This window comes from Budorcas taxicolor, chromosome 11 (genome assembly GCF_023091745.1).
Source record: "Budorcas taxicolor isolate Tak-1 chromosome 11, Takin1.1, whole genome shotgun sequence".
In the NCBI taxonomy this organism is placed as follows: domain Eukaryota; kingdom Metazoa; phylum Chordata; class Mammalia; order Artiodactyla; family Bovidae; genus Budorcas; species Budorcas taxicolor.
In genome coordinates, this window is record NC_068920.1 from 163716833 (window position 1) to 163996920 (window position 280088).

The following is a 280088-nucleotide window of genomic DNA, read 5'->3' on the forward strand; positions in this document are numbered from 1 at the left end:
GGGCTATGGCACCGGGGATGCAGACGGCATCTAGAAGCTGGAAAGGCAAGGAGATGGACTCTCCCCTAGGACCTCCGGACAAGAACACTCCCGGCAGCACCTTGCTGTCAGCCCAGGGAGATCCATGCGGGCTTCAACAGCCCACAGAACTGGAAGACGACGGCACGTGTGTCCCGAGTCCCCATGTTTATGGTAACTTGCGGCAGCAACAGAAAGCCACCCACACACACACCTCTGGAAAGGACACCGAGCCTGTTCTCAGGCAGGGCCCATCGTCTCTCTCCCATGGGCCCCGACTGTGCCACTGTCCCTTCCCCAGCCTTCCTCTCACCCCCGTCCAGTGTCCGCCCATCATCCTTCTCTCGCAGAGCTCATCCTCGTGCTATTAAACGTGCTTACGCCTCTCTTCCCCTCCAGGTTTCCACGCTGGGTCTTGACTTTACCCGGAAAAGAGACTAGCACCTGTGCTGCCTCCCACCGCCTGCCTTAGTCTCCCCCCAGCTCTCTTTGCTGAAGTCGTTTTGACATGCGTTATTTCTGGTGACTGGGTTGAGAATCACTGGATTAGGTTCAGTAACCAAATCTTCCCTTTGTCTGATGTGTTCCTGCAGACAGAGGTTCAACATCCTCCCCACCCCTACTCCTGGGGTGACCTTTCCCACTCATCGGGCACCGGCTGGCCCCTGGACACTGGTCCAGGCAGTGGCCCCACACAGGACCGTCCCCGAGGTGAGTGGAGGGTTGGAAACAGTCTGCTTGCTGCCTTATGCCTGGAAGACTTGGCAAACACGAAGCCCTGGGCACAGTGACCGACGGAAGTCCAGGGCAAACCCAAGCTGTTCTCCGTCAGGCACTTCACCTTCTGCTTGCTACCCAGGGGGGGTTTATTTTTGAAGCCCAGGGTTAACCATTCTGGGTTCATGCATCCTTTTGCTTCCAGAAAGTTTAAAAAGCACATGGAAATATTCATCCTAGTCTGCAATCTTGTTTCTATCCATGCGCATTAGTTTCCTTTTCACGACGGGGGACTTATCTGAGATCTCGGCTTTATGCCGGGGTCCACCTCCGGCTCCTGGCCTGTAGGACCTGTGGCTGATGTCACAAGGTCCCAACCCCAGACGGCCGGAGAGCCGAGAGGCTGCCCCGGCGCTGGCTCCCAGCGGCCACTCTGCTCCAGGCTCCTTTCCGGGATGGGCCCCTTCTTTCAAGCTCAGCCTCCCGCTGTCTTCTGTGGGCTCCTGTGCTGGGGGTGGCAGAACAGGGGTGGCGGGCATCCGCCTCGCCTCAGAAATGGGCTGTTTCCATCTCTCGCTCAGCAGGTGTTTCTCCAACTGTGGACACAGGGGGCTCCAGAGTGGCCCTGCCCGAGGGGAGTCCGCGGTTGTCGGGATAACCACGGGCGGCCCCCCCTCGACGACTGGGAACGCACTGCTCCTGGCTGCTTCTGGGGTGACCTTGGGCAGGCAGGTCCTGCTCCTTGCTGGCCTCCACCCTGTCCACACACAGCCCCTCCAGCAGGGCGGGGGCTTCCCCTTGGCAGGACCCCTTGGCAGACGCTGCTGGTGCCCTCCCCAAGGCCCCTCAGCCTCGGTGCCCAGGTTCACCCACAGCTGCCCTCGGGCGGCCAGGAGCTTTCCCCAGGGCTCTCCAAGCTTGCTTGGCCCCTGCTCGGGACCACTGAGTGCTGGCCCAGGGGCTGGTCAGTGAGGGTCCTGGCCGTTCCTTCACCATGTGTGGACATGAGAACTCAGAACTAGAGGCTGCAGTCGGGAGACAGTGTGGGAACCGCTGGGCCTCTTGGGGGACTCAGTTCAGTTCAGTTCAGTTCAGTCGCTGAGTCATATCCGACTCTTTGTGACCCCACAAACCGCAGCACGCCAGGCCTCCCTGTCCATCACCAACTGCCGCAGTTCACCCAAACTCATGTCCATCGAGTTGGTGATGCCATCCAGCCATCTCATCCTCTGCCGTCCCCTTCTCCTCCTGCCCTCAATCTTTCCCAGCATCAGGGTCTTTTCAAATGAGTCAGATCTTCGCCATCAGGTGGCCAAAGTATCGGAGTTTCAGCTGCAACATCAGTCCTTCCAATGAATACCCAGGACTGATCTCCTTTAGGATGGACTGCTTGGATCTCCTTGCAGTCCAAGGGACTCTCAAGACCTGAGAGATTCTCAGAGAGGGGCTGGCCCCCAGTCAGACTGTCAGGGTACCAGCCTGAGCCAGGCCCTGGAGACCAGAGACGGGGGCCACCTCCCGTCCTCTCCAGCTGTGCCACCTCAAACACCTGCGCTCGCCTCCTCGGTTTATAACAACACGTGACACCTGCTGAGCACCCAACGTGCTCTGGACTCCGCGTGACCCTTACCACTCCGAGGTGGGGCTGACTAGTCACATCTCTGCAGCAGCAGAACCCAACACTGTCCAGGCTGTACACCCAGCCCAGGACCTGCATCAGCAGCCTCCAGTGCAGCCAGGGGTGGCCACATGCCCAGGCATGTGAGCAGGATAAGGGGAAGTGCTGGGCGATCTTCCGTGTCGGCTCAAGGCCTTGATGGCAGGAGCTCTAGCAGCCGCCTTGGACCATGAGGTAACTATGAAGAGGGAAGTACATGCTGAAGATGAGAGGAGTCTGGGGTTGGGGGGCTGGGGGCACCAAGCCCCTCTGCATCACTGCCTCGAGACCCCATCCCCGTAAGGGAAGAGTAAGTCTAGGCTGTACTATTCTGACTTTCTCTGGTCACAGGCCACAGTTACTCTCCGGAGAAACTGTCTTTTATCTCCAACATGTATATATAAAGAAACAGGCTCAGGAGGTGAAGGACACGCCCAAGTAGCAGGGCCAGGGTTTGGATCCCATCCAGAGGAAGAGACGGCCGCCTCTGAGAGCTGCTGGAGGGGTCACAGGACGCTGCACAGGAAACCTGTGGCCTGGGCCAGCATGGAGACAGCTGGTTGGTGGCCTGGCATCATTATCCCTCCAGACCCCCAGCCTGTGCCAGAGGCCGTCACCCCAAGGCCTGCATCTGACCCAGGCCAGCACCCCTGGGCTGACAGTATCCAGATGGGTAGAACCTTCTGGACACAGACAGAGGAATCCAGCCACGCCCTCCTCCCCAGCACAAAAGGCCAACCACTCCTGCAGAAAAGAACTCAGGTTTATTTGCAGTAGAAACCGTGGTCTGAAAAATCCTATTGGCAAATGCACAGTCTGTGTTCTGTTTGGGGTCACCGCCAGCTGCAGGGCCCTCAGACCCCTGACCTGCATGCATCGAGCGCCTAAGGGTCCACAGCCAATCTCAGGCCCCAGCTCCGAAGCCCCCCGAGGCTGTTCGTGTCGTGCCGAAACCGCCCGCATCCCAGCCTGCAGCCAGTCCTCTCCCTTCCTGCCGCCAGCAGTGCGAAAACTAACCCAACTGCGACGAGTCTCCAGACAAACAAAAACAAAGCAGGACAGTCACAAGAACCAGGCTTTCACACAGGTTTTCTCAGTGTCCTTCGTTACCACCATGCCTTGTTTCACGATGACCTCCAAATATACATTATTTTCTGCTATTATAAAATCTCTTCCGTATTATTCACAGATATATAATGGGAGCTTTGGAGGAAATAATTGCAAACTTTTTTTTTTTTGCCCTCTTTAAAAGCAAACAAGCCAAACCAAAAAAAGAAAAAAACGAAACGAAACAAAACAAAACCCCAACAACAACAATAACGAAAACCAAAACCTTCCTGACAACTGTAAACACGACAAGGGCAGCTGGTCTCCTCCCCTCCCGTCGCGGCTGGCGGCCAGGCCAGCTGAGCAGAGGCCACAGGCAAACTGCTGGGTGCGCCCTGGTGACAAGGGTGGTCTGCTTTCTCCGTGGAAAATTCTTCCTCCCCACCCCTCCCTTGCCCACCGCCCCAAACACAATCCTGTCACCCTCAGTCCCCAAGCCTCTGCTGGCTGCCTTCTGCCTCCTGCTTGCTACACACCCTCTGAGACCCCTCCCCACCTCCTCCCCAAGCCAGAAGGCTGCTGCTGTGCTAGCCGAGCCTGGAGATTACGAGGCTGACCTCTGAGGAACCCCAGGGTGCAGCGTGGCCAGCAGCACCCACCCCAGCAGGGCCCAGCCTCGGCAACAGCCGACCTTGTGCAGCTGAGCCCTGGGAAAGGGGGACCCACAAAGCCCAGGTTGCAGCAGCAACTTTGGCACAGAGCTGGGAAGAGACAGTGTTGCTGGGACTCATGCAATATCCAGGTTGAGAGAATGGGGACTGGCCAAGTCAGCCAGAGGTCAAGGGCCAGGAGGAGTGAGGAGGGGGAAGTCCAGAGGGTGGAGTCACCCCCAAGAGCACTTATTCAGGGCTGGCCACAGGCCCCGTTTCACCGGCTGCAGGAGTCTTGGAAGACTTGCCAAGGGCTAGAACCAACATCTGTGCAAAGGCTGGGCAGACTCTCAGTGGCCACCTGGCAGAATGTGGGAGACGCAGCGGACCCCCACCCGCTCGGGAGCAGTGGGGGGCAGGGTGGGGGCATCCTTCTGGAGAGGAGTGTGAGCAGCAGAGACCGAGCGAGCGGCAAAGCCCGTTTGCTTGCCGCCCTCATCAGCGTTTATAAACCATGTACCCACCGGGCAGCAGGACAGGACAGACACACAGCAAGGGCTCCGGGCAGAGACAGTACCTGTGACTGGGGAGCAGGGCTGGCAGCTCCATCGTTCCTATGGCTTCCGCCTGAGACGGGGGGCCTCCCTGGGGGTCTCTGCACACCCCCGGTGCAGAGGGACAGGGCAGCCCGAGGGGCTGCACAGGCCCTGGCGCTGCCCTCTTCTGTCCCCAGGCACAGTGGCCTGCTCTGGCCCCTTCTGCCTCTCAAGGCCTGAAGCCTCCCCCTGGGAGCAGCAGGATGCAGGAGGGCTGAGGCTGAAAGGAAGGGGCCAGCGGAGGGTCCCCTGCGCGGAGCCCAGCCCTCCCTGGACAGCACCTGCTTTCCAAACCCAGGCTCCTGAAGGCCATCTTGACAGGACAGGGGCAAGGTGAGCTCTGGCCTCAGCTGTTACCCAGAGCCTGGCTCAGGATGCCACCCATGGGCACTCCCTCTCCTTGGCACCCAGGGCTGGCCCAGATTTCCTCTATGTACAAGCAGCGTACCCAGGACAGGCCACCAAGGGCAGGCTGATGGCAGCACAGACCACATGTAGGCTCTGAACCCCTCCCCACCCCCACGGGCTGCTGAAGACTGGAAGGCTGGCGGGCATTTCCCCTCTGAGTTGCAGAGCTGGAGACAGACTTCATCGCTGGAGCAACTCGTCCAAGAAAACCCGCAAGTCCTGTCCGTGATCTTGCTGTCACTGGACGCCCTCCTCTTCTACATACGTCGAAGGAAACCAGCCCACCTGAAAGCAGTGTCAGACGCATATAAGTGTTTGTGTGAAAAAAGTGAAGGTCTCTCAGTCGTGTCCGAGTCTTTGTGACCCCATGGACTATACAGTTCATGGAATTCTCCAGGTCAGAATACTGGAATGGGTGGCCTATTCCCTTCTCCAGGGGATCTTCCCAAGCCAGGGATTGAACCCAGGTCTCCTGCATTGCAGGCAGATTCTTTACCAGCTGAGCCACAAGGGAAGCCCAAGAGTACTGAAGTGGGTTTCCTATCCCTTCCCCAGCGGATCTTCCTGACCCAGGAACTGAACAGCGGTCTCCTGAATCGCAGGTGGATTCTTTATCAACTGAGCAATCAGAGAAGCTATCGGGAAGTGTGTGTGAAGGATGAGGGTGAGTGGAGGCTCGTGGAGGTGGGGGATTCTTTAAAAGGCTGTTGTTCTGAGGCAGGCCTGTCCCGAGACAGGCCCTGGAGAACAGGCAGAAACCTAGCGCAGCCAAGGCCCAGGGGTAGGGATGACCCTGAACTGCACCAGCCCCGAGCAGCTCCAGACAACCTGCCCACCAGCTAACTGCCAGCAACAACAAAAAGTTAAACCCTCTCCAGAGAAAAACAGCATGCATCCAGAGCCTCTGCAGTGTTTTATGCACGAGCTTGGCATTTAATTAGGCCCAAGTGACAGAAACTACGAGAAAACGCAGACAGGAAAAGCAGACCTACAGGGGATCCAGACGCTGGGGCCATCCGCCAGGACACGCAAGCAGCCCCCACTCGTCTGCTTCAGAACCCTGACGGAAAGCAGAAAATCTGCCCGGAGAACTGAAATCAGAAATCAAACAGAAATCCTAGAACTGAAAAACATAACGACTGAAATTAAGAGCAGAAGAGAAAAAAACAGAAGGCGCCGGAAGATCAGTCAACAGAAAGCAGCGGCACGGAAAACCAGGGAAAATGGATGAAAACCACACGGGACTGCGCGAGGAACACACGGGCCCCGGGGGCTGGCGTGCTGCAGGCCACGGGGTCGCAGAGGGTCAGACGCGGCTCAGTGAGCGAACAACAGGGCCCCAGAGAGAAGAGAGAAGACGGAGCAGACCCAGTATCTGAAGAGATTTCCATAACAGATAAAGACCGTAAAGCCACACATTCAGAAAGCTCCTCAAATCTCAAACAGAGTAAATACAGGGGAAAAACACACCCATAGGCACATTCTGGTAAAACTGATGAAAAACAGATTTTTTTTTCACACAGAGCCCCCGTTTCTTGCAAAGGAACCACCGTAAGAATGTTGACAGACTTTTATACAGAAATGATGGCAGACTGGGGACGATGGAAAGACATCCTCAAAGTGCAGAAATAAAAGAGCTGCCAGCCTAGAATTCTAGTTCCAGTAAAAATACTCTGCAAAAATGAACTCAATACAGTGGCTCACAGAAAGGAAGCAGGTCTTGGTGGACAGATGACTGATTCGTGGGGCAGGGGGGGGGAATGACCATGCAGACAAGTGAAAGCCTTTTCTTTCAGTACAATGCCCACCGAGAAGTATAAAAGAAAAGATAGAAAAATCACTATTTTCTACCATGATAGAAATAACTGAATAGGTAAAATTAATCAACAAATGATAAAACTAGTAGGGGAAAGCTTGATGAGGACAAGCTATTTATCCGATTTCAAAGTATTACACTGCACATTACTTATTAATTACAGCACATTTATAGTGCAGAAACTCAGCAGATATCACCTGAACCAAGTACTCAAGTGAAGGCCCAGGTGCGTGCTTATGAAGCTCCAGGCGCCTCTCAACACTTTGCGAGCTAGTGGTCCCAGCCCTCTAGGTCAACTGTCTAGGACTCAGTGTCCTCATACTTCTGAAGGGCTGTCAGATGGAAACAAGGTCAGACCCAGGGATCTCCAAGGGCAGACAACATGCCACATGAAAGCAGGCCAGTTTCCACCACCTGGCAATGGTACGGTGAGTGACGGGAGCCAAGTCTGGCCACGTCCATGGACAGCTGCAGCCCCCCAAAAGCTGGACGTTTCCTAATCAGTGGTTTGTGGAGCTCAGGTACCCTGTTGGGTGAATGCCAATGGAACTGGTCAAAGCCAGGGAGGCCAGACATGGTACCGGGATAAGGAGCCATGGGTCTTAGAGTTGCAGGCTGGGTGGGGATACTATGTGTCCCTTCCCATATCAAGGTGTAAACGGGGTCTTAAGGAATGGCAGGACCCCAGCGAGGGCACCCAGGCTCTGCTCTCAGTCCCGAGGCAACCTGCCTGCAAAGAGGGTCGGGCACAAGCAAGTGACTTGAAGACTGCACTCAACATCTGTCTCTGCCTTCGCCGCAATGGACCCCAGAATAGGACTGAGAGCAGACACAGGGTCAGACCGGCCGGGGGCCCAGATCCGAGCCAGGAAGTCGCTTCCTCACAACGTGGCCCCAGCTCGTGGAGCCTGTGGACACTAAGTCTTCCGGCCAAGGTCAGAGAGTACAGGGCTGGGGCACGGTGGGGCTTGGTGTCGGCCGGAGCCCCGCCTCCCCAAGCCCCAGGGTGAGCTGGGGTCTCCGACTGGGGCCGGGGCCAGGCCGACCCACTCACCCGGCCGTTGGTCTCGCCCTTCCACCAGCCCTGGTCCCCACCGATGCGGCTGTATATCTTCACCACGTCACCTTCCCGCAGCGAGAGCTCCCGCAGGTCACGGGCAGCGAAGTTGTACCTGGCCACAGCCGTGCCGATGACACGGGGTGTAAACACTGCTGGGGGAGACGGGTGGCGTCACACGGTGACGTCAGGGCCTCCAGGGTGGGGGTCCTCAGACTGAGCTGGGTCTCTCCCCTGGGGCCCGGCCTTGTGCCCACAGAGGAGGCTGTCAAGCACAAAGATTCCAGAGGGACAGACCAGGCTCCAACCCCAGGACCCCTCCATGCTCTGTGGGTGCCCCAGGCTGCAGGCATGTGGGCCATGTGAGTTCCACCGGGCTGCAGCCAGAGCTTCACCACCCGCACTGGGGGCCATCACAGCTCCCTGAGGGCCTTCCCACATGCCCAGCATCTGGGCAACTCACAAGTGGACTGCAGGGTGACTGCTGCCCAGCCCCCAGCCGTCACCCTGACAAGGGCCTGGAAGCGGACCCCAGGGCACTGGTGTCCGACCTCCCTCGTGTCCCTGGTTCCAAACCAAACTGTAAAGTGGGCTGGACCAGCGTGGCCCGGGACCCAGGAGTCCTGATGGACCGGTGGCAAGGGACACGATGGTGGGGGGGGGGGGGGTGCATAAACAGCTGCTGGGTGGGCTCTGACTCTGGCAGCAGCTGGCCGAGCAGTCAGGGCTGGTTGAGACTGTCCCCCTGCACCCAGTCCCACAAGTCCTCCTTACTGTTGCTGAGCGGGGCCCACCTCCCTCAAGGGGGGCCGCCGGGCCGTTTGCTGCTACCAGAGGCCAAGCCCCCAGGAAGCAGTAGGGGGCATGGCTGATGAGCTGGGGAGGGGTTACGGGGGTGAGTGATTCAAAGGCGAGGGCAGGGCTGAGCCCGACGGTGTCCACAGGAGCTGCAGCGGCCCCCACCCACCCCCGCCAGCGTCCAGCTTCCCCGCCCCACCCCCGCTGCAGTGGCGGTGGACACGGTCAGGCTGGGGCTGTGGGTTGGCTGGTGGCAGCCCGGGCCCCCCACGCCCCCGAGCAGCAGCGGTACCTGACCAGAAGGGCGTGGAGGAGCCCTGAGAAGCAAGGCCGAGGCCCTGAGGACTGAGAAAAGAAAAGTTGTAGGAAGCGCAGGAAGCTGCAAAGAGGCGAGAGAGAAGGTGAAAGGCGGGGCTGGGGGCATCCGCACGCAGACACAGGCAGCAGGGATGGGGGCGCTGCCCAGTGCACCAGGAGGGCAGGAGGGCAGGAGGCGCCCGAGCCCTGAGGCCCACCTGGGCATGGACACAGCTGCCCTCGGCCCCGCCCCCAGCACCTGCGTCCTGGACCAGCTCCTCCCAGCAGGTGGGCTAGAGCAGGGACGCAGGAAAGGACACGTGCAGAGCCCAGCCCCGCGCCTGCACTCAGGAGGTGCTCACTAAAGGCCTGGCTTCCTCTCTGGCCTGCTCTGCCCGGGACTGGGGCCTGTCGTTCTATGGGCCCCTGCAGTGGGACGAAGCAGGGTAGCTCCAAGACCTGGCCCCAGCCCCACCTTGCCCGTCTCTCCAGCTGGGCCCCGTCTGTGCCAGGCAGCCCCGTCCCCAAGTCAAGGTCCCAGCTCTGGCTCCCTGGCAGCCAGGGTCCCTGGGATGGGGCGGGGGAGGGGGCTGGGGCACAGGGATGGATCTGGGGACAGAAGGGACCTGCCCGGCTCCTTCCCCACGCTGGCCTCCAATTCAGAGCTGGCACCCCCGACTGGTCACATGGGGCTGCCCGGGCACCCTGGCTAGGCACGGTACTGGCGAAGAGCTGGGGGACCTGAGCCACCACTCCTAGGGGCGGGAACCGGGAAGGGGCTCGGGCCTCGGTGAGGTCCGCTGGAAGCCTTCCTGGAAGGGGTGTTACCTGGGGAGCGGCTGGAGGCCCTGGAGGCTGTGCGTTCCCGGGCCTTGTACGGGTACTTGAGTGTGGTGTCCAGCTGCTTGAAGCTCTCCTTGAGCGAGTGGCACTGGTAGTACTCCACCAGCTCCTGCGGGATGTACACGGGCACTGCTGCCTCTGCCTCCAGGCAGTCCTCCCAGGCACCCTGCCCCGCGTCCGCCCCGGCCTCAGGTTCTCACAGAGGACTCGTCTCCTCAACTCGGGAACTGCCCCTCCTCCTAGCTGCCCCCCACCCCAGCTCCCAGACAGGGGGCGGGCACAGTCAGTATGGCAAAAGCTTTTGATCCTGCAATTTCTCTCCCAAACATTTCTAAAGGAAGAGCCAAGGGAAGCAGGCCAGGACTGAGGGCCACAGACACACCCTGCAACACTTCACAACAGGGAAAAATCGGAGACCTTCACCCACCCAGCAGCAGGGAAGTGCTTCTAGAACCCACAGCGTATCCATGTGACTGAATGCCACGTGGCTACAGCGGGGTTGGAAGAGAGAGGGCCGTCCCCCTGGTGAGTGTTCACCGTGCCCAGAGGTGAACTAAGGTTGGGGCCCATGTGAACAGTGGCATCGTCTGAAAGAGGAACCCAAAAAGCACGCCTGGGCTTCAGGGGGGGACTCACCCTGAAACAAGAACGTCAGGGTTGGGGGCACGTTGCGGGCACTTTGCCTTTTACCGTGGGCTTTTCTGCGGCCACAGTGGGACGTCTGAGAGCCCACGAGCTCTGGTTAGACAGTCTCCACACACACAACATGTGTGACTGAGCAAAGAAACACTGGGTCTAACTTTAAATCATCTTAAGGAGGACCGTTCATGTACTCATGGCTTTCTGGCTGGGCCGGGACAGTTCTGAGCGAGGCAGGAGCAGGCACCGGAAGCCCCATGTGCGTGAGTCCAGCCGGCAGCCAGACCTGGATGCAGCCTCCCTGGGCCTTGGTCTCTGGCTCCCGCAGAGGCTCGGCATGAATGGGCTGTGGGAGGCCAGTGACCCTGCTGTCCACCTCAGGGTTTGGGGGACAGAGGTCCTGACCTGGGAGCTGCCTTACCTGTCCCAAGGTGCCTTACAGACCAGCTTTCCTGGATCTTTCTCTCAGTGGGAGCACCCCCCACCCCATCGCAGAAGAGCGGCCCCTGGCCCAGCAGTGGGGGACGCTTGCTGGGCCCTCTCCACCGGGAGCCTGGCCTGCAGGAGGGACTGCAGGGGGCCGCTCCTCCCCAGAGTGGCCTCAGTGGGAGACCTGGGCCCTCCCCCAGCCTTCGGGGCCGGGCCGGTGGAAGCCCCCCAGGACCACGTACCAAGAGGCTCTCGAATTTCTTGGCTTCTGTGATGTGGACCCAGCTGTCTTTCTCCACCACCTTAATGTGCTTCACCTCGTCGTTGAACCTAGGCCAAGCACACGGGCGCAGCGGTCACTGTGCAGGCTGTGCGGCCCCGCCCCGCAGGGCTCCGGGCTTACTGCATGCATGCTGGAGCAAAGACCCGGGCCCTCGGTCCACATGCCTGCTCTTCACTGCTCCCTCTCGGCCCTCTCCCCCCGCCCCAGCCTGGGCCTGCCTCCGACTGTCTGTCCATCCATCCACCAGGCCACCTAGTCTGTCTGAAGCCCAAACTCCTGGGTCAGCCAAGGCCTCGGGCCCCAGAGCCCCACACCCGTGCTCCCCGCAGCCCCATGGAGACGTCCATCCAGGATGCTGCTTGCTGTCTGCACTGGGGATGTCCCCCTCCCGGCCTCCCCCCGCCCCCACCCTGAGGCTTCAGCAGCACCGTTTGCAAGTCAGAGGCCCGAGGGGCGCAGCCTCACCCCAGCTATGCAACTGCCTCCTAAGACTCTCCTCCTCCACACCCTCGCGCCAGGAGGGGCTCTTCCTCAGCCACGCCGAGCACAGGCCCTCCAGGCCCCAGCTCCGGCTGTGCCCTCAGCCCGGAATGCTCAGCCTCCTGCCACCCTCAGGACTCTGCCTGTGTCCCAGATCTCAACTCAAATGTGGCCTCAAAGGAAAGCTCATACCCCTTCCCTTCCAAACACCACCCCACCCCTTGCCAGCTGACTCCAAAGCCAAAGACATCATGAGTACAGAAAACCACACACCACATCCCCTAGGATGACAGAGGCACAAATCCTCAACAGACCATCATTACAGTGACTCTCTCTCCACACGCACACCTGTACACACTGGCATGTAAGAGGGACTTTACACCACGGTTAAATGGAACATTCCAGGAAGGCAAGGTTGGTTTACCTTCTGGAAACCAGTGAACGGAATAAAGAGCTGTTAAGCACGCATACACCCAGCTGGCCAGCCTCCTCTCCAGTGGGGCCTTGTGGTGCAGCCACCACCCTGCTTCTCCTGGATTCAGAGTGAGTGAGCGTGCTCGCCTCTCCCCTACCAAGCTCCCTGGACAAGGCCCTCTGAGCCCCACTCCAGAGCACTGCGGGCCCGGCACCCAGAAGGTGCTCCGTGAATTCCCACCAGGTGAGGGGCGCCTCGGCCGCGGACCTGCCACCACGCCTCATGCTCCTCTGCTGCCTGGGGCCCTGCCAAGACTGCTGCTGCGGGAGGCCCCACCCACACTGGGCCACACACCTCACGAAGCCCCATCACCCACAGCAGGTACAGCTGACCTCTGCTCGAGAGCAGTGCTGTGTGCCAGGTGGCCCAGGCCATGTCCAGCTGGCGGTCACTGGACAGCTGTTGCTTCCAGTGAACACTTTCAGGCGTCCTCTGGTGGTTTTTGCATTTTAGAAAAACCAGTGCGTTGTTTTCAGGCCCAAACATTTGTGGGGCCTCTTAGAAAGGCCGTGGGGACCGAGGCAGGCTGTCCACTTGGGTGAAGGGTCTCATCTTCAGTCTCAACTCCTCCTGGTTCCCCAGGTCCTCCCCTGCGGCACTCCCACCTAGGTCCTCCGGCAGCCATTCTGTACAGTGGGACCCTGCCCTGGATGACCAGGGAACGACCATCTGCAGACCCCTCAGTAATGTGGGGTGGGGAAGGGGGAGGTCCACACACGTGCACACAGTCACACATGTACACACGTCTGCACAGTCTCACATGACACACGTGCACATACATTCACACGTGTGCACACACGTGCACATGCGTGCTGGCCAGTGGCAAGTGCTCAGGTCAGCACTGGCCCCCACTGCTGGGGCACCCATGCCCTCAGCCCCCACTGGGCCCAGATGTAGAGGAGGCTGGTGTAGAGACAGGGGAGACAAAAAGCTGAAACGGAAGAACGGGCTGTGTGTTCAGGACCTGGGTGTGGCCCCGCTGAGCTCGGTTCTCATCTGCCCCTAACAGCCAGAGGCACTCCTGCCTCCTACAGAAAGGGCCTCCCTGCTCCCTCATGTCGACGTCTGATACCAGACTTCTGTTACTCACTCGAAGCACCCAGCGGCCCTGCCATGGACCTCCCCCCAGCCCCAGCACCCACCCAGCAGACCTGAGGAGGGCTTCCCTGAACACAGACCACCCTGCTCAGGGCTCCTGACCCCGCTGAGGTCACAGCAAACCGGAGCCCTCTATTCACTGGCCCGAGACGCGGGTCCAGGGTGTGTCCTGTGCCAGGGGCGACCAGCCACCAGTCAGATCCCATCCTTTGAGGAGGAGACAGAAGACCCAGGAGGGGGCAGCTTCGGGGCAGGAGGAGCCCAGCGCCAAGGCCTTGGGCTGAAGCCTTTCACGCCTAAAGTGCCCAGTGTCGGCGGCACGTCCCAAGGCCACACCCAGCAAGCCCAGGATCTGGAAGGGATGTGGACGCCCTGATGCAGAACGGCACCGGGGCAGAGGTCTCCCTGACCCCCAGCTTCCACATACTTGATACTTATGGCAAAGCGCTCGGCCTCCGCTGGCCGCTCCCTGATTAGGTAGGTCCCGCTGGGGTGGGATTTGAGCAGGTTGTCGGTCTGCTGCCTCTCCATATTTCCGGCAAACCTGGAGCAGAGGAGGAGAGGGAGCCTCGTGTTCACACGACCTGAAGGACAACCAGCGGGGCTCTAACCTGCTTAAGAGCCTACTGGGAAGCGAGGCCACGCCCCTGAGAGGCGGGGCAAAGGGTGGGCGGGGCCCAGAGGCCACAGAGGCGGGGCATCTGCGGGCCAGCGCGCAGGGTCGAGATAAGGACCCAGACCCAGCCAGTCTACCTGGGTCTCACCCTCCAGAACCCAGGATCTGCAAGAGGCATTCAGGGAAAAGGCGTTAGATCAAAATGTCCTTTCCAAATTCTTACTGTTTAGGAAGAAGGAAAAAACACAAACTGCTCACGTAGGTTCTTGTTTTGTGTCCTAACCCTTTGTGTCTGGAAGCTTTTCTCTCTCTCTCTAAGAAAATGAAGCCCACCCCCAGCCCGTCTCTTCTCCAGGCTTTGTTAAGCCTGACCCCATTCGCACCTCCCTGTATGGCTGAGTTGGGACTTCTGTAAATGGATTCATTAGAAAAGTGAAGTTCTTGTGCGTCAAGTGAAAAATCAAAGCCAAGTCCTCCACCCTCCATATCCAAATGCAGTGAACAGTGACCTAGAGGTAACAGACCCTGGGGCCTCAGACACACGGGTGTGGCAGCTGAGCCCCGGTCCCAGGCAACCGGTGAGCCAGCAGGCGGAGTGATAAACGCTGGACCCCAGATCGACCTGCGTTTGAGACTCATGTCTCCCACATCCACGCTCACATTTTATTTATCAAACAGCCCCACCTCTCTCATCAAGCACTGTATGAGCAAATACAGTTATAACTTTTGGCCTTAAATATATGCCTCAGATGGTAAAGAATCTGCCTGCAATGCAGGAGACTTGGGTTTGATCCCTGGGTCAGGAAGATCCCCTGGAGAGGGAAATGGCAACCCACTCCAGTCTTCTTGCCTGGAGAGTCCATGGACGGAGGACCCTGGCGGGCCACAGTTCATGAGGTCACTAAGAGTCGGACACGACTGTGCGACTAACACTTTCCCACCTCCTTTTCTATATTTTACACTCACGTAAGATCTCGTTTAAAAAAGATTTCATTCTCCTAAATGTTCTAACCTGATGATCTGTTTGTTGACAGGGAAACAGCTACCTGGGGTAGAGAATATTTTCCCTGTTTCCCAGCGACTCACAGCTGAGAAGGGGAGAAGGGGCCGCGTGCAACTGGACTCAGCCACCCTGGAGACACGGGGGGCAGCCAGGGACCCCACGTCCCCAGCACGAAGGGGCCCCGCTGACCCACTCACCAGGGGTACGCCGTGTAGTCCATCTCCCGGGACAGTGGCCGGCTGATGGGTGGCTGGCAGGAGAGAACGCTGGGGTCAGTGTCTTCCCGGGGACTGTCCACAGCGTGGGGACCAGCGGTTTCCTATCAATCATCGGCGAGCTGGGGGGCCCAGCCCTGGCTCCCAGCACGTCTGTGGACTCTCGCCCAGAGCCCCTGGCCTGGGAGGTGCCGGGACGCACCGTCTCTAGGCGGGTGCTCAGTGGGTTTGACTAAATGAATGATTGACTGAATGAATGAACGTATAGTGCTCAACGACCGGCACACTGTCAGCAGGAGGAGAGCAACCCAAAGGCTGCTGGGGCTTCTCTGCGGTGGACAGGAGCACCCCCTACCCTCCCGCTCCCTGGTGCAGACAGCCGCGGCCCCGAGGGCGGGCACGGGCCAGCAGTAGTGTCTGCAGGCGGGGGGCTGCACCTGCAGGTGACCCGGGCCGCTCTGCAGACCCCATGCTGTGCCCTTGCTGGCCAGAGCCCTCCCCTGGGCGCCCTCACCGGACCACAGGATGGGTAAAAACGCCAGACTACCTGTCCCCACCCCACCCCAGTCACCATGCAGGTGGGGAAACTGAGGCCCAGGGCCAGGAAGTGCCTCCCGCAACACACACAGGCTGCTCAGTGAGCCGGCGACATCTTCTTCCTCTGCTCTCTGGCCCCTTGCCCTGTCAGCAAGGCATGTCCAAAAATGCTTTCTCCTTGACCGGGGCAATGGCCTGAGCTGAAGCAGCAGGCTGGGCAGTGGGGCCAGAGGCCGGGCAGGGCCCCATGGGTGGACCAGGGTTCCAGGAGTCTTGCACCTGCCTCCTGCCGCTTTGAGAGAAGGTTCATTCTCTCAGTTTTAGCTCTTTTCCCAGGGGCATGGGGGTGACGCCGTTCATTCAAGGCTGACAGTGAGATGCCTTTTGAAACAGAGCAGGGTCTGCTCCACAGCACTCAGATGAAAGAAACGCCACATTCGCCTCTTTTCTAAATAACACAGTCCCTAGCTCTGCAGCTTTATGTTTGAGGGAGAAGACCTATGAAGGCCCGAAAAGCTGGAGACAGGCAGCTGGTCTCTGGCCCGTGATGCCTGCTACAGAGATGCCCATTTTGGTGTTTTTAAAGCCAGCCATGTCTTCCCCCAGGAGGGCACCCCTGTCCCAGCTCTGAGGCCAGCTCGCGATGGCCTGAACAAGCCCAGGGTGTCTGAGTGAGAAGGATGTTCTCGGCACCCATGGCACCCTGGCCCCACAATCCAGAAGCTTCCGTGAAAAGTACTTACCCTTCCATCCACAGGACAGGGCTTCACAGACGAGCTGGGGAAGTAGCCTGACTTCCTGGTCTGCACCAGCCGACCCTGGGAGTGGACAGAGGGTCAGGGTGTGCGGGGCCTGGCCTGGCTAGTTTTGGGGGGAGGCAGGGGGTTATCCCAAGGAGGACGAGGGGAGTCCCTGAGAAGCCTGTTATAGCATCACTTCTCTGTTGTCACCTCAGCTGAACTCAGAGCCATTCTGGGCAGAAAGGTGAAGGGGGAGCACCCCGCTTCCCAGACAAGGACACTGAGGTCCCAGAGAAGGGATAAAACTCGCTTGGCACTGAGACCAGAGCCCGTCTCCTGGAAGCCATCTCCTCTTATCCACACCGGCCCTTCCCGAGCTGTCAGGGGAACATGGACCTGGGGTCGGGGGCTCACTCTCCCCGTTCCCTCCCAAGGTCCCCCCAGCAATCCCCACCTTCCCATCAGCCAAGTCTCTGCAGGACCACTCAGACCTCACGGCCCCGGGGACACTGGGGAAAGGAGGGGCAGGGGGTGACTGGGTCAGCGTGGGGGAGACTGGACTGCAGCCACCGACTCAGCCCGCGATCTGCAGTTACGTGAGGCGCGGCCTAGCACTGTGAGCCGTGAGCAAGGACTCAGTGAGGGGGACCACACGCAGCGACGAGGCTGCCAGTGACAGGACTCGGCGCTGACAGACATGTGCGCTGGCGTCAGTTCTGAGCAGGTCACCGTGGTCCCCGGGCTGGGTGAGTGCCCCGGGTTCCTGAGGCGCCATGTGGACCCCCGGGGGCGGGGCTCAGGAGAGGAGCAGCGCTGGCCACCCCCCCGCCTTCTCAGGCCCCCTAACCGGAACAGCAGGATTCTCGGCCCGGAACCACAGACCATCACGGGGACCTGTGTCTCCTGGGGGACGGCTGTGCAGGGCCTCGGACATGCTGTCCCCCCAGCGCTGGGCACGTGGTGCTGGCCTGGACTGGGGCGGGCTGGGAAGCAGGGTGGGAGAGGTGTACAGGACACAGCCCAGGCAGGAGGCCGCGGGGAGAGGGCTCGGACGACGGTCTCTCTGGCGAGGGGACGCTGCTCCCCCTGCCATGTCAAAGCAGACACCCTGGCACCCAGGCCCTGCGAACAGCCATCTTCTCTCTGATGGTCTAGCACCGCAGACCCACCCCTGCCTGGAAACGCAGCACTCTCCACTTCTGCCCTGGGGAGTGAAGAGGGGGCAGATGGGGGTGAGATCCTCCCAGGACCCACCTCCCACCACTGAGACTCGGGGTCGCCTCTCAGCAGCTCAATCACATCGCCCGTCTGGAAGGTCAGCACCGGCTTCCCGGGGGGAGCAGGGTTGCCAAGGTAATTCTGCACGGCCACCATCTTGGGACCTGCGGAGGACAGGGCCAGAGAGGCCTGGCTTGGTGACTTCGTCCCAAGGTGCCCTTGGCCTCCTCGGCTTTCTCGGACCTCTTGGGGCTCTTGGAAGTGGACGAGGCCCTGTAGCGTCCCTCCTTGAAATCTTCCCCTAAGACTCCCATGTCTCTTCATTAAATATCGTAAGTATCAATAAACTATTCATGTGATGAACAGATTCAGGGTGTCATTTCCGTAACCCTAACCTGTTTATAAAGAGCACTTTATGTATCTTCCTGCAGACACCTTGGGATCGGTGGCGGGAGACTGCACATTCGTCCCGTTAGAGAAGGGGGCGGGGTCAGCGGCCTACCGAGCCACCCGGCTGCTCCGGGCTGACACGGGGGCCCGGCTGCGCCCCCGAGAGCTTGTGGGCCTCTCGAGCCCTGCTCTGACCGGCCCAGCCTTGCATGGGCCGCGTCTGCCAGGTCTGGTTCTGACTCTGGTGCCCCGGAGGCGGGAGCGTGGCTTCTCATGACTGGCTTGGGCTTTGCCTGCAGCTCGGGCTGCGTCGCTCCTGATGCTTTCAGTTCTCCTTTCGTCCAGTTCAGAGCAACCGGGACACGCGGGATGGGAGAAACTGGGAGCACAGGTATCTGCTCCGCTTGGGGTCTTCAGGCCGCAGCTCAGAGTCTCTCCTGGGCTGAAAGGACCCTGGGCAGGCTGGGCCCTGTCCCCACCCCGGCACTGTGACACAAACTAAGATGGCTCCCAGGGGAGCTGGCCATGGAGGCAGGAGGGAGACGGGGCTAGAGGACGCACAGACCCTGGGGGCCCAGAGCTGAGAACTTGGGGCAAAGCCGGCAGCCGCCATGGCCAGGCCCAGGCTCCCAGGGTGACCGCCGACAAGGATGACAGCAGAGAAGGCCCAAGTCCCAGACTCACCTGGCCCCGCTCCAGAGGCTTCCTGTGAGGGCAAGGACAGACAACAGTGAGGACGGAAGGCTGCCCAAGCGAGACACCCCCCACCCCCTAAACCCAACGAGAGAGGTCAAGGTCCTGGACACCCGCAGGGACTTGTGACAGCTCCCCCATGGGACCTTCACCCTCCATCTCCGCGCCCCTCCGCAGCCCCGGGACATCTGTCCTCTTCCCCCTCCCATCCCTGACCATTAACTCCCACCTCCTCCAGGAAGCCTGCCCTGACCACCCTGCCCGGGCCATCCCTGCTCGGAGCCTGGGGCTTGTCCTCTCTGTCTGGGACGGGTCCTGCTGCACACAATAAATGTGGGGCACATCTCTGCACCCCATGTAAGAGCCTATTAAGTGCTGGACCGCACGGCCGGGGAAAGACGTGACGTCCACGGCCCGTAAGTGAACTCAGCGACTTCATCTCTGATTAGTTCAAGACAGGGCGCTACATCAAATCGGGACGGGAGGGAGGTGGGTGGATGCCTGCCACGGAGCTGAGCACCCACAGCCACCAGCAGGACACGGGCAGGCGGCAGCTGGGCTGGGGGACAAGCTGTCGGCCAGGAGGCCGCGCCCAGGGGCCCGTTTCTGTGTGGTGACCACAACAGAAAACAAAGGGCCCTCGTGAGCAGCGGGGGCTCTGCGAGCCAGCCTGGCCCCACGAGCCTGAGGGCTGGAATGCTTGGGTCTTTCTGGCTCCGGGCACAGCGTGGCGTGTGGTGCAGGGCAGCGGGAAGGGCACGGTTTGGCGGACTCACCGGGTCTGCAGGAGAACCTGAAACGAAAGCACACGGGGGTCAGAGGGCAAGGGGCCAGCACTGTGGACCGGGGGCTGTTGCCTCACGACAAGAGCCGCTGGGGGCGCCCAAGTGCGCCAAGAGGGGCACATCAAGGCCCGTGGGCTCAGACAAGGATTATGGACACGCACGGCTGGTGACCGTGAAAATCCCTGTTACTTCTAACGACAAACCCTGAGCTCTGGTTACAGGGGGCCCAAGGGAGAAGCCCCCATGGCCAACAGGTTTCCTGCACGAACCAAGGCTGCTCCCAGGCGGCAGCTCCCCAGCCACTGGGCAGAACCCCGGCCCAGAGGGGAGAGAGCCCCAGCTGACCAGTGACGCCTGCCACGGGCCAGGGACAGGAGGCGGAGGAGGCGAGCTACTCTGTCAGCCCACCCGCCCTCGCAAACGGGGCACGCCAGCTTGTCAGATGGAAGGCGAACATTCTAGAGATTCTTTCCACCTGCCCTGGGGTGACCCTAGGGGAGGACACAGCACTGGGCTGGGCCCCAGCCATCCAACCAGCCAGGCGGCCAACTCCACCGCGGGACAAAGCAAGCGCCACAGCGGCTGACGTGTGGCTGAAGGGCCTTCAACACCACCTCACACTCACGATCGCAGCCTGCCTTGGGCAGATGCAGGAATCCGACCCTGAAGAGCAGAGATTAGGGGCGTCAGGCACCGGGCGGCCAGGCAGCTGGTGCCCCCAGGGGAGGCTTCCTGGGGAGAGGTGCCCTGGGAGGGGCCAGCATCTCCCTGGGACATCCTGGCCCCGGGGGCAGCAGAAGGTAAACCTGCCTGGCCCGGGGAGGAATGATAAACACGTGGGAGGAAAGGAAGCAGCTTGGACTGTGCCGAGGAGAAAAAGCCAGGCGGGGCTGCGGCAGGGCAGAGAGACAAGAGAGGGGGTCATGCACCTGCCCCTGGAGGGACCACGACCTCTTAAAACAAAGCCCGGTGCCCACCGGGGCTCTCAGAGTCACGGAGAGGATGCTGACAACGTCAGCTTGCGGAAGACACACCATGGCCTCTCCGGTGAGGCCTCAGCTGGACGTGTGTGTGCTAAGTCACTTCGGTCGTGTCCGACTCTGTGCAACCCCGTGGACTAGCCCGCCAGGCTCCTCTGTCCATGGGGTTTTCCAGGCAACAATACTGGAGTAGGTTGCCTTGTCCTCCTCCTCCAGGGGATCCTCTCAACCCAGGGATCAAACCCGTGTCTCTTACGTCTCCCGCACTGGCAGGCGGATTCTTTACACTAGCGCCACCCGGGAAGTCCCCAGCTGTACATATGAAAAACACACAAACCTAAAAAGGATGGGAATGGGGGACTGCAAAAAAAGGAAGAAGGCGTGTGATGGCCATCAGCGGCTGGTTTTGCCTGGTGTGATCACGAGCTGCTTATATCCCCTTTACTTTCCTCCTCATTTTGTATGGAAAGTGGGTATTTGACAATCAGAGGGCAAGGAGAAACAGAAAGATTATTTAGAACTTAGAAAACGAGTCAGGGAATACGGCAAATACCACCTTTGATTATTTCTTAACACGCTCATAAGAGATAATTATTTTCTTCTTTATTCCATTTCTTTTTCTTTTTTTGCCCCGCTATTATTTCTGACAAATAAATACGTTACTTTCAAGACCAGGAAAAAAAAAAAGAAAAGTCCAGAGAAATGAACCGTCCAGTCTCTTGACATGAAGGACACGCGGCCACCAGAGGGCGGTATCCACAGGCAAAAATGAAAAGCCTCCTTCTCTGGGGCCAGGGGGCCGGCGGCTTCCTCCAGCTGGGAGCAGAGCAGCAGGGCTGCGGGACCTCCGCTGGGCCACAGTGGGCGGCAGCGGGCTCAGCTGGGACGAGGGGGTCCAGGCTGCCCTGTCGGACCCTCCTCCCGGGTCAGGGCACTGGGCCAGCAGCCGCAGGAAGTGAAGAACTGACAGAAACTCTCCAGCTCTGGGTGCTGGTATTTTGGGTGATCAGCAGGCCTGGCAAGTCCTCCCATCTACCTGGAGCGTGTCAGGCCTCTCTGAGCACAGGTCCCCCAGGCGTGGATGGCAGCGTAGCCGCCCCATCTCACAGGGCCGCGGGGTCGGCTGGGCCCACGTGAAGCACGGCGTGCGGTGCTGACACTCAGCACAGGCCCATGCCTGTGCTGTGCCACGGGCAGCCAGCCCTGACCGCGGCGGCTGCAATCTTTCAGAACCGTCTGAGGCTTCCGGCTGCCATCCAGCAGCTCTAGGCTGGGCACTTCCCCAGCTCATCCCCCACACCAAGATGATTCAGAGGAGCCTCAGCCTTCCCATCTGAAAAATGGGCTCGGGGCCAAGGGGAGCCTTGTGTAATAAATGCTGGGCATGCAGGGGACCCAGGGGCCGAGGTGTTCCTCTGTGAAGGGAAACCTCCACGAACTGCCAAGGATGTTCTGTGCCTTGGGCTGGGTAGGGGTCTAGGGTCTTAACTGCTGCGCAGCAGAGAAAAGGCAGAAGGCGTTGCAGGCATTGAAGAGGCAGAGAAAAGCCAGCGAGAGGGCGGTTAGGAGGAGGGCTTGGCTGTGGTGCCCCCGCCCGCTCTCAGGCTGGGTCTGTGTGCCCAGCGGCAGATGCCCCGGCCCTGAGCCTCAGCTTGCTCATCCGGTCCCTGTCTTGAGGGGCCGCCACCGCAGGAAAGGAGAAGAGGGGCGGCTGTGAGGAATGGGCCGGCCCCCGGGGCTCGCGCCCCACAGGCGGGGCGGGGTCGGTACTCACTGATCTTGCAGGGAGGGGTCACTTCCAGACACTCCTTGTGCGCCCCGACGCCACACTTGGTGCAGACGTACCCCTGGTAGAAAGTTCCCCTGTGCCGGGGGAGGCCGGGGCGAGGTGAGCTCCCGCCCGCCTGGCCTTCCGCGCCTCGCGAGCAGCCAGCCCAGCCCCAGAGCCCCCAGGGCCCCCTCCCGAACGCACAGCCTGGTGCCGGCCCTCCCCTTGGACGATCGGCCTGGCTCTGCAGCTCCTGTGACGGGCCCCCTGGGACAACCGCCTCCCCTCCCCGCTGGATCCCAAGCACCGAGGGCCGGCCGGGCCCACATAGACGGGCCGCTCCCCTGGCTCTTTGGGGCCCAGCGCCGCGCTGGCCTAGGGGCGCTCGGCTCTGAGAATGCAGGACGGGGCAGCCCCAGGCGCCCCCAGGGGCCGGGAGTGGGCAGGGCAGGGCCCTCACCTGAGGAACATACGGCAGGCTTTGCAGTTGGTGGTCTTGTCGAACGTGTACATCTGGAAGCTGTGGTGGTTGGCGTTGGCCTTGTCGGGCTTGATGTTTGACCTGGCGGGAGGGAGAGCGAGCCCCACTGATGCGGGAGCCCCGGAATCGGCCGGGCTCAGGACGCAGCCAGGGGTCAGGGGGCCAGGATGCAGAGCCGGCGCTGCCAGAACTCCCGGGCCAAGCCGGGGACCCTGACGCCCCGGGGAGAGTGGGGATCCAAGCGGAGGCTTTCGAGAAGTTTCTGAGGGTGACAGTGAAGGGCTGTCTCTGGACAGGGCTTGGGTGTGGGCCGGGGCAACCCCTCGTCACAACTCAGCAAACCCGCTAAGGATGTCCCTGAGTGCGAGCCCGAGATGGAAAAATATATATGAATCTCGAGCTCACAGTGGGTCCCCTCAAATGTTGCAGGGGCTGCACCTATGTCTGCGATTCACCAGAGCGAGTCCACCAGCAGATGCTCCAGGACAGGGTGGGGGGGTGGGACAGGGGGCTCCAGGACAGGGTGGGGGGGCGGGGCAGGGGGCTCCAGGACAGGGTGGGGGGGCAGGGCAGGGGGGCTCCAGGACAGGGTGGGGGGTGGGCAGGGGGCTCCAGGACAGGGCGGGGGTAGGGGCAGAGGGCTCCAGGACAGGGTGGAGGGTGGGCAGGGGGCTCCAGGACAGGGTGGGGGTGGGGGCAGAGGGCTCCAGGACAGGGCAGCGGGGGTGGGGGACAGGGGGCTCCAGGACAGGGTGGAGGGTGGGCAGGGGGCTCCAGGACAGGGCGGTGAGGGGGAGGGGGAGCACGGGGCTCCAGGACAGGGCAGGGGGGGTGGGGGACAGGGGGCTCCAGGACAGGGTGGAGGGTGAGCAGGAGGCTCCAGGACAGGGTGGAGGGTGGGCAGGGGGCTCCTGGACAGGGCAGTGAGGGGGAGGGGGAGCACGGGGCTCCAGGACAGGGCAGCGGGGGTGGGGGGCAGGGGGCTCCAGGACAGGGTGGAGGGTGAGCAGGGGGCTCCAGGACAGGGTGGGGGTGGGGGCAGAGGGCTCCAGGACAGGGTGGAGGGTGAGCAGGGGGGCTCCAGGACAGGGTGGGGGGCGGGGCAGGGGGCTCCAGGACAGGGCAGGGGTAGGGGCAGAGGGCTCCAGGACAGGGTGGAGGGTGAGCAGGGGGCTCCAGGACAGGGTGGGGGTGGGGGCAGAGGGCTCCAGGACAGGGTGGCGGGTGGGCAGGGGGCTCCTGGACAGGGCAGTGAGGGGGAGGGGGAGCACGGGGCTCCAGGACAGGGCAGCGGGGGTGGGGGACAGGGGGCTCCAGGACAGGGTGGAGGGTGGGCAGGGGGCTCCAGGACAGGGCGGGGAGGAAGGCGGCTCCAGGACAGTGTGCAGGGGGGGAGGCAACTCCAGGACAGGGCGGAGAGGGGGCAGGGGGACAGCATGTGAGAGAGCAGCTCAAGGTGTGAGCGCAGGAGCCAGAGCATTTACCACGACGTTTTTGGATAAACACTTGAAGTTTTTCACAATAGAATACGGGTAGAAAATTACAGCCCCTGGAAGCCGCGGGGCTCACCGCCCGGCTGCCACCTCCTCTGACATGCCCCACGTGGGACCCTGTTTGAGCCTCCCAATAACCCCAGAACCAGCATCGCCCTTCCACCAGGAGGGGAGGCAAGTGCACCTGCCCGGAGGCCTCAGGCCCGGCCCCCCAGGGCTCAAGGTCTGATGTGGCTGGGGACCCCCGTGACCAGCTTTCTCTGTGGTACAATTGGTGCTCCTCCCGGATTTCACAGACAGATGGTTCTGGGGCTTTCCTCAAAGGTGACCATCCGCAGCCTGGAAGGCCCCAGGGACCCAGGTCACCACGAGTCCTTCTGGCATCACGGCCGTTCCTGGCCACTCGCTGCCCAGCCAGACAGGTGTGGGAGGCTCGGCTCCGGGGGACGGGCCCTCTGGCTGCTGGTAGATTAAGGATCAAGAATGCCACCTGGGGGAGGGGACTGGCTTCACCCAGGGCGACGGACACAGGCTGAGCCTCCGGTCGCTTGAAGGACCTCTCGTCTGAGAAGCCCACGCGGGGCCGGCCTCCCGCACACCCTGCCGTGGCACACTCACATGGCCATCTCAAACTGCTCCATCCACTTCCTCTTCATGTCCTCTGTCTTGCAGAAAAACTGGAAGCCTTGCTTGCCTTGCAGGTGAATGAGATAGAAGCCATAGGACCACTGCGGGGAGACGGAAGCACGCTCGAAACAGGCGCGGGCATGCAGGCACGCTCGCGCCGGGCTGCGCACGCGCACGCGCTGGCATGCGCACGCTGACGTGTACATGCCCTCTAACGAGACGTCCCGGGGCCCTCCAGGATGGCGGCCCACCCACCTCACTCCCTGAGTGTGATGCCAGAGAAGCTCACTGGTCGGAAGCAGAACAGAAAACAAACTGAAAACGGCAGAGGCGGCCACGGGCCACGGGAGCAAAGCCCGCCCAGCCCGCGGCCACCACCGGGCCGGCCCAGCACTCGGGGCCTCCGGAGGGAGCCAGGAAGAAGCGTTTGGAAAATATGAGCCCGTTTGTGTCAGAAAAGCTAGAGGGGGAGATGAAAAGAGGGCACGACGGACAGAAGAAAGAGAAGATGGCAGAGAGGAGACAAAACCCCCCAGCTCTGAAAGCACCCCGTCCTCAACCTCCAGGGACCGGATTGCGGGGGGCGGGGGGGCGTCAGTTCACATCCTCAACTGCAGATAGATCTCTGATCACCAACACGCGTCGTCTCATAAGCCAGAGGCCGAGGAGAATGCCATGAGCTTGCCTGGCTCAGGCCCACCCGGAGCCCCCAGATCCACCCAGAGTCCTCAGACCCCACCCCTGGAGCCCCCAGGCCCCACTCCTGGCTCAGGGAAGAACTGTCAGCACCAGGCCCAGAGGCACGAAGGCGGTGAGCAGCAGGGCGCCGGGGGCTTACCATCTTCCCGTGAGACTAGGCAGCATGAGGAAAGGAAAGGAAAAGGGGAGATGAGGTCATCGAGGAGCCTGGCCCAGCCCCGCGTCAGTGACCACAGCTCAGAACACAGCCCACACCAAGTGCCCCGGGACGGGACAGCCAGGGCAAGGCCCTCCTCCCAGAGGGGAAGGTGACGGGCTGCACTCAGGGCGGGTAGTGGGCTGCAGCCTCAGCCCTGAGCCTGGGAGGAGCTACTGCTTTCTACCTGTAAGCTCGAGAGCCCAGGCTCTTCAGCACTTTGGTTCCCTGCACCCCCCCCCCCCCAACCCCCCCCCCGCCCAACCCAGCCCAGGGCTGCACCTGCTAGGTGCTCAGCAGAAGCTTCGGCAGAGCAGCCCAGACAGGAGTCATGGCCCCATCCCCAGCAGTCACAGCCCCTCTCCCTCAGTCATGGCCCCGCCTTCATCAGTCATGGCCTCTCCCCCAGCGGTCATGGCCCCTCCCTCATCAGTCATGGCCCCGCCTTAACAAGTCATGGCCCCTCCCCCAGCGGTCATGGCCCCGCCTTCATCCCTTATGGTCCCTCCCCCAGCAGTCATGGCCCCTCCCTTATCAGTCATGGCCCCACCTTCAACCCTCATGGCCCCGCCTTCATCCCTTATGGTCCCTCCCCCAGCAGTCATGGCCCCTCCCTTATCAGTCATGGCCCCACCTTCAACCCTCATGGCCCCGCCTTCATCCCTTATGGCCCCTCCCTCACCAGTCATGGCCCCTCCCCCAGCGGTCATGGCCCCTCCTTCATCAGTCATGGTCTCTGTTCATCAGTCATGCCCCCCTTCTTCAGTCAAGGCCCCGCCTCCATCAGTCATGGCCCCTCCCCCAGCAGTCGTGGCCCCTCCCTCATCAGTCATGGCTCCTCCCTCATCAGTCACGGCCCCGCCTTCATCCCTTATGGCCTCTACCCCAGCGGTCATGGCCCCGCCTTCATCAGTCATGGTCTCTGTTCATCAGTCAAGTCCCCCTTCTTCAGTCATGGCCCCTCCCTCATCAGTCATGGCCCCTCCTTCACCCGTCATGGTCCCGCCTTCATCAGTCATGGCCCCTCCCCCAGCAGTCATGGCCCCGCCTCCATCAGTCATGGCCCCTCCCCCAGCAGTCATGGCCCCGCCTCCATCAGTCATGGCCCTTCCCGTACCAGCCCACAGCCCCGTCTGGACATCAGAGTCTGACAAGCCACCGGAAGACCCATCCGGCGCTTTCGTCCAAAGTGGGAGGGATGGGGAGGGGCAGCAGTGTCTCTTGCTGCAAGGGCACAGGGGCTGGAGCCAGGCTGCCAATGTTTAAGGCTGGACTCTACCAGAGGCCTCAAGCAGGGCCCCCACTCAGCATCCTCACTGGGGAGCTGGGATGTGGATTTGGGGCCCCCGCCCCAACCCCAGGAAAAGACTCAGACGAGAGACCAGGGAGGTGCTGGAACTGACAGAGCGGCTAGAGGCCGGCCCGCCCACCAACCACCCTTTGTCTGGCCACCCCACGACGCCTCCCTCAGTGGGGTCAGCGCCTGCCCCGGGCCCAGCCCCAGCGGGGCCCACCTTCTTGACGTCCTTGTTGTTCATGGGGTCGTCGGTCATCTTGTGGAAGAGCAGCTCTATAATCTCCTTCAGCTCGTAGCTGTAGCCCCTCCTCTTGCAGACGATGACCACCTTGTCAAACAGGAACAAGTACCTGTCCGGCAGCATGGCCCGGGGCCCGTCAGCTCAGCCAGCTGGGCTCTGAGGCCACGCGACAGCCACGGGCGCCTGGGTGGGCGGCGGGAGGGCTGTTCCCTCCCCGAGCCTGAGCCCACCCCCCTGGCTAACTCTGACCCCTCAGCCAGGCCGCAGCTGCCCAGATACACCTCCTCCAGGAAGCGCACCTAGGCTCCTGCCCGGAGGCCCGAGGTGCTTATGGGCTCCTCTGCCCTTTGAGCTGGCCTTCCTCGCAGCACTGGCCTCCGACGGTCACTCCCACTGACATGTGCATTGCCCACCGGACTTGGGAGCCCTGAGCGGGCAGGGCTCATATCTGCTGTGACCTCGGCCACGGTCCCAGGCCTGGGACATGACAGGTGTGAGCGGAAGGCTGAACACACTAGGGCTGCGCCAGCTCACCGGGGGCTTTCCTGTGTCCCGCCCGGCACTCCTGACCGTCCGTTTGGCAGAGAACTCACACAGCCACCCCTAGGAGCCTCCGGCTGGCCCCCAACCCCATGCAATGCCAGCCACGGGCAGGGCAGCCACTGGCTGTCTCTCTCAGAGAAGGAAGGAAGCAACCCGAAGCTGAATTCACAGGAAAAGCTGTTTCCCCACCTGCGAGGGTGTGGGGTGCCCCTGGAGCGGGGCGTCTGACTCGGGGTGCGCCGGCCCGGGGCCCGCTCTGCTCACCTGTCTTGCTTGGTGTGGTTGACTATGGACCGGACCTTCAGCTCCCCATCGATCTTCGGTCTCCCGAATTCCTCCAGTTTCACTTGCTGGGAAAGAAAGGAGAAGGCCGTGAGCCCGGGAGCCAGAGCGTGTTCCCTACGTGGAGAGAAACGCAGGTGGGCATGTGCTCGGGGCGGCCGCTTCCCATGGAAACCGAAGGCGGGGGCCGTGGGAGACCAGCCCTGCAGTTCCCGGCTGCTGCTGAGGACGGAGCAGGGAGGGGAGGGTGGGGAGGAACCGGGCCTGAAGCCCCTACTCTGGACTCCCCCCAGTTCTGCACAACAAAGGGCGATTGATGGGGGGGCTCATGGTAACAGGCCACTGTTGTGTGGTGCCCGGGTGGAAACCTAATGGGGAAAGCCAGGCGCCCGACCCGGAGAAACCAGATCAAAAAGAGAACAAACAGTGCTTATCAGAAGGAGGGCGGGCGGGGCGCGCGGGTCCTGCTGTGGCTCATTTGCCACAGGAAGAGCCTCCGAGTCAAAACCCTCTCTCTGGTTTGCAGGGATTTCAGTTTCGTTTTCCGCCTGGTTTGTACCTCTGGCTCTGCTTTGATTCACAAGAGACCGCTCTGGACAGGTTGCCCTGTGCCCATCTACGCCGACAGATAAAGGAGAGATGTTGCAAAGTTCTCTGGGGCCAGCTCGCCCAGAGTTATGATGGAGGCTTTCAGGATCTTCTTTCAGAGTTTTCTGTTTTCCAGAAGCTTCCAGAGCACGACTGAGCGTGCATCATGGGGGCTTTCCTGGTGGCTCAGTGGTAAAGAATCCACCTGCTCATGCAGGAGACAAGGGTTCGATCCCTGGTCCGGGAAGATCCCACATGCTTCGGAGCCACTAAGCCCGTGTTCCACAACTACTGAGGCTGTGCTCAGAGCCCAGGAATTGCAGCTTCTGCAGTCCTCAGGCCCCAGGGCCCGCGCTCCAAAGCAGGAGAAGCCACCCCAAAGAGAAAGCCCTGCGCCTGAACTAGAGAGCAGCCCCCACTCGCCACAGCCAGAGAAAGCCTGTGCAGCAAACCAAGAGCCAGCACAGCCAAAAACAAAACATAAATAAAATTTTGAAAGAAGAAAAAAGTGCAGCATCGGTGTCACACAGAGTGGGACCAACACCCTGATCAGTGACGCAGAGACCTCAGGTCTCATCTCCAAAGTGCGGGAAGACAGGTACTAACTAGTTCTACCTGCTCGGACGAGGTCCAAAGAAAACCACACACCTGCTCGCCCGCTGTTTAATTTTTGCTATTTAATGAGCAAGAACTGCTCATACGTGAAAACTTAAAAGTCGTTGCATGACGAATGTAGTGCCCATCCATCCACCGAAAACATCTGACACTCAGAGGGGATGACGGACAGGCCAGGCCCCACCAGGCACTGGCACCACCGCCAACAGCCTGGCACGGTTGCCCTTAACCTGCTCTGCCCTCTGACAGGAGAGAAAAATCGGTCGAGTCATAACGCTGTCTGGCAACTTCTGTTTTCTTTGCAGGATGACACATCGTGGTTTTCACACCCCGTGTCCGCACGGGCAGTCCCGTCTGGGCTCTTCTGACTCTGGTGGGGTAGCCCGGGGATCTGCCCTAGACAGCGACTCCCCCAGACCCTGTAAGTTCAGGGACCAGGAGGTAAAAATGTGTGCAAACCAGTGGTTTGTGGCCAGGGTGATTCTGCACCCAGGGGCATCTGGCAACGTCTGGAGGTGTGTGTGGTGGTCATCACTTGGGTCCCCAAAGCACAGGGTGCTACCGGCATCGAGTGGACAGAGACCAGGGGTGCAGCCCACCATCTCATGATACACAGGACAGACGCCCCCACCACGAGCAGCCGGCTCTAGGCGTCAGCAGTGCCGAGAGGAGAAACCCTGGCTAAACGTCCTGTAGGCTGCACGAGGCCGGCGCTTGCAGACACAGTGGGGGTGGGGGGGGGAACACCGGCCTGCTTGCTGGGATGGCCCGTCTCCCCTCCCTGCAGGACAGCGTGCTTCACCCAGCGCCCGAAGCTGAGCCTCTGACGGACCCGGGGATCAGGTCCCGCGAGGCGTCACCCTGCTAGAGGCCAAGGTGGAGAGGTGAATCCAGAGCAGCTCCCAGACAGGGTGACTAAACCCTCTCCACTGTCCCTCCCAGGGACCGCAGACGGGGGTGGCCAGGGGGCCCGGACCAAGAGGAGCCACGGCACCCCGGAAGCCGCATCCCCCTCTTGGACCCGAGAGAGTCCTGGTCCAGGCCAGGGAGGGAGGGGCAGCATCCTTCCCCTCAGGCCCCGCCCCTCAGCCAGCGGCCACCTTCGCCACAGGGCACCCGGGCCAGCCAGGGTGCACAGCCCGGCAGTTAAAGGTCAGACTCAGCTCCAGAAGCTGCTCCCCTCTCTCGGCAGGCAGCACAGGGCAGGGCTGCACCTGCCTCCACGACCCCGACGGGCAGTGTGTGGTCACCCTTGCGCTTATTCAATGTCAAGATTGTGAGAGGAATGTTTAGAAATTATATCGACATCTACAGAGAGAGAGAGACGGTTGCGATTATCTCCACGCTTTGGGCAGTCAGCTCACTCACCAAGTTTTCTATAGAGCTCTGAAATTCGCTGATTTTCTTCAGGGTCTCTTTGTCCCGTTTAACTTCGTTTATGTACATGGCCAAGTCCTGGGGCACAACAGAGGTGGGGAGGGGGTTAGCAGGCCCGTGCCGGGTGCCGTCCCAGGGCCGGAGGTTCGGAGCACTGTCCTGTTTCCAGAGGAGACTGGGCCTCGAAGTGAGGCGGCGTGAGAAGCGTCACCCACGTGACAAGTGAGCGTGGAAAGGCGCAGCCCGTCGGCGGACCGGGAAACCCCCCGTAGACCAGAGTGACTCCTTTCTACCGTCACTCGGCCCCCTTCTCGGTCCGAGAGGAAGAGAGCAGCCAAGGAGACTTGGGCCGGCCCGCTCCTTGTGGAGCAAGGGCAGCCCTGGGCCCGGCCGTCTGCGCGCTGCAGCCTCCCAGCGGTCCCCAGGGGACACTGCCTGCCGCGCTCCAGCAGGCCGAGGGGGCAGGCACCTAGAGCCTGGGGCGGGCGGTGGGAGGGTGGGGGGCAAGAGTCGGCTTCGGGCTCCCCTCCAGTGCCCCCTGCCCGTCCTCACGAGGAAGCCCACCAGCAGGGCAGGTTCCGAGACCTGAAGGCAGGACAGTGAACCGTCCAGCCCCCGTGGCCCACGGCCTGGAGCAAGGCTCTTCAGGAGGACAGGCCGCTCAGAGGACCTCTTGACACAGACCACCCAGCTGCGGGGCGCGGAAGCCAGTGAAGGGCGGGGCCTCCCAGGAACACGGCTTTGTAAAGACGGAGAAGGCACAAGGCATGGCCCGGTGACCGGGGCCAAGTTCAGCCCAAGCCAACGCACAGGTGATAAAGGACGGAGCCCCCGCGGGAGCCTGCCCAGAAGGGGGTCCATCGGGGCCAGGCTCCGCGGGCGGCGGGAGCCACGGCCGGCTCTGAGTGGGGAGAGACAGAGCCGGGCTCTCCTTTCAGGGCGGAGCGGCTCAGCGGCTTCCGTGGACGGAGCGGGCAGGGGAGGGGCAGCGTGGCTGGGGCTGGGGGGGAATTTCAGAAGCCGCTGCCACGGGGCTGGACAGAGGGAACCATGGGGCCAGGCAGCCCAGAACCAGTCCGCTGCCTGGGTTCTGCTGACGGCAGCAGACAGTCAGAGAGGCAGGAGAGGAGGAGCGGAGCCCCGGGGGAGCCGCTGCGGGCCGGCGGGGAGGCTAGGGAAGAGAAGAGAACCCCCTACACACACACACACACGGCCCCTCTGCCCTTGGGTCTCATCCACCATCCTGCCCCCTCCTGCGTCTCCTGCCACCCCAGGAAAATCTACGTCTCCGGTCACAGAGGGCAGGGTGTTGGTTAGCCCAGGTCCGGTCCAAGTCGGCAGCCCGGCCCGGAAAGCCCTGTCTGCCCAGCCTCTCCCCTGCCTCGGTGACCCACCTGCATGGCCTCCAGCGCTTCTTTGAGCTGCTGCCTCTCCGGCCGGTCAGTGGAATGGCTCAGAAGTTCCTGGAGGGGCAGAGGGCACCGGTCACCACCCAGGGCTGGGCCTGCCCCCCACCCAGCACCAGGTGTGCACAGGGAGCCAGCCCCCCGCCCCTGGACAAGGCCCCCGCGCAGGCTCTGGTCTGACTGCCCAACTCCAGACCGATGGCAAGGCCACCCCCAGGGGACACATGGCTTTGAGGTGAGCTGTCCCCAACTCTCATGGATAAAGACAGGGACGTTAAGACAGCACAAAGCCAGGAGCTGAGCAGAAGGGGAGACCTGTGGACTCACTGAGGAGCCTCGCCCACACCTCGCGGAGACTGCCGTCCCCCCAGCAGCCTGTCTGTCCTGAAGGGCTTCCTGTTCTCATGACTACAGGAAGGTCATGGACTGGGTTAAGAGTCCAGCCCCCGGAGCTCTTATTTCTGGCCTAAGGATGCTTTTCTGTCTCCCATTTCATTTTCTCTTATTGATCCGAATCATAATGTTCCTGGTGTATTAACTGGCAAATACTCGTGATACGTATAAAATACTGCAGAGCTCCTGATACTTATTTTACAGTTTTTTTTTTTTTTTTTGGCTTGCTCCTCTCGGCATGTGGGCTCTTAGTTCCCCGACCAGGGATCAAACCCCCAGGCCCCCTGCACTGGGAGTGAACAGTCTCAACCACCGGCCACCAGGGAAGTCCCTGTTGTACAGCTTCTGGGCAGCAGGCGTGGGCGGTTTCCTCTGCTTGTTCATCTGTCAGCCTGGCCCGTCTGTGGGCCCCACTGCACACCCTGGGCTCTGTGGGCCCTGACCCGCCCCGGCCCGTCTCACCTTGAGGAGCAGGTGGTATTTGAGTACCCTCTGCATGGGGACCACCAGCAGGTCCTGCAGCTTGAACTTCCCGTCCTGGACCTTCAGGGTGCATTCCTGGGCGTCGGGGGAGCAGCAAGTGGGTTTCAAGCATCCTTGCTCAGGGACGCCAGACCCCAGCACCCCCATCCCCCAGGCTGGGGAGGAGGGCAGACCCGAGCCCTGAACTACAGCCCGGGTGTCCAGTGTGTCTCTGGTCAGGCTCTCAGACACCCTCCCCACCCGGTATGTGCAGAAGGCAAAGAGCCTGCCGCGCCTCGCAGCCTCAGGGGTCTGCAGTGGCCACCTGGAGGTGGATTCTGAGCGACCCCTGGCCTGGGGTCTACCCGAGATGCTCAGGGGAGCCAGCTCACACTAAGGGGGACCACCTCAGGAATGAGGGCTCCAAGAGGCTGCCTGGATACACAGGGGCAGCCGGCCTCACCAAGGGGCATGTCACCTCCCAACACTGCGGGAGAAAGGGGACATGCCACCAGGATTCACCCTGGAAACCATCCGAGCAGCCAGATACAACCCGGGAAGCCCCGTCTCTGTGAACTGCCTGCTGCCCAAAGGTGGCAGGAGTCTGGAGAGGAGCTCAGGTCGGGGGCTCGAGGGGGTGAGACTCGCAGGGCTGGGGGACTCCGTGGCTCCCAGCAAACGTCCATCACCTGGGGCCCCTCAGGGTCCAAACAGACCAGGGGTCAGTCGTGGCCCCCCACTAAGCCAGATCTGGTCCTGGGGCCCCGCCACAGCTGCACCCAGGGGACCCAGGCTGGCCCGGGCCTGGGTCAGTGCCCTCCCCTGAGCACTCTCAACCCCCAACAAAAGGCAAAGGAAAGACACTCATCGGCCAAAAGCATCTACAAACATGCCACATCACTGCCCCGTCCCCACCTTTCCAGGAAACGGGCAAGAGGCCAGGGATGGGCGGGCCCGGGCGGGAAGCCCCCAGTACCTCGACTTTCTGTCTGAAGTCCTCCTTGCTGGCCAGGAGCTGGTTCAGTGTGTTCTGGGCATGCTCCATGTGACTGCAGTACTCCCCGTAGATCAGGAGCCTGGGCGGTGGGCACACACACAGACACACAGAGAGACACAGACACACACACACACAGAGACACACACAGAGAGACACAGAGACACAGACACACACACAGAGACACAGAGACACACACACAGAGACACAGAGACACACACAGACACAGAGACACAGAGACATACACAGAGACACAGAGACACACACACACACAGAGACACACAGAGACACACACACACACACAGAGACACAGAGACACACACACACACAGAGACACAGAGACATACACAGAGACACAGACACACACACACACAGAGACACACACAGAGAGACACAGAGACACAGACACACAGAGACACACACACACACAGACACACACACACAGAGACACACACAGAGAGACACAGAGACACACACACACAGAGATACAGAGACATACACAGAGAGACACACAGAGACACAGAGACACACACACACACAGACACAAAGACACACAGAGTCACAGACACACAGAGAGACACAGAGACACACACACACAGAGACACAGAGACACACACACACACAGACACACACAAAGACACACAGAGTCACAGACACACAGAGATACACACACAGACACACAGAGAGACACAGAGACACACACAGACACAGAGAGACACAGAGATACACAGAGACACAGAGACAAACACACACACAGACACAGAGACACAGAGACACACACAGAAAGACACACACAGAGAGACGTACAGAGACACATGGAGAGACAGACACAGAGACACACACAGAGACACACACACAGAGACACAGAGAGACACACACACAGACACACAGACACACACAGTGAGACACACACAGAGACACACAGACACAGAGACACGCACGGAGACACACACACACACACACACACACACACACATATACTTGGTGTGAGTCTGTTCTGCTTTCATGACAAGCCACAGGTCTCTCCCCCCGACAGCTCCTAGCGAGTTCTCTCCGTGAGGCTGTGTTCCCTCCTTTCCTTGACCCGGAGGAAGGCTGCCAACCATGGGGGAAACGGGCACCCGCCTTCCCCAAACCTTTCTACTCCAATGATTTGCTATTAAACTGAGAGTTCTCACTTGAAAGTTGATTGAGACCCATCATCTCTGGAAGTGATCAGGGGCTGGAGACCCAGAGGTCTCTGTGCAAAGCTGTGCTGGTCCGTAAGGCGGGGCCACCCCACATCGAGGGAAGGCTACGTGGGCAGCAAATGCCCTGCCCACAGGCCAGCAGGCACTGCCCACGCTGCCAGGCACAGAGGCCCCCCTGCTCCTCAGCAGCCCCGACTCCCTCCCCGGCCCTGCAGACCTGCTCCTGAGCACCTGGAGCCCAGAGCCCCCAAGCGGCCAGCCTTGGGGCGCCCCCTTGCCTTCCGCCCTCCCCCGGCTCACTCAGCCCGAGGTTCTGGCGGTCAAAGTGTGTGGGCAGCAGGTCCTAGCCCTGCTCTCCTCACCGCACGCCCCTCACATCAGCCAGTACAGCTGCAGACTTCCTGGCCAGAAAACGTCTATTCATCCATCAACACCCTGCCCCACCACTTCCTGCTCTGTGTCCCCGCCCCTCCCCAGCCCTGTCTTCCAGCCTGGTGGGGTCCACAAAGGTGACTGGGCCCCCTGCCCGCCACCAGCTCTGAGCTCCAGGGGCGGGTCTCACTCCTCCCCGCGTGCCAGCATGCAGCCTGGAGCCCCGGCTGGCACGGCCCTTACACACTCGGCTATGAGTAGCCATATTCATCGGTAAACAGGTGACAAGTGGAATCTGAGCACGGCCACTTACAGCAAAGACCAAGGGACGTACCCACGCCTGCTCTCAGGCACGCCTGCTCTCAGGCTCACTTACACACGCATTCAGGCCCTGGGAGGTGATCAGACTCCCAAGGTCACCAGCAAGGGAGTGGCCGGGCCGGATCCCACAGCAAACCCAGAACCCACGCGGCTCCCAAGCCCAGTCTCCCCAGCCCGTGGGGAGGCCTCTTCTGAGTCCAACAGCCAGCACTCCAGGGCCACCCCCCCCTCCCCGACCCAACTGCAGAGCAGAGCTGTGGCTGCACACACCCCCCGCCTCCGACAGCAGCTGGCCCCACTGAGGCGGGAGGGGGTCTGCTCAGGGACTCAGCTGACCGGCCAAGATGCTCTGTCCTGGGTGGGACAGCGGTCCCCAAAGGCATGTCCACCAGGGCCTCAGGATGTGACCCTGGAAACAGGGCCTTTGCAGAGGTAATCATAGCCCACAGGGTCGTGGTCAGATCACACCGGACTACGGTGGGCCCCGCATCCGAGGACAAGGTCCTTATAAGAGACAAAAGGACCCGGAGACACAGAAAGAAGCCGAGTGAGCATGGAGAACAGACTGGGGGCTGCGGCCACAAGCCAGCAACATCTGGGGCCCCCGGGCGCTGGGAGCAGCAGGGAGGCCCCTCCCCGCAGCCTCCAGAGAGGCAGGGCCCAGCGAGACCAGTTTTGGACACTGGCCTCCAGGCCTGAGAGAGAATTAGATTTCTGATGTGTTAAGCCTCCGAGTTTGCGGGAATTTGTAGCAACAGCCCCCGGGACACTCATGCTGACCCCTTGGCCGTCCGTCCACACCACAATGACGTCTGATCACCAGCCCCAGGCCAGGTTCCCTGGGCTGTGGAGTCTGGGGGCCGTTTGACTCTTCCTTGAAAATCCAGAGACACTGACAGGATGTTCTGAGTCTGTTGGAGGAAGTCGGTGAAGGAAGTGAAGTTCATGGGCCTTCATTCAATCCATAAAAATCTACTGCTGTTGAGTAAAAGTCTCCGAAACGGAGAAGCAGAGCAACGCGGGCAGGGAGGGCTTCACGGCTCACGGTCTCTCGGGAGTGCCCGGGACACCCCGGGAAGGCGGCCTTCTCTGACCCGGCCTGACGCACCCTCACCGGACACTGCTCAGGACATGACGTCCGTCACAGTGCAGAAGCGACCCGGAGGACGAGGCGCTCTTGTCAGGGAGGAAACGGACTGGTTTGTCTCTAACGTGGCCTCCTCCTCCCTAACATCTGTCCCCACTGACCGCGGCCAGAGCGCCAGGCCATCCTCTGAGCCAGCGCCGTCATCTTTCCGGCCTCCGTTTCCTGAGCCGGTTGATGTTCATCAGCAGCTCCATGTGGCTCTGCACCAGGGCTGTGTTATCTAGCCCGGAATGTTCGGTTGCAACCCCATAAAGGGAAGCACGCAGGCGTCTCCCAGAAGCACTGATGGCCCAGTTCCTTGCTGCATCACTTCTGCCTCAGCACACACGACCCCAAACGCTCAGGGTGCTGGGGCCAGGCCCTGGGGTGTAGGACACGCTGAACCCCCACACGCCCAAGCCCCACCCCTCTCCCACCCTCAGCTCCCCCATCTGGGAAGGAGATGTGGAGAGTCTCAGAAGTCTGGCCTTTCCAGCTGAGGGTCCAGGGCAGCCCTCCAGACAGGGCGGCCACGTGAACCCTGTGGGGGCTCTAGGTGGGTAGGAGAGGGCCGTCCCCACGCAGGACCACCCAACCTTGGGCTTTGAGACGAGAGGTCCCCAGAGACCCTGCCCCCATGAATGGAGATCACAGTCAGGGCGCAGCACCATCCACGTGACACTGGAGCCTGCAGAAGCCACAGGGCACAGAGGCCCTCAGCCGCCCAGGACCCCTCTCCAGACGCTCACGGAAACCCCTGGGGTCCTGGGTAGGGGGGGCCTGCCTTTCTGAATGACACCTTCCTAGCAGCACTTGTGCAAAGCCCCACAGGGAGTCCCTTCTAGAAGCCAGGACTCCTGCCCTCCCACCGGGCCACCAGCTCAGAAGTCGGGCTCTGGGCCACCTCGGTCAGCCCCAGCAATAAATACAAACAGGTTGACTTTAATGTAAACCTCTCCTGAGAGCCTGTCCCTCTGGGTGGGACACGTCTCTTTAGGCCCAGGTGGTTAACAGGAGTATCTGCCTTGTCTGAGGAGCAACACCACATTAATGGGAGTATAACCTCCAGAAAGAGGGAGGTGATTGTCCTCTGCCACTTTGCACAACACACTCGGATGCCAGCCCATTCTTCATCCGTGATGAGCTGCCAGGATCTTGTCCCTTGAGTTGCTCAGTGGCTTTTCCTGCCCTCAGCTAAAAAATTCTGCATCCCTCTCTCAGCCTACCAGAACCTGGGATTTCTCCTGAGAGAGGTGCCTCTATACCCGCTTCATTCCTGCTCCCCTGGCCGCTCCCAATTTCCAGAACAGAGCTCCCAGCTCCCACCAGGGCCTTCCCTTCAGTTTCTGCTGCCCACACGGCCTCAGGGTTGATCCTCTCTCACCCAGGTCCTCGGGGGCCCCCACCGTCGGCTCCAAGTCCCTTCCCCATGTCCCCCTCCCCCTGCTCTCGTGCAGCCCATAATAAGTCTTATCTGTGGACTCATTCCCAGGGAGAGCTGAGCCAGCTCTGTTCACCACGATGTCCTTGGCCCAGAGTCTGAATGCCACGCACAGTGGGCACTCCATAAATGCTCAGGTGCTGCACACACTAGGCACTCCATTAATGCTCAGGGGCTGCACACAGCAGGCACTCCATAAATGCTCAGGGGCTGCACACAGCAGGCACTCCATAAATGCTCGGGTGCTGCACAAAAATGTCTGTGGAGTCGGTAAGTCAGCAAACATCAGTGAACATCAGGGTCATCGCTGACTCAGAAATTGAAGGGAAGTGCCAGAAAAGGCGGACGCTGGGTGGGCGCAGCGATTTGGCCAATACACTCTGATGACACACAGCCAGCTCCTCCCACAAAGGGGCCCCAACAAAAGGATCCAGGTCCCCGAGGCCTTGCAGGGGGTGATGGTCCGCAGAGCCCTTGGTACCAGGATACGCTCAGCTCACTGCCTTTCTCCAAGGTGGAAACATCCATCATGTCCTGAGGAAAGGAGGCCTGGGAGCGGGTCAGCCCGAGGTCGTGCGTGGATGTGGGTGCTGGGTCTTGCTCATGGGCCAACTGGACCCTGGGGGCCAGGCAGCTACGGCCTGGCACGGAGGATGAGGAGGGTCTCCGGGAGGGCACACCATTCATCTAGGGCACACACCTGCCCTTGAGCTGGGTTAACGGGCCCAGAGTCCCGCTTCATCCATAGCCACCCCCACTCAGCCGAGGCACGGCACAAATGAGGCGCTGCGCCCGCCATCTGGGCGAGGGTCAGGTCTGAAGCTCAAGTGCGCCAGCGGGGCACCATGACGTGGGCTCATCTGGTACAGTGGGTTGCAGCCAGGTGAGAGGAGAACCTTGCTGGGGGCAGAGGGTGGGCTACAGAGCTGGCCTGACCCCCAGCCTCCATCTGCGCATCCTCGCCCGGGCCAGCCAGCGGGCCCACACCCTCTGGTCCCTGGAGGAACCCTGTCCACTCCCCTCCCCTTGCACGCGCGTTTACACAGGCACTGGGGCTCTCTCGCGGCTCCCGGGAGCCCCCAACTCTTGGCCCCTGAGAGAGCAGGTTCGAGGACCCTTGCCCGCCTCAGGGGGGCACAGCGCCTTGCCCAGAGCTGGATGCGCCTGGGGAGGCACCTTCAGGAGGTCCCAGGTGAAGGCGCCCTGCGGTGGCCATCTGGGCAGGAGGGTTACGAGGGAGCTGAGAGTCACCTGGCGGACGACGCAGGGGAGCCTCCTGCAGATGAGGGTGACAAGAACCCAGGGTCCCCACCAGCCCCTGGGGGGCCTCCTACAGCTCTCAGGACCCCTCCTCAGACCCCGGGAATCGGCATTTTTAACAAGCTCCCATGGCTTCAACGAGCAGCCAGGTCTAAGCACCATGAAGACAGAACTCTGTGGGCTCCTCCTCCAAAGATTCCATGATGGACAGAAAGCAAGGCCCCGTCCCCTGGTGGATCTCCTGGGGTTTCAGTGGCTAAAACCGCTGTCTCCTGGGCCCCCCATAGGGCCGGCCTCTCGTGAGCCCCTTCACATCACCACATCACCTGGCTTCGTCCTCATCAGCATCTCGCCCTCGAGAGCTGGCGGCCGAGGTGTGAGGGAGGGAAGCAGAGGCCCAGATCTCTGCTGGGATGGCAGAGCCATCCTGACAGCTGCCCTCCGCACTCAGCTAGAAGCTTCCAGAATCCCAATTCCATGCCACCCCCCAGCTACCCGCCACCACCAGGCTCCAGCAGGCCGTTCTCAAGAAGAGAAGGCCACCTCTGCACCCCCTCCGTCAGCTGGGGTGACAAAACAGAGGCTTAAAGCCAAGAATGAAACAGATTCAGAGGCCACACGATAGCAGTGTAAAGACCAGGCGCTGCACTGATTCCTGAAGCTGTCGCTCTCCCCCGACAGCCTGGATCCCGGACCACGGCCGTCACATCAGGCACATAAGGGGCACAGGACTGCAGGTGACGCTGCTGGGCTGGAGGCCGGGGCCCTCTCTGCATCCAAACCCCGTCCAACCGCCTGGGTGGGACCCGGAGGAGAGAAGCCGCCTGGTGTCCTGACGAGGGCATCTACACCCCCTCAGCCCCGTGGACACTTGCCCCAAGGCTGCGGACGCTCAGACGGAAGCCGGGCGCCACATGAAGGCCCAGTGCTCCGTGCTCTTGGACCCAGAACAACGGTCTCCCCAAATTCAGGGCTGAAGCTGGTTTACGCCAGGATGGCCACGCATCTGCGCCCACAGCTGCTGCCTGCACCCCGCCCAGCCTCCTGGGCTCGGCCCCTCCACACAGCCGGCTGCCGCTGCCTTCAGTGGCTGGGGTCCAGGTCCGGCCTCTGGTCACCCGCACGGCACCGAGGGGCACAAACGCCATCCTTGCCCCTGAGCAACCGATAAAGAAGTCCAGGTGTGGCGTTCTGGCAAGGAAGCAGGCGTGTGTCCTCCGCCCAGGGCACCCGGAGCCCCTGAAGCCCCTCCCTCAGGCCTGCAGGGGGGCTGGTTCCTACAGCAGCAGCTTCCAAGGCCACGCCCACCAGGCTCAGGGCCTGAATCCCCTGGCACCGGATCCCCGAGGGCCCACAGCACAGCAGGAAACCTGACAGCAAGAGGGTCCCTGTCCCCCCAGACCCCCAGGAACAGAGGTGAAGGGGCTGCTAGGGCCCCCGTGAGGCCCCTCCCGTCCAGGCTGGGAGGGCAGGGAGGGCAGTTTCCTCAGTTTACAAGTGAGGACAGGGCAGAACCGGAGGCGCCCCGAGGCCCTGTCCGCTCACCTCTCCTTGAAGTCCAGGAAGACCTTGGCCAGCGAGCCGCCGCCCGCCATCATGGACACGTCGATGGCCCTCAGGAAGCTGTGATGCACCTTGATCAGCTCCTGGGACGAAAAGCGACTCCGTGTGAGCAGGCTCGGAGGGCGGGGCTGGGGGTGCAGAGGCTCCGGTCAAGCCTCTCGGGGCTGCTGCTGGAAGGACGTCTACACGCGGGCCGGGCGCTGGGTGTGCCCCCCCAGGTGTGATCCACTGCAAGGCTCTACAGCTGGCCACAGCCGCACCAGCCTGTCCAGACACACCGTGGCCAACCCCAGGCAAGCCCTGGAGCTAGACCCCACCAGCACGCTCGAGATCCACCCGCTGGGTGAGGCAGCGAAGGGGCTCACAGGCTCTGAGGGTCAAGTCTCTGCTCCGTGGAAGCGGGGCCCAGACCCGGAGAAGTGTGTCCACTCCAGAGCAGAGGGACGGCCGCCACCCCCTGCGTCCGTGTTCAGACCCCACAGGGCAGTGAAGCGGCTCAGTGTGCTCAGAGAGAGGGAGGGTACCACTCCCCTCCACTGCTAAGAAAACCTCGTGGGCCCTTGAGGACCTCTAGGGTCCAGCCCTCCAAGACCCCTCAAGTTGGAGCCCGCCCGACGTCGCAGCGGGTTAGGGCGGTGGCCCCCACACAGCGAGCCGGGGCGGGACCCTCACCTCCAGGTTGATGAAGATGGCTGCCATGTCTGTCGGGCTGAGCACCAGCCTCAGGGGCGCCATGTAGTTCTGCAAGAGAGAAGCCTTCATTGCACCCCGGCCTGGAGCTGGCAGGGAGGCGGGGGTGCTAACGGCCTCACAGGGTCAGGTGTCCACAGACGGGCTCTCCACGGGGCGACCACTCAGCCCGGCACACAGCAGGCTCCGTGCCTCCCGGAGAGCATGGGCTTTCTGGGGAGACCCGAGAGCCACTCTGCGGGGCAAGCCCAGTGTGGGCTGGGCGGGGTCCAGCCTGGCAATCAGTGTGAGCACTGGACCCCCACCCCGCCAAGGTGGGCACAGCTCCGCGGGGGACCCCCTGCATGTGGGGCTGGACTTCAACCCCAAGGCAACCAGGGTGGGCTTTGCTGTCACTGTCTGAGACATTTGGGGAAAATGAGGCTCCCCCGGGAGGTGAGGGCATCACGCAAGGGCGCATGTGAGGACAGAGACACTGCGTGAGTCTCTCCAGGCATCAGGTCCTGGGCCTCTGCTCCGAGTGTCCCCCCAGGCCTGTCGTCAGAAAGGCGCACTCCAGCCCCACTCGCCACAGGAGCAGCCTTTAGACAAGGTGCCCACATGTGGAACCGGCCCCAGAGGCCCCCCAGGGAACGGCCGGCCACCCTCCCTGCCCACCGCAGGGTCCCAGCCGCCTGGCCCTCTCCGTGGCCGCTGCATGAGCAGAAGCCTCTCCTCCTGCGCTTGTGGTTGCGGGATGCACCTGAACAGTACTCCCCTTCTGGGCGGCGCCCTGCTCTGGGACTGCTTCCTCCCCTGAGACCCAGCTGGGGGGCTGGGAAGGGTTACAAACACCATCGTCCCCGGGGGCATCTCAGGACTCCTGGCTGGAGGCTCCTGTGTGCCCCAAACAGTGGGGACCCACCTAGGGATCCCCAGGACGGCTACACTTGGTCCTGCTCTGCAAAGAAAGCTGGCATGGTCTCTCCTGAAAGCAACGTCGGTTCTTTCACGCCTCTAAGCACTGCCGTGAGGACGCCAAGTGACAGGGAACTGGCTCGGAGCCAGTGGTCACAGGAAGCGGGGAGAAAGCCCACCTGTGTCCTCCAGGAACCGGGTAGGCCGGTGGGGAGACAGCACTGATCACACCATCTGCCAGCGGGGCTGCAGAGACCGCCAGCATCGGGCCCAGCAGAGCCCCAGGTACGGGGCTCTCACAGCCACCTACAGGCCGGCCCTGCTGCGCACCCGGCTGACGGGGGCTGGCTGAGTGCAGACAGCGCTCAGTGAGGCGGTGCTCACAAAGAGCTCACTCAGTGCCCGGCCTGGGTGACGGCGTATGCAGAAGGCATTTAGCTCTGGGCTAGGATGCACCCATAAAGAGCCTAGCTCAGCACATTTCAGGAGCAGAAGCGGCAACGATGCCCAGTGTCAGGCTGGAAGGAGCGGCAGAAACAAGCTCAGGATGGTCTCGGATCCGAGCTGAGGCCGAGGGGTGGGAGGCAGGGCCCAGGACTCCCAGGAAACTGGCCTGGGCAAAGCCCACAGCTTGTGTGGGGCCACAGCCTGCGTGGAGCCAGAGGCCAGAGGACAGGTGAGGGTGCTCTCCGGATGGGTGGGGCAGGGGTACAAAGCTGAGAGGCCCCGTGTCCCCCTCCCTCTGCCACCACTGCCCTGAGTCCCTGCCTGGGGATACGCTCCCGGGAGGCAGGGGTACAAAGCTGAGAGGCCCTGTGCCCGCCTGCCACCACTGCCCTGAGCCCCTGCCTGGGGAGAGGCCCCAGCGGCCACGCCCACCTTCTCGATGTCCTCCAGTGTCCGGTAGTACTTGGCCTCCGTCTCCTGGATCTCCACCAGGCAGCAGTTCCTCTTGTCATCCTCTGTCATGCCCATTTTCTAGGGGAGGACACAGGACGTCAGCCAGGACCCTGCCGTGCCCCATGCTCGGCTGGGGGGTCGCCAAGTGCGGAGCGGGTGCGATGGGGGACGGCACGCTCTTCCCCTCCTTCCTGGGCACGGGGACCCTGAGGCCAGCGCAGGGGGCGTGGCATGACCCTGAGGACGGTGACAGCAGGTCCCCACCAGGCTGGCCACCCCCTCCAGCACACGCAGCAGGCGGCGCATGCTTAAAGCACCCACTGTGCGCACGGGGAGAGGCTCTGACCAGCTCCCTGGGGACCCACGTCCACCGACCCACCGTCCCAGACTGTCAGTGCCTTGGAGAAAGGGGCCAATCCCTGGCAGAGCCAGATGTTCCAAATACCCAGCAGTCTCCGACTCTGCAGAGCTCAGAGCCCATCGGCAGAGGTCCCTGGGACAGGCCCCTGTGGGGGGCCCTCTAGGGCAGGACTGAGCAAGATAATGCGGCCACAGGGGCCGGGGAAGGAGCCACGGGGGGGATGACTGTCAGGGGTGACTGTGGATGGTCCAGGCCTTCTCCTTAGGTTTTTGGCTGAGAGAATATTGGACAGGCGACACACCGGCCATTTGGACTCAAACCCGCCTTGACGTCATCCTTCTTTTCCAAGAAACGCCCCCAGGGCCTCGAGTGGGCTGGCTGGGGCCACAGCACTCCAAAGCAGCCTGTCAAGTGGGCACATGACCCAGGCTCCTTCCCAAAGCCCGAAGCCCTGCTCAGCCTGGGAACTTGGTGTTCAGGGTCCACGACCCCCTAAAACTGCATCTAAGAATGTGGAGACCGATAGTGTCTCCCTGGGGAGGGGTCCCGGGTTGTTGCAAAGAGGACTGAGGCTTCCTGAAGGTGCAGGAAGACGGAGCTGGCAGACCTGAGCCGGGGCCTCCCCTCTGCAGGCCACTTACCTGCATGTATCTAATCTGAAAGCATGCGGAAGAAACAGAAAGGATAGTTAGCAGTGCTTGCTCTTACTCAAGCCGAGCTTGGGGAGGCCAGGGAGCTCACTGACACAGACACCAGACCCAGGGATCACGCCACACCCGCCACCCGCCGAACGCCAGCCCGGTGAGATGGGAGGACGGCATTGGGATGGGGAGAGACTGGGATGGGGAGAGACCGGGACGGGGTCAGACTGGGACGGGGTCAGACTGGGATGGGGACAGACAGGATAGGGGACAGAGTGGGATGGGGTCAGGCTGGGATGGGGTTAGACTGGGACGGGGTCAGGCTGGGACAGGGGACAGACTGGGACTGAGCGGGTGACACCTTCCCCCATCCTGGGCCAGGCTCTGCATGGCACCTGCCATGCCCTGGCTTTATCTTCCTTTAGAGACATCACTATCCCCTGTACCTTCCACTCAGACTATTCAGATATCTCCAGACATGATGGGGAAGGAAATAAAGCCAGCTTTTGTCTCTGGGGACCTGCCATATGGCAGGAGGCCCACCCTGCCTGGTGGACCAGTGTGAGCCCAGTGCCAAGCCTGGGGAAGCTAAGCATCACTGGGCAGGTGGGACGCCAGCCTGTCCCCAGGACACAGGCAGGCATCCCCCCAGCCCCGCAGATGCCCGGGGTTCTGTATGTCCCTTCAGGACCAGAGGCAGCAGTGGGTCCTGGGGCTTCTGTGGGCGAGGGGCGGATGCGGTCTCTCAAGAGCCAGCTGGGACCAGCTCCAGGGAGGTGAAGTGGAGACCTCCCGCCCCCCAAGCCCACTTCCCTGGAAGGTTCAGGAGCAGGACTGCCTGGGTGGAGGGGCAGACCTGGGGTCACAGACACACCCCTGACTCTCTAGAGCGAGATTCCTGGTGATCGTGGAGAAGGAAATCCACCTTCAGACCCTCGAGGGGCCAAACAAGAAACCTCTTCTGTAGTCGGGGCTGTGAGCTGGCTGCCAGCGTCTCGACGCCTCCCGGCAGAGGGCAAGGCCTCTGAAAGTCCTGTTTCTGCATCACCAATGCTCAACCCCACACTGAGGGAAAACACCGAAACTTGCTTCCCTGCATTTCTTTGGTGAAAGCAAATGGCAGCAAGAGCCTCTAGGGTTGTCAAGAGGCATCTCGCCCACCCCCAGGAGTCTGGGGGTGCAAGGCGGCTGGAATCCACCCCACTGGGTCCCCGTCTCCCATCCTGGCCCAGCAGGACCCCCCTCTCCAGCTGAGCAGCTGCACACACAGCCGTCGAGGGGTGACTGCTGACGGCTGGAAATGAACACCCCTGTGCGCGAAGGTGCCTGGCGGGCTGACTGAGCGCACAGCGCCTCGTGCTTCTGCACAGCGGGGCAGGGGTCCAGCTGCCTGAGGTCACCACTGAGTCTCCTCCCCAGGCTCCCCGGGCAGGAGGGACTCGGGGTCCTGCACGCCTTCTGGGGGAGAATTCCACAGCAACATGCCCGGGGCGGTGGGGTGGCGGAGGTGGCACCTCCGTCTCCCAGGAACATTTCACGGGAAAGAAGGGGCGCCGGGGCGCTGGGAAGGACCGGGCCCCTCTCGGGGGCTCTGCCGTGGGGTCGGCGCAGAGGCTGCGCGGCGCGGCGGGCCGGGCTCACCATGGGCTGCTGCACCTCCACCCTGATGATGTCCTCGTAGATGTCGTCGCCGTCATCCTCGCACGGGACGCAGTCATAGATGTCCTCGCCCACGCCGTGCTCACTGTGGGGAGGCAGAGGGGGTCAGAGGCGGGCGCTGAAGCCACAGCCACCGGGGGCGCCAGCCCGCGGGGGCCTCCTGGAGAGGAGAGGCCGTCGGGGCCACCGAGAGCCTCTCCCTCTCAGCCTCCGTCTCCCAGTCCAGTGACAAGGTGTAGCACCTGCCTTCCGAGGCTTCTGGGATCTCACTTTCAGGCAGCCTCGGGCTCTGCTTGCTGCCCTTCTGGAAGGTCTCCCACCACGATAAAGCGCACCCATCCCAGTCGTTTAGTAAATGCTGGGGATGCCCGACGGGAGGCTGAGGGCAAGATGCTGCCTTAACAGGTGGTGCCCAGCTCTGGGGACCAAAAATGCCCTTCCCACACCCACACCTGGGACCTGGAGCCCCGCAAGCTCTTGGCTCAGCCCAGAGTCTCCCCAGCCCCTGCAGTCCAAGTGTGAAGGTCAAAGTGCAGAAGTCGCAGACACATGGACATCTTCCCTGCCAAGAGGTCAGGGAGCCGAGCAGAGAGGGACGCAAAGCTTGCAATGTGCCTTTCCAAATGAGCAAGGAAGTTACCGGCCTTCCCCAGTGGCTTAGCGGTAAAGAATCGCCTGCAGTACAGGAAATCCAGGTTTGATCCCGGGGTTGGGAAGATCCCCTGGAGGGCATGGCAACCCACTCCAGAATTCTTGCCTGGAGAATACCATGGACAGAGGAGCCCAGTGGGCTACAGTGTATGGGGTCGCAAAGAGTTGGAGGTGACTGAAGTTGCCTGAGCGTGCACACAAGGCGGTTACTGCTCGATTCATAATTCAATAGGTATTTGTTTCCGCTCATGAGCTCGACCAACAAGTCATCTCCTCTGACCTGCAGAATCAAGTCATGAGACACCTCCTCCAAGAGGCCTTCTGGGACCTCCGCCCAGTCTGCCATCCCAGACTCTCCCCAGCGCTCTCCTCTCATGGCACCTCCAGTTATTCCATACATGCCGGTGGGTGAGCCTATCTCACCTCCAGACAAAACCCAACTTCGTAATCCCTTCTGATCTCCACACCTGATACAAGGCAGGTGCTCAATAAACTTGCACTGAATCAGCAGATGAGCCGATGGGACTGTTCAACAGCTCCCGCAAGCCTGGCGCACAGCCCACTCCTGACCCCAGGGGTCGCTCTGGCCTGGGGCACCACTGGGCCCGGGGTGGCCAGCTCTTCAGCCTGCCGTGGGGTCTGTCCTTGGAGGCCTCAGCAGGCCAGCTCACCACGGAGGCCCACACCAGGGCCCTGTGCCCCTCTCTGCGGGGTACAGCTCACCCAGCCGGGCTGAAGGCGGGCTGGCCAAGTTCTCCTCCGAAAGGCATCAGGATGAGGTGGACCACTGCCCGAGTCAGCGGAAGGGGGCGAGGAGAGAGGAGAAATGACACCAGCCGCTCTTATGAATGAGTTTCTAGCCACGTCCCAAACCGAGCACTTGAATGTTAGCTGCCGTTCTACAGGCGAGGGCAGGCGGGGGCCTCCGGGGTCAGGGAGAGAGCTCTCTGCAAACCTACCAGAGAGGAGGCCGTGCCGTTCTAGCGAAGACCTAGGCAGCCAGAGGGGCCTGGTCTCCCTGGAGCCCTGGACGCCAGCCCAGCTCACTGCGATGGGGCAGTGAGCAGAAGCATCGGACGTGCCTCTTCGGGGACGGGGGCAGCCAGTGCCCATCCTGGTGAGACCCCTGCAGCTGATGGACGGGGGGCGGGACGGGATGCGGCTGCTCTGGGAGACCTCCCCTGGTGTTTCACAACCTCTCCAGGTGTGGGGAAGAAGAAGATGGGCAGAGAACACAGCCGGACCACACGGTGCTGCGCCAGCTAACGGACCCCCCCCAGTGCTTACGTGAGCAGCCACCCACCCACGGAGGGGCGGGCAGGATGTCAGAGCACATGGGGGCCTCGAAAAACACGCGTCTGCTTTTCAATTCAACGCCGCCTGGGAGGTGGGAGCGCTGGCACCATTTCACAGATTAGGGTCACACACTGAGGCTCCGCGGCGGCTACGGGGAGGGGCGGGGGGCGAACTCGGCCAGCCCCGTCCTTCCCGCCCTCTCCCACCCACCCTCCACCCTCCACAGCAAGCTGCGTGTCTGGACGTCAGCAGTCCCAAGAACTGGGGTGCAAATCAGCACCCAGACGGTGACAGAGCCCCCAGCTCCTGTCAGAACCTACGAGAAGGCAGAGGACGGTGTCTGTCCCCCCAAGGTGGGCCTTGGGAATGGTAACTTGCATTCACATGAATCACCCCCTGCCCCTCCAGGTGTTGCCCCCAAAGGAAGTGGGGCTCCTGCAGTCCCAGCCTCCCGGGTCCTGGGTTCAGGCAGGGACCTGCATGGGTTCTTCCCTAAGGGTGCCAGACATCCTGGGGTTTCCGTCATCAGCCGAGCGAGGCTGGTGACAAAGGCTCTGTCTGGAATCCTGACAGCGTGGAACAGAGGGGAGGCAGGCACGCTCTCAATCCCACCATCTGCAGACAGACATCCGCTCTGCTCCGACGGGCCGGTGGAAGGCAGTCAAGTGGGTGAGGGGATCGTGATGGTTAAATATTCCAAAAGCCGATTAAATGAATCAAAATCGTCAGCCTTGAAAGGGTCTGTGGGGTCATCAGGTGCAGGGGCAGCAATCTGCCAGCCCAAGAAGAGCCCCCTTTATCATCCCACATTTGGGGGAACATTCTCACTGACCCCAGGACTCTACCCCAACTCGCTCGGAATCATTTTCAGCAAAGACCCCCGCCCTGGGGAAGCGCCCACCACCAGTCAACCTGAATCAGGGCTCAAGATGCACCTGAGCCCAAAGCTGTCCATCAGGCAGATGGGAAAGCCAAGCGGACGGGCAGGGAACTGGCCGTATGTCATACGAACGCCATATTCCTGTTCTGTGGCCTCCCGGTCAGCTGGGCTGGTCGGCATGCTTTTGCTGGATGAGGCCCTGATGACGTGGCGCAGAGGGTAGTGAGAGAAACGGGACAGGAGGTCTCTCCATCTAAGGGCGAGGCAGACACCTGCCCTGCTGGGATCCCCAGCCAGAGCCGCGGCATCATCCGGAGGGAGAGGAAAGCGAAGGCTGGAGGCTCCAAAGCTTCCAGGACAGGCGGGACTTGAAAGACGCCTGGATGCCCGTGTGGACTGTGGGGTCCTAGAAAAGGTGTTGAGGGACAAGCCCCTCCTCTGCCACCCTCTTCTCTGGCGCCACCCGCCTAACTAGGCATGCGCCGGTCTCTACAGGGCACCGCTGCTTGCTGAGCGCAGCGTGGAATGCCGCAACGCAGGCTTTCCACCATTTTCAGGGTTTGTGCAGACTGAGATGGGGCTTCCCGGGTGCCTCAGTGGGAAAGAATCTGCCTGCCACTGCAGGAGACGCAGGTTCGACCCCTGTGTCGGGAAGGTCCCCTGGAGAAGGAGGTGGCAACCCACTCCGGTGTTCTTGCCTGGAGAATCCCATGGACAGAGGAGCCTGGCGGGCTGCAGTCCACGGGGTTGCAGAGTCAGACACGCCTGGGCAGCTGAGCAGGATTGCGCGTAGACTGAGGCATACCTGAGTTGCACCATTTTGACAAGGGCACCCACACCCCGTGACACTGAAGAACACTCTCGTCTCCCCTACGAGCTCCTCCCCTTCCTGATTATCCCCTCCCCTAGTCACGCCTCTGACTGTTCTTCACCATAGACTTTCTCTTCAGCTGTTCTAAATGTCACATCAACAGCAGCGTGTGCCAGGCCCATTTCTGGCCCTGGCTTCCTTTCCTCAACATCATGCCTCTAGATCCAGGCTGCTGCCCCCATCAGCAATTCATCCCTTTTTTATAGCTGAGTCTCAATCCACGGCATGAATGTGCCACAATCTGACATCCATTCTCCTTTTGATGAACATTTGGGTGGCTTCCAAGTTCTGGTTATCGTAAATAAAAGCTGCTATGAGCATTTGCCTTTTTCTTGGTGGACATATGCTCTCATTTCCTTTGGAAATGAAATTCCACAAGGCGTGGAATTGTTGGACCAAAGGGGAGGTGGGCACATTTAACTTCATCAGTAGCTGCCAAGCATTTTCCCAAAGCGAGCAGCTGCAGCATTCATGTCACCAGCAGCAGTGTGCATGAGTGACAGTTACTCCAGTTCTTTCCAGCTCTGGCAACTTCCAGTCTTTTCAATTTTAGCCACTAGAGTGTGCAAGTAGTGAGATAGAATTGTGGCTTTATTTTGCATTCCTGCAATGATTAACGATGTTGACAACTTTTCCGTGTACTTACGGACATTTGTGTATCTTTCTATGTAAAAGGCTTGCTCAAGACTTCTGTCCATTTCTAAAAGTTAGTTGCCATCTTCTTATTGAATTCTAGGAGTTCTTTATATATGATGGATACAAGTCCTTGGTCAGGTATATTAAAAAAAATTCCCCCCCCAACCCAGTCTCCAGCAAGGTGAAGGTGAAGTCGCTCAGTCGTGTCCGACTCTTTGCGACCCCATGGATTGTAACCTACTAAGCTTCTCTGTCCATGGGATTCTCCAGGCAAGAATACTGGAGTGGATTGCCATTTCCTTCTCCAGGGGATCTTCCTGACCCAGGGATCGAACCCGGGTCTCCCGCATTGGAGGCAGATGCTTTAACCTCTGAGCCACCAGGGAAGTTCTCCATGGTGTCTTTCGATAAGGATCCATTTTTCATTTTAATGAAACTTAATTTATTGAGTTTTTCTTCTATGGTGTCCTGACTCTATCCTGTATCACATCTAAGAAACCTTTGTGCCTCATGTAAGAATCTCTGCTTTCCTTCAGGTTGCAAAGGGTTTTCTCCTGTATCTTCTCCTAAGATCTATACAGTGTTTATGTTTAGGCCTCTGGTCCACCTCAACTGGAAATCTATGTACGGTGTGAGGTAGGGCTCGAAGTTCATTTTCCCATCCCTGTGTGGATATCCAGATGCTTCAGAACAATCTGTTGAAAACTTTCTTTTCCTCACTGGATTGCTTGGATCCCTTTGACAAAAACCAGTTGACCACGTGTGTGTGGGTCTGTTCTAGAATGCTCTATTCTAGCCCATCAATATATTCAATTATCATTACGCCAGTACCACTCTGCCTTAATGTAAGCTTTACAGAAAGGCTTGAAATCAGGTCGTGTAAACTCTCTAGCTTTGTTCTCTCCTTAACCATTTGGCAGATAATTTTATTTGGTTATTTTTGGTTGCACTGGGTCTTTGCTGCTGCACGGGCTGTTTCCGGGTGCAGTGAGCAGGGGCCGCCCTTCATGGTGGACTGTGGGCTTCTCACTGGGGGGGCTTCTCCTGCTGCAGGGCACCGGCCTTGGGGCAGCAGGCTTCAGGAGCGGTGGCACGTGGGCTCAGCAGTGGTGGCACACGGGCTGAGTCGCTCTGCGGCACGTGGGATCTTCCTGGATCAGGGTCAAACCCACATCCCCTGCGTTGGCAGGTGGCTTCCTTAACCGCCGAGCCACCAGGGAAGGCCTAGCTTTGTTCTTTGATCGGACTGTTTAGGCCATCCTGAAGTCCTCTATGTTTCTGTATCAACTTTACAATAACTTTGTCAATTAAAAAAAGGGAATCTGCTGGAATTATAATAAGAACTGTGGTAAATCTACAGTCTAACTTGGGAAAAACTGACATCTTAACAAGATCATCTTCCAATCTATGAACAGAGTGTATACTTTCATGTATTTAGGTCTTTGATTGTCTCTCAGCAACATTTTGTAGTTTACCATAGAGATTTTGAATTTAGGAAGCTCAAGGCTACTGTTTTTTCAGTTTTTTTTCCTGCCTTACTTGTTTTTTCTTCTCCTTCTGGGATTCCAATTATGCCTATTAGACACTTGATATTGTCCCACATGTTGAGACTCTGCTCATATTTTTAAATCTTCTTTTTTTTCTGCTACTTAAGAGTGTATCCCTTCCACTGAACTATCTTCAAGTCCAATGATTCTTTCCTCTGCCATCTGCAGTCTTCTGCTAAACTGATCCAGTGACTATTCGTTTAAGTTGCCATGCTTTGCGGTTCTAGAATTTCCATTTGGTCCTTTTTTATAATTTCTATTTCTCTACCGAGGCTCCCCATCTGTTCACTCACCTGACACTCATTTTCCTCGAAGCCCTGATCAAAATAATAAAAGCTGCTAATTGTGACATCTAAGTCATCTCAACAGTGATTCCCCTGGACATTGGTTTTCTTCTCAGTAGGACTCATTTACACCCGTTTCTTTCTTGGTTTGATGATTTTTTATCGCACACTGGACACTACAAATGACTCATTACGGAGATCCTGGATCCACTATTTCTTTCGAAGAGTAATATTTGTTCTGACAGTTTACTTGGTTGGCTGGACTCAAACTTCAAACTCTATGTTCCCTGTGGGCAGCAGCTGAAATGACAGCTAAATTCAGTTTCCAGCCGCTGCATTTTTTGCCGGAAATCTTAGGGCCTCTCCTGTGTTTGAGAGGTTTAATGGTCAACCCAGGACTCAGGTGGATTCTGCAGCAGATCTGCGTCTGTGGGCTCCTCCCTTCCAGCATTCTCCACCGAACTTTCTAACTGTCCTATCACCCTCAGTTTCTTGCTCTGACACCTCACGCCAGTGGACTGGGGGTTCCCTCAGGTAAAGGACTACAAGCTCTCGATCCCAACCACAGTGAGCAGCTCCAGAAGAAACAGCGGGCTCCTCCAGGTACGGGTGAGATGATGCTGTCCCTTGCCCCCTCCTCTGCACTCACGGAAGGAACAGAACCGCGAGGCCGAGGCAGCGGGAACACACCGCCTGCGGTCCCCCCAACACACGTCCATCACGAGCTCAGCTGCTCCTCCTCCTCAGAATCAGCACGGGCAAGGAGCAGTCATTCAGGCAGGATCGACTTTCAGGCCCCACATTCATCTCTTCTAATTCACTCAGGGCAGCGAGGTTAAAAATAGGCTGCCAGAGACACCAGACGGAGAGCTGTGTTCCGGCATCTGAACTCGGGACAGAAAAATCTCAAAAATGCAGACACAGTCACTTCTCTCCATTCTGCAAAATGTCTGTTATCCAGAACCTGTTGAAAACTTGTGGGAGGGATGGATAAATCAGGCGTTTGGGATTAAGAGATACACACACTATATATAAAGCGGACGACTAAGGCCTACTGTGCAGCGCAGGGAACTATGCTCAGTATTGCAGTGACCTGGAAGGGCAGAGCCTGGGAAACACAGAGGCACGTGTGCATGACTGGAGCACAGTGCTTTGTACCTGAAACAACACAACTCTGTAAGTCAGCCCAACTTCAGTTAAAAACAGACAGACAAGCTTGAGTGGTGAATGATCAGCTTCACGCCTTTGATGTCCCAGCTTTACCCCCGTTGACAGGGCCTCATTATCTAGCCATGAGGACACTCATAAGCCTGCTCTCTACATTTATAGGCCTTTTCGATTATGAAGACTCTCCACAGCCATTATTTAATTCAGGTCGATGAGCACTAAGAAATACAGGTTCGTGCATATCACACGAAACTGTAAAATAGTAGCACTGAAATTTCATTTCGCGCATGTTCCACGTTCCAGGAGAGGGGGAAATACAAGAAACGGCAAAGTGAGTTTTTTTTTTTTTAAGAAGTGAGTTTTTTTAAAAAGCGAAAGCAAAGTCATAAAGGTAAAACTACATATGTTTGCTCAACTTGGCGATTAAGATGAAAAGATGATCAGATTTGACTGTTTTAATCTACACTTATCCTAAGACCGAGTCTGCACTGGTAGGTGACTCCCAGAATCCGAGGGACACAGAGGCACCAACTAACTGTCTGTCTGTCCATGGGCCTCACAGTCCGGGTGGGGAGACCAACGGGGTGGCAGTTACCTCTGAGATGCAGACCCATCTGACCTGGAGGAGTGTCACTTGCGTGGGGTGACAAGCTCTGGTCTCCAACAGCTCTGTCCCTTTGGCCAACACTGCATGGAAATTCCACCACTGCCCCGCTGATTCTTAGCTGAGGCATTGCCTCCGAGTGTGAGTCTCCTGAGCAGGCAGAGGGCAGATACATTACAAGCCTTGGGCATCTGCTAACACAGATGAGTTACTGCTGGGCCTGACGGGCCCAGTGCATCTGACGGCCACAGGGGCTGAACGGAGAAAAAGGCAATGACAGGTGTGGGGTCAGCAGTGGGGAAGGGTGCAACACGAGGCCCCGGAAGGTCTGAAAGGCCCTGGGGTGCAGGGCTGTGACCTGGAGGTGTATCCAACGAGGCGCGGATCCCTGTGACCTGGAGGTTCATCCAACGAGGCGCGGACCCTGGCCTCTGTTTCTCCTGCGACAGGAGCTGGGTCCACCCAGTGTGCCCTGGCCCTCGGAGCTCAGTGGGACCCCACGGCCCCTACAAACCATCCCACGGGGCAGAGGCCAGGATCAGAGCCCAGTGCACTGGACCTAACTCCAGTCCCACCTCCTATGGTCCTAGAAAAGGAACTCAAGGCCCTGGAAAAAACCCAAAAGGGACTCTCAATCACCCAGGCCGAGTTCTATCACGCCAGGCCATCTCAGTCCCAGCCTGAGTCTTTTCTCAGCATCACGCAGACCCACAGAGCCTTGTCGTGAAGTTCCCAGCTATCAGAGGCTGGGCTTCACAGATAAACTGCGTGTCCCCACCACGCTAAAGCGGTCTGTGCACACGACCACGCTCAGGCAACGCCGGACCACAGGGCTGGCGCATCCCCTTCTCCTTCAGTTCAAGCTCTCGTTGTGGGATCCTGACTCTCCTGAATGCGGCCCCCTCAGGGGGAAGCAGTCAGTCGAGTCTGGGATGGACTCTCAGCCCTGGGCAGGGCTCTGCAGCTCTGGGGAAGAGAACCTAACTGGGGATGAGGTAGCGTCGCTGGAAGGATCAGCCTCAGTGGAGCTGAGGAGCACGGGCCCAGCATACAGCAGGTGCTCACTAATGGCCATGGCCCAGCACCCCACGAGGGGGAGAAGGTGCACCAGACAGTACTTAGCATGGTGGTCCACGCTCAATAAACAGACACCGGCAGCGTCAAAGACATCGGATGTCCTGAAACACATCCGACCAGACAGCCGGGAGGCGAGTGTCAGCACGGATCTGTCCTTGGCGGGCTTCAGCAATCGCCCTTCTCTGTCCAATTGTCCAGGAGAGCACAGAGGACAGTGTGAGCAGAGGAGGCCCCCACCCCTCCGGATCGTGCCCAGGCCACCGTGAGACCCCAGAGCCCCCTTCAGCGGGACACCACGTGAGAGGCTGCCCAGGCCTCCGCAGCCCCCAGCCCACGTCCCAGGGCAGCCCCCTCCCCTCTCCCCCTTCACACTGGCAGCAGCTGTACTGGCAGATGCTAAATCCTGACAATTACTCTGGCCCTCACAATGGCCCGATGCCCTCCGGGAGGCCCCGATCCTGGCCTGCTGCCTCCCTGAGACAGCAGAAACCTCCCCTCCCGCTGAGACCCCGGGCCCGCGCCCCGCTGCCCCAGGAGCCTCACCCGCCAACCTCGATTTCGGTACAGAAAGTCAGCTGCTTAGAAGAGCTTCCCCCACGCCCCCCGCTACGCGCGGAAAATCACAGAAGAGCGAACAGACTCTGCTTTCTGCCGCCTGCGAGCCTGTGTGTGTACGGTGGACATAAACCGTCATGACTGACGACGCGATGTGCCTTTGGGCCCTGGGCCGTCTCACGCTGAACAGCAAGATCCCTGACCACCACTAAACTGTGACTAGGAAACCAAAGCTGGCATCTCCTGACCTCCGTCCACCCCAGTCGGGGGGGGCGGGGTGGCAAGGAGAGTGGGCTGTGGAGGGCCTGGGGAAGCCGGCTGTGGGCTGGACGGGCTGCACGTGGGAACAGAGACAGACAAGGCGCTGCTTACTAGGGGGCAGGCCTCACCTGCCCTCAGCTGACCCTCTTCCTAACACCCAGGCTCCCTACAGGAGCAGAGAGCAGGGCCCAGAAAGGGCAAGACAGTCCCTGAGGTCGCAAAGCCGTTCGGGGGCGTCACCACTGTGGCTGCGAGATTCCCAGGGCGAGCCAGGCTCGCCCGGCTGTGTGCTTCCTGCCAGAAGCCCCTCTTTCTCAGGGATTCTTCCGAAGCAGCAGGAGAATCTCCCCACCATTCAGACTTAGTCACAAGGATGAAGCCCAGGCGCCTGACCGGGCCAGGCAGCAGATGGCTCCGGGTTTCAGTCCCTCCTTGGTCGGGTAAAGGGTGCTGTGCGACCTCAGGCAAATCACTTACCCACTCTGAGCCGTAACTTCCCCAACTACAAAATGACCCGATTGGCCGTGAGTTTGAGCAAGCTCGGGGAGTTGGTGATGGACACGGAAACCTGGCTTGCTGCAGTCCATGGGGTCGCAAAGAGCAGACAGGACCGAGCGACTGAACCGAGCTGAGCTGGACTAGAAACCAGGGAGGAGGCCAGTGGCCCTGCGATGTCCTGAGGGCTGAGATGGCGCATGGGGCTCAGGACTGGGCCTGGCACTCAGGGGCCCCTGAACTGCCTGGAACTGCTGCGAGGCTCCTGGACATAACAGTCGCAGATGTCAGGGCCCCGGCCCCTGGGCGCGTCCTCGGTGCCTCGGTGTGCAGGGCCCAGCTCAAGCAGCTGCCTTTTCTCTGCGCTGCTCCCCTCAGGGTAGCCCTCATGAGGTGCTCACCTCGGGGGTCTGGGGGACCCCAAGTGCAATAAGACGATGACAACGCCGTGACAAAGCTGACCCTGCGGGACTTCTCCTCTTCTGGGGAGGGCGCCTCTTTCAGTCTTCTGGGGACGGCTTCTTGGAGGAGGTGACCTCCGGGCTGGGTTTTATAGGATGAGTTAGAGTTTGGTGACCGATACAGCAGATACTGTGTACACGACAGGGTTTTTTTTAGAATTAAGTCCAACATGTTAGGCTTATTGCGATTTTGAGCACTATTTTTTAAGGGCCACTGTGTGTCGAGTCTGTGCTACGCACGGGGGAAGTAACGTACAAGGGCCTCGTCTCTATCCTCAGGGGGGTCTGGAAGTCAGCATCCGGAAAGCGATTTGCAGAGGCCTTCATTAGACAGACTGCAAACATCTCCTCCTGGCCACCGCCCAGCTGGCCCCGCTTTCTTCTTGAAAACAGCACAATGAATGCCTGCCTCCTCCTCATCGGCCTCCCCACCCTGTGGAGATCGTTCAATCAGACCACAGAATCGCTGCAACAGCCCTGGTCCTGAAAGGACTCGTGCTTAACTAGGTATTAAAAATAAAAGCCATCCAGGTCTGTCTCGTCTCGTGTCCGCTGGCCTGTGTGATTCGACTCTCTAGCCAGGGTGGAGTGGCACGGGGCATCCGCTCTGCGGGCACTAGGGAGGCCCCTCAGACTCACTCTAGTACAGAGAATGAACACACTTCCTTCCTGGAGTGCTGGGCTTCAAGGTCACTGACGCCCTGGGCCCCCAGGGCAGGCGGGGCCTGTGAAACAGCTGGGCCCAGGTGCCAAGAGATCAAGACATCCCTGGAGGGCAGGACAGGAAGCCGCGCAGAGCAGAGCTCAGGGCTGTCAGTCCGCCGGCCACCTCCGTAGCCAGGAGGTGGGGGAGCTACGACCCTGTTCACTGGGAAGGGTGTGGACGGGCTGCCCCTGCCTGGCCATCCAGCAGCTGGTTCTGGGAGGGCAGGGAGTGTCGGGCAGCTTGTCTAGACCACAGGGGCAGGAGGGCCGCTGGGCTGCACACACACACGGTGACTTGGGGGCCCAGACAGCCAGCCCTCGGGTCCCGAGTAACAGACATAGCCAACCCCCAGCGTCTCCAGGACCCCAGCCCCAAATAAGGCAGCGGCCGGCCTGGTGGGGGTGGGGCAGGCTTCCTAAGTCACATCTCAGGTCACATGGGACTCTACCTAGCCGCCCTAGGGGACGGCCAGGACTTCTAAGGACCCACTTCAGAGCCACTCTGCCCCTTAGCTGCTGGGCTCAGCACGGGGACAGACCCCCATGTGCCCTGTGGACACTGGCTTCAGCTCCTCTATCCTGGCACTCCCACAGCCCAGGCTGGGCTTCCAGATTCACAAGTGGGTGCAGAGTCCCCCGACAGGGCTGCAGGGACCACACGCTGCCAAGGAGACGCCAGCCCAGGACCGCACCTGCCCCGCATACAGTCGGCGCTCCCTAAGTGCTTACTGTACAGAGGAAAATCTGAACACCCAGAGGTGCAGGCCGCTGGACCAGCAGACGGGGTGGCCCCGCCCAGCAAGGACCATGGGAGAGACGAGGCCTTCCTATGCCTGGCCGTCACCCCCCGAGCAGCCTGGAGCCAGTGTCCCCGGCTCCAGGAGGCAGGCGGCAGGGCAGGGCGAGGCCTCCCCAGCATCCAGGGCTCGGGGGACCCTGCCTGTCCCCGTCCTGCGGGAGGAGGGCAGCCGCGGACACCCCCACTTTGGGGGGCTTCACGGTCAGCCCACTTTGGGCTGTGGTGGGGTCGGCATCCTGCAGGGAGTGGTCTGTTTTTGCAAAGTCAGATTTGTCCCCTCAGAGAAGCAATTCTTTCAGAGAAACATGAGGTGCCCCCAAACCCAGGGACACATCCAGGCCTCGCACCTGGAGGGTCCCCCACAAGTGCAGGTCCCCTGCTCGACGCCAACCTTTCATACAAGGAGGCCTGAACATGAGGGAATTCTCGTCGCAGCTGGGAGAGCTGGGCGGGCCAGCCAGGTTGCCCTCGTGTGAGGGTCACAGTCAGGCAGAGCAACAGGTCCGAGTCCCCTGCAGGGACGGGCCGGCCAGAGGAGCGTGGCCTCTGCCCTCCCAGCAGGTGGCCCCCGCCTCGCTCCCCAGGGACGAGGAAGACCAGCTCCCAGAGCATGCCCAAAGCCCTCGAGGTGCCTCGACTCAGAAACTCCCACCTTTTATGCATCTTCAAACAATCACCCCAAGAGGCTAACACGGCACATTTAAACTGTGAAGTCATTTTATGATGCGGTAAAACGTGCAGCTCTACGTCTGAGGATAAATTACGTTCCCTGCCACATCCGATCACATTTATTCAAGCCTGAGAATCACTTCAATCCTGAGGAAAGCGAACCTGCCCGGCGGCCGGGAGCGGGCTCCTTCAAGCTCGAGGGTCCACGGATGACCTGGGCCAACTCTTTCACCCCAGGGAGGGAGGAAGGGAGCCCCGAGAAGGAGCTACCGTGCCCGGAGAGACAGGAGGCCGCCACAAGAGCCGCACACAGCCAAGGTGGACACTTGGGCCGCACGGCGCTCTGCCGCCAGCCCGCCAGGACGACCTCCGGGCCCCTCTCCTCGCAGGGCACCGCCAGCACTGCAGCACACCCGGCTGGGGGTCTCTACAGGCCTTCCGACGTGGGCCATGCCTTCCCAGGCGTGAGGGGTGGTCCTCCCAGTGAGCCCCAGGGAGCTTCTATAATTCTGATTTCTTGCTAACACCTTGCAGCGTCTCAGACCTGACGTGCCTCCACCGGGCGATACCAGGCCACGCCTCTGAGATGGGAGCCCAGGGTCCTGGGCAGGCGGATCCTGTCTTGCTCTACCTTACCACGCCCCACCTCCCACTCTTGGGGGCCACCCGCCCTGCCAGGCCTTAGCAAGGCTGCTCCTTCCGCTGGGACGCCAGCCCTGCCTTTGGCCACTTCCCACTTGGACTGTAAGACTCAGGTGTCACCTCCTTCCAGAAGCCTCCCCTGATTTCGAGGCTGGCATCCACCCGGCCCTACTCTGAGCTCCTGTGGTCAACCACCTCATACGTGTTTTTCTCCTGTATGCAAGTCTGGCTCCCAGCCCTGCAGGGGGCAGGGGGCTCCTCCACGGCAGATACTTCACTGCAAGCCCACCCAGGAGCTGGGCAGCTCTGAGAAGCTGTGGCAGGCAGCTCCAGGCCCCTGGGAGCACCTGGAAAGAAGCAGGGGGCAGCGGGAAGGACGAGCCATCAGGCAAATGTAAGGAACTGATCATCAGGGCAGTTTAAAAGCAGGCCTCTCATCTGAGGCTCAGTTTGCTTGACAGAGTGTTCTTTAAGTGGCAATACTGTGTGCTCATTTTTCCAGCCAGCTGCTCTATTATTTGATGACACGCTCTTCAAGGATCTCAGAAGTGAGCTCTGAGTGCTTGAGAACATAATCTCAGCTCAGTGTCGTCCACTCACTGAGCGCTGTTGTGGCCCCGAGACTGGGGCTGCCCACATGGGGTCCCCGAGCCACACGTGGCTGTGAGCTCACAAACGTGGCCAGCGGGCTGACCGGATCACATCAACCACTTCTTACATCAACAAGCGGATATTCTGGATACACTGGGCCCAGTAAAAGTACTCTTAAAATGCATTTGTGTGTGCTGAGTTGCTCTGTTGTGGCTGACTCTGTGACCCCGTGGACTGTGGCCCGCCAGGCTCCTCTGTCCATGGGATTTCCCAGGCAAGAGTACTGGAATGGGTTGTCCTTTTCTCCTCCAGGGGATCTTCCCGACCCAGGGATCAAACTCACGTCTCCTGCGCTGGCAGGCAGATTCTTTACCACTGAGTCACCCGTTTCTTTTTCTCTTTCTGATGCAGCTACTAGAAAATCTTAACGATCACCAGGCAACTCGTGTTTGATTTCTCCTGGACAGTGCGGCTACGGCCGTCGCAGGGGTGTCTCTCCTTTCCCTCTACAGTTCCCGAAAGTGCACAGTAACTGGCTGGTGGCTGAACGCACACACGACTCACTGACAGAATGGAAGCATTCTTGGGGCCACGCACACCTGGCGGTCCCTCCCTGGGGCCCCAGACCTTTCACGGGGCTCTGGCCGCCCGTGGAGCCAGAGCTGGACTTTCTCCAAACAGCTGTGAAGCGTCCGAGGTCTGGCAGAGCAGCAGGGCCCTTAGAGACACAAGGTAACCATCGTTTCTGACACCTGGTCAGAGCCCAGAGGAAAGAATGGGCCAGTTCTGCTGGAAACGTCACGCCCTCGCTCCCCGTCACCACTGGGCATCAGATCCAGGCCACCGCCCGGCCCCCGCCCCCAGGAGAGGCCAGGTAAGAAATGACGTTTCTGTTTATGTCATGTAAATTGCCATAATGGATAAATATGAGTCCCAAGTCCGCAGAGACAAGACGCTAGGAAATCTTGATTTTCAGTGAAAGGAGAAGGGGAGGCGGGGAAAGCATGAAAAATTTATTAACCTAGAGCCTCTGGGACCAAACCACAAGTTAAAGACTCAAATCCATCCCCCTTCCCTATAACGTATGATTTACGTTTGCAATAACGGGCGCCATACGGAACTCATTGGATTAAGGAGGCTCACTCTTAATGTCACGGAATAATATTATTGAACCGTGCAAAGGCTCCCGTCCCCCGGCCTGGCTTCTCCGTGCGGGAGTTCCATCCTGTGTGTCGGTCTGAGGGGTCAGGCAGCAGCGGAACTGGGGGAGGAGGGGGAGACGGCTGCGCGCCCAGCACACCGCCCAGGAATCCTCAAGCCTGGGCAGGCCCCCGGGACCAGGCAGGGACCCCCGGGGGCGGCAGCGGAGCAGGGGGCCTGGCGGGTACTCAGGAGGCTGCACAAGGCGGGCCCCGCTGTCCCGGGACCCGCAGCCTCTGCTGACCCCTGAGGCATGTTTCCAGAGGACACAGACCCCCGACTTTGGCTTGAGGGTGACTCCGGAGAAATGGCCTGACACTCAGCGCTGGGCAGGGGCCTCCCCCGGTGTCCCCGGGCCCCACATCCACAGAGCCAGCCCCGGATGGAGTCAAGGGGCATCAAACTGGGGACTCGACACAGCAAGAGCACAAGGCGTCCCGCTCTTGCTGTGATCACAACTCTCACTCTGAGTCTAAGCAGTACGATGCAGGAGAGAGAGAGGCCGTGAGGTTCCCCAGAAGCAGCAGCCAGTTATCAGGGAACAAGGGAATGTCTGCCGACAAACGGAGACCAGTCCCCTCAGCAGGTCGTCGCCTGGCCTGAGGGCCGTGGGCCCGCCACCTCGGGAGACATGTGGGCCCCCCACTACGGTCCAGCCAAACCTGTGATCTCTCCGCCTCAGTCCCCCGCCAGCCGCGTGGAGCAGGCCACGCAGCCCCACACCAGGCCACCGCCGACGTCGCAGGAGCCAACCTTCTCTTCCGGAAGAGCCCCCACCCAGGGATTCCCGCCAGTCCCCTGGGGAGGGCTCCAGACCCCTCAGGTGAAACAGCCGCCAGGGGTGGCCGGGCCAGGCGGCCCGTGACGGCCCAGGCAGACCTCGGAGGGGGAAAGGCGGGGACAGAGGCAGGCCAGACCAAGGCTTCGGGAAGCGGGGGACACCCCGGCGGCTCCAGGAGGCCCCGGCCTGGAGCCTCAGTCCAGCTGCAGCCCGCGTCAGGCCAGGAGACAATGCTGAATCACCAGCCGCCCCTGCCCGTGGCCTGTGCTCCTGGGGGCCCACCTTCTGGAAAAGCGCCTTCCTTCCCCGGAGTGGCCTCGCCAGCCCAGGGAGGCGCGGGCCCAGCCCCGCCCCGACGGCAGCACGGAAAGCCCAGCCCTCCTCGCGCCCAGCCTTGGGGAGGAAGCCGCAGGCGCGCCACCATGGGAACGTGGGTGAAGCACTGCTGACCCTCCGGCGGGGGGAGCGCGCGCCCCCCAGCCCCGCGCAGACGGCTGAGGCGGGCTCCCTCCCCGGCCCCCTCCCCTCCCGTCCCCCCGCCGGCCCCTTACTCTGCCAGCTCCTCCAGGCTGCGGTACACGTCCTCGTCATTCTCCGCGGTCTCCTCCGAGGGGAAGGGCCTGCGGAGACAGACAGGGGGCGGTGAGCGGGTCATGGAAGGAAACAGGTGCGTGTGACACGGTGTGTGAGACAGGGACCCCCCAAGCGGAGGTGCCAAGCGGGAGGACCCCAGGCCCAGCCCGGCCCCAGGCACCGTGGAGCTCGGTCCTTCCGTCCAGGCCCCAGAGCGCCTGCTGGCGAACGAGGGAACTAGGTCAGGGGCGCAGGAAGCTTCCATCCGAGTCACAGTCCTGCCTTCACACGTCAGGGTGCCCCCCTGCATGCCTCGTGGTGGAGTGTGAGAGCCTGTCTTTAGGGGATGGGGGTCAGGGTGCAAACCCAGACTTTTCTGGACTTGAGACCCTTTATTTCTTCCCTGAAGACCTCCCAGCTCTGTATTTGGGGGATGTCCAGGGTCCTTGCAAACTCTGTGACCCTACAATGCACCTGGGAGGATTGGGAGACGGGGCCAGGCGTCAGAAAGCTTCCTAGCGTGGCGGGGCGGCCAGGGTCCTCATCAGCAGAGAGGGGGCCCCCTGGGCCATTTGGAATCTGTGGGAGGAGAACTCCCAGGGAGGAAAAGGGGGTTCACAGGGAAAGCGGGGGCTCAGGCACACCTGTCACCATCGCAGAATGAACCTGGGCCTGACTCCCAGGAAAGGGGCAGAGCCAGCCCCGTGGCCCAGGGCCTGAGACGGGGGTGACGCGCAGCCCTGGGCCCGGCCGGGCTCACGGGAAGGGACACAGGCGCCGCACCACCTGCAGGATGTCCTCTCGGGGAGGCTGGGTGAACCCCGTCTCTGTCACCCCCCTACCGCCATCCAGAGACTGATAGGAGGCGACCCCAGCTCCCAAACTGGAGGAAACGAGACAGGTCTGCAAACGGGACAGCGTGATCCGGGTGAAGAACCAACGGATGGAGGTGGGGGCCACACCCACACCCGGCCCCCCACGAATCCCCCAGCACAGGGAGCCACTGAGCCGAGAGCTGGAGACCTGGGTTCCGCCCAGCTCCGTCACAGACCTGCACAGCGCCGCGTCTGAGGCCCCGAGGCAGACCTGCCAGGCCAGGGGTCCCCATCGCCTGCGGCCTCCTGGCAACAGCCTGTGACGGGCCCAGCCCGCCCTCTCTGTACATGGGCTCCCCTCCGCCCTCCCATCACCATGACAACAGCACCCCCCACCGGGCATCACGTGCCAAGAAGGAAGGAGGACAGATGTGTGTCTTCAGGTCATGGGGAGAGGCGCAGGCCATCAGACGCCTGTGCCCCCAGCAGGACCAGGACCCTCACTGACCCAGCCAGGCTTCCAGCCAGGAAATCCCTCCACAACACAGCGGAACTGGAAGCTGATCCAGACCCCACGGGGTGCCGGAACCGAGCTCTGGTTTCCTAACTGACCCCCGACGGCCGACGGTTCTGGCCCCCACCCTACTGATCACAGAAAATTCCAGGCCAGGCTGAGATGTGGCTGCAGGACCCAGAGATGGAGCTCCAGCCCACCCCCACCAGCAGGACACCCTGCTGCCATGACCAGCCTTGCACGGACCCTGTCAGCTGGGTGCACTCCACTCTCTGGCAGAAGAGCTCGTCTGCTCACCCCTGGGGGTGGCTGGCGAGGACGCTTCCCGGAGCAGGGGAATGTCAGGGTCAGGGGCCCAAGCTGGACGAGGCAAAGTGGGCAGGGCCGTGTCTTTCCACTACACCGGGGCTGTGCTCACAACCCAAGTAACTTTACTCCACGAGCTCCACGTGGATTTTCTAACAGTGGGGACGCAGCTGTGCTCTGCACCGTGAAGCTTTCCACTTTCCAGCTCAGGGAGGCAGCAAACCCACGGCGCACAGGTCACCTCTCACCCTGAGGGTGCCCAGACAGACATCACTAATCGACCGCCACACTCCTGTGCTATGCTCTCTTAACACAGGGCTCTACTCTCAAGCAGATGAGACGTTCAGGTGAAACCCACCTGCCCTGCCAGGTAAGCTGAGACACAGGCAGGTTAGGAGAGGAAAAGCATTTTTTTTATTTTTCATTTTTCACTAAAAAAAAAAAAAATTGCTCTTGGCCATGCTCCACGGAGTGTGGGACCTTAGCTCAGGCCACTGCGGTCAAAGTGTCGAGTGCTAAGCACTGGATTGCCGCAGAAATCTCTTGGACAGGAAAGGATTTGGAGTAAGGCACACCCAGGAGACCGGAACCCTAGGCCCACCGCCGGCTTGCTGTGTGACCTTGGACCAGCTACCTACCCTCTCTGGGTCTCAGTTCTCTTCCCCTGGAACGTGGAGGCAGAAGTAACCCCTTTACGGACCTGTACACACTGCTGTATTTAAAACGGTTGACCAACAAGGACCTATTTTATAGCGCAGGAACCCTGCTCAATGTTATGCGGCAGCCTGGATGGGAGGGGGCTTTGGGGGAGAATGGTTACATGTGTATGTCTGGCTGAGTCCCTTCGCTGCTCACCTGGAACTGTCAGAACACTGCTAGTCCGCTATACCTACTCCAGTACAAAATAAAAAGTTTTTCAAAGAAATAACCCCTTATTGCATTGTCCTGAAGGCTGGCTGTAAGATGGGGGCCTGTTCTGCACTTAGTAGGGCCCCAACACTGGCAGCTGCTATCCCTTATTTCTGCTCACCCTCATCCTCTCAGCCAGGCCAGTTAATGCCACCCCAGAAAAGTAACTTCTGACGCCTCCTTAAGGCTTAGGAGCCCCAGAATATTTAAGCATCTTGTTTCCTTCCAGACAAACGGGAAGTCAGTGCTCACTAAAAGAAGATAGAGGAGTAATTTCAAAACGTTTAGTCTCAAAAAAAAAATCCATCGTGAGTGTGTGATTTTCTTGTAAGTTCTCTTCTGCATGCCTCTGTCGCTGTCCAGGTTTACACTCCTTTTCATCTCCTTCGTCTGTCTCACACAGCAGAGATGAAACAAGAACGTTAAAGGCAAACGAACTACCCTGCTGTCTGCAAAACGCTTCCTGCTTCTGTTCCAGCACCCCTGTTGGGGGCCGCAAACCCCCTTGAGAATGAGGCTGCAAATCCAATGAATTTCTGCCGCAGCCAAACAAAGCCAGGCTGCAGCCAGGGTGGGGCAGAGAGAACGGGGTGGGCAGCCCACCGGGGAAGACGTGGGGCCACGCACCTGGCCACTGAGGCCAGCCCCGGGATGGGACAGGAAGGTAGGGGTAGGGGACGCCTTGCCGACCCCCTGGCCTTCAACCCCACTCTCCCCACTGCCCCCACGTGCTCACTTCCTCCAGCCTCTGATGCCAGCCCCGACTACCCCATTCACCCAGGTCCTGGTAGCGTGTACCTCGGGTGAGCAAACTTGACTGCTGTCTCAGCCTGGGCCCACTTCTGCCTAGCACAGCGCCTGACACTATAGTGGCACGGATGATAGATGGATAAATGGGCGAATGAAAAGACAAATGGATGGATGGATGGACAGATGGATGTGTGGGTGGATGTCTAGAACAAGTGGGTGGGAGGGGATGGCAGTGGTTGATGGATAGATGAATGAGCTGAGTAAGCAGGGGGGTAAGGGCGGAAGGATGGATGGGTGGGCAGAGGGGCAGATGTCAGACATCATCAAGCTAGGGTTCTCCAGTCAGGGCTATGGTTTTCCGGTGGTCATGTATGGATGTGAGAATTGGACCATAAAGAAAGCTGAGCGCTGAAGAATGGATGCTTTTGAAGTGTGGTGCTGGAGAAGACTCCTGAGAGTCCCTTCGACTGCAAGGAGATCCAACCAGCCCATCCTAAAGGAGATCAGTCCTGAATATTCATTGGAAGGACCGATACTGAAGCTGAAACTCCAATACTTTGGCCACCTGATGCGAAGAGCTGAGTCACTGGAAAACAGACTGATGCTGGGAAAGACTGAAGGCAGGAGGAGAAGGGGGTGACAGAGGATGAGAAGGCTGGACGGCATCACCGACTCTAGGGACGTGAGTTTGAGCAAGCTCTGGGAGTTGGTGATGGATAGGGAGGCCTGGCGTGCTGCGGTTCATGGGATCGCAAAGAGTCAGACACGACTGAGCGACTGAACTGAACTGACTCTCAAGCTGCCCTTCCCCCCCAGAAAACAGCAAATGGCAGCCCTGAACTAGAGGCTAGGGAGCATCTTCAAGAAGCGCTTCTGAGAAGCCGGGCAGAGCTGCCTCAGTCAGCCCTGAGCTGTGACTTTTCAGCGCTGACCCCGACTCCACACCCGGGGCCACATCTGCACAGAGGGCGTCTCTGGGGCCACATTCCAGCCGGAACGTCAAGCCTGCGAGGGGCTGGGGCAGGGCTGACCCTGGGGTCACCTGCAAGAAGCCCCACCTGCTGTCTCAGAGCCCCCGCCCGGCCCGCTCCTCTGGGCCAGACAGCCAGACGCTCATGGCGTGCTCATTTGTTCTTGAAAAGGAGGGGGTGAGAAGCAGGAATGGCAGAAGCACACAGACATGGCCGGCCACACAGTGTGGTCATCCGGGTCGGCGGGGTGGGGGCTGGGTCCTCAGACGCCCTCAGACCTTCCTCGGGACGTGTTTCCTGGTGCCCGGCTCCTGGGCAGCCGAGTCTCCACTCACACCCCCGAGGGGGTTAAGGGGATGCCAAGCCGGAAGCCGGAAAGCTGCCAGGGGCCCAGAAGACCCCTCCAGGCCCGCGTGTCGGGCAGCATCGAGTCTACCCAGCACCCCGCCCTCCCGGGGGAATAAGAGGCTAGGCCACTGCTTCAAGGTCCCCCAAATCACGCCTCCACCCCGAGGCCAAGGTTCACAACCTCGGCTGTGGCCAGCCTGGCCATGGTGGGCAGCCCCACTGCCGGACGCTGACAGATCGCCCACTGGAGGGATAAGGTCCCAAAACAGCATCCTCAGGAGTGTGGGGCACCGGGTCCCCGCTCCGGGTGCGCCACCCCCTCCAGCCTTCATCCGTCGAGCCGTTTCCGGGCACCTGCTCTGAGCCCGGCTTGGGGGCTGCCCTTGTCCCTGCCTCAGGGAGAAGGCGCAGCGTGACCGTGGCTCCAGGACCAGTAAACCAGGCTCTGGTCCTTGCCCGTGGGACTTCCCTGAGAATCTGCTGGAAAACGGGGGCCTCTGGGAAGTGCCCCCGTATGCGGCCGTGTCTGCGGCTGCACGGGGAGGGATGTGCGGTCAGGCTGGGGGCGGACCTGCTGCTCTGGGGTCCCAGCCTGAAGGCGGCGAACACAGGCGCACACCAGCTGGGACCCCAGGGCCACGTGGGGTGCGGACACGGAAGACCTGCGCGGCTGGGACCCTGGGGCCCCGCGGAGTGTGGACTCTGAAGACCCTGTGTGGCTGGGACCCTGGGGCCCCGCGGGGTGTGGACCCGGAAGACCTGTGCAGCGGGCAGCAGGGCTGGGTAACAGGACGACAAACGGCCCAGGAGCCAACAAGAGGCCCTCCAAGCCCAGAGGCCCCCTTGCTGTGTGACCCTGAACAGGGCCCTCTCCCTCTCTGAGCCTCAGTTTTCCCAGCTGTAGAATGGGGTGGTTGTCACTGTCAAGATTAAATGAGACAACACACAGCAGCCCCTCAGCCCCAGCCCTCATGCCCAGTGAGTGACCTGAGTACAATGCCTGTGTCACCTTCCCTCCCCTTCTGGGGGCTCATCCCAGTCAAACTCCAGGGCCCCAGACTCAGGCAGACCGCACCCCCCATCCTAGGCTTCTGTTACAACTGGAAAGCGCGCCTTGCCCGGGAGCCTCCAACCCTGTCCCAGGTCCCCGGGGTCAGCACCACCAGGGGGTCTTCCGTCGCCCCCGCCGAGCTCTGGAGGAAGACGGCCACCTCGACAGGCCAGCGTCCCTATCCAGTAGGTGAGGCTACGCTCCAGGGCGGCGCTGGGCTCCGACTGTCAGCGCCGTTCAGAGAACCTAGCACACGGGGCTTATTTTCCATTTTTCAGGAGAAAGTGATCCGGGCTAAGACGGCTCTTCCCCCTCGGTCCCTTGATTGGCACGTGCAGGTAGGAACGTGGAGACGTGACTCAGAAAAGTGCTCCCTGCAAAGTGACCTCCAAGGTGAGTGTTCACTGGCAGCATCACAGAACGGCACCGTCCACAGACGCCCCTGGTCCTCCCAGGCCGGCTGGGGGCGTGCAAGAGAGGGGCTGGGGCCCCGGCTTCTCAGCACACGGCCTGAGGCCTGGGGGTGCCCGGGTGTCCTGCAGGGCTGACCGTTGCACAGCTTGCCCCGGACGAGGGAGTCTCTGAGGATGCGGGGATTCCAGGGCTAAAACCGGAATGAGCCGGCTGCCCGCTCCTGCCCGTGTGGACAGCGCTGCCTGTTTCCAGCACTGGCATCACCTCGGAGCCCTTGGAGCTCACCCCACGGCCCAGGCAGGTGGCGGGGGAGCAGAGGGCTGGGGGAGGGAACTCATGGCCACAGGGCACTGGGCCACACCCCCCGTGGCAGCCATTCGCCGAGGAAACAGCATCAGACAGACTTTAAAGGCACATCAAACTGCAGCCGGAAGGCCCTGACAGGCCCGTTTAATTATTCAAAGAGTCACCTGGGTGCTGCCTGCTAATTGGCTGGGAGGTCTTGAAGCACCAGGATTCTTATTAAAAAACAGCTCTCCGGCTAAACAGCCCGGCTGTCCAAACAAGCACAAAATCCGGCTTCTCCCCCCGGCCAGCCAGGCACCCACACCAACAGGCCCTGGCACCGGGGCTGCATGAGGCCCTCCCCACCCACACCCACTGCCAAGGCCACCTGGGGCTGCCAGGCTGGGGGCCATGAAGGCCCAGAAGCGGGAGGAGGAAGGGGGATGGGGGAGGCTTCCGGTGGGGAGCTGACCCAGGGAGCAGAGCCTACCCTGGGTTCAGAGTCCGGCCTCGCATCAGACAGACAGGGGCTAGAATCGGCTGCACCTTAAGCTTCCAGGCCCGAGTTTGCCCAGGGACCTCAGTGAACATGCCTGTAAAATGGGGGTGCACCGCCTGCCTCACACACAGAGACACGCAGTCTGGATGTGCCCCCACAGGGCCTGGCACACAAGGAAGAGGAACCGGGGGTGATGGTGCATGTGGTCAAGATTCAGGGGCCGGAGGAGGCACCCCACACAGCGCGGCAGACCACTCATGCCGTGCACACTCGGGGGCGGAGGCTCGGGGCAGCTGGGCAGAGCTGGGAGTAGCCGAAGGGTCACTGGGGCAGGACCAGAGCAGGGCAAGGGGACACAGTGACCGATGGGCCGGCCCAGGGGCCATGACCAGGACCTTAAGCCAAAGTGACCTCAGTGGAGGCAGGTCCAGCAAAGGTGCGGGTTGGGGAGGAGGTGCAGCCGGCTCCAGGCGACCAGCAGAGACCCAAGGGCACCTCCGGATCCCGGTCAGGCTGTTCTGGCCCTTGTTTCCAGAACCCTAGCAAGGCAGAGGAGGCTGACCTCGCGGCAGGACGGCACAGTGGTCCATAGCCCACTGTCTGGGGCCAGGGGTGGGGAGGGGCTTGGGGCTGCTGCTGAGAAGGAGGACGCAGTTTCTCAGCAGCCGTGAGGCTGAACAGAGGTCTGACTTTCTGGCCTGCTTCTCAGAATGGCAGTCTTTGGCAGCAGAAAGGCCGGAGGGTCCGAGGGCCGACTCCCCCTGCAAGCAGAGCCCAGCCCCTGCGGCCACTTGGCTGTTTTCCTTTCATGACCTCTTGACTTCTTCCAAGAGGATACCTGCTTGGCCTAGGCAGGAAATCCTGGCGACCTGCCAGGGCCCTACCTGGATGGAATGCCCTGAAAACGCCCATCAGGGAACGGGAGGCCACAGGGCCAGCAGGGGAGGGTTCTCAGAGCCACATCCCGCATGGCCCGCCCCCAGACAGCCTGCGGCCCAAGGCCTCGGGCAGCCCTGTTCTCACCAGCAGAATCTGCACAGAAAGCTCTCACACTGGTCACTCAGGGAGCCCCCTCGGCTGGGGGACCGCACCCAGGCACAGCCTCGCTGGGCAGGGAGAGGTGGTGGGGTTCAGAGACAGGAGCTGTGGCTCAGGGGTGGATGAACAGGCCCGGCTCCGAGGAGGAAGCAGTCCGGGCCAGTGGTCCTACCCAAGACCCCTGAGCCCCCCACCCTGCCCACTGCTCCCCACAGGACCTTCCTCCCCGCCCCGCCCCTCTCGAGCGCACAGGGACACCCAGCCCCCTCCCTGCCTCCCTAGAGTATCTGCCGGGGCCTCCACCACCCAGACCCGTCCATCCTGGCTCTGCTCACTCTTCCCGGTCAGCCGCTTCAAATGCCTCCTCCTCGTGAAGGGGCGCGGGCCTCTGCCTGCGAGGGCCTCCATCCCTGCCCTGTTCGCCCACCTGCAGGACTGTTCCCCTGGAGCCCAGCCTCGAGAGGGTGGCACACAGTAGGTGTGCACGCCCAGGCCACTCTGGGCTCCCATGGGAACAACAGCAGGACCGCTGCCCACCTCACCCTGGGCAAGGGGCCCTGGGGGTCCAGCTTGGCCACTTGGAAGCACAGAGCTGGACTGTAGCCCTTCTGCACGGCGCCAGCGCTGGGTCTGGAGGTGGCCCCGGGCAGGGAGGACTGGGCTCGGGCCAGCCGTCCAGCCCTGCGGTTGGTTGTTCACCTAGGAGTCGGCAGGGCTGAGGGCCGGGCCAAGCCTCAGGGCCGGGCTCCAGCCCTCGGCTTTCATCGGAATCACCGGGGCCTCAGGGCTGCGCTCCTGGACACCACCCCACGCAAACGCCACTCCCAGACCGCTGCTCAGAATCCTGAGCTGGAGAGACAGGTGGGGCCTGTGAGTGCTCAACAGCAGCGCCCCCAGCCTCCCGCAGCCACCAACCCCGCCTGGGGCAGGGCCGACGGCAGGACGGCGCCGCGAGCAGCCCGCATCATGGCGTGGAGGCCAGACTTCCAGGGCTAGGCCGGGGACAGGCCGGCCGGCCTCAGTCTCCCTGCCGGTGACCTCACTGCGAAAACGGAGCCCCAGCTGCCCCCAGGGTCAGCAGTGAGGCCTGAGGCTGGTCCCCAGCCCCTAGAGGCCAGCTCTGCTGGGAACTGAAGATGGAAGGGCCTGGAGACACACCGGGCCCAGGCCCCAGAACCCTGACCCCCAGCTGACTCCTGCGGGAGGAACGGAGGGTGGGGTCCCAGTTTTACCCCAACAGCAAGAGACCCTGGGCCAGAGAGGCCCTCTCGAGGCCTCAGTCTCCTCTCAATGTGGGGCTGAATCCCTATTTCCGGGGTTCAGGTGAGCTGACCCGTGGGGGTGGGGCTGAATCCCGATTCTCGGGGTCCAGGTGAGCACTCAGTGAGATGAGCCCTGGGGAGGGCTTGGCCCCACGCATGTCGCTGTTGCCAGGATGGCGGGGGCGGGGCAGGAAGAGGGGCAGCTCCAGAAAAGCCACAGTGCAGCACGGAACTGCACGCCGTGCTGACTGCACGGCGGCCGTGAGGCCAGGGGCGCCCAGGAGTCAGCCCACAGCTGGCGACGCTGCCTTCAGGGTCTGCCACTGCAGAGACTGAACGAAGGTACACGCGAAAGACAGTAAAACCAAGAGCCTCCTGATGAAGGTGAAAGAGGAGAGAGAAAAAGCTGGCTTAAAACTCAACATCCAGAAAACGAAGATCATGGCAGCCGGTCCCATCATTTCATGGCAGATAGATGGGGAAACAGTGGCAGACTTTATTTTCTTGGGCTCCAAAATCACTGCAGATGGTGACATGAATTAAAAAACACTTGCTCCTTGGAAGAAAAGCTATTACAAACCTAGACAGCGTATTAAAAAGCAGAGACATCACTTTACCGATAAAGGTCCGTCCAGTCCAAGCTATGGGTTTTCCAGTGGTCATGTATGGATGTGAGAGTTGGACTGTGAAGAAAGCTGAGCGCCAAAGAACTGATGCTTTTGAACTGTGGTGTTGGAGAAGACTCTTGAGAGTGCCTTGGACTGCAAGGAGATCCAACCAGTCCATTCTGAAGGAGATCAGTCCTGAATATTCATTGGAAGGACTGATGCTGAAGCTGAAGCTCCAATACTTTGGCCATGTGATGTGAAGAGCTGACTCATTTGAAAAGACCCTGATGCTGGGAGAGATTGAAGGCAGGAGAAGGGGACGACAGAGGATGAGATGGCTGGATGGCATCACTGACTCAATGGACATGAGTTTGTGCAAACTCCGGGAGTTGGTGATGGACAGGGAGGCCTGGGGTGCTGCAGTCCATGGGGTCACAAAGAGTCCGACGTGACTGAGCGACTGAACAACAACAAGTTTACAAGACCCAGGAGAAGGAAGATGGGAAGTGGAGGCAGTGGCTTCCTCCTGCCAGGACCACGGGGGCAGGATGGAGGAGAACAGCGAGTGGTCACAGGCTTCCTTGCACTCCACGAGCTAGAAGGGTCTAGCTTGGGCGCCAAATATCAAGCTTGTGAGAATTAAAGACAATTTAAAGCTAAGTGAGTGAATCCATAAAAATAAAAGACCAACAGGGCATAAGTGAGGAACGATAAGGGAAGCCAGATGGTTAATTTCAAGAGTCCTCTCTCTCCCATCAAAATACTGCTACAAGTTGCCTGAAAACACACGGCAAGGGTGGTGGGCACCCCGGACCCATGCATGGAGCCAGAGGTGAGGTAGACAGGCAGGCGGCGGGCAGGCCTGGGCCGCACAGGCTCACGGGCCAAAGGCTGGACAGGGTGGCGGGCCCTCGGAGGCAGCCTGGCGGGGCAGTATGTTGGTTCCCTCCGCCTCTCCCTCAGCACCTGACCTCAGGCCAGCGCTTCAGCCTCTCAGCCTCAGTCTCCCCATCTCTAAAATGGGACACAGCAGCACCCACTCAGCAGTGTCACACTGGGGGGCAGGGTGAACTCTGGTGGCCGGACATCCTGGCTTCACCGACAGGGCAGAGGCTGCAGGAGCCCGTGGGTTACCTGCTGGGTCTCCTTCCCCGGCCACAGCTGCCCCTCTGCTCCAGCCGGACTCCATCCATCAGCCTGGCTCTGGGGCAAGTGGCACGGAGGGGGGCACCGCCCACCCGCACATTCCCTGCGGCAGCTCAGCGAGCCTCAGGGGCTGCTCGCTGGCACTGACCATCCTGGCCCGTGCTGACCACGGCAGCAGCTGGCACAGCGGAGGGACTCGACAGAAGAGCCCCACGGTGAGAAGGACGGCCCGGTGCCCCGAGGGGGGCTGTCCCTGTGTTACCAAAGCCCTTCTTCAGATGTAGCTTCCCTGGGGGCTCAGTGGGTAAAGAATCCGCCTGCAGTGCAGGAGGCCCTGGTTCGATTCCTGGGTCGGGAAGAGCCGCTGGAGAAGGGATAGGCCACCGACTACAGTGTTCCTGGGCTTCCCTTGTGGCTCAGCTGGCAAAGAATCTGCCTGCAATGTGGGAGACCTGGGTTCGATCCCTGGGTTGGGAGGATCGCCTGGAGAAGGGAAAGGCCACCCACTCCAGTATTCTGGCCTGGAGAACTCCATGGACAGTCCACGAGGCCGCAGAGTCGGACCCGACTGAGCAGCTTGCACTTTCACTCTTCCGATGATGAGATGAACGGGCCTCAGACTTGTCCAGGTGCCGCCTTCACGCTCCATAACTGGAGGTACCCAAAGCCCCAGAAAACCTTTTGTTGATGATGCTGTATCTCAAGGCAGCGTCTCTGATTGGTTGGCCTGGGCAGCCCCCCTGCTGTGGAGGGGGAGACTCGGGCTGTTCCCTCCCACGGCCACAGCTGGGAGCAGAGAGCAGGACTGGCCTGGCCCCAGAGCTGGGCGGGGGGTCACATCCCCCACACCACCAGCCACACTGGGACCGTTCCAGGGCATTTTTCAATACACTCACATGTCTTCCGCACACGGATAAATCCCAGTACAAAACATGACATGCTCTCCTTCCCTGTCTCTGAAAACGAGCCGATAGCGTTACACGGCTGCCCGATAAATGTTTCATGGAGGCACTTGCTGAGAAGGCAGCCTTTGATTGTTTTCCTTGTTACACAGTGAAGCGATCTTCGCTCCCTCGAGGGGAGGACAGGCCTGAGGGTGGGGGGAGCTGGGGCTCCAGGGCACGTGGACGTTTTTACAGCCCCACCACTGAACGCAGTTGGGGACATGGAACCCACCAGTGAGGATGCCCCTGTCCACCTACCACCCCTGATAACCGGGGGGCAGGTCCCTGAACCCCAAGCTCCCTGCCAGCCACTGGCCTCCGCCTCGGCCTTCAGGCCTTGACCCGCAGGGGCTGTGTCAGGGTGGGGTGGGGTGTGGCCCGCCTTTAGGAGGGGCAGCTTTGCGCCCCCACACAGAGGGGGCCCGCGTATCTCAGAGCTCACTCCTCGGCAAAACCCACACCCTGGGCTTGAAACAACAGGCATTCATTCTCCCGGGGCGGGAGGCCAGAAATCCTATATCAAGATGCAGGCAGGGCCAGCGAGGTCTTAGAGGAGGAGCGCCCCGGACTCACTCAGCTCCTGGTGGACCAGGCAGCGCCGCGCTGCACGGCGTCAGGCTAGTCTCTGCCTCACCTCCCCGTCCCTGCCTCACCTCCCCGTCCCTGCCCCGTCCCCCCTCCCTCCCCTGTCCCCCATCCCACCCCATCCCTGCGGCCCCCCACCCGGTCCCCACGTCCTCTGACCCCTGAGGGGGTGAGACAGGCCAGACAGAGCCCCGCCCCCGCCTGCTCCCTTGCAGGGTGGGGCAGGGCGGGGCGGGGGGCAACCTCACAACGTGCAGCCCCTCTGAGGCACAAGGCGCCCCTCACCCACCCGGTGACAGCCGGTCACCAGCCTCAGATGCCACTTCAGCCCTGAGAGCCTTGAAACAAAACTGACCAGGCCTGACGGTGCCTCCTCCCCCGCCCTCACCTCACCTCCTCCAAGGCCTTCCAGACAGGAGCGCCCTCCCTGCCACTCCTCCCTTCTAGAACCTTCTGTGGATCTCCTCCCCCAGGAACGGTGGGGAACCCTACAGGCACCACTGCCCCGGGAGGTGGGATCCCACATTCCGGTGTGACATGCTCGGGAACGAGGTTCAGGGCGGTGGGGAGGGAAGCGGGGTGACTGCAAACACCAAGCCACAGAGACACACCCCAAAGGGACGGGACGGGTGTCCTGCGAACGTCACTGCAATCCAGTAAGAAGCCAGAGAGCAGGAGGCCGGGCCGGCTGAGGACCAGGGAGCCAAAGACGGAGGCTGGTCCCGGCTCACAGGAGCGCTCGGGTCCCCTGAGGACCCAGAGCCGAGCCCACCACGCGGGCCCCTCGGGGCGGGTGCAGAGGCCCACGCCCGGGGCCCCACGACGGCCCCGCACCGGATCCTCAGGCCCACGTCCACCGGCCTGCCCAGCGCTAGCGCTGCTCTCACGAAAGCGCCTCAAACAGCTCGGGTTTACTACCCTGCGGATCCGGACATCAGGAGCCTACGGCGGGTCTCACGGATGCAGATCAAGGGGGCGGCAGGGCCGGCTCCTTCCGGGGGCGCGAGGGGAGAGCCTGGCCCTTTCACAGCTTCTAAGATGACCCGCATTCCCTGGCCTGTGGCCACACCCCTCCAACCTCCTTCCTGACTCTGACCCTCCTGCCTCCTCCTTACGCTTACAGGTAAAATTCCATCTATAAAACTTGACCTGCAGAGAAGCTTTTCCCAGTCTAGACACAGGGTCTAGGGGCTAGGAGGAGGGTGTATCTTTTGGGGGCCACCTTTCAGCCCTCCACAAGGCCGGCAGCCCTTGGGTGTTCACAAGGTGTCCAGGGCGGCTAAAAGCACGCTGCACAGGGCACAGGCTCACAGCAACTTGGGCGGCAGGGGGACCCTTCCCAGCCACAGACGAAGAGACAGAGGGCCCATGAATACCCTTGCCTAAGACCCCTCAGCAAGCAGGCGGCTGAGAGATGAGACCTCCTAAGGCTGAGGGCGCCCTGGTCTCACTGTTCAATTTCAGGCCCAGAGAGGGTCCGCCCTTTGCCGTCTCCTCCTTCCCAGGCACTCAGAGCTGTGATGACCCCCAAACAGGACATCCTGCAATGTGGAGGGCCAGCTCCGGCTGTGACGAGGGCTGGATGACGCCCCATGGACTTCCCCACCATCACTGCTGGCCCCTCAGCCGGCACCGGGGTGGCGCTCTTAGATTAAGTTTCCTATTCATCGGCCCCTGAGAAGCACAACTGGGGCTTCTGTGGAAGACCAGCTCACGGCACACGGAGCAAGGGTGGTGAAAAGGGTCTTTTTTAAAGGAGCGCGTCGGGCTCCTCTCCAGCCACGAGAGACGCGCGGGAGAGATTCGTTAGGGCTGTGGGCTCCATCTGCGGGTTTTCAAAACAGCAGAGTCTAGCCAGCGGAAGCCCTTTTGCTGATTACCGACACCAGGAAATGCTCTCAAGCGAACAGCACAGTCAGGGTCCTGTGTGAGCGCTGGTGGCTCCCAGCCGTCACATCGCCTGTGAAACCCTCGGCCTGCGCGGAGCTGCTCAGATGCGTCCCGCTCGGGAGCGGCCAGAGCCCACCTCCCAGGCCCAGGGCGGGGGAGCTGCGGGGCGTGCCGGAGGGCCTGTCCCCGGGCGCTGCGAAGGGAAAGGACCCCGGGAAAGTTCTGGACTGGGGCTCAGACAGGGAGGGAGAAACACTGGGTGAGACAGGGCCCAGGGCACGTTCAGTGATCAGGGCGAGGGGGAGACACGGGCGAGCTCTTCCTGTGAAGGTGCTGTTCTGGTCAGCAGGCCCCGTCCCCGCCTTTGGTCCACAAACACCTTCCCTGCCCCCTCACCTCCCTCCCCCATGTGCAATAAGGGTTAATGCCACACCCTGTGTGTCCAGGGAAGGTCAGGCTCTGGCCTGGCTCCCGAGACGGACCTCTGAGCCCTTGGGACAGCCTGCTGATTAAAGAATCTCTGTCTACCTGGGTGGGGGTGGGGCGGAGCGCCCAGGCCAGGCCAGAGGTCTGTGAAGTCATGGGGTTTATGGGGGACCTCAGGCCCACAGAATCAGCTAGACCTCTCCAGGGGCTGGAAGCTAAGGTCACCCCCACGGGGGCAGGCCAATGCCGACCTCGGGGTTCAGCCTCACCTCAATGAACCCTGAGACACCCCCCGGGTTTACCCCACTCCCACCAGCTCCACGAGGAGCTGCCCACACGAGGCGTGTAGCCCACCAGACTGGAGCGGCTCTCAGCTGCTCCGCAGGCTAGACCGCCTCTCTCTGCTCACTGTCGCCCTAGGGGCTGGGGTCTTCATTCCCCATCCAGGGGGCCACTGTGCCCACATGCTGCCCGGAAGAAAGAGGGAAGAAGGCGCGTTTCCAAGTCCACGGGCCAGCCTCGGAGAGCTGGCCTCTGCCCACCCAGCGCAGGAGCGGCCGGGGAGACACCTGCGCCGTGGGGCCGGGGCCCTGGGACTGCGGGGGCGGAGGGGTCAGGGGAGACGGGGAGACGGAGCTGAGAAGGCCAGGGCGCCGCCCGGCCCCTCAGGGACCATCCACACTGATCAGAGGCCACCTGGTCGCTCTCCGGCCCCTCACCACTTTCTAAGCCACCAGCAGACTCCCTGGCCAGCTGTCACCCCGGGGAAACCGAGGCTCCGGGAGCCAACAGAGAGGGCAGTCATGGCCTTGGCCACGGGCCTCTTGCCCCAGGGCAGGGTATGGGGAGCCTGACACTGCACTCAGCCCACCGCAGGGCCTCGTGCACCCCAGGGCAGGGCATGGGGAGCCTGACACTGCGCAGCCCACCAAGGGCCTCGTGCGCCCCAGGAGCACCCCTGCGCTCCCCGACACCAGGCCCCCGACCAGGAGGATGGTTATGAGATGGGAAGAAAAGATCGCACTCTCGCTTTACACGACAAAGCCAATAGAATGACTGACTTCCGCGGCATGAACTCCATTCCCGCCTACATGCACGCGCAGACACGCACACAGGTGGAGGACATGCTGGAACAGGGAGGAAGCACCCAGAACACCTGTCATCCGGGCTAGTGGGGCAAAGAACGGACGACCGTTTCTGGGAAAAACACAAACAAGAAAACACACAAACTGTCTGTGTATCCAGCAATGACTCACTTTTTAAAACTACACGTTTTCAAACAGTCCCGGTTACAGACAAAAGCTACACTGAAAACCAACCCGCGCAGCTGGGGGCCTCACAGGCAGAGCGACGTTCTAGAACATGGGCCAGGAGGTGGTGCAGGGACTTCACCCTAACGTTATGCTTTACACCCTAAACGTGCTACAAATATTCTCGAATATGTGTTTAATAGCAGTGCAACGACATTTTTAAACAGCCTGTCCTTCATCTGACATTTTTAAAAAATCCTCAATTCAGTGAAACTTCTGAGTCTTTGGAGAACCCAACAGGAAAAGAGGTTCTGGGTGGGTTCCCTGATATTTGCATCTGTTCCCATGATTCTCTGGACCTGGGCGAACAGCCACACCAAGGGGCCCGTTGCAGTGGGCATCCTGGTTTTGGGACCCCCAGCCCACAAGTGTGCAGGGACCCCCATGACAACACCAGGGGGGAGCCCCCTCCAGAGCTGAACCACTCTCACAAGGTCGCCGGTACCCACCCAGGCGAGACCCCCAGGCCCTGCATCCTCAGGAGGAGTCACCTCTGCCCCTGAAACCTCTCTCTCCCACCCCGCTGGCCCACGACCCAGGGATACCGGGGGAGGCAGGCCCTAGGCTTGAACCCCATTGGGTGTGGAAGCTGGTCTCCCTGACCCCAATCTGAGGGTCGGAATCTGCAACAACCAGATCTCACCAGGGGCTGCCCTCCCCTGTCCCACGTGGCTGGCATGCCCCCATCCCCCCAGACGCCTCCGCCCCCTCAGTCCCAGGGTCCCCCACTCCCCAACATCCATGTGTCAGAGATCAGACCCCAGCACCACGGAATTCTCTGCACATCCAAGCAGAGTTAAAGCCGAGAGTGGGGAGATTCCTGCGGGGGCTGGGGGGTGGGGGGCGGCCACAGCCGCAGGCAGGCAGGGCCCCTGGCTCAGCCCCATCTCCACAAACACCGCTACTTCACTGGAGGCAAAACCCAGGTCTGACATGTGGAGAGGGCATTTAGGTAGGCGATGATCTGTGAAAGGATTAATTTGCTGATCTTATTACCTAAATCGAAAGAGATTTTGCAGCCATCAGTAACAGGCTTGCAAGATTTCCCGGGTGTGAGCTAAAGCCTCGCCCCTCCTCCCCACCCCTTCCAGCCGCCACCAACGGGCAACCCTACACACTGAAAATTCATGAGAAAGACCCGGGCCGAGGGTATCTGTTCAAGACTCCAGGATCTGTGACAGGGCACATGGGAGGCAAACGAAGACGAAGCGGTGGGTGCCCTGCCGCGCGCTCCGCAAAGCTCACCTGATCCCTTTGTTCTGAGCCAAGTTGTGCAAGGAGAGTCTTGACACGGCGGAGATGACCTGCGAGGGGAGACGAAAAGACACTTCTGTAATTTTATGAGAAAGCCGGGAGTCATCACGAAACAGTAATGAAGTGCTCTGTGGATGTCGAGAACTGTTACTAAAGCGCTTTTCACCTCAGGGAAAAAAATAACGAAAAGGCAGAGCATAAGATCTTTTTTAGGCAGGACACCTGTTTCGCATCTGCTGTGCAGGATGCGTCGTTTCGGGGCACTGATATCTGCTGAGGGCCACGTGTGCCCGGTGCATGCCCCGGAGCCCAGGCCTGGGCTCACAGCCCCTCTGCCATCTCCTGCCCATCGGCCACTCACTGAGTCCCGCCCTCCTCTCCCAGGAGAGGGTCTGCCCCGTCAAGGCCACCGCAGGTGTGCACACACACCACGACCACACAGGGCGCCCCCCAGGCTCCTGCTCTGGAAGGCATCGTGTGACTTAATAATAACTCCTGTCATGGTGGGGGCTGACCCATTTCACAGGTGGGGAGACGGAGACCCAGAGATGCCAAGTGACTGCCCAAAGTCACACAGCAGCCCGGAGTGCAGCGCAGGTGCACACATCCCAGGAGAGAGCTCCCTTCCCTTCCAGCCCCTCCAATCTTTCCATATGGACCATTTAACCAGATGCCCAGCTAGCTAGGGGTCAGGGTATAGAGGGAAAACAAAGAGCCCCAGGTTCCGATCACACAAGGGGATCCCAGGAGGCTCTCCCCGGATGAACAGATGTGTCAAAGTTCTGGGGTCCCTGCCCCAGCCCAGTCCTGCCCTGTAACCAGCCCCCTCCAGACACACAAGACCCACCCGGCTCCCAGCCTCAGAGGCCTCAACACAGCCAGTCCACAGACCTTCAGATGACCGGGGCAAGCAAGGACGAGGCTCCACAGACGGTCACGGTGAACGGGGGCCAGGCGAGAGCATGGCTGACCCTGAACACAGAGCGTTACACGCTCGAGCGTGACCCGCGGGTCACACAAGCTGCTCACGGTTCCCAGCAGGACTCACGGGGAACCTGCTGTGAGAGACCACGCACCGCGGAGGCAGAGGGACAGGCCTCGACTCCAAGAGCCCCCTGCGTGTGCACAGGTGTGTGCGTGCACGTGTGTGACCACTGGCCACACTCACAGACACCCTCAGAAACTGAGCCCAGTGAGCCTTTTATGTGCGTCATCCCGGCGAATCCTCACACCCCTACGAGGCCGGCTGTGTACACGAGGGACTCGGGAAGCCCGAGGCCAGCTCACCTCCCCAAAGCCCCCCACCTGGGACACATGCCTCAGACCTCCTGTGAGGTGGCTCTCCGTCCAGCGGCAATTTTCTAGAAGTGGGGAGAGAACCCCACACTGTACACAAGGGCCCTTTCTCAGCTGGCGAGACGGCGGATCCGGCCAACAAGCCGCGTGCTGTACGCTGACTTCCGGGAGGGGCTCTGTTTCAGGGGCCGGTTCGCATGGAAGTCATGAATTCGAGGTGCGACAGGGCTCCTCTGTGTCTTCTCAGACAAGACTCAATGGGCCGATTGTGCATCTGGCCCAACCGGGGCCCCCACACTTGTGTGTGCCAAGAGGCCTTTCACATATAACGAGCGACTTGGCTTCTGCTGTTATTCTTGGCTTTTAAGGGCTCTAAATATTTAGGAAGAACAAAAATTAAAGCAATATTGCTCGATGTCCTTACAGTCACTAGACAGAATGCTGAAAGTATCGGGGCCCAAGGGTTTGGCAACTGGAGGGCACACGTGCCGCCCCCCTCCTACGCCTACCGTGGCAGATATCACCAGTCAACTGACGCACTCCTCCACCCTGAGCCAGACACAACTCAGGATCCTCCGTGCCGAGTCCAAACAAGACACCAGCAACAGGCCAGCATCGGCTCAGAAAACGAAGCCTGTCTGCTGACCTGAGGTCGGGGCCGCGTCTCGTGTGGGTAGAGCCCAGGACAGGGGGAGCTGCCACAGGTGAGCGAGCCGAGGCCAGGAGACGGGCCCGTGTGCCCATGGGTCCTCAGTCTCGGGGGACAAAGCGGCTTCTGCAGCTGCCGTGACCACAGCAGGGCTCGGCCCTGAGCTCTCGGCCGCTCTGCTCCAGGCTGGAGCCTGTCATAGTGGTTAGTGAAGGGCTCTGGATTCCGGTCGCCAGACGGGGCCAGCTCCTTAAACGAGGTTAACCGTCCCAGCTCTGCCCAAGGCGCCCTGTCCCTTGCTGGTCCGTCCTGCACGTCTGTACAGAAAGGGAAATCTCAGGTCTCACCTGTGGGGGACCTGGCTCGGTGACCCAGGGCCCAGGGCAGGGGCTCCAGGGAGCAGACCCCTGAGAACGGTGGGGTCAGATGAGGGGAGGGGCCCCCATGAAAGTTAAGGGAGCAGGTGTCACGAAGCACCCTAGTGGCTCCCGGAGGCACCTCTGGCCGGTGCCTTCCCCACCCTCGGGTGAGAGCTGAGCTTCCCCAGAGGCATCCCTCTCCCATAATGATCAAAAACTTCCCGGCTCAGAGTCCCTGCCAGCTCCTCTGAAAACATACATGTCAAAGGATGACATTTCCCCAACTTCCATCCCCCCTTCTCGTCTGCATCCCTGATAACGAGTGAAAAGACGCACAGCTGCTCATCTTGCCCCCTCCCTCCCTCCACACAAAAGGCTCAGACTCCTGGCCTCAGCGAGCCAGCAGCAGCTCCCGCGGGGCCCACGGAGCCTCAGCCCCGGGCAAGCAGAGGAACGTGTGTGCAGAGGCCGGGCAGGGACCCGCGGGAGGAGGGTGTGTGCCCACGGGGAGCAGTCGTGCCGGGAGCGGACGGCTGCATGCCAGCTCCCCAAAGCCACAGGTGTCTGCTGTCCTCTCGCATCTGCCTCCCGCTCGCCCGTCACCTGCAGGGTTTCAGCCCCTTTACTTGGTGAAGGAAGAAGGATGCTGGTGACAGCGTAGAGCCTGGGGCCCGAGGCCTGGACCCTGGACGGCAGTCTCACTGGGCCCCACCGGGCGTGGACTGCTCAGACCCCGAGGCGGCGCCCCACCAGCCTGCATCCGGGCAAACAGACTGCCAGATACTGGCCAGTCGGCTTCCTCGCGTTCATGGGAGGAGCTTTAGAATGGAGGCTCCCAGGCTCTGCCCGGAGGGGGTCGCTCCTCAGAAGGTGCCCCCTACGGAGCAGGCGTGGGGCGAGGTGGGGGCGGGGACCGGAGTGGTCTGGGACGCAGTCAGATGGCCTGCTGGTGGGAAACAGCCTGCACCGTCCTGAGTTCACATCCGGCCACCGGCCTCAGTCTGCCCGCCTGTGAAATGGGAACGGGCGCACCCCTCCCGTGAGACTGCTGGTCTCGCTGGAACGTGTGCCAGGCGTCTGGCCTGCAACAGCGCGTTTGCACGGCCAGGGGTTGAGGAGGTCCAGGCGCTGGTTTAGGGTTGACTCACCCCTCCTACTTGGGCTTCCCGGGTGGCTCAGCAGTAACGAGTCTGCAGTGCAGGAGACACAGGCTCGGCCGCTGGGTGGGGAAGGTCCCCTGGAGGAGGGCACGGCACCCCACTCCAGTATTCTTGCCTGGAGAATCCCATGGACAGAGGAGCCTGGCGGGCTACAGCCCATGGGGTCGCAAAGAGTCGGATGTGACTGAGTGACTTAGCACCCACACAAGAACCTTGCCCTCACTCGGACGAAAACATGGGAAGAGGGGAAAGGTCTGGTTCCAGGCTCGGGGCTTACAACTTTGTTGTGACTTCGAAAGAGAAGTTCAGGATGAGGGCTGAAAAGGCAGAGACCAAAGGCCAAGGCAGGGACAGACAGACAGAGGGGGTGGGGACTCTGCCTTTCAAAGGCAGCATCACTCAGAGGCCTCCAGGGGAGACGGGGTGGACACTCAGAGGCCTCCAGGCAGGCCTGGACTCCGCAGCCCCTTGCCAAAGCCTCTGTTGAAACCTGGGGAAAAGCAGTCAGAGACCAGCCTGGCAGCTGGGCCCTGAGAGGCAGAGTCAGCTGCAGGCTGCCCAGCTTGCCAGCCCTCCTCTGCTCGGCTCCCTGGGCTGCAGCAGTCAGCTTCCCGGTGGGGCAAGGGCTCTAGCTCCGGGAAGGACTCGCCTCCGACCTCTCCAGGGCAGGGTCTGCAAACTGCAGGCGCTGACCTGCTGGTGAGGCATAAACTCAGACAGGTCCTAAGGGCCTTTTTTTTCACTGAAGTAGGATGACACAGGAACAGACAAGACAAGACAGACAATATCGGAAAAGAGAAGTCAGGGACTCTATTTTCAGTCTGGAGGAGTCGAGTGACTTAGCTTCCCTGACTTGTTCACTCATCAAACATTCAACGTGCCCTGCGAAGTGCCAGCCGCGGGCCTTCTGGCCAGGCCATAACAGAGGATGGGTCGGGTTCAGGGACGTTTTCGGAGCTCCAAGAGCCCCAGGAGGCTCCCTCCCAGCAGATGGAGTGGGCCAACACTGTGCCCCCATTTTACAGACAGGAATCGAGGCCCAGGGACCCACAAACTCACTCAAGGCCACACTGCAGCAGCTATCACATCTGACCTTCAAAACAGGCTCCGAGCCGCCTCTTTACAGACGAGAAAGGCTGCCGCCCACCGAGTTCATACGATGGCCTGAGGACAGTGACTGCAAGGATGCTCAGAGAATGGGGATATGGATGAGCGGATAAGCAGAGAGGTGGGCGGGCGGGTGGATGGTGTGTGGTTGGAGGGAAGGACGGATGGACAGATGGGTGGAAGGATGGATGGACGGATGGGTAGATGGACAGACAGGATCAACAGCAAAGGTTCCGATGAGAACCTGCCTCCCAATCCTACATCTTAACTATAGGAACACGAACTATCATTTATCAAGCCCTTACTAAGTGCCAAGCAATACAATGATGAACACGACGCAAACATGTTCCTGCATATAATCTCTCTCCCCACTCTCCACGCATCAGACGCAGACACTGGGGACTCGAGAGAACGAGGGCCCTGCGCCAGGTCTGTGCTGGCCGCTGCCGTGCTCCCATCACGGGAGCCAGCAGTGGGCAACGAAACCCCGAGCTCCTCTTCCAGGCCCCCTGCACGTCTCCCAGCCTCCCCCGCAGTTACTGAGGTCCACCCGATGGGAGCAGACCTCCCAGGGGCTACTCTCAGGCACGGCTCATGAAGCTTCCCTGCTTCTGGGGCGACTTCGAAAGCCTCAGGTTAGAGGTGGCAAAGCCACCGTCACACTGGGTCCCAGAAGGTCTGAGTGGCACAAGGGGCCACGCACGCACACACGCACGCGCGCACGCACTGCACCCCGGGCCCTCCCTGAACGGTCCTGCCATCTCCGGTGGAAGCCAGCCCAGGCCAGGTGCCGCCTGCCCCAACACTGCTCTCACCAGGCCGCGCGCCACTCTGCCCTGGGCTCCACAGCGCCGGGCTCTCGAGTTGTGGGATCTCAGTTCCCAACCAGGGACTGAGCCCACAGCCCTGAACTGCAAGGTGGATTCTCAAGCACTGGGCCACCGAGTCCCTGCCCTGCAACTCAGGACCTGAGCCGAGGACCCCACAGAGATGATCCAGAGGATGGCCAGGGACACACCTCGGCCTTTAAAAGGGCCAGCTGCCCAGTCTCTGGTCAGCTGGCAAGTGGGCAGGTCTGTCAGCCCCGCGTGGTCAGGGGGGCGCCCCGCCGTTCTGAGGAATCACTAAGTGGGAACGGCACAGACCAGGGAAGACCCCCTTATCAGCCAGGACCAGGCATCGCAAACACGCAGCAGCACCTCGGAGCCAACCAGGCGAGATGATCAAGCTCATTTAAATACGTTGCCCCGGAAACTCCCTATCTGTGGGGGAAATCTACAGCCAACACAGCTGCATATTCAGAAGCAAATCATTATAAATGGCGTTCTCCAGCTCAGCCAGCGGCGACCTGCTTTTTCTCTTTTCACGTTGGAAGCAAGGTCAGAGACATGGGTGCCTCTGCCTTCAGATGACGACCGGCAGCGAGGAGGGACTGCGGGCACCCACGCTCGTGTTCAAACGCCGCCTCCAACAGGCCAGGAAACAAAAGCAGGTGGGACCCGGTCATCTCAGCCACCACCTGCGGCACATCAGCACCCGGGGGCCCTACAGATGCGGTCTTCCTTCAAGGGAGCCAGAAGGAGGCTGGGAGATGGGAGGGGGCCGGGCTCCAGGCCCCAAGACAGCGAACAGCAAAATGAAGCCCACTAGTGGGGCCAGGTGACCAGTGGCAAGGGAGGGCGGTCTGCTCGTCCTTAGGGGGTCGGAGCTTCAGAGTGACTTAGGAGCAACAAAAAAGGCTAACAAGAAAGAAAAGTCTATCAACGTCTCGGAACTGGACACTGCTTTGTCCTGCTCTTGAACTGGGCTTCCAGCGAGACTTGAAACCACTCCCCACATCTAGCTTCCTCATTTGGTGGGTCCAGATCAAGAAAAGATGCTCAAATGCAGGGAGAAGACACCACCCTAAGCCTCGGGACCAGCGGCAAGAGTCTCTACGCCTCAGGCTCTGCAGGTGCTGACATCTGTAACAGGGACAGAGGGCTGAATGCCGACGTGCGGGACCCCTGAGCCGGGCGCCCTGCAGGGTCTGAGCCGGCGGCCTCGCAGGCCCCTGCCCGCGGCGCACCTCCAGGGCAGTCAGCGTCTGCATGCCTTGGTCTCTCCGTGCGTGGACCTGGCCGTCTCCACAGCCACCCGCCAGAGGGGCTGCTCGTCTCTGCAAGGTGAGAAAACTGAAGCCCAGAGGGTACGGCGACGTGACCAAGTTCTCACCGCTGGGGTCAGGGACCACGCCGGAGTCGCGCTGTGAAACACACAGGAGGCCCCGCAAAAGCAGGGACACCAAGCGTCTGTCCTCACCGCCTCCCCCGGGCCAGGAGAAAGCCCAAACCCCCGCTCACCCCGGGCGGGTGGTCACGGGGGACAGACTGGGTCTGCTGCCAGCTCCGTCCCTCCCCCAACCATCCGCCCCACTCCTCGGGCCCCAGTTTCCTGCTGGGAATGAGGGGCTGCAACCTGGTTACCCTGAGGGCTCGGATCATGTCTACGAGTCCTCAGCACAGCCAAAGGAGGGGCCGAGCAGGAGCCCCCAGGGACGCCACAGCTGTGAGCAGCCCTGGGCCAGGAGTGTGGAGAGCGAACGGCCCGGGGCTTTGGAGACCAGCTGACCGCCACACTGAGCCCAGGAAGGGCGAGGCGCAGGGGGCAGGGGCCACAGCATTCCACCCCGTGTCCTCGGCCCCCAGCACCCACCCCTTCTTTGTGTCTCTGAGGCCACACGGGGTGGGGGGCTGAGGTTTACCATCCCCTCCGTCCTGACACCCTAGGAAGAGCTGCAAGAGGAGGACTGAGCGGCAGACCCCGCTCCCTGGCGCCACCCCCTCCTGGCTGCAACCAGCTAAGGTGCCGGCTTAGCCAGTGTGCAGGGGTGCCAGCCCCGCCCCCGGCACCTCGAGGAGGAGCAGTCCTAGGACCAGTCGAGGCAGGAGAGGCCAGGAGCAGCGCCCTGTATGCCTGGGAGCCAGGAGAGAAGAGGCTGGGAGGGAGCTGGATCCAGGTGTCCTCAGGGGGCACAGTGAGGGGCAAGGAGAGGGTGGAGCGCCCAGAGCCCCCACTGCGGGATCCCTGCCACAGACAGTGTCCGTCCAAGGGCTCCGGGCACTGGCCGTCTGTGGTCCGTGATCCGCAACGTCCGGGCACAGGACTGGGAGGACCGCGGCGGAACCCGAACTAGAGCTCTTCCCAACCAGGAAGGTTTGCAGGAATCAGCCAGGAAAACGCAAGTCTGTAACAGAAGGAGCTCAGCAACCATCTGGTCCAAAGTCTTCACTCTGCAGACAGGAAACCTAAACCCCAGCTTGGGAGACAGAAGCAATTGGCAAAGGCCACCCAGGACCTCCAGGCAGACACAGCACGGGAAGCAGGATTCCGTCTGGAGCGCAAGGCCCTGCTCTGACTGGCCTCGTGACAGTCACTGTGGACGTGTGTCCAGCCCTGCCCCGGCCAAGTCTTTATGAGGCTCATTCCTATTCGACGATTCAAACTTCCCCCTCCTCCTCCTCAAAGGCAATGGCAGCCCACTCCAGTACTCTTGCCTGGAGAATCCGGGGACAGGGGAGCCTGGCAGGCTGCAGTTCGTGGGGTTGCTAAGAGTCGTACACAACTGAGCGTCTCCACTTTCATGCACTGGAGAAGGAAATGGCAAACCACTCCAGTGTTCTTGCCTGGAGAATCCCGGGGACAGGGGAGCCTCGTAGGCTGCCGTCTATGGGGTCGCAGAGTCGGACGCGACAAGCGACTTAGCAGCAGCAGCAGCTCCTCCTCCTCGCTACTTCCACCAGGAGACATTTCTGCAATCTTCCCATTTCACGGAGGAACAATTGAGGCTCAGGATTCACGGCTGAAAGGGGCTGAGCAGAGGTGGACCCAGCTCATCCATCTGCCTGCGGGGCCCCAGATCTTCAGCCCGGCCCCGCCCTGAAACCCAGGCTCATCCAGCCCTGATCACAGGCCAACAGACGGCAGCCTCGCCTCCAGGCATGAGGGCAGGGTTGCTAAGTGAGGCCCTGAGGCTCCTGAAGCTGAAGCTCCAATCCTCTGGCCACCTGATGCGGAAAAGTGACTCATTGGAAAAGACCCTGATGCTGGGAAAGATTGAGGACAGGAGGAGAAGGGGGCGACAGAGGATGAGATGGTTGGATGGCATCACCGATGCGATGGATAAGAGTCTGAGTGAACTCCGGGAGGTGGTGATGGACAGGGAGGCCTGGAGTGCTGCAGTCCACGGGGTCGCAAAGAGTCGGACGTGACTGAGCAACTGAACCGAACTGAGGTTCCTGGGGGCCAGGAAGCGCGTCAGACCACAAGGAGGCTTAGGGAGCTGGAGGAGTGGGTCGCTCTGGCCACTCACCGTCTGCGAATGCGCTTCCCCTCCCCCTCGACACCCCTCCCCGCTATCACAGCTGCAATGACTGATGGTGCAGCAGGAAGAGGAGCGGGCTGGGCCTGCCCTGCCCCATCTGGCAGGTAAGAGGTGAGCCGAAGGCATGTCAAAACGTAGGCGGCATCTCAGACCCAGCCGCAGACAGGCAGCAGCACGGCTCCCCGCTGATCCGAGGCGAGGCCGCCCAGCGGTGTGAGTCACTGCCCAGAAGGCACCAGAATCCCAGGGGCAGGACCAGACGCCCCGCCCAGGCCTGGGACGCCGCACGCTTTCCAGAACAGCACGGGGAGGCGGAAGGACGCCCAGCCCCAGGCGAGGGCCTCCCCCTCCCCAAAGGCCCCCACTGCACTTTCCCTTCTCTCATCCTGGGGAGCCCAGGGGCCAGGCGGCAGGCATCTACACAGCCTGCTCCGGGGTCCCCGTGGCCCCGCCCAGCTGCGACTGCCTGCTGTGACATGGATTCCTGCCTTCGGGTGGTTTGTCTCCAGCACAATCCCACAGGGTCAGGACCATCGCCCCGCCTTTCCAGATGAGGAAACCGCAGCCCCAACGGGCGCCCCTACTTGCCAGGGACCACCTGGAAGAGGTGGCCCAGGCTGGCTACGCCCAGGCCCCTCTGAGAGGCGGAACCTGCACCTGCGTCTGCCCTCCATCCTCACACTTGGGAGAGCTGCTGAGAAACAGGGAGTGGACCCTGTCTTCCTCCATCCCCTCCCAGAACCGCAGCTGGGGGCACCGGGTGCTGGGGCAGTGGCTGAACCCAGCACAAAGACCCACGGGTGCCAGGCCACAGTCCCTGAGGCTGGGGACCCATACCCCCAGGCAGCCTGGCCCTGCCGCTGAGGGTCAGCCCACGAGCAGCGCGCAGAGTCACACCAGCCTCACAGGGCCTTCCTGAAGGAGCCAGCACGGAAGTGGGCCCGAGCCCTGACCCCCAGCTTGAGCCCTGACCCCCAGCTTGAGCCCTGACCCCCGGCCCGAGCCCTGGCCCCCGGCCTGATCCCTGACCCCGGGCCCGAGACCTGACCCCCGGCCCGAGCCCTGACCCCCGGCCCGAGCCCTGACCCCCAGCTTGAGCTCTGACCCCCGGCCCGAGCCCTGGCCCCCGGCCTGATCCCTGACCCCGGGCCCGAGACCTGACCCCCGGCCCGAGCCCTGACCCCTGGCCCGAGCCCTGAGCCCCAGCTTGAGCCCTGACCCCCGGCCCGAGCCCTGAGCCCCAGCCCGATCCCTCACCATGAGTATGGTGCTGGGCTGCAAAGTTACCCGCCTGGCTCACTGAATCCTCAGCCACATGAGAAGGTGATACTGTGCCCCGTGTCAGATAGAGACCGAGGGTCAGAGTGGTCAGCTTCACACTAACAGAGACAGCCGTGAGCCTGCCTGGTGAGAGCCCCAGCCCCCAGTCTAGGCCTGACCCAGGAATGCCCCGCCCCCGCCGTGGCACTTCTGGCTCGCGGGCTCTGGGCTCTGGGCCCCATCCATCAAACCCCTGGCCGCTAATGGGGACGCGGTGATAGCAGCCATTACCTGGAGAGGGCCGGTGCGTTTCAGAGCTGCTTCACTGCCCTCCCTGATTAATGGCCATTTTAATGGAAAGGGGAACAAAAATTGTATCTTTCACACCATGGCAATAATTTTTCAATATACACACTTATCTCTGAAGTGATGGCTTAGTAACTCCGTTATTAACTGCTAGCATAACCCCAGTGCCCCGAGCAGCATGGATCTCTCCAGCCTCGCCCGCTCCTTGCTTCTGACGCCAGTGCCTGAAGAGCCTTGGGAGCTCTGGCCACCCTGCAGTGTTTTCCCTACTTTCTCCCGGGGCTTTCTGACAGCAAAGGAGGGCGCGGCCCTGCCCCCAGCTCCTGGAGCAGGGCAGAGCTCTGCCTGAGCTGTGTTCACACCCCCAGTTCTGCTGATATCCAGCAGGAGGGGAAGCAGGGATGTCGGGGGTGACCGCTGGCACCTCAGCAGCCGTGGAGCTGTGTGAGGATGGTCCTGAGCAGCTATACAAGTTAGGGGACAAAGTGCAAGCCCAAATGTGTTCGTGGCTAGGTGGGTGTTTCTGGAACAATCTGATACACTGAGCATTCAGAAAGGTCATGCTGAGGCTGACAAATGACAGTCCCTGTCCATTCCCAGTGGAGAAGCGAATGCTGAGTGTAGCTGAGTCCCAAGCTCCTCACCTGAGGAACAGGGGCAACACACACCCTCATGGCTGAGGAGGCCCCCTGCGCTTCGGGTACACTGTCACAGCCACAATCATCACTTCTGCCCCTCCGGGGGTGGCCCCCCGCTTCCACACCCCCAAGTCCACTGTGGCAGTCTGTCACTGGACAACAGTTAGCCTTCACTATGGGCTGAATCTCTGCATCCCCCCAGAATTCATGTATAGAAGCCCTCCTCCCCGACGCATTTGTTGCTGGAGGTGATTAGCTCATGAGGGTGGAGAAGAAGAGAGTGGAGAGAGACGTTCTCTGCTTCTCGCCAACACCTGGGGACACAGAGACAGTGTTCACAGCATCCTGAGCTGATGAGACGACCCCAAGGAGACGGTCCTGCGGACTGTGCCCACAGCCAGCCTGTCCCCAGGAGGGTAGGGAGGGGTTTTCCAAACGGGTCCACAGAGCCGCAGGCAGGGGTGGGCAGGAGCTGAGGGCAGCCACTGACCATGGGCTGTGGGGTGCCCACTTCCCTTGCTCATGTGTCCTACAAGAGGGAGCTGGGCTCGGGGCCTCTGCCCAAGGTCTCCCCGCTGCCCTGGCCAGGCGCACACCACCCCCATCCCAGGGTTCCTGTGGCAAAGCCTCCCACGGGAGCAGAGGGCTAGGCTTGGCGCCACTAAACCCGGCTTCATATCCAGCTGCAGAGAGTCCCCGCAATCCCGGCGATGCCCTCAGCTCTCGAGGGTCCCAGGTCCTCGTCTGTAACGTGGCAACGATGACACAGCAGGGGTTCTCCCTCCTCACCCACACGGTCAACAGGGCTCAGCGAGCAGCAGGACATGCCAAGCCCTGTGGAGGGACGAGAGGTCATGGGGAGCTTCTGGAGCTCACAGGACCCAGCGCGTGCTCAGTGTTGCAAGGACAGGCACACCAGCAGGAGACTAACCGAGCTGGGGGGCAGGGGGCACCAGGGAAGGCTTCCTGGAGGAGGTGCCACTCAACCTCAGACCTGAGGGGCGAACAGGACGTGGCTGGGTGACAGGCTAGCGTGTGTCACAGTGAATGAGGGCGCCCTGCCCACAGGACAGCCTGGTGCCTGACACTGCGGCGTGCAGCCAGCTCACCCCAACCATGAGGAACCAGAGTCAGCACAAGACCCCTGCAGCCCGGCATCTTTGTGCAAAGGAAACCCTTGGAGGGAAAGAAGCATACGGTGACTCTCCCTCCCTTGCATGTGCTGATGGAGGAAGCAGCTGGAAAACGAGCCGAGCTCCAGACTGCGCCCCCCAGTGTGGTCTCCTCTCGACTCCTGCTTACTCCTGGCCCATTGGGGCCTTCCTGCACCAGCCAATGCACGGATTCTCTTCCCATTAATACTTGCGAGTAGGCTTCAAAGATGCTTTTTTTCCCCAGAATGGATTCTCCGTGACCACAAGAGAGGAGCTGGCCTGGAGTGGAGGAGACAGAGCTGCTGCCTCGGCGGGGGAGGTGAGCAAGGACTCGCCGGTGCCCCAGTGCCCCAGCTCAGCCTCCACAGCCGGCCTCACGAGGGCCTTACGAGGGATGCTGGCCCCAGCAGGAATCCGGTCTTTAAAATGCCTGTCTCCCCCCAGGGGAGTCCACGGGCATGTGAAAACCAGATGCCACGAGGGGCCCTATGGGGCCCTGGCACAGAGGACACGCGGGAGTGCCAGGAAGCGTAACAGAGCCGGGCCTTGATCGATGGCCGCCAACATCCTGAGCTGGAGGAGGAGGAGGACGCCAAGGGGACACCCTGGCTGCGGGGGATGGGAAGTCCATCCTCTCAGTTTTCTGTGACTCTAAAACTGTCCTGACAGCAGCATCTGTTTGAGGGGAGCTGCCCTTTGGCTGGGGTGCAGCGGGCAGCCCACTTGGCCCCCTTCCCTGGCGGCTCTCCAAGACTCTGGTTGTGGAAATGGGGTTGGGAGGCAGATGAGAACTCGGGGCCTGGATCCCTGAGGGTCCCTCCACGCAGGTGTCGGTCCCCAGATGCTCCTGTGATAGAAGCCGCAGCCCCACGCCCAGAGGGGCCGCGGTTCAGGCACATCACCGAGCTGCCTGGGGTGGCCAGGCCAGGCCCTGAACCCAGTCCAGTGGGCTCTTTCCACCAACAGCGTGGCTGGAAGAATTACACGCCCATCAAACTGCCTCCAAGACAGCGGGCTCCAGACACCAAAGGGCACAGCCCTCCGCAGGCCGGAACCCTTGTCTGCAAGTGGATGACCCGCGACAAGGCCTGTCTACACCTGTTCTGGGTTGTTCCGTATCCACGAGCTTCCTCCCCAGAAGAAGGATGCTTGCCAGCAGCACGGAGGGAAAGGAGCTGCCCAGGTCAAGAAATCCAGGAACCCAGCCCCCATTAGGGGGCACCACTGACAGTCTGGGGGTAGGGGCGGGACAGAGAAGGACCCACCGCCGGATGAGCCCACCAGCAGCCCAGCAGAACCCGCCGGGGTCCCAGTGGCCCGTGAGGGCGGCCTGGAAGCCACACAGGACTTCCAGCCGCCACCCCCCACCCCCCGCCACAGTGCATCTAACACCTAAGTGTATAATTCAACATTCGATGTTTCCATCCCAGATCGGAATTAATTATTTATCATCCTATCAAAAGCAATTCTATCTTCTGTACTGATTCAGATGTGGCAGCCCCTCCCCCGCCCTGGCTGGCATCCCAGCAGAGCCGGGGAAGGCGGGTCAGGCCCCCAGCAGGCACTCGAAGAACACCTGTGATGTGCCCGACAGGCCCTGCTCCCTGGGGTGGAGCCAGGGCCAGGGTCACCACGTGGCGTCTGGTGCCCAGCAGGTGCCCAGATTGCATCGGGGGTTCCAGGCAAGGACGTGAGGATTTCAACCTATCCCAGCCCCTTAGCTGCTCCCTCCCGGGATGATGCATCGTGAGAGACACGGAGCAAGAAGGAGCCGGTGGAGGTGGGGGCCACTGGCGCAGATGGAGGGTAAGGCCTCTCACAGATTTTACTTGCGGCCGACAGAGCCCGCAGCCCTCTCCTCCCGGGATCAGCTGGGCCCTCCCCTCTCCTGGGCACAAGCCAGCCTTTGCCAGAATCCCCACCGCTCCCCCCGCTGGCCACCCCTCCCGCACACCTCCCGGGTGTCTTCACACCGCCCCTCCAGGTGCAAGGGGCTGGAGTAGACACGGCCGGGCCTGGCAACTGCGCAGGGCCAGCTAAGGGGCTGGGACTTCCTAAGAGGTCCTGGCAAGGCCCCCAGGGAGAAGGAGGGCAGGGCAGAGAAGAAAGACCCAGAGCAGGGAGGCCTCAGGCCCCTGCCAAGGGGAGGCCCTCCCCAGCCCATCCGTGCCCCTCACACCCTGACTCGGGCTTCTGGCATCCAGAACTCCAGACAGTTCTCTGGAGTTGTGAGCGCCTGGAGAATGGTCCCCGGCACAGCAGCCACAGGACACGGTGAAGGTCGCAAGGACAAAGCCCTGCCATCGCAGCCCGCAGGGTGGCCTTGCCAGTGCTTGGCACAGAGGATGGGTCACCTGAACCTGCGGCCGTTACAGCCAAGCCTGAGGGTCCCTCCAGAACCCACGTCCTTCCCAAGACCTCAAAGCGTGACTTTGCCTGGAAAAGGGGCCGCTGCAGTGTAATTAGTTACAACGCAGTCATTCTGGGACGCGGCGGGCCCTTCACTTGAAGTGACTGGTGTCTCCATGGGGACGACAGAGGCCCAGGCAGGAGGGACGCAACCACAAGACAGAAGCCCCTGGAATTGCCAGGAGCCCGAGGGACCCTCCCCCAGCGCCTGCGGAGGGAGACCACCCAGGGAGACCCCGCCCCCAGAGCCTGAGGGTGGAGTTGACCCCGCCAACACCTGGATTCGGGCTTCTGGCATCCAGAACCGGGACAGACAGCTTTCTGGAGTTGTGAGCATCCAGTGAATGGCCCTTGGCACGGCAGCCACAGGACACCGCACAGAGCTGAAGGTTGCAAACGCTAGTCCAGGGTTGAGAGTGCTGACTGCTTGGGGGTTAGAGCGCCACACCCGAGCTGCTCCAGGGGCCCCTGCAGCAGAGGAAGCCGGCGGCCCAGGAGGACAGCACGGCTCCACCTGGGGAGGAGACGGGCTGGTGCATCCGAGTGACCCAGCACGTGTCGTCCAGCTGCGTGCAGCGGCTGAAGGGCGTGTCCCAGCCAGTCAGGGCCTGACCAAACGTGGTCTGCAGGAGAAGGGAACGGCAAACCACTTCAGTATTCTTGCCTTGAGAGCCTCATGAACACAATGAAAAGGCAGAAAGATAGGACACTGGAAGATGAGCCTCCCAACCCCAGGTAGGTAGGTCTCCAGTGCTACGGGGAAAGAGCAGAGAAATAGCTCCCGAAGGAATGAAGCAGCTGGGCTAAGGCAGAAATGATGCTCAGCTGTGGACGTGACTGGTGGTGAAAGTAAAGTCCAACGCTGTAAAGAGCAACATCGCACAGGAACCTGGAATGTTAGGTCCATGAATCAAGGCAAATTAGATGTGGTCAAACAGGAGATGGCAAGAATGAACATCGACCTTTTAGGAATCAGTGAACTAAAATGGACTGGAATGGGTGAATTTAACTCAGATGACCATTATATCTACTACTGGAGCAGGAATCCCTTAGAAGAAATGGAGCAGCCCTCATAGTCAACAAGAGCCTGAAATGCAGTACTTGGGGGCAAGCTCAAAAACGACAGAATGATCTCTGTTCGTTTCCAAGGCAAACCCGTCCATGTCACAGTAATCCAAGTCTGTGCCCCGATCAGTAATGCTGAAGAAGCTGAAGTTGAACAGTTCTATGAAGACCTATAAGACCTTCTAGAACTAACACCAAAAAAGACCCAGAGCACAGATTCAACTTTTCCCGGAGGCCCCTGCCTGGCACTCTGGGTCCCAGAGTCCCTGCATCCACCAAGCTGGGGCTGGTCCCACAGGGACCTCCTTCCACAAGAACGACCTCCCGCGGCTCGACCTCTGGGCCCCTACCGCTCAATCCTTCCATCTTAAGTCACTGGGAGGGGCGTCCCTGGGGCTGCAGGAGGCTTCCTGCCCCGCTCGCTCCTCAAGGACATGGACCCTGCATTGCTGCCCCCATCACTAATCTAGAGCCAGACATCTTGGAAAGTGAAGTCAAGTGGGCCTTAGAAAGCATCACTACGGACAAAGCTAGTGGAGGTGATGGAATTCCAGATGAGCTGTTTCAAATCCTGAAAGATGATGCTGTGAAAGTGCTGCACTCAATATGCCAGCAAATCTGGAAAACTCAGCAGTGGCCACAGGACTGGAAAAGGTCAGTGTTCATTCCAATCCCAAAGAAAGGCAATGCCAAAGAATGCTCAAACTACCCCACAATTGCACTCATCTCACATGCTAGTAAAGTAATGCTCAAAATTCTCCAAGCCAGGCTTCAGCAATACATGAACCGTGAACTTCCTGATGTTCAAGCTGGTTTTAGAAAAGGCAGAGGAACCAGAGATCAAATTGCCAACATCCGCAGGATCATGGAAAAAGCAAGAGAGTTCCAGAAAAACATCTATTTCTGCTTTATTGACTATGGCAAAGCCTTTGACTGTGTGGATCACAATAAACTGTGGAAAATTGTGAAAGAGATGGGCATACCAGACCACCTGACCTGCCTCTTGAGAAATCTGTATGCAGGTCAGGAAGAAACAGTTAGAACTGGACATGGAACAACAGACTGGTTCCAAATAGGAAAAGGAGTACGTCAAGGCTGTATATTGTCACCCTGCTTATTTAACTTCTATGCACAGTACATCATGAGAAACGCTGGACTGGAAGAAACACAAGCTGGAATCAAGACTGCCGGGAGAAATATCAATAACCTCAGATATGCAGATGACACCACCCTTATGGCAAAAAAGGAAGAGGACCTCAAAAGCCTCTTGATGAAAGTGAAAGAGGAGAGTGAAAAAGTTGGCTTAAAGCTCAACATTCAGAAAACGAAGATCATGGCATCTGGTCCCATCACTTCATGGGAAATAGATGGGGAAACAGTGTCAGACTTTATTCTTTGGGGTTCCAAAATCACTGCAGATGGTGACTGCAGCCATGAAATTAAAAGATGCTTACTCCTTGGAAGAAAAGTTATGACCAACCTAGATAGTATATTCAAAAGCAGAGACATCACTTTGCCGACTAAGATCCGTCTAGTCAAGGCTACGGTTTTTCCTGTGGTCATGTATGGATGTGAGAGTTGGACTGTGAAGAAGGCTGAGCGCCGAACAATTGATGCTTTTGAACTATGGTGTTGGAGAAGACTCTTGAGGGCCCCTTGGACTGCAAGGAGATCCAACCAGTCCATTCTGAAGGAGATCAGCCCTGGGATTTCTTTGGAAGGACTGATGCTGAAGCTGAAGCTCCAGTACTTTGGCCACCTCATGCGAAGAGTTGACTCATTGGAAAAGACTCTGATGCTGGGAGGGATTGGGGGCAGGAGGAGAAGGGGACGACCGAGGATGAGATGGCTGGATGGCACTCACTCGATGGATGTGAGTCTGAGTGAACTCTGGGAGATGGTGATGAACAGGGAGGCCTGGCGTGCTGGGATTCATGGGGTCACAAAGAGTCGGACACGACTGAGCGACTGAACAGAACTGAACTGGACAATGATTCGTGGAGGGTCCTGGCTCTGCATGAAGTCCAGCCTGGGGCTGGTGAGATGACTGCAGGGGCCACACAGCAGGAAGTTGGGGGAGGCAGCGGAGCCAGCAGGGGTCCGTGAACACTACCAGGAACCTGCTTAAAAACCCACTGTGCTGACCCCTCACTGCCCCACCACGGCAGGCCTGGGCTCCGTGGGAGCAGCCCCCAGGGAGAAACAAGGGCTGCCACCTAGGGCAGTGAGCACCCCGCCTCGGGAGGCAGGCAAGAAGCTGGTGCTGCCACCACACGGGTGATCAGACCGGTAGGCTTCCCAGATCCAGGGCCACTCTGGAGGTCAAGGGCACCGCAAAAGCTTCACCTGAGGCCCAAAGGCGCGAGCTGGACCATAAAGAAGGCTGAGCACCGAAGAATGGATGCTTTTGAACTGTGGTGTTGGAGAAGACTCTTGAGAGTCCCTTGGACTACAAGGAGATCCAACTAGTCCATTCTAAAGGAGATCAACCCTGGGATTTCTTTGGAAGGAATGATGCTGAAGCTGAAGCTCCAGTACTTTGGCCACCTCATGTGAAGAGTTGACTCATTGGAAAAGACTCTGATGCTGGGAGGGATTGGGGGCAGGAGAAGGGGACGGCAGAGGATGAGATGGCTGGATCACTGACTCAATGGACATGAGTTTGAGTAAACTCTGGGAGTTGGTGATGGACAGAGAGGCCTGGCGTGCTGCAGTCCGTGGGGTCGCAGAGTGGGACGTGACTGAGCGACTGAACTGAACTGAACTGAGGCCCGCAGACAACTGGTAGCTTGGCTTACACGGGTTCCAGCAGCTCTTGTGGCTGTGAAGAGGGCATCCAAAATGAACGGCGAGCATCCAGGACACTGAAACTGAGGCAAAATAAAACGAACAGCGACACGCGGTCCTGCACACACCTGCCAGGCCCCGGGGGAGGCCCCGGTGAGCGAGGGCAGTGAGCGTGCGTGCCACCTCTTCCTGCCGTGACTCACGCTCCACCGCACCCTGCTGCCCCCTCCACTGGGAGCACCTGCCCCTCCTGCCTGACCCCAGCCTCCTCCAGGCGCCCCTCGAAGGTCACTCATCCAAGATGACTTTCTTCCGTCCCTCAGGCCTCACTGCAGTCAGCCGACTGCCCTCTCGAGTCCCTCCATACGCTTCGGGCCAATGGGGTGGCCCTCCCGCCCATGGGTTGTGGCGGGAACCCCCAGGTGTTCCTGTCTCTTAACCCTGGTTGCCTGGCTACCTGAGAACTCACCAAACTGTCCCTGTATAACAGATGCTTTTTTTGCAAGTGCAGGATACCTTGAGAAGTTATGTTTCAGAAAACCGCTACCTTTAAATCTAGAGAGTTCAAAGACATTTAATCAGATCTATACATTCAAAGACACGCAGCTCAAGGCCTTCTGATGGGATGGACACGGTGAGAAGCCGAAACGTACAGGAAGGAGACGCCCGCAGACAGGCAGGGGTCGCCCAGGCACGCTGCTGCCTGGCCCCAGGTCTGCACGCAGCTTCCCCCACTGCAGCCCAGCCAGACAGGGCACGAAGGAGGCTACATAGGAGGGGAAGGCTCAGGGCTGCCCCTGGCTCATCCTTGTCCCTGTAACCCCAGAGACTTCACTCCAGCCACGGCGGGTCCAGCAGCTCTGGCCGCACAGGCGGGGTGGCAGGGGGCAGGGCTGACTCGGTCCCTGCAGAGGCCTCTCTGCACACTGGGAAGACAGGAGCCACATACTCAAAACCTGTGAATCTTTTCCGAAGCAGTGGCTCCAGCTGCCCCAGAGTGAACCTCCTCCCAGAGCAGGGGCCAAGGGGGACACATGCGGCCAGAAGGCCACCTGCCTGGCCCTGATCCAGTCACCCTGGAGGCGGCCCCTGCTGCCCACCCTGCCTTCTCAGGCGACTTCAAGGTCTGTGTGTTCAGGCGTCCCTGTCACACGGATGAGTGGCCGTGGCCCAGCGCTCCAGGCTGTTCACAGCTCTTTAATCCCCAGAGGAGAGCAGATCTGAAAACACCAACTCGCCCGCGGGCGGCAGAGCAGCCGCCTGAGCTTCTGCGAGCCCACTGTGCGCTCAGGAGGAGGCCCTTACGTGGTCAGGCAGCACAAGGGGTGGACGACCCCCGTCCGTCTGCCCACCGGCTGTGCATGAGCCCGGGGCAGACCTCCTCCCGAGGCGCAGCCCCAAGTGACAGGTGATAGCCAATGTCCCCCGGCCCAGCCTGTGTGGGCAGCTCTGAGATGAAGGCCTTGCACCAGCCCACCACCCCAGCGTGGTCCACCAGGAGGCAAGCTCGCACTCTGCGCTGCCCCCAGCTGCCCCCAAGCGGTTCCCACTTCTCTCTGGGCTGGAGGGAGCCAGGACTCTTCATCCAGTTCCCCCCAAGGCGCCAGTCGGTGACCACCCAGCTCAGGTGCTCAAAGCCCAGACCACAGCCCCCTGCTGCCCTGGGGACCCACCGCTGCAATGACCACGCTGGACGACAGGACGAAACCTCGGGTAGCAAATCTCAGATGAGCTCGCGCGGAGGCTGCTCCCCTCTGGGGCTGGGGTGGGGAGGCCTGATGCGGCCCAGAGCAGAGCCAGTTGCCTGAGGAGGACTTAAGAGCCAGCAAGGGCCCCAGGGAGGCCGGGATAGGGGGCACACCCCCCCCCCCCAACACACACAAAGCCAGCAGAGGGGACCTCAGTGACTCTGTGCCAAACCCACGGGCTGCTTTCTGTTTTGCCCTGGGCGACTCTCCTGGGCCCCAATGTGTCTGTTTAGCTTCTGGGCCTGCCTGCCCCCCAGGACCAAGGAGTCTCCCCCATCCCGGGGGACACCGCAAGGGCCTCGCAGGGTGGCGGGGCAGCCTCTGGGCACAGCCAGCAACAGCCCAGGCAGGACCCTCACAGTCCAGCTTGAGACCCAGGGAGCCGCCCCCAGGGCTCCAGGTCACATTCCCATCAAGAGCCGCCCTGGTCTCCCTAACCTGGACCCCCGCGCTCCCAGCCAGACACACAGCCCCCGGGAGCAGCTCCCTCAGACAGGCCCGGGATCCACACCCACAGGTGGGCACCGCACACTCCTCCGCCCACAGCCCAGCCCAGAACCCGGCCCACTGGGCAAGCTCAGCGGGAACCGGCCTGGGGGCTCACCCCAAGGCCCCACTTAGATGCAAACGGTCACTCCTCCCTGACAGCGAGGGGAGGAAGAAGGGACGCGCATGGCTCGCTGGCCTGGGGGCATGCTTGGGCCAGCGCCGGGGCCCAAGTCTCAGACTAGAACCAGTGCCCGTCCACACCCCTGCCCAGGCTCAGGCAGCGAGCGAGGCTCCAGCCGAGCGCTGTGTGTCCAGGAGCTCTCAGCCTGGAAGCCAGCAGAGGGACTCCTGCTGAGCACACGGGTCTCAGCCCCGCGTCCAGCCTCGTGGGGGATCCCTACGACGGGTCACGAACCATCACGATGCCAGCAGCAGCCAGGCCTGGAGCTCACTGCGTATACAAGGCCTGAGTCGAGAGGCCGGAGGGGCCCCAACATGGAAGGCATCGCGTTCTGCAGCTCCCTCTTGGACACCCAGCCCAAACTTACATCGAAAAAATTGACAAATTTTCTCCAACGGGAGAACTCCCCCAGGCACACCTCCCTAGGACCCTGCACCCCAAGGCCAAGGACCTTGTCTCCCCGAGGCGTCATGTGGGCGGGCCTGGCCCAAGGTTGCGCCTGGGGGCCCCAGCGGCAGGAGGAGCAGGGAGCAGCCCCCCACCCTCCCACCCCAGGGGCTGTGTGCACTCGGAGACCTGAGCACAGGCAGCGGCACCTCCAGAGGCTTCCCACCCCTCAGTCTGACACTCCTTCCAGTCTGAGGGTCCCTGGACCCGGCGCCTCACACGGGAGGGGAGTCTGACGCTGCTTGATGGGCCTCGGGGACCCTCAGGGGCCATCTTGAAATGGGAAAACCCCCCCCATCAGCCTTCAGGGTCCACCTCAAGGTCCTTCTGCCCTGGAGCTGCCACCGGGGGTTGCCCATCCCATGCCCCTTGGGGTGGCGTCACCTCCCTCACCATCACGGGGTGAAGGAGGCGTCCCCAGGGCCTGGAACCAAGGGGCAGGGTCACCGCGGGTCTGGGGGCTCCAGGCCGGGCTAAGGAACCTGAGTGTTGCAGGCACCTAGCAAGCCCTGGGAAGCTCCAGCCTGATCTGCAGCGGGCACTGGGGCAAGGCTGGCCCCCAAGGTGGCCTGGAGCCGGCCCATCCGGGCCCCACCACCCCGCCCTGCCTTGGTTTCCCCATCCAGTAACTGAAGGCTCGTGGGTGTGAATAACTTGTGCTCATCTCCCTGGGTCAGGGTGGAAACGGGACATGTGCGCCGGGCACAGGGAGGGCCCACGGCCCGCAGGAGGAGCCGCTAAGGGCTCGCCATCGTCAGCAGTCGCTGTCACAGGTTTCCAGGAGGCCGAGCGCGGCAATGAGGCCCTTAGGAACAATGCAGACAGCACCCCAGCTCCCTTCAGGGAGGACTTGGCAGAACTTGCGTCCACTCAGGGCTCGCCCCGAGGGCCGCTGGACTGACCCCGCCGCCCACTGCAGCGCGGGGCCCACCGCCCACCTGCCTGCGGGCCGCCACACACCAGGCTGGGCCCCAGGCATCCCTGAGGACTCGCTGACCCTCGGGGCCGCCCAGCACCTCAGCAGGCACGGTGATGACCCCCGAGACAGAGAGCACACCAGGCCAGGGAGGCTCGGGCCCCGGGGCACTTCGTACAAAGGCCTGGCGGGCCCAGGACCCCAGCCTGCAGTGGCCTCACCTGTGACTCGCGCCCTGGTTGCCCCCTGCCCTATGCACAGGGCTGCCCTTCCCAAGCCAGCCCCTCGGACCCCGGGAGGCACAGCGTCCCTGACCCACAACACGTGCACACGCCAGCTCCCACTCAGCCAATGCTGAGGAGCCAGGTCAGCTGGGCACACAGGGGCAGGTCAGCCGGGCACATGAGGGCAGGTCAGCCGGGCACACGGGGGCAGGTCAGCTGGGCACACAGGGGCAGGTCAGCCACATACACGGGGGCAGGTCAACTGGACACACGGGGGCAGGCCAGCCAGGCACACGAGGGCAGGTCAGCCGGGCACACAGGGGCAGGTCAGCCACACACACGGGGGCAGGTCAGCCAAGTACATGAGGGCAGGTCAGCTGGGCACACAGGGGCAGGTCAGCCACACACATGGGGGCAGGTCAGATGGACACACGGGGGCAGGTCAGCCAGGCACACAGGGGCAGGTCAGCTGGGCACACAGAGGTGCAGGCCTTGTGCTCTGAGCCCCAGCAGACAGAGAATCATCCGCACAGGCCCCTAGGGGCCCAGAATCACATATCATACCCCTCAACCATAGCCAGCAGGCGGCCTCCACGCCTCCCAGGCCGAGGTCCGCACGGGCAGCCCCAGGTCCCAGCACAGCTTGGCCAAAAACAGGAATCTGGGGACCAGCACAGGTCAAGCCACCCAGCTCACGCCCCAGCCTCCCGAGGAGGGAGCGGCGGTAACCCCACGCCACGTGCCTACAGCAGATTCAGAGAGGCTGCGTCACCTGCCTGCGGCAGCCCAGCGAGAGAGAGGCCTGAGTGTGGCTCACACCAGCTCGGCCTGAGCAGACAGGGGGTGGTCCCAGACGCCAGGCACCGGGAGCAAGCTCTCCTCCCTTTGGGTCAGGGTCTGCGAGGGCCACGGGTCCAGTGGGGGCACACCGCTTCCCCTCCAGGAGACAAGGACGGAAGACAGGCCGTGGGGCAAGCAGAGCTGCTCCTCCCTGGGGCCCACAGGCGCAGATCTCACCCCTCAAGAGCTCATCCCCTGCGGCAGGACACGTCTCTGCAACCTGGAGCTTCCACCTTTTGTGCTCATTCAGCAAGCACAGAAGGCTGCTCCCGCACGCACACTCCCCCGGAAATCTACCAGGATCCCCAGCCACCCGGCTTGGGCCGGGGGTTTAAGTCAGATGAGCACAAGTTCTCCAAACCGCAGAGGGGGGCTCGACACACGCTGCCTTGCAGGCACCCTCTCGGCCCGCCCCCACCCAGAGTGTAGGACTTTCTTCCCAGGTTACACAGAGGGGCACTCTTGGCGGGACCCAGACAGGACTGAGGACCCAAAGGCTGGTCCCTCTCCCCCATGGCAGCGGGTAACCTACTGGTGGGAGTGTCAACCCCAGAAAGGGTGGCAGGGCTCAGGCCCACTCAGAGGAGGGAGCCAGTGTGCAAAGGCCGCCGCCTGGCAAGACCGGGGGACAGCAGGACCCATCACGAGCCTCCTCTGGGCGGGGGCGGGCCGGGGGCCATCTGCTCGGCCCATTCAGGGGAAGAGACCGCTTCCCCTGCATAGAGCCTTTGGGGATTCCCTGCAGAAGCTAACTGCCTGGAAGCATAAATAACACCGCCCAGGGAGGCGGCAGGGGCGGGGCCCTCGAGGCACACAGGCCCCTGGAATGGGGAACAAAGCCAGCCCCAGCTGCTCCAAGCCCACCCACCCACCCACGGTTCCCAGGGAGGGAAGCAGCCAGGCTTTCAGAGCTGTGGCCAGCTGGGCCCGTGGAACTCCCTGGGTCCTATGAACCCACCTCTCTAAAAACAACAGTTGCCAGACAGCAGCCCCCCGCCCCTGAGGACTCCCCCCACCAAGCCCCACATTCATCCCAGGAGGGGCTAGGAGAGCCCGCTCGGCCTTCCTGATGAGCACCCTCCTGGCCCCCAGCACCCACAGATGGCAGGAGGGGGCCACAGGGCCTGGAGGACCTGCCACAGCGACTAGAGGGTCCCCACTGCGGCCGCCCACCAGCCCGGCTCCACTTCCGGAGGATGTCGAGCCCGCTGCCCCCTTGAAAGATGAGAGATGGAGGCCCGGAGGGGAGGTGACTTCTCAAGGTCACGCTGGGTGTGGGGGCCACAGAGCATCCCAGCCACCACCCAGGGACCCCCAGTTCCCCGCCCAGGACAACCCGGGAAGCAGATGGGACAGAAGTCCAGGGTGCTGGGTCAGCTTCTTGCCACCTGCCCCCGAGGAGAGAGAGAGACCTTCCAGAGCAAACAACAACCAATGCCCTTGAAAGAAAGCAGCCCCTCCACCGCACGGGGTGCTAAAGGGGGCCCCCTGCCCTGCCCCGACCCCAGCCCAGCCCAGCTTGGACAGGAAGGTGCTGGGAGTCCCGGCCTGCAGGGAGTGAGGTCAGACCTGGGCTCAGGTCCCAGCTGCTCCACGCTCTGCGTATCATCTGGGATGAAATGAGCCCATCGGGGTCCCCGGGGAGACACCTCGACATCTGATGGGGCTCCCTGTCCCCACGCCCCCAGAGACGCCTGGGCCCCCTGGCCTGCCTTCTGTGGGCACAGGTGAGCCGGTCTGGCCCCCGCCCCCTCGGGCAGCCCTCCTGAGCAAAAGCTGTGAACCACGCATCACCCTGAAGCCGGCCCTGCCCCCTGGGGCAACAGCTCAGAGCTCAGGCTGCGTCAAGTGCCGTAACTACTGCGCCGGCCTGCTCTGCCTCGGCGGGAGGTGGTGAGGCTGCACAAGGTAAATGTACTCAAGGGCACGGAGCTCACACTTCAGCGAGGCTGCAAGGTACACGCTGGCTGCAGTCTACACAGCTAAGCCACTGAGCGTACACACCGCCCCGGCAGTCGCTGAGTGAGGGCACACACCGCCCCCGAACCCCTGAGTGAGCATACACACCGCCCCCAAGCCTCTGAGTCAGTGTACACACCGCCCCTGCAGCCCCTGAGTGAGGGCACATGCCGTCCCTGCAGCCCCTGAGTGAGGGCACACACCGCCTCTTCAGCCCCTGAGTGAGGGCACACACCGCCTCTTCAGCCCCTGAGTGAGGGCACACACCGCCCCCGCAGCCCCTGAGTGAGGGCACACACCGCCTCTTCAGCCCCTGAGTGAGGGCACACACCGCCCCTTCAGCCCCTGAGTGTACACACCGCCCCCGCAGCCCCTGAGTGAGGGCACACACCGCCCCTTCAGCCCCTGAGTGTACACACCGCCCCTTCAGCCCCTGAGTGAGGGCACACATCGGCTCTTCAGCCCCTGAGTGAGGGCACACACCGCCCCCGCAGCCCCTGAGTCAGTGTACACACTGCCCCCGCAGCCCCTGAGTGAGGGCACACATTGGCTCTTCAGCCCCTGAGTGAGGGCACACACCGCCCCTTCAGCCCCTGAGTGTACACACCGCCCCCGCAGCCCCTGAGTGAGGGCACACACCGCCCCCGCAGCCCCTGAGTGAGGGCACACATCGGCTCTTCAGCCCCTGAGTGTACACACCGCCCCCACAGCCCCTGAGTCAGTGTACACACCTCCCCCGCAGCCCCTGAGTGAGGGCACACTGTGCCCGCAGCCCCTGAGTGTACACATCACCCCTTCAGCCAGCAAGTGAGGGCACACACCGCCTCTTCGGCCCCTGAGTGAGGGCACACACCGCCCCCGCAGCCCCTGAGTGAGGGTACACACTCCGCCCCTTCGGCACGTGGGAACAAGATCACGATGTGCCCTCCCAATTCCTAACAGGCCGGGTCACCCCGAGTGCCTTCCGTAGAAACACTGCATCCGCCCTCTGCCTCGTTGCGGCCAGGCGATACCGACGTGCTCCAAAGCATCACAGCAGAGCAATTCCGGATGTTACCCAATTAGTACCGTAAGCCTGAGCTAATTGGTTTGTTCCAAAGGCCATCATCCCAGCAGCTGGCTTCAATATACTTAACATCTAATTCCCAGATCCAGAGAGGCTGCCATTAGTGAGATTAATTGTACGCACACACAATTTAATTCCTTCCCCGCTGCAGAAACAAAAGTGTCACTTCTCCCAATTAAAGGACTGGGGCCTGGTGACGCGGCTGGACATTCAGGAAGACACGCATCACTGCCATTTAAATGAAGTGGCCGGCACGCTCCTCCCTGCCTGGGGCCACACAGGGGTCAGGCCTGAGCGCCCGGGGTGGGGGTGGGGGTGGGGTGCAGGGACTCGACCTCCAGAAGTCTCCCCTCTGACCTTCTCCACGAAGAGATGGGGAGGTCTGAGGGATGAAGGGGCACAAGGGACTGGGCCTCTGAGCTGGAAGGGGTCACCATCTTCTCTTCCGCCTTCAACTTGGGAAGTCGAGGCCCAGAGAGGCCAGGTCTTGCTCAGGTCGTGCCCAAGGTCAAAACCAAGAAACTGCGGTTGCTGTTCTTTAGTTGTTGGGTCATGCCTGGCTCTCTGGGACTCCAGGGACTGTAGCCCACCAGGCTCCTCTGTCCATGGGATCTCCCAGGCAGGTATGCTGGAGTGGGGTGCCATTTCCTTCTCCAAAACCATGGACTAGAGGCCAGAAACGCGGGAACAAGTGCCGTGTGACCCTGAGATCCTTGTCCAGGAAATTAGAATAATCGGGGCCGCCACCTTATCAGGAGAGCGCAGACCAAAGCGTCTCAGGGACACGACACCCAGAAGGCCCTCTGAGGCCATTTTCCTGGTGGCTCAGTGGTAAAGAATCCGCCTGCAATGAGGGAGATCGGGGTTTTATCCCTGGGTTGGGAAGATTCCCTGGAGAAGGGAATGGGAACCCACTCCAGTCTTCTTGCCTGGAGAATCCCCTGGACAGAGAAGCCCGGCGGGCTCCAGGTCACAGCGTCACAAAGAGTCGGACACGACTGAGTGACTTACACACACACATCCACTCACGAGGCCTTTCATTTAGAAGCATGCATCTTCTGGTTTCTTCCCTGTCCCCCTGTTCAACCAAACTGGGCCTTCCAAATGTGGTGGGTGGTGCTTGACGAGCTCTCCGAATGCTAATACGCATACAAGACAGAGGAGCCCACAGCCTCCGCGGAGGAAGACTGGGATCATTAGTGTTTCTCGTGAATAATACATGACCCAGAGGGGCCAGCTCTGAGATGACCCCTCAAGTGATTATCTCTGCCGTGGAAGGAGCTGCAGAGCTGACGGGGGGACCAGGCGAGGCTAATTAGCAGCATCCGGGCACACGTGGGCATAAGGGTGACCCTCAGGGGCTGTGGCAAGCTCAGGCCCATGAGAGAGGTATGGAGCCCTGCATTGGGCTGAGGCTTTAGGGGGTGAAACAAGGGTGTGAGTTAAAGATGGAGCCCGGGGGCGGCTCCTGCTGTGGAGTCGGGCGGCTCTGGCCGTGAACCCGGCCCTGCGTGAATGCACAGGGTGGTCTATGCCTCAGTCTCCCCGTCTGTAATAAAGGGCTGATGGAAGCCACCTCACACCAGCTGTCAGGACTCAAGGGGTAATACTTTCAATGAGCCCAGCAGTGTAAACATACCGTGATTTCCAGCTCCTGATCAGATTTCTCTGCCTCAAGAGAAGCCGAGGGAAAAAAACCCACGAGAGGGAAGGAACCGGGGCTTAGCTGTCCTCATCTGTGCAGACTCCTAGCCACCCTACCCCCAGCTCCCTATCCCTCTTTGGTGGGAGATGAGTTCCAGATGAACACAGGGCTGCTGGGCAACTGATCCCACTTCCCATCCTCCCCTGCAGCCAGACATGACCTTGTAACCATGTTCTAAACAGCAAGGGAGAAAGAAGGTGTGAGGGAGATCCTCCCTCTTAAAAGGAAAGTTCTGCTTTCTCCTTTTTCTTCCCTAATGCACAGAATGGAGCGTTGGTGTGATGGCAGAAGCCAAGCAGCCATCATGCACCACGAGGAGGTCACGTGCCAGGGTCGGGACTGGCACAGCAAGGGATCCTGGGGCCTGAGCCGTGGGGACTGTGGTGCAGCCTGGACTTCTGCCCTGAAGAGAGAAAGCCTCTGGACTGTTCTGCTGCTGCTTTTAAAAGACCTGCTGTTTTGGCAGCCACACCTATCTCACTGCAGCCAGTGAGGACTGGCCACCTTCTATAACTGATGCACAGATATTCAGATCCCCTAATATTCCTCTGGGCATTTTCTGGTCTGGAGAGAGGAAGTTCAAATGAAATGAGATAGACTTGCAAAAACAAGAAAAGTAAAAAAGAAATGAAACCTCTCGCTAGGCTCTTGCAGGTGAGCACCAGAAAGGCAGGAGCAGCCTGGGTCCAGGGAGACGGTCGGGGCCGCCTCGGGGGACTCTGCCTCCACACTCAGCTCCTCCAAGCAGTGTCCCCTCTGCCCCCTCACTCCAGCTCTCTCCTGCCCTCTCCTCCTGACCGGCTTTCCCTGTCCACCCACCACCCCCCAGGACCACAAGCCAGCCTCCTCCGCCCCCAGCATCCGGCTCCAGCCAGCACCCCTGACCAGCTCCTGACCCAACTGTCCAGGACAGGGGTCAGCCGGGCCCCGCTCACCGTGCTGGGCCGGGACACAAGCTGTGGGACGCAGGGCAGGGACTCAGGGCGCAGCACGGGGCACGCACCAAGGTCAGAGGACAAGGACACGATAAAAGACAAAGTCAGTCACAGGCCAGCCTGAGGCACCGGATCCTAAGTCAAGTGCCCGACCCCCAGGCCCGGTGCCCACACCACACGGGGTGAGGCTGAGTCGGGCAAGGACAGAGAGCACAAGTCTGACCCCGGGCCAAGCCCGCCTGCAGCACCAGCCGCGCTGGGACATGAAGCCACGCCTGCCCCCAGCCTCTGCTCCCTGCCCAACCCCCGAGAATGGAGGGAACCCCCCGGGACTCTGAGCAGCCTCTCCCGTGCCAGCCCTGCAGACCCTCAACAGAGGAAGGGAGGACCCACGGCCCACCCTGGCCAGGCCCCCGTGTCAGGCTGCGGGCCCGGGGCGGCTCTGGTGCTGGACCAGAGGCAGGACTCTGAAAGGACCAGAGGCGATTCCTTCAAGGGGGCACCTGAGCCCACCAGCCACCCTCCTGGGGTCTGCAGCAACACGTGCTCGGCCTGCTTCCCCAGGCTTCCCCAGCGGTCACTGTGCCCTGGGGCTTGGTCCAGCAGGCCCAGGGGGGCCGAAGGAAGGCTTGTTCCAGAGAACATTCCAGACGTGGGGCTGACATCTCACACAAGGAGCAGTCGGAACCAGGAGACAAAGGAGAAGCAAAAGAAAGAGGCTGGAGGAGGCTGGTGAATCAGCCCTACCCCGTCATCCTGGGCGGGGAAGGGAAGGAGGGAGGGGAGGCCTGGAGGGGAGGAAGAGACGGGTGTGGGGGAGAGCTGGAGGGGAGCTGTGAGACCCTGTGTGAGGGTCCGTGGGGCCCCTCGGCCGAGCCCCAGGGTGAGTGTGGGGCTGTGCACTGATCTAAGGCCAGCCCGGCTCAAGCCGAGGCGGGCAGTCTGTGAGCTGGGAGCGTCCTCCGAACACAAACAGGCCTCTGTTTACTTTGGAAACAGGGGTAGGAGGCCGAGGGGGCAGGGAAAGCGGACGCCCTGCAGAGGAAGCTCAGCCCGCAGGCTGTACACACACACGCTCGCTGCAAGGACAGCGCCAAGTCCCTCGCCCAAGGTCACCTGGCGAGTCGGTTCCAGGGTCCCCAAGAGCCAGCCTGCAAAGATTCCTGATGATTCCACTACCTGAGGCAGGGCCCAGCAAAGGGCAGCCACAGGGTCGTCCGGAGTGGACGCTGTCCGGGCCATGGGCCTGCATCAGACCCCAGCACAGATGCAAACAGGCTGGGCAGCCAGGGTCCGAGTCCGCAGCAGGAAGGGGGCGTGGGAAGGGCTCAGGCCAGGCCCGGAGGAGGGACACCCCCCAGCTTACTCGGGTGGATTCTTCACCCAGGGCCCTCGGAACCCTCTGAGAATCTCAGGAAAGCCGTGGGCCGCTCTCTAGAACACAGCCCACCAAGGGGGCCGTGGACCCTGGCACCTGGACCACGGTGCCCAGGGAGAATAAGAGCTCGTGACGCGGGGCCCAGAGGAGAAAAGGCACCTGCCGCCCTCCGGGGCCTGCGGCGACCACAGGCACAGTCCAAGCGCTGAGCGCAGCTCCACACTCCACTCCCAAGGCCCCCAGGGCGAAGGCCAGAGGGACGCAGTGGTCAGGGCCGAATGCGCTACCAACAGCCTTAGAGCAGCTGGACCGCGAGGCAGGGAGGAAGGGCCGCCGGCCAGTGCTCTGGAGACGCCGAGCGAGGGGAGGGAGACACGGGGTGAAGATCACGAGGGCAAGTGTGGAAGGACAGAAGCACCAGCACGAAGACTGGTGGGGAGGGAGGCAGAGGCTGACCTGCAGCAAGAACACAGACGCTTAAGGCTAGTGACTCCAGAGCCAGCGCGAGGGGGACGCCACGCAGAGCCTGGAAGGAGCCCAGGGGGAGGTAAAGGCGCAGCTAAGCAGTGCAGCCCTGCCGTCTCCACGCAAGCCCAGAGCTCAACTGCTTGTTGGCCGTGTGTATATACACAATTGGGGGCGTCCCTGGTGGCTCGGTGGTAAAGAATCCACCTGCCAATGCAGAAGGCGCGGGCTCGATCCCCAAGTCAGAAGGTCCCCTGGAGGAGGGCACGGCAACCCGCTCCGATATTCTTGCCGGGAGAATCCCATGGACAGCGGAGCCTGGCGGGCTGCAGTCCATGGGATCTCAAGAGTTGCACACAACTGGGCGACGGAGGACACACGCATGCACGTATAATTAATTACTGTGACAGAAACAAACGAGAATGGATGGTCAGCCCAAACGTCCATCAACAGAGAAATGGATGAACAACACGCGGCATACCCAGGGGAACGTATTCTGACCCGAGATGGACAAACCTCCAAACCATCCCGGCAAGAGAAGGCAGACCCAGGAGGTCACCTCTTGTAGAACTCCATTTACACGAAACGTCCAGAGTGGGGGGCGGGGCGGGGTGGTCCACGGAGGCAGAGAGTAGCCCAGTGGTGGCCGGGGGCCTGGAGGGGGGATGGGGAGGGACAGCTGACGGGCACAGGGTGTGTTTTAGGGAGATGAAAATGACCCAGAATTAGACAGCGGCGGTGGCTGTACAGCTCTGTGAATTATATGCACTAGAAATCACTCAGCTGTACACTTTACAAGGAGGGGCTCCGCAGTGTATGAGCTCTATCTCAACAAAGCTGTTTGTTTGGGTTGTTGTTTTTTAAGTGAGAGCGTTGGCTCCTACGAGTTGGCAAAAAGTCCCTAGAAAAGGCCAGAACTGTCATCCAAGTTCACGCCTCCTTCCTGAGCGCCTCTGTAGGAGTGCGAGAGCCCGGTGCGCAGACGGCTCCTGGCTACCCCCGCGCAGGCCACCGCCTCGCACACCGCCCTGCTGCTCACGTCCCTGGGTTTGCGCTGACTTCGCTCCTAGCACGGCCTTCACAGGCTGCTCGCTCATTTCCCCGTGTTTGCACACCACTGGGATCGTTTAGGCCACATTCCGTTTCCATTTAACATTTTGAATCCATTTTGGTTTTATTCCAAAACCTCCCATAAGCTGTTTCTTCCTTCCAGATCTGTATTTGTGAAATCTGGGGGCTCACGGAGGTCACCCCATGGATTTGGTTTTGGAAAGAAAGGCAAAGAAATGTAGCCCAGAGTCACTCAAGTCTAACCTCAAGGTGTGGGCATCCCTGAAAACCAACCTTTGAGAAGGTTCTGGACTGAGTTGTCAGGGCGAGAGACGGGCGCCAGTACTGGGGGTGGTCTGGAGTCACCCATGAGACCACCAAGCCCAAGGCAGGGGTGGGGGCGGACCCAGGGGGCGCAGGATGCAAAGATCCTGAGCCTGAAGACAGCCAGATGAACCTGGAGAAACCTATTTCATGAACTGTGAGCAGAAAAGTGTGATTTCATAGTTGCGTTACTTTTAATCATGTGCTTTCTAAAATGTAAGTAAATCAAGAAATTAAATATTTAAGTAAACAGTTGACAGTTTCATCTGTTTCTGAATGCTTATAAAGTCTTGGTGACCGAGAAATTTGAAATCCTCTCACTGAGAAAAGGGTGGAAGCAGCCTGCCTCTGGGGCTTCTCCCTAGCGGGGCGTATTCTGCACCCCAAGTCACAGGAAGTGCCCAGGGTTCCCTCTTCTGGGCTAACCCCCGGAGAACTGAATACCCAGTGCTTCTTCTAGAGGCTCCAAGAGCTTGGAGAGGCAGGACCATATAATCCCGAACCCTCCCTTTCAAAACCTCAACCCACCTGATGTACCCACAAAAGCAAGGATCGGTGCCTCGTTATCTGATCCTGTCCTCCGGGGTCCCGTGAAATGCAAACAGGAATTACCTCCAATCGCTCCGACCACGTGCCACGTGGAACCAGCCTGGCGCTGCACCCCCATCCACACCGAGGGCAGCAGACACACGGACAGGAACCAGGTGGTGTGATGCCCTGAGTGCCGGGCACCGACCCACCCCAGCCTCACCCAGCCACGCTGCACTCGTTACCGGTGGGGCACGGCCGGGAACCCGCTCGCACGGGATCTTAATTCCCCGGAGAGGCCCGCAGTCTCTCCTGCCCATCACCACATGGCTCCCTCGACTTCCGACAGTGGCTGTGGCATCCGTGGGCACAGACTGTGTTCCGGGCACCCGGCCTCAGACACCAAGCTCTCGGTGTGCCCCAGGGAGGGCACGGTCGTCCTGCCGCTGGTGAGGGCGGCCCCTGCCCGCCGCAGGGTTCGCAGCTGCAGTTCAAGGCCTGGTGGGTCCCTCCCCCTCCACCCCCGCCAGGCCAAGTCTGCAGCCAGGACCCCGGTCCTTCCCCCCACGAATGTCCCTTACTGTCCCTGGGTCTTGGGGCCACAGATTTCGCCCGAGATGCCGAGCCATCTCTTTGGAAAGACTTGTGAAGCCCACCTCCCTGAGAAGCCCCCGCAGCACGGGGCAGGGGTAGAAAGAGGCTCTCTCTGAGCCTCAGGGTGTTAAATATCTAAACATTAAAGGACCTGAAAACACTGTCTGGACTAACAGGAAACGACATTTCCACCCGGGTTCAAGGAAGGCGCCCTCGGCCAGCATGCAGGGCCAACATGTCAGCGCCGCTGTGCTGAACAGCCAGGAGATGGGGCTGAACCCAGCAGGTGCTCACAAAACGGGAGAGTGAGTGTTACGGGAGCACGTGGGCAGAAGCACAGACCAGAGGCTTCTCCTGGCGGGGGGCCGGGCCAGCTGCCAAGCTCAGTCTCCCAAGCCCCCAGACCCCCAGCTCGAGCTCCGTGCAACAACAGCAACGGCGGCTCTGGGGCGGGCGGAGGGGGCAGCCTCCAGTCTGTCCCCTGCTGCCTGGGCCTGTCTCCTTACCAGCACCCTTCAGGCCAACCTGGCCACCCATCCAGCCCCTGGCTCTTCTTCACACCATCTCCCTCAAAAAGCCCCGCTCTTCTTACTCCCAGGGCAACCAGGCACGTGAAAATGCCGTGGTCACCACGCCTGGGGGCTGCCAGGCACCCTCCCCAGACCGAGACACTGACCCCAAGCCCCGGGCTCCGCACACAAACCCAGATCGCCCCCAAATCCCCAACGACTCATGTCACAGAGCCCCGGGACAGCACGGAAGGCAACCACCGACCCCAGATCCGCCAGCGCCTGGGGGCTGAGCCCAGACCCGAGCCCCCCAGCCTCCTCTCTCCCGACACGTGGAGGCCCAGCCTGCCCACAGCACACCTGGGACCCACCCGGTCACAGCGGCTGGGACACACCAGGGACCACCCTTCATCCCCTCACCATGGACAGACACGGTGACCTGCGGGAGCGGGGCCCCGGGCCAGCCCAGGGGATCGCGCCCAAGACCTCCCTGCCCACAAGGTGGGCCAGCCCAGGGCATCGGGCAAGCCCAAGACCACCCCTCTCTGACCAGGCCGGCAGCTCAGTGTCCACCGGAAGGCGGGGCTTGGATCTCAGGTATCCATACCGTCCCCCAACGCCTCCTTCAACCAGGGCACCAAATGCGCCTGCAAGGACACGGGGAAGAGAGGACACCTGCCCAGGGCCCACGCCCAGCCGGGCACAGAGCCGCGGCCTTGCACCCAAGTCCTCAGTCAGCTACAGGAGTGCAAACCTCACAGCGCTCCGGTCATTACGGCCGGTGGGCACAGCTCAGGGGCCCTGCTCCTCCCCCAGGGCAGCTGAAGACTCCCCGTGCGGGGCTCATTACCCATGCCCAGTGACTGCTCTGGACTCACCTGGCCCCCATACCCAGGGCGAGGGGCCCCCAGCCTTGCCCAGCTGACCCTGGTGACCAGGACGAGACTCTCGACCCCAGCTGGCCCCGCAGGGGGAGAGACTAACCAGGTAAGCAACTCCAAGCGGCACGAAGGTGTGGGGCACCCGGGAGCAGGTTCACGGGACGGAGAGCCTCGCCAGAACCGCGGCGGACACACGGACTCCGGAGGGAGACGCCGACATTTCCTGGGTGCGGCCGCCAGCCTCGTAAATCAAACCGCACTCTCAGCGCGGCCGCACCAGCCTTTGTAAATAAATGCCAAGCCTAATGAGTTTCAAAAGGACCGGGCTGAAGCCACAAAGAAGAGTGGGGGGCAGTCCCCATGCGCCTGGGATGATCACAGGGGCTCAGACGGTGCAGGCGGGAGGGCGCGGGACGCACTCCCCACCTCCCACCCCCAGGCTGCCCACCCCAGAGAGCAGAGGGCAAGGCCAGACAGGGCCCACCGCCCCCGCTGGGAGAGCACGGACCCTCCCGGTGCCGCCAGCGGTCGCTCAGGGCCAGAGCCCCAGGAGGAGGGCGGGGAGCCCGGCCCCTGGAGTGAACGGGTGGAGGGAGGAGCCACTCGGGACAGGAGGGTCTGCCCCTCGACACCCCAGCCTCACCGCCAGCCCCCAGAGCAAGGCTGGTGGACATGCCTCCTCCTCCGGGAGGCTCTGACCCCCCACCCTCCTGGCACCTCCCAGACCCTCCCGCACACCCCGATGCCCCCCAGCAGACGAGGACCCCCGGGGTCCACGCCGGCCAGTCCGGGCCCTCACGGCGCATGCTCCAACTGGGAGCTCCCCGAGGGCAGGATGAGTTTCAACAACCACGCAGGACTCACCGCCCCTGTGAGCCCCACCAAGGCCAGCGAGCGGGAATGTGGACGCGTGTCCCCCCTTCGCCTCCGTGGCCCGTGGCCGCCCACAGCTGTCATGGGAGGGCAGAGCCATGGGATGGACGGCTCCTCGAGGAGTGGGCACCCCCTAGACCGTGAGAGGAGGAGCCCCGAGGGCAGGGGAGATGCCAAGGAGGGCGCTGGGCGCGACCCGGGTGTGGGGAAGCCCTGGCCTGGAGGAACTGGACCAAGGACGCGTCCCTGCTGTCATGCCAGCCTCCCGAGGCACAGAACCCAGGGGCGGACGTGCCGGGTCCCCACGCGGGCCTGTGAGGCCGTGGTATCAGTTCCTGTGTGACGGTCACTGTCCCTCCCTGTTTACACGGTCCCGGCCAAAGGCGTTTCATTTCATAACACACAGCAGCCACCTGCCCCTTTGTGGAGCACCTGCTGCGCGTTCAGTTACGTCCGACTCTGTGTGGCACCCCCCTCCCCCCGGGGACTGTAGCCCGCCAGGCTCCTCTGTCCATGGCATTCTCCAAGCAAGAACCCTGGAGTGGGTTGTCATTCCCTTCACCAGGGGATCTTCCCAACCCAGGGATCAAACCCGGTCTCCTGCTTGGCAGGCAGGCTCTCTACCATCTGAGCCCCCTGGGAAGCCGTCTGGGCAGTGAGGCAGCCAGTCAGGGAATGCCCGGGCTCCACCCTCTTGCAGAAGCCTCCCTCGTCTGACCTGGTGCGAGAGCACCGTTCACTTGGCATCACAGAGAACTGTTTGCTGGCGCTGTCCCAAAGCCAGACACCGGGCCCTGCCCCCCGAGAGATGGGCAGTCATCACCTCCCCAGAGGGATGGCCAGCCCCTGGCTTTGTCCCCCACAGAAAACCACAGCAGAAGCAGCAAAGCCATCAAGGTCATGGAATTGGCACCAAGACCAAGGCCTCCGCGGAGCAGTCTGGAACCTCCGGGCCTAATGGCCCAGCAAGAGCCGGGGGCTGGACAACAGCTGCAAGTCAATTCCAGAGCCCTGAAGGGGACCGGGGAGGCCTTCCTGTCCCGGGTCTCCAGGGCAGACACGTCTACAAACTGTGGGGCAGGAGCATACCCCTCACCCGGGGGCGTTCTGCAGGCCCTGTGGCCCCGAGACCCCCACGCGGGGCCCAGTCACCAGTAACGTGATGGAGGCCGGGGCGCCCTGCTGCAGCAGACCCCACCAGGGGTCCAGCTCCCGGGACCCCACATCTGACGGGGGTCAGGGGGGTGCCAGAAGAGTAAAGGAGAATCGTGCGGACTTCAAGTCACGAAACCTGCAGTGTATGACCTGGGACTTCCCTGACGGTCCAGTGGCCAAGACTCTGCGCTCTCAAAGCAGGGGCCCGGGTTCGATCCCTGTCAGGGAACTAGATCCCACATTCCACGACCAAGACCTTGACCTGGTGCAGCCAAATAAATAAATATTAAAACAAACACACACACACACAATGTTTGGCCCCAAACAGGAGCCTAGAGCACGATGGGATGAAGCACAAGCCTGCCCTGCCCCCTCCTGCATCCTTGGAGGGAAAGCTTGCTACGAAAAATGGCCACCGAATCCTTCCGACAAACTCTCCCAGTAGAGATGAGCTGGGAGCTTGATGCCGAGCTGGGCTTTCTCATCTCCTCTGCCTTCCCAGGGACAGGGTGGACACGCGCCACCTCTTCTAAGTCCTTGGCAAAAGTCTCTCCCAGGGAAGAGTTTCAGCCCCAGAGCCCACCAGCGGGGTCAAATCCAGTGCCTCCACTGCTGAGCTGCAGGATCAAGTACGACCAGCAACCTCTCTGAGCCTCAGTTTCCCCACCTGCAAAATGGGCCAGGGGAGACCAACCTCCACAGCCACCAAGACTTCGGTGCCTGGACAGAGTCCAGTTTCCCCCTTGGCCTTGATGTGGTTGAAGGCGGCACGTTCACTTCTACGGGTTTACAGCCCCCTGCATCTGCGAAAAGTGTGGCTCAGCTGCTCTCTACGGGGGCCCAGGCAACAGGCTACACACAGGAAGTGCTCAGAACAGTGTGCAACATAAACCAACACCCACGAAATATTAGCAAGGGGTGGCACCCACACCCACAGGAGCGGCTGGACAGTGCCTTCCATCCCTGACAGTGTCTGGCCAGAGCTATGCAGACCAGACACCCCGCCTGGGCCAAGAGGAGGAGAGAGCCTTGGAGATGAAAGACACGGGTACACAGGGTCAGAGAAGACACCCAGACCCTCCTCTCTTCAACTCTGAAACTGCACCTGAAGACTGTTTCTGTTTATGAAGGCGTCCCCTGAAATCCCCAAACAAGCACTGACTTCAAACTCCCTGTGTATGCCAGCAGGGACGAGCTTACGAACTCGCTCTTCTAAACTCAGCTGCAGCCCAGCTGGCGGCCTCTCATCCTCCAGCCCCACTAGGGGCTCTCCCTCTCTATCAGGGACAGCCCAGTACCAAAGGCCACATTTCCAGGGCTTTCCTGTAACTATACAAGGTCACATGACTACACTCTGGACAGTATCAAGGAATCAGAATGGTGTGTGGAGCTTCCACGAAGTCTGCTTATATAAGTCTGCTTCCCCTCCACCATCCCCTCTACTGACTGGAATAGAGAAGCAATGGCTGGAACTCTTGCTGCCATTTTGGACCAGGCTGCAAGGTTGAGGCTGGAAGCCAGTGATGAGGATTCAGAAAGAAAGATGTGAGGAGCCTGAGCCCCTGATGACTCCGCATCAGGGTCACACCTGCCCTGAACTGCCTGCTTCCTTTGCGAGAGAGTAAACCCTTGTAACTTCGGGCTACAGTTGTGTCGGGATTTTGGCTACAACCAGCGAAGTCTACTCTGGCGCAGGCTCGGGTCTTCCGCGTGAAGACAGAACCGGAGGAGCACCACGGTGGGAGCTCCATGATGCAACTAGAACTGACCCCACTTCACAAACAACGGGCCAGTGAGCCACTTGCCCACAGCTGCAAAGAAACGGGCGAAGGAGGTGGAGCCCAGAGCTGGTGGACAGGAGCATCCGAGGATGCTTCCACAACGTGGAAAAGTCTACAAACGCCCGAGCAGGACAGGGCCGTCCTGAGGCAGCCGGGTGTTTCCTTCCACGTGGGACAGAGTCAGAAATAAAGCTGCAGCTGGCGGGGGCGGGTCACGGTCTCCTGACTGTCAGAATCCCTGGCAAACAGGCCCTGAGCTGTCTGGCTGGGCACGGCCACATCACAGGAGCACAGGTCCGACCTCTACCATTTCGACGTTTGGAGAACAGGATCCACGCACACGCTCACAGTGTACTAGGAAATACAGGTGTCTTTCTTTTATTGGCTGTGCTGGGTCTTAACTGCGGGACACAGGCTTTCTCCAGGGGCGGTGACCGTGCTCCATCGTTGCAGGCTTCTCCTGCTGCGATGCAGTGTCTCAGTAGCTGCCGACGCCACGTGGGATCTTAGTCCCTGACCAGGGATCCGACCTGTATCCTCTGCACTGTAAGGCGGATGTTAACCACTGGACCACCAGGCAAGTCCCCTTGGAAATTTGTTTTCAATTGATAATCTTTTGAACTTTTGGCTGCACCCCACAGCATGTGGAACCCTAGTTTCCCAACCAGGGATCAAACCCTGGTTTGATCCAAACGCCCCCTGGCCTGGAAGGCGGAGTCTCAACCACTGGACCACTGGGGATGTCCTAGAAGTACGTTTTTACATAAAGAGAAACAAAACGGAGTGGATGCCTCACTCCGGGGCAGGTCCCAGAGCGGCGCTGCCCCCACGACTACCCTCGGGGACCGAAATGCTCTGTGTCCCCCAACATGCGGCTACTGAGTACTTGAAACGTGGCTGGTACAAAGGAGGGACAGAGCGCAGGTTAACTGTTGACAGCTCTATCCCAGTATGATCCACTTACAGTTCAGTTCAGCTCAGTCGCTCAGTCGTGTCCCACTCTGTGCAACCCCATGAACCGCAGCACGCCAGGCCTCCCTGTCCATCACCAACTCCCGGAGTTTACCCAAACTCATGTCCATCGAGTCGGTGATGCCATCCAACCATCTCATCCTCTGTCGTCCCCTTCTCCTCCTGCCCTCAATCTTTCCCAGCATCAGAGTCTTTTCAAATGAGTCAGCTCTTCACATCAGGTGGCCAAAGTATTGGAGTTTCAGCTTCAGCATCAGTCCTTCCAATGAACACCCAGGGCTGATCTCCTTTAAGATGGACTGGCTGGATCTCCTTGCAGTCCAAGGGACTCTCAAGAGTCTTCTCCAACACCACAGTTCAAAGCATCAGTTCTTCAGTGTTCAGCTTTCTTTATGGTCCAGCTCTCACATCCATACATGACCACTGGAAGAACCGTAGCCTTGACTAGACGGACCTTTGTTGGCAAAATGATGGTACTTAGTGTGTAACCCGATCGGTTGTGACAACTGTATGTACCCAGGAAACACGCATGTCCCCTCCTGCCCTCCTTGGAGACCCTGCCCCCCCCCATACAGACAGCATCGTTCCTGAGGGTCCCTATGTCCAGCCCAGGGCCAGCCGGCACTTAGCCGACCCTTTGCTCCCAGCCAGCCCCCTGGGGGAGATAAAAACCTGCAGCCCAGGCCTCACATCTGGGTCGCCCAGGGCGTGACTCTCAGGCCTGAGCTGTGGTATTACCTGGGCGTTGGCAGAAGTTGAGAACCCTGGGTCACCATCAGGACCTGCTGAATCACAACCCCAGGGAGGCGGGATCGGGATTCCAGGCAGTACCTGGGACTCCACAGACCTGCTGAATCACAGCCCCTGGCAGGCGGGACGGGACTCTGCGCTGGTAAACACACTCCCTCTGCTTTAATGCTCCAGTGCCCACTGACGCTTAAGAGCCACAGTCTGCATCGCTGCCCAGAGGAAATGCATTCAGGCGGCTCAGACAAGTTTGCAGGGACCTGTCTCTTCCCAGCAGACACTGTACCTGATAGATCTCTGCAGTAAAGCTGGGAACAGTGTGCACACCCGCAGAACAACTGGTACACTGCAGGGCCTGCGGGTCCCCCGTGACCTTCTGTCCCTGTGCCTTCGAAAGAAATGTATATATTTGGTCTCTGCTCCCGGTTCCTGATGAAAGAGCTTCTTAGACCCTTGGGATTTCCTGGGTCGTAGAAGCGTCTTTTGTTCTAACGAGGTGACTCTGGGTGGGCTCATGGGTAGTTCAGGGTCGGGGCTGGTCACCAAGAAAGGTCAAACCAGGTTTGAAACTTGGAACTTCCAGGACTTCCCTGGAGGTCCAGTGGTTAAGACACCACACTTCCGATGCAGGGAGCGTGGGTTCAATCCGTGGTCAAGGAACTAAGACCCCATAAGCTGTGCGGCGTGGACAAAATATTAAAAGAAAGAAGAAAGAAAATTCAGAACTTTCAGCCTCATATCCCCTCCTCCCGGGAAGGGAGGGCGGCTGGAGGTTGAGTTAACATCAATCTCGCCAGCGAGATGAAGCCTCCATAGACATCCCTTCACTGCGGGGTTCAGAGGGCTTCCAGGTTGGTGAGCACACAGAGGATCGGGGGAGAGGTGCTCCCAGTGGGGAAGGCTGCCCCTCCCCAGCCCTCCCCTGTTCACCTCTTCACCGGACTGCCCCGAGCGGCATCTTTTATAACAAACAGGTGATGGCAAAGTGCTCACCTGAGTGCTGTGGGCTGTTCCAGCAGATTCCTGAACACAAGGAGGGCTGGTGGGAAGCCCCCAGTTTATAACCGGTAGATCAGAAGCACAGATGACAACCTGCCCTGTGACAGGCGTGTGAAGTGGGGGCAGCCACGAGGCTGTGCCCCAGAAGGTCTGTGCTCACGGCAGGGAGCGTCAGAACCGCCCGGTGTAGAACACCTGCCCGCTTGCGGTCACACAGGTTCTGAGAATAGTGTAAGAGAGGGTTTTCTCTGGGCCCTCCTTCACTCCTCTCTGCACCCAGGTGGCGCTAGCGGTAAAGAGCCCGCCTGCCACTGCAGGACCTGTGAGAGACAAAGGTTCAATCCCTGGGTCAGGAAGATCCCCTGGAGGAGGGCATGGCGACCCACTGCAGTGTTCTTGCCTGGAGAATCCCACGGACAGAGGAGCCTGGCGGGCTGCAGTCCGCGGGTTCGCACAGAGTCAGATGCGACTGAAGCGTCTTAGCACACGCACACCTGCAGGGACAACAGTGCGCGCTGTCCCCTGGATGATGTCATGGCCCCTTCGCACTTGTCCACTGATAGCGTCTCCTCAAAGTGCTGGCACGTCCACGGCGGCCTCAAGAAGAGATGCTGTGAAGGGGCCCGACCGTCCAGCGGGGCTGGGTAAGCTCTCAGGTGTGAGCACAGAGCCCTGTCCACTGGGGAGGCCTGCTCGGAGAGCCCCCCACCCAAGACCTGCGGCGGGTGGGGACTGGCACAGCCCTGGCGGGGGTCCTCTGGGAACACAGGCTCTGAACTCTGCCCCACGGTCGCTGGGCACCCTGACCCCATTCTGCCCTTTCCGGCAAACAGAGCGCCATCCGGGGGATTCTGGAAGGTCCCAGACAGCTCCCACGTGGGGCGTCCACACAGCGCTCAATGCAGCATTAAGGGCTCCTGCTGGCCGATCCCCCAGAGTGCGGCTGCAGGGCGAGAAGCAGATGCCAGCCCCTGCTCCCCTCATGAGGCCCAGCCCCACCTCCCTTGGTGGAGGCATCGCCACAGGACCACCACTCTGCCTGCAGCTGTCAGAACCCAGGGGTCTGTCCCGCGAGCACGGAGGATGGACGGCAACACCCAGCTGTGTCCGGGAAGACCCAGGCCCAAGACGGACGCCCGCACGGCTGTGGGGAGGAAAAGATGCTCTGACGCCACATGCAGAGACCCCGGCTGGGCAAGGGCGGAATCACTCGGTCCGTCTGCAAAGGTGTGCCAGATACCACTCTGATTCTGAGACTCCTAGACGAGCGGGAGACAGCCCCTGTTCTCATGGGACCAGCCTTCTCTCGGAGAAGCGACATGAGCTTATTAATAAAAGGCTGATAATCAGCATTCCAGAGAAAACAGGGCCGGGCAAGGGCGGGGCAAGCGGGGAGGGTGTGGTCAGAACAGGGCAGGGCAGCGAGGGGTGAGGGGCGGGCCGTCCACGCCGGTCCTGGGTAGGGGGCAGCTGGCTGGCTGGAGCAGCTGCCCCGCGGTCAGCAGACTGGGCAGAGGGACCCACAGCAGGGGCCGTGGGCCTGGCCGCCCCGCGTGGGGGCCCTGGCTGGGCTACTCCTCCAGGCGAGCGTGGACACCACAGAGGGTGTGAGCAGAGGACGGGCACAGCAGACCTGCATCTGAAAGGCTGCTTTGGCTGCTGCATTAAGAGCAGGCTCGGGCAGGGGGTGGGAGGGGGCAGGGGCCAGCAGAGAGAACAGACGGGAGAGAGAAGCTGGGACTCGGCCTCCGGCGGGGCACATGGCACCCAGGGAGTTCAGGGCGCCTGGCGTCAGCCAACGGACCCGCGGGGCTGGGTGCTCTATGCTGCAGGCTGTACCCCTCTACCCACCAGATGCCAGCAGCAGCCCCCGGCCCCTAGGGAGACATTAGTCCCTGTTCCCTGGGGGTGGGGGGAGCAGAACAGCCAGCTGAAAGTGGACAGGTCAGATCACGGAGGAGGAGCCCCAGAGCTTGCTGATGGACTGTGTGGGGGTGTGAGAAGGACACTGGGGAACAGCAGAGTTCTGGTCTGGATGCCCCAGCTCCAGGTGGACTCAGGACAGCTTGTCCCCCAGCTCCTGAGCTGGTTCAGACAGCCCAAGAAGCCCTCCACCTCCCACCCTGCTTGCTGGCTGTGAACAAGGATGCTAGAACCCAATGCTAGAAAGAAATGCTAGCAAGATGCTAGTAAGAAACCTGATCGGTTCCTGCCTCCCCTCCCCCACCCAGACACATGCCCCCTCCCAGGACCCACCCCACCCTTCCTGTCCCCAAACCCTCCAGCAGGGCCAGAGCAAAAGCTGGACAACCCCAACCCCAAGGACAGGCTCAGTTTCTGGACCTTGGATGCAGAGACCACGTCGGGGAGCCATGGCGGGGCCAGCTAGACAGTCACAGAGACACCACATCAGACTGCCATCTGGAGATGGATGTGGGCTCCCTGGTGGCTCAGATGGTAAAGAATCCGCCTGCAGTGCAGGAGACCCGGGTTCGATCCCTGAGTCAGGAAGATCCCCTGGAGGAAAGCATGGCTACCCACTCCAGTTTTCTTGCCTGGAGAATGCCATGCACAGAGGAGCCTGGTGGGCTACCGTCCGGGTCGTGAGGGTCAGACACGACTGAGCAACTACGCACAGCACGAGGAGAGATTATGGGGGAGCAGGAGGTGGGGCCCCGCAGAGACGAGCACACCGCCATGCCCGCAGGTTTCCCCCTCGGTCCCCCTCGAGAAGGCCCGCCCCACGGGAGGGGTCTGTCCAGAGCCGCACGGCACCATAAACGTCCTGGCTCCAGAGGCAGGGATGTCAGGCCAGTTACAGGTCAACGTAAACCCTGACACAGAACACCACCCAGAAATGACAACTCAGCTTAAATCCCTCGGGCCCTAAACCCTGGGAGGTGCCCTGAGCTATCCTAGAGTCAGAAAGGTCACGGTCCCAGCAAGGCAGACCCAGAACTACAGGTAGCCTGGCAATTCTGCTCCCAGGCACCGAGAGCAGGCGTTCAAGCAAATGCCTGCCCACAAGTGTACACTACAGCTCTGTTCACGGCAACCAGCAAGCCCTGGACATCACGGACATCACCAGATCCTACAACGCGACATTCCTCAGCTACAAAAGGATAAAGTCCTGGTGAGGACGGCGTGGATGAACCCAGGAGGCCAGACCCAGAAACGACACGCAGTAAGGGTCCACTTACGCGGGCGGCCCAGAAGCAGCAAGTCCACCAGCCTGGAAGCAGAGGTGGCTGCAGGGGCTGGGGAGCGACGAGGGGAGTGGCTGCTAACGGGCGTGGGGTTTCCTTCTGGGGTGACGGATGGAACGTTCTGGAACTACACCATGGTGGCAGTCACTCTACACTGGGAATCTATTTAATACCACAGACTTGCACACTTTCAAGTGGTTAAGTGCTATGTCTATTCTACCACCAAAGAGAGACAGCCCGACAGACCATCCCATGGAGCCCGGTCCAGGGCTCTGGAATGGCAGAACGTAACACCGGTCACTGGTCCTCCTGTCTCTTCGTCTGCCCTGGGCCAAGCGGGCATCGACATCCTCCAAGCCGAGGGCAGCCTGCACACGGGAAGGAGCCTGGAGGCAGCAGAGGCCCCCGAGTGGCGTTTGTTTTGAGAAGGTGGCCCGCGGGGACCCGCCCTGTCCTCTCAGTCCGTCTCTTCCCCTCCCGGCGCTCACGTGCTGACAAGGCACCCACTCTCATCCTTTCAGGCCCTGGTGACGTCAGGAGACTCTCCCGAGGTGGACAGGGCCCCTGGCTGCCTGGCCACTGTGCCCCATCCCGAACCTCCTTCCCTGAGGACACACCCCCAGCTGATATTCTCGGGGGGCCCCGCGGGTCCAAGTCAATCGCTCCCCAGGAGCAGGGCTGTTACAACAAGGAAACTCCTTTTGGAAAAAATGCCAGGCGAGGGGCCCCCGGCAGCTTTGCAAGGCGGCCGAGAACACAAGCCTTCGATGAGCCCCTTGTCTCCAGGGAGGGGCTCGGCGGAAGCCCCGAGGGTGCAGAACCCATGTACACGTACATACCACACGTAATCACGTACATGCACAGGACACACACCACACACACATGCACATGGACACAGAGCACGTGCATCACATGTGCCCATGCATACCACATGTAATCACACACATGCACAAGGACACAGAGCACAGGCATCATATAAGGCACATACATACCACACAAATCACATGCATGCACATGGACACACACCACACACATGCACACCGTCACAGAGCATTGCATCATATACAGGCACATACATACCACACATAATCATGTACATGCATACATACACACACCACACACATGCACACGGACACACACGCCACACACATGCACACGGACACAGAGCACGTGCATCATATAAGGCACATGCATACCACATGTAATCACATGCATGCATACACACGCCACACACATGCCACACACATGCACACAGACACAGGGCACACACACCATATACAGGCACATACATACCACACGCAATCATGCACATGCATACATACACACGTCACACACATGCACACGTACACACATGCACACGGACACAGAGCACGTGCATCATATACACGCACACGGACACAGGGCACACGCATCATGTACAGGCAGTGCATACCACACACACATCACACACGCGCACACGGACACACGCCACACACGCCCACAACACACATGCACAGCTTCCTTCCCCAGGCCTGGCAGGAAATGGCCAAGGCCACAGGGAGGGCCCGGAGGGTCTTCGCCGACGCAGCTCCCCTGCTACAGGTGTCACCCACTCCTTGGAGGAGGCTTGGTCTCGTGCAGATAAGGCGGAATAAAGGAGCTGGATGAATGGACAGACTGCGGGCAAGCACCTCACCTGCGCTGACAGTGATTCACGGGGAGGGTCTCCCCCTCGGGAGAAAACCTTCTTTGTAGGGGGAGGGGATGGGCACCAACAAGGCAGTGGGCGCCAACAAGGCGGTGGGTGCCCAGGCACACGGGCGCATTCGCCTGCCGCTCCAGACGGGCGTCCGGCCCAACGGGAACCCGGGTGACTCGTCGTGGGGAGTCTGGCACTCAAGAACACGGAGGGTAGGTGAGTCGAGGTCTCAGGGGCTGTGGGGAAGGCGAAAGGAGGGGTGGAGAGATGAGCGGAAGGGGGCGAGCCCGCTGTGGATTCTGGGGCAGGAGGAAGGTGGGCGGGTCTCGGGGGAGGTCCCGACCTTCCAGTCCCTCCTGCTGGTCTCCTGGGCCGGGGGCAGCTCTGTCTGGGGCCTCCCTCCTGCCTACCGCCAAAGTCTCTCTCCATCAGACCCAGCGGGCTCCAGCCCATGGCTGGGCCAGGCCAGCCTGAGGGCTCACTCGATACCCCGGACTGTGCTCCTCTCCTTCCTCAGGGCCACCACGCCATCCTCCCCTGCACTGGGCCCAAGTCCTCTCTCTGCTCCTGATCAGATCTCATTCTCGAGAAAGGACCTGCAAACTCCTCAGCACGGAGCAGTGAGAGACAAAGGTCACCTACATCAGCAGGCACTTCACTCAAAAGAGTGATTCTCTAACGGTGGGCTGAGAAGTTGAACGTTCTTTATGACTCATCAGAGATCTGGGAGCCACCGAGAGAGAAACAGGAAATTCATTTTTGTTTTTGTTTTTTGTTTTTTTTTTTGCAAGAAGGGCAGAAAGCCATAGAAAATGTTCACCAAAGATAGAGCTATCATTTTCAGTGAGTTGCAAGCACACAATCCCCAAAGTGCCATTAGCAACTCAGAAACAAAATACCTGTCCGCTGAAGTGTGAACACTGCACAGAGGAGCCACAGGGATTCCCATCACGCCGCCCCAACCTGACTACTGCTGGGCTGGTCCCGTGGGTGTCAGACTCCCTAAGCACCCTGGAGGCGGGTGTCACCCTCCCTTCCGTGGGTGAGGAAACTGAAGCTTTTCGGGGGTGGGGGATGGCGACCGTCAGCCAGGTGAGGCACCCTTACAGGGCTGAGTGGGTTCTGTTTCCCCGCCCCCGAGAACAGCACCTAGAAGACCCCAGAGAGAGGACCCCGGAGACAGGAAAGGCAGGGGGGACCCAGTCTCCATCAGGCTGGGCTGTAACAGAAACCCACGGGCGTGAACCCCAAGCATCTCTTTCTCAATTCTGGAGGCTGGACGTCCAAGGTCAGGGGGCGGGCCGACTCGGTGTCTGGTGAGGACCCCACTTCTGATTCACAGACGGGCATCTCCTTGCTGAGCCCTCACCAGGCAGGAGGCATGAGCCAGCTCTCTGGGGCCATTTTATAAGATCACGAATCCCACAGGGTTCCACCCCCACGACCTCTTCACCTCCAAAGGACTCCCTCAATGTACCATCACACGGGGGACAAGGTTCAACACATGACTTTGGGGGACACACAGCGTCCAGGCTGTGGCGGCTGCACACCCTGCATGCAGGGACTGGGGCCAGAGGAGGGACTTCGCACCGCACTGTGGAGACGCCAGGTCCTCCTGCCCGCGCCCCTCACCCAGCTGAGACCCCCTCTCCTCACCCGACCTCCTCCGAAGGGCGCCAGCGGTTTCTCATTTCCCCGCCTCACCAACCCCATTTTCCAAAGTGATTGAGATTGTAACACCATTAAACATGATTCAATTTGCTTTTCCTAATGATGCGCCCACAGTCGCAGGACGTCTCTCCTCCACTTGAAAGACATCTCGGGGTGCTTTTCTCCAGTTAAATTCACAGGCAAACCGTTAGAAACGCTGAAGAGGAACGGGTGCCTCCAGCTCGGTGAGAAACTGGTTTTATGCAGCGAGGAGCCAGGTCTCCGCCGCGGCAGGAAGACAAACGGGGCACGAAGCTGCCCGTGTTAAGACTCCTCTTCTGGAAGGGCTGGCACTTCTAACCCGTGCCCTGTGGCTGACCCCGTAACCACATCACCAGCAACGTCGAGGGATGCAGACCAGAGATGAGAGCCCCCATGATGCCAGGCCCGGGCTGGCACTCCCCCTGACCCCCGCAACCCTCCCGAGTCCACAGGGCTGACATAGCGACCACACCTGGCGGCCCATGCTGCAGGTGAGGCCGGCGAGGCCGTGCTGACGACCAAGGTCACACCGGGAATAAACAGAGACACGGCTGAAGTCTGGGCAGACCTGCCTCCCGCCCGTCTCCTCGACCCCGGGGACCCCAAGGCCCCAGGAGATCTTCCCCAGCTCTCCTCTCCTCCTGGCTGGGCGTGACTCTCGGGATTTACAACTTGCCTGTCCACCCCTCTGTTCGGGTCCCCCGGCTGCCACACATACCCCAGCGCCCACGCAAGGGTAAGACCACCACTGTGCGCTGCACCAGAGCCTTCTAGGCCCCGAGCACCAGCCCTCCCAGGGGCGCGCAGCCCACCTGCAGAGCTGCTACAATGGGAAATGGAGGCCATGTCCCCAGCCTCGCCACCGTGGAGGGCCCGGCCCGGCTCTGCGACCAGAGCCCCTGGCTCCGAGATCAAAGCCCCCGGCTCCAGGCGTCCTTTGCTGGGTATCGGAACTGCCTCCTGGGACCCGACCCAAAGCCGCGCAGACCGGGTCGAGGAGGTCCTGGAACCCAGGCGCCCAGACTCCCAGCCCAGGGCCTCGCCAGGCCCAGGCGGCCGGGACAGCTGGCCAGTCTCCCCGCCTCTCTCATCCACGGGTCATGGGCTGCCTGCTCGGGCAGGGAAGGCGCGGGGACCCCAGAATGTTCTGGAACATTCCTCTGGTCTTAGGAGGAAGAGAAAGCACAGAGCCATTTTTGCCACCAGCTAAAATATTTCAGTCTCAGATCAAAAAGGAATGCAAGCCGGAAACAGCGTGGAAGCCGGAGCCAGAAGGATGCGGTCTGCTTCAGGGAGCAAACCCAACAGCGGCCCCCGGCAGCCTGGGGCCGTCCACCCCGCGGGCCTTCAGCAGAGCCCAGAGTCAGTGCCCGTGGGCCCTGGAGCGAGTGTGCTCCACCCGGCCCTGTCCTCTCTGCACCAGGCACTGTGGGGAGTACCTGGGGGCCTGAGCGTGGTCCCGCCCTCAGGCCAGACCCCACCTCCTGCCGGGGAGCCAGGACCTCCAGCTGGGAAAATGACAGGTAAAGGGGTCTGCTCTAGATGCCGAGACCTCGCCCTCCCAGCAGGAAGAGGACGGGCCCAGCCCTCCATCTCCAGGGATCTGGGCTCCAGGGGTCAGCCCGGGTTCTCCTCAGACCCAAAGAGGGCCTCAGCGTCCCCACTGGCACAACAGGGGTTCTGGCTGGAAGATGCCAAGGCCAGCCGTTCCAGGAGCAACCCAGGGCGGCTTCACAGAGGAAGGGGCACCAGGAGACACACCACGGGGTCAGTCTAAGAGGACAGCCCGGGTGGTTGGCAGAGAGGGGTGCCGTGGCCCCTCCGCCTGCCCACCCGCCTGGGCCCCGGGGCCCACAGCCCCCGGAGACCAGCTGAGCCTAGCGGGGGGACCATTCCTCCACCGTCCCAGCAGACCGCACGGGGAGCCGCGGACTGGCCGGGACAGGGTGCGGCCCGTCCCCCTCCAAGCTCCCTCTGCCTTCCCCACAGCGGGCGACACTCTCCGGCCACCGTGGCTGCCGGCCAATGGCCCGCTGGGTGCTCCACAGCGAAAGGTGCCCGGCCGGGTCCCTGAAGGCCACAGCCCTGGGCTCTCCCAGCTCCCTGAATCACCCTGAATGCAGAACTTCCAGCCGGTGTGCCCTCCACGTGGGGCCCCGCTGCCTAGCTCTCAGCTGGGCTCTGATTCATTACAAATGGGAAAACTAGGTTGCCGTTGGTTTCATACGTGGAGCCTTTAAAAACTCAAAGCCCTAAGAAGAAAGATGGGGACACTCCAAGGGTCCTTGCAGGCCCGAAGCTGGGGCTGCAGACGCCGGCTTCTCCTGAAGACCTCACCCTCAGGCTCCAGGCTCAGGCACGGGAGTGGGGGGGTCCCGCCTCCACCTCGCCTCGCGAACTGGAGATCGAAGACAGTGGGGGCTGGCTGCCCCCCACCCTGCGCCCCACGCCTAGCCAGTGGGCATGCCGCAGTCTTTGCTGCATGAATGAATGACCACTCAGTGTCCAGAAGCAAAGCTGGGTCTCGCTCTGAAGAACCCGACCTCTGAGTCTGGAATCCGGGTTACACCAGAATCCACTTCCCTGACCCCAATCTCCGCAGCCCCACAGATCAACCCAGGGCATCCCCATAACGTGGCATCCCCGGGGCCCAGGTCACGGCCGCCCCACCCCCAGGATGGCCACCACAGTGACAGGCAGCATCACGCCCGGCACGGCCACAGCCCAGGCCACGGGCTCAGCCTTCCCCAGATGACCAGGAGCTGTCCAGCCCCCGCCGGAGCAGTGTGCCTGGGAGCGGCCAGAACACCCGCCCCACCCCGGCCCCCCCAGGCCCTCTCATCTATAAAGTCAGCCCAGGGTCAGCCCCGTTCACGTTCTCAATGAACCTCACACCCGACTTATTGTCATCCATTGCTAGCCCTCCCTGAAGCAGCATCTTCACTTTCAACACCTGGCAACCCCGATTTCATCTGAGAGCAGCCCCTGGCACTCCCAGCGGCTGCCCCGGGGGAGCGGCTCCGACTTCAAAGCTGGCCCCGCACGTTCCCACCTGGCTCCGTGGCCCACGAGGAAGCCTGGGGCCTGAGCAAGCACGAGAAATCAATCGCTGATTAATACAGATCTCGGCGGGGCCCATCTGCCGGGACGTTCATTCTTCATGGAAATTAAGCCACAAGCAGTGGACGTGAGGGTTGTTCTAATGACGCTGGCAGGCAGCAGTCAGCCGGAGCCATCCTGGCACTGGCAGGGGTAGCGGGCCAGGGAACGGCACGCTGGCATGCTTCCTGACACCCACAGAGACGGGACGGGCCCACCGCGAGCTGGCCCGGCACCCGGGCACTGTCCAGCTTCAGGTTGCTTTGCAGCCCCGGAGGCTTCCCTACCTCACTTCCGGGAGGCCTGAGGCAGCCCCACACTGCCCGGCCTGGCTAGCTGGGAGACAGGAACACCCGCCCTTGGTGCTGGAACACTCGCAGCCATGACCCAGGAGTGTCCACCTGTCTGGGCTCCCCACCCAGGGAAGGAGGCTGATAGCCAGTGACGGGATGCAGGCGTGCCGTGACCTGGTGGCCTGGTAGGCAGAGCACTGGAGTGGGGGGCTTTGGAAAGTGGGGAACTGGGGAGAGGTGACAGGTAGACTGGGGGCTGCCCAGGTCGGGCTGGTGGTAAAGAACCCGCCTGCCAACGCAGGAGACGTAAGAGACACGGGTTCCATCCCTGCGTCGGGAAGATCCCCTGGAGGAGGGCACGGCAACCCACCGAGTATTCTTGCTTGGAGAATCCCAAGGACAGAGGGGCCTGGCGGGTTACAGTCCATGGGGTCGCAGAGAGTCGGACACGGCGACTCAAGTGACTTAGCACGCAGAGCAGGCGGACTGGGCCGGGCAGACCCTGGACGTCCCCAGGACGTTTCTCCAGCTGCCCGCCGGCAGGTGGTGTCTGGCCGCCCCTCCCACAGAGGCCCTGTCCTGAACGCTGAACATCTGTCCTCCTTCAAACGTATGGTCAAATGAAACGGGGGAAAAAAAACACAAAAAGATGATTAAAAGATGAGCAAAAGGCTTGAATGAACATCTCTCCAAAGGAGATACACAGATGGCCAATAAGCACATGAAAAGATGCCCGAGATCACTAATCACCAGGGAACGCGATTCAAAACCACAAAGAGAGGCCACGTCACACCATTAGGGTGGCTATTATCACACACACACACACAGAGGATAACAAGTGCTGGCGAGTGTGGGGAAATTGGAGCCTTGTGCGCTGTCGGTGGGATGCAAGACGTGCAGAAGCTGGGGACGCCATCACGGCGGTGCCTCGAACCGTACCGAGGTACCCTCTGACCCAGCGACTCCCCTCTGGGCACAGAATCAAGTGAGAGGAAGGCAGGAACTCAGATATTTGCACACCTGTGCTCACAGCGGCGTGACTGACAACAGCCCTCGGCTCCACCCGCCCACAGATCTCATTTGTAAACAAACCCCACATTCTCTCAGGCCTGCCGGAGAGCCCGGGTCCAGACAGATGAGTCTGGAGGCTGATTTCCGCCAGCCCTCTCTGGGACAGCGAGAGCCATCAGGCAGGGGGCGGCGGCATCTCCTCTTGGGATGGAGCCCGGGCTTCCCTTCACAGTGAGGGTCCTCAACCTTCCGGGGCTTAGAGCCTTGGAGGCTTAGCTGGCTGCAGGGTTAGGAATTCAGGAATACAAGAGAACAAAGCTTCGCACACGCATGGTCCCCCAGCAGCAGAACTCACAACAGCTGAGAGGTAGCAACTGCCCAAATGCTCTTCGATGGGGGATGGATTAACAAGATACAGTCAAGCATAGGCTGGAGTATTATTCAGCCTTGAAAAGGAATGGAATTCTGACAGAGGCTACAGTGTTGAACCCTGAACACGTCAGCCTAACTGAAAGAAGCCAGATTCTAAAGGCCACATCTCGTGTGATTCTGCTTCTATGAAATGTCCAGTACAGGAAAATGCATAGAGTTCGAACGGGATTCCCAGGTGCCTCGGTGGGTAAAGAACCCACCTGCCAGTGCAAGAGACACAGGGGACCTGGGTTCGATCCCTGGGCCGGGAAGATCCCCTGGAGGAGGAAACAGCAACCCACTCCAGGATCCTTGCCCGGAGAATCCTATGGACAGAGGAGTCTGGCGGGCTGCAGTCCATGGGGTCACAGTCAGACATGACTGGAGCGTGCACACACAGACAGAATAGAGATCTCAGGGGCCGGGGAAGGGGGAGCAGGACCTGGGGTTTCCTTTGGGGTCATGAAAATGTCTGGACCAAAACACTGGTGATGCTGCATGACGCTGAACACATGGAACGCCGCTGAAATCCAGGCTTTAAAATGGTTAAAACGGTCAATTTGACGGTGGGTCCATTTTATCAGCATAATCTTTTTTTTATTTTTTTAAGAATGACACTGAGAAAGGACCACCTGGGATAAACACCCCAGGGCTCCAGCCCGAGCTCCCTGACCGGCATGTCAGGAGGCAGGACAAGGAGTGTACGAGCTGAGCTGCCCTCGCGCTGCTGAGGACCTGGGGGACAGAGCCACAGGGGGCCTCTCCCGCAGCAAGGCCACAGCCACACACCTCGGGACTCAGAGATGCTGCGCTGAATCCCGAGCGCCTGGCCGGCCGCAGACCCCCGCCATCTGCCACTGGAAGAAGCGGCAGTCTCTGAGAAAGGCCTTCCAGGACGCCAGGAAGCCGTACCCCCAATGTCTTGGGGTACTAGGGAGAGACAGTTAGCCAATTAAAATTTAACTGTGGACACACACATATACATACATATAAATATACATGTATATGTAACGCTTCCCTTATAGCTCAGTGGGTAAAGAATCGGCAGTGGAGACCCCAGTTTGATTCTTGAGTTGGGAAGATCCCCTGGAGAAGGAATAGGCTGCCCACTCCAGTATTCTTGGGCTTCCCTGGTGGCTCAGACAGTAAAGAATCTGCCTACAGTACAGAAGACCCTGGTTTGATCCCTGAGTCGGGAAGATCCCCTGGAAGAGGGCAGGGCAACCCACTCCAGTACTGTTGCCTGGAGAATCCCGTGGACAGAGGAGCCTGGCGGGCTACAGTCCATGAGGGCTGCAAAGAGTCAGACACGCCTGAGCGACTACACGCAGCACCTACGTTACACATGCGTGGAGCGAGGGCTAGTTGAGAAAATCTGAGCTCCCACAGGGACAGGTCCCGGGTGCGGATGACGACGAAGATGTGCGAGGCTTACCCGACGCCCACGGGGACAAGAAAGGCCCCCCAGCGACCTCCACCAAGGGGGCAGCCAGCAAGTCCTACCCTCTGTTCACGGATGGGGAAACTGAGGCCAGAGAGGACGGCAGGGGCCTGCCCACGTGCAGGAGGCACAGTGGCCGGAGCAGGGCTTGGACGAGACGCCACCGACCCTCCACCCCGCGCCCCTGCCGCGTGCCCACGGCCCCCACAGGCCCCTGCGTCACCCTCCCCAGGGTCGATCCTAAGAGAGAGAGGAGACGGCGGATCACGGGCCATCTCCCTGGCCGTGAGCCCCTCCCTGGGACCCGCCCAGGGTCGGGAGCAGAGGGAACAAAACAAAGGCTCAGAGGGAGGCTCCTGGCCCCACAACAGACCTGCCCACCTCCCAGGGGCGGTGGCTCCAAATGGCCCACGGCTCATCAGACTCACAGGGACTCGGGTCCCAAAACCGAAACTTGCTCCCCGCTCCTCCACTGTGGAGGCGATCCTGGCCGGGGGCTCCCGTCCAGAAAGGGAGGCTGGGGGCGGGGGTCCGCTCCCACCACCGGTCAGAAAACGTGGGGTCGGCATCCACACAGCTGGTGGGGCACACGGGTGTACACATGCGTGTCTACTGGTCAGCTCTTTCAAAAGTGGATGGGCTAAAAACGTCCCGAAATGACAACCCACAGTAAAAGGAGGAGATGGTCTCGGGCAGAAGCTCAGGAAGCTTCGACCAGCCGGCCCGCACCGGCTCCTCAGAGCCGGAGGCTGCACCCGCACCACGGCGACTGCATGTTAATAAGTAATTAGCGGCAAGGGCATGCTGAGGAGGCCAGAACGTCCCCGGCAACTTCAGGACGGGGTGCAGATGAGCTCAGTGCAGCCTGGCGCCAAGCAGCAGACAGGCCCAGGGTGAGCTCAGAGCAGCCGCGCTCGGCACCCTGAGGAAGGAGCAACAGGGAGGCCTCGGCACGGAGACCGGGTGTCAGGTGGGTGCACCAAAGCTCCCCTGTTCCTTCCCTGGGTGGAGCCCGGGGCCTACGTTCATCCACGAGAAATCAGCATCTCGACCCCGAAGGCTGGGCAGGGGGTGAGGCTGGTGCTCCAGGCAGCCAGAATGTACGTCCCCCTGCCCGTTGCCAAGGCCCCCAGTACCCACTCCACGTGGGCCCGCCCCCAGGAGCCGTGCGGGGGACGCACACACACAGACCGGCCCCCATACGTCTCAGATCCTCCTCCAGCAGCTGAGGCCAGCCCAAATGCAGAGCCAGCTTACAGCTGGAAACACTGGCCCCTAGAGGCGAGGCGACCTGCGGGTGCCACACTCTGTCCCAAGCCCCAGAAGCCACGCAGCTGGCCCACTCTCACCTGGCTTCCAGAAGCATCTGCCCTCTCAAGAAGTCTGGAGGGCAGTCGGGGGGGGGAGTGTGTTTGCAGGAGGGGCCAGGGCAAGAGAAGGGGTCATGGCGGTGACAGCTGGGGGCATCTGGCGAAGCAGACTGGTTCCTCTCACGTGCCAGCCCCCGTGGGCTGTGGGTGCTCAGGTGCCACGCAGGCCGACTTGGGGGAAGACGCTGGGGTGGACAGGTGACGCCTGCCCCGGGCTCTGGGGGGAACAGCATGTTCCAGGCACTGCCACACCCAGAGGGCAGGCGAGGGGGAGGGCAGGCTGCTGACAAAAGAGGGTCCAGGCAGAGAGGAAGGGTGGGACAGGGCACCTCTGCCACGCGGACAGCAGCCAAGGCGGCCGGGCTGGGGCAGCGGATGACCTTGGGTCCAGCCGGAGCAGCGGCACTGACCAGCAGGCAGGCGGAGGGGCTGCGATGCTGGGGGAGGGGCCCGTTCCTCCCACGTCCAGGACACGGCGACCAGCCTGCCTCACCTCTGGGCCCCGCAGGCAGCCCGTGAGGCCACAGGGCCACCCCAGCCGCCACCCTCCCCAAACCCCGATCCCAGGGAAGTGGGTTCCTCGGCTGTCACGGACCGGTGCTTTCAAACCACACTCCTAACCTCTGCAGGTCGCCGCCTACAAGCGAACTGTCAGGCAAGAGGAAGCAGAAAACGGGAAAGAGGACTTGCTCCGATTCAGCAGGACCCTGCCTTCCACCTCCTCCTGGTCCCCGGGGAAGATGGCTTAAAATCCACTGTGTGAGGGAATTCACTGCCTGTGTCCTTTAAAGAGCTGCGAGTTAGACCCCTTCGCCCGCATCCTGACTGAGGCTTCTTTGTGGCCTCTACCCAGATAGCTTTCCCACCTCCTCTCTGCCTCCCAGCCTCCACACCACCCTCCCGGCCTCCTCTCTGCCCCCCAACCCCCGGCCTCCACACCACCCTCCCAGCCTCCTCTCTGCCCCCCGGCCTCCACACCACCCTCCCGGCCTCCTCTCTGCCCCTGGCCTCCACACCACCCTCCTGGCCTCCTCTCTGCCCCCCGGCCCTCCATATCACCCTCCTGGCCTCCTCTCTGCCCCTCCGGCCTCCACACCACCCTCCCAGCCTCCTCGCTGCCTCCCCTCCATGCTGCCTTCCTGGCCTCCCCCGCGAACGACCCCCCAGCTCCACCACACAAACAGACGCGTCTTCCCTCTAGGCCTCGGCTCCCTTCCTCACCCCGTGAGGCCCCTAAAGTCGGCAGGAGCTCCTGGATGCAAAGACCCCAGCACACACCACGCGGGGTCCACACAGGTGGGTGACCCCGCCGGCAGGAGGAGGGGTGGGCAGGCTCGCCACGAGTCCAGCCCCTGGGGGGACCGCTGGGCCCCCCACCTCGCGCGTTAGTTCAACGAGGGGCCCGACGTCCGCCCCCGGCCTTGCTGACAGCCAGGTTCAACGGCATCGGCAGTTCCGAGCCTAGCAAAATACTTCAATGAATAATAAATAGGAGAATTAAACCCATCTGTTAGAGGGTGTGCTCTGCTCTTTAACTCAAACGAGAGACAGCCTCACAGACCTTCCTCTCAAAACGGGGGGCGAGGGGGCGGCTAAAGTGAGCTGAGCTGACCCAGCAAGGCTGCAGCAGCCCGGGCTGGGGGCAGGCAGGGAAGCTGTGCCAGACTAGGTTGGAATCGGGGCTCCGAGACAGGCAGCACCCCGGGGAAGACCTCCGCGGGGCCACTTGGGCCAGCCTGGGTCCCCTGACCAGGTGCCTGGGCCTTTACGGAGGTGTCCCACCGTCCCTCTGGCCCCACCAACAGCTCCCTGGCTCTTCTAATACGACCCACCGAGTCTCGCAAAAATGGACCGGTGCCCCTCGTGCCAGGCAGGGCTCTCAGCCCCCGGAGACTTCAGTAAACAAAGCAGAGAAGTCCGTACACCCAGGAAGCTCGTGATCCAGCCGGGCATCACGAGGATCACTGTGGCCACAGCCCCAGTAAGGAAGGAAACTGCCGGACGGTGGGCAGCCCGGGGCGGAGGAGGCACCCCCGCCATTTTAAATAGCAGTGATTCGAGCGCAGGCCCCAGGGAGGCGAGGGCAGCGGCCCTGCGGCTGCAAGGGAGAGCCTTGCGGGCCGAGGGTCAGACTGCAGGAAAGCCAGCGACGAGAGTGAGTGCGCTGGGCAGGAAGGCGGGAGCAGGTCCCGGGAAGGGCGACCAGGCCCGCCCTGAGCCCGGGGTCCACCCCCGGCTCCCAGGCCACTCAGGAGAAGCCCCCGCCCCCTCCCTGCTCCTGCCCACCCAGAGGACAGACTTGCCTCCTGGAAGGCGTTCTCACTTCCACCCCTGGCTTCACAGTGCAAGTGAACGTGTCCGGTGGTGGCTGTCCGCAAACGACTATAATGAAAGCGAAATGCAAACTCCGTCTGCTCAGGGACCACCGGGCTCCAGCCCACATGGAGCGCCGCCTGCAACAGCGCCCACGGGGATCCAATCACAGGGAGAGCTGGCAAGATTGTCCCCATTTTCCAGATGAGGAAATTAAGTCCCGGAAAGTCACCAGGCTGGGTAACCGGCTGCGGCTGGACGGACCCCAGCGGCAAGGCCAGGACCGGGCCTTGTGTTGGCAAAGCCACAACGTCACCACTCCCTTGGGAGGCCAGCCGGGGGAGTGAGGGCAGAGAGGCTGCGGAACCAACAAACGCCCAGGCCGGGGACTCGGTCGGCCATGCGGCCCGGAGGGGTCTGCTGACCCTCGGAGCCACCGCCTCCTGGTCTGTAAAGGGGGTCACCGAGCGCCAGCGTCGGGGGGCTGGGCGGGAAGGTGATGGAAGCCCAGCTCACAGCGAGGAGATGAGGCGGGCATTCTGCGGCTACAGCCATCTGCGGCTCCACGGGCAAAACATCAGAGGGAAGCCGCAGAAACCCTACAACCTCACCAGGACCCTCCATCCAAACCGCCAGCCCGCTTCCACACCGAGGAGTCTCGCGAAGACGCAGCCCACACAGGCCACCCACGCGGCCTTCCCACGTGCCCTACCTTCCCGGGCCCTGCACACCAGCCAGATGCCCGGGACAGGACACAGGGCGGGGGCGGGGGGGGGAGGGGACGCGCGAGAAGGACACGCGTGCCATCAGGGCGGGAGCAGGGCCCGGGCTCGGCGGCAGGCTGGCTCCCAGCTCAGGCCCTCAGCTCGCTTCTTAGCTCAAATCTTCCCCAACAGGCCGGGTATGAGCAGAAACCTAACACCTCTATGCGACCCCTAGGGAAATACCAGGGAGGGAGCCAAAAAAGGAGAAAGATTCAGAACCAGCTTTCTGGATCCCTCTGCTCCTCCTGAGCTTGCTGGGTGAGTGAGCAAGAAGAGGACCAAACTGCTAATAAAAACGGCAGGACCTGGACGTTCGCTTCCTGGCTGACTCCACGACACGGCCGCGCCCTCGGCCATCCTGTCCCCGCTCTACTCTGCAGAAAGGAAACCTCAGAGTCCAAGTTACGTGGAATCCGATCCACAGGATCCACAGGAGGATCCGCAGGAAGCCCGATCTAACCCACAGGAAGCACCGCCCCCGCCCCAGCCCGCCCCGTCGATTGCTATGCTCCAGGTGGGCACCGGCTGGCTGCACCCGGGGCTCCCGGAGGCCTCGAGGGTCTCTGGGGCCCACCTGCCTGCTGTCCCGCTGAGGCATCTGCCAAGGGTCTCTCCTGGCTGGGGAGCAGGGTGGGTTCCGTCAACCTGGGGTCAGGGAAAACACTTTCTGGCATGTCATACACCCCAAAGCATCAGCTCCTCTCCGCACCCGCCCAAAAGGGAAGGTGGGAAGGGAAAGCCCAGGGCCCCGCTGGTTCTGGGAATAGGAAGAACACCCGCGAATCAGCCAGACTCCACAAGGCGGTTTGCTGGGGAGGGCTCGGGACTTCTGCCGCAGCCAAGTCCTGGGTGACCCGCCCCACACTCACGTCCAGAAGACGGGCCCCGGGGTGGTCACGGCTGCGTGGTGGGCCAGCACCAGGCAGCTCCAGGGGGAGGGCTTAGAGCCTTCACCTTCCCACTCTTCCTTCTTCCATGAACTGCACAGCAGCTGATGTGGGGGACCCTCAGAGGGCAAAGGTCACGCAAGTCTTTCCATCTTACCTTGAGCTTAGTAAGCGTTTAATAAATTCTTGGGGGCGAGGGAGGGGACATATGTATACCCATGGCTGATTCATGTTGAGGATTGAAGGAAAACAACAAAATTCTGTAAGGCAATTATCCTTCGATTTAAAAATTAACTAATTTGGGGGCTTATTGAATGTTTAATCGAGGAGTGGAGGAACCAAGGAATGGATGCTTTTTCCCTTCCCAACCTGGAGGAGGAAATGCAACCCTCTCCAGTATTCCTGCCTGGAAAGCTCCATGGACAGAGGAGCCTGGTGGGCCACAGTCCAGGGGGTCGCAGAGAGTCAGACACAGCTGAGCACGCATGCACGCTCCCAACATTGCTAGGAGACTTGGGACGCTGAGAGGCAGCTGCTCAGAGAAAGAACGACACCCAGAACCCAGACAGGACCTGAACGCTTTACAAGCCTCCTGAAGAATGACAAAAACATCTGGAAAATTCTGAACCAGCCTGAGACAGCCATACCATAAGGCTCCTTTCCATTCCTGAATCCTAGGGCGTAAGCAGAGGATGACCAGGCAAACTGAGAAAGGAACAGTGCCGTCAAATTCCGGCCCGCCCACTATGCGGGACCACAACTGACCCCAAGCCCCGTCCCCTTGTCTGGGGATCGACTTCAGCGTCACCCTCCACACGGGCTCCAGGCAGGTCCGGCCAGCAGGGACCAGGCCAGCAGCGAGGGCCTGGGAGGGCAGAGTCGCCATCACGCCTTAGTGGTCTGACACCCCTGAGCATCACAGGCCCACCTGGACCCGGGTGACCCCACGGGGCAGAGCTCCCAGAGGGCAAGAGGCGGATCGGCCGTGGGGCCCTCGCTGAGCGTCCGCTATCCCTGTGCACAAAGCCACCTCCCACCCGTCACCGGATGTCCCCCCAGGCCGGCCCGGGAAGTCACACCTGAGTGAGCAGCGTGGCTGTGCCTCGTCCCGCGGGCTGGAGCCCCGGCTCTGCCGCCCGTCCACAGCTGCCCTGCCCAGCTACCCAGGGTGGCTTCAGTCCCCATGTCTGGGACCCGGAGCAGGGCAAGCGGTGGTGCAGAGCCAGGGCCTGGCTCCTGTGTGCTTTCCAGGGGGTCCCGTCCCCAGACATCAGCGGGGACGGGCCCAGCAGAGCAGGCTCTGGCCAGTGGCCCCTACGTGGAGAGAAGCGTGCCTCGGCGCCCCAGCCTTGGCTGGCCCCACGTCCCACTTGTCTCGGGGTGCCGACCACAGCTTCATGCGCTCATAAAGCGAAGCAGGGAGGAAGCTGGGCAGGACACGGGCGTGCACCCAGACGGGCACGAGGCAGCAGAGGACCGGGCTGGGCTCCGGAGGGCGATGGGGGCAAAACGGCGCAAGGGGCCTGAGGCAGGAGGCCGCCACCCACCCGCGCCGAGCTGGCCTCCCATCCGCTGAGCCTGGGGGCGGGCAGGGCCAGGCGACAGCATCGCCGTGTAACGAGCACCCGCTGTGGCCGGGCAGCACGGGGCAGGCTCCCTGACCCCCGGGTCCCCAGCAGGCCGAGGCAGGTCAGCGTCGCTGCGCCATCTGCCAAGGTCAGCCGCCAGTGAGTGAAACCAGATTCTGAAGCAGATCCATCCAACTCGACATGAAAAGCAGGGCAGATTCGGGGCAGCTCTGTTCTCCCCGGAGCCTCCCTGCAGGAGGTGAGGCTGAACCAAGGCCCCTCGGCGCCCCCAGGCTACCCGCAGCTTCACGCCCTGACTCAGAGCCCAAACCCACGGCCCACTCACAGCTTCCCAGGGCAGCCGGCCCCCTTTGTGGGCAGCAAGCACATGCCCCCAGGGCTCAAACCGCCCGCGGGAACCGCTGACAACCACGAGGGGTGCCCCCTTTCCAAGTGCTTGGCCGCGGTTGGCAGATCACGTGACGAGAATTTAATCCAAGTTCATGTCCACCTTTTCATCGCGTCACACGGGCTGGGCTCTGCACCCACCGCTGGCTGAGGAGTGGGCTTGGCCGGGTCTCTCCTGTTTCTCTATGCAATTACTTTAAACACCAGTTGTGTGTGTGAGTGTTTATAAAAAGTGTGAGTGTGTGTGTGTGCGCGCGCGCATGTGTGTGTGTTCTGAAGGCCTCCCCCAAAGTCCAGGGCCACTGGTTTCTCCCCTGCCCAGGGCACTGCTGGTCACAAGAAGTAAAAACGGGAAAGAGGTTCTAATCCACTTGAAAGCAAGTCTGCGGAGACGGAGAAGCTCACTGATGGGAAGGACGCCGGCCCAGGCTCCCGCCCCAGCAGAGGGAGGCCTGGAAGCCTCAGAGGCCTAGGCTAATGCCTCGCAGCCAGAGGGACGTGGGAGAGCCACTCAAGAGAGGAGGAGAGACCTCTAAGCGCTGGTGCGGCACAGAGCTGGTCCCCGAGTCTCACGTCTATGGACTTTCAGAACCGAGGAAGAGGGCCGTCAGGCCCAGGTGGCTTATGGGAAAGTCCTAGTTATCGATGCTAATTTGACACTTTACAGCGCCTCGAATGACGGCTCCTCTTGGAACTGACTTCTCAGCATTTGCAAATACAAAATTCCCCTTGCGTTTCATAAATCATGTGTTCGCAGAACACTTCCTCAAACACCAGGTCACTGATAATGGTCCTCAGATAAAGCAGGCAATAAACATCCTCTGATAACTTCCCGTAAGCAGGTGGAAACTCGTCCCTGGGTAGTCCGGGAAGTGCCCGTTTCACAAAGCCAGCACTGACGGGCGGAGGGAAGGGAGGGAAGGGAGGGAAGGGCCCCCCCTCAAGAGCAGGCGGGGACTCGGGGACAGCTGCACCTCAGCACAGCACGGAGCCAGGTCTGACTCAAGCCTCAGCCCCCGGTCCATCAACAAGGTATCACGTCCTGACTCCATCTTTTAAAAGGAGGGACCTGGGAACTGCTGGCTTCCAGATGGACCGTGACACCCTGCGTGGACACTGTGGACCCAGGCTCACCGGAAGCCACGGTGCGCTGCACCCCCGCCCGGCCTTGGCACCTGCCAAGACTCTGCACGGCAGTCGCCAGGGACACTCGCTGAGAAAGCAGGGAGGCTGCCCGAGTTCTCTGCCACGGACCTGGGGCATCAGCTCCAGGGACAAGGAGTTCACGTCATCACCTGTCCCCGCCCGACGCCGCTCGGAGCCAGACAGCCCCACTTGTCTCAGGCATAATGCAACAGCTCCCTTCTCAGCATACCGCAGTAAGCGCGGTGCCTGCCCATCCCGGCCCGCCCCGCGAGCTGGTGCCTGCTCGCCCAGAAAGGGTGGGAGGTTCAGGGCAGGAAGAAAACGCCCAGGGTCGCTCAGCTGGAAAAGCCAGGGCAGGGCTGGCCCCCGGGTCTGGACTCATCCAGGCCAGCTTTCCCTCCGTCCTCCTGGGGTCACGATGCCCTGACTTCACTCTGAACAGCTTGAGAAGGCGGGAGGGGAGATCCTGCAGCCCCAGCCCCCAAAGCGCCTCCTCTAGTTGTAACACAGCCCGGCCTGCCCCTGCCCACGGGGCTCTGCCCAGGGGGGCTGGGGCCGCCTCAGAAAGAGGGCACTCACCTTCCCGAAGTCCCGGACATCGAAGAGGTCGAAGGGGTCAAACAGCTCGCTGTTCCTAAGTCCGAACTTGTCATGGCAGACTTTCAGGAAGGTGCGGATGTTCTTCAAACAGAGGAACTAGAGGAGAGAAGGGAGCGTCATTCAAGCAGCACGGTCTGCAGGGCAGTAACACCGGCAGTAGCAGACCCTGCCTCCCGGCGCCGCCCGGCTCAGGGCAAACGCCAAGCGTCCCGCACCCGTCTGGGGAGCCACACGTCCCAACTCAAGACAACCACAACTGGAACAAAACAGACTGCTGTTCAGTCAGCAGGCACGGAGCCTTCCCCGGCACAGACACATCCCCGTTGCTTTACACGTGACAAAGGCCCACGGAAGCCACGCAGAGCCCTGGAGCGGCGCAGGGCACACACGGAAGGTGGGGGAACACGGAGGCCGACATCAAACCCCAGAGCAGCACCCAGGAGCCCGGCATCTGCCCACCCAGCCCACCGTGGGCAACACAGCCAGGGCAGGGGCGGGCGGTGGGCGGCTGAACAGGGCCACTGGCTTCCAGTCCCCGTGGAGAAGGAGCCGGGAAAGATGGGGGCAGCAGACGAGGCGGCCTGGAATGCAGACCTCGGCGTCACAGGGCCCTGGGTTCGGATCCTGTCCAGTGCCCGCAGCTGGACCAGGGCTCCTGAGGCCCGATTCCCTAGCGGGACGCGCCTGGCACAGAGCAGCCATTAGGTATGTGGGAGCCATCGGCCCCCCACCAGTCCACCTCGGCGTGGTGCCCACAAGGTCAGAACCACAGTGCACACAGCTGAACACCAAGCCAGGGTTTCAGACCCATCAACCCATCGTAAGGGACAGAGCTCAGCTGGTAAAGAATCCGCCTGCAACGCGGGAGCCCTGGGTTCGATCCCTGGGTTGGGAAGACCCCCTGGAGAAGGGAATGGCCACCCACTCCAGTATTCTGGCCTGGAGACGCCATGGACTGTGTATAGTCCACAGGGTTGCAAACAGTCATACATGACTGAGCGACTTTCACTTTCAAGGGCTCAACAGCTCAACTTCAAGAGACCTGCAGAGATGCTGGGACTCTCACCAGAAACTTGAACAAACGGACAGGTGAAGGCCAGGCCAGAATCAGAAGCTACGGCAGGCACAGCATCAACCAAGCTGCACACAGAACTCCCAGGGGACACGTGGAGCCCAGCAGACATGGATCTTTCCGCCCACCCGCCCCCAGTGGGCATCACCCCGGTCCCAGAGCAGCCTCCAGGCGGGGCCCCTCCTCCCTCCCGCTGGGCTGGTCACTGGTCAGAGACAACACTGGCTTGGTGCCCATGGTCTGTTAATTATTCCCTACCTGTGGGGGGGAACCAGGTGTGTGGGTCTGCGTGTGTACACGCATCTATGTGCTTATCTGTGTGTATCAATGTCTGTGTGTATCTGTGTGTTTGTGTGTCTGCATGTATCTGTGTGTGTGTATATCTGTGTGTGTGTATCTGTTTGTGTGTCTCTGCGTGTATCTGTATTTCTGTGTGTGTATCTGTGTGTTTGTGTGTCTGCGTGTATCTGTGTGTGTGTATATCTGTATATCTGTGGGTGTGTGTATCTATGTATCTGTGTGTTTGTGTGTCTCTGCGTGTATCTGTGTGTTTGTGTATCTGCGTGTATCTTGTATGTACACTTTGGGTATGTGTATCTATGTATCTGTGTGTTTGTGTGTCTCTGCGTGTATCTGTGTGTTTGTGTATCTGCGTGTATCTGTGTATGTACACTTTTTCTGAACGCATGAGAGTAAACTGCAGATGCGGCCCCCCACCAAACACCTGAGTATGTAGTTCCTGAGAACAAGGACACCCCCTACCCACAGTCAGAGCACCAATGTCAAAATCAGGAAATTAACATAGGTCCCACATTACCTCATCTCTAGACAGCACTCAGCATTTCTTTACTAGATAAAGGACAACCAAGACGTCCTGATAGAAAACAGTCCTGGCCCAAAGTTCAATCCTGGATCACAGGTGACTTTAGTCAAGTCCCTTTTGTCTCCGTGAACCTGGAAGAGCACTCTCCAACAGAACTTTCTGGAAGGATGGAAAGGCCCTGTGAGCCGCGTGCAGTGGAGCGGCCTCAGGCACGCGCGCCTGCTGAGCTCTGGAGATGCGGCGGGTCCAACCAAGCAAGCGTCCTTGTAATTCCACTTTATTCTAATGAATTTAAATTTACTTGCAAAAGTGGCCACAGCTACTGGTTTGAACATGTGGCCCTGGAACAGCCCCGTCTTTTCTTCCCTCACCTGACCTTCCTGAAGAACACGGACACGGAAAGTCAGGCACTGCAGAATGTCACTCGCATGCGGGGCCCAGGACCAGTGAGTCCACAGACACAGGAGGCGGCTGGGGGCCGGGCTGGGGGAGGCAGACTGCGTGTTCAGTGGGGACAGAGCTTCAGTCTGGGAAGAAGAACAAGTCCCGGAAATACTGGCGGTGACGATTACACGGCGCCGTGAGCGCACTCGATGCCCCTGAGCTGTATGCTCAACAATGGTTAAAATGGCAATTTCAAGCTTTGTGTATTTTACCATGATATTTTTTTTTTAATGTAATTCACAAAACAGTCACAGAGAAACCGACACGCAGGGAGGAGGCTGTGTAATGGCAGAGACAGAGATTAAGCAGGCATTCTAGGAGCTGAGGAAGCCACCGGGAGCTGGGGGAGGGCCTGGGACCGAGTCTCACACCCTGACCCCGAGAGAGCCCGTCCCATCATCGGATCTCAGATACCCAGGACCCTGCCTTCAGCTGCTTCACCCCCATCCCACCCCTGAGAGCAGCCTGCAGACGGGGGGGCGTCTGAGCCCGAGCCGCTCGACCCCTGGGCCCCGCCAAACCCCCTACCCGCCCCTCCTCCGCTGCCCTGGCCTGCAGCATCAGACCCCATCCTCCCCCCTGCCCTGCAGGACGTCTGCAGCTTCCAGCCTGGCTCCAGGCTTTTCTGCTCACCACTCATCTCTAATTTCCACTAAGCCCTTATTTTAATTCCTCCTCAGCCTCCCATTTTTAGAGTTAATTACACAGCTCCCAACCACAATCGCAGCCGGCAAGGCCAGGCTTCCTTTCAGGGCTCGGAAGGGGGCAGGCGCGTCATGGGCACAGTGTCTGCCTGGCCTACCCCCTCCGCCCTCCGCCGTGGGCACGCGGGCCCCTGGCCTTCCAGCACCGCTCCCAGTGGCTCCCGGTCCAGCCCAGGCTGGCCTGGGACTCGACCGTCAGGGAAAGAGGGGTGCAGAGAAAGCACCCAGGCCGGCATCCTCCTGGGGGTGCCCCCGCGCCTGGCAGCACACTGCACCTCCGCCATCCCTCCAGCAATCAGCCCCACCGCACAGGCAGGGACACTGAGGCCCAGAAGGCAGAGGACTTCAGCTCCAGGTCAGAAGGCGCCCGAGCCGAGATCTGAGCCCACGTCCACTTCAAGAGCAGTGAAGGCCCTTCGAGAAGATGGGGGCGACCGCCAGCCGCCCAGAGTCCCAGGTCTGTCCAGGAGCTCACTAGCAGCCTCCCCTGCACCCCTGTAAGGGGGCTGGTTTGAATAAGCGACAAGATCACTGTCTCCCTCACTGTACAATCAGGGAAACTAAGGCCCGGGGGCTCCCCTACCCTGCCACACTGGGTCCCCAGAGGGCACGTGGCCGGAGCCTGGCCAGTCAGGGCCTCTGGTCTGTCCCCCTAGCAGGAACGGCTTCCAGCTCTGGGAGAGAGACAGCCGAGGGCGAGGGCTGGGGGCCAGAGGCCAGGCTGCATCCAGGAGCTGCCCATCCTCGTCCTGTGGCCCGAGGCCTGATGGCCGGCCGGCCGACCCCTGGGGCTAGAGGGACAAGCGACATTCTCTGTCCTCCACCTGCGGGGAATCGACCAAGGGCGGCCACACAAGGCTCTGTCCCCAGAAAACTGGCCCCACGACAAGTGGCCCAGAAGGGAGGCGGTACCGCTGTTATCTGTGTGGGGAGCCCCGGGAGGTGCAGGTGCCCCCAGCCCCAGGGAGGGCCCCTAGCTGTCCCTCACTGAGCCGGACCACCCTGTCGAGAGATCGGCCGCCTGTGTCCTGGGCGCCTCGCCCTCTAATCCTGGGCCCTGGTCGGCCTCCTCGGAGCTAATCGGGCTGAAATCAGATTAGCGTGAGCTCACCGGCGGCCAGCCATCCCCCGCCCCAGGCGCAGCCGGCCGGGGCAGCCCAGGCCTGCTGCTCACTGTCAGCTGTCACTTAGCCGTCCTGAGGCCCCAGCGCGGGGGTGCTGGGCGAGAGGGCCAGGGGCCGCATCTAAGCCTGCAGGCCCCTGCGCACCCCTGGGAGGGGATGGGGAGGCTTCCTGGCCCGACTCGAGTGGCTCCACTGGGGCCCACACACCAACCAGGGACAGCCCCACTCCAAGAAGGAGACACGGAGGCCCTGCCCCGCAGGTGGGCATCCCTCAGGCCGCTGGAGCCCCTCTGGTCACCCAAGCCCCCCCCCAGGCAGGGCCGGCACGGGAGCCCCAGAGTGCACGTCCACCCCGCAGCACACTCACACGCACACAGCGCTCACACCTCAGCACCGAGGGGCAGGTGCAAAGGAGAACCGAGGCGCGGGGCAGCAGGGGGCACGGGAATCACCCACAGGGCTCGGAAGGTGGGCAACCTTTGTCCAAGGACAAAGCCCGTGAGCACCCACGATGCAAGCCCTCGTTGCCCAGACGGACAAAGTGAGGCTCAGACCAGGGGTGGGCTTCCAAGCTCCTGCCCAACAGGGTGCAAAAGGCATGATGATTGCAGGCCCTGCCCAAGGCCGAGCCCAGGGCCGAGGTCCACGGCCTGGCTGGCTGCCCTGCCCCCAGGGGCCCCTAGGGAGCCGTGCTGGGCCGTGAGGGAGGCACCTGGCCCCAGGCGCTGGGATGTGACTCACAGCTCCGAGCAGACCTGGCTCCTGGTTCCAACCCCCTGCCCCCGACCACGTGCGCTTGTTAAATCGACTGCTATAGTCTAGGGCCCGGGGGCTCCGGGCACCTCACATTGGCTCCTGAGAATCTCCAAAGCTGCCATGTGGCAAGGGTTTCCATGGTGCCAGCTCCAGGCTCGGGGCTAGGCTACTCACAGCCTCACAGTCATTAGAGTGAGTCCTAATTTACCGATGGAGACGGAGGTCCCGAGAGGCTACCTAGTTTGTGCAAGGTCACCCGTGAGTATGTGGCAGAGCTGGGAACAGATCGGGGTCACTTTAACCTCAAGGCCAGACTGCTGGACCTGTAAGCAGCCTTCATAGTTTATAGGTTTCTGAGCAGGAAGACGGTAAGTTTTTTTTTTTTTTAATTGGAAGATAATTACAATATTCTGATGGTGTTTGCCACACACCAACATGCATCAGCCACAGATCCTGAAAATAATACCTCCAGGAAAATTAAGTCTGGCCGGAGTGATGGGGAGAAAGTCTGGCCAGGGTGATGGGGAGACTCAGAGGGTAGGAGCCCAGCCTTTGGGCTTGACAAACAGGATCCACACACAGAAACCGTGACTAGGGAGGGGACAGTTGACACTGGGGCCACCTGCCTCGGGAGGCCCCAAAGTCCCTGAGCCCGGAGCGTCACTGGGCCCCCAGGCCCTGCGAGGAGGGAGGCGGGCCCCCACGGCCCCTCCAGGCCAGTGATCTGCACACAGGGAAAAGTCCCTCCTGGTCAGCCACACAGAGCTGCCGAGTGGCCACATCCCGGGCGGGCCTGGCCTTCACCAGCACCCCCGCCGGCTCGCAAGCAGCCTCACTCCTCCGAGCCGACGCCCGCCCGGGGGAGGCAAACGGCAGGCCAGCCAAGGCCTCTGGGCGACGAAGCCACTGAGGCTGCGTGCTCAAGGCCAAACCACCAGGACGACGGGGAGGTGGAGGCCACCCCGCCTCGCTGCCCACGGGACGCCAGAGCCGGAGACGGACCCGGTGCGCCAGCTCCCCAGCTCTCGCGAGAGCAGGCGCTCTACGCTGGGCCGCACCTTCCTGCGCGGCGGGGCCTCCACATCTGAAGCTCACGCTCGGCATCTCAGGCTCCAACAAGCGCCCGCGCGTGGCCCCGAGTCCCGTGACCTACTCAACAAGTGGTTCTGGAGCCGTGCTTCACGACGACCAGTCGCTTTCGGCGCCAGAGCCTCGCTGCCCCCGGGGCCAGGCCGCTGGGCCTTCCCCCCGGACGCCCCGACGGGCCGCTGACGACGAGGCCTGTGATCAATAAAATATGGGAAAATGAGTTGATTTCCTGTTTTATTTATGCCACGCTCAGTCCAAAAGCCATTTTAAATTATTTCATTACTATTTAATAGGTGTGGCTCCCTGGAATGACTCTTTCAAATTTGGGGCCCTTGGGGTAAATCACCAGGGGGCCTGCAGGTGACAAGCCGGCCAGATGCTCTGTGGGGGCAGGGGCTGAGACCCTCCCCTCTCTCGGTCCCAAACACCCTGGGCAAGGACCCCAGGCTGGGGTTCAAGATCTAGTGGATGGATGGATGGATGGATGTTGTCTGCAGGGCATTGACTGACAGCTCGGAAGAGGCCCAGCTTTCCCCCGGGCAGCCTCCACGACGGCTTCAGAGGGTCTGAAGAAGCGAACAGGGAAAGTGTCCGTCACTCAGTTGTGTCCAGCTCTTTCCAACCCCAGGGACTGTAGCCCTCGAGGCTCCTCTGTCCATGTAATTCTCCCTGCAAGAATACTGGAGTGGGTCACCATGCCATCCTCCAAGGGATCTTCCCGACCCAGGGACTGAACCCAGGTCTCCGGCACTGCAGGCGGATTCTTTATGGTCTGAGCCACCAGAGAAGCCCGGGGCCCCCACAGATAGCTCCAGCTTCGTGGGTGGCAACCCTGCCTTCCAGAAGCATCTCTCCCAAAACACACAGGCAGGTGGAACGCGGGGCTGGCTGTGAGCACTGATCCCTGCAGCCTCCAGTACCGTCCTCGGGGCTCTGGGTTCCAGCTGAGTCGAGTCCATAGCTTGCTATGCCCAACCACACCTCGAGCAGGCAGGGACCACGTCACCCATCTGACAGATGGGGAACCAGGCTCAGGTCGTCAGGATCCGGGATTGGAACCGGTCTGTCCAATCCCACAGCCCCGGCTTCCCAAGCCGCCAGGGGCCGAGCTGCGCTGATCTCCGTGGGCGGTGCCTCTCTGCCTGATCCCTGCTCTCTGGGAGGAAGATGCTCCCCAGTGCAGCCGCCCCTCCTCTCCCCCTGGGACGCCATCTTCCCACCACGACCACGGAGACTCGATTCCAAACGCATCTGGCCTCCTCGGTGCTGAAAGAGGGGGTCCCTCTAAGGCAGTCCTCAAGTCCGGCCTCGGCAAGCTTCCTGAACCCCAGACTCCAGCCCCTTGTCCCACAAGGATGCCCTGACTGGTTTCCAGGGCCCTCTGGCCACTTCCGGGAGCACTGGGTGTGGGCCTCAGCCTCCCACTTGGCCACTCCCCCCTGCCACGGCCCAGAAGGCAGAGCTGGGCACGCAGGTCCCTCCGGGGCTCCGGGCCCTTCTGTGCTCAGCCGCTTGCTCACTCCACATGGTCAGCCTTCCACCGTGGGCCACAGGGGTATGGGGCCACCCGCTCACCACACCCTAGACAGTCGGCATCGTGAAATGGGGAGGGGGTTTCCCAGTGAGAATGCAGAGGTGCTCGGCTGAGCCATGGGAAGCAGGTTCTGAAAGGCTGGAGGTCAGGCTCCAGCAGCAGGGGCTGTGCCAAGCTGGTGGCGGCTGCGAATGGCCTCCCCGACCCCTTCTTGATCCCAGAGTTCTTCCCCATCAACACAGGAGGGGAGACTCACCAAGAAAAACAGCCCTGGGAAAGCGCTGGTTCGGAAGGCTGAGCAGAGCGAAGCGGGGTAGCAGGGGAGCTCGTCCTTAACTCTGCCCACGGTCAGCAGACTCTTAATAGACACCCACTGCGCCCCCGCCCTGCCCCAAGCTCAGGGATCACAGACCAGAGAGCAATAGGAACTCTTCTGAGCCCACGGCTGCCCAAGGAAGCCGTCTATGATTTCCGCCCGATACCTGGCTGGAAATTGTTCCCAGCAGTCCTCAAAAGACCCGCCTCTCCAGCTAATGGCCTGTTTGAGCCGGAGGGATAAAAACTAGTCCGCCTTATCAAGACTTCACGGTCAGGGTCAAACCAAAGGTTTTTCTACAAAGCCAGCAGGAAATTGCTTTTCTCGAGTTTCTCCGCGAATCTTCTTCGCTGAGCCGGCTTCTGCACGCCCAAGGGTTCAACCCCACCCTCCCACTGCTTGAATCCTGCAGGTGGGTGCGGCTCAGAGAGATTAGCCGGACGGCTGTCTGAGGCGGTGCCCCCCAGCCCAGCACCGGAAGCCCCTCCTCTCCCTCCTGCGGCCCCACGCCAGACCCTCAGCGCTGGCCCACCAGCTCTGTGAAATCGCCCCTCGTCTCTGCCACTTCATCTCCTCCGTCTCGTCTTTCTTCCTGAAAGTGGCCTCGGGGTCAGCATCAGCGCACCCCTCCCGACGCGCCTCCAAGCTCCTCTTCCCCAGCAGGACTCCAGAGGCAGGTCAGCTCTGCGGATACTAACTTGGTGGTCTGGACCCCACCGCCTTCTTACAGAGAAGGAGGCTGAAGCTTGAGGAAGCTGTTTGCCACGTGCAGCGCTTGAAATCCCATGGACAGGGGAGCCCGGTAGGCTGTGGTCCATGGGGTTGCAAAAAGTTGGGCACGACTGAGCGAGTAACACCTACTTACTAGGCGCTTGAAAGGTGGTCTCCAGAAAACACGCCCACACCCTGGCCCCCAGCGCCTGAGAAGCGACCTTCTTTGAAAAAGGGTCTTCATAGCTGTGAGTGAGGCTCCTGAGACCATCCTGGACCAGGGTGGGCCCTACGTCCAACGACTCGTGTGCTTGTAAGAGGCAGAGAGAGGAGCGATCCAGGGAGCGGAGACAGACCAAGGCAGGATGGAACAGAGGCAGGAGCAAGGCGGCCACAGCCGGTGACGCCTGGGCCGCCGGGAGCTCAAGAGCCTCTGGAGCGAGGGGTTTGCCGGGAGCGGGGGTGGCAGCGAGCCCCCACGACTCCTTGACTTTAGACGTCTGGCCTCCAGAACCGGGAGAGAAGGGACTGCTGCAGCTGAGGCCCCCAGTCTGCGGCCATGCTGAGCAGCCCGAGGCTCCAGGGGTGGCAGGCGCCCTCACTCCCCGAACCGCCTGCCCCTGTGACCTCAACACCACGGGCGACGCCGCTCCTGCAGGCCCTCAGCTGGGCTCGGTGGGATGGACAGATGGACGGACAGGCGAGTGAAGCGGGCTTCGATGAGAAACAGAGGCAAAACCCCTGCTTTCTCCCATCTGTCCTCCCAGGTCGTGAGCTTTCATGCTCCTCACCGGTTCCCGGAGGGCCCCACCCAGCTGGGCGTCCCGGACCCTGGACCTGGCAGGCCCAGCCCACTTTCGGGCGGAGAGATCTGGGTTCAAACCTCTAACCCTGCCCCCACCACACCGTTCATAGGAAACCCCCACCCCGTGCAACCCCGCTCTAGGCTGATCACGTCTCAGGCCCCCAGACGTGACTGTCCAGAGGCTGCCTCCAAGTCTGTTTGGGAAGGTGGCCGGCTCGAGCACCCCAAAACCAGTCTGCGGTTCCCCACGCCCTGGGAAGAAGCCCGCTCTGTGAAAGCCACCTGCCTGCTCACCCAGGGGCTGGAGGCAGCACCCAGAGGCAGACAGTGGAAACCCCCTCAAACCCCACCCCTACCTGCAGGGTGAGTGGCCTCCACGTGCGGAAAACCAGGACATCACGTGCAGCGCTCCAAAGACATCCCCACGAGCACCAGGGACACATGCCCTCCTCAGAAAGGCGACAAACGCTGCGGGGACCGTCCCTAGGGACAGCACCCCTCGAGCTCGGGGCCCTCGCTCACGGTCAGTGCACGCTGAGAAGAGGAGAGAAACGTCACACCCAGCTATCGTCCCCTGGCTCCGGGAAGCAGTGTGTCAGTCCATCTGTTCACGGGCCACCTGCTGGGGGCCTGTGCCCATCCGCATGGGCAAGCCCGCTGGGTCAGCTCTGCCGCCGTGCGGGGGTGGGAGGGTCACTGCAGGCCAGCCAGCACGGCCCGGGGGAGCAGCGTCCAGGCGCTGCCCTCCTGCCACCCTGCTGTCCACAGATGCTACAGGAAGTTCCCAGCGGCATTCCTCCTGAGAGGCTGGAAAGGGCCCCAAGTGTCCAGGGCGGGAGCGGCACGTAGTAGGTGCTCAGCAAAACCTGAGCCAATACACGCATGATTCCTGGGAAGGCTTCGGGGGGACAGGGACTGTTCCCCACCCAGCTGGGGGCTTCCTGGCTCCTGGGAAGGCTTCAGGGTGATGAGGATTGTTCCCCCACGCAGCTGGGGGCTTCCTGGCCCCTGGGAAGGCTTCAGGGGGACGGGGACTGTTCCCCCTCCAGCTGGGGGCTTCCCGGCCCCCCAGCTCTCCTCCCCCTACACCAGCCTCACGGGTGGCGCTGCCCTGGGCCCATGGGGTGGGTGCTTATGTGGGAGGGGCTGCCGGTGGGCGATGTATCTGTGTGGCAATTAACGAAGCCAAGCACATAACCGTCTGCAGGTCGTCATGCACCAAGAGAATTGTGTCTGAAGCCCAGGCAGGTGGAGGCTAAGACATACACACATTTTTCCTGTTTTGAATGGGACTTTATTTTCATCACACAGCCGGCTGCGAGCCATAAACGCTCGTCAAGGAAAGAAGGCACCTCCCCCTCCAGCTGCCCCAGCAGAGCCCACAGGAGGCGAAGCGGCCAGGCCCAGAGTGCAGAGGCTGGACGCCTCCCAGACTCCATCTGCAAGGAAGAGGCAGCCTCTGGGACCCAGGGGGAGAGACGCCGAGGCCCTGCTTCTCCGAATACCTGTGTCGGGGTCTCCAACCTGTGGGGAGCCCCCACACAACCCTTCACTCGGTCCAAAGCTCACCCCTCATGCCCCCAAAGAAGCATGCGTCACACACAGCCCAGGTGCTGGGGGCCGATGGGGAGCCGTGCCCTCCGTGGGGAAGCCCAGGTAAGGCCCCAGCTCCCACACCTGGGCCAGCTGCCCCCTTCCCTCCAGTCCTCAGGCCTCCCCAGCACAAGGGACACCCTTCAAACAGTACATCAGCACTGGTTTGAACGAGGTACCAGCTCACACCCCTTAGGGGCAAAACCAATGATGTGTTGGTGAGGACACGGATAACCTAGACCTTGGGCGCTGCTGGTGGGAAGGCGCCCGGCAATGGGACATCAGAGCAGGCTGCAAACTAGAGAAAGTAGTTACCACACAAGCCAGGGACTCTGCTTCTGGGAGCACACCCAGACGAGCCGAGAGGAGGGCCTCACAGCTACCTGCATGCCCGCGCTCACAGCCGCGATGTTCGCAACAGCAGTAGGAAGGCATGGAGACCACCCACCCGTCGACAGATAAGACGGATGGGGACTCCCCTGGAGATCCCATGGTTAACACTTCAGCTTCCAAAGCAGGAGCCGAGGGTTCCATCCCTGGTCGGGGACGGAAGACCCCATATGCCTCAGAGCCAAAAACCAAACCAAAAGCAGTACTGTAACAAATTCAGCAAAGACTTTAAAAATGGTCCCCACCTCTCTATATATAAAGAGAAAAAGAGATAAATCAATAAACCACACGCGGTCTATCCCTATAACGTGATATTGTGTCTGACACACGACACAGGCTGAACCTGGAGGACGTCGCGCCCAGGGAAGCAAGCCAGTCACCAAAGACAAACGCCACAGGGTCCCGCCTGTACGGACGGGGTCTCTAGAGTCATCCGGGTCACAAGGCACAGTGGCGGCTGCGGTTCTGGAGGTGGGGGAGGGAACAGGAAGCTGATTAAGGGGTCGAGTTTCAGTTTCACAAGACGAAGAGAGCTTCGGGGTGGACGGTGTGAGTGCTCTAACAGATGGCAAAGACGGCAGATGTGGCTGTGTGCATCTTACCACGGCTAGATCAACAGAAACCTGCTCTGAAAGCTTCAGACCCCGGATGATTTCCAAGGCCTCCCCTTGATGGAAGCCCTCCCGCCAAGACCACGAGATTCCTCCTGGGCCACCCACCCGCCACCCATGCCCTCTACCCCAAAGCCCTGGCCTCATGGGAAGGACTCTGGCTCTCCCAGGAGGAAAAGCAAAAACAGCCGCAGTGATGGTGGCTCAGATGGTAAGGAATCTGCCTGCAGTGAGAAGACCCGGGTTTGATCCCTGGATCGGGAAGAACCCCTGCAGAAGGCAACAGCAACCCACTCCAGTAATCTCGCCTGGAGAATCCCACACACAGAGGGGCCTGGAGGGCTACAGTCCATGGAGTCCCACAGTCAGACACGACTGTCTAAGCGTCCAGATGGATGGACACAGAGGGTCTGGGGGCCTCAAAGCAAGAGACAGGCCTGTGGGGGGCAGGGGTCCAGGGAGCTTTGTTTTTCTAAAGTGTTTCTACTTTTCCAAGCAGTAGGCGTTACTTTCAAGACTCCTTATGGAGATTCCTCCACTTTGGATGAAGCCTGGAGCAGAGGATCCCATGAATGGACTGAACACACAGCCCGGGAACCGGCGCGGCAAGCTTCTCAGGACGACACCTTCTGACAGGCAGAGAACCCGGATGCCAACTCAGAGACTGCACTTTCTGGAAATTCCAGCCACACCAGCGCCAGGCCCAGGGCACTGGAATCGGGGGGGGGGGGGGGGGGGGGGGGGCGGGGCATTGTTTACCAGGCGAGCAGCTGGGCTCTATCCCCCGAACTGGGGTCAGGAATGTTCACAGCTGCAGACTCACCCCCACCCCTTCCCGGGTGGGAGCCAAGCGGGGGAGGGAGGCGGCACCCGGGCCTGAGGACACAGCCCGTCCAGGGAGGCCTGGTCGTTTGCAGGCAGAGAAGCTGACGGCTCACCGGGGGCCACCTGCCCAGGATGCGTGGGAGGACATGCGGCTCCCCCGCCCAGGTGCCCTGGGCCTGGAGTCCACTGGGCTCAAGCTGCAGCCAGTCCCCCTGGCCTTTCCCTTTCCTGAAACCTTCGCCACTTGAGGTGCTCCTGGGCGGGAATAACCATCCCGCCTTGGCCAGGTGGGGAAACTGAGGCCCAGACTGGTACTGAGGGGCTGCCCCCTCGCCAGCTGCCAGCGGGCCCTGGGCAGTTTTAACAGATATCTGGGGGCACCATTCCTGTCGATTTGGGGATTGAAATAAAGCAAAATCCTATAGGATCTCCAACCCTCAAGCCTAAAGCACCACTAACCACTCAGGGCCTTTTTCTGCCCAGCTCCTTGACTTCTGCTTTAAAAAAAAAAAAAGCCTGCTGGGGATAACTGGCAATCCGAGTCCTGACGCCTGCTCACTCGAAGCACACGTGTCCGGCTCAGGGGATGGGGGCTCGCAGTCTCCCCCAGGCCGGCTGCTCTTCCATGTCCCACGACTGTCCACCCTCTCCCAGGGGCAGTCCAGGCGTTTCCAGAGTTTCACTATTATATCTGCAGGGCAGTGAGTGGCTCCGTTCCTCCTAAGAGATTCTCTCTGGGGACCAAAGGCTCTTCCTCCAGTAGAGGTCCGAGGAGGGGAGGCCACCACGCGGGACTGTCACAGCCTGCAGCCTCAGTTCAGACGGGTTCCACCAAGCGGAAGTGGTGGTGCCAAGGAGGGCCTCAGAAAGCCCAGGCATCCGTCACCCACCCATCTGTCTGTCTGTGCATCCGTCCACTCATCCATCTGTCTGTCCATCCATCCATCATTCCGTCTGTCTGTATCCACCCGTTCGTCCATCATTCAAAGGCCTGTGAGGCCCACCTCTGTGCAGGCACGGGTGCCCCAAGCAGGGAAGTGAACGCCTTTCCCCACTCACCATGGACGAGAGCCCCTTAGTCAGACATGAAACCAAAGCTCCTGGGTCCGGTCAGCGAGGTGCCCGCCCACCTGCCGACCTGCCCCCACCCCCACCCACTCCAGTGCTATTTCTGGGAGGAGGGGGCGGGTGCAACCTAGGGAAGTGAGAGGTCAGCCAAGCGGCTCAGGGGGTGAGAATTGCGCACAGCGACCAGCTGCAGACCACAGGGGCCCCACCAGCCCAAGAGCCCCACGTCCACCCCCTCGACCTCCTGCCGAGCCATCTCCGCCTGGCCAACCTGCACCCAGCCCCACCAGCCAGCCCCCTGCCCTCCTGGGGGCACCTACATCTCAACATGCACCTTGCCCACAGTCCCAAGCCAGTCGTTCGGCAAGGCCAAACCCTACACCCCATGCCACCAGGAGCCCAGGTACCCAGCCAACGCCTGGACAGGAGAAAGAGGAAGCAGAGTGCAAAGCAGGGGGCCAAAGTGTGCTCCCTCCCCCGGAGCAGCAGAGAAGGCCACGGCTTCACCCTAGGCCTTTAGAACGTGACCTTATTTGGAATCAGGTAAAGATGTCGAGACAGAATCATCCTGGCTCAGGGTGGACCCCTCACCCAGTGAGCAGTGTCTTCTTAAGAGAGAGGAAAGTGGGTCTGATCCCTGGGTCAGGAAGATCCCCTGGAGGAGAAAATGGCACCCCACACCAGTGTTCCTGCCTGGAGAATCCCACGGACAGAGGAGCCTGGCGGGGGTACCGTCCCTGGGGTCACAAAAGAGTCGGACAGGTGAAGCGACCAAAAAACAAAGCCAAAGCAGACACATGCCAAAGAGAAGCCACGTGCAGACGGAGGCAGAGGCGAGCCAGAGGCGGGAGGCGGGAGGCGGGAGGCGGGAGGCGGGAGGGACCCTCCCCTGGAGCCTCGGAGAGAGCCCTGTCCTGCCCACACCTCGATTTCTGACCTCCCTCCGGAGAGAGAAAATATGATTAGGATGGCTCCCACGGTAAAGCGTCAGCCTGCTATGCGGGAGACCCGGGTTCGATTCCTGGGTTGGGAAGGTCCCCTGGAGAAGGAAATGGCAATCCACTCCAGCACTCTTGCCTGGAAAATCCCATGGATGGAGGAGCCTGATAGCCTACAGTCCATGGGGTCACAAATAGTCGGACACGACTGAGCGACTTCACTTCACTTCCAGAGAGAAAAAACTGTTGTGTGAGCTCCCAGTCTGGGGGGCTCCGATAGGGAGCGCTCAGGGCAGGGCAGCCACCTCGAGGCCCTCAGAGGAGGCGCCTCCTTTGCCCTGGTCCAGCCGCCGGGCTGTCGCCCCCTCTGCTCCACGTTGCTGGGAAGAATCAGATGATTAAACCGGTTGGGAGCCCCGCCCTCCTGAGGTCTGCCATCGTCTAGCACTTTGTGACGGCTCTGGCTCTAGGATCATAGCGCCTGCGTCGTGGGGCAAGGGTGGGGTGCTAAGGTGCTGTCAAGGCCGCCTCTCCCAGGCCAGAGCTGAGCGGATCTGCGGGAACTTCCAGCATCTCACAGTTTATATTCGGAACCACGAGAGACTTACTCCCCTGCCGCCCTCGAAGTGCCCTCCAGTCTGGGCAAGGGCCCAGGGGCTGCTTACCCACAGGCTCGCCCTGAGCACTAACCCAAGGGACCTCCAACCAGAGAATCGCTCCATGAGGCTTCGCCCCAACCCAGCCTCCACTGGGCAGCTCGGCCAAGGGCTCCCTCGGCGGTGAAGCCCAGCACCCATCTGCCGGTGGGAGGGGTGGCAGTGAGCTGAGGCCATCACGTCTCCTCTTCAATGGGACTCAGCTAACGCCAGCCACACAGAAAAGGGAGGTGCCCGAGACGAGGGCGAGGTTCTCTCCTCTCTGCAGACGCTCATGTGGAACGTTCCGCACATCCAGGCCCTGAGGCTTCCACAACACCCTCTGTTCACCAAAGTGGTGCCCGACCCAGGGAGAAGAGACTCAGAGAGGAGAGGCCCACATCCTGGGATATCGCGGGGTAGCGACGGCCCTCTTGGGAACACAGGCTCCCACGTGATCCCAGTGGATGCACTAACAGGGTGGGTGGGGGGCCGGGCACGTGGAGGAGGGAGGCGGTCTGAGGGCAGAGTCCAGCTGGCCTTGGGAGGAACCCGGAGAGGGAGAAGCAGGAGGCAGGCACTCAGGAGGGGGCTGTCACACGGCCAAGTACCCCGAGTGCCTTCCCTTGCACCAGGCAAGGCAGATAAGCAGGACAGATATCTGAGATAACGCAGAATGAGGAAAGGCAGATAAGCAGGACAGATATCTGAGATAACGCAGAATGAAGACACCAGGAAAGGCAGATAAGCAGAGCGTGTCCCCCTCCATGCCCCACAGCCTGGCAGACGGTCCTAACCTACCTGCTCCCCCCAGCAGCCACGCCTCAGTGGCCCCATCCTTCTCAGCACAGGCGCGCTGGGCCCACGGCTGGAGAGTGGAACCCACCAGTGAGGCTGAGCCTGTGACAAGGAGCCGAGGGCAGTGGAGGGAAAACGCAGCCCTCTCACGGGGGGTCTGGCTCTCCACCGAGTGGGCCGGCGTCCAGAGGCGGCCCAGGCTCCTCTGAAGAGAGCCAGGGTCGGGAAACGCCCGCGTCTGGAGGTGCAGGCCCCACAGAATGACTAGACTCCCCTCTCTGCCCCGGCCAGGGCTCAGCGGGGTGTGCCCCAGGCCCCGGCGCCGCGCTCAGGCAGGCACAGCTCGAGGACTGCCACAGCCGCCCACACCCTGCTTCCCGCCCCGGAGCCGGGCCGCCTGGGAGAACGCTGGCCAGGAGGGGACCGAGGGGGCCGGCGGGCCGACCGCGGGCTCCTGTGGACATACAGCTGCGGCCGGCCACGTCTCCCGTGTCCAGTCCCCGCCCCGGCCAGCGTGGAGGACCATGTGGCCAGCAGCCCCTCGCTCTTTAGGAAACAAGGTCAGACCACGCCTGAGCCGCCGGGGACAGGCCAGGGAGAGACGGCAGGCGGATGAGCACGGCACACACCAGCAGGTGTGAACGAGCGTGGAAGAGTGGCCACCGGGCCCCGGAGGTGCCTGTCACTGCAGCCACCCGAGCCTGGAGGGGGCAAGGCGCACCCCCAGGGTGCCCCCACCCTGACTGGTACAGAGCCCCAGCACCCCCACCTCCTCACGGCTCGGTCCTGAGACAGCCCCTCCTGACGGCCTTCAGTCACCAGCACCCTGGAGCGGCGGGGGAGGCCTTGGGGAAGCCAGAGTCGGGGCAAAGAGGCCACAGAACATGCCGGCCCAGTGCCAGAGGGCGAGGGCAGGGGGAGGGCGGGGAGCAGACCACAGCAGGGCCCCAACCCAGCTGCGCCCGCCCGCCCCCGTCTCTGACCCTCCTGGGCATCTGCAAGCAGAGGCTCCGAAACGCTGCACAGAGAGAGAGGGCTGAGGAAAGAGGAAACCCCCACCCCACCCCACCCCACCCCGCACTGCGACTCCTCGCAGCAAGGTCAGGCCGCCCGGAGGCGCCCACCCAGCCCCTCCGTCCCAGCCCAGGGTCACCCAGCGCAGCCGGGAGCCACGCCCACTGGCCAGGCTCCGCCCACGTGCACCTGAAGCCCCGTCTGGCCGCCTAGACCCCCGTGGAGGGGATGGGACGGGGACAGCCGTCTGGGATGAGCTCTGCCGCTTCCATTAGCTCCTGGAACCGCTTCTAGAGATCCTCGCGTGCTCCGCGGGTGCTGCTTGTTCCCGCTTCCAGCTGTCCTCCCTGCTCCCCGCTGTTAGCCTGGAGGCTGGCTCCCCGGTCAGGTTTCCCGGCTCTTGGCTCACCTTCCTTTCTCCTGAGGTTCAGCTTTTCTTTCTCCAGATCTCAGTTCCACCTGCTTTACTGAACAACGAAGTTTACCCTGTGCGGTTTTAACGACGGTTACTTTTCGGGGGCGTGGGGGGGACTGACCACGCTGTGGGTGCTGGGCTTAGTCGCGCAGTGGTGTCTGATGCTTCGTGACCCCATGGACTGCAGCCCACCAGGCTCCTCTGTCCATGGGATTCTCCAGGCAAGAATACTGGAGTGGGGTAATGCCCTCCTCCAGGGGCTCTCCCCAACCCAGGGATCGAGCCCAGGTCTCCCCATTGCAGGCGATTCTTTATCGGGAAGCCCACTGATCATTCCCACCCATAGATACACTGTGAATTACCACTTCTTGGAGCAACGACCCTTTGAGAGCTTTGAGGGCATGGCCAGGCTGCACCCAGAGGGCTGGCCCCTCCCAGAGCGTGTGACAGACGCCCTCTGCACAACCCCCTGAGGGACACAAGCAAGTGGGCGCCCCTTCCCTCGAGACAAGCACCATCGGGGCCTGCACCCAGAGGCTCGGTGCAAAGAGCCTTTCCTCCCTGAGGCTTCATCACTGACCATCAACCAGAGTCCCGAACCCACAGACCATGAACCCACAGAAGAATCGGCAGCTTGGGCTCACCAGACACCTGGACGACCAGAGGACGCCACTGCCTGGAGCCAAGGACAGTGTTTGGGGAGGGTCGGGGCACCCTGGGTGGACACAGCCCCTGCCTTGTGAGGACAGGCTCTTTAAAGGAGGGGCCTTGCCTCAGACGTGGCCTCAGAGACGCACCCCTGACTCAAGAATGCCAGCTGGACCAAGCCTTTGCACAGGGAGCTCTCAGAAGGGCCGACCCGCAGCAGGGCAAGCAGGGCACGCTTTCTAAAAAGGAGGGTGGTGGGCATCCAGTCATGGGGCCTCGGGGCATCAGCAGCTTCCACACACCAGGGAACCCTGAAAACCGGTGTGAAACGCCACGAAGGCTCCGTCAGATGTGAACACAGCAGATTCCCTGTCTTGCTGGGAACAGCGCCCGAGAAACGCCAACAGGCGAAGAATATGCAGCTCCCAGACCCCGCTGATGTCAGGAAAGTGAGAAGGTAAGAACATCCCTTCCTTGGAGTGGATGAAAGAAGGTGCGTGGAAAGACCTCTGGAGCAGGTGCGGGGATGAGACGAGCAGATTCCTGACAGCAGGCCCAGCCTAGTCCCGTGACTAACACGGGGAGCTTCTCTGGGTATCAACTTCCACATCCATACACGACTCGGACTGCAAGGAGATCAAACCAGTCAACCCTCAAGGAAATCAACCCTGAATATTTACTGGAAAGACTGATGCTAAAGCTGAAGCTCTGATACTCTGACCCACTCTGAGCTAACTCTTCACATCAGGTGGAAGGTCTGAAAGGATCCTGATGCTGGGAAAGGCTGAAGGCGGGAGGAGGAAGGGGCGACAGAGGACAAGACGGCTGGGTGGTTATCACCAACTCCTTGGACATGAGTGTGAGCAGCTCTGGGAGATGGTGAAGGACAGGGAAGCCTGGTGTGCTGCTGTCCATGGGGCGCAACAACAACCACCTCGGGTACCAGACCAGTCAGCCTCAATCCACGTGCGTATAAGCATCTCTGGCACGGCCCACACCAGGTCTGCAGAGGGCAGACGCTCCAGGGTCCCTGCTCATGGGGTCCCCCTTGGGGGGTGGGGGGGGGCTGGATAAAGCTGCACCTGTCCAGATGCCAGACAACCTGGTACCCTCAGAAGCAGAGGCCGGGAGAGGACATCCCCCTCGCTCTCTGACTCCCAGGAAGACCCAGTCAGAGATGCCCCATCCTGACACCCCGGGCTCACCCCTGGGTCAGCCCCCACCCAGGCTCAGGCCTTGAGGATGAGAGCCAGACCGCTGGCTTACAGGCAGCAAACATCCACTCACCCCCATGGAAACTCAGCCAGGCTGCCAGACCACCCTACACAGAGCCCACTGCACCGCTGTTCCCTGATTAAAGCTTTACTGGATCAACAGCAATAAAGCCGTCCCAAAGAAAGCCATTTGAGGCAATGCCCTTTTTTAAGAAAAACCACTCTCTCCACAGGCAAAAACCACTGAAAAATAACACAGCTACGTCAAGGCAGTTTCGCTGGGTCTCTGCAAAGGCCCTCCTGGTGTTACCTGGAGGCGAACCAGGTGCTGGGGGTCTGTCCGTCCCCAGAGAGCTGGGACACGGCGCGCCCACCCCACGCTTCTGGGTGAGAATGTCAGCGCCTGCTTATAACCTCCCGCATGGAGGGCGGACTTCGAAGCTGGTAGTGGAATGATGGTTGTCTGGCGAGGAGGAGCGGTCTGGAGTCACGCCCCTCGCCAACCAAAGGCCTTCCTCCCGACGGCCGGCTCTGCGGGAGGATTCAGGGTTTGGCACGCGGAGGCCAGGACACCAGGATGACCACCCCCTCAACCCCAGGTCCAGCCTGGACACTGATGTGGTCCGTCACACAGAAACCGGAAAAGCAGCCGGAAGCTCAAAGCCAAACAGAGAGCCCAGCGGGGGTGGGGCTGAAGCATCCCCCAGCTCGGCTCAGGGCCATTCTGGGACAGCGGCCGGGAGAGCCTGGCTTGCCTGGGCCCTCGGCCAAAGCCACCCTGAGCCCCGAAGGCCGGATCTGGATGGGCCCCCACCCTACGCCCCCCAACAGCCAAGCACCCTCTGTGGCGTCCCACGTCTGAGGGACGGCCAGCCCAGCCCACCCTCCTCCTGGGCCCTGAAGCCGTCTCCGTCCCTCCCTCCCCCAGCACTGCACCCCACCGAGCCCCTCCTCCCCAGCCAGTGCAGGCCCGGTCAGTTTTCCTGCGGGGGTGGCCGCATCCGCCCCCACCCCAGCCTCCCTGACTCTGGGCCTGCCCTCCGAGCACCTCCCAGCAGTGCAGACACAGAACTTTCTGGAGCCAAACCCAGGCACATGGAGTTCTCTCCCACCCCTTCTGGGACTTCTTGGCCCCCAGGATGAGGCCACCCACCCGCCGACCACACCCTGCCTCCTTCAAGGCAGCGGCTTCGAGGCCCTGCCACCTCCCCGAGGGATGACCCCGCCTCCCATGGGCTTCCCCACTGCCACGCTCCTCCCAGACTCTGGACGCCTCAAAGGAAACACAGTCTCACCCATCGCTCCCTCACCCTGAGGGCCAGTTGCGCACAGGCTTAATAAATCGTTCCCTAAGAGCCAGACAGTCCAGAGGACCAGTGCCAACTGCAGGAAGAGGTGGCCAAATCCAGGAGGTCTTCCTGGAAGAGGTGAGACTTCCAGCAGACTTTAAAGGAACAGAGAGCTCCAACAGTGCTCGGGAAGGCCGGCCCTCGAGAAAAGAGGCAGCCCACCCATACCCCGTCGTGCCAGGAGAATCCCACTGCAAGCGACGTGACCGCCATTCAACTGACGGGTGCAGAAAGGCCCCGGGCCAGATATCCGCCAGAGAGAGCCCACCTGTGGCCCAGCACGGTCCCCACACACCACACAGTGACTCAGACAGGAACCAGTGCCTGGCGCGTCCTGGAGAGCGCAGTTTCCAAAGTGGAGGGTGGGACCCGCTCGTGACCCAGCACCCACCGGGAGCCAGGGAGCAGGCCCACCCGAGGCCAGAGACCCCGGGATCTCACACAGCCACGTAGCAGCCCATTTTACAGAGCAGCCAAGTGAGACTGTGGGGAGCAGGGCAACGGAGGCGCTCGTCCAGGGCCCACGTCCGCCGTGGCGCAGGCCCGGCCCGGCTCCTGGCCACCCTGCAGGAGGGGGCGCAGCTAGGACCCGCTGGCTCACAAGCCCCCTGGGTGCCCGCGGGCTGCAGGCTTCAGGAGGCCTCTCCCCCAGGCCTGGCCTCGGACGAACCCACACATCCCCAGGAGGCCCAGCACCTCCCTCCGTCTTCGAGGCCCACCGCCAGCCCCTGGCCAGGCCCCATCCGAGGACATTCCCACTGTCCTCAGGGACCCAGGGGCCGGCACAAAGGCCCCAGCACCCCCCTCCCGCCCCGCATGTCACAGTGGCCTCAGGTGCCAGCTGAGCCCGCAGGCGGGCGGTTTGGCCAGCGAGCCCCGATCCTGCAATAAATTACCTCCCTGGCACTCTCGTGTGACTCCACAGCTCGGCTCGGCCTGAGCCTGCCTGGCTAACAGATGTTTCATTTAAGCAGCTAAATTACCACAAGTACACCCAAAGAGATGACAGGCCAATTTCTCCCAAGGTTTATTTGCATGAAGAGGGAGTAGCGTGTGAAAATTCTATCTAGACTTTTTTCGGGAAAAAAAAAAAATTTTTTTAAGACACACATGAGTTGAGAAAAGAGAAGGGGTGTGAGCCCACGAACTGCTGATGGGAGAGTCCCGACGGGTATAAATTCCCACCTCGCAGGAGCCCTCTGCGTCCTGCGGGAATGGCTGCAGAGGCCGCGGGTGCGGAGGCCACAGCAGCGCAGCTCCACCTCAAACCGGTCGACGCAGACAAAGCCCCGTGCTTTCTGAGCCTCAGTTTCCAAACCTATCAAATGGGTGCCGATGATGCCTACGTCACAGGGCTGCCCTTTGCCTCCACCCTGTGACTAATCGTCACCCCTTCAGCATTGCCAGGAGGCCCAGGAGGAGCCCAGAGCAGGCACGGCGAGACAGGGGGCTCTGTCTCACCCAGGGGACGTTGGAGGGACTGGACACTCCCGCTGGAGACACTGTCCCGGCCGGGGCCACCCCCCACCGCCACCCAGAGGTGCCAGCCTGCACCTCCGGGAACCACCAGATGGTAAAGCAGGAGAAAGGCTGGGGGCCAGAGCCACTCCACGGGGGCGGGGTGAGACATGGCCTTCTGCCTGGGCCGACCACTTCCCACCACCAGCAGGAGGCCCAGGCGGGAGGGAAGGGGCAGGGAGGGGACCCCAGAGCTGGTCCAGGGCACGGCCGGGCCACGGCCACAGGGCCGCAGCATCAGCAGAACCCACTGTTCAGTGGCCACCACACTGCCTGTTTCCTGGCCCGCGGTCAAGAGGCAGGCGGGGCTCCCGCCAAGCAGCTAGGGTGGACAGTGCCCTCGGCGGCCTCAAGGAAAGTGGACTCGGGGCCCCCAATAACCAGAGGAGATGGGCGTCATCACCCAGACGTATTGGGATGCAGGGAGGCCCAGAGAGGGCACGGGGGAACGCAGACAGAGCGGGCCTCGTGACTCCAGAGTCCACTCCAGGCGTCCACGCCTGCGCCTGGGCCCAGCAGTGAGCCACCCTGCTCCCGGGAAGCAGAGCCGCACAGCCCGCCGCAGAGAGAAGCCAGACCGTGAGCACACACACACACACACGAGGGCTGCGGACGGTGTGGTTTACAGCCTGGGTTCACTGACTCGGTTATTCACTCCAGACAAGGCGTGTGTCCTCCACGGCCCACCCTTCAGCAGCGGCCACGGGAACAACCAGGAAGCGCACCGCCCGCACAGGACCCTCCAGCGGGTCGTCCCCCAGCTCCAGCCTCCCTGCAGCCCTGGGGCGGGGAGGCTCCGGGAATCTCACGTCATCAGCCAGCTCAGAGTGGCCGAGATGCTCCGGGACTCTGCCAACAACCCACGTGGCTGGGGGGAAGCAGACGCCGCGTCTGCAGGCTGGTTCCCAGAGATGATCACAGCTCCCGGGACAGCCCTCCTTAAGGAGCAGCAGAAGAGGGGGCTTGTCACCCAGACACAGAGACTCACGGAGTCAGGCGCTTGGCGGCTCGCCTCAAGAGTGAGTCCACACACACACAGAGACTCACGGAGTCAGGCGCTTGGCGGCTCACCTCAAGAGTGAGTCCACACACAGAGATCCTGGGCTTCCCTGAGGAGACCCCAGAAGCCCCAGAGCGTCTCCCTTCCACAGTCACTTCGCTCAGTCATGTCTGACTCTTTGCGACCCCATGGACTATACAGTCCATGGAATTCTCCAGGCCAGAATACTGGAGTGGATAGCCTTTCTCTTCTCTAGGGAATCTTCCCAACCCAGGGATGGAACCCACGTCCCCCACATTGCAGGTGGATTCTTTACCAGCTGAGCCACCAGGTAAGCCCCCTCTCTTCCACACTTGGAGGCATCTGCGGAAGAACGGATGGCCCATTTTACAGGTGGACTAACTGAGACCCAGGCACAAAGCAAGTGGCCCAAGGCCTCCCTAGGGCCCATCTTCTCTGGGCACAGGGCATCAGGACACGGCCCTTCTGCACACAGAGGCTTCCGTCTGCCGGGCACCGGGCCCAGCCTGGCCCTGAGCTAGCAGGCCCGAGCATCTTCCCCTTCAGCCTCACGATCCTTCTGAGCAGGAGGAAGCAGTGTTCTCCCACAAAACTCGGAGACGACGGGAGACTTACCAAGTCAAACACCAGGTAATAACAGGCTTAGGTGCCTGCAAATGCCTGGCTCCCTCCCATGCCCCCAGGCGGGGATCGTCATCCGAGGACTCACCCCTCCAGGAGCATCTGTCCCCCGAGGCCACCAGCAGAAACCCCCCCCAAGCGCCATCTCACAGGCAGGACTAGGAGACGGAGAGAAAGAGCCTCGACCCACCCGGGCAGGAAGATGTGGCCAAAGAAACCGTCCGGCCGTCAATCCCCAGACGGCCCATCGGGCAGACCCCTCATGCCTGGGACCCCACCTGGGCCCCCAGGGACGGTGGCTGGTCAGATCGACCCGTCCCATCAGCCCCCACATTAGGGCGCTCCCAGTGCAGGAAGGCAGGGTGCCGGACATCAGTGAGGTGAGCGCCCAGTTCCCACTTGGCCTCCGCAGAGACACGGCCGCCGGGCCGAGAGGACAGGCAACCAAGGAGGAAGGGGAGGAAATAGGACTCAGAGCCAGAGGCCGACCAGGCTTGGCCCGGCCCGAGACTGACAAGCCAGGAGTGGGGGCTGCGGAGTCCCCACCCCACCCCCACCAAGCCAACTCAACAACAGGCATTCTGCGAGGCTCAGCTAAAAGGCACTTCCTCTAGCAAAGTTCCCTGCCCCCACCTAGACTGGGGGGGCACACACAGCCCCAGCTCCCCCACCCACCCAACACGGAGCCCCGAGCAGTGACGGAGCCCAGGTCTTCCCCAGTCTCCTCCTCCACCGACTCCCAGGTCGTTCACGGCCACCCTCCGAAGCCAGCCCTGTCACTGCCTACAGAGGGGCCCGGTCCTTCTCCAGATCCTCTGCCAACAGGGACTCCGGGGAAAGCTCCCGGGGCGGAGAGAGAGATGGTGTCATGTCACCACCACCCGACTCGCACAGACAGCCACTTCCCTCAGCAGCGGCAGGCAACATCCGCAGGGCTGACCACCCTGGGGCCCAACATCCGCAGGGCTGACCACCCCGGGGCCCGACGTCCACCCCGGGGCCCGACATCCACAGGGCTGACCACCCCGGGGCCCAACGTCCACAGGGCTGACCACCCCGGGGCCCACAGTGGTGACCCCACCACGTCTGTCTGCCCAGAACCCAGGAGTGGTGACAGGGGCCCGGGCTCCCCTACCCCGGGCCGTGCCCCTCGAGGACAGTCCCCCCGAGTGCTCGGCGCCCACGGCAGGAAGCTGCTGCAGGAGGCAGGCCACGGCCCCCGGCCCCGTCCCGGCCCCCCCGACTCACCTCCCGTCTCATCTCAGGGCGGCTTCCCGGGCCCAGCCTGAGACCCCCCACACGAGGGTGGAGTGGGGCTTAGGCTGGATGTTGGGCAGATCTTGCCACTCAGAGGAGCTCATCCAGCTTTCAGAACCCCTGAGGTCAGCACCCGCGTCCCCAGGCTACAGACACGGCAGGTGATTTACCCAACATCACAGGACAGACCAGTGACAGACACAGGCTCTCCCTTCCCTGTCCTGTGTGGACCGGGGCAGGCCCCGTGGGCCTGGCTCACCCCACAGGCACCGTGGGCTGGCACTGCTAAGGGCCCACGGAGGAGTCTTAGGTCAGAGGCAACACTTAAGTGTTCTGGATCACTAAATACACTGTTTGGGGAGCTCCCTGACAGTCCGGTGGTTACGACTTCAGCTTCTAATGCAGGGGCGTGGGTTCAGTCCCTGGTCAGGGAGCGAAGACCCCACGTGCCTCGGGGCCAAAGAAACGAAACAGAAACAGCACTGGAACAAATTCAGTGACAACTTTAAAGCTGGTGCACGTCAGAAGACTCTTTCAAAGTAAATAAGTATACACTATCCGTGTATTTGCCTTAACGCACATGCGGTCGTTGGACGTGACTTAACATTCCTTTCGGAGGAAGGACCAGCTCGGGGCAGGTGTCCAGGCCACACACCTCCTTGAGCGCCTCTCGAAATCCTCCGCCCAGCCCCACGAGGGTGGTGCTCCTGCTCATTGCGGTAAGGTGTATAGAACACGGGCCTCCCTGGCGGCTCAGGGGTAAAGAACCCGCCTGCCAATGCAGGAGACAGGGCTTTGATCCCTGGGCCGGAGGATCCCCTGGGAAGAGGAAATGGCAACTCATTCCAGTGTTCTTGCCTGGAGAAACCCCTGGACAGAGGAGCCTGGAGGGCTACAGTCCAAGGGGTCGCGAGAGTCAGCCATGACTTGACAACCAAGCAACAGCGACGCATATGAGGGGATTCCCTGGTGGGCTCGTGGTGAGAACTCACTGCTTTCACTGCCAGGGCCTCGGTTCAATCCCCGGCCGGGGAACTAAAACCCCCCAAGCCTCACAGCCCAGCCAAAAAAAAAAAAAAAACACACACAACAAAATCTAGAACTTTCCCATGTTGTGCAACAACTCCCGCAATTAATTCCAGAACCTTCCGTCACCCCAAACAGAGCCGTACCCATTGGCAGTCACCCCCTCCCCTGCTTTCCCTCCCACCCTCCTCCCCGGCGACCAGCAACCTGGCCTCTGTGTCTGTGGATTTGCACGTCCTGGCATTTCTCAGAAACGGAACCACGCGGCGCTTGTCCTCCTGTGTCTGGCTCCTGTTACTCAGCATAACGTTTCTGAGGCCCACCCACGCCGGAGGGTCTCCGGGCTTTGTTCCCTATGGCTGAGGGCACCCCAATGACTGGTTAGGCCACACGCTATTTACCCATCGCCTGCCGTGGAACATGCTGTTTGTCCTCATCCTACAGAGGAGGAAACCGAGGCTCCATGACGGTCAAGCTCAGGGGCCCAGAGAGATCCGTGGCAAAGCCCAGGCTCCAGCCCCAGGCCCTCGCCACACCGACTGTGCCCCGCCATCACGAGAGAGGGGCGTCTGGTCCCTTTATGGCGAGCAATCCAGAGGGGAGGGGAGGGCACGCGGCAGATCGGAGGGGAACCAGGGGGACCCCCCGCCCCATCTCCAGCCTGGGCCACACCCTGCGGCCCTGCCTCCCACCTGCTTCCTTAGAGCCCTGTGGTGACAAAGGAATTGAACCACTTCAGGCAGAGAGAGGCCTCCCGCATCCGGTGGGCGCTCAGAATCCACCCGAGCGAGGGGTCTATCAGGCGGAGACGACAGCGGCTCGGCTCTGAGAGGCACCCCTCGCACCCAAGACCCCTCGATGCTTTTGCTTCCAGTCCCAGCAGCCAGACAAGCCGGGGGAAGGGAGCTCAGATGCCCCGCCTCTGGCGTGGAGGGTGAAGGGAGGGTCTCGGAGCTTAGGGCCAGGGAGGGAGCGTCTCAGGATGTGGCTTCAGGACCTGAAGGGTCTGGAACCTTCCACCTCCCCAGGGGGCCTTGGAGACATGAACAGACTAAACGTCCCCAGCTGCCCCGAGCGCCGGGCACCGGGAACCAGACCCCGGGGTGGCTGAGAGATGGGGAAGTCCATGCTGCACGCACGACCCTCCACCTTCACCGGGCCAAACCCGGCAGGAACACCGCCAACCACAGCCAGCCCCACGGGGAGGAAGCCAAAACCCAGGCCTTGGAACCCCTGCGTGAGGAGGGCCAGCCGGGTGAGCCCAGCCCAGGACAGCGTGGCCGGGCAGGCGACTCGGCGACTCGGAGCCACAGCCGCCCAGAGGGCTGCACTGGCCCCTCACCCGGGGGCCGGGGGTCGGGGGTCACCCACGAGCTCTGCACCGTGCCTGCACCCCACCCCTGATGGCATCCTACGCGTGTGAGACAAATACGCCCATCAGGCAGATGTGGATGAAGCCTGGAGAAGTATGGACAGTGTGTTTCAGAGGGAGACAGGCAAAGGCAGGGCTGGGAGGGACAGGGAGGCGCACGGAGCAGAGAAACATCTGGAATCAAAACCTGCCCACCTGCGAGGGGACTGCAGTCAGGCGACGCGCCCCCCTCGCACGCTGCCCTGCCGCCCTCTACCTTCCAGCACACACGCCTCTGGCTGCAGCCTCGAAGCCCCAGCAGAGCGGATGAACTGGTCTGAAGGCAGTGTGGAGACATCTCAAAAGCTCTCTGACAGCAGACAAGTGCCCGACCTGGCAGAGATGACGAGGCCTCGGGGGTTAGGTCGGGTGGGGGCCCATCCCTGGAAAGGCCTGGAAGCCACTGAGCCCACGGCGGGATGGGAGGCCAGGCAGCTGGCAGCCACGCTCCCACCTGCCCAGACCCGCTCTCACCGGATACCACATCCGCAAGCTGCCTTTGTCACCAAAAGCACAAAACCAAACAAACCAACACAAGCATTTACAGCCTAAAGTTTAAACCGGCTCAAGGGGACGAGGAGTAAGTGAGTTAAAGATAAATATTTTAATCCTTATATACACTCCACAGTGATGACAGGTCCCACAAAACAGAGCGTGCATTCCCAGCAACAAGCAAGCTTCCGAAGGTGGGGAGCTTCACGTGGGGGCCGCCCCACGGGGTCCTGTCCCGGCCGGCGGGCACCCCGAGCACTGCCCCACCTCCATCTGGGGCCGCGTGGTTATTATTCTTGTTTATGTCTGGGATTCAGAAACTGAAACGGTCTGGGCGGCCACAGGATGCTGACCTCCGGAGAGTCCCCGGAAAGTGTGGCGCCTCAGAGGGCTGAGAACATGGATGGAGTGGGGAGAGGGGGGTCGTCCAGGCTGAACTGGAAGCTTCCCTGGCTGGGGGGCAGTGGGAGGGTCCATCCCACCCAGGCCAAGAGCCAGCTCCCGACCCGGCACGCATGAGGTCCGTGCCCCCGCCCCGACTGTCCTCCTGAGTCAAGCTCAGGGGCTTCACCAGGGAGGAGCAGAGCCCCAGGCCACAAAGGGCCAGCCGCCCAGCGTGAGGGTGTGGAGCGGCAGGGCAGGGGCACCACCCACTGAGCGTCAAGGTGGAGCTGGGCAGCCGGCCAGCTCTGGGTTCAGGCATTGCGCGTCCCCCGCCTCTTCACCCACTGGGACCATGCCAAGGCTGTTTAGCTGGCAGAGACGGAGGAGCAAAGTGAAGGGCACTCTAGAGGCCAAAAGACCTGGGCGGCTTGGCCCGAGGCCTCTGCCATCATGCAGCTGGGTATCCCAGGGCCACCTGTCACCCCTCCATTCACAGGGCACAGCCGCCCAGCCCTGCGCCTCACAGGGTCTCCCGAGGCCCAGGGGAAGTGCCATGGCCGGCCTGCCAGGGAGCAAAGTTTCTCAGGACAGAGCATGGCCAGGCAGCAGCCATCTGCCGGGGGCAGTGAGGGGTGCGGAGTGGGAACCCTCTACCCCTGCCTCCGCCCCCACTGAGCCCCACCCCTGCAGTAACCACCAACCTTGAGTTACCTGAAGGCATCTGGTTTCCCAGGGCAGTTTAGGCGCCACCTCCTCCATGAAGCCCTCCGTGGCCTCCCTGCCCCCAGGAGCCTGAACATCCCCATCGGCTGAGGAGCAGCACAGCCCCAAAGGACAGGACAGCAAGTACTGTGCCAGCCAGCCAAGAGCCGCGCAGAAGGAAGCGGCAGAGAGAACAGGTGAGATCCTTCCCGCTAGGCCCACCGGCCTGGGCCCTCCACCTGGGCCCTCCACTTGGGCCCTCCACCTGGGCCCTCCACTTGGGCCCTCCACTTGGGCCCTCCACTTGGGCCCTCCACTTGGGCCCAGGGTCCTCCATGCCCCCGACACACACCACCTGGGGCAGGAGGGGGGTGGAAAACCTGGGGCCTTGGCATCCCACAGGGGGCCATACCACCAAGAGGCCTTACAGCCGTCAGAGGCGAAGGGAGGCCAGGTGGATGGTGGAGGCCCTGACCCGGGAGGCCGCCAGCGAGCCAGGGCCAGTGACCAGCCTGCGGGAACAAGCTGGCCACCTGGGCGTGGGGTGGAGGCACGGCGTTCGGAGGCTTACCAGGCCTGGCGAGAGGCAGGCCCACATTTTCTCTCCAAATCCTCCCGACGGCCTGAGAGGCGGCCAAAGTCAGCCCCGGTCCAAGCAGGGAGACCGAGATCCGGCCAGCCAGTGGCACGTCATCACAGGGTTCTCGCCGCAGCCGAGCGGCCGAGCGGGGGCCCCCTCCACGGCCGCTGCAGGCAGCTCAGCGGGCTGAGGGTGCAGAAGCCCAGGTCACACACGCTCTGGGGATGCGGTGAGGTCATCACCACCACGCTCAGCATGGTTTCCGGGCACCAGGTGAGCCCGGAGGAAGCTTTGTTCCCTGGAGCAGTTCCTGCCTGAGCAGCCCGTGCCAAGGGCTCTGGATACAAATGGAGACATAATTGCAAACTGTGATGGGAACGGGGAGGGGAGGATCCCCGGGGACCAGGACACGGGCAGGCTCTGGGAAGAGCTCTGAGCAGGCGAACCGCAGCCTGGCTCTCCCCAGCCTCCGGGCTAAGAAAGGTTTTCATATTTTTAAATGGTTAGAAAAAAAAATAGTTAATTCGTGACAAGTGAAAAGTATCCGAAATTCACATCTCCTCTACCGGCGCACAGACCCCCCACTCCTTCACAAATCATCCAGACCGCCTTCGCCAAATGAGGGCAGAGTCCAGTGTTGGCGAGGGGACCATCTGGCCCACCAGGTCCGGAATATTTACTACTTGGCCCTCGACAGACAGCATCTGCCAACTCCTGATCTGGGAAGACAGGCGGCGGTGGCCGGCTGGGCGCCAGGGCAGGAGCGGGACCCAAGGGGCAGTCAGGAGAGAGGTCCACCTGGGCGTCACCCCAGCAGCCCTGCCCTTGTCCTGGGAAACCTCGGCCGCAGGCACGGCCCGGACACAGGCACAGATGGCGGGGCCGGAAGGCACCTGGCTGCCCGTGAGGGGCCAGCCGCGGCCGTGTGGAACCTCGGGGCCAGAAATGGCTCCAACGAGGCCCCAGAGTGGGGTCACCGTGTGGCTGCCTCCCCTGGTCAGGCCCTGGGCCCAGGCACAGCTGAGTCCTCATTCCAGCACCGACACGCCCCGCTTCCAGGCCCCAGGCCACACACGGACACCACGGGTCACCCCTCAGCACAGCCTCCCGCCCGGGACACAGCAGTGCTCTCCCCGCCCGCCAGCGGTCACCCCAAAGCCGGGGGCTGTCATCTGCACCCACAGCACGAACAAGCCACGTTCCCCCGCCGCCAGCCCGTGCCCACCCACGACCAGGGCAGGGGATGCCCGCCAGCCTTCCCTGCCGATTCCAGACCCAGGCCTCAGCCCCTGCCCTCCCCTCCGACACACACACCCAGGCTGCAAGCGCCCCTCCCGCCAGCACGTCAGCGCCCGGGGCGCCCCGCCCCCGGCCTCTGCGCTCCCCTCCCCCACACCAGCCCGGGGGCACCCACTGGGTGCCCACGGACCCCGCCACCTGGAAATGCCAGTGCTCAGGAAGTCTTCGGCATCACCCCCCTCAGGAGCCTTCCCAGGCATTTGTCCTAATTGCCCTCCTCGCATGAAATTTTAATACCACAGATGCACTGGGTATCTGCTCTTTTCTCTCGGTACATCTGCACTTGATGCAGGAAAAGAATATGCCTTCTTCATCCCCACAGATCTGATCTCTGGCCCCTTGGGCGTGGGTTACGCACAGTGTAGTCTTAGAATTAATGTGACGCAGTTCTCTTTACTTTTTTAATACGAACACCAGGAATTTTTTTAAGAGATGGATGTGGCTCACATTTTTCTACTTGGCGGCACCGCTACAGACAGAAAACAAATAGAAAGGTGAATGCGTGTAGCCCTGTGTGCACAAGACACACACACACGTCTGTGTTTACTTGGAGCACACGCGCACACACTGCCCAGGTCTGAGCGCTAAGCGGAGGCAGGGACACCACAGCAGAGGTGTGTCTGCAGCCAGATCCCAGCTTCACACCGCAGACCCGGGGGCCCTTACACCAACGGCTGGTTCCTGAGCTGGGACAAAATAAAACACAAGATGACCTCAAGTATCTTGTGCTAGGAAGGCGACAGAGCTCAAAAAACGGTGGGAACATGTCAAAAAGACACACAGAAGCAGCTTCAAGCAGCGGCCCCTGGTCCAGCCTGAGACCATCTGAGCATCAAAATGAAGAGTGATGGTGACTGATGGGAATCCACGGAAGGGAAGAGGAAACCACAACCAGGAGCGGCAGAAAGAGAGGGAGGAAAGGAAACGGGAAGGGCAGAGACGGGGAGCGAGGACCTGCTCAATGCACCTCCCGGAGAACATTCGCGATCTACACGGGGAGACGGACACCGTGGCGTCGAAGGGCTTCAAGCTGACACCCCCAGCGAGAAACCCCGCACCCCCTGCAAGACAGGATCCAGAAGGCACCGCGTGGCCGCTCCACCCGCTCCAGGTCCAAAGCCTGAATCCGACACGAGGAACGGGTGGCTGAACCCAAAGGCAGGGACATTCCGCGACAAAAGGGAAGCTTCAAAAGCGGCAAGGTCAGGAAAATCAAGGTGAGGCGGATCGGCCGGCCTGGCCCCCAGGTGGACCCTTGGCTGAAATGGGCGTCTGTGGAGACTCGGGTCCAGATTCGGGTGGATTCGGTGGTGGCAGCCTCGCCACTGTCTTCTGGGTCCGGGGGGCTGCGGAGGGGACCTTGTCTGTAGGAGACCTGTGGCGGTGCAGGGCGCCAACAACCTCTCACGGGTGTCAAGACAAGTTCAAAGTCAAAGCAAAATCTGACTTAGCAGAAAAGGCCCCCTTGCTTCCCCGGGAATGGGCCCTCGTCTCCCTGCTCCCCGCCAGCCCGGGGGCCGCACCCCGAAACCTTGGGAACCGGGTCTCCCTGCCTGCGCTCAGGGACTCTCCGGACACTCAAAGGGCACTTCTCCATCCTCGGGCGCCTCAACGGCCTGCTGCGCGTCCGGCTCGCCGGAAGCATCTCAGAGCGGGGACCAGGCGCCTGCCGGGCTGTGCTTCTTTCTCAAAGGAAGGCTCAGAATGACCCAGGAGCAAACGGGGGGACGGCTGTCAGAGGCCCAGAGACCCCTTGGGAGGGCTCACATCACACGGCCCTGGGGAGGGAGGGCAATCTAACCAGCTCCAGGGTTTGGAAGGGTGAGCAGCGAGCGTGTTCTGAGGGATGCTTGTCACTGAAGCAAACCATGGGGAGCGCAGGGTCAGAGGTTCACACTGGGACACGAGAGGCCAAGGGCCAGGCTCGCAGCGCTACAGGACAGGAGGGAGTGAAATCAGAGCCGGCTTCCTAGAGGAGGTGGCTGCTAGACTCAGCTCCCACAGGAAGACGCAGGCCAAAAGCAGGGGCGGTCTCCCAGCATGGGCCCAGCGCAGGCTTGGGGGAGGAGGAGGCAGAGGGGTTGGCATGAGGAAGGCTGGAGGTGTGGGTTGGGGGAAGCCCTCTCTGCTGGCCCTGCGGGCTGCCTCCCCAGCCTGTGTCTCCGAGCAGGAGGCTGGGCGGCTGGTCCCCAAAGGTCGAGACTAAGGACTAAACACAAGGGCTGGCTGCTGGCATCAGCAACCTCAGGACGCCATAACCCAAGCTGCTCGGGACACACAATCTCGTCTTCGGATCAGCAGATTGTGGCCGTGCCTAATTAGTTTAATTAAACCCAAGGTGGCTGCCAGGCATTTTGGATTAAAAAAAAAAAAAAATTAAAGCACACCCTGCCAGCTCCAGAAGGGCAGGACAAAGGAGCAACCTGGGGCTGCCTGAGAAGCCTTCCTCGTTCCTGGCTCTCTCTGCACACGGGAGACACTCAGGAAGTGCACACGGCTATGATGCGTCTTCAGGGCCAACAACCCAGCGGAGGTCCACTCTAATGCCCTGAGAATAGGATGTCACCTGTCACAGGAGAGGCCAGAGCAGCATTCTGGAACGAGGGGACTTCGGGCAGGCCTCTGGGCTGGCTGGGGCCATGGAGAGGCGCGCAGGGGCCACAGGGAGATGGAAAAGGGCCCCGCCCACTGGCCAGCAAAGTAGCCAGACCCCACAGGAAACAGGCAGGCACGCCCCGCCCCACCCATGGAAACAGACACACACCAGGAACAAGCTGAGAAGCAGGCCTGGAGCACCCGTGAGAAAGCCAGGAAGAGGCCAGAGAAAAGGTTTCTGAAATCAGAATTTATTTAAACAGTCCTGAAAGGGAGGCCCAACCTCATGTTTCCGTTTCACCACCAGTTACCTGTGTGACCTGGGGCAAGTCCCTCGCCCTCTCTGAGATGTAGCTGTCTGATTTATGAAACACGGGTGGGGACTTCCCCAGCGGCTCGCTGGTTAAGAACTCGCCTGCCAATGCAGGGCACACGGGTTCGATCCCTGGTCGGGGAAGACCCCACTTGCCACGGAGCAACTAATCCCATGCGCCTAGACCCCACGCCCCGAAACAAGAGAATCCATTGCAGTGAGGAGAGGGGCACATACACACGCGCATCACAACAAAGAGCTGCTTGCTGCAGCCGGAGAAAGTCCACGCGCAGCAGCAAAGACCCGACGCACCCAAAAACATAGTAAGACAGGAACAAGGGCGGCCTGTGCCTCCCAGGACGGGCAAGAAGGCGCAGCTGCAGTTTTCTTGGGATGCAATCACCACGGACCAGGAGGACCGCGTCCTCTTCCCTCCTCCGTCTCCGGCACGAAAGAGCCCCAGACAGCAAAGAGCAGCCACACAGACAGACCCCACGCTCCTCTCCCAAACCCTGCACAGCCAGGCGTGGTCCGCAGAGTGTTCTTTACCTGGGAAGACACAGACAGGGCTCCCCAGCTAGCCCAGGTTTACGGAGCACCCACAACCAACCCCGTGCCAGCCACAGACATACAAAAGCCAGTATGGCCAGCTCCACCCTCCATGAGACGACAGGCATGGGGGTCCAGCCGTCAGCCACAAGGGGCCACGCCTGCCCAGGTCCAGGGAAGACTGCTGACGTTCAGTTAGCGCACAGCACTAAGGACGTTCTCCACCTTCCTTCGTGGAACCCTCCATCACGGCTGTAAGGCGGCCACTACTGCCGTCCCCACTACACAGATGGGAAAACTGAGGCCCTCAAAGCGGTCACTGGCAGGAGGCGACGGTGCCCACCTCACTAAGAGCACTCGCCCGTCGGGCCTCCCCCCAGCCCAGCTCCCCTTGACGCCCCTTCACCCGGGCTGGGGTGGGGGGTTCCAGGGACCCCAGGAAGTCTCTGCATTTCCAGCACTGGGGCTGAGCCAGCTACCTACCAGTGCCCAGCGGGACGGGGGTGGGGGGGCCAGCTCCAAGACCCAGCCCTGGCTGTGCCCCTCTGCCAATCAGCTGGGGGGGGGGGGGGGGTTGGGCAGCCCTGCTGCTCACAGCCAGAGGCAGACACTCCCGGCCCAGCTCTGCCCCCAGCAGCTCCTGCTCCCCTCAGTTCCTCCAGCCCTAAAACGGGTCAGTTCTTCCCAACCCCCCAGGGAGAGGGCTGGATCTGTAAGAGCACCCCGCAATCAGGGCACCCGGCCCCAGGACCTGGGGCTGCTCAGCACTGAGAGGGCCCGGGTCAGCGCTGGCTTCAGGGAGCTTGGGGCCCTCCCTGGGCCATGTGCCACCGTGGAGCGGGAGGGTGGCCCCCTGCCCCCTCAGGACTCCTCTTTGTCAGAGGCCACACTATCCTCCTGGGGGATGGGGAGAAGGAGTGCCCCCATCTCCTTGGAAACGCGATCACAGCCAAAGGGCAGAGGGCACACAGTCCAGCCTGGAAAAGCAGTGACTCATGCCATCCCTCCTCCCCGGCTCACTTCGGATGTCACACTTGTGAAGGGCCCTTGTCCATCCAGGCTTGCCGAGGGTCACAGAAGAGGGGCTCTGCTGCTGGCCTGCTGCGGGATGGCCCCCTCAGAGGTGCTGGGGTGGGGCTGAGGGGCCAGGAGAGCAGGAAGCAGCCTGCCCTCTGCTTCAGTCTTCACCAAGTTCCTTAGAAGCCAGAGAGGCAGCTCCTGCTGGCCAAGCAGACATTTTCCTGCCTGCCTGCCGGGCAGCCACATGCGCCTCCGCCGCGACAAAGGCCACGCTTGAGGGTCCTGGGGAAGCCACGAGGGGCTCTGGTTCCCACCGAGTTGCACGATCCCGGGTCGCGGCGCTGCCTGCTCCCTCCCACGGGGGTCAGGAGGAGGCTGAGGCCGGCGAGGGGGCGGCCCACCCGCTCTCCCGGCGGCTACGGCTCCCGGCTCCGCCGGCCCCTCCCGCCGCGCCCCGGGGCCCGCTGCCTGTCGGTTCGCCTTCCAGGGCGTCCAGCCACCAGGCGCAAAGCCAAGGGACACTACGCCTGAGGAGGCCACCGGCGCGGCCGGATCTCTGGGGTCCGCAAGGGCCGGGACTCGCTGGGTCCCGCCGCCAAGGCCCAGGAGGGAGAGCGGCGGTGGTGAGCGCCCCGCCGGGGCTCGACGTGCCCACATTCCCGGGAGGCGCGGACCCAGCAGCGGGCGCTCCCAGGCAGTGCCCGGAGGCGGCAGGGGCGCGCCCCGGGCTTGGGGGACTTTGGCTAACTTCGTGCCTCTGGGGATCGCCCCTCGGAGGAGCCGGCTCCAAGGCCCGGGGCGCGTCTACTCTCGGCTCCCCGTCCAGCCGCCCGCCGACGTCCCCGAGGCTGCTGCTGCGATCCGGGCCCCGGGGCCGCCCGGCGGCGCGAACGGCCGCGCACCGGGGCCCCTCCCGGCGCGCCCGGACCCTCACCTGGGACATCTGCGGCCGGAAGTTGACGTCCTTGAGGTCGATGGAGCCGGGGGAGAGGTTGTGCAGCAGCTGGCACAACAGGACGCCGTCGCGCAGCGCCTGGGCCAGGTCGAAGACCACGGCCGAGGGCCAGACGACGCGGTGGTTGGGCGGCAGGACCCTGCAGTCGATGAGCCAGCGGCCGCATTGCCGCCACTGCTCCATGGCGCCCGCGTCCGCCGGGCCGGCCAGCTCAGGGCCGCGCTCCGGCCAAAGTGCGGCGGCCGCGGGGCATCCCGCCCGCCCGCGCGGGGCTCGGCGGCCGGGGCGGGGCTTCGCGCGGGCGGCCCCGGGGCCCCCGCCGCGCCGCCGCGCGTCCGCTCCTCCTCCGCCTCCTCGGCTCCTCGCCCACGTGCGGTCGCGGGGCGGGCGCCGGGCAGCCGGCCGGGTCCCCCTTCACACACGCAAGTCCCTCCAGGCCCCGGGCCGGGCTCCGCGCAGCCCACCGCCGCAGCGCCCCCCGATCCGCGCCGCCCGGCGCCTCATTCTGCGCTCGGGGCGCCCCGCGGCCGCCGCAGCTCCTGCCCCGCCCGAGACAAAGGCCCGGAGGGTCGCTCGCTCCGCGCGTCCGGGGCCTGGGCCGCCCTCGCCGCCGCCGCTTTGTTCGCCCCGCCTTCGAGTTCAGCGCGCGGTGCCCGGCTACCCGACTCTGCAGCTCGGCGGCTCCGGGGTGCAGGGGGAGCGGGGGCGCGGCCCGGGGCGGGGTGGGGGCGGCGCCAGGCGCGCCGGCCCCGCCCCCTCGTCCCCCACTTCCTGCCCCGCGGCCGCGCTCCGAAGTTGCGCAGGGCGGGGGCAGCGGCGCGGCCGCGGCCCCAAGCCCGCGGACTTTCTCCGAGAGGCACCAGGACTTTGGGGAACCTCTGCGCCCCGGGCGCGCGACCTCGCCTGTGGAGTGACGGCCGGTCGTGGTCTCTGCGCCCCTCCTGCGTTTCAGGAGGAGCTCAGGAGGTGGCCCTTGTCGCGCTGGGGGCCTCTGCGTGGTCCTTCGGGCAGGACAAACCCTGGAGGGGGCACAGGCTAGGCGGACTCGTCCGGCGCCCTCTCGGTCCACGAAGCGGCCCTGGAGGAGAACTCGAGGCGGGAGGCACACGGGCCAGACACTCGCCCAGAGCCCCTTCCTGTCCTGTGCCCTGGGCAGGGACCCGCAGGAAAGCCCCCGATCGCGCACAAAGGCCGGGATTCCCCTGTTCTGTAACCCAAAGGCCTGCCACTGGCAGCTGCCCAGAGGGCAAACCCTGGCGTCGGAGATGGAATATGTGACATAGTAGGTGGGAGAGAGGAGAGGGGACGCAGCCAGCCCCGGCCCTGGGTGGCGCCGCCTCCACGCTGGCTGCGGGGTCCCCTGACCCTGCCTTGAACTCCTTCCTGGGCCACGCCCTCTGGGGGGGAGTGGGTGGGCTGTGTTCCCAGCAGCTGGCCTCCTGCGAAGGTGGGCGGACTTCTAGGAAGAAAGTCTGGCAGTGAAATGATGCGGATCCTGGCTCAGCTGTCAGGAGACCCGTTCTCAGCTGGGTGAACCTGGACAAGTGTGATCCCCTTGCTAAGACCAGTGCATTCTTGGGATGAGGGTGGGGGTGACCAATCCTTGGGCCCCCCACACTTGGGTTGAGCCCTGGGGCAGCAACCGGGCAGCTGCCTTCCTGACCCAGATTGCCTCTTTTTCTGGCATACCTGGGGCAGCAGCCAGGGCAGGGTGAGGGTCCGCTGCTAGCCAGCGAGGGTCCCCTGAGGCCCCCTGCCACCCACCCCCCATTCTGGGCACTGGTCTCTGCAGAGAGTCAGGCTGGCCCCTTCCCAAACCGAGGAGGAAGCACGGGGACCCCAGGCAGGTTCTGGCCCATGGAGAGAAGTGAGGGAGGGGCTAGCCTCCCCGGGGCACACCCCCAGACCCCACCCCAGACCCTGGCAGGAGTGACATCAGGCCAAGTCGCTGTCTGGGCGTCCTTCCTTCCAGGAGGAAGCAGGTGTGGCAGCTTCGTGAACACGGACAGGAAAGAGCCAGCTTGAGACGGCTGGGATCCAGCCTGCCTCGCCCCTCACAGCAGGCGGATTCCTCCAGCATCGCCCTGAGAAATCACCAAGTGGGGACAGGGCCAGAACACGGCACCTCCCGCCGCTCCTCATCTGAGACACTGCAGGGCACCTTCCCCTGGCAGGACCCCTCCCCCCCACCATAGAATGGACAGCCCCCTCCCTGTGGGAATCGCTGGTGAGGAGGGGACAGGCGTAGTTATCCGGGAGCTCTGCACAGTGCTGGGGGCGGAATGGGGTGCTCCTTGGGGTTCTCACGGCTCCCCGTCTTCCCCCCTGGACAGGGAACCAGCCCTTAGGAGAAGCCTCAGCTGGGGACACGGGCAGCCCGGCGCCAACTGCACGGACGATCGTCTGGCGCCCCCTGGTGGGTGCGGTGGGCACTGTGGCCGCCCGGCTGCCCCCTGGCCAGGCACTGCCCCGCGCCCACAGGATCGTGTTTAGCCCGGAGGGGAGGCAAGGCAGGAGACCTGGGCCTCAGCTCTGCGTGTTTCTGAGCCAGTCCCCGCGCCTTCCTGACTCCCGGAGACCTAAGGCGCTCCCTAAGGAGGACTGGCCCGCCCTGTGGACCTCACAGGGTTTGGAGGAGGCTCTGAAGTGGGGGGCTGGGTGGGACCGCATGAATGAAGGGAGCCTGATGGAGCGCTTCCAAACCCTCGGGGCGGGTGTCATGAGCGCGGCTGGGCCGTATCAAGTCAGAGGACGGCTCAGGGAGAGGGGACACCGTTCCGAAACGTCCTGCTGGCAACCACCCCCTCTCAGACTCAGCTGCTTCCCAGACGACCCTTGGCACACCTCCAGGGGGCACAGCTCCCATCACGCTCCATAGAGACAGCGCCCTGGGGAGGAGCCCACGGCCTGCAAGTGAGCGGGGTCCTCTGGAGGTTGCACGCGGGGCTCCCAGGCGGCTCAAGTGGTTAAGAATCCGCCTGTGATGCAGGAGACCTGGGTTTGATCCCTGGGCTGGGAAGATCCCCCTGGAGGAGGGCGTGGCAACCCACTCCAGCATACTCACCTGGAGGATCCCCATGGAGAGAGGAGCCTGGCACCTGCAGTCCATGGGGCTGCACAGAGTCCGGCATGACTGAGCGACTAGGCACGCGTGGCCCACCGTGATGGCACATTTCCTTAGCAAGACAGGCCTGTGCTGAGCGCTGGATGGTCCACAGGAGAGGCAGGAAGCTGGGAGTCCCAGCCCAGTGGCATAGATGAAGCCCACAGGGCAGGGAGCCACATACCTCAAAGTAGGGACGGAGGGTCACAGGCCCCCACTCTCTGGGCCCCTCGGCCTCACCTGCAGCACCCTGGACCCCTCCGGTCTCTCCTCAGCAGTCAGCAAAGACCCAGTCAAACCTCGTGAGGCCTTGTCACTCTCCTGCCCAGACAGGGACACTCCGTGGCTCCTCCTCACCAGAGATGAAACCAGATGTCTTCCCAGGCAGGTCCCACGTGGCATGGCTACTCTCCCGATGATCTCACTTGCTGCAGCTCCGCAGCCTCACCCAGCGGTGCCCTCACCCCAGGACCTTTGCACCTGCCGGCCTCTGCCTGGGACTCTGGCCCGGATGCCGCGTGGCTCGCACCCTCTCTCCCTCTGTGACTCGGCCTTCTCCACACTTTTCTGTGGCTCCGTCTCATCCCCTTAGATCGTCAGCTCTGTGGTCACAGGAGCCATCTCTGGCCTGTCCCCAGTCCACTCCCAGCCCTGCAAACTGGGCTCAGCCCATGGTAGGTGGTCAAAAACGCTGTTCAATGGAACCACAGAGGGAATTCCCTGGCAATCCAGGGGTCACGACTCCGCGCTTTCACTGCCGAGGGCAGGGGTTCATTCCCTGGTCAGGGAACTAAGATCCTGCAAGCTGTACAGCTTAAAAAAAAAAAAAAAAAAAAAAAAAAACAAAACACCAAATAAATAAACCAACAGCTCAGCAAAGCACTGCCACTACAATTTTAAACTCTGGTATCTCCTTTCATAGAAGTCATAAATGGATTCACAGGTTTAATCACTAAGCTGTATAGTCTATTGATCCACAGTGCATCTCACTGTCTTTATGTGAATCTGAAACATTACACTCCAGGAGATTAGCACTGACTCTGCATTTCATTCTAATTATTTGTGACTGGAATCGCCGCTCCCATTTCTTGAGCGCTACATGGCTGGCCTGAGGGCTTTGTCTGGTCACCTGGCCTCTGCTAAGCCTCACAGTGAGAGTAGTCATTATTGTCCTGAGTGATTAAATGCAGAAACCCAGCACGCTGGCAGCTGCACAGTGTCAGCCCGCGAGGCGCCAGCAAGCCGGGTCCTCACACCAGGCCTCCCCGGCCCCTGCTCCTGCACCCCGATGTGGCAAAGGGTCTCCACGCCTGGAACCGAAAGCCTGTGGTTGACATGTTGGTTGGGATGGATCAGAGAGCAGGGAGACAGGAAAATGCTACGTGTCTAAAACACGTAGATCCTAACTCAGCATGGAACGCAACAACCTCAAAAGGCCGGCACACACGCAGACGCTCGCACATGCGTGCACACAGACGCACACACGTGTACGTACACGCTCGCACATACACACATGCACATATACATTCGCACGCACTCGCACGCACATACTCGCACACGCACACTAGCACATGCACGCACATACTCGCACATGCACACATGCTCGCACACGCACGTACAAGCCCACACGCACTCACACGCTTGCACAGGCACACATGCATATACATGCTCGTCACATGCACGCACACACATTCGCACACGCACGTACACACGCAATGCTCACACATGCACATGCACGTGCACACACGCACGCACACGCACATGCACGCTCACACATGCTTGCACGCACATGCTCGCACACATGCACGCACACAGTCGCACACTCACACTTGCATGTACACACTTGCACACGCTCGCACAAACATAGCCACTGCAGAAACGGGCACAAGCATGGTCGGGGCAGCAGGGCTGGCCGGAGGGTGGCTGCCGTGGACCCAGACTGTGTCTGAACTGAAGGAGGGCAGGGTATGGAAGAGCCACCAGCCTGGAGCTCCTGGAATCTGGTGGCTGCGGGATCCAGGCGACCCCAGAGAGGGCACCCCATTTCCACCTCACGTGGAATGACCATCCAGCTTCAGGCTGTTGTTGATCCACTGTCAGGGGACGGGCCTGCAGCTCGAGGACGGGCCCGAGGTCAGGCCTTGGCTTCTGCTTCCCCTTGATCGCATGACGGCTCCAGGGCAGCAACACCCGCTCTGTGTGTATGTGTGTGTGTGTGTGTCTGTGTGTGTGTGCCGGGGGTTGTGACCTGAGCCCACAACTGCTGCACAAGGCCTCCTGAGTTCCCGCGGAGCCCCCTGATCAGTGGGAGAGCTCATTGCTAGGGCGGCACCGGGACTTTTCTCTAAACAGGAGCCTGGGGGGTCTCTCCACATGTTGGCTGTGGTGCAGGCTGAGTAGAAGGACTGTCCACGCAAACCCAGACCCTTCCTTGCCACACACGCGTCCTCTGAGAGCCAGGGGGTTCCTCAGCCCAGGTTTCCCCCAAAATCCCAGGGCTGCTGCAAGGTCTCAGGGCTTCTTACCAACAGGGCCCTTATTCTCCAGCCAGGGTCCAGCTTCTCCTGCAAACACCCCTCTCCGAAGCTGGAGTCCACCCACCCCTCCGCCACTCCACCCATTCGACCCCCCACCCCCCCACATCCTCCACCCAGAAAGCATTTACTGAGCCCTGGCCTTGTTCTTAGGGGAGAGGAAGCAAATGTTTTGACTTTTCCCAACATGACTCGGTGAAGGAACGATTCTCTAGTCCAAACCACATGAACACACACATTTTGCACATTCCATTTGTAGCTACATCACGCAAGTTCAGCTGTCACAATTTCCCGGGAAACCATAGGTGTGGAAAAAGACCATCTGGCCCGCCGTGGAGTCAGACTGCACCCACGGAACCATTGGCTGCGGGCTTTGGAAGAGGCAGAATACAGGCATTTTACCTCTTGCTGCTTTGACTTACGATGCTGTGGTCCATGGGTCATGCCTCCAACTGCGACCTCTGACATCTCACCTCCAGGGCACATCACACTCCCTGTCTGGGAACCTCTTCCTTAGAGCCAGGCTCAGGCTCAGGTGCAGGGTGCTTAAGGCTCTAAGGTGGGGTGGGGGGCGGTGCATCTCCAGGACTCAATTCATTTTAGACGTGAGGCTGAGAAGTTGGGACTTGGGGCAGATCCTGGATTTCTGCAGCACCCTTTTCATCATGACCCCAACAGGCCACCTCAACGAAGGACAGAAGTCCAGTCCGGCCGAGGGAAGCCCCAAGCCCCAGGTGGCTGGTTGTGGAGTGGTGTTCAGGACACAGTCAGGGAGAGCCAGTTAGGGTAGGTCTCCCCCTGCCCTGCCTGAGTCCAGTCCTGCCCTTGGCCCCGGCACAGCCAAGGGAAGTGCTTGCTGGACCCTGCTTCTGGGCCCAGCAGGAAGGCTCCAAACCCTAGAACGCGCCCATCGCCCCACAGAGACAACCATGCCCCTCAGCTGCCCTTCCAGCACCCTGCCCACTCCAGACCTCGCAACTGGTAACCAACTTTCTGCCTCCATGGATTTGCCCCTTCTGGACATTTCATCCAGATGGAATCATGTAACACCTCGCCTTCTTTCACTCAGCATAATGCCAACGTTCATTCTCATTGTTGTGTCTATGAAACTTGTTCTTTAGTCGCTAAGTCGTGTCCAACTCTTTGCAACCCAGTTGAACTGTAGCCCGCCAGGCTCCTCTGTCCATGGCTTCTCCCAGACAAGAACACCGGAGTGGGTCGCTGTTCCCTCCTGCAGGGGATCTTCCCGACCCAGGGCTCGAACCCACGTCTCCTGCATTGCAGGCGGATTCTTTACTCTCTGAGCCGCCTGGGAAGCAGCCCATGTAACTACTGTGTTATTTTTTATGGCTGAGTGATAACTCCTTGTAGGTGGAATCCATTTCAATAATTCACTTTATTTTCATCCATCTGAAACATTGTCGTTTCAACATGTAATCAACCTCAAGACTTACTAATGATATATTCTACATTTTTCTTTTCATGTTAAAGTCTTCAAAATCTAGTGCGTATCTTATACTCCCAGCACATTTCAGCAGGAACACTAAATTGTCATCAGAAATGCTCGATCTGTATTTATTGAAGTTCAGAAAATGGATCATTGAACAATAGATTCATGTACTCACGTTGTTTCAAATATACATAAAATTTTTGCCCCAAACTGAATTGAGCATGCAAGTTTAAGTTAATTACAATTGAGAAAAGTGAAAGTGTTAGTCACTCAGTCATGTCCGACTCTGTGTGACCCCATGGACCCTAGCCCGCCAGGCTCCTCTGTCCAGGGATTTCCCAGACAAGAATATCAGAGTGGGCTGCTATGCCTTCCTCCATGGGACCTTCCTGACCCAGGAATCAAACCCAGGTCTGTTGAATTGCAGGCAGAGTCTTTAACACCTGAGCCACAGGGCAGCCCTATTTACAATTAAACACAATTCAAACTTCGACTCCCCTGTGGGACAAACCGCATTAGAGACTTCAGGGGCCACATGTGTCTCGTGGCCGAGGCCCTCTAGAGACAGGCCTCCATTCCCCTGAGCCGTCCCATCCGCGCCTCCTGGGGAGAGGGCTGTGCTGCTGGGAGCCTGCTGTCCTGCCCACTGCCAGCCCTGCAAGCCACGGGCCACTTCCACCCCCGGGCCTGGTCGCAGAGCCCGACCCAGCTGGCCTGGCCCTCCCGGGGCCGCCACTCCACGCGGTCCTGCTCATGCCCTCGGCCACGGCCACTGCACGAGGGTCTGTCCTTTGGTGTCAGTGTGTCCACCCGGGCGGAGTGCTGGCATCTCCTCCTCTCACACTTTAACCTGAGCCTCGTCAGGCGCCCGCTTACGGCACTTCTGGGCGCCCACCGTCTGCCCTGCCTTAGGCCCCGGGCCTCCTCTCCGCCGCCCCCCAGGGTCCAGAGGTGGGTCACAGTTCTCAAGCGCCATCCCGCCTTGGCAGCCTGTGACACCAGGGGCCCCGCGCACCTGGGCTTCCGGCAGACGCAGCCTGGATTTTTTTTGTGGCTGCCGTCAGGACAGGTCTGTGCCGACGCCCAGCCCGGCCGTGTGCCCTGCTCCTCCTGCTAGCCTGGCCGGCAAGGGGCCAAAGCCGGAGTCAGGAACAGCCTGATGGCTTCCTAGGTGCCCCACCCGCCTTTCCTTCCAGACAACACCGATCCTGCTGTTTCCCCAACCCCACTCCCAACACCACTGGGGGCCAGGAAGCAGGACAAGCAGCTACGACGGACCGGCTGGCCCCCGCCCGCCGATAGCAAGAGCCCCACTGCCGGCAGAAAGTGGGATGAGAAGGGTGCCTGGCACGGGGCAAGGATTGCAGAACTCTCCCGGGTGGTGAACCAGGGCGGATGCCCACAGAATGGAAGGTGCCGGGGGCGGGGGCGGTATCTCAAGCGTTTGAATGGTGTGTGTGAGTCGCTTGGTCGTGTCCGACTCCTCTGCCCATGGGATTCTCCAGGCAAGAATACCGGAGTGGGTCGCCACGCCCTCCTGCCAGGGATCTTCCCACCCCAGGAATCGAGCCGGGGTCTCCATCTCCTGCATTGCAGGCGGATTCTTCTCTGTCTGAGCCACAGCGCGGAGAGCAATTAGGGGAAGCACGGAAACCTCGGCTGCCGCGGGCAGCTGGGAAAGCAAAGTCTGTGAACGGCTGAGGGATTCATCGCCGCTTGAGGCAGAGCTAGAGCAGCCAGAAAGGGACGTCGTATAAGGGGACTTTGTCCCCTGGAGCTGCAGGGCAGGAAGAGGGCGAAGGCCCCGGGAGAGCTGCAGTCAGCCTGCTTCCTGCCTCAAGACCAGGGTCCTGCCCAAGAACCGCGGGCTGCAGGAGACAGCAGGGGGCGCTGAAGGACAGCCAGGCCTGCGTGCGGGAGCCCACCCGCCACGCTCCCGCTGGAGCCTCGGGCCAGCAGAAGTGCCCATACTCCCCTTAAGGGCTAGCCCGCCCCTGCCTGAAGACCGTGAGGCCTCCGCCTTCCGAGATATCACTCCTCTGCTTCTGGCCTATGGCGTCTTTGAACATCAGTCTGTGTCTGCGACTAAAACAGAGGAATCTTAGCTTTTCATTCTCTTTTTTGCAGAACCATTTAAAAAGGACCCCCCACAGCAGCCACGCACTTCCCTTTCGGGCACTACTACTGTCTGCCAGAGCCTGCCCTGGGCCTCTCACTCAGGGAAGCGCAGGAGACGGTTTACTGAGCTGTATGGCCCCTATTCCAATCCCTAAGAAAGGCAATGACAAAAAATGCTCAAACTACCGCGTAATTGCACTCATCTCACACACTAGTAAAGTGATGTTCAAAATTCCCCAAGCCAGGTTTCAACAGTACGTGAACTGTGAACTTTCAGATGTTCAAGCTGGATTTAGAAAAGGCAGAGGAACCAGAGATCAAATTGCCAACATCCGCTGGATCATCAAAAAAGCAAGGGAGTTCCAGAAAAACATCTATTTCTGCTTTATTGACTATGACAAAGCCTTTGACTGTGTGGATCGCAACAAATTGTGGAAAATTCTGAAAGAGATGGGAATACCAGACCACCTGACCTGCCTGCTGAGAAATCTGTATGCAGGTCAGGAAGCAACAGTTAGAACTGGACATGGAACAACAGACAGGTTCCAAATAGGAAAAGGAGTACATCAAGGCTGTATATTGTCACCCTGCTTATTTAACTGATATGCAGAGTACATCATGAGAAACGCTGGGCTGGATGAAGCACAAGCTGGAATCAAGATTGCTGGGAGAAATATCAATAACCTCAGATATGCAGATGACACCACCCTTATGGCAGAAAGTGAAGAGGAACTAAAAAGCCTCTTGATGAAAGTGAAACAGGAGAGAGAAAAAGTTGGCTTAAAGCTCAACATTCAGAAAACGAAGATGATGGCATCCGGTCCCATCACTTCATGGGAAATAGATGGGGAACCAGTGGAAACAGTGTCAGACTTTATTTTTGGGGCTCCAAAATCACTGCAGATGGTGACCACACCCATGAAATTAAAAGACGCTTACTCCTTGGAAGAAAAGTTATGACCAACCTAGATAGTATATTCAAAAGCAGAGATGTTACTTCACCAACAAAGGTCCGTCTAGTCAAGGCTATGGTTTTTTCTGTAGTCATGTACGGATGTGAGAGTTGGACTGTGAAGAAAGCTGAGCGCTGAAGAACTGATGCTTTTGAACTGTGGTGTTGGAGAAGACTCTTGAGAGTCCCTTGGACTGCAAGGAGATCCAACCAGTCCATCCTAAAGGAAATCAGTCCTGAGTGTTCATTGGAAGGACTGATGCTAAAGCTGAAACTCCAGTACTTTGGCCATCTGATGTAAAGAACTGACTCATCTGAAAAGACCCTGATGCTGGGAAAGATTGAAGGCAGGAGGAGAAGGGGACGACAGACGATGAGATGGTTGGATGGCACCACTGACTCAATTGACATGAGTTTGAGTAAACTCCAGGAGTTGGTGATGGACAGGGAGGCCTGGTGTGCTGCAGTCCATGGGGTCGCAAACAGTCAGACACGACTGAGCGGCTGAACTGAACTGATGGCCCCTACTGGGCGTCCCAAGTGGTGCTAGTGGTAGAGAACCCGCCTTTCAATACAGGAGATGTAAGATACTCGGGTTCGATCCCTGGGTGAGGAAGATCCCCTGGAGGAGGGCATGGCAACCCACTGCAGTATTCTTGCGTGGAGAATCCCATGGACAGAGAAGCCTGGCGGGTTCGCAGAGTCAGACACGACTGAAGCGACTTAGCACAGCACACACATGGCCCTTTTTGTCCCATCTGCTAAGAAGGCTGGATTTTCATCGCTTTCAGCCGCAGCCTGGCCAAATCCCAGTCCCAGTTTCCCTCCCTCTTCCCTGAGCCAGTTTCCAAGTTAGGGTTTAGAGCGGGTTGAACAGCGGCCCCAAAAGCACTGTCAAACTCCGAAGTCTGCAAACTGTGACCTTATTTGCCAAAGGGGGTCTTTGCAGATGTAACTAGCTATCTTGAGATGAGATTATCCCGGATTATCTAAATCCAGTGACAAGTGTCGTTATTAGAGACGTGCAGGAGAGACACCGGGAGATGTGCAGAGGCCAGGGTCTTCCAGCCGTGGAAGACTGAGGCAGAGACGGGGGTCTCTCTGCCAAGGGGAGGCCAAGCCTTGGCGGCAGTCATTGGAAGCTTGGAGAGAGGCCTCTGACGACAGCCTCTGGACAGGGTAGGTGGGGGCGGGGGCCCTGCCAGAAATTTGGGTTCCTGATGGCCAGGCGTGGAAAATCTTGAGAATCAAATACATAATGAAGGCCATTCACTGAAAGACATCTAAATACATTCAAATTCAGGAGGTCTTCTTGATAATATTTTTTAAAATCCCTGACTTAAAACACAAAAATCCCTTTGGAAGTTGGCAGAGTACCAGCTCATTATTCCACCGCAGTTCATGGTGTCACAAAGAGTCGGACGCAACTGAGGGACGGAACTGAACTGATAAATAATGAGAAAGGGTGCAGCCCTTGTTCTGCCTCTCTCTCCTGCATGAACTGCATTTCGGGGTAACCGGAGAGTCGAGGAAGGGGCTCCCCTGGAGGCTCAGTGGTAAGAATCTGCCTGCCAATGCAGAGACAGTTTCGGCCCCTGGTCCGCGAAGACCCCACGTGCCCCGGAGCAGCTAATCCTCGCCCCACAGCTATCTGAGCCTATGCTCAAGAGCCCGGGAACCAAACCGAAGCCCATGTGCCCCAGAGCCTGAGCTCTGCAAGCAAGAGGCGCCACCGCAGCGAGAAGCTCGAGCAGCACGGCAGAGAGTGGCCCCTGCTCGCTGCAGCTGGAGGAAGGCCCGCAGAGCCGCGGAGACCCAGCACAGCCACAAGTGAACGAACAAAGAGTCGGCCAAGAAAGTCCTTCCTTCAGGAGAATTCCAGAAGGCAGACGCAGAAGGAAAATCAGAATTGGATCATCCCTAACTTGCAATCCTTAATGAGGAACGGACCTCAGTTACGATCATTCTGGGCAGATGAAGTTATCCTGTGAAAGGCAGTGGGGGGGATTTTCATAATGAGTAGGTCAGGCTGCCCACAGCCAAGGTCAGCGATCAATGCGAGCAGTGAGAGAGAAGCACCCAGTGCGGTCCTTCCAGTCTCATGATGCGCTGGGACATCCACAGCACCACTCGTGAAGCAGCCTCGCTGACAAGTCAGACCTCCGTCTGACCAAGGCTGAGCGCTACCTGCCCGGCTTTCAGAACACGCAGAGGAGAGCAGGACGCATGGGTGATGCCGGGGGGTCGGAATTCAGCCCGATCCAGGATGCAGACGGGCTGCTGAGACACGATCTGTGTCTCAACGAGGTGGCTAGGGAGAAAGCAGCTGGCGCGGCACAAAAAGAGGCGTAAGGGGAAAAAAGAGGCGTAAGAGCCGTGGAACCGACGCTCGGCTCATCTCTCCTGCAAGTTAAACACGTGGCAACATGTCTCAGACAGCCAGCAAACATCAACACCGACCGGACGTCAGAGATTGGCGGAGAACTGTTACGCCAGCATGTGACCCCGTCACCCTGATTCTGTGTGAAAACACCAACAAGAAACTCCCTGGCAATGGCGACGGTCCAGTGGTTAGGACTTGGCATTCTCATTGCTATGGGCACAGGTTTGATCCCTGGTCAAGGATCTAGGCCCCTGTAAGGCACACAGAGCAGCTACGGAATAATAATAATAATAATAAAGGGCATATTTATGGGGAGATAACATGAGGCCTGGGACTAGTAGGTATCACTTTTTCATGACCTGTCATTCACTTTTTAAAAATTAAAACTTGTTTTTGTGAAATCTGACCTACAGGACCATGCATCAAACATGAAGGGGCAGCTTACTGCAAAGCTGTCGAATCAGGACCTACGTAACCAGGGCCAGGTCAAGGGTCAGAACTGGACAAGCGGTTCACTCCCTCTGTCTCTGTGACTCAGCCACGTTTCTGCACGTATCCGAGCTCCCTCCTCTGCACTGTGGTGAGTAGTCCTCTGTGTGAACACGCCCCCAGTGCCTCCCCCCATTCTGATGACGATACATGTCGGGTGAGAGGAAATTATTAGTCGCTCAGTCGTGTCCAACTCTTTGCAACTCCATGGACCGTAGCCCAGCAAGCTCCCCTGTCCATGGGATTTCCCAGGCAAGAATGCTGGAGTGGGTGACAATTTCCTTCTCCAGAGGATCTTCCCGACCCAGGGATCGAACATGGGTCTCCTACATTACAAGCAGATTCTTTGCCATCTGAGCCACCAGGGAAGCCCCTTAGAACATTTCAGCCTCCTTAAAAACAACCCCAGGGACTTCCCTGGTGGTCCAGGGGTTAGGAGCTCCCCTCGCGGCTCAGATGGTAGAAGCATCTGCTTGCAATGTGGGAGACCCGGGTTTGATCCCTGGATGGGGAAGATCCTCTGGAGAAGGAAATGGCAACTCACTCCAGGACTCTTGCCTGGAAAATTCCACGGATGGAGGAGCCTTGTGGGCTACGGTCCATGGGGTCCCAAAGAGTCGGACAGGACTGAGCGGCTTGACTTTCACTTTTCTTTCCAGTGGTTAGGAATCCACTTGGCAACGCAAGGGACGCAGGTACAATCCCTGGTCAGAGAACTAAGATTCCACAGGCAATTAAGCCTGCACACCTCGACAAACATCCAGGAAACCCTACCTCAAAACAAAGAAAACGCAACCTTGGACCTATAAGCTATGGCCCTCCATTCTCTCCCAGCCTCCGCCTCAGCCTTTGTTGTTGTTGTTAAGCTGTGTCGGACTCTGCGACCCCGTGCACTGCAGCACGCCCAGCTTCCCCAGCCTCTCCTATGTCCCAGAGCTCAGCCAGATTCATGTCCATTGAATCGGTGATGCTGTCTTATCATCTCATCCTCTCCTTCTACCTTCAATCTTTCTCAGCATCAGGGTCTTTTCCAGTGAGTCAGCTCTTCGCATCAGGTGGCCAAAGTACGGAAGCTCCAGCTTCAGCATCAGCCCTTCCAAGGGATATTCAGGCTTGACTTCCTTTCTGATTGACTGGCTCGACCTCCTTGTAGTCCAGGGGACTCTCAAGAGTCTTCTCCAGCATCACAGTTTGAAAGGATCAACCCTTTGGTGCTCAGCCTTCTTTATGGTCCAGCTCGCACATTCCCAGCCCGAGGAAGCTACGAATCTACTTCCGGTCTCCCTGGTTCCCTGTGCTGGACATTTTAGATCAATGGAATCGTACAGCAGCCTCTGGTAACTGACTTGTCTCACTCTGCATACTGTTGGTAAGATTCATCCATATTGAAGCACGTATCAGTTTCATTTTTCAAAAATTGACTGAACAGTCCTCCATTGCATAGACCTACACTGATTCTCAAGCGGTTGCTACTGGTTTGGCCAGAGATGGTCAAGGGCTTGGGAAGAAAAGGATTGGGAGCTTGATGACAAGAAGATCTGGAGAAGAGACCCGGGACGGACTCAGAAAGGACACAGATCATATCTGTATTTCTGGTGGACACATGTCTCCGAGGCCCGTCCAGTGCGGAGGAGGCTCTCGATATCAGATGCACACAGGATGAGACAAATGTGTCCCCCCCACAGCCTGACCACAGGTGGCTGGGAACCAAAGGGTGGAGCTGGGAGAGGCCCTCCAACAACGCCTCACATCAGTTCTAACTCTGCCCACATCTCTGAGCTCTGATGCTTGGAAGGGGAGTTCTCAGGGTGGGGTGGGGGGCGGGGAGAGGAATGGACCCCCCAGGGAGAACATCAGTGGCTCTTTGATGTGGAAGATGAGCCTGCCACTTAAATCTGGGCCTCCTGATACCAACCAATCAGAACAACTGGGGTGATGAAGCCCTAATACCAAGGAGCAGGTGAGTCATTGCTTCACAAGGGGTTGAGGGCAGGAAGAACTATGTTGAGAACCCAGAGGCTTCTCCCCAGGACATGAGCATGTTAGGATTTCTACTAGCAGTAGCAAAGTTCACAGAAAGTTGTAGTCACCAAAGACAGACAGATAGACAAACGGGCAGACAGACAGACAGATGATAGATATAGACAGACACATAGATGGGTAGATGATGCAGAGAGAGACAGGTGAGATGGACAGATAGATAAGAGACATAGACAGATTGACAGGAGGACACTTGAGAGTTAGTGCCCTTCAGGAATGCAGATATAAGTCACTCCACTAAACAAACCTCAACCAGCTGAGATGCTGCTGGAGGCAAAGGCAACCCCTCCTGACTGTTACAGAATCAAGCTCAGTTCAGTTCAGTCGCTCAGTCGTGTCCGACTCTTTGCGATCCCATGAATCGCAGCACACCAGGCCTCCCTGTCCATCACCACCTCCCGGAGTTCACTCAGACTCACGTCCATCGAGTCAGTGATGCCATCCAGCCATCTCATCCTCGGTCGTCCCCTTCTCCTCCTGCCCCCAGTCCCTCCCAGCATCAGAGTCTTTTCCAATGAGTCAACTCTTCGCATGAGGTGGCCAAAGTACTGGAGCTTCAGCTTTAGCATCAGTCCTTCCAAAGAAATCCCAGGGTTGATCTCCTTCAGAATGGACTGGTTGGATCTCCTTGCAGTCCAAGGCACTCTCAAGAGTCTTCTCCAACACCACAGTTCAAAACCATCAATTCTTCAGCACTCAGCCTTCTTCACAGTCCAACTCTCACATCCATACACGACCACAGGAAAAACCATAGCCTTAACTAGACGGACCTTAGTCGGCAAAGTAATGTCTCTGCTTTTGAATATGCTATCTAGGTTTCCTTCCAAGGAGTAAGCGTCTTTTAATTTCCTGGCTGCAATCACCATCTACAGTGATTTTGGAGCCCCAAAAATAAAGTCTGACACTGTTTCCACTGTTTACCCATCTATTTCCCATGAAGTGATGGGACCAGATGCCATCATCTTCGTTTTCTGAATGTTGAGCTTTAAGCCAACTTTTCCACTCTCCTCTTTCACTTTCATCAAGAGGCTTTTGAGTTCCTCTTCACTTTCTGCCATAAGGGCGGAGTCATCTGCATATCTGAGGTTATTAATATTTCTCCCGGCAATCTTGATTCCAGCTTGTGTTTCTTCCAGCCCAGTGTTTCTCATGATGTACTCTGCATATCAGTTAAATAAGCAGGGTGACAATATACAGCCTTGATGCACTCTTTTCCTATTTGGAACCTGTCTGTTGTTCCATGTCCAGTTCTAACTGTTGCTTCCTGACCTGCATACACATTTCTCAAGAAGCAGGTCAGGTGGTCTGGTATGCCCATCTCTTTCACAGTTTTCCACAGTTGATGGTGATCTACACAGTCAAAGGCTTTGTCATAGTCAATAAAGCAGAAATAGATGTTTTTCGGGAACTCTCTTGCTTTTTCCATGATCCAGCGGATGTTGGCAATTTGATCTCTGGTTCCTCTGCCTTTTCTAAAACCAGCTTGAACATCAGGAAGTTCACGGTCCACGTATTGCTGAAGCCTGGCTTGGAGAATTTTGAGCATTACTTTACTAGCGTGTGAGATGAGTGTAATTGTGCGGTAGTTTGAGCATTCTTTGGCATTGCCTTTCTTTGGAATTGGAATGACAACTGACCTTTTCCAGTCCTGTGGCCACTGCTGAGTTTTCCAGATTTGCTGGCATATTGAGTGCAGCACTTTCACAGCATCATCTTTCAGGATTTGAAACAGCTCAACTGGAATTCCATCACCTCCACTAGCTTTGTTTGTAGTGATGCTTCCTAAGGCCCGCTTGACTTCACATTCCAGGATGTCTGGCTCTAGGTGAGTGATCACACCATCATGATTATCTTGGTCGTGAAGATCTTTTTTGTACAGTTCTTCTGTGTATTCTTGCCACCTTTTCTTAATATCTTCTGCTTCTGTTAGGTCCATACCATTTCTGTCCTTTATAGAGCCCATCTTTGCATGAAATGTTCCCTTGGTATCTCTAATTTTCTTGAAGAGATCTCTAGTCTTTCCCATTCTGTTGTTTTCCTCTATTTCTTTGCACTGATTGCTGAGGAAGGCTTTCTTATCTCTTCTTGCTATTCTTTGGAACTCTGCATTCAGATGCCTATATCTTTCCTTTTCTCCTTTGCTTTTCGCCTCTCTTCCCTTCACAGCTATTTGTAAGGCCTCCCCAGACAGCCATTTTGCTTTTTTGCATTTCTTTTCCATGGGGATGGTCTTGATCCCTGTCTCCTGTACAATGTCACGAACCTCATTCCATAGTTCATCAGGCACTCTATCTATCAGATCTAGGCCCTTAAATCTATTTCTCACTTCCACTGTACAATCATAAGGGATTTGATTTAGGTCATACTTGAATGGTCTAGTGGTTTTCCCTACTTTCTTCAATTTGAGTCTGAATTTGGCAATAAGGAGTTCATGATCTGAGCCACAGTCAGCTCCCGGTCTTGTTTTTGCTGACTGTATAGAGCTTCTCCATCTTTGGCTGCAGAGAATATAATCAATCTGATTTTGGTGTTGACCAGCTGGTGATGTCCATGTGTAGAGTCTTCTCTTGTGTTGTTGGAAGAGGGTGTTTGCTATGACCAGTGCATTTTCTTGGCAAAACTCTATTAGCCTTTGCCCTGCTTCATTCCGCATTCCCAGGCCAAATTTGCCTGTTACTCCAGGTGTTTCTTGACTTCCTACTTTTGCATTCCAGTCCCCTATCATGAAAAGGACATCGTTTTGGGGTGTTAGTTCTAAAAGGTCTTGCAGGTCTTCATAGAACTGTTCAACTTCAGCTTCTTCAGCATTACTGGTTGGGGCATAGACTTGGATAACCGTGATATTGAATAGTTTGCCTTGGAGACGAACAGAGATCATTCTGTCGTTTTTGAGATTGCATCCAAGTACTGCATTTTGGACTCTTTTGTTGACCATGATGGCTACTCCATTTCTTCTGAGGGATTCGTGCCTGCAGTAGTAGATAAAATGGTCATCTGAGTTAAATTCACCCATCCCAGTCCATTTTAGTTTGTTGATTCCTAGAACGTCAACGTTCACCCTTGCCATCTCATTTGACCACTTCCAATTTGCCTTGATTCATGGACCTGACATTCCAGGTTCCTATGCACTATTGCTCTTTACAGCATCGGATCATGCTTCTATCACCAGTCACATCCACAGCTGGGTATTGTTTTTGCTTTGGCTCCATCCCTTCATTCTTTCTAGAGTTATTTCTCCACTGGTCTCCAGTAGCATATTGGGCACCTACTGACCTGGGGAGTTCCTCTTTCAGTATCCTATCATTTTGCCTTTCCATACTGTTCATGGGGTTCTCAAGGCAAGAATACTGAAGTGTTTTGCCATTCCCTTCTCCAGTGGACCCCATTCTGTCAGGCCTCTCCACCATGACCTGCCCGTCTTGGGTTGCCCCGAGGGCATGGCTTAGTTTCATTGTGTTAGACAAGGCTGTGGTCCTAGTGTGATTGGATTGACTAGTTTTCTGTGAATATGGTTTCAGTGTGTCTGCCCTCTGATGCCCTCTTGCAACACCTACCATCTTACTTGGGGTTCTCTTACCTTGGGCGTGGGGTATCTCTTCATGGCTGCTCCAGCAAAGCGCAGCTGCTGCTCCTTTCCAAGGACGGTAACAATTCACATCTCGGCCTGCCTGTTAAGTGTGCACTATTTGTACCCAGCTCTTCTTCTATTTCCTCACTTCCCTTATGACTTTCAATACGGTTTTGTAAGTTAATTTCGCAATTTAGTTTCAGCTGAAAGAATATTCAGACAGAAGGAGATTGAACAGGAAAAGTAATTAACCAGCCCAGAAACGGACGCCAGCACTGGTAGGACTCTGTACTTCCTCTCTTTGGGGAGAAGACAGTCTCACTCTTTTTTTTTTCTTATTTTTTAAAATGTAAGTATAGTTGATTTACAGTATTTCACGTATTAGAAAACTGATTCAGCACACACACACACACACACACACACACACACATATATATATATATGTTCTTTTCCAGATTCTTTTCCTTTACAGGTTATTACAGGACACTGAATACCACTCTCTCTGCCATACGGCAGGTCCTTGTTGTCTATTTTACGTAGAGCAGCGTGTATCTGTTAACCCCAAATTCCTAAGGTGTCCCTCCCCACCTTTCCACTTTAGTAACTATAAATTCGCTTTCTGTCGCGAGCCCATTTCTGTTATGCAAATGAACTCATCTGTAGCACTCTTCTCGCATCATATGATATCTGTCTCCTCTCTTGGGCTTAACCTTGCTTAGCGTCAGAGTCTCTAGGCCCATCCACGCTGCTGCCAACGGCATGATTCGATTCTTTTCTGTGGCTGAGCAGCATTCCACTGAGAATGTACACACCTCATCTTCTTTATCCAACTGTCTGTTGACAGGGAGACAGTTCCACTCTCGTGTGAAAGACGGTCACATCGTATCAGGCAGAAGTGGAGAGCTGGGTTTTTGTCTGACTTGCTTTTGTTATACAGAAGCTCAAACATGCATAGAAACGTGTGGATGGAGGCTGAATAAAGAGATGGCAGTGAGGAAGGCTTTGCCTGTGCCCATAAACCTTTGCCTTGAACCAAAGATCTAAACAGCCTTCACAGCCTGCTCCGTGAGGCAGGGACCAGTGGGCTCCGTCAGGAGAGGGTGCTGGAGGCAGACAGAAAGCCGGAGGAGAGAGAAGGAACCTGCTTCTTCGTCTCTGCTTCCTGCCGGCAGCTGGCAGCTCCCTGGGCCACAAATCTCATGTTTTTCCGGAAGCAGCAGCTGAATCGTCTGCAGTTTCTCCAGTGAGCACAAAGTCCACTTCATCCTGTTGCTGCCGCGCTCGGGGCCAGTGGCCGGCTGGCACCACATCCTCAGGGTCTGGGTCTCGCCCTGCTGGGACCCCCCTCTCAGTGCACAGACACCAGCTCCGACTGCCAGCGCCCCCTCCTCAAAAGCCTAAGTCGCAGCTCTTCGGCGTCCCTCCTCTGACTTTTCAAATGTTCATAATTTCACCGTCTTCGCTCTGGTCCTCTGCTTCCTGAAGTTACCACCTTGAGATACTTCAGAGGTTTTTATTTTAACCTTTTAACAAGTGACCTTGTTAACACCTTTGTACCTAATGTGCAACCCCTTCGATTAATTTCTCTCTGGTCAAATCACTGGTGTGACTTCTGTCTTCCAGCAGGACCCTAAGTCCCTCATCAGTGATATATATTAATTTTTTCTCACCTCTGTGACTTTCCCTTTCATTAATTTTAAAAATAAGCTTTTATACTTTAATTTGGGACAGTTTTAGATTTACAGAAAAATTGCAAAGACAATACAGAGCTCCCACATCCCACACACCACATAAATGCATATGTTCCTGTATATGCATGTTAAACTCTAAACTTCCCTCCAGGAGTGATTTTAACTGCATCCCACAATTTTTGATATATTGTATTTTTATCACCATTCAGTTAAAATAGTTTAAAATTTGTAGTGTGAGTTTCTCTTTGACCCATGAGAAATTCAGAGGTTGCTTTTTGGTATCCTTGAGTGGGCTTGAGAATATCATTTCAAAATAATCAAATATATGGGTTTTCTTCTAGTTATCTTTTTATTGCTGTTTTTCCTGTGACCCTTTCCAGGTAGGACTTACATGCTTTGAAATGTATTGAAACTAATTTATGGTCTGGCCTGTGATCAGCTTCTGTGTATGTTCTGTGTCCTTGCAAAGAATGTCAAGAACGTGGATCCTATGATGGCGGGCTCGGTGTTGATGAACGTCCCTTGTGTCCACTTCCTTAATTAGCGTTGCCACCACCGCTGCCACCGCCAATCACTTCAGTCGTGTCCGACTCTTAGTGACCCCATGGACTGTAGCCTACCAGGCTCCTCCGTCCATGGGATTTTCCAGGCAAGAGTACTGGAGTGGCGGGTAACCGTAAAACTGAAAGTTCAGTAAGGAAAGGGGCAGATGCGAAAGGAGAGTGTTATTGGAATACGATTTGGAGGCCGGGTGCGGAAGAATGGGGACCTGACCCGGCTGGTTGAGAGGGGTGAGCGGACTGGGAACAACGTGTGATTATTAGAAAATAACTGCGTCGGTCCCTAGGAGCAAGAACGCTAGCAGCAACAGCGGCAGCAGAGGCGGAAGGACACGAGTGTGTGTTAGTCGCCCAGTCGTGCCCGGCTCTCTGCGACCCCATGGGCTGCAGCCCACCAGGCTCTTCTGTGGGAGTGGGCTGCCATTTCCTTCTCCAAGGGATCTTCCCGACCCAGGGATTGAACCCAGGACTCCCGCACGCAGGCATATTCTTTACCGGCTGAGCTACAAGGGAAGCCCCAGAAGTAGGCAAGCAGCAATACAGAGACAACCAATACGGTGCAAAGACCGACAGTAACGGCGGGAGGTCAGGCTCCGGCGGCAGCCTCCGCCCGAGCAGGAAGCCCCGCCCCCGCCCCCGCCCCGCCCCGCCCCCGCCCCGCCCCGCCCCCGCCCCCGCCCCGCCCCGCCCCCGCCCCCGCCCCGCCCCGCCCCGGCCCGCCCCGGCCCCGCCCCGCCCCGCCCGGCCCCGCCCCCGCCCCCGCCCCGCCCGGCCCCGCCCCGCCCCGCGGAGCCATCGACGGCTCCGGCTCGCGCGCCCGCCTGCCTGGCCTCGGCGCTCGGCTCGGCATGCCTGCGGCGCTGCCATGGAGACGCGGCCCCGCCGCCCGCTGGCACCGCCCCGCGCGTCCCCGAGGCCCGCCGCGCGGGTGGCCGGGGCAGGACGGCCCGGGGCGCGGGCCAGGTGACCGGGCGGGCGCGGGCGGGCGCGGGCCGGGCCACAGGGGGCCGCGGGGCGCCTCCGGGCGAGTGGGCGCCCGGGATGCTGGGGAGGCGGCGGGGCCGCGCCGCGGGCGGGGCCGCGGGGGCTCAGCGGGTTTCGAGGACGCGGCTGGGCGCGCGGGCCGCGCGGCAGGGAGAAGCCGTGCGGCTGGGCGAGCCGGGGCTGGGGCTACTGTGGGTGCGCCCTGTGCGGTTCTCCCCTGGCGGCGTTCTTCCTTCGGGCTCAGGGCCCTCCCGGCTGCTCGCAGGAGAAAGGGGGCGCTGGGTGGGTGCCAGCGTGAGCGGGTCCTTTCTGCGCCCGGACAGACTCCTAGAACTTACTTCTCAGCTCTCCAGCAAGGGGTTTCCCCAGTACCACCCCCATAGTTCACGGAAGAACTAGGATGAGGCATCCTCCTGCCTCTTAGACCCAAGCTCATTGCGTCACCGCGAAGCAACCGAAATAGTGGGAGCATGGGGCTGGGTGGCTTGGTTTAAGGGCTCTGATGCCAAGAGTTAAGAAGGATCCCGTGCCTTAAGCCCTGCCAGGGCCGCCGGGGTCCTTTCCTCTCCCGACGCCTGACTGCAGGCTCGTTTCTTTGTAGCATCACGTTGCGGAGGAGCCGAAGGCTAGCCAGGAGCAAGACCTGCACAAAAAGCAGGCTCCACACCCCTGGCAGGGATCCGACCGCCTCTGCACTGCTGAAGGCTCACCCAGGCGCAGACCAGGAGGGCAGTGCTTACAGAAGCTGCTGTCGGTTTCTGCCTAGTGTACAATGTCTTTTCATGCAGGACAGCGGATGTGTATCTTCAGATGCAGCGGTCTGAGTCGTGTCAGACTCGCAGTGGACACCTGACAAGTCCCGCCCGAGGTGAGGGCCTCGTCCCCGTCATCGGCACACCTGACACAGAGCACGAACCGTCACCGGGGCACGCTGCGGCTGGGGCTCCGCTGACCTGCCTGCCGACGCTCGCGTGGCTCTTGGCTGTTTTCAGAATGCTTGGAGACTCCTCCCCAGTTTCCTCGTGGAGAGCCCTCTTATAGGGTGTTGCCTGCAAATGGCCTGAGTTCCTCGTGACCATTAAGTTAAAGAAGGAACCCTCACGCCCAGCTGCTGCAAGCCTCCTTCACTAGTGGCGTTTAGTGCAGGGCAGGTGGCAGCTGTGCGGGAGCCCAGGCGCGGGGAGGTTCTGGCCAGTGATGAGTGGCCGCGTCCCGCTGGCAGAGAAAGCTCTGTCTGAAAGCTACGCCCGGCTCCGGTACCGGGACACCTCCCTGCTCATCTGGCAACAGCAGCAGCAGAAGCTGGCATCCACGCTGCCCGGGACGTACCTGAGCAGGAGCCGAAGCATGTGGTACTCACAGTACGGGAACGAGGCCATCCTCGTCCGGGACAGAAATAAGCTGGACGTCTCGCGGGACACGGGGCAGTCCAAGTTTTGTTCTATAATGTAATTCTGGGGTGAAAATCAGCCCAGGCACCAGGCCACCTTGCTGACCCCTAGCCCTCCCTGGGAGATTCTGACAGGGAATGTGAAGGCTGCGCTGTGATAGAGGAACCCCCAAACCCCAGAGGTGGCACCCTGCCCACTCACAGTCGGGGTGATGGGTAGACTTCTGGACCCCATCCTGACCCTGCACAGCCTGGGCCCAGCTAGATGCTGTCCTGGTCACGCTTCCCAGTAAGTCACGCAAGAGAGATACCCCAGGTACAAACAGCCTTTTTACATTCTTACAGGTTGTGTCTAGTATTCCCTTCTGCCTGGTGAAGAATGGGTCAAATCTAAAAAAACAAAACAGTGAATTGGCGTCATGTAGGATCAGAAGTCCACCGGCAGGACCACAGTGGTTTTACAGGTCGTTGGCAGCAGCATTTCGGCAGGAACCCTGTGGCACTGACTGGGGTTTGAGTCTAGTTACCAAAGCGATCACTGCCCGCGACGCACCGTGACGGCTTCGACACTAGCTTCCTGATGCTGGGGGCTGCGGGCAAAGGCATCCGAAAACTTAGGTAGGGGAAGCCCCCCATTATGAAGCTACACGTCTGCTGCTAACAGTGACCTCAGGTTTGATCACAGAGCTGAAATAGGCAGGTTCTCAGCAGACAGCAGCTCAGCCTCTGCTCCAGGGCCGCAGCCCCCGGCCACCTGCAGTGCTTGATGTGTCGGCTCCCCTCCATGTGGGCAGGTTTATGAGTCAGTTTTAAGGGATTTGCTGTAATTAAAGTCTGTGTGGCGAGGCAAATGCAGAGGTGTCTTGCCGAAGCTGAATTTTCTTTTTAAATAAATCTCCTTCAGGAGGCTCCTTCCTTCCTCACTCCAAATTTCCATCTGTCTGTTCATAATATCCTACCTTGGCTTCTGGGGTTTTTGTTTACAACAGTAACAACTGCTAAGAACCGCAGGGCAGGCAGCACTCCGGGGAGCCCACAGGTGGGCAGAGACCGTCCCGCCGGACGTGCACACAGCGCATCCAGAGCTTCCGTGTGCGTGGTTGCTCACGCAGGCGTGCAAGCTAGTCAGCAGACAGCATCCAGAAGGGAAGGGCTGGGTCAGACTGCATTCCCCACAGGCCACACGTCCAGCCAGAAGCATGGTTCTCACTGATAGAGCCTAGGCTTGCTTGCCGCCTCCGGTTGGGAGGCTGGAAGACAGAGTTCCTTTAAGTGGCTCCCGGAGATGAAGAGGAAGCCTGTCTCATGTCGAGTCGGGCCTGTGCAGTAAAGGCTCGCCCGTCCAGGCGCCGGGACACTGGAATCACCTAGGAGAGGAGCCTTGCCGGCATCTCTGCAGTCCTCTGACTGAAGTCCAGCTCGGGAAGGAAGCAAAGTTCTGACTTAGCTGGAATGCCTGTGCCTCCCCCTAGACTGGCCGAGGAGCGGGCCTTGGCTGGTCAGCTGCAGTCACAGAGGCGGTGGCCAGGACAGGAGAGCAGGCACTGAGCTGCTCGGTGAGCGGGAGCCGCTTTGCCTCAGGGAAGCCTGGGCGCCTGGGCTTCCCCGCCGGGGCTGGGACACCGAGGTAGGTGTGCTCAGTCCCCGACCTTGGGGAGCTCAGGCTGGGTGACGTGCCAAGGGAATACAGGGGAGGGTGGCCTCGGGCCTGGACAGCAGCCCACTGCAAGGCCTGGCTCCAACAGTCACATTTTGAAAACAGTGTCAGAACCTGCACTTGTCTCGACACCTTGATCCCTTGCTGCCAGGTTCCAGGCTGCCTGGAAGAAACCTCAGCGTGTACACTGCCCCATGTGGTTTCTTGGAAACATCCTCAGGCCAGCCGGAGGAGCACTGGATGCCTGTGGTCTCAGGAAGCACCTTAGTGTAGACGGAAGGCCCAGTGGGAGCGCCAGACAGATGATCAGGCTGGGCGGTGGGGGTGTGGGGTGGTGCCTGCGGGTCAGCCACTGGCCTGAAAAGGCAACACACAGCGCTCCCGAGGTCCTGGGGCCTCCCCAACCTGGGCTGAGGACCAGAGCCACTGGGCCGGCTGAGACCCCTTTGGGACGCTCCGGGCATTCCCACCAGGAGCTACGTGATGTTAAAACGAGGGCACCCCCTCCCCCATCACACACCAGCCAGGGGAGCGCTGGGAGCCCAGAAAGCAGAAACGGGGCCTCTTTCTTTTCTTTTTTCTTTTATTATGAAAACAAAACAAATGCCCCAGGAGAAGGGTCCATGATCACCAGAAACAGTACTTTCTACCACTTTTATTCTGTCGTGATGAGGCCAGAACTGCAGTAAACAAGCTAAAGCTACTTACATCGGACTCATTTTCAGTAACTGACATTCACAGGAATATACTAGAAACGGCACTAAAAAGTGTAAGAAAAGTTACGGTAAACTTGCATGCACATCATACAGAAAAGTAACATTTTAAATATAAAAAAAGGAAAACCTCCTGGAAGTGTTACGCCGGTATCAGGGAGCAGCGCTACACGGGCTGTAACGAATTCCTCATTGTGGGCGGGGCTCCCCCCCACCCCCACCAAACCTGTAAAAGACGGGAACGGTGCAAAAGAACAGAAAAAGCAAACAAAACGGAAAATGCATCTGAACAGCCTGTAAGCAAGATGAGTGAGCAAGGATTTCTGGAGTTCAGTTCATGGCCAAAGCCACCCCCTCAGCCCCCAGGGGTCGGGGAGACTGTTTGAAAGCCGTGATCTCGAGTCCTGCACGGGTGCGACCCAGTGAACACGGTTCCTAAGCCTCGACGGGCTGCCCTCTAGTTCTAGGGAAACTAGAACAATTTCACTTGCCCAACACAGGGGAAATGAAAACAGCAAACACCCATAGGCTGACGTCAGGGGGCGGAGGGAGTCCCCCCAAAACTCTGAAATCAGTTTTGAGTCTGGAGAGAAAGCCTAAGGAAAAACAAAAAAAAAACAATGACCTGCATCGCTCAGCTCTCCGGCAGCATCAGAGCCAGCGGATCTTTCAGCGGAAAGGAGCGGAGGTGGCTGAGAACCCCTCTTGCACCCGGAAACCAGCGGACAGGAACCGCTCCCACCACGCCCAGCACTGGGGCCCCCTGTCCCCCACAGAGCGGCTGGCAAGGGCGACCCTCCCCACTGGCAGCTGGAGGGCACCCCCGGCCACTCCCAACACCTCCAGGCCCCTGGGCTTGGATCTGCTTGTCACGCAGACCTGTGCCTGCTGCCTGTCGCCCATGAGATCCTGCTTCAGGACCCTCCAGCGTGTACCAAGTCCTTAAAGTAATAGTTTTCATTCCATTAAAGATCTGTTTAGAAAACACCTTTGAAAAACAGGGCAGCTTGTTAAAAAATGGCAAGTTTAAAATCCGTTTATATTTTTATTACAATGAGAAGTTGAATGAACTGGCTCAACACTCACCAAAGGTCAGAATCAGCGGCAGTCAGAAAAATGGCACGCCCCCATCTACGTTTTGTCAGAGTCCTACCCCATCCGAGGGCTCCTTAATCAAGGTTGGTGGCATCCAAGTGAACATTAGGAATTTTTAGAACCACCACCTGTTAGGACGCCAACAACTAGTGCCCTGATCTATCCAGAAGGGCTGTCGGGAAGAACGCGACCTCGGACAAGCAGCTGGGCTGCCCCCAGCCCCACCCCTAGCCCCTACCTCGGTGAGTAAGTGAAGCCGCTCAGTCGTGTCCGACTCTTTGCGACCCTGTGGACTGTAGCCTACCAGGCTTCTCCATCCATGGGATTCTCCAGCCAAGAATACTGGAGTGGGCTACCATTTCCTTCTCCAGGGGATCTTCCCGACCCAGGGATTGAACCCTGGTCTCCCGCATTGGAGGCAGACGCTTTAACCTCTGAGCCACCAGGGTAGATCTGCCTCGGTGAGGTCCCGTCATTTCTGTGCTAACTGAGAAGTTCATAAGCCGGGAGACCCCATGCAGTCTTGAGAGAGGGAGCCTTCCTGGGGCCAGAGGGTCCTCCAGCCTGGAGAAAGACCAGGCCAGCAAGAGCCGGGCCAGGCCGTTGCCGGCTGGTGGCTGGGAGATGTGGTGGGGCAGCAGGGGCAGCAGGGGCCGCCCCCTCCCTGGAGGTGGGGATGAGGGATGCCCCACTGGGGGCCATGAACCCTTGGCCAGAGCCACACGGCTCCGAGCTAGGCAGGTGGTGTTGTGGGTACCCCGCGCTCAGGGCCCTACGGCAGCCTCTGGAGAAAACAAAACCGAAACATAACCTTCTGTTAAACTCTGTATATTATTATTACTTTTCTTTTTTTTACAATAGAAAGGTAAAAATCAAGACTTAGATTTACTATACATTTCTTTTCCTTGCAGATTACAAAGTTTATATTATATAACTGGGGTTCCCTAAATCGAAGTCCTTTTTAAAACAGTCCTAAGAGAGACCAGAAGTGAATATAAAAGAACTAAACGAAATTAAAAAAAAAAGATGAGAATGTGCTGCAGCCGGAAGTCGTCTATTACCTGTGAGTCTCCAGATTTCACACACACACACACACACACACGCACACACGCACACACACACACGAGAAAGAACGAGAACAGAAACCCCGCAGCCCCGAGACGAGCACGCAGATGAGGTTCAGCACCGCGCAGGGGCAGGAGGCGGTAGCACCTGGGCGGGCGGCCCGCGGCCCGCGGGGCCTGGGCTCCCCTCACACCACGGAAAAGGCCTGCATCTCTGCACCTCTGTTTCTTGTTTTTAAAATGCATTTCTTTTGCGGTTTTGTTTTTCTTTCTTTTTTTTTAAAAAAAAAAGACCAATGATGCTAATAAATAAAATATTCATATATACACGAGACTGGGACGATGGTTCCGGAGTGCGTGGCAGCGGCTGGGCTGGGGACACGCGTGGGGCTGGCCTTTCGTAGAAAATTGCTGAACCTTACAAAAAGAGTCTCCTTTTTTTTTTTTTAATCTTTTCTCTATTTTTTTTTCAAAGTTGAGGTAAAAGTTTCAGTGTTTGGGAACCCTTGCGCTGCCCACGCAGCCACCGTGTTCCTCCCAGGAGCTCCCAACGTCCCGGGAGATCAGAGAGACGGCTCCTCTGCACGCCCCCTCGTCGGCTCCCCACCCGCAGAAGCTCGGGCTGGGGGCCGCGGGGACCCCGCCCTGGCCCTCACTCATGGCAGGGGTGGGCCTGGCTGTCCGCAGCCCCTGCAGAAAGAGCTGCCCTCGACGTGAGGGTCAGGGCCCAGGGCGCTCAGAGACGGAGACAAACCCCCGTCGGCGAAGCCAACAGCCTTCCCGTGCGGCACCACGTCCGAGACATTTCTGCGGGAGACATTCTCGCTGGGGCTACAGACCAGGTCGGGCGTAAGGAAAGGGGTTCTGCAAGCACCTTCAGACCACACCTCACACGCTTCCTACGGTTATCACGTTAGCGTCTGAAGCCGGCATCTCCAAGGGACTTGAGTTCAGTTACGGAGGAAAGACCTGATGCCGATTCACAGCTTCTCAAAGTCTAATGGACACACACAGAAAGATCTCGGTTGACCTATTAAAGCCAGAACTGGAAGATACCATAACACTGAAGTGAAAGAGAGCCTGCACACCATGGAACGAAAGGAGTATATTAACCGCCGGGGGGAGCGCCGCGGCGTCCAGGCGGCGGCCCGAGCCGCGCGTCCAGGGCTCACTCGGAGTCGCTGCTGTCGGAGCTGGACCCACTTGTGCTGCTGCTGCCGGACTCGGAGGAGCTGCTGCTGCTGAGCCGCGAGGGCCCCCCGGACGCGGCGGAGCCCGCCTTCTCTGGGGGAGACGCACAGGTGAGCGGCGCGCACCCCCGCACCGGCCCGCCGCCCCCGCTGCCTTTCCTGCAGCCCCCGCGCTGGCTCCACATCCCAGACCTGGGGACCTGATAAATGCTAACAGATCCACTGAAGCGAGTCAGCGCGTTGATGAGGCTGCGGGGAGTCTGTCTGATGCCTGTACCTGTCCCTGGCACAGGGCTCCCAGATCCCCCAAGACCTCCTGAGTGGGTCCCTTTAGATCACACCTGAGTTTATGCGAATGAGTGACTGGGGTGGGACCCTGAGAGCCTCGGCACTGGCTGGTCACCAGGAAGACCATGTGACTGGAGGGCGGGAACTTTCAGCTCCCCACCCCCCGCCGCCCCACCCTGCCAACCCCCCCAGTGGCCACCATCTCTGAGGGGAGGGAACTGCCATTCACTTCTTCCCAGGCCGAAGTGCATTCGGCTTTGCTGGCCTCTGAGCTGGTCCATCTAGTCAAGGCTATGGTTTTTCCTGTGGTCATGTATGGATGTGAGAGGTGGACTGTGAAGAAGGCTGAGCGCCGAAGAATTGATGCTTTTGAACTGTGGCGTTGGAGAAGACTCTTGAGAGTCCCTTGGACTGCAAGGGGATCCAACCAGTCCATCCTAAAGGAGATCAGCCCTGGGTGTTCTTTGGAAGGAATGATGCTAAAGCTGAAGCTCCAGTACTTTGGCCACCTCATGTGAAGAGTTGACTCATTGGAAAAGACTCTGATGCTGGGAGGGATTGGGGGCAGGAGGAGAAGGGGACGACCGAGGATGAGATGGCTGGATGGCATCACGGACTCGATGGACGTGAGTCTGAGTGAACTCCGGGAGATGGTGATGGACAGGGAGGCCTGGCGTGCTGCGATTCATGGGGTCGCAAAGAGTCGGACACGACTGAGCGACTGAACTGAGCTGGTTCTGCTCTCACTTCTGACACCAGATGCGTGAGTTCCTCTCACACCAGTTCTCCAGGCTCCAACACGAGCTGGGCGTCCATTCCCTCCAAAGGGAGGGAGCTGGAGGAGACTGAGCTCCAGAGAAACCCCCCGACGCAAAGGGCTTCCAGGCGCTGGGAGAGGCGCCCGACCCCTGACCTGAGCCCCAGCTGCAGCCTCTCGCCCACCTGGCTTTCCCGAGCTGTAGCCTTTATGACAAACCACCGTGCAATTCACACTCAGGACTCCCGAGTTCTGTGAGCCGCTCCAGCAAGCGTCCCCACCTGAGCAGAGGGTGCCGGGGGTTCCCGATTCACAGCCCGGCAGTCAGAAGCACGGGAGAGGCCGGGGACTTGTACCTGGCATCTCAGCCCTCACCCTGCAGGTTCTACACCATCCCCGAGGACATAGCGTACTGGACTGAGCAGCTGGACGCCCAGCTCATGCTGGAGCCTGGAGAACTGGTGTGAGAGGAACTCACACAGCTGGTGTCAGGAGTGGGAGCAGAACCAGTTCAGAGGCTAGCACAGCTGAACGCACTTGGGCCTGGGAAGGAGTGAGTGCCGCCGACCGAGAGGCACTGACGGGCTGAGGGGGGCGGGCCGTCCCCCCGGGCAGGTGGCTCTGAGCCATAACCGCATGCCCACCTGCCCCGCCCTCCCCGGGGTTGATCCAAGGGAACCCTCAGCCGCCGGTGGCAGGGGGCGGGCCCCAAGGCCCACCCTGGCACCGGGCAAGCAGGGCCAGGCAAGGCCGTGGCAGCTGGCTGCTACATGGCCAAGACTGAGCCTCGAATCTGACCACCACCCGGGTAGGAAGAAAGGGACGTTCCTTTTCCTACAGGCTCCAGAGAAAGGAGGCAAGGAGTCGAAGCACCTGCTCACCAAAACCGAGATCCCAGAGTCCACAAAGCGCGTGGTCCGGGGCGGGAAGTCAGCCCCTCTCCCCGCCCGCCATGCTGGCTAACTTGCTGGGCACTAATATCCCTCTCTGGGTGCAACCAGGAAGCTCACTGCTGGGGGCCAGGACCCTCTGAAGCTGCAGGGTGGGACCCTAGTCCCTCCCATGTCACGGAGTCCAGCCCCCCACAGACCACGGCTGGGCCCTTCCAAAACGGCCGCTCCCAGGAGCTCCGCAGAGTGCCGCTTTCCCACGTGCCTGCCACCTGCTCAGCCTCAGAGCCCCATCCGCAGGTAAGGAGATCAGGGTTTCGGGGGGTCGACAGCCTCCTCTGGGACACGCAGCGTGCTATGCAGCGGAGCCACAGCTCAAGCCCGCGACCCTCTCCCCCGCCCCGAGTGGCGCGGGGGCGGCCCTACCTCTCTTGGCTGGCTTCTTGCTGTTGCTCAGCTGCCCGCTGACATCTTGCAGCCGCCTCTCCAGCTCCTTCTTCTTCTCCTGAGCCAGCTCCTCCTTCGACTTGGCTGCCTGCTTCTTCCCGCTCGTGGCTGTGGGAGAGCAGGGCACTGTGGCTGCGGCAGGGCGGGCGGGTGGGTGGGCGGCACAACCCCCAAGGGCGGATGCCCAGCCCCCCAAGGCAGTGCCCCTGCCCACCTGGACGGAGCCCCTGCCACAGGCAAAGCTCCGGAACTGTCACAGAACTCCTGAGGTGGGACTGACCGCCCCCTGCTGCAGGCCGCAATGACTTGAAGCCCTGACCCCACCCCTCCTCCAACTCCTGGCTTTCCTTCACTGTGGCTGAGGCCCTCCCAAGGCTCCACCCTGGAGCCCTGTCCACTGCCTGGCACACCTGCGCCAGCACCACTGAGTCCACAGGCCACTTACGGAGGGTCAAATGTGCCAGGACCACAGAGGGCAACAAGATGCCCCATCCAGAAGGCTGCCCCCCTCAGAGCAAGTGAGGTGCAAGTGGCCCAGGGGACCACACGCAGGAGCAGTGCACCCTGAGTGTTCCTCAGGGCTGCCTGGGGCTGCCTGGGGCTTGCCCTCCCTCCCACTGACCCAGGCAGCGACTCATCCCCATGCAGTGGCTCCTGAGCCAGTGCACTCATCTACCCTGGGAGTCCTTTGGACCCGCAACCCCAGTCTGCTCAGGCAGGGAACCACTGACAGGTGACCTGCAGTCAGGCCCTAAATGGAGGGCCTTAGCCAGCATCTGAGTGAACGTGGCTGGAGCCAACCCCCGGGGCCCTGCCTGCTTTAGTGAAGACCAGGCATATAAGCACTACCCACCTGCCCAGGGGCTGGGAGCTAATTCGGGGGTCTTGCCTGCTTTACTAAAGGCCGGGGCATACGAGCGCTACCCACCTGCCCAGGGGCTGGGAGCTAATTCGGGGGTCACGCCTGCTTTACTGAAGGCCGGGGCATATGAGTGCTGTCCACCTGCCCAGGGGCTGGGGGCTAATTCAGGGGTCTTGCCTGCTTTAGTAAAGGCCGGGCATACAAGTGCTGCCCACCTGCCCAGGGGCTGGGAGCTAATTCGAGGGTCTCGCCTGCTTTACTGAAGGCCGGGGCATACAAGCGCTGCTCAGCTGCCCAGGAGCAGGGGGAAGAAGGGCTCTGGCTGGGGAGCGGCTGGCAGCCAGTCTCAGCTAAGCCCCCATCCCGAGGTGAGCAGACGGACACTGTGCCCTTGCATCCTGGGGGCGTGAGGCAGAAGGCGGGGGAGGAACCCGGAGCTGCGACCCACTGCCCGGCCCCCCACGACTCTCAGGGCTGCCTGGCTTTCTGCTCCGGGGCGGAAGGAGGGACGGTGCGGGGTGGAGGGTGGGAAGCAGACAGACAGAGGTGGGCCACAGAAACACGCTCGGCCCCGCCAACTTACAGAACGGCTTCCTCTGCTTTTTCTGCAAGCAAGACTTGACGTATCTCTCCAGCTCCCGCAGCGTGGTGGGCTTCAGGGTCTCGAAGTCGATCTCGATCTCGTCGGGGTTGGAGTCCCGCAGCGAGGGCTCCCGCGACTGGATGATGTGCACCACGCGGCCCAGCTTCTCCCCGGGCAGCCGGTTGATGTCCAGGCTCAGCTGCCGCTTCTCGTCATAGCTCATGGGCAGCCCCTCCTCCTCCTCCTCCGAGTCGTAGGAGGCTGACGCCTGCTTGCCGCCCTTCTTCGGCTGTCTGAGGCAGAAGGCAAGGGGCGTCACGGCGCGGCATCCCGGCCCCCACCCAGCCCCTGCCCGGCACCCAGCCTCCGCCGAGCTCCACCCCCAAGACACCGACCCTCGCCCACTGGCCCTCGTCTTCTCCAGGACCAGGAGGTCTTCCCAAGGAGCAGCCCCAGTGGCACCCAGGCAGAGGAACCGGGCCACTGCCCGGGACGCACCTGCATCTCCAGGGACGCGGAGACCCTGCTTCAGAGCTCAGAGGCCCCTCCAGCTCAGGGAGGCCTTGGCCAGGAGACAGCCACGGCGGGCAGCCCCCCTCGACGCCCCACAGAGGCAACAAGTGCAACAGGCCAGACCCCGTATTCAAACACCCCCAAAGAAGGCAAGAGACGGAGCAGGGGGGGCAGGCTGAAGGGACGCACAGAAAGTAGCGTGATGGTGGACAGAAGCCCTGGGCGGCGACTTAAAAGCAGAGACGTCGCTGTGCCGACAAAGGCCCGTCTAGTCAAAGCTGTGGTTTTTCCAGGAGTCGTGTATGGATGTGAGAGCTGGACCATAAAGAAGGCTGAGGGCCGAAGAACTGATGCTTTCAAGCTGTGGTGCTGGAAGAGACTCTTGAGAGTTCCCTGGACTCCAAGGAGATAAAACCAGTCAGTCCTAAAGGAAATCAACCCTGAATATTCATTGGAGGGACTGACGCTGAAGCGCCAATATTTTGGCCGCCTGATGGGAAGAGCTGACTCATGAGAAAAGACCCTGATGCTGGGAAAGATTGAAGGCAGGAGGAGAAGGGGACGACAGAGGATGAGATGGTTGGATGGCGTCATCAATTCAATGAACATGAATTTGAGTAAGCTCTGGGAGTTGGCGATGGACAGGGAGGCCTGGCGTGCTGCAGTCCATGGGGTCAGAAAGCGTCAGACACAACTGAGCCAGTGAACAACAGACGAAAATCCAACTGAATCAATAATTACATCAAAGACAAATGGTCTAAACATACCAACTAAAAGGAAGAGATGGTCAGACTGGGTAAGAACCAAGACCCAACTTCTAGGCTGTCTACACAAACCCCTCCTTAAAATAGAAGAGGTAGGTTAGAAGTAAAAAGATAGGGGGAAAATATACCATGTATATGTTAATCGATCAAAACTCCAGCAGCTGTAACAACCTCAGACAAAGCAGACTTCAGAAAACCGAATATTACCGGGAAAAAGAGAAACACTGTTGTAACGATAAAACCTCAGCTGGCCAAGAAGGCAGCGCAGCTCAACATGCCTGCTCATCTGAAACCGAGCTCCAAGATATATAGACAAAACTGGCAGAAATCAAGGGAAATAGGGAAACACGCAATTCTACGTAGCGAATTCAATGATTTTCTCTCGATAATTAACGGAACCAACCAGCAAGGATACAGACGACCCCAGCACCACTATCAACTAAACTAACTTTCTTTTTCTTACACACACACGTCTCTGTGCTCTTCACGCTCTTCTCCCGTTTATGCCGTCACAGAATAGCGAGGAGAGTCTCCTGTGTTACACTGCAGGCCCTAGCTGGCTAGCTATTTACTTTCCCCCCATTTCCTCCGTGTGATTCATTTCTTTCTGGTCATGCTGGGTCGTTGCCGCTGCGTGTGGGCTTTCTCTAGCTGTGAGTGGACCTTTGTGACGGCCTCTCTTGTCGTAGAGCGCGGGCTCGAGGGTGTGTGGGCCTTGGTGGTCACGGCACACAGGCTTAGCCGCTCCACGGCACGTGGGAGGTTCCCGGATTAGGGCTTCAACCCGTGTACCCTGCACCGGCAGGCGAATCCTTCGCCGCTGAACCACCAGGGAAGCCCAGCTATCTAAGCAGTGTGCGCACGTCAATCCCAAACTCCCAGGCTAGCCCTCTCCTCCACCTGTCCCCTCCCTGCCAACCATAAATTCATTCTCCAAGTTCGTGAGTCTGTTTCTGTTTTCCAGTAAATTCATTTGTGTCCCTTCTTTTAAAAATGTTTTAAATCTTCTGACTGACAGTTATACAGTGTTCCACCCAACAGCAGGAGAAGACACATTCTTTTCGAGTATACATGGAATGTTGACCAAGACAGAGACCATGTTCTGGGCCATAAAACAGATCTTAACAAAAATTTCAAAATGCTGAAAACATGCAAAGTATGTTCTCTGACCCTGGAAATCAGTAACTGAAAAATATCTTGAAAAGTCTCTAGATATCTGTAAGTTAAAACATACTTTTAAATACCCGTGGTCAAGAAAGAAACCTGAAGAGACTTACAAAATGTTTTGAACTTAAATGAAATCACAACAAATCACATTTGTGGGGAATGTACAGCCAAAGCAGTGTTTAGACACAGACTCGTAGCATCGGACGCTTAAACTGGAAAAGAAGGTCTGGAAAAGAAGGTCTGGAACTTCAGCGGTTAGGACTGGGCTTCCACTGCAGGGGAGCAGGTCTGAGCTCTGGTCAGGGGATTAAGATCCCGCGTGGCTCAGGGCCAAAACACAGAACAAAGAAAAAGAGGGGAAAAAAATCAATCATCTAAGCTTCTATTTTCAAGCTAGAAAAAGAAAAGCAAATTAAGTCCATATCAAGCAAAGGGAAATAATAAAAGTAAGACCAAGGTGAAAGAAAAAGAAAATAGAAAAGGCAAGGAAGTCAAACGCTGGTTCTTTGCACAACGAACGGAACTGACCAAATTCTCCAGATTCACCAGGAAACAGATGCGAATTACGGACACAAGGAACGGAAAAAAAAAAAAGGCACATTGGTACAGACCCTGCAGAAAAGGGGGCGTTACAAACCAACCCACCACGATGAGAGAACACAGGCCACGCCAGTAACCGGACTCCCTGTATCTACTGAAAGGGCTGAACTCACGGCTGAAGACCTTCCCACCGTGAAACCCCAGGTCTAGATGGGTTCACGGTGAACCATCTCGCACGCTTAAGAATCCCGATTCTGGGGGCTTCCCCCGTGGCTCCGTGGTAAAGAATCCACGTGCTGAGGCAGGAGACACGGGTTCGACCCCTGGTCGGGGAAGACCCCACGCGCCACAACTACCGGGCCCACGCTCCAGAGCCCGGGGGCCACCAGCCCTGCAGCGCACCGCAGAGCAGCCACTGCAGGGAGAAGCCCGACCCTGCAACTCGCGAGCAGACCCCCTCCAGCAACGAGGACCCAGGACAGCCAACGACAAAAGAAGAAGCAGGACGCCAGCTCTGCAAGCCTCCCCCAGGAGACGGCGGAGAGCACCTCCCCAGTCACCGCTGAGGCCGGCAGCCCGCCCCAGGAGACGGTGGAGAGTACCTCCCCAGTCACCGCTGAGGCCGGCAGCCCGCCCCAGGAGACGGCGGAGAGCACCTCCCCAGTCACCGCTGAGGCCGGCAGCCCACTGACACCAAAACCAGAGACAGGACAGGGCGCCGATTCCTGCCTCACCACAAGCGGGAGGCACGGACAAGCCCTGACCGCGCTCACTGCCCGCCCGCTGCTGGAGCCCATGCCCCGCGCTCCACCGGCCCCTCCTCCGTCCAGGGACCAAAGCCAGTCCACTCGGCCGCACCAACAGCTCTTGAAGCCACAAGCCTCCACCCCAGCCAACGGGCACGCCGGCCCCTCCTGTCTGCAGGACCACACCAGCCTCTAGGGGTGTCCTTCTGCCCACTCTGCCCCCTGCGCCTCCCTCCTCCGCTCCGGCTTCATCTGCTCAGAGGATAAGCCGCGAGCCCCTGAACGAAGCCCGTCAGCCTCCGCAGCCTCAGCTCTCCCCTCCTCCCAGGCCTCCTGGGCGGCGCCCCGCTTGTCCCAGTCCCCACGAGGGACACGTCCTCCTCCCCGGCACAGCTCTGTGCCCGCTGCCCCTCCCGGCTCCTCGATCTCCATCCTGCCCGTCTGTGCAGCTGGATGGAGGCGGCCTAGGGAGGTCTCCTCACCTGGGGAGGCTTCTCCCCCGTCCTGGGAGGAGCCCCCGGGCCCCACACACCTCCCCGTGCCGTCCCTGCCGGTCTGTTGCCAGCAATCCTCGGGGCGGCGCTGGGCCTCGGCGGGAACCAAGGAAAAGCCGTGGGGCCCACGGAGCTGCTCACCGAGGGGCACCACCCCCTCCTGACCCTGCACGTACCAGGTGACCTGGGAACGGGGTGCCCAGAGCCCAACACACCCCCAAAGAAAACCTCTGCCCAGATCAGGAAAACGTCCCCAAGACCGCGACTCTAGAGGTTTCCACACCTGTCTTGAGGCCAGCCCCCCAGGAGTGGAGCTCTGCCCTCTAGAGCCCATACCCTTCCTGACGCCCGGCGGAGCCCTCGCTGGGTCCCTACGGTCTCCCCACAAGGGAGGGCAAGACGAGGTCTACCAATGCCCCCACACACCGCCCCTTCTCCCGATAGCCCAGCATCCAGAGCCCCACGCCCAGCACCCCCACCAGCCGGTGCCCAGCCCGCTCGGCGCGGAGCCCACCTGCTGGCCGCGGTGGTGCTGTTGGCCTTCTTGGCGGGCGCCTTCTTCTGCGGGGCCTGCTTGGCGGGCGGGGCGGCCTTGGCCCGCTTCTCGTCCTCGGCCTTGACCTTGTGCCGCTCCTTGTCCTTGTCCTTCTTCTTTTTCTCCTTCTTTTCCTTCTTTCTCTTTGGCTTGTTCACTGGCGCCTGAGACAGGGCGGCCAGCTGCTCGTGCACGGCCTTCAGCTGGAAGACACGGGCCGCCGGGTGAGGACTCCGGGCTGGGCGGAGGGAGATGCTCCAGGAAGGCGCTTAAACCACCTACCCCAGGGAGAACATCCACAGCCGAGCTCGTGGGCAAGCCACTGGGGCGCCACATGGCAGGACTGCGGGGCAAATGTTGCGCAGGGCTGGCAGCCAACACCAAACGAGGCCTGCAGGCGGCGGGCAGCGTGCACGCGCTCCACACGTCCCTCACCCCAGCAGCCCCTCAGGGCGCTCAGGAGCTCTGGGAGCCACACTCCACAGGTGAGGAAATGGTGACCCCAGCCTTCAGCAGGTGGACGGGCAGGATGGGGACGCTGCGCACGCCGACCCCAGCCCGTGAGCCCCCATGGGGCTCAGCTCAGCTGGCCAGCCCCTCGGGCTGCGGCAGAATCACCACTACTCACCGTCTCCTCCTTGCCAGAGAGCCCCCCGGGAATCTAGCACCTCTTGCTCCAGTCTTGCACAGAAGGAGCGTGAAGGGGGGTGGGAGCAAACCTCAGGGGTCAGAGGCGGAGGCAGGACAGCCCCGTTTCCACCTCCAAGAGGTAGACTCTGGGGGCCGCGCGACTGCAGCCCCTGCAGACCTTTCTGGAGCAGAAGAGGCTCCAGGGGCATCCCAACACAGGCGGGCTCACGGGGCCCCAGGCCTGTGGGCACTGGCAAGGGGGCCCTGGAGCTGACGCCTTTCCCGGGTCCCCTCCCAGCCACGCCGGGCAAGGACGGCTGTGGCTGGGGACGGGGCGGCGGCTGGGGCAGACCTTGGGTCAGGGGCCGGCGGGGACGGGCCACGGTCCTGCCCAAGCCCCCCGTCCCGCACGGCCGCTCACCTGCTCCTGCAGCTCCGCCAGCCGCGTGGCGCGCTCCTCCTCCGAGTCCGAGCTGCCCGAGTCCGACGAGCTCTCGTCGCTGCTGCGGCTGCTCTCCATGCCCTTGCTGACCACGGGGGCCGCAGGCGCGGGCAGGGCAGGCGCCTCCGCTGGCTCGTCCGGCATCTTGGCGAAGCGCATCTCAAACACGTCCTGCGGGAGAGCAGGGGCAGCCTGGGTCCCAGCACCTGTGGGCAGCCCCGGGGCGCGGGGAGACGGCCAGGCCTGCCCAGGGCGCCTGCTCCCTGCCTCCCTCCCTCTGTCCCTCCCTCCCAGGCAGTGAGCACGGCCCCGGACTAGGGGCACAGGGCCAGCAGCTGCGGACACAGCCCTGCAGGAGCGGGCACCCAAGTGCCTGCCTCCTGTAAAAGACAGGCAAGTCCTTTCCGCTCCGGCTCCAAGGCTGCCACCTACTGCCAGATAGTGAGAGGCCTGCCCGGGAGCTCAGGCCTCTCCTGGGCCCCCGACACCGGGTCTGAGAGCCACTCACGCTCTCCCATCTCTCTGTCCGGTGGTGTCGCTGGAGCATCCCACCTCGTTCTTGGGGCGGGGTCCAAGAGCTGGACCCTCAAAGGGTCCAGTTCAGTCAAAACAGCCAGCAGCTCCTGCACAGCCCTGGGAGCACGCTCAGCGAAGCCCCCCTCCCTGGTGGGAGCACGCTCGGCGAAGGCTCCCTCCCTGGTGGGAGCACGCTCGGCGAAGGCTCCCTCCCTGGTGGGAGCACGCTCGGCGAAGGCTCCCTCCCTGGTGGGAGCACGCTCAGCCAAGGCTCCCTCTCTGGTGGGAGCATGCTCAGCGAAGACACCCCCTCCCCCGGCAGCCCAGGCTCATCTCAGACAGGCTGAATGGCAGGCAGTGAGCCTTCCCCGCCTGGCTCCTGTGCCTGACACCACACACGCCTGGCTCACACGCAGAGCCACATGAGCGGGTGTCCGGCTCTGGGAGGAGCTGCTCTGGGTCCCGGCCCCCCAGAATCTCCTGCTGGAGTCCAGGCAACAACATGCAGGAGGCACGCAGCCACCTTGGTCCGGCCTGCTCTGTCCTGGTTGGGGGTGGGGATTGGTCAACCTCAGACTGCTGCAGAGTCGGGCTCTAACCCAACTGCGGTGTCACGACAGTCATCAGCAGGTAAGGGTCCCACACCGGGGAGACCCCCTTCAGTTGGACCAGAACCAGACCCAGCCGCTGCCCTTGGCCCAAGGGCCGCCTGGCTTCCTCATGGGGCAACTTACAAGGTTCAGGGGTGTCAAAGAGCAGTGAGAGCATGGGGCTGGGCAGAGCCTTCTGGGGTCCGGGCCGGGGTCTGAAACCGTGGGTCCGGGCGGCTCCCTCTGGGAGCCCTGGGACCCCAGGACGGCTCTGTGCCCACCCCAGCGGGAGCCACAGAGCGGGCAGCAGCCAGCGCCCCCAGGCAGGAGGAAGGGGGGGAGCCAGGATCCAGAGGCCCAGAAGGAGGACCCCTGCCACCCCCATCTGGGGCTGGGTGAGCAAGGACGTGTCTGAGTGACTGTACAAGGTTTACAAAAGGGTTCTGAGCAAGAGATGGGGGGTGTCTTAACAGAACACCATGCTAGGTCCTGTGAAAAGAGAGCTCCTGGGACAGAACACACGTCCACAGGGTCTCTCTTTCTTCTAAACAGAAGGCTTTCTGATTTTATCCCATGTGAAATATAGGTGCTCTTATTTACAAAGGGATTCCCTGGTTGCTCAAAAGGTAAAGAATCTGCCTGCATTGTGGGAGAACCTGGGTTTGATTTCTGGGTGGGGAAAAATCCCCTGGAGAATGGCAACCCACTCTAGCGTTCTTGTCTGAAGAATCCCAGGGACAGACAAGACTGGCGGGCTGCATTCCACGGGGTCGCAAACAGCCCAGGTGGTCGCAGAGACAGCAGACTCCGCGTGCCGGCCCCCACGGAAACCCGGGTCAGCCTGCAGACTGACAGACGAGCATGCGCGTGGGTACACACACACACACACACTCGTGGCGTGTGTGAGAGCTGTGCACACACGCAAGGGCCCGCCACTGAAGGCCAGTCTGTGCTTCCCCGCAGGCCCCACGCTCCCACGTCATCAGCAAAGCCACGAGCCATTGCTTGGCAGGACAGCCGCAGGCCCCGGCACGCAGCGACGCGCATGGAGCAGCCTCCTCTCTGCCCCCAGCCCCCCAGAATGTCTGCGGGCCCACCTCTGCGCTGCCGCCCACTGGAGCCTGCACTCCCCGGAGGCGGGGACTGGCTGGCGGGCTGCCTCATCCCTGGGGAGCAGGCCCAGGGCCTGGCGGCCACTCAGCCACCACTCAAGAACGTGCTCGTGGGTGAAGTCCCGGGACCCCCCAACCCTGCACCTTCCCCGGCTGGATGCTCCCAACACCCCCCCCGAGCGGCGCCGCCCGCCAGCGCTAGGCTCATGGGTGAGGTCCCGGGACACCCCCCAACCCTGCGCCTTCCCCGGCTGGATGCTCCCGACGCCCTCCCCGAGTGGTGCCGCCCGCCAGCGCCGGGCTCACCTGCAGCTTCCTGGCCATGGCCACCACCTCGTGGTCCGGAGGGTTGTACTTGTAGCAGTTTGAGAACATCAGCCGGATGTCGGCCGCGAAGCCCTGCGCGTCCGGGTACTCGCGGCTGTCCATCTTCTTCTGTAAGACACACGCCACGGGCGTAAGGCACTGCCAGGCCTCAGGGCCCGCCCCAGGTCCAGCGCCAGCCCAAGACCGTGCCTGGGAGCCCGGAAGAGAGGGGAAGGGAGGCTTGGAGGGGAAGGCCCGGGGGCCCGGGAGCGAGGCAATCCCCGGGGAGAAAAAAAGGGCGCTCACAGGAGTCAGCTCCCGCAGCCACCACCCGCCCCATCCTCACCCCAAACCCCAGCTCTACGTCCTGTCTGATTTTTCACACATCCGTGTCCCTGTTGGCAGGGGCTCTGGCAGGGAACGAGCAACTTGTGGCAGGAAGTCACCCTCCGCTCGTTTAGGGGGTGACTCAGCTCTCGCAACGAGACCTTTAATTTTCTCCCCGGAGAATCCAGGTGCTGTTGGCCAGCCTGCCTCACAGTGGCACCAACTGTCCCACTGCCGCCGGGATACAGACAATGGGCACCACAGCGGGGGACGGGGTGCGCCCAGACGGGCAGCTGCATGGAGGCAGCAAGGTCAGGGCAGTGGCTCTCGAGGCGTGCGCTGCCTGGGCCTGGCTGGGTTCACGTGGAGCTCATGTGTCAGGGACCTCGTGTTGGGGGTCTGAGGTGCCCATTTATCCTGGGGGCCGGAGCCCAGCCACCTACCCCGCCTGCACCCAGAGCGACAGAGTCCTGGCCTAGGAGGAGGGGCAGCTGGTGGTCAGACTCCAGGACCTGCAGCCCCTCCAGCCCAGCACACATCACCCTCCTCTGCCCTCTCAGGAGCTTCCAGCAACACTGGGGCTGCTGGGCTCCAGCCCTCTGCACAACCTCCTCACTCCAGAGCAGCTCAGCAAAGGGGCACCCGAGACTCTCTCAGCACCTGGACAGTCTTCGACTTCGGGCCTAATTTGACTGCTGGCCACCGTCCTGATGCACCTCAGAGCCTGGGAATCACTGCCCCACTGACAGAACCTGCTGGCAAAGAGCCAGCCTGAGCCAGGAGCTGCTCAGGAAAGACGCGACCGAACCGTCAGCAACAGTCACCCCTGGGGAAGGGGGGCGGTAGAGCCAGAGGGGGGCTTCCCTCTGCTGCTCGGCTTGCGTCCTGACCCGCTGTTCACGTCGTACAGACGAAACATCAGCCCAGGAAAAGCAGCTGGTGCTGCGGGGCTCCCAAAAGAGGCAGGGCCCCCGGAACACTATGTGTGTCTGAGGAAGGCGGCGTCTGCCCTTGTGACCAGGGAGAGGGTCAGAGAGGGGGAGGAGGCCGCTCGGCCGCCCAGCCCAGCAGGCTCCCCGGGAACCCCTGCCCTGGATGGCCGGGCCTGCCCTGCCCCTAGTGGGGAGCGAGACTTCCAGAAGGAGAGTCTGTCCCAGGGCAGCATTTGCCCAGCCGGGGCAGAATGGCTGAGACTGGCAGCTCAGGGCCCCAACCCCACAGGGGTAAGGAATCCCCTCTCCCCTCTGTTGGGGCAGCTTCGCAGGTCCACACACACCCATGTGCTGGGGATACGCCTCAGACCTCAGAGATTGCAGCCGGCTGAGGAAGCAGAGCGGTGTCGGGCCTGGGCCTCCTCATCCACGCAGGGAAGACCCCTCAGGAGCTCACAGCCCCTATCTCCTGCCCCCGGGGCTGCCACCAGCCAGGAGGCCCCCTCCATGCCTGCCTGGCCCAAGCTTGCTCTTCTCTGCTTGTCCACACCTGGCCTGACCCACTGCCATGCCCACAAACGCCAAGGGAGAAGCCCCCAGGGTAAGGAGACCCTGGTGCAGGGCCTGAGAGGGCGGGGGTCCTGGGGTCAGCTCCGCTATGGCCTCCTCCAAGACCTGCATCTGTCCTGGGATGGGCTGGGGCGCGAAGGGCCTCCTTGCCTAGAGTTACAGAGACCCTCAAACGCAGCAGGACAGGAGGAGACGGGGGAACCAAAGCGGCTCAACAGAAAGAGGTGACGGGAAGCCACGGGACCAGAGGGGACGAGGCAGAGGACAGCGCCCTGCCAGCCCCTGCCGGGGGCCCGGGCCAGGCCTGAGGCCCTGTGTGCTGCTGCGGGCGGGCCGAGGGAGCCGGGCAACGACCTGGGGCCTGCAGAACCGCCCCTGGGCCGCCCGGGACAGCGCCGTGGCCTTGGCAGGTCCGGCGGGCCGCACAGACGGGGGGGCCGGCCGCCTACCTTGACGGTGCTCAGGTCCATCGGGTGCTTGATGATGTCGTGGTAGTCGTGAAGCTCCAGGGCCTCGGCGTCCACCGGCTTGTAGAAGGGCCAGGCGTAGGCCGCGTGCTTCTTGGAGAGCATCTCCTTGAGGATGCTGTCGCAGTGGCGCAGGTGCTCGGAGAGCCGGCCCTTCTTGCCCGCGTGCTGCGGCACCTCGCCGTCCTCCAGGTCCTTCTTGGGCGGCTTGATGGGGCGGCCCCCGCTCTCCCGTCGCGCCACCACCTTGGCCTGCTTGGGGTCCGAGAGCGGCGGGGGCGACTCGCTGCGGCTGGCTGTGATGGCGGACGTCGTGGGCGTGGTGGTGTCCGCTTTCCGCTTCACGCCCTTCTTCTGCGACAGCAGAGACGGCTGTGAGCTGGGGAGCCGCCGCCCGCAGGGGGCGGGGATGACCAGGACCCGCCCGAGGGCGCTCCTGGAGCGCGGACCGCCCACCAGGCGGAGCAAAGCGAGGGCATGCAAGGCCACCGCCGCTCTCCCAGGGCCCCCGCGCCACACAGGACACCGAGGCTCAGAGGGGCCCCGGCGCCTGCCCGAGGTCACACAGCTGGCGGTGGTGAGGCTGCACTCTGAGGCTGCCGGGCCCCGAGGCCCCACGCCCACAGGGGTGCTCGTCAACCTGAGACACATCACGCTGCCCCCTTGTGGCCACACCTGTGCCCAGATCACAGCTTAGGGGCCTGCAACACCAGGGGCCCGCAGCGAGCAACACGGGCATCCAGTGGGGCTCAGGGACAGCAGAGATGAGAGACCCCTGCGGGTCAGAGGCTGGAGGGGCGCCCCAACATGGGCCTCAAAGTGGGTGCTCCGCCGACAGTGGCAGCCACAGGACGAGGGGCCGGGAGGAGCATGCGGGCGGCGGGGTGGGGGGCTGGAGACACCAGCAGGGGCGCAAGGTCTGGGAGCTGGGACCCCGGGGCAGAGCGCTGTGCATGTCCGGAGCTGACCCTAGGAGCGGCTACCCACCCAGGGAGGGAACGCCGAGGCAATCCGCCCGCCCCTGCTGGGTGGGCACCATGGGGAGAGCGTGTCGAGTACCTGGGCAGCCAGGGTGCAGAGCCACCCCGAGACCAGCTCAGGGTTCCCCCCGCCTCCCCGCTATCAGGCGGGCGGGACGGCCCCCGGGAGCCAGGAGCACCCGGCCAGTGGCCTCCCCGGGGTCCACAGCGTGCACGCCACCAAGGCCAGCTACCGAGGGCGCCACCCCAGCCAAGCCCCTGCCCCCAGGCCAGCAGGCGCGAGCCAGCCAGCCACACACACACACGTCACGGCGCCGAGGGCAGGCCAAGCACGCACCGGGGGGCCCCAGGGCTCATGGGGCCGCGGCAGACAGGACATGCTCCAAGGCAGCAGGGCGCTGGGCAGGACGGCCTGCCAGCACCGCCCAAGGGCAGGCAGTGGAGGCTGCGGGGCAGGGCGAGCGGCGTTTTACCTTGGGGGAGCCATTTAACCCCTCTGAGTGCCCGCCTCCTCATCTGAAAGATGGGGGAAACACTGCCTGCCCCCGAGGGTCGCTGTGAGGGTCAAACTGGAGAAGACGGCGTGTGTCAGTGGGCGTGGGACCCTCGGCCATCCCTGCTGGCCGCGGGCCTCGCGGAAAGCAAGCGCTCCAAGCCCAGGCCCTGCGGGGGAGGCTCCCGGCAAAGCCAGGGAGGGGCGTGCACAGAGGCCGCCGTCGCCCTCCCCACACCAACTGCTGGAAATCCAAGCATGCCCTCACCCCCTGCACGCCCTGCGGGGAACCCATGTGTACCACAGAGGTCAGAGACGCCGAGGGCCCAGCCCAGCCGCCCTCGCCAGCTGTGTGACCTGCGGCTCCAAGCGTCGGTGTCGGGAATCGCGGCCCACTCCGCAGGCGTGGGCGGACGGGACCGGTCCAGAGGCCCGTGTGCCCAGTGCGCCAGGGGCAGCCTGTGCCCGGGGAAGGGATAGAGCGCTACCCCTGACCCACCCACAGCCACCCGCGCCCGGGACCCGAGGAAAGCTCACCTTTACGACGGGCGGCGTGGGAGGGACCACGGGGATGATGGGCGTGGCGGGGGGAGGCGGGGCAGCAGCCGGGGGGACAGGGACCGATGTGGCGTTAGCGGTGATGGTTGGCACGGGGGTGGCAGCGATGACAGGCGTCTGGGAGACTGTGGGGGGGACGCTCTGGAAGGGGGTCGCCGGGCAGACGGAGGACACGGCCGCCACTTGCTGCGAGCCTAGAGGGCAGAAGACAGGAGGTGGAGCTGTCGGACCGGCCCCTCCTCCCAAGACCCTGGCCATCACCCTCACAGTGGCCGTCTTTGAGGCCGGAGTGAGTGAACCAGGATGGGGCGTGCGGTCCGGGAGGTCACAGTCTGGGAGGGCAGAGCCCGGGGCTTAACCCGGGTCCCCCAGGCTGCGTAACCAGCCACCGCCCCGCCTCTCCGGAGGATGGGCCCCTCCTGGGCAGCTCTCCATGGGGACACACCTTGGTTCTGGGTTCCCAGGGCAGGGAAGGCTGTCCCCGGGCTCCCAGTGCCAACCCTAAACCTCCACCACTCGCGGACCATTCACAGAGAACACGCTGCGCGCTGGGGAGGCAAGGTCCTTGACGGGGACACAGGAGCAGAGTGGCCCCAGAAGGGGCAGCCTCCGAGCCAGGGCCAACGGGGAGGAGCCTGGGGTCCCAGCAAGGCAGGCAGCCCGCAGGCCACACAGCAGAGCTCCCGGGCCCGACCGCTGTCAACCGCGTGGGGAGGGGCCGCTCTCGTCGGCTCTGGGAGGCGGGCACCCCCACCCCCTTCACCTGCGCTCTGCGTTCCCGAAGAGGGTTTCCGGCCTTTGCCCTTTGGAGCAGGGGGCAGTAACTCAACTTCCTCCTGGGGCATCTGAGCCACTTTTTGCAGAAAAATTTTCTCTAAGGCTTGGGCCATGAGCACTATGTCATCTGTGGGCTGAAGACACAGGAGAAGCAGGGTCACGCGCTGGAAAGGAGCCGCGTTGCTTACAGCAAACGTGCAACCGCTGCTCAAGAAAAATATGTGTTTAAAAAGTTGTCAAGGGATCTGGCGGGGCAGGAGGAAAGCAACAGGGATACGTTTTAACACAGAAACTCTCGCAAGAACTCAGAAAGCACAAAGATAGAAAACCACTCTTTATCCCATCACAAACAGGAAACAAGGCCCAAGCGTGGGGATGTTTTAAAGCATCTGGTGTGTCAACTTCTCCTGGAAAGGCTGTTCGAACGTTCAGCGTGCCAGCAGGGCACATGGGCCCACGCACAGGCCGAGCCCTCAGGCACGTGGCTTGTGCAGCCCACACACGGGGATCGCAGCCAGACAAGGGCTGAGCGGGAGGCCGAGGTGGCCTGAATGGGTCTGAGAGCCGCTGCGACGCACCTGGCCCAGTGGACACCGGCCAACCCCATCCTGGCGCTCCCCCCAGGTCGTTCACGGCAGCGGCTGGGGCCCACGCCTCGCCACCTGCTCACCTTGTTGTAAATGTAGCAGTTTGTAAACATGGTGTTGAAGTCCTGCATACATTCACTCGCACTCCAGTAATAATTATTTTCTAGCCTCTTCTTAATGGTTCCCATGTCCATGGGGTTTTTTATTATCTTATGATAATCCTAGGAAAAAGACAGTCAGGGGTGTTACTGTCGGATTCAGTAAGACGGTTTTCATGATTCCCAAGCACCAAGATCGTGCACGAGGCGGCCTTGTCTGGCAGCTCAGCGCTGGGGCTGGACCTAAGTTTCTGTCCAGCTGAGGGGGGCCGGGGTGGGGACGGTGCCAGGTCTGGGGGAGCCCTGGGCCAGCACGGACCTTGCCAAGCCCCTCTGGTCTGACGGGAGTCTGTGTGGGCAGGGGACTGCAGAGCGGGTCTAGGCGCTGGATGAGGGGCTAGGCCCCGTCTCTGGGTCCCACACTTCACTCTAGGGCCTGTGGGTGCCCAAGGGCCAAGCTGGCTCAGGAGCCAGGCTGCCAAGTGCTGGCCCAGGGCTGCCCTTGCAGGACTCTGGGGTTCTCCACTCGGGCCCAGAGGAGAAAGCCGCCAGACGGTCAGGCGGGCCCCAGGCATGCAGCTAGGGCGCCATCCCCGGAAAGGCCAGCCACCCCCACATGAGCACAAGGCTGTGTGTGCAGACGCGCCACTCAGTGGGACGGGGCTGGTGCGGGGTGAGCCTCAGTGCACCTCTGCGCCCGGGCTGGTCTGCCTTGTCCACCCACGAGGCCACAGCCTCCCGCTCCCTGCACCCGGGGCAGCCGCCCTCCCTGGCCCCAGGCCTGCGCGTCCCCGCTGCCCTTCCATCATCGCAGGTTCTGGGCTGGGCTGGGCCCGCCCTCCTACCACCTGCTGCCTCCCTGGCCCTCCCAGCAGTTGCAGCCTCCGTGCACCACCTGGGCCAAGGCCAGAGGGGCTGTCCTCCCAAGACAGGGTGCCCCGGAGGGGCAGCGGGCAGGACCCTCACAGGCAGGAGTCGGGGCCACGGAGGGGCTGGGGCGGCGGGCAGGGCGCTCACAGGCAGGTTCAGCTTGATGGCGTCCACGGGCTGGTAGAAGGGCCAGGCGAACTGGTGTTTCCAGAGCGTCTTCACCACCACGTTCTGCATGTACTGAAGCTGGTTGGTCTTGCGGCCGGGCTTGGCAGGGTTGGAGACCTCCGGCGGAGGTGGGTTCACTGGGCCCGGGGCCGCCGGGATCCCCGTGGGGGCAACCGGCGTCGCGGCGGACATCCTCCAGCTGCTTGCTCACTGGCAGTCACGGCAGCGGCTCAGGGGGGCCCTGGCTTCCTCTGTGCTTCCCGCTGAGGCGCGACATTCCATGTCTGGGCCCAACCAGGCAGCACCTGCAGGGCGGAAGGGACCGCAGAGGGATGGCCGGTCACCCCAGCCTCGGCCGGCTCCGTGGGCACACGAGGCTGCACGGTCACGGCAAGGGAACCTTGGCGCATCCGCCCTGGTTAGGTCCCCCCCTCACCTGTCACAGAACCACTGTCACGCCGCTGCCCTCGGCCGGGGCAGGGAGAGAGACCCGGGAGGGGAGGCAGAACGGCAGCAGGTGCCCCGCCCGGGCGGGTGGGGGAGACGCGAGGGGCAGGGGGCAGCGGGGGCGGCCGTCCAGGCGGAGGCGGCCGTCCAGGCGGAGGCCAAGGCTGTCGGCTCACCACCCACCAGCCGCTGGCGTGCGGGGGACTGCCTCGACACCGTCCTGGACAGCAGCAACCTTCCAGGCAGCAACTCGCACGTCGACAGCAGCGACGCGGACCCGACGGCCGAGCCAGGCCGGCAGAAAGGCGTGTGGAGCACGCATGGCGCACGGGCGATGGGGGTTCCAATGTAACCATGAGAACGGGCCCTGGTTTGTGACGGCGGCCGGGCTGTGACACGGCCGGTCCTCAGCCAATCGGGGAGGGCGGCGGGGGGTGGCAGACCACAGCCCGGCTCGCCAAACTTCCTCCACGCACAGCGCCGGGAAGGAAGTGCCCACCGAGGCCCCACACGTGTCAGGAGGCTGCCCAGCGCCACGCAGACAGCCGTGCAGCGGGTGACAGACGGCCACCCCACAGTGGCTCCCCCGCCACATCCTGGGAGGAAGCCGATGGCCCGCCTGTCACTTGCGTCTGCAGAACGCCCTGGGGGGCTACACAGAAGAGCTGGACCTGGGCCCCGGAGGCACCTGTCAGGGACCCAGCTGGGCCCGGGCTGGGAGGCAGGGCCTGCGTGGGGGCCGGAGGGCCCTCCGGGAGGACAGAACAGCACCCGCCCGCCCCTGGGCCCACGTCCGCCCGCCCCTGGGCCCACGTCCACCCGCCATGATTTGCAAGAGCAGGTCGCTGCGACTTGCAGGGTTCTTCTAGCTGGCTGACACCCTGCCAGCGGCCCGCAGCCTGCCACGTGGGCGCTTATACCACAGTCATCAGGGAAAGCTACCAACCAGGGGCTTCCCCCAGGCCAGCACTTCCTCCGCCCCCACCGACCCCAAGCCAGAGCAAAGAGGACTCCGAAAAGAGACCGGGCGCACCCCACGCACGGAGCAGGCCTGCCCGCCCACTCCCCTCCTCGGAGGAACGTTCTGGAACACCCCGAGGCACCCCGCCCCGCAAGGGCCCGAACGCCTCTCCTCCACGGGGGCTCCGTGGGGAGGGGCCACGCCTGCCCGGCTGATGGCGCAGACACCACACAGAGATGGCCTGCATTCTCAGCCTCCAGGCCCCGCTGCCCCCCACCCCGCAGGTCTCAGCCTCGACACCCCAGTGCGCCCCACCCCAAGATCTCAGCCTTGACACCCCGGTGCACCCCACCCCGACAGGTCTCAGCCTCCAGGCCCCACTGCCCCCTACTCCACAGGTCTCAGCCTTGACGCCCCACTGCGCCCCACCCCGCAGGTCTCAGCCTTGATGCCCCGGTGCGCCCCACCCTGCAGGTCTCCGCCTCCAGGCCCCGCTGCCCCCCACCCCGCAGGTCTCAGCCTTGATGCCCCGGTGAGCCCCACCCCGGCAGGTCTCAGCCTCCAGGCCCCACTGCCCCCTACCCCACAGGTCTCAGCCTCGACGCCCCGCTGCCCCCCACCCCACAGGTCTCAGCCTCAATGCCCTGCTGCGCCCCACCCCGCAGGTCTGACCACTTCTGGCCTAGTGCCACCGCCTTCTGCTGGGGTCCCTGCGAACCTGCCCCCCTCAACAGCCTTGCCCCACATGGGGCTCCCATCCAAACCAGCACTTGCCCCACATGGGGCTCCCATCCAAACCTGCAGGCCCCAGCCTGACCAGTGACTTGTTTCCCCGTCTGGGCTGCCGCAGCCTCACAGGCCCATGTCCCCCCTACCTCCATCACCGGCTGGGCCTCTCAGACCCCGGGCAGCTCAGGGGCACAGGGCAGACACAGGGCCAGCCCCTAGGCGCAATCCCAGCTATGCCCTTCGCCAACCCCGGGATCCAGTCTGCCTGGGTCCCCACGGGACTCAAGCCTAAAGGAGTCCAGCGCAGAGCACTCAAGCCAGTGCTGGATACGCACCAATCACCCGATGGTCCTGCTGTGGAGACTGTGGTGGCTGCCGACGTGGGGGTCCCCAAGGTCTGTTAAGGATACACCCCATTCCTGCCTGACGTCAGATGAGCACAGCATGGGCCCCCAGGTGCGGGCCGGGTGGGGCCCCAGGTGCAGGCAGAGTGAGCCCCCAGGTGTGGACCCCCAGGTGTGGGCCAGGCGGGCCCCCAGACGCGGGGTGGGTGGGCAGGCACCCAGTACCCAGTGCTGCTGCTACAGTCCTCGGGGAACAGGCAGGACACCACCAGGGCCTTAAACCACCTGAGGGGACACGGGGGCCCCAGGAAGGGCCCGGGCTGCTGCCAAGGTGCAGACCGGCCTCCTCCACGCACGAGGACAGGTGGGCACAGCTCTCTGCAGGGACAGGCAGCCCCCAGCCTGGCCTTCGACCTCCGCCCCCTCTCCTGACCAGTGACTGACCACTCCGCATGGCAGCGCAGCAGGAAGCCAGCCCCCGCCGCAAACACGACACACTCCTTCCATGGCTGAGCGCCCGGGGCCCACACGGCAGCTGGCTCCGCCCAGGAGGGGCCAAGAGTGCAAGCCAGGTGGACGGGCCACCTCCTGCATCCCCCCTCACTCCCGCCCAGCCCAGGCACCCGCTCAACACAGCCGGGTACCCCAGATGATGCGGTTCAGCTCGGAGCCCAGTGCGGGCCCGGCACGTGCTCACTGAACACTGACCACAGGCCACAGGGGGTCCCGAGGCGAGGACCACGCGGACCCTGGAGGGTGTCTGAGGCTCAGCGAGGACACACACGTGGACAGTGCCGTGCGCCCTGCAGCCTGGGGCTGGCACGGGGCAGGGGCACCCTGGGAACGCGAATGCGGCCTCCGGTACCTCCACTGGGGGGGAGCGCAGCCGCTGTGCCCAGGCTCCTGCGGGTGCGTGGGATGCCCGCAGGGGTGTGGCATCCAGCATCAGAAGGTGGCACACGGCACCCCCGAGGGCAGAGGCGAGCGTGTGGCTTATCCTCTGCCCCTGGCAGCCTGGGCACCAGCTCACCAGAGAGGAAGGGAGGGCACCAGCAGCGTCAGCGGCTGGGCAAGGCCCCATCCCAGGCAGCAGGGCTGCTCTCCCCGCAGGGCCGTGCAGCCAGGGGCTTGGGCAGAAGCCTCCCAGGCGGGCCGCACTGTCACACGGGCCACCCGTCACGGTCCCTCTGGGGGCGCGAGGGGCCACGCCAGCCCCTGTTGCAGCCAGCCCTCCCAGAACGCAGCAGAGCCCAAGTCAGGCCACGTGTCCAGAGCGAGCAGCACAGTCAGAGTCTGGCCTCGCCTCCCCGCCAGCCCTGCCGACCCAACAGCGACTCTGAGGAGACAGGCACTGGCGGAGCCCGGGACGTCCCCTCGAGGGCCGGCAAGATTCTGAAGAGGCCCCCTGGGTGCCCAGGACCCCATGCCCACAGCACGCGGGCTGGCAAGATGACGGAGAGGCCCCTGGGTGCCCAGGACCCCACGCCCACAGCACGCAGGCCAGCAAGATGACACAGAGGCCCCTGGGTGCCCAGGACCCCACGCCCACAGCACGCGGGCCGGCAAGACGCTGGAGAGGCCCCCTGGGTGCCCAGGACCCCATGCCCACAGCACGCAGGCCGGCAAGATGACGCAGAGGCCCCTGGGTGCCTGCCCAGGACCCCACGCCCACAGCACGCGGGCCGGCAAGACGCTGGAGAGGCCCCCTGGGTGCCCAGGACCCCATGCCCACAGCACGCAGGCCGGCAAGATGACGGAGAGGCCCCTGGGCGCCCAGGACCCCACGCCCACAGCACGCAGGCCGGCAAGATGACGGAGAGGCCCCTGGGTGCCCAGGACCCCACGCCCACAGCACGGGAGGTGCCTTCTCCCTTCCTGCTTGCATTTCTGAACTGGAGGATTTATTTTTCTTAAGAAGACGTTACTCTTACAAAAAGAAGCAAGTGTAAAAAGACATCTAGTTTGGAAAAATGCTTGGCCAAGCGTCTGGGAGCGCGCGTCTCTTTCTCCAAGGTCTGGGGCCGGGCCGGGCAGCCGTGCGTGCTCCGTCTGGGGCAAGTCCTGGTGCCACGACCACCCCGAGGTCTCAGCTCGCCCTCGGCAGGGCCATGAGAGGCGCCGTCGACCCCGTCACGCACCTCCCCCTCAACCCCCCGCCAACGTCGCCCAGACGGCCAAGAAACCTCACCGACGCCCACCTGTCGGGCAGCAGGAGGCTGAGGCTGGAGGCCCAGTAGGGCCGCCTGCCACAGCTGCCTCGCCTGGGCAGGGGTCAGAGCCGCATCCCGAGACCAGAAGGCACAGGCTGCTTCCAGAAAGAAGCTGGAGCCTCACAGTCCACGAGCTGCCCCACACCTGCCCCTCCAGGGCTCAGCCCTGAACTGACGTTGGTCCTGGAGAAGAGGGCCGGAGCCGCATGAGAACGTAAAACGACAGAACAGGCCAGAGAGTCACCATCCGGCCGCGTCCAGGGTCACCATGCACCCGCCCCCTGCGGGCCCTGGCCAGGCCTCACCAGCTGCCCTCCTGGGTGAGGTCACGGAGGCGGATGGTGGAGAAGCCCCAAAGGGCGCTGGGTGGCGGCCGCAGGCCCTCCACCCCTACTGAAGGGGAGACATCACGTGATCCCACATGGCCAGTGAGCAGGCCCGCCGCACGGATGACAAAGCTGAGGCTCTTCCACCCTTGGGGTATTTCCTGAACCCAGCTACGGAGAGCCTCGGGGACGTGAGCCCAGGACCCCCCTGCCTCCCAACCTGGCTCCTGGCATCACGGGGTGAGAGAGGGTGCCCAGCAGTCCTAAGACACCACATGGCCCCACCACAACTGCGAGCAGGGCCCCCACGACCCCGGGGGGTGGTTCCAAGCAGCAGCGCCCCTCTGAGTTCCTGGTCTGAGTCTAACTTCAGCTGGGGATGCGAAGAGGCTGCAGACACGGGGGCCCCGCAGAAGGGCAGCAGGGCGTGCCTGCTAGAGTCTGCCACGCCAGGGTTCAAGTCCCAGCTGCCCTCCTGGCTGACCAGTGGCACGGCCATCAGCGGTCAAGTGTTTCCAAGCCAGCCCCAAGGACGGAGGCATGGCGCCCACCCTGGAGGACATGGCGGGCTGGGGGCTCCTGGACAGCAGATAAGAGCCGGGTGACACCAGCCCCTCGGGGGTCTCCTCGGTCCAGCAGTCCTGGGCTCCGCGTGAGTACGCGGGACATCCTGGCCCCTCCCTTCAGTCCTGCCAGGGCCCCCCAGGACGGAGGCCTGGTCACCAGCCCACCTGGCCTCCCTGGCTAGGGACCCGGATGGGAAAACTGAAGGGGGGCCAACTTGGTGGGTGCCTGCGTCCACTGGCAAAGACTCCAGAACCTCTTCCTCAAGGGAGCCCCAGGGGGATGCCCACAGGCCCCCTAAATCAAGAGAAACAACGCAAACTCAAGAGTGAGGATTCCAGAAGGGTCCAGCCCACTCCCGTGGCCTAAGCCGCCGTGGCTGGGCGGGGACAGCAGGAGGACCAGAGACAACGTCCGGCTGGGAGCCCTCCCCGGGGGTCCCGGGTCAGCCCCTGGCAGCACCACAGGGGCTGGCTGCAAACGGGGAACCTGAGGCCCGGGGCACTCAGGCCCCCACCACATGGACGAGCGGCCTCCTGGAGCAGAAGCAGGGCCCCCACAGACCCCCGTGAGCCCCCGGGACGTGAGTGCCCCCACTCCAGCCCACTCGGGGCACAAGCAGGCAACGCCCGCCGTGATCGGGTCAGGAGCAAACCATGGCCCGGCCGGAGCCTGACTCCCGCTTCCCCAATGCCAGGTGTGTCCCGATGGAGCCTCTGGGGTCTCAGAACCCAGCCAGCGCACCTGCATTCCTACAGCCCCCAGGGTCTGAGACAACGTCCCAAGTCAGACATGACAGGCGGCAAGGAAACACATCAACCTCCCGGGGAGGTAAACACGGACACAGAGGGCCATCCCTCAGCGGCAAAGGGCCAGCTGCCGCTGCAACAGAACAAGGGAGAAAGCTCACTCCTCGGGGCAGCTTCCCGGGCCCATAGCTGCAGCGGAGGAAGGCTGCCCGTCTCTGGGGTTGGCTTCTCCACCCAGCCTGGGACGCCTCGGGGCCCCTCAAGGGCTGGGGGGGACGGCCGGGGCGGGCGAGGCGGTGCCCAGCCCCAGCACCTCCGCCCTGGGCCAGCGCACTGGAAACACCTGCTGGACAGTGAGTCGAGAGGCATCTACGTCCACACGGACCGCTCGATGACCCCGGACTCAACGTAGTGCTTTGGGGGTGACGGGGGTGTGCAGTACGATTCTTTAGAAGTTCTCACACCTCAGAGATGGGGACCAAGTCTTAGGAAGGAGACACATCTGCTCTGTGATCACAGGGGTGGGAGCAGGGCTGAAACGACCAGGGTTCTCTGAGCAGAAACGGGGCACGCGGGGGGCCTCCACGGCCCCTCTGCTGGCCACACTAGAAAGCCCTCACTTCAAAAAGAAGAGGTGAACCCCCCTTTCCTTGGGCGCTCAGGACCCTGCACCCCAGCCACCCCACAGCAACAGTGAGATCTGGGGGGCACAGCCCTGCTCCCTGGGGACCCTGGCCCAACAGAGGAGACGAGCCCAGGTGTGTGTGTGGTGGGGGGATGGACTCAGGCAGGACGGCCCGGGACGTGGTGGGGAAGTGCAGCTGACGGAGCCCAGAACCCAAGAGCAGACACCGGACGGAGCGGACCTGCAGGCCGCCGGGGCGCCCCGTCCCCCAACCCCGTCCCCGGCAGGGCTGGGGGGCGGGCCTCAGCTCCTGGGATAAACAGGCAGGAGCAAAACATGCGGCCCACCCCCCACCGCAGGCACGGGAGCCCGCCAGGCCCCCCGCAGGCCAGCCTTCCAGGAGGCGGGCCACGGGCACAGCGACGCAGGCGCGCGCGGCCCGTCGTCAGGAGCCTCGCGCGTGCCCTGCACGGGGACTCCCAGGCCCCAGCCCCTCAGAGGGCAGAGCGAGGCTGGGAGCAACACACACACACGCACGCACGCACGCACGCACGCACGCACGCACCCCCCACATACCCACACCTCCCGGGGAGCACCCCTCTCAAAACAACCCCCTCCCCGGGAGCACCCCCCACACACACCCCCCTCCCTGGGAGCACCCCTCTCAAAACACACACCTCCCAGGGAGCACTCCACACACATACACCTCCCGGGGAGCACCCCCCCACACATACCTCCCAGGGAGCACCGCCCCACACACACACCTCCCTCCCCAGGAGCACCCCTCTCAAAACACACACCTCCCAGGGAGCACCCCCCACACACACACCCCTCCCCGGGAGCACCCCTCTCAAAACACACACCTCCCAGGGAGCACCCCCCCACACACACACCCCTCCCCGGAAGCACCCCTCTCAAAACACACACCTCCCAGGGAGCACTCCACACACATACACCTCCTGGGGAGCCACCCCCCAACACACACCTCCCAGGGAGCACCCCACACACACCTCCCTCCCCAGGAGCACCCCTCTCAAAACACACACCTCCCAGGGAGCAACCCCCACCCCCACACACACACCCCTCCCCGGGAGCACCCCTCTCAAAACACACACCTCCCGGGGAGCACCCCCCACCCCCACACACACACCCCTCCCCGGGAGCACCCCTCTCAAAACACACACCTCCCGGGGAGCACGCACACACACACACACCTCCCGGGGAGCACGCACACACACACACACCTCCCGGGGAGCACCCGCCCACACACACACACACCTCCCGGGGAGCACGCACACACACACACACCCCTCCCGGGGAGCACGCACACACACACACCCCTCCCGGGGAGCACCCCCCCACACACCCCTCCCGGGGAGCACACCGCTGGCACGAAGGCAGCACCACAAACAGGTGAAGGCCAGAGTGAGAGAAGCCTTCCCTCGAAGAGAGGGGATCTGAAACCACCCGGAGCGGAAATGCTCAGACAAACCGCAAAAGCCCTCGAACGCGAGAGGAAACCCAGACGGGTTCGGGCGGGATCCTGCAGGACAGCTTAGAAAGCCACGCGGCTGGCCCAGCTCAGCGGAGGGCCAGAGGCCGGGGGGCACCGCAGGCCCACCCCACCCCCGGAGCCACACACCCACTGCTCCGTCAAGAGGGACCCTGTGCAGGATACGTCCGGCCACGGGTGGGGCACGGGTGTCCCCAGCTCCGCGGCAGGCGGGCCCCAGAGGTCAGGGCCATCTCCCCGCCCCTTCCCAGGGTCCCTGACGCCAGGCTCTGGGACCCACCTCCTTCCTCCCTGGGCAACTGGAATCAGAAATAAAACACAGAAACTCAGGCCCCACAGGCTGGCTCGACCCAGAGGGATGCATCAAGAGAGGCTGGACACCAGGGCCCTTCAGGCTCCTGGACAAACAAGGGGAGAGTGTGGGGCCCCTCTGTCCAGGGGCCACGATGGAAACCCCCCAGAAAACGCAGCCGTGGTGGCAGCTCTGACCCTCCCACCGCAGACAGGACCCAGCGGCCGGAGTCAGGTACTCCATGGCGGCCTGGTCTCGTCCATCTCTCGGGGGTGCCCAACCCAGGGGCTGCTCGCTCACCAGCATTGAGGGACACGCCACGTGGGGGGCAGCAGGGGGGTGGGCACAGTCAGAGGAGGAGGCAGAGGCGTGAGGAGTCCTGGGAAGCTCCTAGCTTGGAGGGCGCCGGGCCGAGGGGGACTCCCCAGCCAGGGTCAGGTTGGGGGGAGGCTGGTGAGGGCGCTGAAGGTGGAGGTCAGAGGCTGGAAGAGAGCCTGGGCGGGGGGGGGGGCGCCCCATCCCGGGTGTCACCACCTCCCTCTCCCCTCTGGCCCAGCTCAGACCCTGCGGTCTCGTCTCCGGAGTTCGGGGGGGTGGGCCCCCTTTCTGCCCGCGAGGGCCCCCACGGTGACACTGCCCCGTCTCCCCAGGTCCCATCCCAGCATCAGCAGGGGTCACAGGGGCACCACTTTCCGGGTGAGGTAGGAGGCTCAGAGGAGAAAGGGCCCAGGGCAGAGCCAGGCTGTAAGCGAGGCCATCCCCCCAGCCCTGAAGGCTCTGCACCACGTCCCAGAACGCCCGGGACACACCCGCAGGGACAGGGCTGTGACCCGCAGGGAGGGGCCGGCCCACCGCCCCAGCGCCCCTGCCCGGGGCAGCCGGGCCCCAGGAAACAGGAGCCGCGTGGGCAGGGTAGCTTCAGTGACGGACGGAGCCAACTGCCTCCTCCAGAGAGGGGACCCAGGGGCCCAGCGAGGGGCCTCCGAGCAGGCCAGCCAGGCGGGCGGTGGCCCCACACACCCCGGGCCCTGCTGGCCACCACCCCAGCCTTGCAGGGATGAATACCACCACAGCTGCCACCCGAAGGGCCTTTGCCCAGAGCGGCTCAGCCCCGACCAGGGCCCCAAGCCCACCCGGGGTCAGGGCGTGACCCCTCCAGGCCAGCCCCATCGCATGCCCACAGCACCCCCGGGTCGGCGGGGACCCTAAGGTCCATGTAGTCAGAGCTACGGTTTTCCCAGTGGTCGTGTACAGTTGTGAGAATCAGACCATAAAGCAGGCCGAACAGAGAAGAATGGATGCTTTTGAACTGTGGAGTTAGAGAAGACTCTTGAGAGTCCCTTGGCCTGCAAGGAGAGCCAACCAGTCCATCCTAAAGGAGATCAGTCCTGAATATTCATTGGAAGGACTGATGCTGAAGCTGAAACTCCAATACTCTGGCCACCTGATGCAATGAACAGACTCACTGGAAAAGACCCTGATGCTGGGAAAGATCGAAGGCGGGAGGAGAAGGGGACGACAGAAGATGAGATGGTTGGATGGCATCACCGACTCAATGGACACGAGTTTGGGTAAACCCCGAGAGTTGGTGATGGACAGGGAGGCCTGGCGTGCTGCAGTCCATGGGGTCACAGAGTCAGACATGACTGAGAGACTGAACTGAACTGAGGTGCTGGCCTGGCCTGCTGAGCCCCTGACCCCTCCTGACGGCCCCACGTCCCCTCAGCTCTGCACAGCTAAGGCTCCTCCTCAATCCAGTGTCCCCTGACACCCCATATTTCTGCCCAGCCCGCCAGCCTACCTGGAGAAGCCAGCCTCCGACCAGCTCTGCTATGGGGTCACTGCTCACAGTGAGGGTCAGGCCAGCCACACCCCCTAACCTGTGCAAGGCTGTCCCCACCCACCTCTCAAACAACCCACCTTTAAGAAAAACGGCAAAAAACCCACAGAGATGCTGCACCAGCGGTGCGTGTCAGGGGCTGGGAAGCTCCAGGGGGCTTCTGGGGGGGCGGAGACCGGCCACTTGGAAGGAGGCATGATGCCAGGGGACACACAGAGGACAGCCTGGCCAGCCCCCACGCTCCTGGAGAGGGAGGGGGGCCCAACCCCTCTGGGCCAGTTGGCCCCACAGAGGGTGCGAGGGGTCAGGCAGTCGCTGCACTCAGCGGAGGGCCTGGCCCCGACTGCAGCCACTATCGCCTGTCCCAAGAGCCAACCTCCATTGGACACCGACACCCATGTGGGCAACCCCGGGACCCTGAGCGGGAGGGAGCTCCGCCTGCCAGGGCCCTCCCAAGCTCACACCCCATGCGGCGGCCCTCACAAGGACGCTGACCCTTCACCCCACCGAAGAGACAGGACCCAAGGCCTAGAGGAGCTGGGAGGCCGTGGAGCCTGAGCAGGGAGGCAGGAGATCAGGCTGGGACCCCATGACCACCGCCCAATCCTGGGGTCGAGGGGCAGCCGGCCCCCCACCCCCAGCCCTCGAGGAAGCCCACCGGCAACAGCCCAGAGCAGCACGTCGCACAGCCCCGCCTTGGGAAACCAGGGTCCCCACACAAACCTTTCCAGGGCAGCAGGGGCCCCCACGGGAGGGATGGCAGGGGCCTGGAAGCCCTCCGAGCGCAGGGGGCGCCCACGGGCCGGGGGTCCCAGCCACCACCCCTGCGACCCCTCCCACAGCCCCAGAGCTCACTAGCTTACCGAACACCGCCTGTCCCTACGGGGCGTGGGGGTGCAGGCTCCGACATCTCAGGGGACCGTCACTCGGCCATCGGTGTCTTCCCCACCCGGACCCCCGACGGCTGGGCTGGGACAGCCTGCTGGCAGCTGAGGCCGCAGAGTGCAGGCGGGTGGGGCCTATCTGGGGCGCACAGGCAGCGGGGCCCCAGGTCTGGGCCAGTAGCCCTGGCACCCGGCTGGCATCGCCAGGGCTCTGCCCCACAGGGCGAGCAGGCTGGGGGCTGGGCAGCACCCCTTCCTGCCCTCTCCTCCCATTTGCACCCGAGTTTCACCCTGCGACGCCATCAGAGCACGCTGCCCGCCAGCTCTTCCTGATTACACGGCACGCGGATACAGCCGCTCAACACGCGTTCCCGCCCCCAGCTACCAGGGACCTCAGTGGGGACCCCGGGGTGCCAGCTCCTCACGACAGGGCGGCATCTGAGACACGGGTGCCCCCAGCCCTCCCGAACAGGCTCCTGATCACCCTCTTGAACCCAGATTCCAACACTTGCAGGGAAACCCCACTGGGCGCCTGCGGCACCCAACACCCCAGATGGCAGCTCCTGAGCACGGGGAGAGTGTTCTCCCAGGCACCTCATGACCTCCTGAGCAACTCCCCAGGTTCTGCGGCAAGGATGGAGAGGGGCGTCCCCCCATGCATCTGCCAGCTGAGACTCTAGCTCACAAAGACCCTGTAAAGGGGTTAGGTTCAGACCAGCTTCTCATGTGCAACAGTGAAAAGCTGGCCACAGAAAGACGCTGACGCACAGCGCTGACACAGCGGGGCCTCTGGACACACACTCCCCTCCAACCTTGGCCCAGGTAACCATCATGTCCACTTGGAGACCCAGAAATGTCACCCTTGGCCTTTAGAAGCCCAGTGCTTGTCAGAGGCAGGATCATAGGCCCCCAGAGCGGAGGCGCAGGTGCCAAAAGGGTTCATGACTCGAGGGGAAGCTGAGGGGGTTCAACAAGCCGCCCGCCCCCTGGACACCTACCTACCGGCACCCTTGATCCAAGTGCCCAGGCCACCCTACGCTGTTATGATGCCTGTGGGACCCATCCACAGACACCAGGGGGCAGTGCCCGGGGTGGGGTGGAGGGCGGGCTCCCAAGCAGGGGCTCTCCCGGGACAAGGTCCCAGCAGACAGGTGTGCGCCCAGCTTTCTACCACATGTCCCTAAAGTTCCCTTTGGAAGCAAGGAATGCTGACTAGACACTGGCCGCTAGTTCGGGGTCTATGGGGCCTGACGGGTGCCCTGTCCCTTTACAAGTCAGGTAGACATGAAAGGAAGACCGTTCTACGCAGCCACCCACAGAGCGCCTGGAGAATGGGGAGCGGGGTGGTGATCTGCAGAGCCCTTTCCCACGTGCACCCGGGCAGACAATCCCTAGGGGCCCCCCACTCCCCACCTGGGCCAGCTCCCCCTGGCCCCACAGGATAAGTGCTGTTCTCCAAGGAGAACAGGACCCACTAGCGGTGGGTGCAGGGCCAGGCTGACCGGGGCGGCGTCCTGCACCAACCACTCCACTGCGATCGGTGGCGGGGGTCCAGAGCCCCCCAGAGAGCCTCTGCCGCCCAGACCCAGGAAATGGCCGTGCACAGCGCCGGGCGCGGGGCGCGGGGCGCAGGGCTCGGGCGGCTGGCAATGCGCCAGGCTGGAGAAAGAGGGCGCAGGAGGCGCGGCTGGCCGCGGCGGGCGCTGTCTACCCCGCCGCCGTCCCCCGCCCCCCCACACTTTCACTTTCTGCCCGCGAGTCCGGCCGGCGCAGCTTATTTAACAGATCGCCTCCGGCCCTCCGAGCTCACTTTCCAAGCGCGCGCGGGCTGTTGTGGAGGGAAAGCAATTACTCCACTTTATAAAAACAAAACAAAAATCGACCAGCGCCGCCTGGCCCTCCTTCCCCGGAGGTCCCCGCGGCGGGGCTGGGACTGGATCGAAGCTTCCGAGGAGCTGCTGGGGCGAGATTCCAGAGGCCTGCCCACCCCCCTCGGGTCACCAGAAAGGTCAGGGCAAAACAGCCCACTCCGCCCCGCGTCCCCTCCCGCCCCAGACGCCGTGCGCCCTCTCTCTCCGGATCTGTAACCGCGAGCACACATCAAGGCCTCACGACAGAGAAGGGCAAACACAGAGCTTTATTTGCAAATAAGAGGCCGGACTCCCGGCTGCGGGAGGATGGTGGAGGCGGAGGGAAGCGGGGAGGTCCCTAACTCCTGAGGCCGGACCCGACCCTCGCAGGGATTCAGGCCTTTTCTTCGCCCCCTTGAATGCCAACCTCTCCCCCAGGAGAAATGCCATCCAGGGATTCAGGGAAAGAACCCCCATTTAAGAGAGAGTCAGGAAGAAAACCTACGAAACAAGGTTAAAAAAAAGAAGAAGGAAAAAGAAAAACAAACTTTTTCCTCCGTCCTCACTTGGGGGGGGGGGGGGCGCAGCGATCCCTCAGTTACACGCCTTCCGCTCCCCCCGGCCCGTAGTTTGCCCAAGGATACTCAACAGGACCCCCACCCCCCCAGCACCATTAACTTCGCAGCCACAACCCAGGGAACACAGGGGAGGAGCCCCCATTATGCGCTTCTGGGTAGAACGCTTCCAGCCAAAATGAAGGATCGCAGGACGGTCAGCGACTGGGCCCAATGGCGGGAACCCGCAGGGTGGACCACGGGACCGCCCCCGGGGGGTCTGCTGGCGGACCCGTGCCGCGCTCCCACTTTCATCTCTCCAAAGCCGCCCCTGGCCCCAGGGGAAAAGGAGGCGACCCGAGGCCCCCACCGCCCGGCCCTGACCCCGACGAGCAGCCGGCGGAGAGGACTCCCCGAGCCCCGCCTTTATTCTCGGGGGGCCCACGAGGCCCGGGGGGCCGTGTGAGGCCTGGGGTGAGCGCTTCTCCCTGCCGGGCTTGGGCCGTGCTGTCAGGCCAGGGCCCAGCCCAGCTCCTCCCGCTCCAACTCGCTCTCGCCCGTTGTAAGCGCTTTTCACGCTGCTTTCAAAACGGGAACTGGGTCTCCTCCTCCGGGCCGCAACGACCCAGCAACTCCCAAGGGTTCAAAGTCAGCTCGGGCCGCTAACTGAAGGGAGCGGCCTCCACGCCGCGCCGCCGGCCTCGCCCCCCGCCCCAGCCGCGGCCACAGCCCCCGCGCGAGCCCCGCGGCCAGGGACCGAGGCGCGCCGGGCGCGCGCGGGCCAAGTGGCGCCGAAGCGCTACCTTCCCCTCCGCGTCCTCCCCGATCCCCCCCTCGAAAGATGGCGGGCGGAGGAAAGGGGGGAAACTCCTTTCCGTGAGGGAGGGCGCCGGGAGGTCGCGGGCGCAGGGCGCGCGGGCCGCGCCAACGCCAGGCTGCGCGCCCCGGCCGCGGCGACGCCCCCGAGCCCGGGACGCGGGCGGCCGGGGCGGCGCGGGCGGAGGGCCGCGGGGAGGGCTCCGCGCCGCCGCCGCGACCCCGGGCCGCCGCCGCGCTTTGTTGCGTCCCGGCCGCGCACAAAGGCGGCGGCGGAGACGGCGGCCCGGGCGCCGGGCTCCCCGGACGCGCCGGCGGCCCGCGCGGGGCGCACGGGGCCGCGCCCCCCGGCCCGCCCGGCCCGCCTCCGCCCGCGCCGCCCGCCGCCCCGCTCGCGCAGAGAAGCAAAGGAAAGGCGTACTTGGCCTCGGCGGCTCCGGCGGCCGTCCCCTCCCGGCCCGCGCGGCCGGCTCCTCTTTGGCTCGCCGGCCCCGGCAGCATAATAGACGCGCCGGAGCCGAGCAGGGCTCACGCGCTGCGCCGCGGCGCCTGCCGGGAGTCGTAGTCCGCGGCCGGGCCCGCGCCGGGGCCGCCCAGGGGAGGCCGTGGCGCGCGGACTACATGTCCCGGCCCCGCCCGCGCCGCGCCCCGCCCCGCGCGCCCCCGCCCGCCGCCCGCCCCGCCGCCCCGGCCGCGAGCGGGCCCGGCCCGAGGGGCGCGCGGGGCGGGGCGCGGCGCGGGCGGCGACTCGGGGCCCCTGCGCGGCCCTGCCCGCGGCCGCTGCGGCGCGGGGGACACGCGCCTCCGGGCGTATTTCCTGGTGCCCGCAGAGGCGCGCAGAAGGCGGGAGGACGGCCAGCGCGCGCCTGTTTCTCGCACCCTCGCCCGACGACCCCCGAGTCGGGGGGGCCGCCCTGGAACCCCGGGCGCGCAGGGTCTGGGCGGCGCGCACCTGCCGGGCGCCCATGTTTGTAAACAAACCGCGCGCCTAATTAGCCTGGCGGGGGCGCGCGGGGGCGGGGGCGCGCGGGGCGGGGGCGGGGCGTCGGCGCGCGCGCAGCGGCGGCCCCGCCCGGGGAGGAGTCGCGCTCGGCCGCGCCCCCGCCCACCCACCTCCTGCCCGCCCGCCCACCTCCTGTCCCGGTCTCAGGCTGGGGCCTGGGCGCTCGAAGTTCTTGGTCGTGGGAGAGGGCGCCGAGTCCCTCGTGCTGGCGAGGAGCAGGGGACACTCCCGGCTCTGCCCGGAGACCTTCCCCCGCGCCAGCCTCTTTCCCTGTGAGAGGCAGGAATGAGATCAAAGGTCCCTAGGCTGGGATTCCAGCAGTGGGGCCCAAAGGTAAAACCTGTGGGCCCTGGCCCTTTTCTGTAGTTTGAAAGACTCAGCTCCTGGACACGTTTGAGAGCTTTTTTTTCGGGGGGGGGGGGGTGGTGGCAGTTCCTCCTGGGTACACATTAAGTCGATTTTTATCTAGCTCTAACCTAAAGTAGGGTTCCCTGGGGGCTCAGAGGGTAAAGCGCCTGTCTGCAGTGCAGGAGACCCGGGTTCGATCTCTGGGTTGGGAAGATCCCCTGGAGAAGGAAATGGCAGCCCACTCCAGTACTCTTGCCTGGAAAATCCCATGGACGGAGGAGCCTGGTGGGCTGCAGTCCGTGGTGTCGTGAAGAGTGGGTTAGGACTGAGCAACTTCACTTTCACTTTCATAAGATAACGGTGGATACACTTTGCCTATACTAGTGAAAGTCACTCAGTAGTGTCGGACCCTTTGTGACCCCATGGACATGGGATTCTCCAGGCCAGAATACTGGAGTGGGTAGCCATTCCCTTCTCCAGGGGGATCTTCCCAACCCAGGGATCAAACCTGGGTCTCCTGCATTGCAGGCGAATTCTTTACCAGCTGAACCACAAGGGAAGCCCTTCCATATGGTAGACCCCCATGGAAAGTCAAAAGCATGACAAGTTTTCCTTGGTGCCCGCGGATCCTGCCAGTCTCAAGGTGGAGTTTCCTTGTGTGGGCTGGATCCTTCCCAGGCCCCTGGGGTCACTGGGTTTGTTCCAGGTTGAGCAGGAGTGCTGCTGCCTGCGTTTGCAGGCATCTTTATAATGTCAACATTAAAGCGGACGCCGGCTCCGCTGAGCGGGTGCAGCCCCACACCCACCCAGCACAGGCCTTCTGTGCCCGGCTTACATGTGAGGAAACCCTGGGGGCTGAAGTGGCCACGGGGCACAGAGAGCTGAGACCCCAACGCCTGGGCTCCAGGGAAATACAGCTTGTAGAGGAGGCCAAAACCTTCGCCCACCCTCCCAACCATCCCTTTCCCGGGAAAATCTGGACTTCGTACACCCCACGGGGACAAGGCTCTGGCTGGGGAAGACCTCAGCCTCTTTGGTTTACAAAGCATGGGAAGGTTGGAGAAGGGAGGTGAGGACCTGCCGATGAACTCCTTTGGAACTACCATCCCCGTCGCATCTTTTCTGCAGCCCCACCTTGGCACCCCAGTTTACAGGCTTCTGTTCTAGTCATCGCCTTCCTGCCCCCTGGCCCACGTTTCTGCTGAAGAAGATCCCACCCCACTCCTCCTAAGGCCAAACAAAGAGCCCCTCCACCTCGTCCAGACCTTGCAGGGACTTGGATGGTGCGCACACAGAGGCCATCCCTGACCAGCCAGGCTGGCAAGCTGCAGGACCCTGGTCATTCTCCTCTGGTCTCCCACTGGCTGGAGGAGTCCCTCCCAGGAGTCTAGTAGGAACCTGGCCACCCCTGAGCACCTGGGTCTGATGGACACTGCCTTGCCCTGTCCACTGGTCCTCCTCGCTCACTCACCCACAGCAGACAGAACTCAGCCAAGTGACCTTCCCTGAGACTGGAGAAGTCTCTAGGAAGCAGAATCAGTAAGAGAAACGTGACCGATGTTCGCATTTGAGAACTCAGCCCCTGGGCTAACGACCCCTCGGGCCCAGTGAAGAGTCCCCTCCCCGACGCTTCTTGGGGAGGCTGGCCCTGAGCACCCCCACCTCCGCTGGCTCCGTGCTCTCCCTCCCAAGGCTCTCGTAGCTTTGACTCGAGCAGCTGGGCCTCCATGTGCCTGGGACACAGTCACTTAATCTCCCCAACCGGGGTTTCCTCGTCTGTCAAAGGAGGATAAAAATAGGACCAGATCCTGCAGCTGCGGAAGGAGAACAGCACGTGGGGGGCGAGCGGGCCCCCGTCCCCTCGGTTGTGGCTCCCCTCCCTGACCTGGGCTCTCACTAAGGCCGCATACTGACTGTCTGCACCCTCAGGGCGTGTGGCAGCTCCCTGAGAGCAGGGCTCCAGGCCCCCCACGCCCTACAAGAGATCCAGCCCTTCGTGGCTGCGTGAACAGCCTTTCCTGCATGTCTGACCCCCTCTCCAGCCTCCATCTGCGAAACTCAGGGCAGCCAGACCCCCAGCACCTAAGGCAGCTGCCCCGTCAGCCCAACAGGAGCCCTGCAGACCTAAAACCACGGCCTTAAAGCTTGCACTTGGCCTTAACTAAGCCCTTGCTCAGGCCAGCCCAGGACTCAGGGCCTCAGCGGCTCCCTGCCGCAGTCCTCCCCCACCACACCCTTCGAGACCCCAGTCAGCGACGCTGTTGGTTTATCGTTGAGTCAATACACAAGTCTCTTAAAAGTTTAGTTATGGTGTGTCCTTCCCCAGAGACTGTGGAGGACACAGAACAACTAAAGAAGGCGAATCTCTGTCTCCCCCAGCAGAGGCTGAGCCATGGTGGACAGGGGCAAGGGTGTCTGCTCACGCAGTCCCGTGCTGACCTTTTAGGGTGAGCCAGGTGCTGGGGCGAGAGCTTCGCGTATGTCATTTCACTGACTCGCGGTTTTAAGGGGTAGGGACAATCATGCAGATCTTCCTGGGATCCAGCCAGGTCTGCGGCATTGCAGACAGACTCTTCACCGTCTGAGCCACGTGGGGAAGCCCTCACAATGGCGGCGCCGTGAGGTGACATTACTAGCTTGAGCACGGTTTGAACTCAGGAGGAGCGGGGTGGGGGTTCACATTCCACCCTCAAAATACGTTCCAGGAGCCTGCATCGTGGTAGGGGGGATGAGGTGTGTGTGGTGGGGGGAGGGGGGGGGGAGCGGCAAGCACCGCAAGTCCATCAGCTAGTCCTCCAGAAAAGTGCGCGGAGCCCCCCGGGATGGGGTGACACTGGGTGAGCATTCTCACTTCTGCTTCCCCCCAACCCTCCAGTGGGAGGTCACTGGCTACGTGAAGGTGACTGCAGAGAGTCGGTCAGGGCGAGGAGTCTCGGTCTGCCCGGCTGTAAAATGGGTCAGCAAACACCTGCCTCGTGGGACTGTCGTGAGGGTAAACACAGTGGGTATTTTCATTCACGAGACGGCGCTGCATGCGCATTTGGTCATTCGCCGCCCTCCTCCCCAACCCCGAGGTGCTGGTAAGGCAACCATGCCCCACGCTCCCGATTCCTGGCTCCGCACACACAGGACGGAACAAGACAAAGCACCGGCTGTCTCAGGGCTGACATGCTCCCAAGGATGCACAGAGTATCGTAAATATACGCGGAGTGCCTGATGGTGCTTGATGCTACGGAGGCAAATCAAGCCAGCAAGGGAGCCAGGGAGCTGGGCTAGTGGGCTCGCGGCAGCTAGGTGTGGGAACTAGAGTTGTGGGTGATTTTATTTTCCCTCTTGACCAGTTTTCCCTACGGCAAACAGTCGTTGCTAGGGTTTCCCAGGTGGGGCTAGTGGTAAGGAACCTTCCTGCCAACGCGGCAGACAGAAGCAAGAGACGTGGGTTTGGTCCCTGGGTCGGGAAGATCCCTGGAGGAGGAAATGACAACCCAACCCGCCCGAGTATTCTTGCCTGGAGAATCCCATGGGCAGAGGAGCCTGGAGGGCTAGGGTCAATGGGGTTGCAAAGAGTCGGACATGACTGAAGCAACTTAGCACACACACAATGAAAACTGAGTTTTGTTTGAAGAAGCAATCACGTGGTACAAAGGAGAGAGGCTTGGCCTGCCCAGTGCTGCAGTTCTGCCCAGGATTCCAGAACTCCCTGGGGCTTCTGGAATCCTCCCTGGGAGTTTAGGTGCCCAGGCATCCCTGGGGCTCTGATGGCTTAGAGGATGATGCAGCCAGCCCTCCGGGCTTTATTTACACCCAGAGGAAAGCTTTCTGCTTTGATGTCCTGAGACTCCACAGCCCTGTCTGTGCCCCCTCTCTCTTTCCTCTGCTTCTGAGACGGAACCTCAAGGCTATAAAATGAGTGTGTCGGAAATGATTAAAGACATAAAATAATTTTTAAAAGACTAACAAAAAAAATCTGGAAGTTTGGGGGGGAAAATCCTAGAACTGATAGAAAAATTTTTTTTTTAAATGTAGGCTACTTGGAAATTTAAAACTCAGAGGAAGGGACAAATAACAGCTTAGACAAAGCTGAAGAGAGAATTAGTTCCCCAACCATAACAAAGCTTAGGGGAGCAAAGTTTTCCAGCAAACTGGAAAACTCGGTTAAGAAAGAGGGCGGAGGCACTAAGTCATCCATCCAAAAGGAGCTTCAGAGAGAGTTAAGAAAGGGGGTGAAGGGATATTTGAACGTCTAAGAGGTGAAACTTGGGGACTGCCCGGGCAGTACAGCGGTTGAGACGTCCCCTCCCAATGCAGGGGGTGCAGGTCCCCAGTCAGGAAGCGAGAACCAGAACATAAAAGAGAAGCAATATTGTACCAAGATCGATAAAGACTTTAAAAAAAAAGATGAAACTTCAACAAAATAGATGGAAGAAATGAATCAGGGATTCAGGAAGCCCCAGTCACAACTAGGATGAACACGCGTGAGTCCACACCTAAATGTGTCATTGAGAATCTGGAAGTGCATCAGAGACAAAGAGAGCTGAGAAGCAACAGGCCGCGGCGAAGTCAGCAGGAACGGCAGAAGCGAGGGCTGCAAGGGCCCCGGACTCCACAGACACTAGCAAAACCATCAGGACTCACTGCGTCCGAACTCTGGAAACAAGCATGAAAGCAGTCGGAAGGGTGGCTTCATCTCAGCGACTGAGGAAGCCTGTGTTGACTCACGAGCTGACCAGCAAGCTAGTCGAACACGCCCTGCAGTGGCCACGCAGCAGAGAACGCTGGCTTTACAACAGGGTTCAGACAAGTCACTGGACAAACATCAGCAACTTTGCACAGGTGTAGCATCAGCACACCGCTGGACTGGGGAGAGTGTGGTTCCCAGAGTTCTACACTGTAACATTCAAGAGGTCCAGTTGTCAACGAGAATCACGAGGCCCAGGGAATGACAAGGAAATACGGCCTACCCACAGGGAAAGAACGCGAATCGGGTCAAGTGTGCTTCAGTAGGGAAGAAAGGGACTTCCCCAGTGGCCCCGTGGTTAAGAGTCCGCCTGCCAAGGCAGGGGACACGGGTTCCACCCCTGCTCTGGGAAGATCATGCCTGCCCGGGGCAACTAGGCCTGAGCACCGCGGCTCCTGAACCTGAGCTCTGGAGCCCACACTCGGCCTGAGCACCACAACCAAGAGGAGCCCCCGAGAGCAGCAGTGAAGACTCGGCGCAGCCAAAAATCATAAAAATAAATTCAGAAAAGAGGGGGGAGAGGGGAAGGAAGAAAGAAAGGGCCTTCCCCAGGGGCTCAGCGCTTGTGAACCGGCTCCCATTGCAGGAGGCGTGGGTTTGATCCCTGGTCAGGGAACTAAGACCCCACATGCCGCAACTAAAGATCACGCGTGCGCAGTGGAGATGGAGACTCCCGCCTGCTGCAGTCAAGGTCCACTGCAGCCAAAGTGATTAATCAACTTAGAAAATAAAGCGTCACTGTTTGCGAAGACTGTGCACAGCGCGGGCACTATCCCTAATAGCCTCAAGGCGGAAGCGCCCCAAGTGTCTGCCGGGTGACGAGCGACAGGTCTGTCCACGCAGCGGAGTGTTATTTAGCCCTGAAAATGAGCCAAGTACTGATACATGCTACAACAAAGATACACTTGGAAGCCGTTGTGCTAAGTGAAGGAGGCCAGAGATAAAAGATCACTTCCCGTAGGATTTAATTGATAGGAAATATCCGTAGTAGGTGAATCCACAGACAGAAGGTAGGTTAGGGGTCGCATGGGCTGGAGGGACGGTGTGGGGGGAGTGACTGCTTGCTGGGTCGGGGGTTCTTTGGGGTGACGAACAGGCACCTGGTTTAGGCCCAGGTCGTTCACTGTAGGGCTTCCTCGGCGGCTCAGAGGTAAAGAATCAGCCTGCGGTGCGGGAGTCCCAGGAGACCCAGGTTCAAACTCTGGGTGGGGACGATCCTCTGGAAGCGGGCACGGCGACCCACTCCAGTATCTTTGCCTGGAGAATCCTGGGGACGCAGAAGCCTGCCGGGCTACAATCCATAGGATCGCCAAGAGCTGGACACGGCTGAAGCAACCAAGCACGCTCCCACGCACACGTTCACTGTAAAGTGGTTAAGATGGTGAATCTCACCTCAACAGTAAGAATATCTGAAAGCTACTGGGGACCCTTGTTTGGATGGCTGGCTGACAGGGCGGATGCAGAAACGGACAGGGACGACTCGACCCACGGGAGATGCCTCTGGTCTGGAGCTTGGCTCTTTGGAAGCCAGGGGGCCCTGGAGAGACTGGCTTTGGTGAGGAGGAGGAGGAGGAGGGCAGGGTGCAAGGAGCAGTCAGATAAAAGACAGCAGCCGGTGGGAAGGAAGGCTCACCTCCAGAGGAACAGGGCAGGGCTGCCGGCAGTGGTGATGGAGACTCTGGAGAGCCGCCTACAGAGGGCACAGCGGGCAACGTCTTGCCGCTCACGGGGCAGAGGCTTGTGCAGACCGACGCGAGAGCCCTCAGCATGACAGGCCTCGCTCAGACCACGTGGGTACACTCCAGTGAGAGGACACTGAGCGCCGGAGGCCACTGCGAGCGACGGTGAGCCAGGGAGCTGATAACTCGTGGGTGACCGCCGCTGAGTGTGGACTGCCCGCAGTGCGGACGGCGGGTGACCTCGAGTGCCGTGCTCCCCCTGCGCGGGGGCACACAGCGCCCTTGTCCTGCCGTCTGCAGGAGCGCCCCCATCCACTCAGCCCTGACCGCATTCCCCAGACTCTGTTTCCACAGCAGAGAAGGAAAGCCCAGTTTTGTCTAAGGTGTGGTGTTTGGGCCCCTCTCCCTGGAAGCTGATGTGATCCCGAGTCATCTAAGGAGAGGGGTTTGGGGGCGGCGAGGGGATGAGACCAGAGAGTTCTGAGTTCTCTCCACATTTGGGAGGATGGAAGAGAGCCACTTTCACCTTGAAGAAAGTCGGTCTTCAAAATGCCAAAATGTAACCGCCAAAATAACAGCAACAAGTTGGGTAGCTCGCAGACTATCGCCTTACACAAGAAGAGAAGTGATTCTCCAGTGCGTGCGTGCACACCCCGCATACTGCCTGGGCGGGAGGTTGGGGCAGGGAAGGGGGTTCGGAGTGGTGTTCCCTGGACATCGGCTCTCAATCAGTATCACGTGCAACCCTGGAGAGCAGGCATGAGTTTTAGAGCTGCCCAGATCTGAGTTTGAATCCCAGCTGCCCCCTGAGTCGCGGTTTCTTTGTGTGGGAGGCCGGGGTGGAAGTAGAGCTGACATCACGGGGGTCCAGGGTAATGAGAGGTGCCTGTGTATAGAGGTGCAAGGTCTGGCCAGGGGGGCCCCTGGCCCCGGCCCCGCGGGGCGAGCTTAGGACTGAGCAGCGGGATCTGGGAGGTGGCGGGTGAAGGGCAGGCTCATGGGACACCACTCTCCCCCAAACAGCCCAACAGGGAGTGGTGCCACCCTCGATTCCTGCCCCCGACATCGGTCGGCCTCCGAGTCCCGTGGAGTCTGCCTCCTAGCTTTCACTCTGGGATGTCTTGTTCTGTAGCCTTTCAGTCGTGTCCAACTCTTTTTGGCGCCATGGACGGTAGCCCGCCAGGCTCCTCTGTCCATGGGATTTTCCAGGCGAGATACTGGAGTGGGGCCGTTCCCTTATCCAGGATGTCTGGCCCCTCCTTTTTCTGGTGTAATTGCAGCAGCCTCTGGCTTCCACTGAGCCCCTGGAGGACCACCTCACTGCCGCTGCCAGCTCCTCGAAGCCCTGCAGTGCCTCGCTCCAGCCCACCTCGTCCGGGGACACTGGCGGCCTCCCAGCCCCTCGGGCGGGCCAAGCTCCTCCCTGCCGCAGGGCCTTTGCACGAGCTGTTCGCCCTGCTAGGACGCTTGTCCTCTCCCCTGACTCGCTTTCCCCGGCTCCTGCTGCCAACCTCCAGGCTCAGAGGGGACCCTCCTCAGGAAGTCTGCCCGACCTGCCTCACTCCCGGTGTTTCTTGCACACAGCTGTGCCCGCCCACTGCAGGACTCGGCCCCCACTGTGGGGCACAGTCCTTTTCTGGGCCCTGGGTTGCTCCCAAGGGCTGTGGCACCAAGGCTGTTCCGGTCCGCCTGCACATCCCCAGGGCTTGGCACGGGCGAGTTCTCAGCCTCCGGGCATGGGTGCCGGGCAGGGCTCGGTGCACAACCCTTGCCAAACAGCCATGGGGAGACCCCAGAAGCAAATGAAACCACTGAGGTGGCCCCTCGATGTGTGGCTGCTTTAATTGTAAAAGCTGTTCATTGTAGAAAGAGACTTTTACAACTCTTCAAGTTGATGTTGTAAGCCTGGCCCAAGTAGCCAATCACGCCTTTTCTTTTTTTTTTAATTTATTTTATTGAGGTATAGTTGATTTACAATGTTGTGTTACAACAGTTTACATTGTGTTAACAATTTATACCAGTCCATCCTAAAGGAGATTAGTCCTGAGTGTTCATTGGAAGGGCTGATGTTGAAGCTGAAACTCCAACACTTTGGCCACCTGATGCGAAGAGCTGACTCATTTGAAGAGACCCTGATGCTGGGAAAGATTGAAGGTGGGAGGAGAAGGGGATGACAGAGGGTGAGATGGCTCGATGGCATCACCAACTCAACAGACATGAGTTTGAGTGAACTCCGGGAGTTGATGATGGACAGGGAGGCCTGGTGTGCTGCAGTTCATGGGGTCGCAAAGAGTCGGACCCGACTGAGCGACTGAACTGAGCTGAACAATTTACAACAAACTGACTCAGCGGTGTGTGTGTGCGTGTGTGTGCATGTGCATGTGTGTGCGTGCGCATGCATGCATGCGTGTGCACACGTGTGTGCGTGTGCGTGCATGCGTGTGCGTGTGTGTGTCCATGTGCGCGCGCGTGTGTGCATGTGTGCGTGCGTGTGGGCATGTGTGGGCATGTGTGCGCGTGTGTGGGCATGTGTGTGCGTGTGTGAGCACGTGTGCGCAAGTGTGTGCGTGTGTGTGCACATGTGTCCGTGTGTGTGCGTGTGTGTGCGTGTGTGCATGCGTGTGTGGGCATGTGTGCATGTGTGTGCGTGTGTGAGCGTGCGTGCACGCGTGCATGTGTGCACATGTGTGTGCGTGTGTGTACGCGTGTGTCCATGTATGTGCGTGTGTGCGCATGCGTGTGTGTCCGTGTGTTGTGCATGTGTGTCCGTGTGTCCGTGTGTGCGTGCGTGTCCATGTGTGCGCACGTGTGTGCATTGTGTGCGCGTGTGTGCATGTGTGTCCATGTGTGTGCGTGTGTGGGCATGTGTGTGCGTGAGAGCGCGTGTGTGTGCACGTGTGCACACATGTGTGCGCAAGTGTGTGCATGTGTGCGTGCGCACGTGTGTGCGTGTGTGCGCATGTGTCCGTGTGTGTGCATGTGTGTGTGCGTGTGTGTGCATGTGTGGGCATGTGTGCATGTGTGTGAGCGTGTGTGCATGCGCGCATGTGTGCACGTGTGTGCGTGTGTGCACGCGTGTGTCCGTGTGTGTGTGCGCGCATGTGTGTGCGTGTGTGTGTGTGTGCACACCTTTTTCCACACTCTTTTCCACTGTGGTTCAGCACAGGGTGCTGTATACAATCCCCTGTGCTGTGCAGCGGGACCTGGGGGCTTCCCTCTCTATAAGCAGTCGTCTGCGCCCACTGACCCCGGGCCCCCAGCCCACCCTCCCCACTCCCCTGCCCCTGGCAGCCAGTCTGCTTGCGGTGTCCGTGAGTCTCTTTCTGTCTCATAGATTGAGCTCATTTGTGTGGTGCTTTAGATCCCACACACCAGTGAGATCACATTGAAACATCTGCCTCTGTCTGACTGCCTCCACTTGGTCTGACGATCCCCAGGTCCATCCACATTGCTGCAAACAGCGTTCTTTCAGTCTGTTTTTATGGCTGAGTAATAGTCCGTCATATGTATGTACTACATCTCTTTTTTCTCCTCTCTGCCATGTGGCTTGTGGGATCTCAGGCCCCCAACCAGGGACTGAACCCAGGCCGTGGCCGTGAAACCCTGGACCCCTAGACACTGGGCCGCCCGGGACTCCTTACCCGTCTTCGTCCGTCGTCTGTGGACGAGCGTTGAGCTTGCTCCCGTGTCTCGGCTGCTGCTCACACTGCTGCGGTGAATGCCAGGCTGCGGATTTCTCTTTGAAAGACGCTTGCTCGTGCTTTTTCTTGAGCAGCACGATGAACGGCTGTTGGTCTCTCTACACTCTCCCCTCCTGCGCCACGCGTCTCTGCATTTGCGGGGCACGGGCACAGCTGCCCAGCGGAACCTTCTCTGAAACAGCGGGAGGGGTGGCGTCGTCTTCCTAAAAGCTTCGGGACAGAGTGGAAAGGGAGTGTGGGGGACAGAAGATGAAGGGGGGCCCTCACACCTGCCTCTCCTTCCGGGAGCCAGGGTGCTCCCTCTGACCCGCACTCCACGCGGGGCCAGACCACCCGGTCGGGACAGCACCTGCCGGCTCCTGCCCCGGAACCTGCACGGCCGCCCCGGACCCAGTGCCGCTGCTGACCCACTGCACAGAGAAGCTGCCGAGGCTAGTGCTGCGTGTGCGTCGGCAGGTATCAGAGCCGGGCTGGCAGCCCTGCCCAAGGTCCGCACCCAACACCAGGCGTCCACAGGGGCTGTGAGGGTGTGGGGACCCCAGGTCAATAAGCAGGACAGAGAGCGGGGCAGGGAGGGTGGGCGGTGAATGGTTGCGGTGACCCCAGAGCCTGGCAGAGAGAATCCCAGCCCCACCGGGCGGGCAGGACGGCCATGCCACCTGGGCACAGACTGAGAGCTGGAGCAGGGCGGCCGCCTGCCCGTGGTGTCCAGCGCCTCCGCTCCGCGGTGATCCCGCTGGCCAAACAGAGGTCACACTCCTGTTCTCTTTAAAAATAAGCTTACTTATGTTTCAGGATGGTGTCAGATTTACAGAGACGTTCTGATGGTGCAGAGAGTGTAGACCCTTCTCCTAGATACCCCTCCTCCTGCCTTTCAAAGCTTGAAGCACCCCCCCACACACACACAAGCCAGGGGGGCACCCTTGGCATAGGCTGGCCTCGTCCTCGTTCAGAACACCTGGAGGCCGTCAGCCTCCTCCCACCTGCGGCGGGGGCGGGGGGGTGGTTTCCAGCCTCCACCTGTTTCTCGTGACCAGCAGTTAGGAGAGGCTCCGGCTGGCAAGGTGTTTTGCAGACAGTCTGGGGTGGGCTGCTGTTTTCTCGTGACGAGTCTGGGATTATGGGTTTTGAAAAGAGCCTGCAGGGTGGAGAGCCGTCTCTTCCCATCCGTCCTGTTCCATGCTGTCCATCGCGGCCTGAGGCCATGTCTTTTCTAAGTACATCACAAAGCACTTTCCACCCCAGGGGCAGAGGGCTAGACGTCCGCGCTGGAGGGGTAGGAGCTGCACAGACGATTTGGGCCGCCGTCTCCCCTCTCCCGTTCATCCAGTCGGTTCTTTCTATCAGTACAGACTCACGCATGTCTCTGTTATACTCTGCGTCACAGTCCAATGCTATATCACTTATTTATCAATTCACTCAAGTTGCTCCAGCTCTGGACTGTAGGCCTGCCAGGCCCTCTGTCCGTGGGATTTTCCAGGCAAGAATACTGAAGTGGGCTGCCGTTTCCCTCTTCAGGGAATCTTGCCGACCCAGGGACCAGACCCGTGTCTCCTGCATTGGCAGGCAGAGTCCTTACCACTGAGCCTGGCAGGTGAAGGCCTGGCAGGTGTTACAGTCCTTCCAAAATTGTCGCATGTCTTTCCTGATCTGCCACCTGCCTCCCTGGCGGCTCAGAGGTTAAAGCGTCTGCCTCCAATGCGGGAGACCCGGGTTCGATCCCTGGGTCAGGAAGATCCCCTGGAGAAGGAAATGGCAACCCACTCCAGTATTCTTGCCTGGAGAATCCCATGGACTGAGGAGCCTGGTGGACTGCAGTCCACAGGGTCACAAAGAGTCGGACACGACTGAGTGACTTTACTTACTTTACTGCCTGACAAAAAGTGTGATGTGAATAACTGGAGTGTCGCTGTAACTGCCTGGTTCATTATTTGGATGAGCCACGCAGTCTTTGGTGGCAGATGGCACTACTTAGAGGCTGAGATAAAAGACGTGCATGAATGGGATGTGGCCTGGAGCATTGTCAAGCAGCAAATGAATGTTGAAAGGGCCATCCTTCTCCAAACAATATTTCTCCAAGTGGTGGAAAAATCAGCCCTGGAAAATGGCCTGTGTAACTCGGGCTGTGGGGTTACTCTTCTACACAGCAGAAGAGCCCTTGGCTGCATTTCTAAGGGCTCTTGGGTTCTCTGAATGATAAACGGAGAGAGGCTTCAGGTTCGTATCACTGGAAGCATTGCCTCCAAACAACGGAGTTAGTCTGTCCTTAGACAGACTTCCTCCCCTAGAGCCTGGCGTCAGCGCTTCCTCCTCACTGGTGGGCCTTTGGTCTGGCGTCGTCTTCTGTGCAGTCCTGGCCCATCCGCAGCGAAAAGCTGCTCCAGTCCATATGAGCTTTCCCAGTAATTTCTCAAAGCATTCCAGGAAATTCCCAGGCAGCGACTGTAAACGCACTCACTTGGGTTTACATCGTGAAGGCTGGCTCTAGCCTTGAGCTGATTAACACCAGCCATGGCTGGATCCAGCCCCTCATTCCTCACCGTGCCTCTTCTTCTTCGTGAAGGCTTTCCACTTTCTCCTGAATCAGCATTAAGCTGAGCAGGACTTGATGCTGATGCAAATCCGGCCTCCGCCCACTGAGAAGCTCCTCCATCTCCTCCATCACTTTTCCGCGCCTCTTCAGTCCTGCTGTTGACGTCATCAGTGCAGCAGACTTCGCACGCTCCACGATCCGGCCCTTGCTCTTTAGAATCATGCCAGTGGTTGCATGATCCGTGTTCTAAGAACGGGTGACGTCTCCCCTCTTTTCGCCTCACTTCACTCTCTCAATTATTTTCACTGCTGTTTCCGTTGGGATCTCTCAGCACTTCTCAGCAGTACCGGCATCATCACCGCTGCTGTTATGCTTGCTTCTAGATATCCTGGGCCTGAAACAAAGATGCTGCCCTACTGTACCCAACACAGTAAAGCCCACAAAAGCACAGCAAGTGATGGTGTGCGAGGCCACAGAGCGGGCTGGCTTCCAGGACTGGACGTGAGAGCTGAGGCTCACACCATTCCAAGTCCTCAGCCTGAAGGTCCGTTTGGCTTCCCTGGTGGCTCAGCTGGTAAAGAATCCGCCTGCAATGCGGGAGACCTGGGTTCACTCCTTGGGTTGGGAAGATCCCCTGGAGAAGGGAACAGTTACCCACTCCAGCACTGTGGCCTGGAGAAGTCCATGGACAGAGGAGCCCGACAGGCTACAGTCCACGGGGTCGCAAAGAGTGGGACACGACTGAGTGACTTTTCACTTTCACTTACTGTACTCATCCATCCATTCATCCACCATGCAACACTGATTGGCTACAACAGGCAGGCACGGGGCTGCTGGTAGGTCCTGAGCCCATCTCTACGCTTCTCTTCTAAAGCAGACTCGGGCAACTGTCTCCTAGTCTGAGATGAGTGAGCCGCACTTTGAGAGGCCTGCTTGTTGGTTCCCACTGAATCTAGACAGCTTTTGCTTCTGGGAAGACGGAATGCCACGGGGTGAGTTCCCTGGGGCTCCCTTTTCGCCCCTATAGCTGAGAAGCCAGCAACGTACACTGCTGGTGTGGTGTCAGAGAAGGACAGTTAAGGAGCTGGGAGCTTCACCTCTGCTGGGTGGGAACATTCAGTGGCCATGATGTCCCTGGAGGCCACACTGGGGACAGTGATGAGGCATTCCTACCCCTTCCATCTGGGGAGGTATCGGCTGAGGCCCAGCAGGGGGCTGCAACCCCTGCCCTCCCTGGCATTAACAAAGACCACTGCCTTCAGGTGAGGGCTGGACTTCTAGCCCCACTTGGCAGCCACAAGGAGACAGTGCCCCTTACCTCATTTCCTTGCTGGACCAGTGTCAGAGGAAGCTAGTGAAAATAGGCTCAAGAAAGATCCCAAACTTCACAGCATAATACCTAAAATGTCCAGCTTCAGTTAAAAAACTCACTGGTCATATCTAGAGCCAGAGAGATCGCAAACTAAATGAAAAAACACAATCAATAGATGTCCACGTCGAAACGACAGAGATCTTAAAGTTATTTGAAAAGTATTTTAAACCCACTAACATAAAAAGGCTGTATTGAATAATTGTGAACAGCCCTAAAACAGCAAAGAAAACGTCTCAGAAAAGAAAGAGAACACGTAAAGAAGAGCCAGATGGGAATTTCAGGATTGAAAACCACAATAGCTGCAAATTAAAGCTCAGTGCATGGACTCAACATGAGAGAAAATGGGAGAGGGGGGAGAAGAAAAGAGAACAATGGGAATCGTCCATGCTGAACTGCAGAGAGAAAATAGGCTGGGAAAAGAGAAAGAGAGAGTGCGCCTTAGGGACCCATGAGACTTTAACAAAAGGTCTAACATTCATGACACTGGAGGCTTGGGGTAGGGGCAGAGAGAGGGTGAGGTAAAAAAAGTGCTCAAAGAAAAAAAATGGGGGATAAACCCCAAATCCAGAAAAAGAGACAAGCCTACCTGGAGGTTCAAGAAGCTGAGCGAACCAAAAATAGATTAAACAAAAATAAACCCACATCAGGACATGTCATAGTCAAACTGCCAAATATTGAAGACAAAGAAAGAAACTCTTCAGAGTAGTTGGATAGAGATAATGCTTATTAAAAAATATTGAAACGAAATTGAATGACAGCAGATTTCTCATTCAAAAGTATGGAGGCCGGAAGGAAGTGGGATAAGTCTCTTCGAAAGAAGAGACTCCAGCACAAAAGATCCTTCCAGGAGGATAGAGACCTCATACGAAGGGTAACTGAAAGAATTTATGACCAATACACAATGGAGTATTACTCAGCCGTTAAAAAGAATTCATTTGAATCAGTTCTGATGAGATGGACGAAACTGGAGCCGATTATACAGAGTGAAGTAAGCCAGAAAGAAAAACACCAATACAGTATACTAACACATATATATGGAATTTAGAAAGATGGCAATGACGACCCTGTATGCAAGACAGGAAAAAAGATGCAGCTGTCTATAACGGACTTTTGGACTCAGAGGGAGAGGGAGAGGGTGGGATGATATGGGAGAATGGCATTCTATCATGTATACTATCATGTAAGAATTGAATCGCTAGTCTATGTCTGACGCAGGATACAGCATGCTTGGGGCTGGTGCATGGGGATGACCCACAGAGATGTTATGGGGAGGGAGGTGGGAGGGGGGTTCATGTTTGGGAACACATGTAAGAATTAAAGATTTTAAAATTAAAAAAAAAATAAAAAAATAAAAAGAATTTATGACCAGCAGACACGCTTTTAAGAAATGTTCTCAGAAGGAGGGAACTGAAGCAAGAGGGAAACTTGAAATGCCAGGAATGGAGCGTGCGAGTTGGGAATTGCAAATACCCAGGAAAATAGGCTGGTTTTGTTCTTTTAAGTTTTAAGAAACAGATGCGATGGTTGGAGGAGAAACCATTACACCTTCTCATGGGCGTTTCCAGGGTGTTTGGGTCTAACATGTGGCAACTGCCGTGCAGTGGCGAGTGGGGGTGGGGACCAGTATGCCGGAAGGGCGTCCACCTTCTACTCGAAACGACAGAGTAGTAATATGAAGCAGACTGCGGAATAAGTTTAGAAATACACTTATTTTAACCACTGGAGAATCCACTAGAACCTATACACACAAAACACATAGGCAGAAAATCCAGGTGATAAATTAAAATGGAACACTGAAAACTCTTAAGATGCTTTTCAAAAAAGCATGGAAAGAGGCAAAAACCAGGCAGAGTTGAAGGACATGGGCTCATCTCCTCCTGCGAGAGCGCCTAAATCACAACTAGCTGTTGAACAACCATCGACAAGAGAATGCCTGAACCCACTAAAAAAGATACCCCATACCCCAAAGCAGAGAAGCTGCAACAAGGTGGTATGGGGGACACAATCATGACAAAATCAAATCCCTGACCCACCAGGTAAAGTGAAAGTCGTCGGTCATGTCTGACTCTTTGCGACCCCATGGACTACACAGTCCATGGAGATTCTCCAGGCCAGAATACTGGAATGGGCAGCCGTTCCCTTCTCCAGGGGATCTTCCCAACCCAGGGATCAAACTCAGGTCTCTCGCACTGCAGGCAGATTCTTTACCAGCTGAGCCACAAGGGAAGCCCCTTTCCACCAAGGAGGGGACTCACAAACTGGAGAACAATAATACCGAAGAAGTTCCCCCACTGTTGTGAAAGTTCTGAGCCCCACATCGAGCTTTCCAGCCTGGGGACCTGACAAAGAGACTAGGAATCCCCGGGAAATCTGACTTTGAAGGCCAGTGGGATTTGATTACAGGGTTTCCACAGGACGGAGGGAAACAGACTCCACTCTTAGAGGTCACAAACAGAACCTTGCACACGCCAGGACCCAGGGGGGAGGAGCAGTGGCCCCTGGGAGACTGAACCAGCTCCACCTGCCGGGGCTGGAGAGTCTCCTGTGGAGGTGTGGGCTGGCAGGGGCTCGCTGCAGGGATGGGACACGGGCAGCAGCAGTCCTGGGAGGTTCTCCTTGGCACGAACCCTCTTGGAGGTTGCCACGAACCCTACTATACAGCCTGCAGACTCCAGGGCTGGGTCGCCTCAGGCTGGACCACTAACAGGGAGGGAGTGAGCCCCAACCGGCGGCAGACAATCGGATTCCACTCTTACTGAGTGTGGCCCTGCCCACCAGAGCAAGACCCAGTTTTCCCCACTGCCAGTCCCTCCCATCAGGAAGCCTCCACAAGCCTCTTAGCCTCAACCACCAGAGGACAGTCAGAAGAAGCAAGAAGAACTAGAATCTGGCACAAAAGCCACATCGCAGAAAGTTAACCAAAAGGAAAAGGCAGAGGATTATGTCACAGATGAAGGGACAAGAGAAAATTTGAGAAAAGCAACTAAATAAAGTGGAAATGGGCAACATTCCAGAAAAAGAATTCAGAATGACGAGTGAAGATGACCCAGGATCTCAGAAAAAGAATGGAGAATATACAAGAAATGTTAACCAAAGACATAAAGAACAAACAGAGATGAATAATACACTGCTCAGCTGCTCAGCCATGTCCGACCCCGTGGACTGTAGCCCACCAGGCTCCCTTGTCCATGGGAGTCTCAAGGCAAGAACGCTGGAAGTGGGTTGCCATTTTCTTCTCCAGAACAATACACTAGACGGAATCAATAGCAGGATATGAATAAGTGACCTGGAGTACAGAAAAGTCGAAATCACTGTTACAAACAGAACATGCAAAGAAAGAAAAGAAAAGAAATGCAGACAGCCTAAGGGACCTCTTGCTGTTGTGTGTGTCTGACTCTTTGCAACCCCACAGACCAAAGGACATTAGGCTTCCCTGTCCCTCACCATCTCTCAGAGCTTGCTCAAACTCAGGTCCATTACTGAGTGTGGCCCTGCCCACCAGAGCAAGACCCAGTTTTCCCCACTGCCAGTCCCTCCCATCAGGAAGCCTCCACAAGCCTCTTAGCCTCAACCACCGGAGGACAGTAATCACACCAACATTCGCATTCGACGGGTCCCAGAAGGAGAAGAGAGAGAGAAAGGATTCGAGAAAATATTTGAAGAGCTAATAGCTAAAGACTTCCCTAACATGTGAAAGGAAACAGTCAAACAAGTCCAGGAAGCACAGAGAGTCCCAGGCAGGATAAACCCAAGGAGAAACACGCCGAGATGCGTAGTAATCCAACCGACAGAAATTAAAGGCAAAAAGAAAATATTTATTCCCAGCAAGGGAAGAGTGACAAATAGGATATGAAGGAATGGCGTGATGCACTTAAAGTGATAAAGGAAGAACCAAGAGCACTCTGCCTAGCAATACTCTCGTTCAGATTCGGTGGAGAAATCAGAAGCTTTCCAGGTAAGCAAAAGCTAAGAGAATCCAGCACCACCGAACCAGCAGGCGCGGCCCAGGCCCGGCTCCTTCTCCCTGCCACGCTGCTCCCTGCCCCGCTGGGGGCCAGGCAGCCGCCTCAAGCTTATAGTGGCTCTGTTCACGCGGCAGCCCTGCTAGGTGAGTCCAGCCCCATATTCAGGAGAGGAGGCAGAGCCCACAGGGTGGTGGTCCGGGCTACTCTGGGCAACCCAGCCAGCCTCTGGGGCCACGGCCTGAGCCTGGAGCCCTGCTCTCAGCCCCATCCCTGCTGCTGCCCCCTGGAGGCGTGGTTTCTGTCATCCTTTTGTCTTCTGGACCTTTTGCCGGCCTGGAGTGACCCCAGGTGTGAGGGCTGCAGGCTGGCCTCCCTGCCTTGAGCTGCAGGAGGCTCTGAGCTCGTCCCCTTCTGCCTCCTAGGCTCCAGCTCTCCGGAGCTTGCGGCTGGGCCCTACTCACTGCTCCAGCATCGGCCCTTTGCACCTCCACGTCACCGGCCTTTGTTTATGTGGCCTGTTCGCCACACCCTGCCCCTGTAGCCCCCTGGCTCCCAAGCCTGCATCCTGGTTGGAGGGCAGCCCCTGCCCTTGGGTATCTCTGGTCCTACACCATCTGGAAAGGCCTCCTTGACTTTCCACCAACCCACGAGAAGCCTATTCTAGAATCCAGAACCACGTTCTGGGACCAGTGGCCTGTGGGTCTGGCCTGGAGGGCTCCTCAGAGCCGGGGCCCTATGGGGCCAGCTTCACGTCCAAGGCTCCTGGCAGCACGGGATACATGGGTCCATTTCAGGGGTGATGGTGGGTGAGAGGGGGCCAGGGAATGGGCTGCATGGAGGGAGAGATGTTTGCAGTGGCCTAGTTGAACTTTCAGAGAAGGCGATGGCACCCCACTCCAGTACTCTTGCCTGGAAAATCCCATGGAAGGAGGAGCCTGGTGGGCTGCAGTCCATGGGGTCGCTGAGGGTTGGACATGACTGAGCGACTTCACTTTCACTTTTTACTTTCATGCATTGGAGAAGGAAATGGCAGCCCACTCCAGTGTTCTTGCCTGGAGAATCCCAGGGACGGGGGAGCCTGGTGGGCTGCCGTCTATGGGGTCGCACAGAGTCGGACACGACTGAAGCGACTTAGCAGCAGCAGCAGCTGAACTGTGCGTCAGTCTCCTACTGTGGAAATGAATGAGACCCATTATTCCTCTGTTTAATCACAAAGGACATCACCTGGGAGAATTTCAGGGGCATGAAAGGGAAAGCGAAGGACGCTGCCTCGCCCCCTTGCCCGGGTGCCTGTCGCAGGCGAGAGTCCGTGGAGCCGGCCGCCCCCGTTTCTCCTCGCACAGCTTTGTGTTGTCTCTCTGCGCGTGCGTGGCTGTCCCCCAGGCACGACGCCCCGGCTACCTCAGTCCTTTGGAGTCTACAGAATGTTCCAGGAAGCAGTGTACTCTGGAGAAGACTCATGAGAGTCCCTTGGACAGCAGGGAGATCAAACCAGTCCATCCTAAAAGAAATCAGCCCTGAATGTTCATCGGAAGGACTCATGCTGAAGCTGAAGCTCCAATACTTTGGCCACTTGATGCGAAGAGCCCACTTATTGGAAAAGACCCTGATGCTGGAAAAGATTGAGGGCAGGAGGAGAAGGGGACAACAGAGAATGAGATGGTTGGATGGTATCACTGACTCGATGGACATGAGTTTGAGCAAACTCCAGGGGATGGGGAAGGACAGGGAGGCCTGGCGTGCTGCAGTCCACGGGGTCACAAAGAGTCGGACACAGTTTAGCAAGTGAACCACGAGGTGACTGCTTCGCCTCTTCCCTCAGAGCTGGGTGTTTACGTTGTCTCCAAGTATTTCATCTTTGTAAATCGCATTGCTGTGGGGCTTCCTTGGCGGTCCAGTGGAAGGACTCTGCACTTCTACTGCCAGGGGCTCAGGCTGGATCCCTGGTCAGAGAACTAAGACCTCGAAAGCCATACAGCCAAAACAGAAAAAAAAAATGTTGTCCTGAACATCCTCTGGCAGCTGACTCCTGCAGCTGTTTCGGAGAGAATGATTCCCGGAAGGGGTCTGTGCACTCACATGGCGCCGAGGTCCATTCTTCACTGGGGCTGTAGGCATCCCCGCTTCTCTTATTTAAACGGCACCCCTACCGTTGCAGTCCCTCCTGCTTGGTCCCCAGACAGCTTCTACATAAGTTACCGTCTGGGATTAGAACTAGCCAGAACATCCACACCCCACTTCCTCTGCCCGAGACAGAACCAGACGGCCCCAATTTCCAGCCCGCTCCAACTTCCCAGAGCAAGCCCACAGCTGGGGAACGCCTGTCCCGTCCACTGGGGGCTGGAAACTCTTGCAAAGGGTCTGGGCGTGGCCAGGCGGCCCTCTCTGCCTCGGGTTTCATCCCTGAGGCCAGGCTCACAGAAGAAGACAGGCGTGAGGAAACGCAGAGGCTGGCCAGTCCGGTCCATGCCCCTGATCCCTGCAAATGCCAGGCCCTTAGCTGTTTGCGGGGGGATTTAAAGACCCTGGGGATAGAGGCAAGCGGACAGGCTCCCTGGGAGAGCGGCTGCAGCAAGACCGCCTGGGCACAGACTTTGGCCCCTGGCGTTTCCCCAGTGTCAGCTTTTCTATTTTAGGCCGGTTGCTCCTCGTCAGGGAATTCTCAGCGAGCCGTGGGAAACCCAGCGAGGCGGGTGCTGGGTCTGCCTGGCTTCCGCGCGCCCTGCCGCAGCCCTGGGTCCCCTCCAGCCCCCGGATGAGACCCCGGGTGAGACACCTCGGGTTGGCACTCTCACTCATCCACACGAAGGGCACCCTTCTCCTGGGTTACATGTCCCACCGAGAAGGTTCCCATCTTGCGACCCAACTGGGCTCCTGGATCTTAGCCCACAGAAGCAATCTGCAGACATGGAACCTTGGCCGCGACCCAAGCTCGCAGCCGAGGGCTCACGGCGGCTGTGGGAACTGGATCGCCGGTGCCTTGTAGGGGGACGCGGGAGAAGCCCGAGACAGGAGCCTCGCAGTGGGGCTGGCCGCAGGGTGACTGTGGGTCCAGCCATGGGGAGATCGAATCTGCACGTGGAAGAGGGACACGCCGTGGACTCCAGGCCGAGGCAAGTTGAGTCCCAGCTCTGCCGTCCACTTTGGCCCTGGGACTCTCTGAACCTCCGTCTTCCTCATCTGTGAAAATCAGAACAGTTTACCACCACGTTCGGGGTTTAAGAGGACTGTTCTTATGATCCTCAGGCCAGGAGGACTCAGACAGGCATACAGTAGGTGCTCGGGAAGGGCAGCTGCAGTGGGTTTTATAACATGGACAAGTGGAAATAGTTTGACATGACAAGGGAAACAGGTGAGAAACCAGCAGCCAGATTTCTATTCCTTAAAAATGGCCCCGTATGCCGCTGTTGCACAATCCACACCCGCTCCCCGCACCCTCCCCGCCCCCCCCAACCCCCTCCCGTCGCCAACCCGGAAAAATACTCTAAAGCCTCTGAAAAAACTCCCCCGGCTCTTTAGGTCTCTGATTGCCATCTCTCCTGTCACAGGAGCCGCTTCTTTCTCACTGGCTGGGAACCTCTCTCCGCAGGGGGAGCTCCCCGGGCCAAGAGGTGGGGGCAGCGGGTGTGCGGACCATTTGCGGACTGGAACAGGTGGGGCCCGGTTGTGGAAGCAGGCGCTGCGTTCCTGGGATTCCTGCCGGCGACCCGCCCAGCCCGGCTCCAGGCCAGACAGATGCCAGCAGCGCCCCGCTCCACCTGCAGAGGGCCCGCCCAGAGACAGCGCGGCCTGGAGCCAGGTGGAGGCTCAGGGCCCAGGGCTTTGTACTGGGGACTTTGAGACTAGTTATTCCACGCAGTGGTGTCTGACTCTTTGTGAGCGCTCCAGGCCAGAACACTGGAGTGGGCGGCCTTTCCCTTCCCCAGGGGATCTTCCCAACCCAGGAATCGAACCCAGGTCTCCTGCATTGCAGGCAGATTCTCGACCAGCTGAGCCAAACTAGTCAGGGTGGGCTTAACTCCGACAGGAAGTGAAAGCGAGAGCATCCGTTAGAAGGGCCCAGCACATAGTATGCCCCCTGCCAGGAGGCGTCTCAGCCCAGCTGGGCCGCCCTGCACCTCTGAGCTCACAGGAGGGACAGAGTGGGGTTCAAGTGACAGTCCCAGCTCCCCTGGGAGGGAGGGGGTGCTGGTGATGAGGGCTCTCAGTTCTCACACAGGCAGTGCCAGGCAAACTGGACAGCCAGTCTCCTCAGAGTGGACAAGATACAAGGCTGACCTTCGGGAGGATGGCACCTGGAGGGGAGGTGATGAAGGGATGCTTCCTAGCTGGGGGTGGGAGTGGGGACAGGTTGTGGAGTCGGGGTCCAAGCTGGGCAAAGGCCTTTGGAAGGAGGGAACTTGACATTAGACATCAGGAGAAACCCCACAGTCCAGGTCAAGAGCTGGCAGCTTCCTGTCTTACCTGTTCTTTCTGCGCCTGGGAACTGAGGAAGAAGAACTTCCAGGGAGGAAGCAGTGGTGGCACAATTAGGACTAGGAATGGCTTTTGAGACCAGGGTTGAGAGCTGCAGGCCCCCCAGGCCGCAGGGATCGTGGGGTCACCACCTGTCCTGATGGACCGTGGGGGAGGTGTGGGGGAAGGGAGAGCAGAGGCCAGGGAGGGAAAAGGGGGGCAGAGTCTCCCAAACCAGCTGCCCTGGCATAGTTACTAGAGGAAAAGGAGGTTTAACACAAGCGCCCCGACCTTGGCGGCAGGGGCCTTGGGGGTCTCCAGGCAGCGTCGGCAGCTCCCTGGGATGGTGGCCCAGCAGAGGCTGGCTTCCAATTGGGAAATCTGGTGAGCTGCGCGTGGCGGCCCTGGGCCCTGGACATCTGCCACCACCCTCCCTCGTCACCTGCCATGTAATCCAAGATTCTGGGCCTGGCCGGTGAAGAGCCGGTGCTCCCCACCCACCCTGCTGCCTGCTGCGGGGGGCACCCAGCACTCCCGCCGTGGCTGCCGTGCCCAGTTCCTCTGTCGCCTCCTAGCAACTCCTATCAGTTCTGTGCCTGATGAAAGATATATCACTAGGGAACAAAACATGGGTTTTCCGAAGCTTCAAGTCCTCCAAGAAGGTGATTTCTTATTCACCTCTGCCACTTCCACAGACCCTTGCTGACTGCTCCCGCTGGCAAAGCCTCTTTCCTGCTTCCCATCCATCTTCCACCCATCTATGCATCCATCCACCCACCCACGGAGCCACCACCCATCCGCCCACCCGCATCCGTCCAACCATCCACCATCCATCCAGCCACCCACATCCATCCAACCACCCACCATCCATGCAACCACCCACATCCATCCAACCACCCACATCCATCCAACCACCCACCATCCATCCAGCCACCCACCATCCATCCAACCACCCATATCCGTCCAACCACCCACCATCCATCCAACCACCTGGATCCATCCAACCACCCACCATCCATCCAACCACCTGGATCCGTCCAACCACCCACCATCCATCCAACCACCTGGATCCATCCAACCACCCACATCCAACCAACCACCCACATCCATCCAACCACCCACATCCAACCAACCACCCACACGCATGCAACCACCCACCATCCATCCAACCACCCACATCCACCCAACCAACCACTATCTATCCAACCACCCACCATCCATGCAACCACACACCATCCATCCAACCACCCACATCCACCCAACCACCCACCATCCACCCAACCACCCACCATCCATCCAACCATCCACCATCCATCCAACCACCCACACCCACCCAACCACCCACCTTCTACTCATCCTTCCATCCCTCTGATAAGCAGCACTAAGTGAGCATTTCGTGGTCTGGTGGTTGGGAGTGCAGCCTCTGCCTTCCCAGTCCTGGCTTCCATGGTTGTGCCGATTGTCTATGTCCTTGGGCAGTTTCTCAGCCTCGCTTATTCTCAACCTCAGCTTCTGCACTGTGAAAAGCTGTAAAGCAACTTGCTTCTGGCTTGCCCGGAGTGCAGAGAGGCAACATATGTAACAAACTTACTAAAGACTAAAACTTGAGACAATAAACAGACCACCTGCTTTGTTTAAATTGCTCTGCTGCTGCTGCCAAGTCGCTTCAGCCGTGTCCGACTCTGTGCGACCCCACAGATGGCCGCCCACCAGGCTCCTCTGTCCCTGGGATTCTCCAGGCAAGAACACTGGAGTGGATTGCCATCTCCTTCTCCAATGCATGAAAGAGAAAACTGAACGTGAAGTCACTCAGTCGTGTCCTACTCTTAGCGACCCCACGGACTGCAGGCTCCTTCCAGGCTCCTCTGCCCATGGAATTTCCCAGGCAAGAGTGCTGGAGCGGGTTGCCATTGCCTTCTCCGTTAACTTGCTTTACCTGCTATCAATACACTGTTTGGCTTCAGGATTTTAGCTATGACCACAGGATGGACTGCAAAAACACTCGAGAGATCTAGAAGATTAATTTTTTCATTTTCACTGGAGGGCTTTATCTGGGAGGTGGGGGTGGGGTGGGGCAGTAGGGGGCCAGTGGGGAGAGGAGGAGTGCAAGCCCCATTTACCGGGGAACCTGGTCTGCGTCTCAGTTCTAGAGTTAGAAGTACTTTCGGCTTGGGGCTGGAATCTGGGGTGCTCAGTTTGGGGGTGGCTCTAGGCTACAGGATGGAGACCAGTCTGGTCACCCCCGCCAGCAGAGACTGGATTTGGACCCGATTTGGACCCAAGAGTTTAGTTCAGACGGTGTTTCAGAGAGGTTTGGAAAAAGCCAGCTGGGAGGCAGCAGTGGAGTAGGAAGGCAGGGAAGTGGACGGCTAGGAGAGCTGTCTGAGCGGGAACAGAGGGGTATTCCTAATGGGCTCCGTTTTGGGCCCAGGCAGCTGGGTGGATGCAGATGCCCTTCTTCGTCCAGAGCTGGTTTTGTTACCTTTGGTAGCCACAGCCTCCTTGCCAGGCAGGGTCAGACAGGGACTTCACCAGCCCTGGCATCCTCCTTGGGAAGGGCTGACTCCAGCCAGCTGCCAGCTGGGGCTCCTGTATCTATGACAACTCATATTCCCTGGGCATTTCCGTTTCAAATGCTCTGCCCTTTTGTTTGCACGGGTTCCTGTGTCATATTCGGAGTTCCCATTTTTAGTCGGGAAACAAGAGGCTGCACGAAACTCTATCCAAGGGCCCAGGTAGGGGCCATAGGGCTCCGGAGACCACCCGCGATTCTAAGACCTAGGGGGTAGCAGGAGCAGGGCAGCGGGGGTGAGAATGCACAGGATTTGGGGCCAGAACACGGGCTCCGGCTTCTCCTGGGCCGCTGATCCCTCCGCTCCGGGCCTCCCCTTCCCCGTCTGTAACCCGAGGAGATAATAATACCTGTCTGCGCCATCACCCCGCAGACCCCAGAGTAGCCCGCACGCAGCGACAGTTCGCATCTCCGCGCTGGGGGCTCAGGAGACAACTCTTGACTCAGGGGCGGGAAGGCCCCGCCGACTCCGCCGCAGATCCTGCGGGGGAGCCGGTGGGCGCAGCTCCGAGTCCAGGTTCTGAACCTTTCGGAGCTCAAGGTTCCTCTCTTCCAAGTTGGAAGGCCAGGGCCCCTCACAGGGGTGTCCCGATATTAATGGAGATGCCACGCGGAGAACCGCCTGGACGCGCCGGGGGCTGTGGACGCGGCCGCCGCCGCTCCCCGGCTTGCACGGCTGTGGAGAGACGCGACACCTCCAGCGCCCCGCTAATCCCGGGGACGGGGAGCTCGGGCCCTCCCTGGGGCGCTGCTGCAGGGCGCGCTCAAGATGTGAACACTCAAGGGGCGCGCAAGTACTTCCTGTAGGCATCACCATACTTAAGTGTTTAGAAGGTGCAGAAGGACCTGAACTCGTCACTACCAGTTCAGTTCAGTGGCTCAGTCGTCTCCGACTCTTTGCGACCCCATGGACTGCAGCACGCCAGGCCTCCCTGTCCCCTCACCATCTCCCAGAGCTTGCTCATGTCCATCGAGTCGGTGATGCCATCGCACCATCCCATCCTCTGTCGTCCCCTTCTCCTCGCGCCTTCAATCTCTCCCAGCATCGCGGTCTTTTCCAACGAGCCACTGCTAGCGTTAGCGCCTTAAAGCAGAGGGCGCGCGCGGCACACTGTCCCTTTAAGGCGGTGAGCCGGGCCGAGGCGTTCTGTTCCTCGTCGCCTCCCGTAGCTCCGCCCCGCGGGGCCGGCTTTGTGCGCCTGCCCCGCCCCGCCCGCCTCCGCCCCCGCGCACGCGCACGCGCGCTGCCGCCCGGCCGCCTAGTCAAGCTCGGCCCGGCTCCCGCCCAGCAGCGCCCGCCGCGGTCCGCTCGCCGCCCCGGGCAGGTAAGCGGGGGCCGGCGGGCCGGCGGGCACGTCCCGGGGGGCGCGGGGCCGGGGCGGACGCCGGCGCCCCCCGCCGCCGCACGTGTTCCGGCGGCCCGGGTCCAGCGCCGCCGGGCCTCGCAGCGCGGACGCCCCGCGCCGGCCGTCTCGCCTCTGGGCGGCCGCGCCGCGCGCCTCCTCCGGGCCGGACGCCGGGCGCCCGGCGGCCCTCTGCCCTGACGCGAGCCCGGCGCGAGCGGGCCGGCCCGGGCCGCCGAACCTGGGGGGCCTCCCCGCCCCCGGCGGTCGGGTGACGAGCCCCCCCCCCCCCCCGGCCCCGGGGCTACGACCCCCCGGCGCAGCCGTGCGCGGCGCCCCCCCTGCTTGCAGAGGGAGAGACCCGCGACCCACTGGGCCAGCCCGCGCCTGCGTGCCCTCAGCTGCGGAGCCGCCCCCACCGCAGCCGGCCGCCCTCCCGCCCCCTGCCCAAGGCAGCCGGGCCCCCTTCTCGCCGGAAGGCCCGGGGCTCCGGGGCTCGCGGGGCTGCCCGCGGCCACGGACAGCGCACCGCGCTCCCGCAGTGGAACCTCAGACCCCTTGCAGCCGGGCCTGCGAGAGCCGTTCCGGGGGTGTGGAAGATGCCCCCCGGAGCCCTCTCACCCCGTTTCTTCTCGCCCAGGTTCCGTGTCGACGCTGGCAGGTCGTGAGCGAGACACTGCCTCTGAGCTTGGCGAGGCTCCTTAGGAGGCAGAGAGGTAAGCTGGCGCGTCTGAGAACCCGGGTGGAGTGCCGAGAGCGGGGGTCCCAGACTCTCCGGCGGCTCGAGGCCCCTCTCTTCCCATGGGCCAGGGCCCAGTCTCTGGGGTGGAGCCCGGAGCGTTTTGCCTTTTACCGGTTGACCAAGAGCACACCCCACCCCCCAAGTCGGTTGGCTCAGCCTTGGGTGGCCAGGCTCACCTCGGTGCCAAGAGGGGTCTGTTGGTAATTGCTCTGGAGGCTGGCTCCACACGTTAAGAGTCGAGCGATCTTATTTGCAAGAGTTGGGCTGATGTTTTGTGCAGTTAATGATTTGCTGAAGGAAGGGTTGGGCAGCGGCTGAGCTGGGAGGAGTCGGGCACCTTCTCTGTGAGACCTCCTGTGTATCCCTGCTCCTCAGCTGAGGGCAGCAGGTTTGCGGGAGTCGCGCCTCACCTGGAGGTCTCGGCTTTTATGCTGACAGGAGCTCCTCAGGCCTCAGGGCTGCCGTCCCATCCCTAACGGAGCCTCTTCTGTTCCCACTTGCTTTCGGCGTGGACACGCCTCGGGCTTCCCCTCTGTCAGCCCTAGCTGTGGTCTGGCTCCCTCAGGGGCCGGCTTCTGTGAAACAGACCCTCCAGCTCTGAGCCCTGGCTCCTCTGCCCACCCAGTGTGCCGCCCACCCAGGGGAAGGCAGCGCTTGGGTCCATTGGCGGGGCCTGGTTGCACTAACGGTATTCACCGAGTAGCCAGCGCTTCCTGAGCCGCAGCCTTCTGCCCGCACCTTGCCCCCGGGCAGGTTTACCGACCAGCCCCTGGCCTCCCCCGCCCCGCTCTGGGCGAGCCCGCTCCGCCCCTGGGCCGTGGTCCCCGCAGCAGGTGGCCGGCCGGCTCTGCTGCGTTGCTTGATGGCTTCTCCTCCAGGAAGAGACCGGGCACGTGCTTTTGGACGGCTTCCACTCGCTCCGCCTCGGTGTGACTGCAGTTTTCAGCGCCGAGCTGGAACTTACAGCGTGTAAACGCCTTGGCCCATGGTGGCGCCAGCTTCCGGACTTGGATGGTCCGCGATGCTTGGGGGATGTCTCGGTGGCTTTGCTCTGGAATTATGCCTTCCCTTGTTTCCAGAGTCACCTGGCTTCTGCGCCACGTATCCCAGTCATGGCATGTCCTCCTGTGATAGGGGAAGCCAGGCTCTTGGCATGGGTGTTCCCCAGGTTCCCGCTTGCACGCCGCAGTCTCTCCATCTTCGGCAGCGAGCTGGCTGGCAAGGCATCTGGGTGTGCTACAGGCGACGGCTTCTAGGAAGGCCGGGCGGTAGGGACTCCACGGCAGGGCCGGCTCCGGGCTGTGCTTTCCGGCTGCCTGGTGGCCGCCTCACCAGGGACAGCGAACCTCTCGCTGTTAGCATTCTTCACGGTGCCATGTGTCTGCAGCCTGCACTCGGCGGACTTGAGCCCGGGAGGAGGGCCGCGGGGGCTGCGCTCCTGCTCTCGGCCCTGTTGCATTGCTGGGAGTGCTGTTGGGGGCTTGGATGCATTCCTGCAGCTCAGCTCTTGTCACTTGGCATGTTTGTTTCCTGATCAAGGGATGCTTGGTTACTTTTCTATTAATACATCTTTTAATTTTTGGCACTGCCGAGTCTTGCTGCATGAGCTCCCTCTTGTTGCGGAGCACGGCTCTGGGGCGCTTCAGTAGTTGGCTTCAGGAGCGGCCCCGCGTGAGCTCTGTCGTTGCGGTTCCTGGCTCGAGAGCGCAGGCTGAGCAGTTGTGCTGCGCGGGCTTTGTTGTTCCACGGCACGTGGGATCTTCCCAGACCAGGGATCGAACCCGTGACTCCTGCTTTGGCAGACGGGTTCCTTACCATGGAGCCGCCAGGGAGGCCCTGATTTGCTTTGAGCGCGTCAGGGGATCTTTCAGAGAATTGCCTTCTGTCCGCCTGGACTTTGCTGTGTTTCTGCAGACGTGTGGGTAACAAGGCAGGAATCGCCGCTGAAGGTGGGGCGAGAGCAGCAACGTCTGTGAAGGGCTAGGAGGAGGGGGCGGAGCGGCCCCCAGCCTGGGCCAGCACCCGCTGCAGGGCTCAGGAAGGCCGTCCTCTGTGTGCTCTCTTTCCTGGACGCTAACTTTTTGATATATTTTATTTGTAAGTTTATTTATTTTTGGCTGGACCATGCGGCATATGGGGTCTTAGTTCCCTGATCAGGGATGAAACCCACGGCCCCAGCCGTGGAAAAGCAGACTCTTAACCACGGCACCACCCGGGGGTCCCTGGAGGGCGCCCATCTTTGCAACGTGGTTTGTGTGTCGGCCTGTCCCCCGCTGTAGGCTTGGACCGGCAGACGCCCGCCCACGGCGCGTCCTCCACTCCGGGCTGTGACCTCTCCGCCCGGGGCGCTGCAGAGCCATGGCGACCGAGGAGAAGAAGCCGGAGACGGAGGCCGCCCGAGCACAGCCCACCCCGTCATCCTCTGCCACACAGAGCAAGGTGCGGCCCCGGGGGCCCCGGGGAACGGCCGGGGCACGGAGGCTGCGAGACGCTTGGAAATGTTATTTCAAGTGCATAAGCCTGTTCTCCCTTCCCACTGAAACAGTGCCGGCTTTTATTCCAAACCACGTTCCCAGCCAGTGCTTTTATGGGCCGTGTTGGGGATGCCCCACCTGTCACCTAGGGAGGGGGCTTTGTCAACCCTTGGTCTTGATTGTAAGAGTCTCTATGAGACCCAGACAACATCTCTTGTTAAGCTCTCCAACTCTGGTCCCACCCTTCCCTGTGGAGTAGCCCACAGGCAACAGGCAGGTCTGCCCAAGGGCGCAGGATTCAGGGGAGCTTGCGGGCAGACCTTGGCACGGGTGGGGGACTGCTGAAGCGGGGCTGGCGCTGCTGGGGCTCCTGGCTGCACGGTGGGGGGCGGGTGCTTCCGGGAGGGGTCCCCGTGTTTCTAGTCTGGATGGCAGAGTACGGGAGAAGCAGGGTTAGTGCAGGAAGTCTAGGCTCAGGGTCAGGCACGTGTGTTCAGGCGGATAAGGGCTCTCGGAGGTGCTGTCCAGAGCTTGACCTTACACCTTGGGCGTCACGTCCAGACTGGCGATCAGTGGGCAGTGGGGTAACTGTTTGCTGACCAGCGCTGTCTCCTTAACAGCCCACGCCGGTGAAGCCGAACTATGCTCTTAAGTTCACCCTGGCCGGCCACACGAAAGCTGTGTCCTCCGTGAAGTTCAGCCCCAACGGGGAGTGGCTGGCGAGCTCGTGTAGGTGCCCCTGCCTGTGGCTGCTGGTCGAGACTCTGCCCTGTGCCTGGCGCTGAGATTCTGCAGGGACGAGCGGGCGGGGGGCCTGCTGGGGGGAGTGGCTGGCGAGCTCGTGTTAGGTGCCCCTGCCCTGCGCCGGGGATGAGCCTCTGGTGCCCCTGCCCTGTGACTGCTGGGCGAGACTCTGCAGAGACGGGCCTAGCGGGGGAGCCTGGGGACAGGTGCTGGGGACCGCGGCTTCTCGGGTGCGGCTGTGGGCAGCCCAGGTGTTGACTGGAGACCTTGATTGCCTTTGGTTCCTTTCTTTCAGCTGCAGATAAACTCATTAAGATTTGGGGAGCGTACGATGGGAAATTTGAGAAAACCATCTCTGGCCACAAGCTGGTAGGTCTCCGCCCCACCCTGACTGAAGCTGCTGCTGGGCGTGGGGACCCCAACTCCCAGGCCTGCCAGGTTAAGGTTGGAGCCCCCCGCTCGGGCCTCCTTCCCAGTTTTTTAGGTGGTGATTTGCCTCCCAGCTTTGACCTCCTCAGGTGCATTTGTGCCCGACTGCAGGCCTGGCAGAGCCTCAGGGAACAGGCTTCTGGGCCAGGCTTGTGCGTCCATCTGTGCGGTCCTCCCGAGCTGAGGGCGTGACGTCTGGTTATCTTCAGTTGAACGCTGGGGGTCTGACTTTGGCTCGCTAGTCCCGTTTTGTCAAAGCAATGACCGTATGTCTCCTCCCGCAGGGCATATCCGACGTGGCCTGGTCGTCAGATTCTAACCTCCTTGTTTCCGCCTCAGATGACAAAACCCTGAAGATCTGGGACGTGAGCTCGGTAAGCTCGGGACACGGTGCGGCTGGTGAGCGGCTGCGTGTCGTCCGGCGCTTTGCTGCTGTTGCGGGTTGGGTGGGGCAGGGTCACCCTGACACCGATATTTGGGGACGTAATCCCCAGGAACGGTGTCATTTTAGGGAAAGTGTCTGAAAACCCTCAAGGGGCACAGCAATTACGTCTTTTGCTGTAACTTCAACCCCCAGTCCAACCTCATCGTCTCGGGCTCCGTAAGTGTGTGGCTCCCCTGGGCGGGGCGGGGGGCGCTCCCGGGCTGCTCGCTGAGCGGCTCGGGGCCGGGGAGCTGCCCACTCTGTTCCACCCCGCGGAACTGCCGTCACCTCTCTCTTTGCCTTCAGTTTGACGAGAGCGTGCGGATATGGGACGTGAAGACAGGGAAGTGCCTCAAGACCTTGCCGGCCCACTCAGACCCCGTCTCGGCCGTGAGTCCCGCCGCCGCCCCGACGGCAGAGGCCGTGCTTGGGGACCTGTGCCCAGGGGGTGGGGGCGGGAGGTGCCCCTGCATGGGGTCTCACAGGGCAGGCAAGGAGCCGGGTCTGCAAGGGCTGAGCGGTGCAGGTGTTGACCACTGGTGTGGTGAGCGTGGTATGGAGGTGACTGTAGTGGGCAGAGCGTCCCGGGGTCGTGGTGGCCAGTCGTGGGGAGTCGAGGGGAAGGTATCCTCCCTGCGTGGTCCACAGTGGCTGTTCTGGGCGCCCCCGTGCGTGGGGTGAGTGTGCAAGGGTTAAACTACCCATCTGCCATAAACTGCCCCATGTACGAATTAGGCAAAGCGTCTCTTTGTCAACAAAGAGCCAGAAGTGGCTTTTTAGCCAAGTTTACCTTTTGAAAAGTAGAAGGAGTCACGTGTAAACAGGTTGTCTTGTTACCGAATGGTTGGTCCTTTTCAGGTCCTGAAGTCCTGTAGGTGAGCGATTTTAACCGTTCTCAGCCATGGAAGGCGTTTGTCCCACTGATCCTGCGCTCAGGGCCTTGACCTTTTGGGGACGTGTAATGAGCTAGTTATTGTCACCGTGCTTATTTAACTTAACATGCAGAGTGCATCATGAGAAGCTCGGGGCTGGATGAAGCACAAGCTGGAATCAAGATTGCCGGGAGAAATATCAGTAACCTCAGACATGCAGATGACACCACCCTTATGGCAGAAAGCGAAGAAGAACTAAAGAGCCTCTCTATGAAAGAGAGTGGAAAAGCTGGCTTAAAACTCAACATTCAGAAAACTAAGATCATGGTATCCAGTTCCCATCACTTCATGGCAAACAGATGGGGAAACAGTGGAAACAGTGACAGGCTTTATTTTGGGGGGCTCAAAAATCACTGCAGATGGTGACTGCAGCCATGAAATTAAAAGACGCTTGGTCCTTGGAAGGAAAACTGTGACCAACTTCCATAGCATATTAAAGAGCGGAGACGTGACTTTTCCAACAAAGGTCCGTCTAGTCAAGGCTGTGGTTTTTCCAGTGGTCATGTATGGACGTGAGAGCTGGACTGTAAAAGAAAGCTGAGCGCCGAAGAATTGATGCTTTTAAATTGGGTTGGAGAAGACTCTTGAGAGTCCCTTGGACGGCAAGGAGATCCAGCCAGTCCATCCTAAAGGAGATCGACCCTGAATATTCATCGGAGGGACTGATGCTGAGGCTGAAACTCCAATACTTTGGCCACCTGATGCGAAGAGCTGACTCACTGGAAAAGACCCTGATGCTGGGAAAGATTGAGGGCAGGAGGGAAAGGGGACAGCAGAGGATGAGATGGTTGGATGGCATCACTGACTCAATGGACATGAGTTCGAGCAAGCTCCAGGAGTTGGTGATGGAGAGGGAGGCCTGGCGTGCTGCGGTCCATGGGGTTGCAAAGAGTCGGACACGACTGAGCGACTGACCTGGATGGGCTGCTTGAAGCGCCTGGCACGGTGCTGGCCTCGGGCGTGGCCCGCTGGCCCCGTGTCACGGCCCATGCCTGGGGCTGCAAGGACGGTGCCCGCCGTGGTTTTAAAGCCGTGTTCTCCGGTGCACCCCTGCTGTTGGAGGGAGGGGGGCTGCAGGTCAGAGTGTCCTGCTGCAGCTCTGCCCGCTTGGGTGAGGGTCTGGGGCTCCTTCCAGCTCTGTGCCTGCTGGTGGCCGACACCTTCTGCTGGTCCCCCCGGTGGGCGCCGACTGGCGGCTCTCACGCCATGGAGAGGGGAGAAGCCCAGGCCGGCACGGTTGTGCCGCGGCGCCCATGGGCGGGTGTTGGCAGAGCCCGGGTCTGCGTGCCGCTTGGTGTGTGGTGCTCACTGTGGCTGTCCTGCCCTCCCCCGGCGCTGGTGCAGAGGGATGCCTCGTGTTTGCTGGCTGTGCTCTCTGAACGTGTCAGGAACAGGGTGGGGCGCCCTGTGGGCTCTGGGCCCTCTCAGCATCACCTGCGAGGGGCTTCCGTCAGATCACAGTTTGCAGGTTCAAAGCATTGAGTGTGATGAGCTCAGGTGCTGCAAGTTTGTGAGAAAGTTGCCTTGGGAGGCTGAGGAGCACTTGGGGCACAGGGCGGGGAGAGGAAGCCGCGGGGGAGCCGGGCGGGGCCGGCAACCACGGCTCCTCAGGGACCACGTCCACACGGAGGCCCCCGGCCACCCGGGCAGCGTCCCGACTCAGGTGTGAGGGAGTGTGAGAAAGCGAGCCTCTCAGGTTTCCAGGACTCCGAGCACCGAGAAGGAGAGCCAGGTGTCCCGCTGGTGATTTCTAATGCTGGTGATGTGTTGAGGTGGTGTTTCAGACGCGGGCGCGTGTGTGTGCTTCCGTCGTGTCTGACTCTGTATCCCCGCGGACCGTAGCCCCCGGGCTCGTCTGTCCACAGGATTCTCCAGGCGAGAACGCTGGCGTGGGCTGCCTTGCCCTCCTCCAGGGGACACCGGGTGAAATGAAGTACCTCAGGCTCGTTTCACCTGTTACTTCCTGCCGCAGCGGCTGAGACGTGGAAGGGGCACACGCGGCCCCGTCTCGGGCCCTGGGCCGGGTGGACGGCGGCTCTCCCAGCTGTGGCCCCAGGCCGGCCTCTGCTGGGAGCGTGGGAGACGCAGGCTCTGGGGCCTCGCACAGGGCAGGCACCGTGCGCAGCAGCGTGCATGATGTTCCCCCGGGGTCGTTTGCTGTGAAGCGGCTCGTCCTGCCCAGGACTCGAACTGCTGACGTTGATTGCGCTTGCTGTTCAAGCAGAGAGTCAGTCGGAAAAAAGAGAGGACAGACCAAAGACCAGCCAGTCGGGAGCCAGGGCTGGTCAGGGGGCTCTCGCTCAGCAGGGGTGTCTCGTCCGTCCCCGTCGTGCATTCAGGTACAGTCTGGTGTGGAGACAGCCCAGGCCCGCCTCCCACCTGGAGGCTGTGCCTCTCCCCAGCCACACGGTTTGGAGTAGCCTGGGTCGTGTTCCCGCCTTGTCTGGAAAGCTCATGCTGGCTTGGGCATCCCGGGGGTCGGAGTCTGGGCAGTCGGAGCAGCGATGTGGGTGCCTCGTGGTTCTGGGGGTGCTCGATGGGCAGGGGTACGCGTGTGAGCGACACTCGCGAGTGTCTGAATAGGTGGGTGTCTCTCCTGACCTCTCTCGATGGAAGCCGTGCTCAGACCACCACCGTGCCTGCGTCCACAGACAGGCTCTGGCCAGCTGGGCCTCTCCCCGTGGAGCAGGGGCCTGGGTTGGCCCTGTGTGTTCCCTTTCCCCCGTGTGTTTTGTGGTCCGTGATTGAAAGCCTCCAGGCATTTTCGGGCTTGGTTTTCTTCGTGTGTCTCCCGTCACGAAGCAAACTTGCTTGAGGCCCCGGGCGGCAGTGGCCACCTCGTCCACATCGCTCGTGCGTCTCTCAGGGTCTCGGGGAGCCGGGGGGCTTAGCGCTGCCCCGTGTTGCTCGTGCGTCTCTCAGAGTCTCGGGGAGTCGGGGGGCTCAGCACTGCTCCACATTGCTCGTGCGTCTCTGAGTCTCGGGAAGCCGGGGGGCTCAGCGCTGCTCCACGTTGCTCATGCGTCTCTCAGAGTCTCAGGGAGTTGGGGGGCTCAGCGCTGCCCCGTGTTGCTCGTGCGTCTCTCAGAGTCTTGGGGAGCCGGAGGCTCAGCGCTGCCCCGTGTGTGTGTCTTTGCTGTGGGGCTGGAGTGCGGGAGCCGGCCCCGTGGGCCAGTCTGTGTTGAGGGTCTCAGCGTGAGCTTCTGTTCCTCCCTCTCCTTCATTCTCAGGTTCACTTTAATCGAGACGGATCCTTGATTGTTTCCAGCAGCTATGATGGCCTCTGGTAAGTGACAGTCTGGCTTGCCTGAGCCAGCGAATATTTAAAGGCCTTTCCTTGCACTGTCTGTGCCTCTGGGCATCTGGCGGAAGCCTCTGCTCCCTGGGCGGGCCCATGGGGCAGGTGGGGTGGGGGAGGCGCAGCTGTTCCGGTCGTGTCTCCCTGTGGGCCCTGGAGGTTGGGCATCCTAAGCTCGTGGCCCTGGTGAGGGGGGTGGTGGTGGAAAGGTGTGCCGACGTGTGCATCGTCGTGTGCCCTGCTGGGGACGTCAGGGTCCTGAGAAGGTGCTGAGAGCCCAGGTCCCTTCCCAGGGGCCGTGTCGGGGGGGAGGTGGGGCATCGTCTCCAGAGCTCACTGTCTGAGGCCAGGCCCGTGGCCTCGACACTCGCGGTGGGCG

General features: G+C 60.7%; 4 protein-coding genes across 5 annotated transcripts in view; 2 read left to right on the top strand and 2 right to left on the bottom strand.

Annotated features, from left to right (window-relative positions):
* Window positions 1-5097: 5097 nt before the first annotated feature.
* VAV2 (vav guanine nucleotide exchange factor 2) lies at window positions 5098-180446 on the bottom strand. Its single transcript, XM_052648088.1, has 30 exons — window positions 180243-180446; window positions 143624-143740; window positions 80430-80488; window positions 63092-63160; window positions 46351-46453; window positions 44710-44724; window positions 43687-43785; window positions 41893-41961; window positions 41203-41303; window positions 33930-34029; window positions 32954-33049; window positions 32087-32155; window positions 30684-30770; window positions 28095-28180; window positions 27264-27396; window positions 25693-25707; window positions 24846-24955; window positions 22714-22815; window positions 22260-22348; window positions 19497-19513; window positions 18712-18733; window positions 17674-17801; window positions 16423-16497; window positions 15125-15177; window positions 13736-13852; window positions 11215-11302; window positions 9890-10013; window positions 9057-9143; window positions 7964-8121; window positions 5098-5378 (listed from the first exon to the last, which is right to left on the bottom strand). The coding sequence occupies exons 1-30, from the start codon at window positions 180444-180446 to the stop codon at window positions 5331-5333; spliced, it is 2640 nt and encodes an 879-aa protein (XP_052504048.1). The 3' UTR covers window positions 5098-5330.
* A 22886-nt stretch (window positions 180447-203332) lies between these two features.
* On the top strand, window positions 203333-203587 carry BRD3OS (BRD3 opposite strand). The gene has a single exon (XM_052649703.1). It carries the CDS (start codon window positions 203333-203335, stop codon window positions 203585-203587), a length of 255 nt encoding a protein of 84 aa, XP_052505663.1.
* Window positions 203588-209083: 5496 nt separating this feature from the next.
* Window positions 209084-243447, bottom strand: BRD3 (bromodomain containing 3). The gene is made up of 12 exons (XM_052648379.1): window positions 243379-243447; window positions 228233-228558; window positions 227201-227338; window positions 226517-226664; window positions 225733-225947; window positions 223705-224076; window positions 221427-221555; window positions 218882-219073; window positions 217810-218033; window positions 213072-213364; window positions 211606-211734; window positions 209084-209338 (listed from the first exon to the last, which is right to left on the bottom strand). The coding sequence occupies exons 2-12, from the start codon at window positions 228443-228445 to the stop codon at window positions 209223-209225; spliced, it is 2169 nt and encodes a 722-aa protein (XP_052504339.1). The 5' UTR covers window positions 228446-228558; window positions 243379-243447; the 3' UTR covers window positions 209084-209222.
* Window positions 243448-270574: 27127 nt separating this feature from the next.
* WDR5 (WD repeat domain 5) overlaps window positions 270575-280088 on the top strand; it is a 16176-nt gene continuing 6662 nt past the window's right edge. For both annotated transcript variants that reach the window (XR_008200106.1, XM_052647846.1), the window contains exons 1-9: window positions 270575-270648; window positions 271307-271382; window positions 273688-273847; window positions 274503-274611; window positions 274922-274995; window positions 275340-275429; window positions 275567-275656; window positions 275786-275869; window positions 279642-279697. Coding sequence is in view for 1 of the 2 variants with exons in the window: in XM_052647846.1 (XP_052503806.1) it covers window positions 273767-273847; window positions 274503-274611; window positions 274922-274995; window positions 275340-275429; window positions 275567-275656; window positions 275786-275869; window positions 279642-279697 (584 nt within the window). In the remaining variant the exon portion in view is untranslated. The remainder of the gene's footprint in view (window positions 270649-271306; window positions 271383-273687; window positions 273848-274502; window positions 274612-274921; window positions 274996-275339; window positions 275430-275566; window positions 275657-275785; window positions 275870-279641; window positions 279698-280088) is intronic.

Excerpts from the sequence above, each read along its gene's own strand:
- VAV2 (XM_052648088.1), bottom strand. The coding sequence starts at position 180,446 with ATGGAGCAGTGGCGGCAATGCGGCCGCTGGCTCATCGACTGCAGGGTC. Across the intron at positions 10,014-11,214 it reads AGAAATTCGAGAGCCTCTTG|GAGCTGGTGGAGTACTACCA; the intron begins GTACGTGGTCCT and ends TACATCCCGCAG. Across the intron at positions 8,122-9,056 it reads CTCCACGCCCTTCTGGTCAG|CAGTGTTTACACCCCGTGTC; the intron begins GTACCGCTGCTG and ends CGTCTCCCCCAG.
- BRD3OS (XM_052649703.1), top strand. The coding sequence starts at position 203,333 with ATGAGTGGCCGCGTCCCGCTGGCAGAGAAAGCTCTGTCTGAAAGCTAC.
- BRD3 (XM_052648379.1), bottom strand. The coding sequence starts at position 228,445 with ATGTCCGCCGCGACGCCGGTTGCCCCCACGGGGATCCCGGCGGCCCCG. Across the intron at positions 227,339-228,232 it reads CCATCAAGCTGAACCTGCCT|GATTATCATAAGATAATAAA; the intron begins GTGAGCGCCCTG and ends TCTTTTTCCTAG. Across the intron at positions 221,556-223,704 it reads TGGACCTGAGCACCGTCAAG|AAGAAGATGGACAGCCGCGA; the intron begins GTAGGCGGCCGG and ends TGTGTCTTACAG.